Here is a 274,921-nt window from a genome sequence, read left to right on the forward strand (position 1 = left end):
CAGTGTGCAAAGTGATCACAACATGGTGACCCACACAACTGCCACACTACGGTTCACCTGTCACTTCCCTCTCCCCCTCCTTAGGTCTTTTCTTCTTTTTGCCTTGCCTGGATACCTACCACAAGGTTGACCTACGCCTCCAAACCTTGGAGATACCTTTTCATGAGGTAGGCTAACAGGTGGCTTTTGCTTTCTCTCTGATGTTACATGGCCTCGCTAGCAACTCTGGCCCAGGGCACAGTAACAATGTATAATCAAAAGTAGGAAATAAAAGTAGAGATATGGACTCTATAGGAATTAAAAACTTGTGGGCATCAAGGAACACGGTCGACAGAGTGAAAAGGCAACCTGTGGAGTGGGAGAAAATAATTCTAAATCATGTATCTCATAAGGGTTAATATCTAGGATATATAGAGGCCACACATCTCTGCAGCATTAACTTAAAAAAAACTCAATTTAAAGATGGGCTGAAGAGTTTGTGATGGTTAATATTACATGTCAGCTTGGCTACACATTGGTTATTTGGCCCATATTTGATCAAATACATCTAGATGCTATCAAGAAGGTATTTTTCTCATTTTTAAAAAGTTTTATTTGAGAAGCAGAAAGAGAGAGAGAGACGGATGTACCATCTGCTGGTTCACTCTGAAATGACCATAGCAGCCAAGACTGAGCCAAGCTGAAGCTGGAAATCAGGGATTCAATCCAGGTCTCTTACATGGGTGGCAGGGACTCAACTACTTGAGCCATCACCACTTCCTCCCAAGGTGCACATTAGCAGGAAGCTGGAATCGGGATCAGAGCTGGGCCTTAAACCCAGGTGCTTTGAAATGGGATGCTGGCATGCCCACCTATGGCTTAACCACTAGGCCAAATACCTACTTTGCCCCTAGGCATATTTTTTAATGAGATAAACACTAAATTGGTGTACTTTGTTTTTGTTTTGTTTTGTTTTGTTTTGTTTTTTGGTTTTTTGTTTTGTTTTGTTTTGTTTTGACAGGCAGAGTTAGTGAGAGAGAGACAGAGAGAAAGGTCTTCCTTTTCTGTTGGTTCACCCCCCAAATGGCCACTGTGGCCGGTGCGCTGCAGCCTGCGTGCTGCGCCCATCCGAAGCCAGGAGCCAGGCACTTCCTCCAGGTCTCTCATGGGGTGCAGGGCTCAAGCACTTGGGCCATCCTCCACTGCACTCCCTGGCCACAGCAGAGAGCTGGCCTGGAAGAGGGGCAACCGGGACAGAATCCGGCGCCCCGACCGGGACTAGAATCCGGTGTGCTGGCGCCACAGGTGGAGGATTAGCCTAGTGAGCCGGGGCGCCAGCCAAATTGGTGTACTTTGAATGAAGTAGATTAGCCTCCCTAATGTGGGGAGTCCTCAGCCAATCAGCTGGAGTCTCAAGGAAAGACTGAGCTCCCTGTGAGGAGGAGGGAACTCGGTAGACAGCGTCAGCTGCTCCCTGGGTCTCTAGCCTGCAGACTGTGGGCTTGCCAGCCTCCACAACTGCACGAGCCAGTCTCTTTTTAAAGATTTATTTTATTTATTTGAAAGGCAGAATTACAGAGAAAGAGAGATCTTCCATCCAACGGTTCACTCCTCAAATGACCGCCATGGCCCGGGCTGGGCCAGGCCAAAGCCAGCAGCCAGGAGCCTCTTGCAGGTCTCCCACGTGGGTGCAGGGGCCCAAGCACTTGGGCTGTGTCCTCTGCTTTCCCAGGCCATAGCAGGGAGCTGAGCCAGTCTCTTGTCTCTCTCCTGACAACTTGTCCTTCCCTGTAAGTACACGTGCACCCCCCCCCCCCCCAAACACACACACATACAATCTGTGCTTCTGTGTTTTGGAGAATCCTAATATAAAACTTGAATAGCTCTTTGTCCAAAGAAGATATACAGAGAAGACAGACATACAGATGACTAGTGAATATGGGAAAAGATGTTTAATATTGCTAATCTTTAAGGAAACACAAACAAAAACCACAGTGATACCACTTCATGCTTATTAAGATGGTTACTTAAAAAAATAATAAAACCAAAGCCAACCCAACAGACAATATTAAGTGTGAGGAGAATGTAGGGAGATGTACTGAAACCCCATGTTGATGGGAAAGTAAAGTGGAGCAGTCTATATAGCAAAGGGTATGACATCTCAAAATAGCATTACTGTGTGACCCAACAATGCCACTTCTGTATGTGTGCCAAAAACAGCTGAAGGCAGGGGCCGGCATTGTGGTGTAGTGGGTAAAGCCGCCACCTGCAGTGCCGGCATCCCATATGGGTACCGGTTCGAGTCCCGGCTGTTCCACTTCCAATCCAGCTTTCTGCTGAGGCCTGGGAAAGCAGTAGAAGTTGGCCCAAGGCCTTGGGCCCCTGCACCCACGTGGGAGACCTGGAGGAAGCTCCTGGCTCCTGGCTTCAGATCAGCTCAGCTCTGGCCCTTGCAGTCAATGCAATGGGGAGTGAACCAGCGGATGGAAGACCTCTCTCTCTCTCTCTCTGTCTTTGTCTCTCTTCCTCTTCCTCTCTGTAACTCTTTCAAATAAATAATCTTTTTTTAAAATAATTTATTTATTTTTTGACAGGCAGAGTTAGAGAGAGAGAGAGACAGAAAGGTCTTCCTTCCATTGGTTCACCCCCCAAATGGCTGCTACGGCCAGCATGCTGCAGCCGGCCCAAAGCCAGGAGCCAGGTGCTTCCTCCTGGTCTCCCATGGGGTGCAGGGCCCAAGCACCTAGGCCATCCTCCACTGCCTTCCCGGGCCACAGCAGAGAGCTGGACTGGAAGAGGAGCAACTGGGACAGAATCCGGCACCCCGACCGGGACTAGAACCCAGTGTGCCAGTGCCACAGGTAGAGGATTAGCCTAGTAAGCCGCGGCGCCGGCCTAAATAAATCTTTTTAAAAAAAGAACTTTATGGCTGGCGCCGTGGCTTAACAGGCTAATCCTCCGCCTTGCGGTGCTGGCACACTGGGTTCTAGTTCCAGTTGGGGTGCCGGATTCTATCCCGGTTGCCCCTCTTCCAGGCCAGCTCTCTGCTGTGGCCTGGGAGTGCAATGGAGGATGGCCCAAGTGCTTGGGCCCTGCACCCGCATGGGAGACCAGGAGAAGCACCTGGTTCCTGGCTTCAGATCAGTGAGATGCGCTGGCCGCAGCGGCCATTGGAGGGTGAACCAACGGCAAAAGGAAGACCTTTCTCTCTGTCTCTCCCTCTCTCACTATCCACTCTGCCTGTCAAAAAAAAAAAAAGAACTTTATTATTCCTTTTTTATTTTTTAAATTATTTGAGAGGCCTCTGCCTCTTACACAAAGTAAGACAGAGAGCTCTCATTCACTTGTTCACATCTCAGTTGCCCACAGTGGCCTGGGCTGGCCTGGGGCTGAAGCTGCGGAGTGGAGACTTAATCACTGGTGGCAAGAACCCAATGACCGTGTTCACGGGGGTGTCCCAGGGTCTGCATAAACAGGCAGCTGGAGTCAGAAGCTGAAGTCGGGACTCGAACACCCAGGCGTTCTAACGTGAGACACAGGCATCTTAATGCGAGGAAAAACACCCACCCTCACCCTTTTACTTTAAATTAATTCCTAGCATTTTGTTGTGTGTTCGTTTACTCAACCAATTCACTATTGTTGATGTTAAATTATTTCCAATAAGCAATACTGTGGGGCCAGCACTGTGTTGCAGCCGGTAAAGCCATCACCCCGCGTGCAGTGCCAGCATCCCATACGGGCACTGCTCCACTTCCAATCCAGCTCCCTGCTAATGCACTTTGGAAAGCAGCCGAGATGCCCAAGTCCTTGGACCCCTGTGCACCCACACAGGAGACCAAGATGAAGCTCCTGGCTCCTGGCTTCTTCAGCCTGGCCCAGCCCTGGCACTGTGGCCACTGGGGGAGTGGACCTTTTTTCTTTGCTGTAATCTAGTCTGAGAAAACCCCCTATGAATACATTTACTTCCCAGATCCCCCTTGGGACAGGAAGCCAAGACTCACTCCTGTCGTCCGCGCTTCTCTCTGCCTAGATTGTGACCAAAGACATGTTTATAATGGAGATCGACGCCGTCTGCTACTACCGGATGGAAAACGCCTCCCTGCTCCTCAGCAGTCTTGCTCACGTGTCCAAAGCCATCCAGTTCCTCGTGCAGACCACCATGAAGCGCCTCCTAGCACATCGCTCCCTCACGGAAATTCTTCTCGAGAGGAAGAGCATCGCACACGATGTAAAGGTACTTGGAGAAGTTCAATGTTGACCTTGTTGAAATCTCTCTGTTTTCTACTCATTTGTTCATTGACAATTTATGAATGCCAGGCATTTGGGTGATTATAGCCAGTCAGGAGGTTGCCAAATTTGATTCTGAGTCAACCACAGTCATCAGTGTGGCGCTGGTCCGTTGGTCATTGCCACAGTTTTGGCTCTCAACCCTACCCAGTGGCTTTAACTTCCCTGTGAAGTGCTCACAGGGTGCCCAGTGTTGGGAGTGGTTGCTGTAGGGTGGTGGACAGGAGAGGTTGGTTCCTGGGAGCTTACAGAGAAACCAGTATCACATGTGCAAAGTTAAACCATGATGAGTTTAAATAAGACTTTCACACACAAAGAGCTGAGGTGTCACAGCCCGTCCATGATGGACTACCCAATCATTGTGAGAATGTGCTAACTTGGGGCGAGAGGCAGGCAAGAGAACAGTTTGGCCAAACTCTAGCCATTTGAGCTTGCTCTTGTTGCCCTGAATTATAATTTATGTAGTCACACATTTCTTTTCCCTGATGAACTCTATAAGGACAGGAACCGTATTTTATTCCTCTCTCTGTCCTCCTGGTACCCGGGTGACAGGGCTTGCCCTACAGCAGACAGATGACGTTTTTGGATGATTGAGTTAATGACCCAGCTGGTACAGCCTCACTCATTACCAGCCTGGCCCACCTCATCCTTACCATCTCAGACCCTAACCTACTCAGCCACTGCCTGAGGCTCAGACTTGGGCCTCCTCTGGAGCTGTTTCCTCTGTGTTATCTCCTCCTTCATGGTTCTGCCATGGTGCTGCCTTTATCAGGATTCCTTACTCTCCCCAAGCCCCCAGGTTAGGCAGCCTTTTCAGGATTCTCATGTGCTGACTTAGAGTTTATCCAGCCACTAAGAAGTCACCAGAAAAGTAGTTAAAAAGAAAAAAAGTAGGAGCCAACACCAAGTGTTCCAGGCCCTGTCTTTCCTTTCTAGAGCCCACAGTTCATTTTCTTCCCCCTCCAATGTCCAGCTTCAGACCCCAGGGTGAGCTCAACCAGGAAGCAGGCAAATGGAGGGCCCCCTATAGGCAAAAGCCAGTTGAAAGTGACATAAGAGTCTGGATGTGAAAGAAATGTGCTCTAAAGCACTATATCTATATCTAAAACACTATATATATATATCTATATAACATATATAAAATATATAACTATATATATAACTATTATATATATAACAAATACACTACCTGTAGGTTTCCTGCAGCCTCTGGTAACATTTGTCACAAACTTGGTAGCTTAAAAAACCTGTTTTGAAGATCAAGTTCACGATCGGTTTCACTAGGCGAAAGTCAAGGTGTTAGCAGAGCTGACTGCTGGAGGGTCTGGGAAAAGGATCCATCTCCTTGCCTTCCTCAGGAGGTAGCAGCTGCCTGTGTTCCTCAGTGCGTAGCCCCTTCATCCATCTTCGACATGGGTCACTGTGGCCTCTGCTTCCATGGTCACATCACCACCACCTCCTCTGCGGTGGTTGACTCCCTCTGCCTGTCCCTTATCAGGGCTGTGTGCTTACATCTGGGGTCCACCTGCGTCATCTTCACATCACGAGATCCTTTAACCCACAGGCCCCAGGGATTGGACATGGACATCTTTGGGGACCATCATTCAGCCTACTGTACTGTCTTTAACTCCACAAATACTTGCTGAGTGGCATCATGCAAATTAAACAGCTCGTTGCAAGGCACGGGGAAGGTAACCCAGGAAGCACAGGCAGTTGTGTCCCTCAAAGGGACAGACAGCTCCTCCGAGATGGACATTGGCCCCCAGCGTGGAGGCGTGGTGCTCGGCGCCCAGGTTCGTGCCGCCGGGTCCTCACTGATGTCTCCGCTCTTCCCTCCGCAGGTTGCCCTGGATTCAGTGACCTGTGTCTGGGGGATCCAAGTGGAGCGAACAGAAATGTGGGTAGGAAGTGAACCAGGAGCAGTGGGTGACACGGGAAACAGTGTGGTTTCATTCCAAATTTTTCATTTGAAAAATTATTTTAGTTTCAAGTACTACAATAACAATTGAAATCATCAAGAAAATTTTGTCCTTAAAAAATTATTTTCATTGAGTACTATTTAGCCATAGTAGCATAAATTTGGGAAAAAAAATTATTCCATATCTCATTGCCGTAAACCACTGTACCATTTGGCCAAATTACTCTCATGTCTTCTTCTTTAGGCATTTACACATTTTTTAAGTTAAAATTTACATAAAACTTACCATTTGAATGTGTACAGCTCAGTGGTTTTAGTCTGTTTACAAACCATTGCTGCGACAAAGCCTCTCTTGGTGACACAAGAGCTCCCCTTCCCTCTTGCAGCCACTACATTAGTTTCTGTCTCCATAGAGTTGCCTGTTCTGGACGTTTCGTATAAGCGCAGCCATCTGATAGATGGGCTTTTGTGCCTGGTTGGTTTTCATTTAGCATTTTCCCAGGGTTCATCGTGGTCTAACACAAATCAACTCTTCATTCCTTTCTATAGTCAAGTAACACTCCCCTGTACCAACACCCACAATGTTGTTCACACACCTATCAATCAACCGATGTGGGCTGATTCCACGCTCTGCCTGTCGTGGGTAATGTGGTGACAAGCGCACTTTTGCAAGTTTTTATATGACCATGTTTTCAGTTCTCTTGCGGACACACCCAGGACTGGAATTACTGGGTTATTTGGTAACTTCTATATTTAGGTTTTCTTGGGAATGCTAAGCTGTTTTCCATATACAGTTTTTCCACGGTAATCACTGGGAAGGACTATTTTGTACATTTAATGTGATACATTAGTATTGTTCTTATTTGGTCATTCCCTTCTATTCTCTTTATTAACAGTATGGCCCATCAAGGCCGTTTTCCTTGTTGGAATTTAATAATTGGGGTTTAGGTAAAGTCTTACTCGTGAACAAAGTGACACAGCCATCGCCCAGAGTCTGCGGCGCAGTCCCGGCCGAGCCCCAAGACTCACCGCTCACCTGGGACACCAGCACACGGGGCTGCCGGCTGCCGCACACCCACCCCTCGCCCTCTCTCTCTTTCAGTAAAGATGTGAGGCTGCCGGCTGGGCTCCAGCACTCGCTGGCTGTGGAAGCTGAAGCACAAAGGCAGGCCAAAGTGCGGGTGAGCCGGCGCCGGGAGCCCAAGGCGGGCCTGCCCACCTCACCTCCGGGCCCCTGCCCTGCGTCCTCCCCGCCCCGGGTCTCACTGCTCTGAAGAGCGTGTCCTGACCAGTCCACTTAATCCCCTCTCTCAGAGGCCGCACTGCCTCCTGGACTCCCGTGGGCACTAAAGGCCCCTTCCCCCGCCCAGTCCCGTCCCCCTCCTCTCCCACCTGCCTCTCTCACTGCGTGTCTCCATCACCTGTCATCTCTGGGTTAGTGACCTCTCCTTAGCTCAGACCCGTGTCCCACGCTGTGTGCAGGTTCAGGAGGGATGGCCATGGCCAGGGCCCCAGGGATAGCCTCGCTCCTTAGCTGTCCCAGCTGTAGGTGTCCCTGGAGTGTTGAGGGGTGGGGGGCTGAGAGGAGAGGTGCTTCCAGGTTTGAACTTGGCCGCTGCCTGTCCCCTGTCAGGGGCGTTCCCTGTCGCACCTGCTATGGACAGCAGGGATACAAGACGCGCACCTGTCCTCCTGGAGTTGCAGTCACGTGTGTCCAGAGATGCCAGCTGGGGTGGCATTTGGTGGCGCGCCTGACACGTCACTTTGCCCCTGTGGGAGTCACGCTGGGTGAGCTCCAGCCTTTGCCAGGAGCGCTGACCAACCTCTGCTTGCCTGGCCGCGGCCCTCAGCAAATGCCACCGCATGTTCTGGTCCATGTTCATCTGTCTTCCCTAGCTCGGGAGCCTTGAGAGAGAAGACTGACTGTGACGGTGCCTGTCACGTGGGTGCTCACTGCCGCTTTGCTGGGTCACACTAATCGCCACCCAACCTTCCTGGAATGAGGACCGGTCTCTGCTCTCCCCGCGTGTTTTCTAGATGATCGCCGCAGAAGGGGAAAAGGCTGCCTCGGAGTCCCTGCGCAGGGCGGCTGAGATCCTGTCGGGCACCCCGGCGGCTGTCCAGCTTCGGTACCTGCACGCCCTGCAGTCGCTGTCCACAGAGAAGCCCTCCACGGTGGTGTTACCGCTGCCCTTCGACGTGCTCAACCTCCTGTCTCCCGCGGGCAGCCGGGCGCAAGGAAGCATCCCCCTCCCAAATCCTCCCAAGCCCGTGGAGCCGCTGGACCCCAAAAAGAAGGACTCGCCCATGCTGTAGGGGGCTGGGGCCGAGCATCGGGCGACTGTGTGTGTATGGGGGGGGGAGGGGCTGCCATGTAAAAGCACACCTCACTTCCTCACTTCCTGCCCACCCTCGGGTTGCCACTGGGAGTGCAGGTCCCACTGCAGCAACCCTGTGAGACAGGGGTGACATCAGGCCAGGGTCAGGCCAGGGTGTGTCACCCACGGGCAGATCACTGACCCCTCAATTACCAGAAGAGCTTTAGTCCACGTTCGTCTTTTGGAATGAGTGCACCTGTGCAGGCTTAGTCCCAACGTCCTTTGCTCCGAATGTCCCCAGGCCCCTCGTGGAGGCCTGTGCGGCCGCCACAGCCCTCAGTGCCCCTGTCGTTGCGCTCGGCCCACTGTCCTGGCATCCTGTCCCTAAGGTGCAGGGGCCTCTCGGCCCTCTGGCTGTTCCACCGAGGCCGTCGCAGCCAGCAGCTTTCGGCTTCGCCTCACCTTGCTCAGCCCCAGCCCTGAGAGTTGGCGCCAGGCACCTGCATGCTCCCGAGTGAATGGAAGAAAAAGAAACGCACTCAGGTGATTACAGAATTTACGCTAATTACAGCACTGAAAAGGAAGTACTTTATGGAGAACTTTTAGAGTAGATAAACAGATGAACATTTATCTGATGCTCACAATTGGAGAATGACACAGGGCCTGACAGTGAGCTGTTTTCAGTGTGGGACTTGCCAGTTGCTCGTTGCCTCCAACAGTAACACTATGTGACTTATATGCCCTGAGTATTCTTTCCTGGTTCAAACATTTAAAAATATAAAGACATTCCCATATCGTCCATAGCTTGTCTATACAATTTAAAATTAATATCTACAGAAAAAATAAACCAAGTAAATAAAAAAGCATACCTAAGTATACAAGTTCTCTAAGTTAAAAAAAAAAGTAACATCATAAAACATTTCTTGACTAAAATAAAATTAGAAAAACGCTACTTACGATGGGAGTTGCCATGTTGCTGGCACAGGTGGAGGTGGCTGTCCCAAGAGCCCCAGTATTTGCTTCTCTCCAGTTTGAACTGCCCGTTGATTCTTCATGCGACATGATGTCTTCATTTTATGCTGGAGATGTGTTCCTCCCACCACCACCCCCCCACCCCATGCAAGCTTAAACCATTGTGTAGGAAAGCACCCATGGAAGGTTTTCCATCATCAGTGTTGGCCCATGAAGCCGCTGAGCATCGTTTCCATGAGAAGATATACCTGCACTCCTAACAGTAGGTCCAGACATTGTCGGAACACTTTGTCTGTTGGAGACAGACTGTTTTCCACTGTGTGTAAGTAACAGGAGGAGGGCCCATGGTTGAGGAAGCCTGGCCTATCCTAGCATCTCTCAGTCACCTTAGTATTCCCTCCCTCTCCGCCATCCCACTGTCCTAAAAAAGAAAATTCCCGTGCAGAGTATTGTGAAATGATTCATCGCGGGTCCCCTCTGTTGTGGGTTCCCAGGCTACTTTCTTACCAGCCAGGAAAACCACACATTCTAGACTGCCTCTGGACGCCTTCTCAGCCCTGTTAGGTCCTGGGACTTCAGCCAAGCAGCACTCCTCAGGATTATGTAGAACTTTCAGATTTCAAAACCCACATTCTCAGACAGCCATGGCAAATTCACTCATGGATGGAACAATCTGCTTAGAAAGTGACTATATATTGAGGTGGTCAACTTTCAATTTTGTTTCACAAAGGTATATTATCCAGTTCTGAAACCTCTTTCCTTACCTTACTAAAAGGCGAGTGTCCCCAGCCCCTGTTCTCGGGGTGTGCCGAAAGCCACAGCCACGGATGGAGCCGTGTCTGCTGGAGGCAATGGGAGCCTCTGAAGCCCAAGGGGGCGCAAAGCTCAAACCATGCAGCACTGCCAAAATACAACATGGCAAATGCGAAAGGCCATTGCATCCATGTAAGCCAGAGGCAGGAGAGAAAGTACCAGAAAGTCCCAGAAAGAAGAAAGTGAGCGTTGATGAGGCTGCAGTAGACAGGAACCTGTCTTTTAAATAATCATAATCATAATCCTAATGACACTTTTCATTTCCTAGCCTCCTTTTCAGAGGCTAAAGTCTTCAAAAAGAATTCTTTTCTTGACCAGAAATGGACACGTTTCACAGCACTGTTAGGAAATCAACCAAAGAGAAGGATAAACTTTTGCACAGCTATCTTTAATCTGGGAAGCACCTGTTAGGACACACTAGCTGCCTGCAGCCGTCATGGCCACCGTGAGGAGAAGCTCCTGGGTTGAAGGCTGTGGCTCTTCAGGGCTCCAGGGACCGAGCCGCGGCGAGTGGCCCCCGGCCGTGCCAGCTGGGTGTGCTGGGTGGCTGTGGCCGTTGTGAGCCGCGGCGCTCTCCCGCTGCTACTTGGGCTTGACCTTACTGTATTTACCCCGGCTTTTGGATTTAACGTTGCCAGTGCCTTCCTTACGTGACACTTCTAAAAAGAAACAATAGGGAGTGGTAGAAGGAATATGTTCACGAAGAGCTTTTCATTTTACAAAGCAGTTTTAAAATCCCATTCTGCCTGAGCAATCCCCAAGCTACAAATAAGTCCTATGCCAAAATGGTTGACTCAAAATTGGTTGCTGGGGTTCAGAATGCATTCCCCAAGTTTAAGTGTGGTCAGGTAATCGCCTGAGTTCTGGGTCCTGGGGTAGGGGGCCATGTGGCTGGGGAGTTTGGAGAACAAGAGGAAGAGGATTTCCTTCTTCCTTCCCATACACATCCCATGTTTGGTAGGGAAAAAAATTTCAAACGAAGTTAGCCAGCACAATGCGCCCCCCAATCCACTCCTGCACACCTCTCTGCTGTCTCTGTGCATAGCCTGACCCCTGGGGCGGGCCCAGGAGGCCTCCGGCTCTCCCGCCTGCCCTTCCTCTTCCTTGCACACCCATGAACACCGGCTCCAGCCACCCAGCTGCCCAGTGAGAATCCTTGGTATGGGCCAAGGCCCGCTCTGCTCCCCATTGTTCAGGCCTCCTATTGTTTTACGGCATGTCCCCACACCCAACTGTAGTCCCACAGGGACTAAGCCATAGCTATCTCTGCGAACGCCCTTCTCGATTCCTTTCTTTACTTACACCTCAGGGTATAGTGATTTGCTGTTTACTAAAAATGCCGACATCAAAACCAATATGAGCACGTCCCCCTGCTCTGCCCAGGCCGTCACTCAGAATTCACAAAGCTCCTCCCTTCCTCACATGTCATTGTCCACTCTGTCACTGCCCTGCCCTTGGCGGGGGAGGGGGTGATCTCCCTGCCCCAACTCCAGAGGCCACCTGCTCACCTAGCGATTTTCTGCCCCAAGCTCCGCAAGGCTTCTCCCGTTGTGCCCCAGGGCCCTCCACCTGGTGGGAGTGTTCGGGGAGGGAGAGGCTGGCCATGTGGGCGCAGAGGGGCGGGCTTGTGAGCTGGGGACTGACTGCACGTGGTTATCCCCACCTCCCACCGCGTCCTGGGGACCTCCGTGAGAATGCACAGAACTAAATTCCTTGTTCCACGTGGAGGTGGCCTCGCCAGCTTCCCATGCGGCAGGGCTTCCGAATGGCTTACAACCTCACCTTCCTACATCGGGAAAAGCTCAGTTCTCAAATGATTGGGTTATAACTCTATCTGGAATTCGAAAGGACAAGGTTTCTTTAAATTCATAAAAATTATCTCTTATGTTACACTCAACCTAAAATGAGAAGACTGTCACCCCTGGGATACATACCATCTTCATCAGTTCAGAGTTGACAGCAGCAGAGAAAATGAGTTTCGACACCTCTCATCTTCCCGCCCCCGCCCCCCAGCGTGATACCCCCATACGTGGCCAGCAGCCGTGAGGGCTCAGCTTACCGCCCTGCTATGGCTGGGAGGTGCAGACGGAGGCGACAGGGGAGAGCAGAAAGCAGGCATCGTCCCACGGTTAGCCCCTGGGTGAGGACTGGCCCCGGGAACAGACCACATGCTGGGGGTGACACCAAAACTCAAGAAACAGCCTTCAATACAGAACACACTGAGGATGCCTGTGGGCAGGTTACTGCGCCGGTCAGATATATGAGAAAGAAAGGTAAATGCCTTTTACTGTGAAATAAAGTAAAATTTTAAATCTTAGAAAAATCCAACAAATAGCAAAAATAAAATAAAGACAAAATTCTCCATAAGTCTCTATTGCCCAGGGACAACATCTGTCATTGTTTGGGAATATTTCAGTCTTTTTTCTAGGTTTAAAAAATTGTGTCGCATATTGCTTCTTGTACTCCATTTTAAAAAAAATTATTTGAAAGAGCTGCACAGAGAGAGGGACACACACACAACCACACACACACACACACACTTTCCATCCGCTGGTTCACTCCTGAAATGGCTGCAATGGCCAGGGGTAGGCTAGGCCAAAGCCAGGAGCCAGCAGCTTCCTCCAGGTCTCCCACATGGATGCAGGGGCCCAAAAACTTGGATCATATTCCACTGCTTTTCCCAGGCAATGGGCAGGGAGCTGGATTGGAAGTGGAGCAGCCAGGACACAACCAGCACCCACGCAGGTGGCAGCTTACCCACTATACCACCAACACTGGCCCCTGCACTTCATATTTTAACCTAAAAATTTCCCATGTAACTACAAAATCCTTGTGAACAGCATTTTAATAGTCATATAATATTCAGGTATACTAATATAGTGTAATTTATTTAGTCTTTCTTCTATGATTAGAAAGGTATGTTGGGGGCCAGCACTGTGGCATAGCAGGTAAAGCCACCACCTGCAGTGCCAGCATCTCATATGGTGCCGGTTTGAGTCCCGGCTGCTCCATTTCTGATCTAGCTCTCTGCTATGGCCTGGGAAAGCAGTGGAAGATGGCCCTACACCCACATGGGGGATCCAGAGGAAGCTCCTGGCTCCTGGCTTCAGATCAGCGCAGCTCCGGCTGTTGCGGCCATCTGGGGAGTGAACCAGCAGATGGAAGACCTCTCTCTCTGCCTTTCCTTCTCTCTGTGTGTGTAACTCTGACTTTCAAATAAATAAATATTTATAAAAAATAAGGAAAATCTTTGCCAGTTTTGTAAGTAACAAAGCTAACCCGTGCTAGTTTATGAACAAAGTCAGTTCTCTGGCTTTCCTTGTTCCGAGCTGCCTGTGTGAGACACTTTAAGGTATGTGCACTCCTATGACAAGCACTGAGGTCCCGGCGCCCCGTCAGGTCCCCCGGCGCCTGCAGCCCCGCGAGGCGCAGGAGGAGCCGGCCTCACCTTTCTTCAGCGGCTTTGAGGCGCTCTGCACCGGCTTGACCTCCTCCTCCTCCTTCTCTTCGGCCTCCTCCTCCTTGCCCTCGTCTTTGTCTCCCTCGGTTTCCTCCTCCCCCTCCAACTCCTTCTTCCTGGGCTTCGTGGCCATCTCCTCCAGCTCCTTCTCCAGATCTTTGTTCCTTATCAGGGTGTAATGAAGTTTCTCGTTCACCTCCTCGAACCTCTCCTCCGCTTGTCTGGCTCTGCTCTCAACCTCCCTGGTGGGGACAAAGTCCGGAGAAAGACAGCACGATGGAAAGAGGGAACGAGTGTCTCCGACAGAGTCTCCGGGGGCACAGGGCAGCGGGGTCACGTGGCCGGGCCTCAGGGATCCGCGCGGGGAAGAGCAGCTGCGGCGTGGCGACTGTCAGTGCGGCATGGCGACTGTCAGTCCAGCACTCTGGATGCAGTCCTGCCGTAACTGCGGGCGCACCATACTCATCCCTTCTAGTGAGGTCTGGCTCGAATATCTGAAATCCTCCCTCTATAGCCAGGAACCTCCCGCCCCCTTCAGTAGTTAATTTTGGCTTCTCTTGCTGCGATCCAGCCATCTAAATGCAAGAGAGCCCCTTCCTTTCGAGCACCCCCAAAGCCGATTTTACGATCAGGAAGCGCAGCCTGAGGTGTGCTCCCTAATTACAGACGTTCCCTGTGTCCACGTCGGCTACGCTCAGCCGTATCAACTGCAGGTGCGTGGTTCCTTCCTGCTCCTTGCACTTTCTAATGGTCTCTCTTCAAGGGCAAGAGCTTCTCCCCGTTCCTTTTATTTCCCTAAGTTATCTCTCAGAAACACACTGATCCGGGTCACTCCTACCCCCACCACACACACACACACACACACCCGCCCACCCCCACTTCTCCCCCCCCACACACACACTGACTTCCTCCACCTCCACCTCCACCGTGGGTAAGTGTGGATGTTCCTACTACAGCAGGGTCGCTCGTGGCCTGCAGCCCACAGTGGGGAGACACATGTTCCACCTGCGGGAGGGGAGAAGGCAGGAGAGCCCAGGGCCAGCCCAGCAGTGGAGACGCCTCAGCCAGACTTCCCGCCGGGATTCGCGTGCCGTCTCATACTTACGTTACCTTCTCCTGCAGGTGTTCGATGACAGCCATCGCCTCGAGATACTTCTGGGCCAGTGTACCTTGTTTAGCTGACTCTCTCTGACAAAACAAACACACAGAGTGAGTGCAGGGAGAGCCGGGAGAGACGGGACTCAGCCTCTGTGGGTGCTCTGGTCAAGTACCGCAGGGCACCCTTCCCTCCAGTGAGATCTTCCAATTCCTTAGGGGACAAGATAAACATGAATATTATGACACGTCCCCAGAACTGTGTACTTCCAAAAAATCTCCGGTATCTGTGTTTCCCACTCAGAGGCAGGTAAAAGACAAGCCACTGGAGACAGTGGTGCGCAATGGCCGTCCAGCAGTGGGCGCTGCAGTTCCAGGCCCTGCGGGTCAGGGGAGGCACTCGGCCCGCCCTACTGCCTGCATGCCTGCTGACCTGTCACTCACAGCTCAGCCCCTGGAAGCTCCTGCACTGTGGCCCTCTGCGTGAGGAGACACTAGTGTGCCCCACTAGCGCCCCAGGCAGTTCCAAAGCCTTTACCTTGACCCACTTCTACTTCAAAGCCCGAAAGCTTCCACACCACCGGAAGTCTTTCAAAGTGGTTTTCAGTTCTGTTCCAGGGACAGATGCCACCACCAGCTACCCTGAGCTGACCCCGACCACATCTCAAAGGTGAGGCCTGCACGTGGGCCAAGGAATACACAAAGGTCGTGCTCTGCCTAATTTTATTTTCAATTTATTTTGAATGTTAAATAAACATTATTTATTTTAATTAATTTATTTAATCTGAAAGAGAGAGAGAGGGAGGGAGGGAGGGATCTTCCATCTACTGGTTCACTCCCTAAATTCCTGAAACAGCTGGAGCTGGGCCAAGCTGAGGCTAGGAGCCTGGAACTCAGTCTGGGTCTGCCATTTGGGAAGGGACCCAAGGACTTCAGCCATCTACCTGCTGCCTCCCAGGGTGTGCACTGACAGGGAGCTGGAGCTGGAAGCTGAGCAGGGATTTGAACCCAGGCACTTTGATGTGAGACGTGAGTACCCCAAGTGGTGTCTTAACCACGGCACCAGAAGTCCCACCCCACTGTTTGCTTCATTTCAACGTGAAGACCTCCACGTCAGGAGGAGCGTAAGCCTCATTGCTGTCACTCACTCGCAATGTGTGACAGCACGTTTCCGAACTGCCTGCACAGCCAACCTCTCCCGGCAATGACAAGACCTCCCTTCTGCACGCGCACCCCCACCCTGAATAAGAAGTGCTGCTTCCCCTTGCTGGGGCAGCCGCAGCTTTCGGAAGGATGCCCTGTGGTCTCCACGAATGCTGCGGAGAAAAAGGACTCCGTGGGACCACTTCCGGCGAGGGCTTTGATTTTCACGCTCCGAGAAGCAAGCTCGCTTTGCGTGGGTGGCACTGAGACTGACTGGGGCTCCCCAAGCTCGGGGCCCAGCTTCCCTGGGGCCCGGAGCCACCTCTCACTAGACACCCGGGACCTGCTGTCTCTTGCAGTTCTCCTATGCGACAACTCGGCTCCGAGGGCCAAGGTGAGTTACACCTGAGCCCCAAGGGTTCCGCCTCCCGGGGCCTGCCTGCCTTTTCCCGTCCCGTCCCTGCCCTGCCTCCTGGCAGCTGTGTCTTTAGGCCAGGAGGAGAGAGAATGCTGCTGCCCAGTACGTCTGCTAGGGGCACCTGTATTCCTGCTGAACGGTCATCTTTGTTCTCAGGACCAGAGACTGAGCATCTGTGAAACACAGCAGAAGAAAAGCAAACAAACAAACAGAAAAGCAAAAGCAAGCCTGTAGTGAAAACTCTAAAACCTTCACGGGCCGCCAGGGACCGCCAGTGTCATTAGGAATGGGAAGAAAACGGAGCTCAGGCCGCACTGAGGCTGTAGGATGGCATAAACCGAGATCCACTTCCCCAGGTTGGACCCACTGGGCAGCTCTCCGCTCGCACACTTCACTTTGCGAGTGCCAGCCTCCCCGCCCATCAGCCTGGCACAGTCGGGTCTCTGCTGTGTGAGCCCCGGCATGCCCCTTCGACCTGCGCAGCGCCCCAGCCACCAAGCCTGGGACCAACGTGACTCTTCCTGACCAGCAGGGGCTTGTAACTGGACACCTGCTCATGGCCAGCCAGAACCAAGACCACTGATCTTTAGCAGCAGCAGCAGCTTTTCAAAAGCCCGGAGATGGACTTTCTGGGCCACGTCCTCCTCACGGTCATCCAGTCGGCACCACGCAGTCCCACACTGCACAGCGGCATCCAGAAGCAGTGAGCCCCACACCATCGAAGACGGCAACGCTCCTCAGTTTTGCCCCTGGCTATAGCTTCCAGTTTCCGTCTGTTTCCTGCCCCTGAGGCCTGCTGGATGGCACTGCAGGGTTCCTAACTCAGAGAAGCCCCTGCACCCACCTGGAAGACCCGGAAGAAGCTCCTGGCTCCTGGCTTCAGAAAGGCCCAGCTCTGACTGTTGCGGCCATTTGGGGAGTGGACCAGTGGATGGAAGATCGCCTTTTCTCTCTCTCTCTCTGCCTCTGCCTGTTAACTCTGCCTTTCAAATAAATAAATCTTTTTAAAAAAATTAAAATGAATTCTAACCACGAGGGAAACTGTGCACATCCAGGCTGGTCAGTATGGGAACCAGCTCAGTGCCAAGTTCCGGGAGGTGGTGAACATGGCACCGACCGCACGGGGACGGCAACCTGCCATGGGCTGCATCTCCACAAACCACCATGAGGCCACAGGTGGCAAATGCGTTCCTCCTGCTACCCTCGTAGACCTAGAACCTGGGCCCATGGACAGTGCTCACTCAGGTCCTTCCGGCCAGATCTTCAGACCAGACAACTTTGTTTTTGGTCAGGCCGGGGCAGGCAACCACAGTCCAAGGACCACTGTACAGAGGGCCGGGGCTGGTTAACTCAGTGGCGAAGGGAAGGGCAGAAGGAGGCTCAGAGCCATGACTGCCTTTGGGGCTTCCAGCTGACCCGCTCGCCAGGTGGGGGCCAGGCGCTGGAACGGGCACCCCACTCAGCAGCAAGATCTGCAACTATCATGTGGGCATCTCGCCCGGGGCGTCTGAGCCCTACCACACCCCTGTCGGTCCACCAGTTGGCAGAGAATGCTGATGAGACCTCCTGCACTGACAACGAAGCCCTTTACGACATGTGCTTCTGCATCTTCGAGCTGAGCACGCTGACCCACGGGGACCCGGACCACCTCGTCTCAGCCACCGTGAGCGGTGTCACCACCTGTCCTACTCCCCTGACCTCTGCAAGCTGGACATCGAGAGGCTGCCTCGCCTGGGTCTCCACTTCTTCATGCCTGGCTTCGCCCCTCTCACCAGCCATGGAAGCCAGTAGTATCGGGCCCTCGCTGTGCCCAAGCTCACCCAGCAGGTGTGCAGCGCCAAGAATGTGACACCTGATACCAGGCCACCTGTGGCCCCTGACATGGCCGATACCTCACCGTGGCCGCTGTCTTCCGTGGACGGGTGTCCATGAGGGAAGTGGACAGATGCTCAACGTGCAGAACGAGAGCTGCAGCTGCTCCGTGGAGTGCACACAGCTGTCTGTGACATCTGCCCAGGGCCTCAAGATGGCGGCCACCCAGGAGCAGTGCACGGCCATGCTCCACCGGAAGGCCTTCCTGCACTGGTACACAGGTGAGGGCACAGATGACATGGAGCTCTCCGAGGCCGAGAGCAACATGAGCGACCTGGTCTCCTAGTGCCGGTGTGCCAGGAGGCCACCATGGAAGAGCAGCAGGATTTTGGTGAGGAGGCCGAAGAGGAAGTGTAAGATGAACCCCCGCCCCCATCACCTGGGGCATGGTGCCTCCTCAGCCCCCGCCCTCAGCTGCCCTGTCCTCTCCCTCAGAGTGTATATGGATGTCTCTCTCTCTCGTATTTCCTTCTGGAGGTGGGTGGGAGAGTGGGGGATCTAGAACAGTGCCTGGCACATAGTAGGAGATCAGTAAATCTTTGTTGAATGTCTCCTCTCTCTTTCCACTCTGGGAAACCTACATTCTGCCAATTGCTTCCTTCTGGGGCCCACCCCTTTCCATCTGTCCAGTTAATGTTTTCCTTCTGTTTCCAAAATAATTTTCCAAGAAGCTGGGTCTCCTCCATCTCCCATTTAGAACAAACCGTGTGCGGGGAGCCCAGATAAGCCCAGGTAGCAGACAAGAAAGGAAAGAGGTCGGCACCACTCAAAGGAGGGAATCTTGTCTTCCAGGCTTCTCGCGGTCCGTCCCAGCTGTGGGCGGGCTACCGTGGAGGGAGGGGTACCACAGTATGAGCTGCCCTCCCGTCTCCCTCCAGGCTCTGTCCTGAGCTCTCCTTCTCCTTTTTCTTTCTCGCACGTTCCATTTCTGCCCCTCCCCTGATCACAGAAAGGGGACTCAGAAGGAGAAAGGCTGTCCTCGGTCCCTCAGCCTCCAGGAGTGGCCCCCTGCCTCTCCTCACATCGTCCCATCCATCCCTGACAGGCACGGAAAGGTCGGCTCTGCCCCCCAAAGGGCTGAGTCAGTCCCCAGAGCCACGGGGACGGGAGGCACTCTCATCAGCTGCCTCTGGAAACCTGTGGACAATCAGCTACACCCATTGTCGCCCTAACTTCCCCCAACCACCCTCTCTCCTGTAAAAGTCTCCCTGCTGGGGCCAGCATTGTGGCTTACCAGGTTAAGCCACGTGCAACGCCAGCATCCCATGTCGGAGTGCTGGTTCCAGGCCCAGCTGCTCCACTTCCGATCCTACTCACTGCTAATACACCCACGAAAGCAATGGAGGATGGTACAAGTACCTGGGGCCCTGCCACCCATGTGGGAGGCCCAGATGAAGTTCCTAGCTCTTGGCCTTGGCCTGGGCCAGCCCCAGCTGCTGTGGCCATTCGGGGAGTGAACCAGTGGATGGAAGACCTCTCTGTCTTTCCCGCCTTGTTGCTTTAACTCTCAAACAGATAAAAATAAATCTTAAAAAATAAACAACTGAAAGTCCTCCTGCCCCTTGCTAGTTGGGAAGAGCAGACTGGGACCAGAGAGCTCACCTTCCCCAGGGCAGCCACTCAAACAAACTGCTTCCCTGTATCAAGCCTCACCTCCCATCCAGCCAAGGCATGTGCTCATCTGAGCTCTTGATAAAGCCAGGTGGATGAATATGCTTAGAAACTGGCCAAAAACTGACCAAGAGATGATTAAACCAGGCAAAGGGATCAAGTGCTGATGTTACAATGAGAATTAAATGCGGAGTTCTGTTTTTGCAAAGCTGAGCTGAGTTTTTCAGGCATGATGATGAAGACGGAAAGAAAATCTACAGAAGCCCAGCAGTGTTGGAGGCGCTGAACACTGTTAGACCATATTACTGCACGTCAGGTGAGATGCTTTTCCACCTGCTACTCAGGTCTCTGATACATACCCAGGAAGTCAACGTATCTGCTCCCATGAAAGGTTTGGAATGGATATTTTCATCTTCTTCAATGAATCGAATGGTTTTTTCCTTCTCTGTGGACGTTGAAGGTTTCTGAAACACACGAATAACAAGGAGCATTTAGTGAGCTGGGGCAGGAGGCAGAGCCCCCGTGGAACTCACGCCACGCCGGAAGCTGACGGTTCGACTCTGCTTTCCTCACAGACACTGATGAAAACTCACAGCAAATGCTGCAGGAACGCGCAGGGAGGAGAGCATGGGGACCACAGGAGGTAACCGTGAGAAAAACAGAAAGGACTCGGCCGGCGCCGCGACTCACTAGGCTAATCCTCCGCCTGCGGCGCCGGCACCCCGGGTTCTAGTCCCGGTCAGGGCGCCACATTCTGTCCCGGTTGCTCCTCTTCCAGGCCAGCTCTCTGCTGTGGCCCGGGAAGGCAGTGGAGGATGGCCCAAGTACTTGGGCCCTGCATCCCATGGGAGACCAGGAGAGGCACCTGGCTCCTGGCTTTGGATCAGCACGGTGCACCGGCCGCAGCGGCCATTGGAGGGTGAACCAACGGCAAAGGAGACCTTTCTCCCTGTCTCTTTCTCTCTCACTGTCCACTCTGCCTGTCAGGAAGGAAGGAAGGAAGGAAAGAAACAGAAAGGACTCCCTGCAGACTCCCAGGGCAGACAGCTAACGAAAACAGCACGTGCCGCACGGCCTGGAGACGGCTGGCATCGAGGTGTGCTCCGAGGGCTTTGCGGGCCAGGAGAGGCCCTGCCTTCTGCCTGCAAACTCTGGGAGACATCCACAGAGAAAATAACATTTGAAGGCTAACCAGGTGTTTATAAAATAAGGAGGAAAGGACCTGAAGCAGGGACACAGATCGTCATTCTCCTCCCTCCGCCCCATTTCCATTCATTCTTTACCAGAAATAAAACAGAAAATGCTGCCCAAATGAGGCTTGGTTGTTTGTTTGTTTTTTTAATGTTTGTTTATTTGAAAAGCAGAGTGCCAGGGAGAGGAAGGAAGAGATGAAGAGAAAGAAATATCTTCTATATGTTAGCTCACTCCCCAAATGCATGCAACAGCCAGGGCTGGGCCAGGCGGAAGCCAGGAGCCTGGAATCTATCCAGGTCGGGTCTCCCACGTGGGTAGCAGGGGCCCCAGTACTTGTGCCTTCTGCTGCCTTCCCGGCTGCATGAGTACGGAGCTGGATCGGAAGTAACAGCCAGGACACTGGGTTTAGAGTGGAAAAGGGACACCCTACTCCTTCCCCTGAAAAAAGTGTCAAAGATGGGTGTGTCTGCAGGTGTAGCAAAGCCCACGTGAGAGAAGGAAGGACGTTGAAGAGTTCACACCAGAGGACACACGTCTCCTCCCCACAGGGTATTGTGAGTGTGTGTGTGTGTGCGTGTGTGCACATGCAGACTTTTAAATTATGCGGGGAAAACTACCACTCAATGATGCTACCTCTTTTGCTTTCTCCTCTTCTTTTTCCTCCTCCAGTTTCACATCTTCCTTCTTTTCTTCTTTTGCCCCGTTGGTTATTTCCGACTCAACTGATTCTTGTGCAACTTCCTGTGAGGTGAAACCATATGATAATGCATCTTAGTACGGAGAAGTGTTAGCAGTTATTTGTTCGGGCATCTGTGATGAGCACCAACCCTGCAGCCGAGTCCTGTGCTAGTGCCAAGGACACAAAGACGGATAAGAACCGGTCCTTCCCTGGCCAGTGTTGTGGCGCACTGAGCTACGCTGCCACCTGTGATGCTGGCATCCCATACAGGAGTATAATTAAAAAAAAAAGATTTATTTATTTATTTGAAAGGCAGGGTTACAGAAAAAGAGAGAGAGAGAGAGAGAGAGAGACCTTCCATCCACTGGTTCATTCCCAGGCACATGAGCAGGAAGCTGGATCGGAAGTCGGGCAGCTGGGACGTGGGCACTGCAGGCCACAGCGCCGGCCCCCTGACTGCAGTATTTCCAATCCAGCAGCAGAGGATGGCTCATGTACTTGTGCCCCTGCCACCATGCGGAAGACCTGAATGGAGCTCTGGGCTCCTGGCTTGGGCCTGGACCAGCCCCAGGTGTGTCCATTTGAGGAGTGAACCAGCAGTTGGACCATCTCTCTTTTGCTCCACCTCTCTATCACCCTGCCTTTCAAATAAATAAACCTAAAAACAAACAAACAAAAAACACAATCTCTGTCCTTAAGAAGCAGCTTACAAGTCCATGGAGAAGATGGTACAGCTGCACGGAGTCCCGTAGTAGGAAGAGCTGGCCCGGCCCAGGCAGCGGGCGGGCGAGAGACAGGGCCTGCCAGGACGGCTCCGTGGAGGAGACAGTGTCCAAGTTTCCTCTTGGGGGGTGAGGAAGGGAAAAGGAGGCACAGGGGTGCTCTGAGCAGAGGATGCTGCGTGTGGGTGGCTGCTTCTGAAGACGACAGGACAGACACTTAGAGGCAACTGCAGAGCAAGGGCCAGGCTGAGACCGGAGCTCTGGGCTGAATCCCGAGGCACTGATGCACTGGCTTTCCCTTCTGCAAGTCACTCCAGCACCAGAGAGCAGGCTTGGTGAACACGCAGGAAGGTGGAGGGAAGCCGAGGAGGGGTGGAGGAGAAGAGAGGGCGAGAAGGAAGAGGCGCAGGGAGGGGTGAGCCAGGCTGTGGCCGCAGGGACCACGGGAACCAAGAGGGCGGAAATTCTAGAACCACCACGGGAGAGGTGACGCCCAGCGACTGACCGGACGGATGCGGGAGAGCACAGGGCAGCGTTCACGACGTGGCTCTTGGATAAGGCCAGTGTAAAGAACGATGCTGCCCGCAAAGCTGATGAAGGAAATTGGGTATGCAGAGAGAGAGAGAGAGAGAGAGGGAGAGAGAGAGGGAGGGAGAGTTCAGGTGAGGCGAAACGGAGACAGCCATGCAGAAATAGCAGTGAGGCAGCTGGATGTGAGCCTGGAGTTTACATGCAGGGATTGGACTAAAGACAGGGATTTCACAGTGAGGAGCACGTAGTTAGAGAAAGGAAATCCGATCCATTGCACAGGCAAAGCTGGGAAGTGGGGACAGTGTGCATCCTCAGGACAGGCCCCTCCCCACCTACAGGGCCGAGAAGGAAAGAAGCCCACAGAGGGGGCTGAGAGGCCGGAGCAGTCTGACACGGCCACCAGGAAGGCAGGAGACACGAGCGCGGCAGCGGCGGTCCCCATGCCTCGGAGAGGTCACCTAGACAGGTGTCGACTGCGGCCATGTTCATGAAAGCAAAAGCAGAGGTCAGTCCCACACGCACCAGGGAAAACGCCAGGTTACAGTACAAGCTCGACAACAAATACTTTATAGAAAATTTTAATTATGCTGCAGAAATGCATATATGGCTTAGAAGAGTATGGGTAACATATTAGAATATTTTTCTAAAGTAAAAATACTTTTCCCTTAGGGCCAGTGCTGTGGCGCAGTAGGTAAAGCCGCCACCTGCAGTGCCAGCATCACATATAGGCACGGGTTCTAGTCCCTGCTGCCCCACTTCCAATCCAGTTCTCTGCCTATGGCCCAGGAAAGCAGCGGAAGATAGCCCAAGTCCTTGGGCCCCTGCGTGCACATGGAGACCCAGAAGAGGCTCCGGGCTCCTGGCTTTGGCCTGGCCTAACGCTAGGCATTGCAGCCATTTGGGGACTGACCCAGCAGATGGAAGACTTCTCTTTCTCTCTGTGTCTCTCCTTCTGTGTATAACTCTGTCTTTCAAATAAATAAATAAATATAAAAATAAATAAAAATAAAAATACTTTTCTGGGGCCGGCGCTGTGGTGTAGCAGGTAAAGCTACCACCTGCAGTGCCAGCCCCCGACATGGGCACCAGTTTGAGTCCCGGCTGCTCCACTTCTGATCCAGCTCTCTGCTGTGGCCTGGGAAAGCAGAAGATGGCCCAAGTCCTTGGGCCCCTGCACCACTGTGGGAAGACCTGGAAGAAGCTCCTGGCTCCTGGCTTCAGATAGGCATAGCTCCAGCTGTCGGGGCCATCTTGGACAACCTCTCTCTCTCTCTCTGCCTCTGCATCTCTGTAATTCTGTCTTTCAAATAAATAAATAAATCTTTAAAAAATTTTCCCCTATAACACACTACTGCTGCAAAATGTTTAAACAATACAGAGAAATTAATAATTTTAATTCTCAAATTTAACAACTTCTATCAGTTTGCTGAGTATTCTTCTAGATAGATTTACGTATATATAATACTTTAATGTAAGTGAGATAAAGTTACATTCTGTACTCCTCTTTTCTCAATAATATACCACAGATTATATTTATTTCACTACATAAACATCTACTATATCTGCATAAAATTTATTATATGAATATACCATTTTTATTTAATCAACGTTCTATTGATAAATATTTAAATTTTTCTAGATCTTTGCTATTATAAATAATATAATTAACATTCTTATACAGATGAATATATATATAACTATCAAATAGACTACAAAAATTATATTTAACCTGTTTAAAGACTAAAATTATGAGTAAAGAGAAAGATTACAAAATTGATCAGATGAAAAAGGATCAAATAGATCTTTAGTAACTGAATTTAAAAGCTCAACAGAAAGGTTTAATGGCAAATTAAACTCAACTCAGGAACAAATTGTTGAATTCAAAGATCAGCCAAAGGAAATTATCCAGGATGTAAAGCAGACAAGTAGAAAAGAGAACATACGGGTTGTTAGCCACATTCACCCCACCCCCAAAAGTTGAAAATCCTATTTGGTGTAGTTTATTTTATTTTATTTTTTAAATTAATTAATTTATTTATTTTTGACAGGCAGAGTGGACAGTGAGAGAGAGACAGAGAGAAAGGTCTTCCTTTTGCCGTTGGTTCACCCTCCAATGGCCGCCGCGGTAGCGCGCTGCGGCCGGCGCACCGCGCTGATCCGATGGCAGGAGCCAGGTGCTTCTCCTGGTCTCCCATGGGGTGCAGGGCCCAAGCACTTGGGCCATCCTCCACTGCACTCCCTGGCCACAGCAGAGAGCTGGCCTGGAAGAGGGGCAACCGGGACAGGATCGGTGCCCCGACCGGGACTAGAACCCGGTGTGCCAGCGCCGCAAGGCGGAGGATTAGCCTAGTGAGCTGCGGCGCCGGCCTGGTGTAGTTTAAAAATAAATCTTATCAATCAGCTTGTCCTTGAAATGGGGGCACAGTTCACCACAGTTAGGTCTGGGTACGTATGAATGATCCTGGCCTCTCGATCGTGACTTTCTAGCTTTCATGTAGTGGATTTCTTCTCTTAAGCTTCAGTTGCCAGTCTGTGCTACTTGCGTTAAAGCAAGTACTGGTCTTGACTTTGGACTCACAACAGTTTTAGTCGAGCAGCAATACCGTGCTTGTTGAAGACTTCCACTTTTTCAGAGTGATTATTCATGGCTTCACTTAATTGCCTTCTACTTTTTTTTAGTGCTGAATTGATCGGATCCTTCTGTTTCAGTGTTACATTTTATGGTACAAAACCGGGCTTATTCTAAGATACGATGATGAACATTATGAAATGCAAATGGTTTTTAGTTCATAGCTGTCTGGATTGTTAATAAATAATTAATATTAATTGATTGTACGGCACAAAGACCATCTGATTCTACTTGGGAATACTTTGTTATCTTCTCAATTAGCTGCATTAATTTTTTTTCTTTCCTTCTATGTCCACCTCATATAATTGAAGATTAGAGCATTGGAACTAATTGCAGATACCCTTGTGTTATAGGTCATAAAACATTTTAGTGGCTTATCTGAATGCGGTGATTTATTAACTTGCAAAATGCTTGGAAGTTCTCTCATTTGAAAGTGTAAAAATACTGTATTTCTATGTATGTTTACAGTGAGCTTCGCCAGCTGATACATTCATACATATGTATTCTTCACATACAAACATTTTAGACACGGATTCATTCATACATCACAGGGATAATGTATGCAAATGTAGATATCTCTCCTCCCCATCCACTGTTAACAAAAATGAAAAAAATTAAAGGTCTTTGAATCATTGCATTACAAAAAAAAAAAGAAAAGAAAAGAGAACATAAGAAAGATGGGGGCCGGCACTGTGCACAGTGGGTTTAGCTGCAGCCTGCAACACTGGCATCCCACACCCGAGTGTTGGTTCACTCCCAGCTGCTTCACTTCCCATCCAGCTCTCTGCTATTGCACCTTAGAAAGCAGTAGATGGCCCAAGTGCTTGGGCCCCTGCACCCAAGTAGGAACCTGGATGGAGTTCTTGGCTCCTGACTTCAGCCTGGCTCAGCCCCAGCTGTTGTGGTCATTTTGGGGAGTGAACCAGTGGATGAAGACCGCTTTCTCTGTCTTTCCCTCCCTCCCTGTCACTTTGCCTTTCCAATAAATAAAGTAAATCCTTTCTAAAAATTATCAAAGATGTCTAAGAGACATAGAGGACAGATTCTAACACACTTCCATATGGCGTTCCAGCAGTAAAGAGTTCATACAGCAAAGGCAGTATTTGAAGAGATGATGCTATGGTCCGAATGCGTCCCCAAAGTTCATGTGTTGGAAACTTGATCCCCAGCAAAACAGACTGGGAGCAGGGACTCTTCCTGAATGACTGGGTTACTGCTGTTACCACAGGTGTGGGTCAGTTATCTCAGGTGGGTTCCTGATGGATTTCAGGTCAGCTGCCTTCCCCCACTTCTCCCTCTCTCCCTCTCTCCCCCTATCCTTCTCCCTTCTCTCTATCCCTATCCCTATCCCTATCCCTATCCCTATCCCTATCCCTATCCCTATTTTCCCTCCTGCACAGTGAGCTCCTTGCCCTCCTGCATTCCACCCTTCGGCCACGAGGGGGATGCATGAGGGAGGCCTTCACCAAACGCTGGACCCTTAATGTTGGACTTCCCAGCCTCCAGAAAGAGAAGAAATTCATTTCTTTCTTTGTTCATCACCCAGTCTCATGTGTTCTGTTACAGCAGCACAAAACAGACCATGACAGGTGATGACAGGATTTTCCAGATCTAAGGAGCGATACCAGGCCAAAGATTCAGGACACAAAGGGAAGCCCAAGAAAAATTTAAAAGGAAAGAAAACCCATATCCACATGCATCAGTGAAACTGGAAAATGCCAAAGACAAAAAAGAAAACCTTAAAAGTGAAGAACCCCAAATCTGGGAATCCAACGCGCTCGGGTGGTCGCCCAAAGACCCAAAACTCCAGCCCAGTAGATGCAAGAGCAAGAGGATTTTTATTAGGCGTTTGCGCAAACAGGCTCCCCAGCACCACAGGCAGTCGAGAGATCGAGAGAGCCCCGAGCAGGGGTTACAGCAGTTTTAAAAGACAATAGCCACCTGATTAACATATGTATGCGGGGTGTTTGGTGATTGGCTATTTTAAAGGGCAAACTCTTGTTGCGATTTTAGCGAGGGAAGGGGTAAGTTTATACAATGGTCACAGAACCTTATTGCAACTCTTTTCCGGACTCCTGCAAGTGTTACTGCATGAGACAGTTACACAGAGCAGTTTCACAAGGCAGTTTCCCAAGGTTATTCTGCAGGCAGGTGGAGACACAGTTATTTTAAGGGATGTCTACTGTCAGCAGCTAAACTTTTTAACCCTTTACTATAATATTATTTTAATATTTACTTTTAGCAGGGATCTTACAAAAGTAGTCAGAGAGAGGAGACAGATTAATTTCAAAGGAACCAAACAATAGCAAACAGAAAACAATGTCAATAATATCACTACTGTGCTGAGAGAAAATAACATCGTAGAATTAGCTGTGTTCTCAACAACAATAACGACAAAAATCTAAGAATCAGAATGGAATAGACATTTTCAATCAAAAACTGAGTTTTGCTACCAGTAGAGCCTCATTAGAGAAAATTCTAAAGATTAAAGTGACTGCAGGGGAAGGCCTGAGATTTCTGAAGGAACAATAAAGAAATTAAATGATAAAGCAACTCCACTGCCAGCTTCCTTTTCCTCTTTAAAAAGATTGTATTTATTTATAAGAGTTACACAGAGGGAGGGATTGAGAGAGACAGAGAGAGAGAGAGAGAGAGAGAGAGAGAAAGAGAGAGATCTTTCATCACCTGGTTCACTCCAGGCTGAAGCCAAGAGTCAGGAGATTCCACCAGGTCTCCCACGTGGATGGCAGGGACCCAAGCACTTGGGCCATCTTTTGCTGCTTTCCCAGGCCATTAGCAGGGAGCTGGATGGGAAGTGGAGCAGCCAGAATATGAACTGGTGCCCATATGGGATCCCAGCATTGCAGGCGGTACCTTTACCTGCAAAGCCACAATGCCAGTCACTCTTTCTTTACAGTATTATTTATTTTTATTTATTTTAAAGACAGAGAGAGAAAAAGAGAGAGAGAGAGAGGTGAAATTTTCCACCCTCTGGTTCACTCCCAAAATGCCCATAACTCAGGAGCCTGGGCTGCTCCAGACCAAAGCCAGGGGCCCAGAACTCAATCTGGTCTCCTATAGGGGTGGCAGGGACTCAAGTACTTGAGCCATTATTGCTGCCTCCTGGAATGTACATTAGCAGGAACCTGGATGGGAAGCAGAGCAGCTGAAATTCAAGCCAGGCACTCGTGATACAGATGAGGTGCTCTGAGCTACCCAGCCCAGTCCATTTTCTAGAGGTGAATCAACAAACGCATTCCTGCTACCAGGGTCAGATGTAAGAATGCTTGCCACCTCCACTACTGTTCAACCTTGAACTGGAAGAGTCAGCCAATATAATTAGAGGAGAAAAAGCCTTCAGAAGTATCAAGATTGAAAAAAAGAGGTTAAACTGTCTTTATATGTAGATTATTTAATTCCATGTCCAGAGAACCCAAAAGAATCTACTGTAAAACAACTAAAAACAGTAAGACAATTTTGAAAAGTCATAGAATATCAAATTAATCAAAAACATATACACAGGGAGGGCAAGATGGCAGAATAGGAAGGGAGCACACTGATAGTGCGGGGAGAGACAGTTTAATAAAAGTAGAGATACTGCAGGTTCAAGGAAGAGTAGGGGAAGAAACAGCAGAGGAAACTTTTCCGGAACTAGTGATTCACAGTGGACCTGCGTGGAGAGCATGGGAGCCCAAGTTCGGGACACCAGCGGCAGACTCAACACACCAGCGCTGGAATGCGAGGTGAGCCGAACCTCAATAGCCCGAGACACCAGCGGGCAAGCGGAAAGAGGAGACTAGAGGGAACGAGGCTTGAAACTCTGTGGGGAAAAGTTCACCAGGCTAACTAGAAGAGAGAGAGAGAGAGAGAGAGAAAGTGACCAATACGGACACAAGTTTCTCTCTCTCCGCTCACCTCTCAAAGGCAAGCAAGACAAAGAGCAGGTGCCATTTTGGACATACATCATAAGCAGGGCGACTGGCCCTGAGCCTAGCAGAAAAACCTGACTCTGGGAGGGTGAAATAACAGGAGATTAGGATCTAACTTGTCAACCCAGTAGGAGACTGCAGGAGAATTGGAGCCCACACTGAGGGCAGCAGAGATTCCCTGTGTGGTCCTTGGGAAAGAGCTTCCAATCTCTGGCTCCTGTGGGTATATCATTCACCTGCTAACTACCTCCTTACTTCCCTTTTGAATCAAAAAAAAAAAAAGAATGAAGGAAAGAGAGATTTACCATGCCTAACCTGGGAGTGTCACCTTTGGCACACCCTCAACCCTGAGGAACCAAACACAGCTCTCAGGCCACACTCATTTCAAGCCTCTAAGGCTCCATTGAAAGTAGACAGTCCACTTAATATAGAGCCATAGTATAACAAGAAAAAAACACCACAGTGAAGAAACCAAATATCTCCAACATGCCAAACAACAAACGCAAAAACTGAGGTAACACGAACAAGGAAGACACTATGACAACCCCAAATGAAAAACACACCCCAATCCAAGATTATGAAGATTATGAGATAGAAGAAATGCAAGAAGTGGATCTCAAAAAATTGATAAGAACATTAAGAAGCTCTCAAAAACAAATTCTTGAACTACAGAAATCCTTAATGGACAAGATAGAAAATCTCTCTCATGAAAATGAAATATTAAGGAGGAATCAAAATGAAATGAAACAACTAGTAGAACAAGAAACTGTGACAGTTACAAGAAATCATAATGAAATGAAGAATTCAATAGATCAAATGACAAACACATTAGAAAGCCTTAAAAACAGAATGGGTGAAGCAGAAGAGAGAATATCAGACTTAGAAGACAGAGCACAGGAAAGTATACAGTCAAACCAAAGAAAAGAAGAGGAAATTAGAAATTTAAAAAATATTGTCGGGAATCTACAGGATACTATTAAAAAACCCAACATTCAGGTTCTAGGAGTTCCTGAAGGCATAGAGAGAGAGAGAGAGAAAGGATTAGAAGGCCTTTTTAGTGAGATACTTGCAGAGAACTTCCCAGGTCTGGAGAAGGACAGAGACATCCTAGTACAGGAAACTCATAGAACCCCTAGTAAACATGACCAAAAGAGATCCTCACCACGACATGTTGTAATCAAACTCACCACAGTGAAACATAAAGAAAATATTCTAAAAAGTGCAAGAGAGAAACGTCAGATTACTCTCAGAGGATCTCCAATTAGACTCACAGCAGACTTCTCATCAGAAACCCTACAAGCTAGAAGGGAATGGCAATACAAAGCCCAGGTACTAAGAGAGAAAAACTGCCAGCCCCGAATATTATATCCTGCAAAGCTCTCATTTGTGAATGAAGGTGAAATAAAGACTTTTCATAGCAAACAGAAATTGAAAGAATTTGTTGTCACTTGTCCTGCCCTGCAAAAGATGCTTAAAGATGTGTTACACACAGAAACACAGAAACATGGTCATCAATATGAAAGAAAGTAAAGGAAGAAAACCTCACATCAAAAGATCACAGGAAGCTCAATTGCTCTTTGACATAGGATTAAAATCTGATTCTCTGTTAAAGCAATGTGTTAAAGTAATCTATTATGTTCTCTTGATGTCTGTTAAATTCTAATTGTTCAAAAACAGCTGAATTTTTATTAAGAGCTATGGGTTATTTAAATATGTGCTTATTTTCAAAAATTTGAATAATCACCTTGTAACAATGATCAAATTTGGTCTATATTATGTCATGATTTTAAGGAATCATATTCCAACCAGATATTTTGGATTTTGAGCCTTCTTGGCATTCTTGACAGGCATTCAAAAAATCAAAGTTTCAAACAATCTGGACTCTAAAATTTCCAGTAAATCTTGGACTTTGGTTTTTCCAGTTTGGGCCCAACTGAAAAAATCAAAGGACCTATATCTCTCATCTTATAGAGACACCAACTAATCAGGCTATTTGGATTATATTAGAAGTACTGTCAAGATGTGATGTGGTACTAAATTTTAAGTTTCTATAATGGAAAATGCTATTAATACAAATGTTTGAGAATTAAAAAGTCTAATGATCTTGTGTTACTAGACATGATAGTTATCTTAATGAGAAGGCCCCAGAGGCCTAAAGGGTTAAATACTTGTAAAATCCTACAGGTGCTTTCAAAAATACTGTGAAGTAAGCAAGTGCCTCTTGTTGGTTGATGAGTTTATAATTTTAAACATGGCAACTTAAAGTCTTTTGTCATCCACAGTTATATATGATTTGCTGCTCATAAAACTAAAGCATTGTTGGTTCTGTGTTTAGCTGTCCTCCTATAGGTTCCACATTTGTGGAGTGAACCAATGAATGGAAGATCTTTCTCGCTCTCTCACTCTTTCTCATTCCTTCTCCTCCCTTGTTCTCTCCCCAGCTACATCTGTCACTTTGCCTTTCAAATAAATAAATATATAAATAAAAAGGGGGGGGGGCGGCGCCGAGGCTCACTAAGCTAATCTTCCGCTTTGCGGCGCCGGCAGCCCGGGTTCTAGTCCCGGTTGCCCCTCTTCCAGGGCAGTTCTCTGCTATGGCCTGGGAGTGCAGTGGAGGATGGCCCAAGTGCTTGGGCCCTGCACCCCATGGGAGACCAGGAGAAGCACCTGGCTCCTGCCTTCGAATCAGCACGGTGGGGATGGGAAGATTGGGCCTGGAGGAGAGGAAAGGGCAGAGTGCAGAAGCAGGACAGTCTGGGGTTTCAGCAGGCGGCTCCTTACTCAGCAGGACACACAACCACTGCTAAGAAAGTGAGAGAGGAGCTGCGAGTGCTTTTATTTTATTTATTTATTTATTTATTTATTTATTTATTTATTTATTGACAGGCAGAGTGGACAGTGAGAGAGAGAGAGACAGAGAGAAAGGTCTTCCTTTGCCGTTGGTTAACCCTCCAATGGCCGCCGCAGCCGGCACACCGCGCTGATCCGAAGCCAGGAGCCAGGTGCTTCTCCTGGTCTCCCATGCGGGTGCAGGGCCCAAGGACCTGGGCCATCCTCCACTGCCTTTCTGGGCCACAGCAGAGAGCTGGCCTGGAAGAGGGGCAACCGGGACAGGATCCGGCGCCCCAACCAGGACTAGAACCTGGGGTGCTGGCGCCGCAGGCAGAGGATTAGCCTCGTGAGCCGCAGCGCCGGCTGCGAATGCTCTTGATGAGAATAGGAGTCTCCTTATGGGCTAAGCAGGAACAACCCGGGACCGCCAACCGGAAGTCCCCTCTGAGAGAGGGAATGACAGGGCTGCGCAGGAACAACCCGGGACCGCCAACCGGAAGTCCCCTCTGAGAGAGGGAATGACAGGGCTGCGCAGGGACAACCTGGTACCGCCAACCGGAAGTCCCCTCTGAGAGAGGGAATGACAGGGCTGCGCAGGAACAACCCGGGACCGCCAACCGGAAGTCCCCTCTGAGAGAGGGAATGACAGGGCTGCTCAGGGACAACCTGGTACCGCCAACCGGAAGTCTCTTCTGAGAGAGGGAATGACAGGGCTGCGCAGGAACAACCCGGGACCGCCAACCGGAAGTCCCCTCTGAGAGAGGGAATGACAGGGCTGCGCAGGGACAACCTGGTACCGCCAACCGGAAGTCCCCTCTGAGAGAGGGAATGACAGGGCTGCGCAGGAACAACCCGGGACCGCCAACCGGAAGTCCCCTCTGAGAGAGGGAATGACAGGGCTGCTCAGGGACAACCTGGTACCGCCAACCGGAAGTCTCTTCTGAGAGAGGGAATGACAGGGCTGCGCAGGAACAACCCGGGACCGCCAACCGGAAGTCTCCTCTGAGAGGGAATGACAGGGCTGCGCAGGGACAACCTGGTACCGCCAACCGGAAGTCTCCTCTGAGAGAGGGAATGACAGGGCTGCGCAGGGTCAACCCGAGACCGCCAACCGGAAGTCCCCTCTGAGAGAGGGAATGACAGGGCTGCGCAGGGACAACCCGGTACCGCCAACCAGAAGTCCCCTCTGAGAGAGGGAATGACAGGGCTGCGCAGGAACAACCCGGGACCGCCAACCGGAAGTCCCCTCTGAGAGAGGGAATGACAGGGCTGCTCAGGGACAACCTGGTACCGCCAACCGGAAGTCTCTTCTGAGAGAGGGAATGACAGGGCTGCGCAGGAACAACCCGGGACCGCCAACCGGAAGTCCCCTCTGAGAGAGGGAATGACAGGGCTGCGCAGGAACAACCCGGGACCGCCAACCGGAAGTCCCCTCTGAGAGAGGGAATGACAGGGCTGCGCAGGGACAACCCGGGACCGCCAACCGGAAGTCCCCTCTGAGAGAGGGAATGACAGGGCTGCGCAGGAACAACCCGGGACCGCCAACCGGAAGTCTCCTCTGAGAGAGGGAATGACAGGGCTGCGCAGGGACAACCCGGTACCGCCAACCGGAAGTCCCCTCTGAGAGAGGGAATGACAGGGCTGCGCAGGGACAACCCGGTACCGCCAACCGGAAGTCCCCTCTGAGAGAGGGAATGACAGGGCTGCGCAGGGACAACCTGGTACCGCCAACCGGAAGTCTCTTCTGAGAGAGGGAATGACAGGGCTGCGCAGGGACAACCTGGTACCGCCAACCGGAAGTCTCCTCTGAGAGGGAATGACAGGGCTGCGCAGGAACAACCCGGGACCGCCAACCGGAAGTCCCCTCTGAGAGAGGGAATGACAGGGCTGCACAGGAACAACCCGGTACCGCCAACCGGAAGTCCCCTCTGAGAGAGGGAATGACAGGGCTGCTCAGGGACAACCTGGTACCGCCAACCGGAAGTCCTGAGGTAATGACAGGCTGCGCAGGGTCAACCCGGTACCGCCAACCGGAAGTCCCCTCTGAGAGAGGGAATGACAGGGCTGCGCAGGGACAACCTAGTACCGCCAACCGGAAGTCCCCTCTGAGAGAGGGAATGACAGGGCTGCGCAGGAACAACCCGGGACCGCCAACCGGAAGTCCCCTCTGAGAGAGGGAATGACAGGGCTGCGCAGGGACAACCTGGTACCGCCAACCGGAAGTCCCCTCTGAGAGAGGGAATGACAGGGCTGCGCAGGGTCAACCCGGGACCGCCAACCGGAAGTCCCCTCTGAGAGAGGGAATGACAGGGCTGCGCAGGGACAACCTAGTACCGCCAACCGGAAGTCCCCTCTGAGAGAGGGAATGACAGGGCTGCGCAGGGACAACCTGGTACCAACTGGTGCCCATGGGCGCGTACCTCTTCTCCAAGCAGCTGCTGCACTTCTTCATAAGTCAACAGTTTTATCTTTCTGCCTTTGAGATCGGAAAGGAGGTGAGAGCACGTATTGATCCACTCAAAACATTCTTTCTGAAAAGAGACAAAGATAATTACTATGCAGAGAACGGTCAGATTATATGCATTCATTTACTTCACCTATTGAGGAGCTGCTATGTACAATTTCTCTAGATTTAACTTTGAATCATCTCAGTTCAAAGATTTGTGCAGAAGCCACTTACTGTGCATGTAGACATAAATCGTACCATCTCGTAGTGATAGGATTTGGGACCTGGGTTCTAATGGGACAAATAGCCAAGTGCCATGTAACCAGATACAGAGATGAGGTGGGACTAAAGCCAGGAGCTGGGAACTCCATGCGGATTCCCCACACGAGTGTCTATTTTAACCTTCATCACTGCCTCCCAGCGTCTGCAGGGGCAGGAAGCTGCAGTCAGGGTTCCATCAAACCCAGGCCTTCTTCTGTGGGACGTGGGAGTCTAACTGGTGTCTTAACTGCTCACCACGCCAAACGCCCGCTCCTGGACTTCTTTTTAATGGTGGAATTGCCATAAAGTGTCAGAATTAACACATTTAAGAAATAAAATCTGGACCTGGTGCTGTGGCGCAGTGGGTAAAGCAAATGCCTGCAATGCCAGCATCCCATATGGACACTGGTTTGAGTCCCAGCTGCCACACCTCCAATCCAGCTTCCTGCTAATGGCCTGGGAAAGTAGCAGATGATGGTCCAAGTACTTGGGCCCATGCCATACACATAGTAGACCTGGAGGAAGCTCCTGGCTCCTAGCTTTAGCCTGGCCCAGGGTAAAACAATAACTGTATTTTTAAATTTTCATTTCTTCAGAATTAATTCACCATTCATGAGAAATAATTTAACTCTTCTCTAGTTCCATGTACATAGTATGAAATAAATCCTAGTCATTTTCTTATAAGCTTCTGAGACACTGGGAATGTTATAAAACTTACAACAGGGAGAAACATCATTAGGAGTCTTTTGATGAAAGTTTTACAGTAATCTATAGAGTTAAGCACATTTTTCCACAGAGTACACCAATTTTCCTTTAAAACCTTCAGTGTCAACTTTAGCCAGACATCAAAAAAAGAGTTTGGCTGCTGCTCATGGATCTCTTTGGCTGAATTCTTTTCATATTTAATTCTATTTATTTATTTGAAGGGAAGAGTTACAGAGAGAAGTAGAGACAAAGAGAGAGAGGTCTTCTATTTGCTGGTTCACTCCCCAAATGGCCACAATGACTGTAGCTGGGCCAGGCTGAAGCCAGGAGCCAGGAGCTTCTTCTGTGTCTCCAATGTGGGTGTAGGGGCCCAAGCACTTGGGCCATCTTTCACTGCTTTCTCAGGTACATTAGCAGGGAGTTGGATTGGAAGTGGAGCAGCCGGGACACAAACCAGCGCTCATATGGGATGCCGGCACTGAAGGCCGGGGCTTTAACCCACTGGGCCATAGAACCAGCCCCTTTATATTTAATTCTAATCAAATCTGATCTGTTAATAGATGCTTCTAGTATAAAGGAAAGGGGAGGGGCACTGTGGCATAGCAGGTAAAACTGCCACCTGCAGTGCCAGCATCCCATATGGGCATCGGTTCAAGTCCCAGCTACTCCACTTCCATTCCTGCTCTCTACTATGGTCTGGGAAAGCTGTGGAAGATGGCCCAAGTCCTTGAGCCCCTGTACCCATGTGGGAGACCCAGAAGAAGCTCCTGGCTTTGGATCGGCTCAGCTCTGGCCATTGCAGCCATTTGGAGAGTAAACCAGTGGATGGAAGCTCGCTCTGTCTCTGTCTCTCTCTCTCTGCCTCTGCCTCTATGTAACTCTGCCTTTCAAATAAATAAATAAATCTTTTACAAAAATAAAGTAAAAGGACTAAAGCTTGTGCCTGGCGTGAAGGAAGATTTAAGACACTGAGAGATGGCCCTGAATGTTAAACCTGTTCTTGAGGATCAAAAGCAGGAGAAGTAGAAGGCTACAGGAGATAGTCTTTCATGGGAGACCAGCAGTGAGACGAGAGATGATCAGAGCTATTATGAACCTGGGGTGGGTGTTTGGCCTAGAGGTTAAGATGCCTGTGTCCTTCACTGGAGTGCCTTGTTTGAGTCCTGACTCTGGCCTCTGATTCTAGCTTCTTGTCAGTTCAGACTTTGTGGAGTAGCAGGTGACAATTCAAGTAGTTGGGTCCCTGCCACCCACATGGGAGATCAGGATGGAGTTCCTGGCTCCTGACTTCAGACCAGCCTAATATTGGCCATCACAGGCATTTGGAGAGTGAACCAGTAGATGGGAGCTCTCTGTCTTTCTACCTCTTGAATAAAATTAAAACACACACATACACACATACCATCCTCAGATCCTTTCAGAAGGGAGGAGAGCTGAAACTTCCTTGAAGTTACCAGTGGGGAAACAATGAGGCAGACTCCCAGTAGTGTTTAAAGTTCTACTCCTTTTGGAGGAGCAAATCCTGGAGTTACTAGAAGAATCTTGGGCGATGTTAGAGAGGCAGCTTCAGCCCAAGGCTGACAGCAGGCCTGGCCAGATGGGGAAGAATGGCATGGAAGGAGTTGATTGTAGCCGGAAGCCAGTTTGAAGGGCCCCAGCTAGAAGTCGTCAGGTCCACTCGGGTGGCTCTGTCTTTGCTCCTGAGAGTTATTTCCCTCCCCTATCTTCCCAGCACTGTCAGTGCTGGCCAGCATGTGCCTTTCCATCAGTTGTGCCCAGCTGAGAGATCCTTCAGAGATCTTTCCGGTAATCTGCCATTGGCTCAGATTATGACTATGCTCGAGGGTATGAGTGCTTTGATTATACCTGGAATATTAGAAACAGTCAATCCGACACATCATAAAGGACATATACTACATTCCCAGGGGCTGAGCTTCCTAGTTTCATCAGCTCTCTTGGCGGCGGTTGCTCTGGTGAACTCATACTGGGCGCTAGGACTCTGACAAAGTGGCCAAGCCTCAGGGGAAGACATAAGGACAGGCGATGACCATTCCCAGGTGGAACAGCTAACATACACACTGCAATCAGCTTCCTCCAGAAACAGGCTCAGGGGCGGCATCCCTGGAACAGGGTCCCTCTGGAAAATGGCTTCCTGCATCTACGTGGCGCTTGGCTCTGTGAGGCCAGACTGCAGCAAGATACACCGGGATCAAGTGAGTGATCTACGGCCATGAGTCACTGCCTTGTGATCTGAGGAAACCAGGTAATCCCCGTATCTCTTGAAGACGCGATTTGTCCAGGGTACTAGGTGGGAGGATGGAGTAAGACCCACTGTTAAGAACAATCAAACTGCAAAACATGCTTACCTAGGTAAGGCCTCCCCCTTCTAAAAACTGCCCAGCACCTCGCAAAACCCCTTTACTGGAAAGGAGCCCCCCCCCCAGAAAAAACCATTAGGTCGGGGGAAACATCAGTAATGTCATCCAAATACTAACTAGCAGGTTTTCAGGATGCTCAAGTGCGGTGGAATGAGAAGGTAATGCCAAGATGGCCGCTGACAACAGAAACTGCCTGGCAACAGGCCGTGATTAGATGGCTTCAGAAACCACAAGACAACAGAGCCTGACTGGCAACAGGCTGTGATTGGATGGCTTTGGAAACTGCCTGGCAACAGGGTGTGATTGGTTAGGGCAAAGACCGCCCCTTGACTGGATTGGCTGCCTTGGCTATATAAGCAGCTGTAGCAACTGAAATAAACGAATCTGAGGGCTGCTTGCCTCAGGCCTGCTGTCACCTGACTCCTGGGGTCTGTGTGGTGCCTCTTGCCCCCACTATGCTCCTCCTCTCAGGAAGAAATCAACCTCAACACTCAAGTACTGGAATGCGCTACCCCACGGCATCCTGTATCCCCATGTTATACATGGCTTCTCGGGAAGGCCATCTTCCACCCTTCCCCTCATGGGATAAGGACGGGGCCAGACTCTGATGTCACACAGATTCACATACCACAGAGCTGTCTAGGATCAGGGGAAGGTACCAGGCAGTCAAGGATGGTGACGAGTCTGAAAGTAAAATATCACCAGTGAAGGTGAAACGAACCATTTGTTTTTTATCAGGAAGAACTGATGCACCTGAGTCCTGAGGGTGCTGCTGAGCCCCTAAATAAACTCGTCTGGCAGACCCCTGAAAGGCCTCGGCCTCACTTCGAGAGGCTGCGTGTGTGCGTCACGCCTGGGATCAGGGATCAGGTATAGTCTTGTGGTGTGGAGGCAGATTTCAGCTTCCTCTGACAACATTTATCTGAAATCGCCAGCAGAGGGTTAGTGTGTGGGAGAGAGCGTAACAGAGGATCTAAGTAGCACACGGGGAAGTGCAGATCCTCAAAGAGATGCTCAGGTCATGGGGCCAGTGCTGTGGCGTAGTGGGTAAAGCCGCCACCTGCAGTGCTGGCATCCCATAAGGTCGCCAGTTTGAGTCCTGGCTGTTCCACTCCCAATCCAGCTCTCTGGGATGGCCTGGGGAAACAGTAGAAGATGCCCCAAGTCCTTGGGCCCCTGCACCCATGTGGGAGACCCGGAAGAGGCTCCTGGCTCCTGGCTCCTGGCTTTGGATCGGTACAACTCCAGTAGTTGCAGCCAGTTGGAGAGTTAACCCCCTTCCCAGCCATGTAATTCTGACTTGCAAATGAATAAATAAATCTTAAAAAATAAATAAATAAAAAGATGGCCCAAGTCCTTGGGCCCCTGCACCCACATGGGAGACCTGGAAGAAGCTCCTGGCTCCTGGCTTTGGATCGGCTTAGCTCCAGTCATTACTGCCGTTTGGGGAGTGAACCAGCAGATGGAAGACCTCTCTCTCTCTCTCTGCCTCTGCCTCTCTGTAACTCTGCCTTGCAAATAAATAAATAAATCTTTAAAAAATTTTCTAGTTACCAATTATTAATTTCAGACATTGCGTTTTATGATTTCAATTTGGGTCCTTTGAAATTTGTTGAGACTTTCATTTTAATTTCTCATGGCATAAGTTCAATTTTTACATACAACAATGTATGCTTATTGTATACAAAAGTTGGCTAAGGTGTTCTATATATGTATATTTTTTAAAGCTTTTATTTATTTATTTGAGAGGTAAAGTTACAGACAGTGAAAGGGAGAGACAGAGAGAGGTTTTCTATCTGCTGGTTCACTTCCCAGATGGCCGCAACGGCCTGAGCTGTGCCACTCTGAAGCCAGGAGTCAGGAGCTTCTTCCCGGTCTCCCATGTGGGTGCAAGGGTCCAAGGACTTGGGCCATCCTCCACTACCTGGTAAGGCCATAGCAGAGAGCTGGATTGGAAGAGGGGCAGCCGGGACTCGAACTGGTGCCCATATGGGATGCCGTTGCCGCAGGCGGAGGATTAACCTACGGCACTGCAGAGCCGGCCCCTCTATATATGTATATTAGGTCAATTTTATTAGGTCATTTTTTTTTAAAGAAAGACTTACTTATTTGAAAGGCAAAGTTACAGAGAGAGAGAGGGAGAGAGAGGGTGGGGGAGAGAGAGAGAGGCACCTTCCATCCACTGGTTCGCTCCCCAAATGGCAGCAACAGGTGTGCTGGTCAGGCAGAAGCCAAGAATCTGGGACTTCATTCAGATCTCCCACATAGGTGTAGTAGCCCGAGGACATGTGCCATCTTCCACTGTTTTCCTAGGGACATTAGCAGGGATCTGGACTGGAAGTTTAGGAGCCAGGACTTGAATAGATGCCCATATAGAACGCCAGCATTGTAGGTGCCAGCCCCATGGCAATTACTTTTAATTATGCTGTTCAAGTAATCTATACATATACACCTGTCTACCTGTTCTGTTAATTATTGAGAGGGGTACATCCAAAATCTCCTTATGTATTTGTAGATTTATCTATTTCTCCTTATAGTGCTGTCATTTTTTGTATTTGCTTTGTATAACATTATCCCCTCCTTTTTCTTTCAATTTTTACTTAACTTCATTTGCTTAAATAGATCTCTTATAAAAAGTATATAGAATTTTGTTATATTTAGTATGACAAGCTTTGTCTTTTAACTGGAGTATGAAATCTCTTTACGGATATAAATCTACCACCTTATTTTATGCCTTCTGTTTTCCCCTGTAGTCTGTTATTTTTATCCCTTATAGCCTCCTTTTGGATTTTTATCATTCACTTTTTCCTTTATACTCTTAGAAGTTATATATTCTGTTTGACTGCTTTAATGGTTATCTTAGGACTCACAACCTGCATGCTTGTCAACAATTGCAGTGAATATAAAAGAGATTCTGAGATTGGATAAAAAAGCAAGACCACACTATATGCTGCCTAAGCAGCCCACTTCAAGATGAAGATCTAAGTATGTTAAAAATGAAATGATGGGGAAGATACAGCATGCTAGCATTAATTTTAAAAAGCTGGAGTGGCTATGTTAATGTCAAAGGGGATGTTGAGGATAGAATATCACTAGGGATAAAGAGAAGCATTTCTTAATGAGAAAGACACCTACCCTTAATGCTGATGCACTTAATAACAGAGCTTCAAAACACAGGGAGCAAAAGCTGTGAGAACTACAAGGAGGGGCCGGCGCTGTGGCACAGAGGGTTAAACCCCCAGCCTGAAGCGACAACATCCCATATGGGCACGAGTTCTAGTCCCAGCTGCTCCTCTTCCTCTCTGCTATGGCCTGGGAAAGCAGTAGAAGAAGACCCAGGTCCTTGGGCCCCTGCACCCATGTGGGAGACCCTGAGGAAGCTCCTGGCTCCTGGCTTCGGATCGGCGCAGTTCTGGCCGTTGTGGCCATCTGGGGAGTGAACCAGTGGATAGAAGACCTCTCTCTGTCTCTCTCTCTGCCTCTCTCTGTAACTCTGCCTTTCAAATAAATAAAATAAATCTTTTAAAAAAAATAGGCACTACAAGGAAAACAGATGAATTGGAATTGCAGTCAGGACTTCAATATACTTACCATAACTGACAAGCAAATTAAGGAAAGATAAAACAGAAAAAATGGTGGAGGAAATTCAAGGAAATCAAAAGTTGGTCTTTGGGAGCAAGAAAATTGCTAAATCTTTTTGTAGAATGATGAAGATAATAAAAGAGAAGACACAAATTTTCAGTCACAAAAATGAAAGAGTGGTTTGCTACAATTATTAAAGGCATAATACGGAGAATGGGATGGGTAACTACATGCCAATAAATCAGACAACTTAGATGAAACCACAAATTTCTTACACGATAAAAGCTAACAAGCTCACTAAAGAAGAAAGAAGTTAAAGCTCTGTATCTGCTAAAGAAATTTTCTTAAATCTATTAATGAAATTGGATGCCTCTAGGGGGCTCGCGCTGTGGTGCAGTAGGTTAAAGCCCTGGCCGCAGCATCCCATATGGGTGCCAATTCAAGTCCCGGCTGCTCCACTTCTGATCCAGCTCTCTGCTGTGGCCTAGGAAAGCAATAGAAGATGGCCCAAGGCCTTGGTCCCCTGTACCGGTGTGGGAGACCCAGAAGAAGCTCCTGGCTCTTGGTTTCAGATAACTTCAGCCCCAGCTGTTGCAGGCAATAGGGGAGTGAACCAGAGGATGGAAGATCTCTCTCTCTCTCTCTCTCTCTCCCTCCCTCCCTCCCTCTCTGCCTCTCCTTCTCTTTCTGTATAGCTCTGACTTTCAAATAAATAAATAAATCTATGAAAAAAATCATTATAATTCTTTCTATATAGCAATGACTACTAAGAAATCAAAATTATAAAACAATACCATTTATATTAGGGATAAATCTGACAAAAGATATGTAAGATCTGCACACTGAAACCTATAAAACTTTGTTGATAGCAACAAAGAAGCTCAAAATAAATGAAGAGGCATAGTATATTCACAGATCCAAAGACTCAGTACTGTTGTCAGTTCTCCACAAACTGATTACTGGATGAAAGGCAGTCTCAATCAGAATCCCAGCAGGCTATTCTGGAGAAACTGATAAGCTAACTGTAAAATCCAAATGGAAAGCAAAGGACCTAGAACAGCATGACCAATGTCGAGAAAGAAGCACCAACTCAGAGCATTCGCAGTACCTGATCTGAAAGCTGCTTCCCTAGCGACAGCAATGGAGACAGTTTGGTAACGGTGACAGTGTTGACAGTAGATCAGCAGAACACAGGAGAATGCCCAGAATAACACACCAGTGGTCAAGAGATGCATCGCAATAAACAAAGAACAGTCTTTTTGACAAAATGGCACTAAAACAATTGGGTACACAAATGCCAAAAAGTGAACTTCATTCCTGGCACCATATATTAAAAAAAAAAAAAAAAAAAAAAAAACTCAAAACGGGTCATAGATCTGAGTTTAAAGCCTAAAACTATAAAAACTTCTAAGAGAAAATATAGAAAATCTTTGTGATATTGTTGTTCAGAGATTTCCTTAGATATAACACCAAAGATCTACAAAAGAAAAAAGTGATAGACGGAACTTCTTCTCTTCCAGAGACATGACTAGGGGTAGGTGTAGTGGTGCAGTGGGTTAAGCCACCACTTGGGATGCCTGCATCTCACATCTGAGTGCTGGTTCACATCCCAGCTCCTCCACTTGTGATCCAGCTTTCCACTCATGCACACCCTGGAAGGCAGCAGGTGACGGTTTAGGTACTTGGGTCCTTGCCACCCACATGGAATTCCTGGCTCTTTCTCTCTCTGGCTTTCTCTCTCTCTCTCTCTTTCAAGTAGATGGAAATAAATAAATAAATAGGCAAGTTTTTTTTTTAAAAAAAGGACATGATTAACAGAAGAAAAGACGAATCACAGACTGGGCCCCTGCACCTGTGTGGGAGACCTGGAAGAAGCTCCTGGCTTCGGATTGGCCCAGCTCTGGCCATTGTGGCCATTTGGGGAGTGAACCAGCAGATGGAAGACCTCTCTCTCTCTCTCTCTCTCTCTGTCTCTGCTACTGCCTCTCTTAACTCTGCCTTTCATATAAATACATAAATCTTAAAAAAATAAAGAGTGTAAAAATGTTTCAAACCATTGGGAAGACCATTTGTTACTCTCTGTAAAACTTAAACATACATACACCACAGGACCCTGTCATTCCCATTCCTGTACAGCTACTCAAGAGAGATGGAAGTGCACGTTCATTCAGACTTGTACATGAACATGCATTGAAACCTTGCTTGTGAGCATAAAAACCTGGGAATAATTAAATGCCCACCAACAGAGAATGAATAAATCATGTGCATCTATACAGCAAATTACTACTCAGCACTAAAGTATGAACTTTTAAAGCCTGAACTTCTGATGAAAGCAATAATGTATAGGAATCTAAAACTAATTAGGCTTAGGCACAGAAGTCAGACCAAAAAAACCCACGTTCTATATTACTGCATGTATATAGATTCTAGAAAATGGCAAATAATCTTCTGTGCTGTAAAGTGTCTCAGATGTGGCCTGGGGCCAGGATGAGGTTGGGAGTTTACAATGGGGTACATACAACAAGGAAATCTGGGGTGTTTTAGACATGTTCCTTATTTGTACTGAGTGATTCTCATGGGTATATGCGTATTTATAATCTATAAAATTGTCCACTTTGTGAGCAGTCTGTTGCAAGTCAATTAAACCTCAAAAATCTGCTACAAACAAAACGAAGGGGAAGGCAGAGCTGTCACCTTCATGTGATCCAGATCCTGAAGCTCCTTAGCAGGGTTTTTATCTAAGTGAGTTGCTTTACTCAGAGCCATTGCTGTTGCCATCTCTTTGCAACACCTGTCAAAAAAGAAAGCAAACACACATGCTCAGTATAACCTATGTGTTGTCGGCTTCTCTTCTCGGTGTTTAAGCCCAAATACCGTGGAAACTGACCACAGTAATTCAGCTACTGACTCACCAAGCAGCTCTCACCTTTTTCTTCTTCTTGGCTTCCATCCCTCTCACTCTGAACCTTTGATAACACTGAATTAAAACGAAGCGATGAGAGGCCGGCATTGAGCACAGCAGGTAAAGCCTCTGCCCGGGATACTGGCATCCCATGGGGTGCTTGTTCCTGTCTCAGATGGTCCACTTCATTTTTTTTTTACAGGCAGAGTTAGTGAGAGAGAGAGAGAGACAGAGAGAAAGGTCTTCCTTTTCCGTTGGTTCACCCCCCAAATGGCTGCTACGGCCAGCGCGCTGCGCCGATCCGAAGCCAGGAGCCAGGTGCTTTGTGTAGATTCATCTTTGTGTGGAATTACACAGGAACCTGCAAGCTTCGTATGTCTCCCAGTATGTGTAAAAATGCAAGATGTGTCTTGTTTATACAAGGAAGTGGGATTTTTTTGGTGCGCTAGTTCTGTCAATTTTTACACTATCCCTCCTCCTCCATACACACCATTTCCCATCCTGCCTACGGCAACACTGCTTCTCAAAGAATCCCAAGGCCACAGGGAGAATGCCAAAATCTCAGATTCCACCTGAGCACGTGTAAAAGCTGGGTGAAAAACTGAACTGGCATTTGCTTCAAGCTTTTCAAATAACCCAGTATTACTGCTACTTAACTGCCCTCTCTCTCATCCCCCTCCCCCCGTGTCACCTTTGACCTTCAAAGGGGCAGCAATAACACAAGCAGATCATTCACCTGATCAGATAGCTGGAGTACTGGGCCAGCTTCCTCGCCAGTGCAACTGCATCTAACTCCAGCTGAGCAACTCCTATGTCACGTTTCTCAGCACTCTCCTCCTCTAACTTGGGCAGGGTGTACTGGTCGGTGAAGTCAGGGACCATTAAAATCAGCAAACTGACCATCCACTGGATCATTGATATATGCAATTCGTCCATCTGTTTAAAAAAAGAAATTATAATACAAACGATTACTTTAAAATCAAACAGTAAAATCAGTATCATATTTAAAAACCAAAATAACCAGGGGGCCGGTGCTATAGTGTAGTAGGCTAAGCCTCTGCCTGCCACACCAGCATCCCATATGGACACCAGTTCGAGTCCCGGCTGCTCCTCTTCCAATCCAGCTCTCTGCTATGGCCTAGGAAAGCAGCAGAAGATGGCCCAAATGCATGGGCCCCATACCCACATGGGAGATCTGGAAGAAGCTCCAGACTCCTGGCTTCAGATCGGCACAGCTCCAGCTATTGTGGCCATTTGGGAAGTGAACCAGTGGATGAAAGGCCTCTCTCTTCCTCTCTGCCATTGCCTCTCTGTAATTCTGCCTTTCAAAGAAATAAATAAACTCTTTAGAAAAAAAAAATGAGGAATTGGCATGGTGGTGCAGTAGGTAAAGCCGCTGTCTGCAGTGCCAGTACCCGGTTCGAGTCCCAGCTGCTCCACTTCAGATGCAGCTCCCTGCTATGGCCTGGGAAAGGAGTGGAAGATGGCCCAAGTCCTTGGGCCCCTGCACCTGTATGGGAGACCCAGAAGAAACTACTGGCTCCTGGCTATAGATTGGCCTGGCTCTGTCCACTGCAGTCATTTGGGGAGTGAATCACCGATGGAAGATTCTCTCTCCCTCTCTCTAACTCTGCCTCTCAAATAAACAAATAAAATTAAAAAAAAAATGACATCTGTGGCAAACTTTCAATAACATATAATTCTTAATGAGATCAGATCACAGCTCGGTCAGCCTATGTGTGTTTTCTTTTGTTCACTGTACTGTAATAAGCTACTCTTCTCAGCTTAACCACCATGCCTTGGTTCCCACATTATGAACCAAGGCATTCCTGGGCTTCAGGGAAAACTCACAAAGGGCCGGCACCACGGCTCACTAGGCTAATCCTCCACCTTGCGGCGCTGGCACCCCGGGTTCTAGTCCCGGTCGGGGCACCATTTCTGTCCTGGTTGCTCCTCTTCCAGTCCAGCTCTCTGCTGTGGCCCGGGAAGGCAGTGGAGGATGGCCCAAGTGCTTGGGCCCTGCACCCGCATGGGAGACAGGAGGAAGCACCTGGCTCCTGGCTTCAGATCGGTGAAGCACGCCGGCCTCAACGCACCAGCTGTAGTGGCCACTTGGGGGTGAACCAATGGAAGGATAGACCTTTCTCTCTGTCTCTCTCTCTCACTGTCTAACTCTGCCTGTCAAAAAAAAAAAGAAAAAAAAAGAAAAAAAAAAAAACCTCACAAGGAACTCATGGAGTTTTTAAAGTAATGTTTTCTTTTGTATTTATATGACAGGCAGAGTGGCAGGGTAGGGGCGGCGACAGACAAAAAGCTCTCCACCTGCTGGTTCACTCCCCAAATGGTTGGATTTAAAAAAAAAAAAAAAAAACTGTGGCCGGCTCCGCGGCTCAATAGGCTAATCCTCCGCCTTGTGGCGCCGGCACACCGGGTTCTAGTCCCGGTCAGGGCCCCAGATTCTGTCCTGGTTGCCCCTCTTCCAGGCCAGCTCTCTGCTATGGCCCGGGAGTGCAGTGGAGGATGGCCCCCTGCACCCCATGGGAGACCAGGAGAAGCACCTGGCTCCTGCCTTCAGATCAGCGCAGTGCGTTGGCCGCAGCGCGCCAGCCGCGGCAGCCATTGGAGGGTGAACCAACGGCAAAAGGAAGACCTTTCTCTCTGTCTCTCTCTCTCTCACTGTCCACTCTGCCTATCAAAAAAAAAAAAAAAACTGTTTATTTATACTTGTTGAAAGGCAGAGAAAGAGAGAGAGAGAGAGAGAATTCTCCCGTACATGATTTAGGTCCTAACTATCTGCAACAGCCAGGGTTGGACAGAGCAAAGCCAGAATTGGGAGCTCCATCTGGTTTCCAGGGAGGGTGGCAGGGCCCCAGGAACTCGAGCCATTCTCTGCTGCCTCGCAGGGCGCCCTCACAGCCAGGCACTCCGGGGGACGCAGGTACCCCAAGGAAGTCTGGAGCACCGTGCCGCCTGCCTGCCCCAGATGCCGTGGATTTTAAGCGACAGGTGACAGGGCATGAATTCCACAGGGCTCACAGCTTCAGCATTACGTGAGGTGTGTCGCCTTTGATGACATACCTTTGGAAGCTGGCCTGACTGGTGGCTGTGTGAGAAAAACACACACTGCGTGAGAGTCCGTGCGGAACAGGAAATCAGAGCTGCAACGCTCGAGCCGACCCTAAGGCTGGTGAACCCGCCCAGCACACGCAAGTCTTATCCCATTCATCAGTCATGTTGCTTAAACGAAAAGGTTCTCTCCCCCCTTTTCATGTACGTACGATAAGTTTTCCAAATGATTACTAACTTGTTAGGACATTAAGTATTTAGAAAGTCACCTGGCGCTATCTATAATAAACCTAACTGCCGGCTATTTCTTTTAGCTTAGGAGTATGAACGTACTGGGACCCAGAGGGCCCTCTGCACAGAGAACATCTCAGAACTCAGCATCAAAGCTTTCGCCGAGGTGGGAGCCCAGAAATAAATGGTGGAAGACTTCACTGTGCAAATGCAAATATCCGACACATTATACTCTTCAAATGCCCTCCTTCTCTGGTGAGTTCCTAAGCGTTTTTCTAGGCTTGACCATGATTGACTCTGAGAACATTTTAATTTCCACTGGCTTCAACCTGCTCCAAGTATGTCCCATGCTTCCATAGGACTTGGTACCTATCTCTCAAAATCATTTAGATTCCATTAGCCTGGGTATCTCTTTTTTAAAGATTTATTTATTTATTTGAAAGGCAGAGCTACAGGCTGGCGCCGCAGCTCACTAGGCTAATCCTCTGCCTGCGGTGCCAGCACCCCCGGTTCTAGTCCCAGTTGGGGCACCAGTTCTGTCCCAGTTGCTCCTCTTCCAGGCCAGCACTCTGCTGTGGCCCGGGAGTGCAGTGGAGGATGGCCCAAGTCCTTGGGCCCTGCACCTGCATGGGAGACCAGGAGAAGCACCTGGCTCCTGGCTTCGGATCCATGTGGTGCACTGGCCACAGTGCGCCGGCCGCAGCGGCCATTACGGGGTGAACCAAAGGCAAAGGAAGACCTTTCTCTCTGTCTCTCTCTCTCTCACTGTCCACTCTGCCTGTCCAAAAAAAAAAAAAAAAAAAGAAAAGAAAAAGGAAAAAAAATGCTCCTGGAAACACTTTCCCAGTTTTTGAGCATCCTCATATAATTACTCTTTTTAATGAGATGAAAGGTGAATATGGTAATTTTTACACTGAAACAGAGTCACTAAAATATTTGAGTTTTTTTAAAAGATTTACTTATTTTGAGTCAGAGAAACAGAATGAGGGAGAGATCTTTCATCTGCTGGTTCACTGCCCAGATGGCTACAATGGCAAGGGCTAGGCCAGGTCAGAGCCAGGAGCCAGAAGCTCTCTCCAGGTCTCCCATGTGGGTGACGGGCCCAAACGCTGGGTGAAAGAAACCTGGGGACAGGCATTGGTGCAGCAGTTCGGGTGTTGCTTGGGACACTCTCACATCGGTGTGGCTGGTTCAGGTCCCCGTTCTACTTCTGACCCAGCTTCTTGCTTGCAGATCCTGGGAAGCATCAGATGATATCTGGGTCGCTGCCTGCCATGTGGGAGACCAGACTGGGGCTCTGAGCTCCTGGTATCAGCCTGGTCCTTGGGAGACCAGACTGGGGCTCTGAGCTCCTGGAATCAGCCTGACCAGGCACCAGCTGTTTCAGACATTTGGATAATGAACCAACAGGTGTAAGGTTCTTTTTCTTTCTCTCTCCACATTTCAAATAAATTTTGAAATTTTTAGAAAGAAACTTATGCTATGGGTAGATTATTTTGAAAATGGGTAGTTGGAACTGCTTCCTTCTGGATGCGAGTTTGTTGGTGAAAAATGATGCATATGCTTTGAAAGACTTTGATTTATCTATTTGAGAGGCAGAGATACAGACAGAAAGAGGGAGACAGAATGAGAGGGCTTCCACCTGCTGGTTTACTCTCCAAATGACCGCAATGGCCAGAGCTGAGCTGATCTGAAGCCAGGAGCCAAGAGCTTCCTCAGCTTCCTCCAGGTCTCCCACATGGGTGAAGGGGCCCAAGCACTTGGGCCTTCTTCTACTGCTATTCCAGGCCATTAGCAGGAAGCTGGATTGGAAGTAGAGCAGCCAGGACTCGAACCAGTGCCCAAATGGGATGCCAGCACCACAGGCAGAGGCTTAGCCTACTATGCCACAGTGCCAGCCCCTGATGTGCACACTTTAAAAAAAATCTCAAATCTATGTATTTAAAAATCTGGAACTAATCTGTTCTTAAAATTTTACAAATACAGTATTTCAGTTGGCTGGGCACCCTTTATTACAATAGAGAAATTCTACACTTATGTATTCATGAATAACTGATTGGCATCATGACAGATAGAAAATTTCCTAGTGAATTAAAAACAAGCCTTTGCATAATTTATTAATGGAATTGAAAAATGAGTACTATCACTGAATAAACAGGCAATGATGCACATTTCCAATCTGGATTCATAATTCTTTGTGAGCTATCATTTCAGTAATGACAGTAATTAATAAAAGTATCAATGGGGCAGGTGTCTGGCTTAGCAGTTAAAATGCCGGCTGGGATTCGTACAACCCATGTCAGAGTGCTTAGTTCAGTACCAGCTCCTGCTCTGGACTCCAGCTTCTTGCTAATGTGGACCCTGGGAGATGGCGGTGATGGCTCAGGTGACTGGGTTCCTGCCACCCATGTGAGAGACTTGAATTGAGTTCCCAGTTCTCAGCTCTCAGTTCGGGGCTGCTGCAGGCATTTGGGGATTGATCAGCAGATAGAACATCTCTCTCTCTCTCTCTCTCTCTCTCTCTCTCTCTCTCTCCTGCTCGCTCACTGTCTCTTTTTCCTTCCCTCTTTTTCTCTCAAATAAAAAATAATTAAGTACTGAAAAAAAAATGAATTTGGGAGCAGACCTTCAAATGGCTTTATCGCTGAGTATTAACTTGCAATTATTTTAAAAAATTAATCTTATTCAGTTACATCAGCTTTTGATTGAATACTAAAAATTTTGTCAAAATAGTTTATCTCATCCCTTTTGACTTTTTGTAGAAAAGCTGATCCAAAACCAGGAGCCAAGAGATTCTCCCAGATCTCCCATGTGAGTGCAGGGACCCAAGCACTTGGGCCATCTTCTACTGCTTTCCCAGGCACGTTAGCAGGGAGTTGGATCAGAAGTGGAGCAGCTGGGACACAAACTGGTGCCCATTATAGGATGCTGGCACCAGAGGTGGGTGCTGTAGCCCGCTATGCTGCAGTGCTAGCCCCATAAATAAATCTTTTTTAAAAAGATTCTACAGAGATAAATTCATAATGGTAGACTATTTTATCAAAGAAGTGGCTGATTTATCAGCACCATAAGATATCAACAGTGCTGGAATGTTTTCCCCCGATGTCATTCTTCAAATATTTCCCCACTATGTGAAAGGCACTCTGCTACCCTTTTTCTTTGTCATTTTGGTTGCCTCCCAGGTCATAGGAACGTCTCCCACAGTGAAAATCCCCCGGACCCATACTTCCAGTCTTAACATATCTGTTCCTAAACGCTTGATGCCTGTACATTTCCAGTTTACTAATGGAACTGCAATGCAATGTCATGTTTCCGCAGCAGCATTAGCATCCAACATGTGCTTTCAAATTCCTAATCTGAGCAATATGAAAAGAATTATATTCACTTTATCAATGTTGTAAGGTGCATAGTTGCATATTTAGTCTACTTAGGAAATTTCTGTGTAAACTTAGATTAAAATAAGACTAAGAAATGAGGGTAAATGTAGTGAATTAGGCATCCTTTGCAAATTAGTATTCCATTTGTGTTTCTTAAGAAGTACACAGGTCATCTCTTCACAGCTGTGGAATACTTTCTTGTTCTAGAAATTATAGACCACTAGTACATCACGTCTTCTCTTTCCTTCTAGCAACGTGTCCAGTTGGGGGTGGAGAGGATGATGAAAACATAATCTCACATAAATCCTGAAAATACTCTAATCCCAACAGAATGGCGGAGACAAAAAATTCAGAGACTTCATCAAGAGTAAACTTCACTCCAGAAGCAAGAACATTCTGCATTTACGGCAGTTCCAAATCCATAGAAAATAATCTGAATAATTATTAGATAGGGATCTGCTTCCTGATTCAAGACCTGGTTTTTCCTGAAGAAAATCCCCAGCCAAGTCAAAATGCAAGCTCACAGTTCCTTCTAAGTACATACGTGGCGCTGCAGTTCAATGTTACCGTTGTTAATTTCATTGCCTATCTTCAGAAGCCACTGTTGAATCATGTTACATGTATGTGCTTGGAGTACCCTGAAGGGAAAATCAAGTAAAAGAATGATAAATGACTTACTTAGAACAGAAACTTAGGTAGAACTGTCAGCTAAAATATAGGATTTTATTTGGCTCCATCTAGTAACTTAGGTGTTGAGAACTGTTTGGGACCTTGGGGAAGGGTGAATCAAAACCTTGGGTTATCTCGTATGGTGGCTTCGTCACTGACACAGCTTTTCTAACCCCCAGAGGGGCACAAACTGGCAGGATGCACCTTGGAAAATGTAGATCCCACCTCCAGTGTTAGCTTGCTGCTGTAAAACCTTACACCTTTAGTGTTCCAAGGAATCAAGGAGTTTTTAACAAAAAACTCCAACATTAGAAATTCCTGAGCAAGCCATTCGTAAGAAGATCCTCTTCAGATCAGCTTCAGCGTAAATGAAAGGGACCTGACCAGGGGCTCCTGAACACGACTACCTCCGTGAAATTAGGATTAAACTTCTACCTCTTCAGTCTTCACAGGTGAATGCGAAAGACATGCCTGACTGTTCTTATAAGCCAATCAGAAACCTTACGTACCTCTTTTGTTTGTCTTTGTTTTGTTTTTTTAACTTTTATTTAATAAATATAAATTTCCAAAGTACAACTTTTGAATTATAGTGGCTTTTTCCCCTCATAATCACCCTCCCACCCGCAACCATCCCATCTCCCACTCCCTCTCCCATCCCATTCTTCAGTAAGATTTTCAATTATCTTTATATACAGAAGATCTACTAAGCAAAGATTTCAACAGTTTGCACCCACACAGACATACAAAGTATAAAGTACTATTTGAGTACTAGTTATACCGTTAACACATAGTACAACACATTAAGGACAGAGATCCTACATGGGGAGTAAGTGCACAGTGACTCCTGCTGTTGACTTAACAATTAACACTCTTATTTATGACGTCCGTAATCACCCAAGGCTCTTGTCATGAGCTGCCAAGGCTTTGGAAGCCTCTTCAGTTCCCCAAATCTGAGCTTATTTAGACAAGGCCATAGTCAAAGAAGAAGTTCTCCTCCTCCCTTCAGAGAAAGGTACTTCCTTCTTTGGTGGCCCATTCTTTCCTCTGGGATCTCACTCACAGAGATCTTTTATTTAGGTCATTTTTTTTTCCAGTGTCTTGGCTTTCAATGCCTGAAATACTCTGATGGGAATTTTAGCTGGATCTGAAAGCCTTAAGGGCTGATTCTGGGGCCAGAGTGCTGTTTAGGACATCTGCCATTCTATGAATCTGCTGTGTATCCCGCTTCTCATGTTGGATTGTTCTCTCCTTTTTAATTCCATCAGTTAGTATTAGCAGACACTAGTCTTGTTTATATGATCTCTTTGACTCTTAATCCTATCATTATGATCAATTATGAACTGAAACTGATCACTTTGACTACTGAGATGGCATTGGTATATGCCACCTTGATGGGATTGCTCTTCAAAGCAAAAAGGAGAAGTAAAGCTTTTGCCTTTGTCTCCTTTTTTTTTTTTTTTTTTTTTTTTGACAGGCAGAGTTGACAGTGAGAGAGAGACAGAGAGAAAGGTCTTCCTTTTTGCCGTTGGTTCACCCTCCAATGGCCGCTGTGGCCGGCGCATTGCGCTGATCCAAAGCCAGGAGCCAGGTGCTTCTCCTGGTCTCCCACACGAGTGCAGGGCCCAAGCACTTGGGCCATCCTCCACTGCCTTCCCGGGCCACAGCAGAGAGCTGGCCTGGAAGAGGGGCAACCGGGATAGAATCCGGCGCCCCGACTGGGACTAGAACCCAGTGTGCTGGCGCCGCAAGGCAGAGGATTAGCCTGTTGAGCCATGGCGCCGGCCGCCTTTGTCTCCTTAAGGCAAATGTATTGTACCTGCCTTTCTTGATTATCTCTGGGAACTGTTATTGATTATAAAGCTACCTAATGCTTTCTTCTATTATAATTCTATTAATTTCTTCTATTATAATTCTATTTCTTCTATTATAATTCTCTATATTCAAGCTAAATGGGTTTATAATCTACATAAGGGTAGCCTATCACTACCCACTATCTGGGAATCTGTAAGATATGTTGTTTTCATCATAAACCACCTACAATTGGTTTTGCTCCAGTTTTGCCTTTGCTAATTAACTTACATGTTTCAGAACTCTGCTTCTGGGAGTAACTGACCATGCAGGGACACAGACGTTGGCAATGACTGAGACTGTTCCAGCTCACAGAGCAAATTTGTTAAATAGGATAGGCAGAGACTTCCAGACCCTGGATAGTCATGGCCTGCACTATGCCCCTCATAAGCAGGAAGCAGTAACAGAAGAGATGATTCGATGCCCATCAACTTCCCTTAGGATTAAGGGATGGAGTCTATGAGGAGGGAATGAAGTATGCAGGCATACAGGTTAAAATCAATTAGGTTTGTGAGCTGGAAGACCACGCCTTTGCCACACCCCTGTATGACCTCATGCCCTACCTGGCCACAGCTGGATGCCCACCAGCCAATCAAGTTAATTAACCACTTCCCTTTGGAAGTGGGTTAAAAGCCTGGGACATGGTGTGTCTGGCCTTCTGTTCCTTTCCCTGGCCTCTTGCCAGGAGGGGGCTTCTTGCTGTAGCCCTGTGCCTCTAGGGCTGTGGCCTTTGGGCAACCCTCCGTAGGCTTCCTGGCCTAGATGCTCCTCCATGTGGCTGGTTCCTGGTGCTTGGTATGAACCCAGATTTACCTCTCTCTCAGATAAAGCTCTCACTCTTTTTTTTTTTTTTTTTTGACAGGCAGAGTGGACAGTGAGAGAAAGAGAGAGACAGAGAGAGAAAGGTCTTCCTTTTTCTGTTGGTTCACCCTCCAATGGCCGCCGAGGCCGGCGCACTGCGCTGATCCAAAGCCAGGAGCCAGGTGCTTCTCCTGGTCTCCCATGCAGGTGCAGGGCCCAAGCACTTGGGCCATCCTCCACTGCACTCCTGAGCCATAGCAGAGAGCTGGCCTGGAAGAGGGGCAACCGGGACAGAATCCGGCACCCGGACCAGGACTAGAACCTGGTGTGCCGGCGCTGCAGGCAGAGGATTAGCCTATTGAGCCACGGCACCGGCCTAGATAAAGCTCTCACTCTTCTATGCATCTTTCTCACTAAATAAAGGCCTAAAATGTAAAAAAAAAAAAAAAAAAAAAAAAAACACCTTACACCTCTACATTTACTTCTAGACCACTAGGGTCTTCTCATGTAAAGAGAAGAACATATTTCAACATCTTCTATCCCTGCACGGCAGTGTGAGAGCAAGGCTGGCCTGAAACTGGTAAAAACTGCTTTTTAAATAAGTCGTTCAGAATCCCTGGAAATGGTGAGAGACAGGAGCAGAAAAATGAAAACACAAAAAACAATGGCTGGAAACTCAAACTTCCTTAAAAACAGATACAGGAAGCTTAAGAGTCTCCAGGAAGCACAAACACAAAGAGACCAACAGATAGATGTAACATAACAAAAATGCCAAAAGTCAAAATAAGGAGAATATCTTGAAAGCAATGAGAGAAAAACAACACATCACGCACAGATTAACAGCTGACTTTTCAGAAGGAACAACAGGGAGCAGAAGGCAGTGCAACAACACACTGCTGGCACTTAAAGAAGAACGTGCCAACCTAGAATGCTACACCCAGCACAGACATCCTTCAGAAATGAAGATGAGCACTGGTGTGCCACACGGGAGGTTCAGCTCCCACCTGCAATGCCAGCACCCATACCAAAGTGCCAGTCTGACTCCTGCTACTCAGTGCTTCTGATGCAGCTTCCTGCCAAAGCTCCTGGGAAAGCAGCAGACGATGGCTCTAGTACTTGGGACCTTGCCACCCATGTGGGAGACCTGGATGGAGTTCCTGGCTCCTGCTTTTAGCCTGGCCCAGCCCTGGCTGTTGCAGGCATTTGGGGAGTGAACCAGCAGATAGAAGACAGCTCTCTCCTCTCCTCACCCCTCCTTTCTCCTCCCCTTCCCTTCCCTCTCTTCACTCCCTTTCCCTCTCCCTCTTCCTCTCTGTCACTCTGCCTTTCAATCAATAAATAAGTATTCTTTTAAAAAATGAAGATGAAGTAAAGACTTCCTTCCCCTAGATAAAAACTGAGTTTGTTGCTACCAGGTTTTCCTTACAATAAGTACTAGAGGAAGTTATTCAAGTTGAAAGTAATGACTCCAGATGGCAATTGGGATCCACACGAAAAACACAAAGCATATATAAAGTTAATGATTTAACTATAAAAGACAACATACATGGGTATCTTTCTACCTTCATAACTGATTTAAAAAGAGATTGTGTAAAGTAATATACATTGTAATGTACTGTCAGGTCTATATAATAGACATGGAACACGCTTGCCAGAACCAGCACAGACAAGGTAGCTGGCAGAAGATCTCAAATGTGCTAAAGAAATGACAACAGATGGTTAGGTTATACAACTTATTGTGAATTTTTAATACTAAGATACATGTGTGTGTAAAACAATGAAGCTGCAAAAGGTTAAAAATATAACTATACATAAGTGAAATTTATATATTTCCCTAGAATGAAGATAGTATAAATTTGAAGCTAAATCTGATAAATTAAGAGGTATTTAACAAACTCTAAAATAACCACTTAAAAACTTTAAAATATAGTGAAAGTCAATATAAAGATAATGGCTATAGGGGCTGGCGCTATGGCGCAGCAGGTTAATGCCCTGGCCTGAAGCGCCAGCATCCCATATGGGCGCCGGTTCGAGTCCCAGCTGCTCCTCTTCCAATCCAGCTCTCTGCTATGGCCTAGGAAAGCAGTAGGAGATGGCCCAAGTCCTTAGGCCCCTGCACCCATGTGGGAGACCCAGAAGAAGCTCTTGGCTCCTGGCTTCAGATCAGCGCAGCTCCAGCCATTGCAGCCTTCCGGGGAGTGAACCAGCAGATGGAAGACCTCTCTCTCTGTCTCTACCTCTCTCTGTAACTCTGTCTTTCAAATAAATAAAATAAATGTTTAAAAAAATAATAATGGCTGTATTAGAAAATATTCAGTTACTGCAAAAGGAAACAGTAATGAGAAAATACAGGAATAAAAGAAAAACCACAAAACAAACAATAATATAAGAGATATAAATCTAATTATAGCAATAACAATGTTAACTACTAATGGAGTGGTGACCATTTGGCCTAGCTTGGGTTAAGATGCCCACAATCCATACTGGAGTATCTGGGCTCGAGTCTTGGCCCTGGCTCCTGATTCTGACTTCCTGCTAACGCAGACCCGAGGAGGCAGCAGGTGATGGCTCAGGTAGTGGGGTCCCTGGCCCCCCACAGGAGACCTTGATTAGGATCCCAGCTCCCAGCTTCAGCCTAGTCCTGCCTCAGCCGGTGAAGGCACAGGGGAGTTTGTGTGTCTCACTGTCTCTGTATCTCTGCTTCTCAAATTAAAAAAGAAGTGAATAGATCAAAGAAGTGAATACAAATAAAGAGACTGCATTAAAAACATTAATCAACTATGTTTTCTTTACAGGACACACTTTAGATTCAAAGACACAAATTGGCTATAGGAAAAAGATAGATCAACAGCAATCACAAATAAGCTGGGGTGTCTGGACTAATATATCACATAAAGTAGACTTTGAAACAAAAATATTAGTAGAGATGAGGGATATTTTATAATGATAAAATGATCAAATCCATCAAGAAGATACAATTATAGGGGCCGACACTGTGGCTCAGCAGGTTAAAGCCGCAGCCTGCAGTGCTGGTTCCCTATGTGGACACCAGTTCGAGTCCTGGCTGCTCCACTTCTGATCCAGCTCCCTGCTAATGTACCTGGGAAAGCAGCAGAAGATGGCCCAAGTGCTTGGGCCCCTGCACCCACATGGGAGACCTGGAAGAAGCTCCCAGCTCCTGGCTTTGTCCTGGTGCAGCCCTGGGTGTTGTAGCCATTTGGGGAGTGAACCAGCAGATGGAAGCTCTCTCTATGCCTCCTCCCCTCCCCCGCCCTGTAACTCTGCCTTTCAAATATATAAATAAATCTTTAAAAATATATAATTATAAACATATGTTGACTGAATAACAGAATGCCAAAATAAATGAAGCAAACACTGAGAGAAAGGGAGAAATAAGTAATTCAACATTGGACTTAGTATCCTACTATCAATAATTAATAAAAAACCACTAGTTATGCTTATCAACAAGGAAACAGGAGATCTGAACAATGTTGAAAGCCAGCTAGACCAAATACAGAACACTCTATCCAACAACAGAATATGAGAGTACTTCAACATATTTGTGGAAAATGTAATAAAAATATAAAAAGTTTCATAAACTTTTTGGTGACCACCTTGTATACATTCTTCTCCAGTGCACAGGAACTTTCTACAGAATAGACAAGAAGGTAGGCCATAAAAAAATCAATAAATTTAAAGGCTAAAAGGATACAAAGTGGATACTCACACCACAGTGAAATGAACTATACATCAATACCTGAAAAATTTTGGTAAATTCACATATATGTGGAAATCAAATAATACTCTCCCCCCAAAAAACAAATGGGTTGATGAATAAAATCACAATAAAAATCATGAAATACTTAGAGATTACTGAAAATGAGGATACAGCATGCTAAGATTTACAGAACACAGCTAAAGCTGTCCTTAGAGGGAAATTTATAGCATAAATACATTTATTAAGAAAGATCACAACTACAAAAATCCTTCCTTCTTGATGTTCTTGGATGGGGGCTGTAGTGGAATGAGAAGGCCATGCCAAGATGGCCACTGGCGGGTGAGCATCAGTTACTCAGGAATGGCTTCGAAACCCACCTGGCTCTGGAAACTGCCTGGCAACAGGCTGTGATTGGATGGCTCTGGAAACTGCCTGGCGACAGGCTGTGATTGGATGGATTTGAAACTGCCTGGCGACAGGCTGTGATTGGATGGCTCTGGAAACTGCCTGGCAACAGGCTGTGATTGGTTGGGGCATAGACCGCCCCTTGACCAGATTGGCTGGTCTTGGCTATATAAGCTGTTGTACCAACTGTAATAAACGAGTCTGCCGGCTGCTTGCCTCAGGCCTGCTTTCACCCGACTCCCGGGGTCTGTATGTTGACTCCATGCCTCTTGCCCCCACCACGCTGCTCCTCTCAGAAACGAACCCACTGCAACATTGTGGAGAAATCAACTGCAACAGGGGGCCACAGTGGACACAAGGAGGAGGATGGTGGCCACAGGGAAGATGGAAAACTCACTGGAGTCCATCAATTCTATACTTCAGCTTGTTGGAGAAAGTAGAGGGGCCAGCGCTGTGGTGTGGTGGGTTAAAGCCCCAGCCTGCAGTGCCGGCATCCCATATGGGCGCCAGTTCAAGCCCCAACGGCTCCATTTCTAATCCAGCCCCCTGCTACTGCGCCTGAGAAGGCAGGAGAGGATGGCCCAAGTCCTTGGGCCCTTGCCCATGGGAGACCCAGAGGAGACTCCTGGCTCCTGGCTTCAGATCAGCTCAGCTTTGGCCATTGTGGCCATTTGGGGAGTGAACCAGTGAATGGAAGAACTCTCTCTTTGGCTCTACCTCTCTTTGTAACTCTGTCTTTCAAATAAATTAAATAAATCTTAAAAAAAAAAAAAGCAAAGACAACCTACAGAATAGGAGAAAACTATATAATTTATAACCTGTAAAGGGACTTCTAGCCAAAATACATAAACAAATCTTACAACTCAATAAAAAAAAAAAAAAAAGAAAAAATGACCCTATTAAAACAAGAGTAAATGATCCAAAAACATGTCTCCCCCAAAAAAATATACAAATGTCCAATAAGCATATGAAACAATGCTTGACTTCATCAGTCATCAGGGAAATGTAGATCAAAATGACAATGATAGGCCGGCGCCGCGGCTCACTAGGCTAATCCTCCGCCTTGCGGCGCTGGCACACCGGGTTCTAGTCCCGGTCGGGGCACCGATCCTGTCCCAGTTGCCCCTCTTCCAGGCCAGCTCTCTGCTGTGGCCAGGGAGTGCAGTGGAGGATGGCTCAAGTGCTTGGGCCCTGCACCCCATGGGAGACCAGGAGAAGCACCTGGCTCCTGCCATTGGATCAGCGCGGTGCGCTGGCCGCAGCACGCCTACCGCGGTGGCCATTGGAGGGTGAACCAACGGCAAAGGAAGACCTTTCTCTCTGTCTCTCTCTCACTGTCCACTCTGCCTGTCCAAAAAAAAAAAATGACAATGATAAACCAACATCACACTCAAATAGCACAAATGGAATCCGAAGTTAGACAGTAAGGGCTGGCAAGTCTGTGGAAAAGTTGGAACCCTCATACACTACTGGTAAGGATGTGCAAAAAACTTACACATGGATTGTTACAGCAATGGAAACGTTCCAAATGCCCACCAGTGGACAGAGGGATCCATAAAATACAACTGCATACAGTCACAAAAAATGGATTAAAAATTGAAACACACCACAGCACGGATGAATGTTGAAAACCTTATGTTGAGTGAAAGAAGCTAGTCACAGAAGATCACATACATGGATTCTTTTGTATAAAATGTCCAGAAGAGGAGAATCAACAGAGGCAGTAAATCAGTGCTTGCCTGGGGCCAGGGGAGGGTTGGTGGGAGAGACTGGAGGAGAGCAGAGAGGCAGGTGAAGGGCGAGAGGCTCCTTTACGAGGCGAGGAAACGCTCTGCAGTTGACTCTGGTCACAGTGGAGCCCATCTATGGGCTACGAATACACCAAAGCCCACAGGACTGCACACTTTACAAGGATGGACTTTATGGTATGGAGTCATAGGGCAATATGCTTTTTAAAAACTCTCTCAGAAGGAAAGACAGTGTGGGGACTTACGAGCCGGAATCCACGTCCATGAACTGTGGAACAGTACCAATAGCGTTTAGTAACGCATCCAGCTGAGACTTCATTTCATTAATTTTTCTATTAACTCCCACCCATTCTTCAATATACACTTCAGGACACTCCAGGATGTTTTCCAACTTGAAAGTACAGAATTCAAGGCAACCAATGACACTTGGAAGAATTTTAGAGGCACCTACAAAGAGAGAGAAGCATTAATTGTTAGAAGCATCTGTAAAACTACTACTTCAGTACTAGTTTGATCACTAAGTGATAACATCCTAGTGAGCATCTCTCATTACCTCACAGCTTTCCCAGAGGGACCTGGAAGGAAACAGTTCCTAAAGACAAAGTTAGTGAATAAGCGCAGGTGATTGGGGTTTTGATAACTAATGGCTATTTCTTCCATGATGGTTCCTCTGCCAAGTTTCCTTTCTTGTCAGCTGAGGACCAACTACATTAAACTCAGAAACTTTCATAAGAAGGCACTACTTCACCACCTTACTCTGCTAAGAGGACAGTAACAGCGAACAGCGTCTTCATGATCGTAACAGACCTGAGAACGGGTATCCCGCTCCTGAGTCACTCTTTACATTACTGATCCAATCTCCATGGAGCTTATAGCTTTTTGCTCTGGACAAAGATTAAAGGTGAATATTAATGCCAACCTGGAAGACTGATTCACTGTGAGAACAGGGCAAAATGCTCTGTCTTCCCTCCTCATCCCAGTTTTACAAGAAGCAACAGTTAAAACATCAACTGTGTTTCTTTCCCTTGATGAAAATGTCTGTATCAATAAACCTTGTACTTTTTTATTTTTTTTAAGATTTATTTATTTATTTGAAAGGTAGATTTACAGAGAGACAGAGATCTTCCATCCGCTGGTTCACTCCCCAAATGGCAGCAACAGCCAGGGATGTGCCAGTCTGAAGCCAGGAGCCAGGAGCTTCTTCTGGGTCTCCCACTTGGGTAGCAAGGGCCAAAGCACTTGGGCCATCTGCAGCTGCCTTTCCCAGGCCATTAGCAGGGAGCTGGATAGGAAGTGGGGCGACTGACTCAGACCTGCACCCATGTGGGATGTCAGCGTTGCAGGAGCAGCTTTGTCCACTGTCCCACAATGCCGGCCCCTATGTAACATCTTTATGAGCATGCAACGCCTGTATATGCTATGGGGTACAGTACAACTTCTCAGCACTCATGCGCAGCATAACCAGTCCAGTCAGGCACCCAGTCTGTCACTGCCGTATCTCTCCTCGGCGTGTGGACCCTGCCAGTCCTCACTTCAGTCCTGGACACTGTGTGTCCCATGGTGCCCTACAGCACTCCAGTGAACCGTGGAACACAGCGCTGGGTACTTCTATCTGATTGTGCCCCCTTCTCCTTGAAACCACCTGTGAAATGTCTGCTGGAGGCTTGAAGGCATGCCCCAGTGCCCCCCACCCCCACACAGGGCCCACCCACCGGCAGAGGCCGGGAGACTTCCTGGTTCCAGCACACAAGGAACTCTCGCTCTTCAGATGACTGCTAGGCAAAAAGAGCAGACACACACGACAAAGGAACCAGTCCAGGGAATTTCCAAACAGTGACAACAGCAAAGCCTCAGGACAGGAAGGGGAACCTTATTTCCTGAGTTCGTGTATTATAGCATTTAAAATGCCCAGTTTTCACTTTAAAATTTTCATGCAAAGAAATAGAGAAATAGGACACATACACAGGGGGAGAAAACAAGCAACAGAAGCTATCCCTAAAGAAACCTAGGCGTTGGACTGATTAAAAATATATATATATAAATATGTTCAAGGAAAAACATGTCTGAAAGTGTTACAGAAAATATGAGAACAATGTCCCACTAAGTATAAACATCAATAGAAAGAATTAGAAACGGAAGACCCCAATGGGAACGCTGAAGTTGGTAAGGACAATGGCTGAAATGCAAATTCACGGGAGATACTCAGCAGCAGGAAAAAAGATTCAGCAAACTTGCAGATAGGCCAGTGGAGGTTACCCAGCCTGAGAAATGAAAAGAAACTAAAGAATGAAGACAAATGCAAGGCATGGGGCCAGTGCTGTGGTGCAGTGGGTTAACGCCCTGGCCTGAAGCGCCGGCATCCCATGTGAGCGCCAGTTTGAGACCCAGCTGCTCCTCTTCTGATCCAGCTCTCTGCTATGGCCCGGGAAAGCAGTAGAAGATGGCCCAAGTCCCTGAGCCCCTGCACCCATGTGGGAGACTGGGAAGAAGCTCCTGGCTCCTGGCTTCAGATCAGCACAGCTCCAGCCATTGCGGCCATGTGGGGAGTGAACCAATGGATGGAAGACCTCTCTCTCTCTCTCCCTCTCTCTCTCTCTCTCTGCCTCTCCACTCTCTGTGTAACTCTGACTTTCCAATAAATAAATAAATCTTTAAAAAAAAAAAGAAGAATGCAAGGAACTACAAGAATGAAGACAATGTGAAGAGCCCCAGACACCTGTGGGAGCCCATCAGGCATTCCAACGCACGCCTCATGTGAGCGCACCAGGACCAAGAAAAAGCAGAAATACCGGTGAAGAGAAATCGGCCAAGAAGTCCACAGTGTCTGAAGAAAAACACGCATCTGCATATCTAAGAAGCTCAAAAACCTCAAGTATGATAAACCTAGAGAGCTCTAGACATATTGTAATCAAACTTTCAAAGCCAAAGAAAAACAGAATTTTGAAAGTATTAACATAAAAGTACTTTCATGTTATTACTTTCGGCATACTAGTGAAGACGCCACTTGGGAAACCAGCATTGCGGTGTAGTGGGCCAAGCTGCTACCTGCAGTGCCAGCATCCCATATGGGTGCTGGTTCCAGTCCTGGTTGTTCCACTTCTGAACCAGCTCCCTGCTAACGAACATGGGAAGGCAGCAGAAGGTGGCCCAAGCAGTTGGGCCCCTGCTACCCACGCAGGAGACGGGATGAGGCTCAAAGTTCCTGGCTTTGGACTGGCCCAGTTCTAGCTGTTGTGGCCATTTGGGGAGTGAACCAGCAGAATGGAAAATCTGTTTCTCTTTCTCTCTAACTCTGCCTTTCAAATAAATAAAAATAAATCTTTAAAGAACAAAAAGAAGCATCTTGGGATGCCTGCATTCCATATCTGAAGGGCATGTGTTCGAGTCCTAGTTCCAACCCCTGATTCCAGCTTCCTGCTAACGCAAACCTTGGAAGGTAGCAAGTGATAGCCCGCGTACGTGGGTCCCTGGGGACCTGGACTGAGATCCTGACTCCTGGCTTCAACGTGGCTCAGGCCTGGCTGCTGTGGGCATTTGGAGAGTGAATTAGCAGGTGAGACCTGTCTCTCCTGCTCTCTCTTTCAAATAAATTTTTTAAAAAAAGTTTTAAAAATGTAGACTATCCCTATGTAAACAAAAAAAGAAAAAGAAAAAAGTATCATATCTAAGGGATCCTCAGTAAGACTAATAACTGACTTCTTATCAGAAAGAGGAGAGGCAGAAGGAAGCCAGGTGACAGAGTCAAGATACTGAAAGGAAAAAACTCAACCAAGAATTCCATACCCAGCAAAGTACCAGTCAAAAACTAAGGAAAAATCAGTACTTTCTCCATTTCTGAAGTCTGGCTCCTGGCTTCAGCTGGGCACAGCCCTGCGGTCATCTGCGGAGTGAGCCAGTGGATGAAAGCTCACCCTCTCTCTCGATCGCTCTCTCTCTCCCTCCCTCCCTCTTTGTAACTTTCAAATAAATAAATAAATCTTAAAAAAAATCAGTGAAGACTCTGGTGAAGTCGTCTGCATCCCACAGTGGGGTACCTGGCTCCAGTTTCTTGCTGATGCAGACCCCGGGAAGCAGCGATGACGGCTCAGATAATTGGCTTCTTGCTACCCATGTGGGAAACCTGGATTGAAATCACAGCTCCCAGCTTTGGCCCACCCAATCTCAGCCGTGGGCATCTGGGGAGTGCACCAGTGAATGACAGCTTGCTCTCTTGCTCTCTCTTTCCCCCTTGCCTCTCAAAGTTTTTTTTTTTTAATTAAAAAGGATAAATTTTGTTGCAAAAAATTTTAAAATCCATTTTCTGTGAACTTTTTGAATATTCCTAATATGCATGAATCTCAAAATGCTGTGCACCAAAGTGAGCTTATCTTTCAATTCAAAATTTTCATTTTTTAAAATTTATTTGTTTTACTTGAAAGGCAGAGTTACACAGAGAGAAGGAGGGGTAGGAAAGGAAAGGAGAAAGAGGAAGAGAGAAAGAGAGATCTTCCATTGGCTGGTTCACTCCCCAAATGGCCGCAGTGCTGGGGCTGGCCCAGGACAAAGCCAGGATCCAGGAGTTTCTTCCAGGTCTCCCACGAGGGTTCAGGGGCTCAAGTCCTTGGGCCATTTTCCGTTGCTTTCCCAGGAGCATTAACAGGGAGATGAATCGAAAGTAGAGCAGCTGGGACTGAACCAGCGTCCATACGGGATGGGCGGCATTGCAGGTGGTGGCTTAACTCCTTACACAACATGAATGTGATGAAGAACCTTGTAGAGTTCCTAAATGACCAGAAATTTTCTCTTGGATATATCTGTAACCATAGAGAAATGAACACAGGTGCACAGAAAAATGAACACACAAATGGCTGTATCAGCATCACTAGTAATAGCCAGAAAGTGGAAACAACTAAAATGTCTATCAACAATGCAATAGCAAACAAAATGTGATAGTTCCAGCACATGAGTATTAGGGGCCATAAAAAATGAAGTACTGGCACACGCTACAGCACAGATGAACACTGAAAACGTTACGCTAAGTGGAAGAAGCCAGCCACAAAAGATCACAAAGTGAATGATTTCATTCATATCAAAGTTCAGAACATGGACATCCACAGAGACATGAGGCCTGAGGACTAGGGTGGAGGGGGGGATGACAGGGTGAGAGCTAAATGGGACAGGGACTCATCCCGGGCTTATTTTTAATCTAGTTACGTTGCAGGTACTCTAGAACCAACTGTGATGATGGAAGCACATGTCTGTGAATATACATTGAATTGTTCACTTTAAACAGGTAAATTGTGTATACATTACATCTCAACCAAACAATGCGTAACGCTTTATTTTGCTTTTTAACTGTATGCACGTCTTTCTACTTTCAATATTATATGAAAAATAAGAGCTATTAAAATGCTACATAACGCCAAGCAAGCTAATCATTTTTTTCTTACCATTGTCACCATTTATTCGTATTTCATATTCTTTGTAGAGTCTTTCTGCATTTTTAAGTATCTCCTCCATGTACTGCTGCTCTGGCGGCAACTCCCCTTCCATATTTCTATGGCGACTAAATATCCCAAGGCCGACGTCTGCCCAGTTTTCCTGTAAATGCCTGATGATCTTCATGCTGTCGTGTCTGGACACCAGCATGTCCCCCGAGATCTGCGCCTTCTCCTCGGTCAGCATCTAGAGGGCAAGCACAGTGCGCAGTGACCATTTACCCAGAATCCACCCAGACCCTTCTTCCCCGGGGCTCCCGGCTCCGGTGGGGTTGCCGATCCCATTACTAGCACTCACATCATTTCTTCAGGGCCACGAGAAACGGTAGGGGCTACACAGTTTTATATTTAAAGTTAAAATGAATTTAAATCAACTTTGATACCCTATGACACAATCCATGATTAACCAGCAATTGTATTAAATTCTAGGTGGATTTAAAAAAAAAAACAGTGACAAGAAATGAAGTCCGCCCGGCGCCGCGGCTCACTAGGCTAATCCTCCGCCTTGCGGCGCTGGCACACCGGGTTCTAGTCCCAGTCGGGGTGCTGGATTCTGTCCCGGTTGCCCCTCTTCCAGTCCAGCTCTCTGCTGTGGCCAGGCTGTGACATGTCGGCTCCCAGGTCCCCCACTACACTGGAAAAGGTCTTAGAATGTACACGCTGTAGCTTGTGCATGTTTTATTTATCTCTCTAACCCCCAGTCCAAGTCCTGAATGAGAACTATCAATACATATTTCTGTAAAAAATAAAGTCCACCACATAGATAGAGAGTTTGGCATTATCTGGAGAACGGAAGCATTACCCACCCTTCAATACAAGTATTCAGTGTAGGGAGGCGGTGTGGCAGACAGAATTGTGGCGTTGTCGGCCGGCGCCGCAGCTCACTAGGCTAATCCTCTGCCTGTGGCGCCGGCACACCGGGTTCTAGTCCTGGTTGGGGCGCCGGATTCTGTCCCGGTTGCTCCCCTTCCAGTCCAGCTCTCTGCTGTGGCCCGGGAAGGCAGTGGAGGATGGCCCAAATGCTTGGGCCCTGCACCCGCATGGGAGACCAGGAGAAGCACCTGGCTCCTGGCTTCGGATCGGTGCAGCGGGCCGGCCGTAGCAGCCATTTGCAGGGTGAACCAACAGAAGGAAGACCTTTCTCTCTGTCTCTCTCTCTTCTCTCTCTCACTATCTAACTCTGGCTGTCAAAAAAAAAAAAAGAATTGTGGTATTGGCGAGGCTGAGACCAAATGCTGACTCTGTCACACCACGTATAAGTCACTTATGTACGTAACGTCTAGGAGTCCTAAGGTTCAATTTCTGTATCTGTGAGATGGGGTTTCTAAGACCTGCACCGTACATTAGATACTGTGTGGGGAGCAGCACCGGCCCTTCACCAGGACTAAGTGCTCAGACGCTGAGTCACCAGCATTCCTAATAAAGAAGCACTCTCTCTCAACTCCATCTACCCATGTCCAAGTTTAAAAAGTAACTAAACTACATACACTACATATTACACAGCTGATGCTTCCCACGGTGGGATCTGGATGAGATGTCCCGAATTCGATACTCCCTTTGGAAGTGTTTCAGTGTCATATTCTGTATTTCCCTTTGTCAGGCTAATCAACTACTGTAATGTGATACTGATTTAAATAACGAAGCTTGAATACTTTTCAAAAGACGTGGTTAACGGAAAAACAAAATATGGTATATAAATATGTATGATGGGATATTATTCAGCCTTAAAAAGGAAGGGGATTCTGACAGTTGCCACAACAGGGATGAACCCTGAGGACGTTACGCTGACCAAATACTGCGTGAGTCTACTTATACGAGGTCCCGAGGTACCGGGAGCAGTCAGATTCACACAGAACGGAGACGGATGCTCACTCGAGGCTGGTGAAGGCGGAACGGGGCACCCTTTGGGAAGATAAACATTCTGGGGCGGCTGGTGGTTGTACAACGCTGTGAATGTACTGAATGCCCCCGAACTTTACACATGAAACAGGAACAAGGTCATTAACCTCCAAAGTCCACATTGTCCTGAAGGGAAAAGCCAGGCACACAGGAGACACAAACGTTTCTCACGTATAACAATCAGAAGACAGAATCAGAACCATCCGCACTGCCACCACAGTAACTTTTCCCTCGATTTTTTTTGAGGGGGAGGGAGGGAGGAGGACAGGCTAATTTTATTTAACTCAAAACTCTAAATTGAACTGGAAGCATCTATGTGTATTTAAAAAGGTCCCTCATAAAACTAAGCATGGTATTTTTAAAGACTGAGATGTGACTCAGTTGGAGGTAAGGCACCTTGATGGACAAGTTGTTAACTAGAAAGTGTTACCTTTTGCCACTGCTTGAAGTCTGGAATTATCAACTCTAGCACATTGCCCTTATTAGAGAACAAAATGTCTTTCTCACTGAAAGAAGAACAAAGCGAAAGCAAAGTCAGAGAACAAGGTGAAAACAAAGGAAGTTGTAAGTGCACACACTTAAGAGCAATTGACATTCAGTTTTGCCTCAATGATTCCAAGCATGGCTTCCAGGTACAGCCCCTTAGAAATCCAAAAATGCAGACACTGGGGCCTCCGCCTACAGCCTACAGCGCCGGCATCCCATATGGGCACCAGTACATGTCCCAGCTGCTCCATTTCCAGTCCAGCTCCCTGCTAATGGCCTGGGAAAGCAGCGGAGGATGGTCCAAGTGCTTGGGACCCCGCACCTGCATGGGAGACCCAGAAAAAACTCCCGGCTTCTGGCTTCAGGTCGACCTGACTCTGGTCATTGTGGCCATCTGGGAGTGAACCAGTGAATGGAAGACCTTTCTTTGCCTCTCAAATAAATAAATCTTTAAAATAAAATGCAGACTCTAGTTAGAGACCTGAGCAACCAAGTTTCAGGACAATGGACCACGACAGCATTTAACAGTGGTCCCTGAGTCTGGGGAATTCAAAACTAGACCACCAGCTTAATAATTCCTGTTGATTGCAGCTGCCAAAACAATATGGAAATAGCAAGGAAGCCTAGTGAGTAATTAAAGTAATTAAGACTCAACATTCGGGTCCAGGGTCCCGACTTCAGATAAGAGTTTCCTTTAATTTTCTGAAGTCTCACAGGAGAAAGCTGTTGATAACGAAGTTTCTGAAGAGAAAGAGAGAAGAGAACCCGGCCACCTGTGCACCTTCCCAGCTAAGGGTCAAGAAACTACAGAAATGTGTACCTGGCAGTGGCAAGCAGCTGGGAGTGGTACCAGCTTCAGCTTCCAGAACTTCCACATCTAGTAACTGGGACTTTTTTTTTTTTTTTTTTTTTTACAGGGTATGAGAATCTGAAACCATTGTTCTCAATTTCAAATGGAAACAGTACCTAAATGTGTCTCCTGAGCAGACAAAGCCTCTTTAAAGTTCTTAAAAACAACCTTTGAAATCATCCAGCCCAGCCTGTATCCAAGTGCAGACTCCCACCCACGTGGCTGTGATCTGGTCTTTCCGGTGCAATGTCAGGACTTTGCTGGCAGCTGCTTCCATGATCAGAGTCCTCTAATCCTTGCAAAGTATGACAGCCAATGAAAGACAATCGCCCCCTAACTGTCACTCAGTGGTTCTACTTCTCTGCAGAGGCACTGTGCTATGGGATTTGCAGATGGCCAGCTACTCGTGCTTGCCAAGAGTAATGACATAAGCCAACTTCATTTTAAAAAGAGAAATAAAAAGAGCCGGATTTAAATGAAGGCAGCAGCAGTTGGGCGGGGGGTTCGGGACACAGACAGCACTGGAAGCCACAAGCCTGTCAGAGTCCTCTGCAGGGCTGTGCCCTTGTAAGATCTGTTGGTTACCTCCCCAAAATCTGTGCTTGAGCAGTTATAAGGTGAACCATGGAGAGAGACAAGAGAACAGGACTGAGTTATCAGACATAACATGGTATAATCAGGGAGACAGGATTCCAGCAGACCCACTTGGTATCAACCAAGAACTGCTGCCATTTGACAACGCCGTCCTTGACAATTTGCAGTTTCTCCGAGGTGCACTCCTCCGTTTGTTCCACCTCCTGCTTAAATTTGTTCATTAAGTTTCTCCATTTCTGTGTCAACTTCTGCAGCAACGCAAGGTCTGCAGTATCCTAGATGAAAGCATGAAATCAAACAACTTTTCTTGTAACAAATATTAATGAGCACACACCAGGCCATTATTAATACTATAGAGAAATCCAAAGGAAATGGGTTGAAATATTAAAAAGATATTTTTCTTTAAAAATATCATCAGTGAGACTACTACAGTTTGCTGATGGATTTTTTATGGTACATAAAATATTTGGGACAAGATTTCTCTCTTTGCAACATGAACCCAATTTTCCCACAAGGCTTTCACAGGGACAGTGTGTGCACTGGAAAGAAATCACATAGGACCAAATGCGAATCCTCACCAGTTACTGTAAACTTGGGTGATATTATTTAATCTCCTTGTGGTTAATTTTTATTATTCATAAAATAGAGACTCATACATATTCTCACAGGTTTAAAAGTTAGATGGGATGACAGTGTGAGCAGTTTGCCTCAGTAGAAACATACTGAATATGGGTTCTCTTTCTCGCCAACGTGCTCACTGATTTCTCCATAAAGTGCATAGAATACACTAATAATGCAACTATTTAATACACACAGTAACTTATTTTTTAAGTTAACGCATTAATAAATGAATCATAACTATAATTTTGTAGAGTTATTAAACTTTGATAAAGGCAAATATAAGGAAAAGCTTATATTCGCTTTTCCTTAGATCTTTCATTCTGCACACAGTAAAGCACAAATATACAACCACATTTTTAAAGAACCTATACATATAGCAAAGCAGGCCTGTGACGCAGTGCCCCTTGGGATACCACATCTCTCAGCAGAGTGAAGGTTCAAACCCTGGCTGTTCTGCTTCTGATCCAGCTTCCTGCTAATGCATCCTGAGAGTCAGTGGGTGATGCTTCAAGTGTTTTGGTCCCTGCCACCCATGTGGTAGACCCAGGTGGAGTTCTGGGCTCCTGGCTTCAACCTGGCAGCTGTGGACGTTCAGGGGATGAACCAGCCAATGGAAGATATCTCTCGCCACCTCCACCTCCACCTCTACCTCCTCTACCACCTCTACCACCTTTACCTCTACTTCTCCCTCTCTCTCTCTCTCCACTCCCTCCCTCCCTCCCTCCCTCTGTCTTTCAAATAAATAAAAATAAAAATTTAATGGTCCAACTCTCAACACTTGGAGTCTTTTATCCACAACTGAAGTGAATTGAACTTTACCTTGGTTGAGAGCAGTATGATGAAATGTTTAGTATACTTATTCCAGCCTTTTTCATTAAGGTAAAGTCTTTTAGCCAATACGATTCTATTTCTTTCAATTACCTATAAAAATAAGGTACTATGATCAGGAACCTAAAACATTAACAAACCACTAGAATTTACGAGTGTTTTCACATATCAATGTTTCATGGAAGTATTAACAACCAAAATTTCTAGTTCACTTACTAATTTGAATCACAAATTTGCATTTTCCAAAACTACTGAACTTAAAACCAAATTCAAGTACAAGCAGAGGTTCTCCAAGAATTTGATCTCATGACCGCTTTGCACTCTTGAAAATTACTGAGAACACCAAGATGCTTTTGTTTTATATCTACTGATCTTTACTGTTCTGGAAATCAAACTGTAATTATTTAAAATATATATTTGTTCATTCAGTTAAACATAATACAAATAAACCCATTATGTTAATGTAAATCGCATTTTTATGAAAAATAATTTACATGTTTTCAAAAAACTAAGTGAAAAGAGTGCACTGTTTTGCATTTGACAAATCTCTTTCATATCCGCCCTAAAGACAACAGAGCTGGATTCTCATATTTGTTTCTGTACTCCATTTATCGCGATATTCCATGGCATGCAGTTTCTAGAGCACCCACCACATACTCATGAATGAATGAGAGTGAAAAGGGCAAATAACATCTTTGCATCCTGACGAAACTAGTTTTGGAATCACGGAGCTCCTACAGGGTGTCCTGGACTCCCGGGGAGGGGTCCTGCAGCCAGACTCTGAGAACCACTGACAAACTGAGTCAGAGGTACAGCTGATGAGTGAATGACCATTCTGGACACCGTGAATACAGCTGTGAACAGAGACCCAGTCCTCACTCTTAGGGAGCTGCCATCCCGCTGACTGGCAGGATGTCTGGGCTGACCAAGCGCAAAGCCTCACTGATGACCTTCTGAGGCATCGGCGCCTGCTTTTAATACGAGGGGGTCCATGTGTACCCTCTCTTCTCACACTGGATGGGCATTGCTCAGATCTGTTTCCTTGGATTGTGTGTGCATACCACCTACACATATATAGTACAGGTCTGCGTGTGTACACCAACTACATGTATATAGTGCAGGTCTGTGTGTGTATACCAACTACACATATATAGTGCAGGTCTGTGTGTGTATACCACCTACACATATGTAGTACAGGTCTGCGTGTGTACACCAACTACACGTATATAGTACAGGTCTGTGTGTGTATACCAACTACACATATATAGTGCAGGTCTGTGTGTGTATACCAACTACATGTATATAGTGCAGCTCTGTGTGTGTATACCAACTACACATATATAGTGCAGGTCTGTGTGTGTATACCACCTACACATATATAGTACAGGTCTGCATGTGTATAACAACTACACATATATAGTGCACATCTGTGTGTACACCAACTACACATATATAGTACAGGTCTGTGTGTGTATACCAACTACACATACATAGTGCAGGTCTGTGTGTGTTAAACAACTACATGTATATAGTGCACATCTGTGTGTATGCCATGATACATATATAGTGCACATCTGTGTGTGTATACCAACCGCACCACATAGTGCACATCCGTGTGTGTATACCACCACATATATAGTGCAGGTCTGCATGCATATACCAACTACATGTATATAGTGCGCGTCTGTGTGTGTATACCAACTACACACACATAGTGCACGTCTGTGTGTATACCACTATACATATATAGTACACGTCTGTGTGTGTGTACCGCTACACATATATAGTCTGTGTGTATAGCATGTCTGTGTATGTATGTGTATACCAACTACATGTATAAATCTGCTAATATATTTAAGATAATTTTAACTAAATGTATGTAGTCTTTTATAATATTCTAAAACTTGATGTTTTTATTTATTGTACACATCTTTTCATACACATAAGAGGAGTTTTCAAAAAAAAGTCATGGAAAACATGTATTCTGAAGAAAACTGCATGTATCTGAAACTTTTTTGTACCAAAATACTCATTTCTTAGTTCCATTTTTCCATGAGCTTCTGGAAGTATCCTTGTATATGCCTGCAACATTCTTACATAACAACTGCTTCATGTTCTATTATCTGGATAACTACAATTTATTTCCATACTGATGGATATTTAGGCTATCAGAATCTAAAGTTTTTAAACATTTATTTTAGAGAGAATGAGCAAGAAAGAGTACTTCCACACACTGGTTCACTCCCCCAGATTCCTGCAACAGTGGCCAGGGCTGGAACCAGAAGCTAGGAACACAGCCCAGGTCTCCCACGGAGGGGACAGGGACCCAGGAATCTCAGCCATCACAAGTGCTTCCCAGGGTCTGCAACAGCAGGAAGCTGCCAGTGGGAGCTAGAGACAAGCACCTTAACCAGTGTCCTAAAACAGGCCAAATGCCTTCTGTTTTAATAGATTTTGAAATTATAAAACAATGCTGAAATGGATAACCATGTCCATATTCCTTTTTACCAATTTTTTTTCAGAAACTGATTTAAATTTAAAATACAGAAGCTTTCCGACTTAGATTAGGGTTGTACCCCAATAAGCCCACTGTAAGTTGAAAATACTGTAAACCGAAAATACATTTCAGGGGCTGGCGCTGTGGTGCAGCAGGTTAAGCCACTGCCTGCAGTGCCAGCATCCCATATGGGCACTGGTTCGATTTCCGGCTGCCCTGCTTCAGATTCTACTCCCTCTAAAGGCCTGGGAAAACAGTGGAAGATGGCCCAAGTGCCTGGACCCTTGCCATCCATGTGGGACACATCCATGTGGGCTCCTGGTTTTGACTTCGCCCAGTCCCATCTGTTGTGGCAATTTGGGGAATGAACCTGTAGATGAAGATCTCTCTCAATCTCTCCCTCTCTGTGCCTTCCTGCTCTCTCTGTAACTGTGTGTGTGTGTGTGTAAAAGACAATACATTTCAGACACGTAACCTATTGAACATCATAGCGTAGCAACACAGTACACTGTAGGATTTCAGCTGATCACCCGTGTACTTTGTGGCTGACTGGGCGCTAGCTGCAGCTCACTGCCACTGCCCAGCGCTAGTTTCTACTGAACACGTATCACTGTCATACCATCATCAAATCATAAAAATTCCAAGTTGGGAACGATCATAAATATTGTTAGCTCTTACACAAATCTTCAAAAAAGTTTTATCAATTTGTATTCCTATCAATAATACACGATAGTGTTCACGTTTATCATCTTTTTAATGCCTGCTAATCTTAGCTAAAAATGATATCAACTCTATATGTTCCATATTATTAATTATTGGTGAGGTTAGACACATTTTCATATAATTATTAGCCATTTGAATTTCTCACTCTTAATTACCTGACTATATTCTGTGCCCATTGTTTTAATGAATTATTTCCATGTTTAAAATGTATTTACTGGCCGGCACCGTGGCTCACTAGGCTAATCCTCCGCCTTGCGGCGCCGGCACACCAGGTTCTAGTCCCGGTTGGGGCACTGATCCTGTCCCGGTTGCCCCTCTTCCAGGCCAGCTCTCTGCTGTGGCCAGGGAGTGCAGTGGAGGATGGCCCAAGTGCTTGGGCCCTGCACCCGCATGGGAGACCAGGAGAAGCACCTGGCTCCTGCCATCGGATCAGCGCATGTGCGCCGGCCGCAGCGCGCTACCACGGCGGCCATTGGAGGGTGAACCAACGGCAAAAGGAAGACCTTTCTCTCTGTCTCTCTCTCTCTCACTGTCCACTCTGCCTGTCAAAAATAAAAAAATAAATAAAAATTTAAAAATTAAAAAATTAAAAAATAAAATAAAATAAAATGTATTTACTAGACTACTTCCATAACATGTATTGTCTGCTCCACAAAGTACTAACGTTTGATCCCAGTGTGTTACTTGCTTTTGTTTCTGGTCACTGGTACCTCATGGAAGTTTCTAATTTCCAGGTTTCCTTTCATGTCATATTTAGAAAGGGCTTCCCCATTCTAGTATTATAGAAATATCCGCAGGGGCTCGCATTGTGGCGTACTGGGTTAAGCCGCCACCTGTGATGCCAGCATCCCGTATGGGCACTGGTTCATGTCTTGGCTACTATACTTCAGATCCAGCTCCCTGCTAATGGCCTGGGAAAAGCAGTGGAAGATAACCCAAGTGTGTGGACCCATGCCACCAATGTGGGAGATCCAGAAGAAGCTCCTGGCTTTGGCCTGGCCCAGCCTGGCTGTTGAACCCATTTAGAAAGTGAACCAGGCCGGCGCCGTGGCTTAACAGGTTAATCCTCCACCTTGCAGTGCCGGCACACCGGGTTCTAGTCCCGGTTGGGGCTCCAAATTCTATCCTGGTTGCCCCTCTTCCAGGCCAGCTCTTTGCTATGGCCCGGGAGTGCAGTGGAGGATGGCCCAAGTGCTTGGGCCCTGCACCCACATGGGAGACCAGGAGAAGCACCTGGCTTCTGGCTTCGAATCAGCGCGATGCGCCGGCCGTAGCGGCCATTGGAGGGTGAACCAACGGCAAAAAGGAAGACCTTTCTCTCTCTCTCTCTCACTATCCACTCTGCCTGTCAAAAAAAAAAAAAAAAAAAGAAAGAAAGAAAGAAAGAAAGTGAATCAGCAGACGGAAGATCTCTCTCTGTATCTCCACCTTTAAAATAAATTAATTTTTAAAAATTCTCACTCTTCACTTACTATATTTATAGTTTCATTATTTTACTTCTAAATATTTAATGTCTTCTAGGATTTACTTTTTTATGTAAACTTTCTATGAGGTAGGTATCCAAATCTTTTAATAACTGGATAACCAATTCTGTCAACATAATTTGAACATACACACATATATATACATGAGTCTATTTATGAACTTTCTACTCTGTCCTTTTGTATTTTTTTTTTTACCAACACACACACACATTCTTACTTTGATTTTCAGTATATTTTGATGTCAAAAATACAAGTTATTTCTTATTAATATTTTAAAAAATTCACTAGAGTAAGGCATTTGGTACAGTGGCTAAGATGCTGCTTGGGGGCTGGCACTGTGGTACAGTGGGTTAATCCTCTACCTGCAGTGCCGGCAACCCATATGGATGACAGTTCTAGTCCCAGTTGCTCCTCTTCCAGCCCAGCTCTCTGTTGTGGCCCGGGAAGGCAGTGGAGGATGGCCCAAGTGCTTGGGCCCTGCACCCGCATGGGAGACCAGGAAGAAGCTCCGCGCTTCAGAATGGCCTGGCACTGACTGTTGTGGCCATTTGGGGAGTATACCAACGTATGGAAGACCTACCTTTCTCTCTCTCTCTCTCTCTCTCTCTCTCTCTCTCTCAGTCTATAACTCTACCTTGAAAATAAATGAATAATTTTTTTTTTTTAAAAAAAGGGTGCTGCTTGGGATGCTTACATCTCTTAACAGAGTGCCTGGGTTGTAGACCAAGCTCTGCTCCTGATTCCAGCTTCCTGCTAACACATACCTGGGAAGCCTGACTAAGTTCCAGGCTACTGGCTTTGGAATGGCTTAGCTCTAGCTATTGTAGGCATTTGGGGAGTGAGCCAGCAGGTGGAAGCTTATTTGCTCTTTCACTTGCTCACTCTCTCTCGCTGCCTTTCAAGTAAATAAATACTTTTAAAATTCTTCCAGACAGGAGCCCACACTGTGGCTCACTTGATTAATCCTCCGCCTCAGCGCTGGCAACCCATATGGGTGCCAGTTCTAGCCCCGGTTGCTCTTCTTCCAGTCCAGCTCTCTGCTGTGACCTGGGAGCAGGGAGGATGGCCCAAGTCCTTGGGTCCATGGGAGAAAACACCTGGCTCCTGGCTTCGGATCGGCATAACTCCAGCTGTAGCGGCCATTTGTGGGGGATGAACCAATGGAAGGAAGACCTTTCTCTCTGTCTCTCTCTCTCTCTCACTGTCTAACTCTGTCAAATAAAAAATAAACAAACAAATAAATAAATAAAAAGAATGCTATTGATTTAGAAAAAAAATCTTCCAGATGGCTTAGTAATTTGTCAGCTTGTCAATTTTGTAAAAATAAGATAGATATTGAGATTTCTTTTTTGGGTTTTTGACAGGCAGAGTTAGACAGTGAGAGAAAGAGACAGAGAGAAAGGTCTTCCTTCCATTGGTTCACCCCTCAAATGGCCGCTATGGCCAGCGCGCTGCACTGATCCGAAGTTAAGAGCCAGGTGCTTCCTCCTGATCTCCCATGCGGGTACAAGGCCCAAGGACTTGGGCCATCCTCCACTGCCTTCCCGGGCCACAGCAGAGAGCTGGACTTGAAGAGTAGCAACTGGGACAGAATCTGGCGCCCCGACTGGAACTAGAACCTGGGGTACCGGCGCCACAGGTGGAGGATTAGCCTAGTGAGCTGCGGCCTGGCCTGATATTGAGATTTCTAGTTGAATTTATAATTCGGAGTAAGCTGACATCTATATAATTTTGATTATTATTCTCAACTAATGATGCATAGATCTCCTTTTCTCTAGTTTTAGGTTCTTCAGTAAAGTTGTAGCATTTTTAATAGACTGTGTGGTTATTAGTCCCTTCTTGTTTACTTATTCTCTGCATTTTTAATTCTGAAGCATCACTGTAATAACCCACAGGCTACCACACTTCAAGTCACTTGTCACTGTGTGTACTAGGTTATTAGGACCAGAATGCAATATCCAGCGATGATATATGGTTATATTATATGAAAAAATTAAAACGGTCTTCTCCGGTTTATTATTAGTATCAATTAAAGTTGAAATTTTTGACACATTCCCAAATATACTTCATAGATTGTAGAGGAAAAACACAGTTCTAATTGTTCAATAACTAGGTACCCAACAGAGGAAAAAAACAAAGGCAAAATACTAACTTCACCTTTTCAAGGCCCACATAGGCTATATTCTCCACTAATAAACATAGATGTTCATTTGAGGGAGGGAGTTATCCATATTATTACAAATCATAAAACGAAACTCATCTAGACAAAAAAGAAAGCCAAGTTGCAGTCTGATGAACCAACCTTCAGGGCCAGTTCGTACGTTGCTGAGCTCCAGTTATCTCTCTCTGCCATTAACTGTTTAATATCAGTCTCCATCCGGCCTCTTTGCAGTGTATATAAGTCATGGTATTCCTCAACAATTCTAAAAGGAAAATTAAATATCTATATAGACATTTGTTAAAAGGACTGCGTTCTATAATAAGCATTATGTTCCTTTAAAATGCATAAGGTAATTATAGTATAATGGCTCAATAAACTTATTATACACAGTGAAACAGAAGAAAAAAATCACATTTTGTTTATAAATCCTACAGTCATAAAGAAAGTGAAATGTCTAATACATTGTTCCCTGCTCTAAGTCTAAGTACTTCTTTTCTCTACTTGCTAGACTTTTTACAACTTGGTATTCCAATGGTAAGTCTCACGATGCCTAGTAAAAAATCCACAACACAAGTAGCGAAAATACAGCAGCTTTATTAAGCTTCTTGGCTCACAGACTGAGCATTCTTTATTAAAGACACAAAGCCCAGTAACTGCAAGCCACTACATTTTTGTTTTTGTTTTTTTTTTAAAGATTTATTTTGTTTATTTGAAAGACAGAGTTAGAGAGAGAGGTAGAGACAGAGAGAGAGAGAGGTCTTCCATCCGCTGGTTCACTCCCCAGATGGCTGCAACAGCCGGAGCTGTGCCCATCCGAAACCAGGAGCCAGGAGCTTTTTCCGGGTCTCCTATGTGGGTATAGGGGCCCAAGGACTTGGGCGATCTGCCACTGCTATCCTGGGCCATAGCAGAGAGCTGGATCGGAAGAGGAGCAGCTGGAACTAGAACTGGCGCCCATATGGGATGCCGGCGTTTCAGGCCAGGGCTTTAGCCCACTGCGCCACAGAGCCAGCCCCAAGCCACTACGTTTTTAAATTGGGAACAGGCGCTTGGCTCATCAGTGAAGCCATTGCTTGGGACACACACGGTCCATAATGGAGTATGGGTTTGAGTCCCAAGCTCTTCCTGCAAATCCAGCTTCCTGCCAACACGCACCCTAGGAAGCAGCTGGTGATGGCTCAAGTACCTGGGTCCCTGCCATCCAAGTGTAAGAGTGTGGGAGACCTGGACTGATTTCCAGGCTTCTGGCTTCAGCCTGGGCCAGCTCCGGATGTTCCTGGCATTTGGGGAGTGAACTAGTGAATGGAAGATCAGTCTAGTCTATCTCTGTCTCCTTGCCTTTCAAATAAAATAAAAACAAGTAAATATTTAAAAAATAAAGTTGGGGACTGGTATGGTAATACAGTGAGTTAAGCCCCCATGTGCAATGCTAATACCCAACATGAGTGCCCGGTAGTGTCCTGGCTGCTCCTCTTTCAGTCCAGCTTCCTGTTCATATGCCTGGGAAGAAGTAGAAGATGGCCCAAACGCTTGAGTCCCTGCCATCCACATGGGAGACCCAGGATGGAGTTCCTGGCTCCTGGCTTTGGACTGGCCCAGTCCCAAGCATTGTGACCATTCAGAGAGTGAACCAGCAAAGGGAAGAGACCTCCCTCTCACTCTCTCTCTCTCTTTTTTTTTTTTTTCCACAGGCAGAGTGGACAGTGAGAGAGAGAGACAGAGAGAAAGGTCTTCCTTTTTGCTGTTGGTTCACCCTCCAATGGCCGCCGCGGTAGGCGTGCTGTGGCCAGTGCACCGCGCTGTTCCGATGGCAGGAGCCAGGTGCTTCTCCTGGTCTCCCATGGGGTGCAGGGCCCAAGCACTTGGGCCATCCTCCACTGCACTCCCTGGCCACAGCAGAGAGCTGGCCTGGAAGAGGGGCAACCGGGACAGGATCGGTGCCCCGACTGGGACTAGAACCCGGTGTGCCGGTGCCGCAAGGCAGAGGATTAGCCTATTGAGCCGCGGCGCTGGCACTCTCTTTCAAATAAATAAATAAATCTAAAAAATACATTTTAAATTATATATAATTCATGCAAGGTTAAAAGAAATTCTCTCCTAACCATGCAAAAGCTTAAGTATTTAACCCTTCTTTCTTTCTATAACAGAGAAAAAGGGGAACAGCTCTGTGAGTTCTAATTCCAAAGCCAGGTGATGAGGGGCTGGCGCAGTAGCACTCCTGGGCAGAGCTGCTGCCTGCGATGCCAGCATCCCATACGGATCCAGTTCCTGTCCCAGCTGCTCCACGTCTAATCCTGTTCCCTGCTAATGGCCTGGAAAAAACAGGGGAAGATGGCCCAGGTGGTTGGGCCCCTGGGCTACCCACGTGGGAGACCTGGAAGAAGCTCCTGGCTCCTGGCTTTGGTCTGACCCATCCCTGCCATTGCAGCCATCTGAGGAGTGAGCTAGCTGATGGAAGATCTCCATCTCCCTCTGTGGCTCTGATTTTCAAATTAATTAATTAATTTTTTTAAAAAAATCAAGGCAATGAATCCCAGCTTGTAGCCTATTTTTCAAAATGACTGAATAGGGCAGCAGCAGATGGCCACAGCAGCTACTGCCTTGACAAGGCTTCCAAGTTAACTTTGGAACAAAAACTCCAAGTCTTTATCCACGCCACTCCCTCATGAAGTAAGAGCTGTCCTACAAGCTAAAAGGACATCTCTGGTAATAGGAGGGCAATGCCAAGCAATGCTCTTGAATACCCTTGAAATTACCGGAAAAGTCTCAAACATGCTGAATCCTACGTTAGTGCCTCTTCCATCCCAGAAGGGGTAACTCACTCCTTTGAGGAAGTCCCCTCCCAGATGCAGGCCAGCCGGGAAGGCCCCCAGACCTCCTGTTACCCGCCCCCACCCCCCACCCCAGGAGGAATGGCTTCGTCAGAGAAGGACAACAAAGCGCAGGCAATACAACGGTGTGCCCACGACAAACAACACAGGCTGCTCCGCTTCCTCCTGGGACAGCAGGCCAAAAGGCTGCACGTGGCAGCAAATAAATCCACCTTCTTTGCTGACCTTCATCTGCAGCTCCTCTTGCAACAGAGAAAAGAACAGGGACCAAGGCTAACCAGGGGCCACCCACACACAATGTTTCTATAAAGTTCTGCTTTCTTAAAAAAAGAAAAAAAATGTGAACGAGTATGACATAATGAGTAACATGATAATTCAAGGTGGGGGGTACATGAGTGTTCATTGTAAGATTTTCTTTTTCTGAACATCTGAATTAAGAGTACCTCCTGTTGTCACAGCGCTTATTAGGTGTCAGATACCATCCTAAGTGCTTTTTTTATACTAACACCTTCCTATCAAGTAAGTATCATTTCAATCGCCACTCACCATGGGGAGCCAAGTGAGGCCCAGAGAAGGTCAGAGACTTTCCCAAGGGTGCACAGCAAGCAGCATGGTGCCGGCGTCTGTGCTTTGCACACTGTCTCTATACTTTCTTCTAGGAAACTAGCACGTCACAGTCTGCAAACCTCATTCAACAACCTGGTCAGTGCTGACACCAGCCACCTGCCTCCGAGGGAAAGGTCAGGTTTTATTTTCTTTCCTCTTGGAATGAGAAAGCAACCAAGTTCAGATGGAGTAAGCTACATGCATCTTTAGAATTCAAGCAGTTCGTATCACACATATTGTTTCAGAAGTTACACAGGCACCTCCTACGTAAGTCACACGAACTTGAAGCAACTTACCTGGCATTCTTTTCAGCATCTAAAAGAGCCTGCGCCAAATCCTTATGGGCCTTCTCGGCTTCCTTCGTTAATTTCACATCATGTGCCCGAACCAGACACAGTTCCCTGAAGGAAAGCAAAGATATTTAACTCGCAGGTGGAGACGCCAAAGAAGGCTCTACTCAGCGAATCAGATTTAGATTCCAGCACCGTCTCAGTTATGTGCACCTGCCTTCCTTTTCCTCCCATAAACCGGATCAAGAAATCTAGTCCACATGAGGGATGGAGTCTTGACAGGTGTGATAATGGACTCTGATCAAGGGGGAAAAAAAAGGCAGAAAGAGGGTGGGTACTGGGCACAGACGTTAAGTCATTGCTTGGACCCTGGGGAGTGAACCAATGGATGAAGATCTCTCTCAGTTTCTGTTCCTGTCTCTGTCTCAAATAAAATGAGAATAAATAAATATTTTTAAAGGATCTCATCTTGCCACAAGGAAGACGATCACTAACCGTCACTGCTATACAATACTTAGTTCTCTCTTCAGGATCTGAATCTGAACATCCATAATCACGGCCCTGCTCTGTAAACCTGATTAAGGTAAACACGTGCATCTGAGAAAGAAGGGGGACAACACTGTGGCGGAGTAGGTTAAGCCTCTGCCTGCAGCACCAGCATCCCATATGGGCGCCGGTTCAAGTCCCGGCTGCTCCACTTCCTGTCCAGATCCCTGCTGTGGCCTGGAAAAGCAGTGGAAGATGGCCAAGGCAAGGGCTTGGGCCCCTGCACCTGCATGGAAGAGCTGGAAGAAGCTCCTGGCTCCTGGCTTCAGATCAGCTTAGCTCTGGCCATTGCAGCCATCTGGGGAGTGAACCAGTAGATGGAAGATCTCTGTCTGTCCCTCTCTCTGTCTGTAACTCTATCTCTAAGAGAGAGGAGAGGAGAGGAGAGGAGAGGAGAGGAGAGGAGAGGAGAGGAGAGGAGAGGAGAGGAGAGGAGAGGAGAGGAGAGGAAGAGAGGGGAGGGGAGGGGAGGGGAGGGGAGAAGAGAGGAGAGGAAGAGAGAGAGAGAGAAGCATGAGTCTTTTCCCTAGGAAAAATATGCAACACCTTGGTTTCTGTATTAACACAAGTAGCCCATATCTACACCTGTGTCTGAACTACATCCAGTTCTTTCTGAGCTTGTGCTAAACACAAAAAGACAAAAAAAAAAAAAAATCCTTACCTTGAACTATTCTGCTTTCCCCCGCATATTTTTTGCTCTCTTTAGACACGTGGCTTTAATGTGTGTTTAGGACAACCATAGTGTTTACCTGGTCAGTTCCTCAATAACGTTCTTGAAATTATATAACTCTTGTAAGATGCGCTGGTCCATCACTCGCTGCGTAACCAGGTCTTTGTAGAAGTCGATCATCTGCCGGGCAATCTGGTCGAGCATCTGCACGTACCTCTCTCTGAGCGAGAAATGAGGGAACGGGCATCGGTGCTGGCATCCAAGGAGCCAGAGCCAACACAGGCACCAGGAAGTGTGTGGGAGAAGAAAGCACTGTTAAAGAAGGAAATCGCAGGCAGACATTGAGAACGGACGCGTGGGAAGGGTGGGCAGAAGAGAAGGGGATCCGGGCTGTGCTCTGCCACGCTCAAATGTTTGAGCAAAGGGTGTGAGGCATAAGCAGAGATGTGGCGTTTAGAGGGGCCAGTGCTGTGGTATAATGGGTAAAGCTGCCGCCTGCAGTGCTGGCATCCCATATGGTGCCGGTTTGAGTCCTGGCTGCTCCACTTCCAATCCAGCTCTCTGCTATGGCCTGGGAAAGCAGTGGAAGATGGCCCAAGTTCTTGGGCTCCTGCACCCGCATGGGAGACCCAGAAGAAGCTCCTGGCTTCTGGCTTTGGGAAGAAAATGGTCACTGACAAGGACTTGTCTTGCTTCTTTTTCGAAGTTATAAACTCTGTAAGGATACAAATCAGGTCTTATATATGTGTATATTTAGAACATCTAACAGACTGTCCAGAATATAGTGAGATTTCCCTAAAATAGTTGAATTCATGAATAAAACCACTTTTCTCAAATTGACTAAACGTGAAAAGACCTGTAACATAAAGAAGTAATTTCTTTTTCTTTATGAATAAAACCCAACAAAATATTTGTAAATGATCATAGGAAATAAATTATAAACACTATAACCAAGCAGTCTTGATTCACATTAAAAGTAATGTTGGTGTTCCACCCCAGGTGTGAGGTCCTGGAATTCTGGCATCTTTGAGTTGGCCTGGTCATCGTGTCTAATCTCTCACTCACCCACTCAGTTATCCAGCCCTTGCTTAAACACTTAAAGTAAGGGGGAGTTTTCCAGCTCAAAACACATTTCATGCATTGGAACATATTCACACTTAAAATAAGAGGGAGCTTATCAGCTTAAATTGCAGTTCAAACATTGAAAGTATCAATTTAAAAATGCCTTCTTGGGGTCAGTGCTGTGGCATAGTGGGTAAAGCCACCACCTACCTACACCAGCATCCGACATGGGCGCCGATTCAAGTCCTGGCTGCTCCACTTCCAATCCAGCTTCCTGCTAATATGCCTGGGAAAGCAGCAGAAGACCGCCCCAGTGCTTGGGCCCCTGCACCCACGTGGGAGACTCGGATGCAGCTCCTGGCTTTGGCCTGGCCTAGCCCTAGCAGGTGCAGCCATTTAAAGAGTGAGCCAGTGGGCAAATGGAAGATCTCTTTCTCTCTTTCCCTCTCTCTCTAACTCCCCCTTTAAAATAAATAAATCTTTAAAAAAAAAAAAAAGTCCTCTTTAGGATTTCTGCTCCTGGCAATGTAGGGACCAGACACTCTGCAGGACCTTCCCATTCCAATACGGCCCGATCTGTAAGAGCATTGCTGGACTGATGCGATGGAAAACAAAAGGAATAAGCAGGAATGGGCATTTGGGCCAGCAGTTAACATGCCGGTGGGGATGTTTGGACCCCACACTGGAAGCCTGCATTTGAGTTCTGGCCCTGCTCACAATTTGAGGTTCCTGCTACAGCAGAACCTGGGAAGCAGCGTATGACAGGTCAAGTGGTTGGGTCCTTGCCACCCACACATGACACCTGTATTGAGTTCCCTGGCCCATGGCTTCACTCTGGCCCAGCCCCAACTGTCGAGGGTATTTGGGGAATGAACCAGCAAATGGGAGCAGGCAGCTCTTTTTCTCTGCCTCATGAAGAAAGAAGAGGAAGAAACAAAAAACGTCACACTGAGAATGGAGTAGGAGTTACTAGCAGTATTCAATAAGCGAACTCAAGGTCAGGATTGCCCCCTAGAAAAATACCAACACTGGGACCCAGGGACACAACTCAATCTGAGCCAGCCTCAAAATGGGAGACGTAGAAAAGCACAAGACCACTGCGTGAAGCCTGGATTCAGAAGGGGAAAATGTAAACCCTTTCCTCAGGAAGTACCCCTGGTTTATTCCCTGATGATCCAATGGTTAAGATCAGCCAAAAAATTAGCTTCACAAAGATCGCAAAGCACCAAGGAAACAAATCATAATGAATGAGACTCAGAAGAAACAACAAACCACAGACTTTGATTCTAAAGCTCCTGATGTATTAGAATTTTAATTATGAGGCCGGTGCTGTGGCATAGTAGGCTGGACTCAGCCTGTGGTGCCAGCATCCCATGTGGGCGCCAGTCCATGTCCTGGCTGCTCCACTTCTGATCCGGCTCTCTGCTATGGCCTGGGAAAGCAGTGGAAGATGGCCCAAGTCCTTGGGCCCCTGTGCCCACGTGGGAGACCTGGAGGAAGCTCTTGTCTCTGGATCGACAATGCTCCAGCCATTGTGGCCCACTAGGGAGTGAACCAGTGGATGGAAGACCTCTCTCTCTCTCTCTCTCTCTCTCTCTGCCTCTCCTTCTCTCTGTGTAACTCTACCTTTCAAATAAATAAATAAAATCTAAAAAAGTTATCATAATTAGAATATAAAAATATAAAACTATGCATGAAATGTTTGAGAAGTAAAAGATGGAATTAAAAATAAATAGGCAACAAAATGATCCTATCTGATGAGACATCTATAGAAATAAACCAGTAGAACTTTTAGGGGGAAACGCAGTTGTTGAATTAACATAGGTGAGCAACAGCAGAACAGACAGAGCTAAAGAAGGTAGAAAAACACTGGAAAAATTACCTAGGCTGTAGCGCAGAGATAAGGAGAGGGAAATTTTGAGAAACCGATGACTATACAAACAGAGGACATCTAACAGAAACATAATCAAAGTTCCAGAAAGAGAAGTCAGACAGAATGTAAGACGGGCACTGGTCAGAGACCATCACTGACACGTGTTCAAAACTCATAAAAGACATTAATGGGCATATAAAATATAGTCTTCATATAGGTACAGGAAATACAAGAAGAAATTCAGGGGAATTAAATTTACTCTCCTACCTGAGATAAAAACAAAGGACAACGAATGTGAAACCATTTCCAAGACACCGGGTAACACGAGATGAAAGTAAGTGGTCCCCAAGAGACCAGCAGACAGGTGAGCCTGTGTTAGAATCAACGACCACAGCTCCTATCTTACAGAACGAGAAAGGCAAGAGCAAGTTAAATCCAAGTAAGGAGAAGGATGCAAATAATAAAAATCACAGCATAAATCGGTGAAACAGAAAACTGAAAAAACAGAGAAAATCACTGGATCAAAGCCCAGTTTTTCGGGATTAGCAACAGTGATAAAAGTCTGGTTCATTCACTGGGGCACAGAGCATGAAGAAGACAGAACTTGCCAACATTAGGAATGAGAGAGCCGACATGACCACAGCGTCCATGGGCATAAAAAAGATAATAAGGCAGGGCACAGCACGTTGCAATGCCTCTTGGGATACCCACATCACAAACTGGAGTGCCTGTTCCAAGCCTGGCCACTCTGCCTCTGAGCCTGGTTTCTGCTAATGGACAATGGCCCAAGGACTTGAGTTCCTGCCACCCATGTGGGAGGCCTGGATGGAGCACCTGGCTCCTGGTTTTGGCTTGGCCTTGCCCTGCCTGTCATGGGCATTTAGAATGAACCAGTGGATAGAGATCTCTCCTTATCTCCTCCTTGTCTCTGTAGCTCTGCCTTTCAAAGACATAGATCTTTTTTTAAAGGAATATTTTAACACTGTCATACCAACAAATTCAAAAACTTCGATAAATTGGACAAATTTCTGGAAAGATGTAAACCACCAAAGCTCACCTGACAAGGACTAGATAACATGAATATATTTTATATATTAAAGAAATTGAATTTGTAACTTAAAGCATTCTTGCAAAGGAAATTCTTGACTCAGACAATACCCTTAGGAAAGAAATAATGCCAAAGCTACGTAGAAATTTAAGAGCCAGTAGTATCCTGTCGAATTCATTCTCTGAGGCCAATATTACCACAACACCAATAATCAAGCAAAGATATCACTATAAAAGAAGGCAATAACCCATTATCCTTTATGAATACAAATGCAAAAATTCTCCACAAAATACTAGCAAACTCTACCAGCAACAGTTCCAAGGGATACATATGCCATGATCAAGTAGCATTTATTCCAGGGATGCAAGGCTGAATTAACATATGAATGCAGGGGCTTAGCTGACACCTATGGTGCCAACATCCCACGGGGACCCCGGTTTGGGTACCAGTTGCTCCACTTCTGATCCAGCTCTCTGCTCTGGCCTGGGAAAGCAGTGGAGAATGGCCCGAGTCCTTGGGCCCCTGCACCCACGTGGGAGACTCGGAAGAAGCTCCTGGCTCTTGGCTTCGGATCAGTGTAGCTCCAGCTGTTGCGGCCAACTGGGGAGTGACTAGCAGATAGAAGACCTCTCTCTCTCTCTCTCTCTCTCTCTCCCTTTCCTTCTCTCTGTGTGTAGCTCTGACTTTCAAATAAATAAATAAATCTTTTTAAAAAGCCATATGAATGACAATCAGTGTAATATACCATAATAATAATAAAGGACAAAAAACACAGAATAATTTCAATAGACAGAGAAAAAGCACTTGACAAAATCCAACAATCTTTCATAATATTAACACTAAATAAACCAGGAATAGAATGGAACTTCTTCAACACACTAGAGGGCATATATGAAAAACCCATAGCTAATATGATACCTAATCTAAATCTCATGTAATGGTGAAAAACAACATCTTTATCCTAAAAATGGAAGAAATTAATTTCAAACTATATATATATATATATATATATATATATATATATATATATCTGATTAGGAACTAGTATCCAGATACATAAAGAACGCTTACAACTCAACAATATTCATGAAAAGACAGATAATCCAGGGTCAGCACCATGGCTCACTTGGTTAATTCTCTGCCTGTGGCGCTGGCATCCCATATGGGTGCCGGGTTCTAGTCCCGGTTGCTCCTCTTCCAGTCCAGCTCTCTGCTATGGCCTGGGAGGGCAGTGGAGGATGGCCCAAGTGCTTGGTCCCTGCACCCACATGGGAGACCAAGAAGAAGCACCTGGCTCCTGGCCAGGTGCAGTGTCAGCTGTAGCAGCCATTTGGGGAGTGAACCAACGAAGGAAGACCTTTCTCTCTCTCTCTCTCTCTCTCTCTCTCTCTGTCTCTCTCACTGTCTATAACTCTACCTGTCAAATAATAATAATAATAAAAAAGACAAATAATCCAATTTTAAAGTGTGTGGAAGATTTGAATAGACACTTCCCTGATGAAGAAATACAAATGGCCAGTATATACATAGAAAGATGTTCTATGTTGTTAGTTATTAGAGTAAAGCAAATCAAAACCGCAATGAGTTAACATTTCACACCCACCAGGATGGCCATGATCACAAAGATGGACAACAAGTGTAAGGCAGGGTGTTAAGAAATTGCTGGTGGGAATGGAAAACGGCACAGCCCCTCTGGGAGAGTTTGGCAGTTTTCAAAAAAAATTAAACACTTAGTTGCCCTGTGCTTTATTTTTATTTATTTATTTATTTATTTTGACAGAGTGGACAGTGAGAGAAAGACAGAGAGAAAGGTCTTCCTTTTACCGTTGGTTCACCCTCCAGTGGCCGCCGCAGCCGGCGCCCTACTCATCCTGGTCTCCCATGCCGGTGCAGGGCCCAAGCACTTGGGCATCCTCCACTGCCCTCCTGGGCCACAGCAGAGAGCTGGACAGGAAGAGGAGCAACTGGGACAGAATCCGGCGCCCCGACCAGGACTAGAACCCGGGGTGCCAGCACCACAGGCGGAGGATTAGCCTGGTGAGCCCCAGCGCCAGCCAGCCCTGTGATTTAGTGACTCCGCTCCCTGAGGCCCATCGGATGGCTCGGAGGTCCCCGAGGGTGCGGACCCGCTGCGCAGGCATCACCGGCACGAAGACAAGGACAAGGCTCCCGCCACGGTCCCCTCGGCGGGAGAACAGGACGGAGCCCACGCTGAGGGCAGAGGGCGGGGAGCTGGGGCCGCACCGCAGCCGCAGCCGCAGCCGCAAGGAGGCCCGGGCGCCCGGGAGGCGCGCAGCGATCGCGGCCGTGGCCCGTGTCCTGAAGGTGGTCGGCGCCACCACCAGCGCAGGTGACAGGAGGAGGCTGCCGGGAGGGAGCCCGGGGCCCGGGGCGAGCGGCGCGCACGGCACCGCACGGGCCCCCGGCCGTGCCCCCGGGAGGCTGAGAGCAGCGAGGAGCCTGCGCGGCGGCACCGGGCTCAGCACAAGGCGCCGCCCGCCCACGAGACCACGGAAAAGGACAAGGAGGCTCGGAACCACCAGCCCAAGGAGCTGCCCTGTGACCCGGAGGCCACGGCATGCTGGGAGTGGGCGCTGTACAAACGCGGCCCAGCACCTGTCTGCCGAAGGTGGAGGAGCAGCCAGAGGATTCGGACAACCAGCAAAACGTCACCCGCATGGGCAGTCAGCCCCCAACATCCGCTAGGTGCCATGTTGTTAGGGACTATTTTAGGCAATGCCCAGTATACACCCAAGAAGACTGAAACCATCTGCCTCACTTGGGACACACTCATCCCATACTGGGATACCTTAGTTAGAGTCCCAGCTACTGCTGATGTGCACCCTGGGAAGCAGGAGACGACAGGCCAACCACCCAACTGGGCAGGCGATCACAGTGAGTCCGGGCTCCTGGCTTTGGCCTGGCTCTGGCCTGGCTCAGTCTCAGCTGTTGTGAGCATTTAGGAAGTGCACCAGTGGATAGATCGTGCTGTCTCTCTGTCTCTCTTTGCCTCTCTCTCTCTGCCTGCCTGCCTTCCAAATAAAGTGAAATGAACAAAAGAGAAGGCAGGCAGTGAACAGGGGCCGGCGTTGGGGCCCGGTGGCTGAGCTGCTGCTCAGGATGCCTGCAGCCCCTTTCCGAGTGCCTGGAAGATGCACTGGAGACTTCCTAATTGAATGTGGTCCCCTGACCTTCAAAAGAGCCTCTGCCACAATAAAAACACAGCCACCGACTTCCTGTGGGCTGGCAGACACTTCACGAGTCAGCAGTCACCCTGACACCACACTGTCTGCTCTCACCTACTTTGTTCTCTTAACTCCATCTTCACCCTGTTCTAAATCCTTGGCTTTGAAGCCCTACGCAAGGGATCTCTGGTACTTGGATTTAATATTTTTAGTGAGCTCCCTATGTCTTAGTCAACTTCCTTTAAAGGACTTTGGTGTTGACTTGCTTGCCTATCTATCTCTGTTTAGACTTCCAGGAATACAATGCACCCTGTCTTGGCCCCTAGAACCTAACTCTGAAACCTTCCCACACCTGCCTCTCACAAGGGCAAGGTTTGTGTAGCTTGGTATTCATCTAAATCTTTTTCTTTTTTTTTTTTTTTTTAAGATTCATTTATGTATTTGAAACTCAGAGTTACACAGAGAAAGAGAAGGAGAAGCAGAGAAAGAGGGTTCTTCCATCCGCTGGTTCTCTCCCCAGATGGCTGCAATGGCCGGAGCTGTGCTGATCTGAAGCCAGGAGCCAGGAGCTTCTTCCAGGTCTCCCACACGGGTGCAGGAGCCCAAGGACTTGGGCTATCTTCTACTGCTTTCCCAGGCCACAGCAGAGAGCTGGATCACAAGTGGAGCAGCCAGGACTAGAACTGGCATCCATATGGGATGCTGGCACTGCAGGTGGCGGCTTTACCCGCTATGCCACAGCACCAGCCCCATTCATCTAATTCTTGTGCCCTGGCTCCTCATCGATCCCTCCTGGCTTGTCCTGAGACTCATCCCTGTCCTTGTTACCATTTGGGACTACCCAGCTCTTGGTGGTGTCTGTTTACTCCTGTCCAATGGTCACCAGTCTCTTCTAATGGCTTTGCTCCTGATTTCTCAGCGCTGTCAGATGAAGGAACCCAGCTTCCACAGATTAGGTGGTGGGGAAACAGAGCATATCGATACAATTAAATTCAAATTAGAAGAAAGATAATCAGAGAGCTCTAAATAATTTTCCTATGGCTCCATGGCAATTGAGCTCCGAATATGTACACAATTGCTTTAGCTTCCTGGAAAGTAATGCAGTCCCAAGAAGAATGATAGCACCAATAAGATTCATCATCATCGTGGATTATAATGTATTCCAGCAACTACTGCTGTGTTCTTGTTGACACCTCACCACAATCCTGCGAAGGATCTCAATGCTCGGCACAACCTAAGTATTCAATAAATATTGATTTACAAATGAAAAGACAGACAAAACATTCATGGCAGCTACCACCTTCATTTACAAAAGAGAAAATGAAGGCTCTGATTTTTACCACGTTCACATATCAAGATGAAGACTGTACTACAGAAAATGCCATAAAAGTGCAAGCAAGTTCCTTCCTATCAGTAGAAGAGAGAACCGTAATTCTTGGGACTTTTCCAAGAGTAGATATGAACACGATTCTAAGCTAAAAAAAAAATTTTTTGACAGGCAGAGTGGACAGTAGAGGGAGACAGAGAGAAAGGTCTTCCTTTTTGCCTTTGGTTCACCCTCCAATGGCCGCCGCGGTAGGCGCGCTGCTGCCGGCGCACCACGCTGATCCGATGGCAGGAGCCAGGTGCTTCTCCTGGTCTCCCATGGGGTGCAGGGCCCAAGCACTTGGGCCATCCTCCACTGCACTCCCTGGCCACAGCAGAGAGCTGGCCTGGAAGAGGGGCAACCGGGACAGGATCGATGCCCCGACTGGGACTAGAACCTGGTGTGCCAGCGCCGCAAGGCGGAGGATTAGCCTACTGAGCCACGGCGCCGGCCTTCTAAGCTAAAATTTAAAATGAAGCCAGGACATTGCCGGAACAGCTCTAACCTGATTTTGGACAGCAGCTCTCCTCTGTCTGCACAGTCCACACTGACTTGTCGAATCAGCTCATGAAACACGGTGTTGTAAATGGCCTGTTCCTTCCTCAGCAGGTGTAGTAGCTGGTGCATCTGCGGAAGACAGGCGAGGTAGTCAGTAGGTTACTACGGTCTTCTCAGTGAGGAGTATTTTAGCTGGTAAGCACTCTGAGCGTGCGTGTGTAAGTTTTAGAAACACTTTGGTCCATTTATTTCACATATACTTTCATCCTCACGAACAACAGGTCTTCAAAAAACTCATGGAAATGTATAGGATGAAAATATTATGCATGAATTTCAAAGCTGTTGCATCAAAATAAACTCACCTTTTAGTTAAACTTTCCATAAACTTTTTGAAGTCCCCAGTGTGTGTGTGTGTGTGTGTGTGTAGACGTGATATACATGCTTATCTCTTAAAAACCTGTCTAAGTGTGCACCTCTTTTTAGGATATACTGAGAAGGTGTCACTATCACTTCTACATTACACTTGTCCAAAACACGCAACCTGAACCTAAGCAGGATAATAAGACAAACCAACATTCTACAGAATAACTGGCCTTTGCCCTTTAAAATAACAAGCTCAAGAAAAACAGAGAGAGGTGGTGTCTGGTGCAGGAGTGAAGTCTCCATTGGGATGCCCGCAGTCCATACCAGTGTGCCTAGTTCAAATCCTGGCTGCTCTGCTTGCAACCCAGCTCCCTGCTGATGCACACCCTGGGAGGCAGCAGGTGCTGGCTTAAGTGCTTGGGTCCCCTGCCACCCATGCAGAAGACCCGGATGGAGTGCTGAGTCTCTGCTTTGGTCTGGCCTCGCCTTGGCTGTTGCAGGCATTTAGGAAGTGGACCAGTGGATGAAAGATCTGTCACTCTCTAATTTTTAAAAGAAAATTTCTTAAAAAGAAAAACAAAAACTGAGGAACTGTTTGAAATGAAAGATGTCTAGAGGAACCCAACAACCAAAAGCACTGTGTGGCCCTGGGATGCTAGACTGAGGCTGGAGAAAGCAGCTGCAGAAGCCATTAGAGGGACAACTGATGAAGTGCGAGATCTGAATGCGGACTGGTTAGATAATGCTACCGTATCAACGTTCAGTTTCCTGAGTTTGATAACTATTGTGTGGATATGGAAAAGAACATCCTTATCTGTAGGGAACAGGCCCTGGAATACTTGGGGTCCAAAATGGGCCAGGGGAAAACTGCGCATGTGACAGACAGACGGGAGAACACGTGATCAGACAGGGAACAGCAGCAACAATGGGATGGAGAATCCGGATGTCATGGTTTGGATGCCTCCTCCAGAGCTCACCTTGAAGTTTAGTTACCACGGACAGCTTTAAAAGGCAGCGCCTCTAAGAAGTGATTACATCATGAGGACTGGGCCCTCAGGACTGGAGGGATGCCATCATGGATGGACAGTCAGTTACCATGGGAATGAGCTGGGTGAGTCTGGCTTTTCCTCTCGGTCTCACAGGCTCACACCTGCCCCTGGACCATCCACCGTGCAGCAAGGCAACCCTAGCCAGACCCGGAGCCACAGGCCAAATACATGCCAATTGCTAATGAGTTACCAAACCCGTGGTATTCTGTTATAGTAATAAAAAAGGGACTAAGATTCTGGGTAAACATTACATAGGGATGCCTTGTACTGAACTTGTTCTTGACGTTTTCAGATTCATACAAACAAAAATTATAAAATAAAAATAACTCTCAAAAAGAAAAAATGTATTATCTATATAAATGGAAAATGTTCATTAAGTACAAAACAAAAATTACACATGGTGAGAAAGCATTGGCAGTGTTTATTAAGTGGTGCCAAAAACAGTGGGTCTTTAAACAAAAAAGTGTAACAAATTCTGGCCAGGGTACAGAGAAAGGAAAACACTATTGGTGGTAAGGTAAATTAATAAAGACTGATTGGAAAGCAGTAAGGAGGTGCCTCAAAACACCAGAAATACAGCTCTCATATGACCCAGCAATTCTACTACTGAGGACATATCCAGAGAAAATGAAACCAGTATATCAAAGACATATCATCACTCTCAGGTTTTTCTGGGGAACCATTTGCAATGCTCAAGCTATAGAATCAACCCAGATATGTCTCGATGGATACACGATAAAGAAAATACACAATAGATACACAATGGGACATTATCAACATGGATGGACGTGAAGGACATTAAGTTCAAGGAAATAAGTCAGGCACACAATGGCAAAGGCTGTACCTTCTCACTTACATGTGGACACTTCAAATGCCTGTCACAAAACAGAGGCTAGGATGATGGGCCCCTGAGACTGGCAAGTTGGGGAGAGTGGAGAGAGGAAGGTTAATGGGCACAGAGACACAGCTGAAGACGAAGAATCGCTGCTAATGTTCTACAGTGCAGAGGGGAACTATGGCTAACGCAGATTAACGGTGTATTTTAAATAACCAGTAGAGAGCATTTTTTAATGTTCCTAAAACAAAGAAACAATAAGTGCCAAAGGTAATGGATATGCTGACCATCCTGAGTGCATTACACACTGTGTATGCACACAGAAAACCAAAACAGTCCCTAAGTGCACACATCAACGGGGCCACGCAGTAATATGCAACCATTCTGAGTGGATACACACTGTGTACACACACAGAATAACCACACCAGTCACTAAGTGCGCACATCAACAGAACCACATAGTAATATGTAGTCGTCCTGAGTGGATACACACTGTGTACACACACAGAAAACCACACCAGTCCCTAAGTGCACACATCAACAGGGCCACGCAGGAATGGTAACATCACATGCCACTGGTGACGTCTCAGTCCGTGACACGCTGCATGGCAGACTGTGCAGTCCCATAAGAATACAATGGATTGCCATGCAGCAATTCAGTGAATGAACCAGTGGATCAAAGAGCAATATTTCTCTGTGTGTCTCTCTCTCCCTCCCTCTCTCTCTCTCCCTCTCTCTCTCTCTCTCTCTCTCTCACTGTAATTCTTATGTATAAATAAAAAAATAAATCTTTTAAAAAGTGGTAATAAAAAAATCAGACATCCATATGGAAAACATAATGATGTGTATGTTACATTGTATATAAAAATTAACTCAGACATTGCCGACTTAAATGTAAGATCTAAAACTTAAAAAAAAAAACTTCTAGAATAAAATATCTGACAAAAATTTTAAAAAAAAAAAGAGAATACAACGGATTTCAGAAGCTCCTGTTGCCTAGTGCTTTTACTGTCTCTTCTACATTCAGGTATGTTTCGATAAAGGAATACCTCCCACTGCGTGACAGCTGCCTACGGTGTTCAGTGCAGTAATATACCGCACGGTAGGGTAGGTAGTAAGCTGTATCGTCACGGCTTATGTAAGCGCACTATGACGTTTGCACAACAAAATCCCCTAAAGACGTACTTCTCAGAGTGTGGCACCAGTAAGCAATGCGTGTACTGATGAGCTCTCAGGGTTTGCCTGGTGCCAGGCCTTCTTCCCCGCACTTTGCATTTGCTCTGTAGTTTACCCTCCATGCAGCCCTGTAGGGTAGCTACTATCATCTGTGAGTTACGATGGGGTTCTGAGAGACAGGGATGTCACCTGCTAGTAAGGAGCAGGGCAGGACTGCGTCCCGGGCTGCTGCCTCCAGGACGCTTGCTCTTAACCGTGACTGAGGTGCTTGGGTCTCTGCAGCTACCTTGGTTGGTCCTGAGTACTCCTGATTCTCCACCGTAGCCCTCTCTAACATAGCATCCATCACGTCACTCAGCTGGACAACTTCCACTCGCTTATTTGGTTTCCTGAAAGAGGAAGGTGGCAGACTCGTGTAATTAGTGCAACAACAAGACACCCTCAAGTGACAGGAAGAATACAGAACCCAGAAAGAGAGTGCACACACTACAGAATGTCATTGACGCATTAGACTTGTTTCTATTGATCTAGTGGGATCGCGGTAATACAGTGAAAGAGATAAAAATGCAAATGACACGAAATTCTATATAAGTACTGTGTAGGATTGTAAACAGTCTAAACACGACAGATAAGCGCCAAGTTGTTAACATGGATCCCTCTATAATGTAAGAGGGAAAAAGGGAACAAAAGGGGGGAATCAGCAGTGAAATAGAGAAACACTAATGATTGAATGCAGACAACAGAATATTGTATCTTACTTGGGGCGGCATTCGGTCTAGCAGCTAACACGCCACTTGGGACACCACATCCAGAATCAGAGCGGCTGGGTTAGAGTCCAGGCTCTGCCCTCTGTCCCAGCCTCCTGCTGCTGTGCGCCTAATGGGCAGGAGGCAAGGGCTCCGAGAGCCGGGTCTCTGCCAACCAGGGAGACCTGCATTGACCCATTCCTGGCTCCCGGCTGCAGCCTGTCCGGGGCCCAGCTACTGCGGTGTGAGAGGGAATCAATATGAAGGAGTGCTCTCTTTCTTTCTCTCTTTCTCCTGTCTCTCTGCCTTTCAAATAAACGAAAAAAATATTTTATAGCACTTAAATATTATACTGTATATATGTAAACAGGTAAAATTAAATATGAAATTGAGCAAATGAAATATGTAAAAATTGAGTATGCAATTCGAACTAAACAAAATCGCTGATTAGATTATGGACTATGGGCAGTTATTGTCTTGAGTGTCTGCTAAATTTTAATGTTTTTTTTTTTTTTTCAATAAGGCACCAGGAAAAAGGACTATGTATACACCTAGTGATTCTAAGAAACACGGTGGGCAATGAGCCATACTTACATGGAAGGGAAGAGCAACAGCCTGTTCTCACTGTCTGTGAGGAGAGTCGTGTATTTGCTACAAAACAAGACAGGCAGGTGTTAGCTGCAAGACATTTTCTGTCCTGTTGATCAGTCAGCACACACAGCGCTCAGCATCTCCGTCTCTAAGGGCCGCTCTCCACCAAGAGGAACCCGTGCTCCCCGGAAAACAGTGCCTTGTGCCTCATTTCGGCGCCGGAGCCGGCCAACAGCGCCGGGAAAGTGGGAAGCGATCAGGAAGGCCTGTCTTGCACACGCGATGTCATGGCCGAGCACTCCCACGCACCCACAGATGCCGGTAAGACCACACGTCGCGTCTGGTAATGGAAGTCCACCACATTCTCAAAACGTCGGAACGTGGAAATTTCTGCATTCATTTTATAAAAACCTGACTTTTCAGAAAGGGAAGGGTGTTCTAAAACATGGAAATCTTCAGGGCAACCAAGCATGGGATGGAATGTGTACGAAATGGAGCCGAATCCCCGTCAGGTATGTGTTCTGAACGCTCTGCTTACACCTGGGTAAGTACCACAGCGAATCTCTTCCGGGGACCCCGGGGTTATCCTTGAACTCCACCATCACTGTGTGTCTATGTCTTCCAGTAGTTAATTAGCATTTCCTTCGATTCTGCCCTCTAACAGTCCATTCACGAGATCAATTTTCAGGATTTAGAACGGTGAACATCTCGAGGGCACACAAAGACTTAAAATACAGTTTCAGTGTGTGAAGAAAATGAAAGTGTGAGAAGGACCTGAATCTATTCTCCCTGAAAAAGTGATTCATGGCTCATTTCAGGGCTAGAGTTGGGAAACACAGACGAACCTGGAAATCTTAATGATGTACAAAACGTTTAAGTGTTCAGACAATGATGGAGATATGTCCAAAGAATATGAGAGCCAGTTCAAAGGAGCTGCCATTGGCCAAACCAGGAAAAACTGGCACATCAAGATAAATTATGGAGGGGCTGGCGCTGTAGCATTGTGGGTTAAAGCTCTGGCCTGAAGCGCTGGCATCCCATATGGGCACCGGTTCTAGTCCCGGCTGCTCCTCTTCTGATCCAGCTCTCTGCCATGGCCTGGGAAAGCAGCAGAAGATGGCCCAAATGCTTGGGCCCCTGCACCCGTGTGGGAGCTCCTGGCTCCTGGCTTCGGATCAGTGCAGCTCCAACCATTGCGGCCATCAGGGGAGTGAACCAGCAGATGGAAGACCTCTCTCTCTGTCTCCACCTCTCTCTGTAACTCTTTCAAATAAATAAAATAAATCTTTTAAAAAAAAAAAAAGATAAGTTATGGGGGCTGGCATTGTGGCACAGCGGGTAAAGCTGCAGTCTGCAACACCAGCATCCCATATAGATGTCCCAACTGCTCCACTTCTGATCCAGCTCCCTGCTAACAGCCTAGGAAAAGTGGCAAAAGATTGCTCAAGTATTTGGGCCGCATAGCCATGCGGGAGACCCCAAAAAACTCCTGATTCCTGGCTTTGGACTGGCCCAGCCCTGACCATTGCAGCCATATGGGGAATGAACCAGCAGATGGAAGACCTTTCTCTCTCTCTCTCTCTCTCTCTCTCACTCTCTAACTCTCTAACTCTGACTTTCAAATAAATAAAAAAATTTTTTGAAAAATTAATTAAATGGAGGAATTATTTCTAAGAAAAACAATGGTAGTAAAGAATTAAAACATACAAATAAAATGGAAATTCAGGAGTCGACATGGTAAAATGCCAATTAATAAATATGGAAGAAACAATGGAGCTAAAAAAAAACAGCCAAAGAGCTGTAACTCGTAGGTTATTGAGAAATATCACTAACACATCTAGCAGTAAAGGGCCACAATGTCTCAACTGACTCTTGAACACTTTAAAAATGTGTGTGTGCGCATGCGTGTGTGTATAAAGTAAATGAGGCAAAATACAAAAACCCAGTGAATTAGGGTAGAAGGCATATGGGAGTTCCTTGTCCTTTTTTGCAACTTTTCTGTTCAAATTTCTGTTTGAAATTATACACAAATAAAAATTACCCCAAAAAATGAATTCCATTTCGGCTCTCTGTGGCAAAACATTCTGCAATGTACCAGCATAAGGGAATGTCATATAACATACCCACAGAACAGGATCAAAGGGCGACAGCCACTGAATATTGTAAAGCCTCAGTCCCAAGTCGGCTCCATTTTGAATCCCACGCACAGGAATGAAAGAGAGCACGACCAGTCTACAGCGTGCAGCAGAGCCCTGGAGTGTGCATTACGAGAGACCCAGAGAGCCACTTTCGCTGGTGTTCATGGCTACTGCTCAAAGCCATTCCTAAAGCTTGCAGGTAATAAAGTTACATTTTAAAAAAATTCACAGTTAAATGGCAGGAAAAGAGAGAAAACAACTAAAATCACTAAATCCCAAACTTTGAAAAAGTCCTTCTTACTAGTGTTTTAAAAAGTATGTCTTGAACAGTGTAAGGGTGGCTTGCACGCTTCAGTGTGGACGCGGCAAGGGACCTGCGTGCAGACCCGGGACGCAGGAGGCACTTCAACACGCATCGCAGTACTCACTCATCGTAGCACTCCAAACCGGACACTCCCGTGCTTGACACAATGTGGAACTCCTCAGGAACCAAAGTGTCTGTTAGAGTCTTTGGCTTCAAAAATAAATAAAAAGAAAGAAGGGCGGGGGGGGGGGGGGGGGGAGGGGAGGAATACATTAACAGAGGAAAAAAATGAACTGTAGAAATTCTAACTCCTATCCCAAAGGGATACTCATTAAAGTTGAAGGTTTTGATCAGAGAAACGACAATATTAGTAATATGGATCACATAAAATGACAAAAATCTTTAACACAGAGCACATAGTTTTTAAATAACCATGAATTAGAGAACAACCTTTGCTCTGGTTCAGTGGCTTGTCGATTTCTGAGTGGAAGCCCCACGAGGATTGAACTGTGCAACGCTCAAGCCCCCTATGTAACACAGCACAGCGTGGGACACAGCCTCCTCTCGGCCTCCCGGACACTTTAAATCATCTCCAGACCACGTATAAGACCCGATGCGACGTAAATACTGTGTGGAGAGCTGTTGTGCTGTACATCGCTTGGGGAATGGCAGGGAAAAAGATCTGTGCATACACAATTTTTTTTCCTGTTTTGGATCCAAGGTTGCAGAACATGCAGATACAGGGGCACTGTATTCAGAAATGCATTAACTCCTCTTTGAAATTCAGTGGGAAATGTAAAATTCAACTTTGAAAGATACCAAAGATAGGCCGGCGCCGTGGCTCAACAGGCTAATCCTCCGCCTTGTGGCGCCAGCACACCGGGTTCTAGTCCCGGTCAGGGCTCCGGATTCTGTCCCGGTTGCCCCTCTTCCAGGCCAGCTCTCTGCTGTGGCCAGGGAGTGCAGTGGAGGATGGCCCAAGTGCTTGGGCCCTGCACCCGCATGGGAGACCAGGAGAAGCACCTGGCTCCTGCCATCGGATCAGCGCGGTGCGCCAGCCGCAGCGCGCCTACCGCGGCGGCCATTGGAGGGTGAACCAACGGCAAAGGAAGACCTTTCTCTCTGTCTCTCTCTCACACTGTCCACTCTGCCTGTCTAAAAAATAAAAAAATAAATAAATAAAAAAGATACCAAAGATAAGAACTCTGTAACTTTACATGTGGATTTCTGAGAGCAGGGGGAAAAAAATCTTGTCTTTTACACCACATTTTCTAGACTTCAGAGGACAACTGTGGTTTGGAAAACGGCTTAGTAAATCCCTTTGATGTCCTCCCACTAAATACTCTAGTAATTAGGAAGTGCTGTGAAGATGATAACATCACTTTGTATTTGGTGAAATAAACTTTGAAACGTGGAGAGAGGGAGAGAAGAGGGTCGAATCCTTTACCTTATGGGGCACGATGACACCGTCCTTTGACGCTAACGACCGGTCCAGAGCTGGCGGACACAGCGCATTCTCCTGAGCTTTTCCTTGTGCATATTTAACATCATACAGAAAAGAAATATCCCTAAACGAGAAGAGAACACAGTCACCAGGTAAACTTTCTGTCTGGTGGGCAAAGTGGCCGCCTGTGTCAGCGAAACCGATGTCCTTGTCACACACTCTGCTGTGACGACTTCTTCCCCACCTGGAATTCCTCATTCACATCACACACTCGCTCCTCCCTTCACTCTCAGATTAAGGCAGATCCTCTTCCCCACAATCGACTTCCCCCACGTGTGGCCTGGAATCCATCTTTGCCCATAGCCTCAAGGATCGCATATCAAATGGATACAATGTTGTGTGTACCCCCCAGTCCCCTTGCTCTATTCCAAATCGTTCCCTCTTTTAAAAGTTTCCCCTTCTCCCTGCATTGCTGTCCCATTATCATGCTCTATCCCTCCATCCGTCATGTCTACCTCTCTGTTAGACATCAAATTTCTGGAAGTTTCTCTCCCGACACCATTCTTCAGAAGGCTGATGACAGCTCAGCACTGCTAAATGAAACAATTCCTCAGCAGTTATCTTCTCCACATTTTCCCGGAATATTTTCCAGGGCTGATCTATTTTTAATTGTTTATTAACTTGTTTATTTGAAAGCCAGAGAAACAGAAGCAGACAGAGATGTCCTATCCACTGGCTCTCTCCCCCAAATGCCTGAAACAGTGGAGGCGGGGCCAGTCCAAAGCTAGGAGCCCAGAACCCAATACAGGTCTCCCACATGGGTGGCAGGGATCCAGGTACTTAGTTCATCACCTGCTGCTTCCCAGGGTGTTCACTAGCAGGAAGCTACAATTGGAAGTGAAACTAGGACTCAATCCCAGGCACTCCAGCACGGGCTCTGGGGGTCCCAGGCAGCACCTTGACTGTTGCATCAATTGCCCTCCCCCCGCCCCCAGATTCTCTGTGTTCCTGGGCTCTCCTGGTTCTTTTGTTGTTAAAGATCAGAGTGACAAAGCGGGGGGCGGGGGGGGAGAGGGAAGAAGAGAGAGAGAATCAATGAGTCGTCCATCTACTGCTTCGCTCCCCAGATGGCCGAAATGACCAGAACTCTGATATGGGATGCCATCGTGGTAAGCGATGGCTTAACCCACTACACCGTAACACCAGCCCCTCCCAGGGTTCTTCTGCCCTCTTTAGCTACTCCTCCTAGGACTTTTACATGTCCACCTGCTACTAACAGAACTGCACCCCAGAGTTCCGTCCTTACTCCTCTACTAGTCTTTCGCTACATTTCCTCCCTCGGCAAGGCCACCAAACTCCACCTTAAGAGTTGTTCTCCCGAGGTACGTCTGAACGCTTCCATCCTATCTTTTCACTCTCCTGTATCTACTCAGTCTGTCTGTTAATACCACCAATCCTCTCATCAAAACCTCAACATCCATGATTGATCCTTTCCCAGCCTTTCCCTTTAATATCCAGCCTGTGCCTAACACATTGGTTGTATAGTCACCTGCACACCACTACAGCAGCCGGTCTTCCTGTCTCTTGCCAATGGCAAGTCATTAAAGTTGTCACCGCATTTCATGTGGCCTCTCTGGCCCCTCTAGTATATTCTATCCACTTCCGCTGAATTTATCTCCCTACGGCACAGCTGCCTGTACACGACTTTCAGATGTCTCTGTCCTGCCACTCAACTTTAAGGTCAGCTCTGGTCTGACCCAGGCTCTTTCCCATGCACTGCTGTTATCCGCTCACAGTGGTCGTAACACCCTGATTTCCCTTGAGGAATCATCTTGCTCCTGCTTACCAGAGGTTATCAAAAAAGGCTCCTCCGTTAGTGGGAAACTGAAAGACATTCCCATATGGCCCAGCTAACACACTGTGCCAATGGAAATTTCCTGGTTTTCATACGTGTACCATGATGGTGTAAGATGCTGCTACTCGGGAAAGATGGGGGATCGGTGCACAGCAGCAGAGTTTCTGTGCTACTTCTGCAACATTTCTGTAAGTCTAAAATCATTTCAAAACACACTGAATAAGATGAAATAGAGTAAAAAAATGCAAAAGTAGCCGAGATGCAGGCATTGGTCTAAGCTAGGCCAAACATACTCTCTCGGAAGACTGAATTTTTTTTCCCCCTGCTTTCCTTATCTTTTAAAAATATATTATTTACTATTTTTGAGATATCATATTTGTAATTTACATTATAGTCGAAGATGTACTGGCTCCACTGAATAGAGTTCAACAAATAAAAAGACCACAGTCCAGCAGGAAATCAGGTAAGGGCTGTGCACGATACTTACAGGACAACAGGTTCAACTTCACTTAAAATAGCCACAAAATCATTAAAACTACAGTAAATAATTCCTATCAATTTGACAAATATTTAAAATAAACTTTGACAAAACACTGTTATTTGCAGCAAAATTGATACATTCAGGCATTTCTTTCTTTCTTTTTAAAAATTTTGTCTCCCACATATAAGGGGGAAATGCAGTATTTGTGTTTGGCTTATTTCACTCAACATGATGTCTACCAACTCCAACCATCTTGCAGCCTGTGACGGAATTTCACTGTTTTTTAAAAAATATTTATTTATTTGAAAGGCAGAATTACAGAGAGAGAGTGAGAGATAGGGAGAGATAGAAAGAGTTTACTCCCCAAATGGGTACAACAGCCAGGGCTAGGCCAGAACCAAAGCCAGGGGCCAGGAGCTTCTTCCAGGTCTCCCACATGGGTGCAGGGGCCAAAGCACCTGGGCCATCTTCTGCTGCTTCCCAGGCACATTAGCAGGGCTCTGGATCAGAAGTGGAGCAGCCGGGACCCAAACAGGAACTCATATAGGATGCTGGCATTGCAAGGCGTGGTTTAACTCGCTGCTCCACAATACCAGCCCTGAATTTGTTATTTTTATAGCTGAGTAATAGACACATAGATAGACAGACAGATAGATAAACAGATAGCTCTCACATTTTTAACCCATTCATCTGATGATGGAAACCCTGGATGATTCTATATTTTGGATACTGTATACAGTGCTGCTATAAAGAATGGTCAAAAATGTGTGAAATTAATTTGTTCAGCAAAGGTTCAGAATAAGTGACAGAAAACGTGCTAGATGAAGGGGATAGACAGCTATGCACTCCCAGCCCCCGACAAGACACAGTCTCTACTACTGTAAAGCATTCAACATAGAGGGGGAGATTCACAAATAAACAAACAAAGGCAAACATGATGTCTATCATGGTGGAGTACAGGATGTTACAGGAACAATGAAAGACGGTATAGACCGAATCACGGAAAGCCTAAGGAGGTGGCGACAATTACTGAGAACCAAAAGCTGATTCTGGGGCAGGTGTACGGCTCAGTGGTTATGTCGCTGCCTGGGACACCCACATCCCAGAGCAGAGTGCCGGGTTCAAGACTCAGCTTCCTGTCAATGCACATCCTGGGAAGCAGCGGTACAGGCTCAAGTGCTTGGGCCCCTGGTCCCTGCCCCCAACACGGGAGACCTGGCTTCAGTTCTGGGCTCCTGGCTTCTGCCTGGCCCAGCCCTGGCAGCTGCAGGCATTTGTGGAGTGAACCAACAGATGGAAGCTCGCTCCCCCTCCTCTCTCTCACTCCAACTCTTTCTCTCTGCCTTTCAAATAGAATACAAATAAAATTATTTTTAAAGCCTGATTTGGATTTGGGTAAGCAACTGAAGAGCCTAAGTATTTCAAGTAGGGAGAACAAGACAAAGGCACAGGGTGACCAGAGGACTTTAAGGAGTTATTCTATCTAGCTGAAGAATGAAGAATAGGCCGGCGCCGTGGCTTAACAGGCTAATCCTCCGCCTTGCAGCGTTGGCACACCGGGTTCTAGTCCCGGTTGGGGCGCTGGATTCTATCCCGGTTGCCCCTCTTCCAGGCCAGCTCTCTGCTATGGCCCGGGAAGGCAGTGGAGGATGGCCCAAGTGCTTGGGCACCCGCATGGGAGACCAGGAGAAGCACCTGGCTCCTGGCTTCGGATCAGCGAGATGCGCCAGCCGCAGTGGCCATTGGAGGGTGAACCAACGGCAAAAGGAAGACCTTTCTCTCTCTCTCACTATCCACTCTGCCTGTCAAAAAAAAAAAAAAAAAAAAAAAAAAAAGAATGAAGAGTAAAGACAGCATGGATTAGAGAAGTATATTCAGGGGCCAGACCACGGAAAGCCTTGTGCTTTACTCTTACAGAATAGAACGACTTTGATTTTTTTATGAGCAGAGAGGGAGGGGGGAGGGTGTGAGCATGCACTCCCATCCACTGGTTCACTCCCCACACGCCCACAGCTGGACTGGGCTGGGCCGGAGTGCATTAACAGGAAGCAGGAACTGGGAGTCAAACCCAGGTACTCAGATGTGGGATGAAGATGTAGCCTAGTTTTATTAAAGAAGCAGTGTATCTAATTATTTTTAATGATGATGGTCCAACAAATACAACTGTTTCCTCTAAAAATAAATTGTGCATTAACGCAGTAATGTATAGAAATACAAAGGGTTCCTAAAGCAACCCTTTAAGAAAATTTGTCTAACAGTTAGCAAACCAACACATCCTGGCATCTAAGCAATGTTTTAAGGGCCTTTTTTGTGACTGTCTCAAGCCTAAATAAAGGTGGAACAAAGAATTATGACAATTGGGAAATAAAGATCTCCCATGTTCCCCCTGCACGTACCCAAATGAATCAGTACAGCACTATAGTTATCAAAAAAATGTTTGCGGGTTTTTGTTTGTTTGTTTGCTTTAGTGATATCTGAGCCTTTAAAAAAGGTTTCTGCTAAACACTGTGTATTTCAGGATCTTTCTGGGGCACTAGAATGTCCTGTTGCCAAGAACTCTGTATGTCACATTAGCTGCCAGATGAGCCTGCCCTCAAAGTACACCCTTCCCTTCATTCCATAATATCATTCTAGAAGACAAATGTCAAGTGTAACGCTAGGGGCAGATGCTGGATTGGCTAAGATGCCTGCATCCCACATCCGTGTGCCTGGGTTCAGTTCCTGGCTCTAGATCCTGATTCCAGCCTCCTGCTAATGGGGTGGTGATGGTTCAAGTGACGGGGCTGCTGTCACCCACAGGGGAGACCCGGATTGTGCTCCTAGCTCCTGGCTTTGGCCTCAGTCACTGCAGGCATTTGGGGAGTGAAAAAAAACCATTCTAAAGATGATGGACCATCAGCTTCCATCACATCAAACAAAATATGCTGGAGAAGTTGGCTGATACAACTGGTTTTTTGTTTTTTGTTTTTGACAGGCAGAGTGGACAGCGAGAGAGAGAGAGAGACAGAGAGAAAGGTCTTCCTTCCATTGGTTCACTCCCTAAATGGCCGCTACAGCCGGTGCGCTGCGCTGATCCGAAGCCAAGAGCCAGGTGCTTCTCCTGGTCTCCCACACGAGTGCAGGGTCCAAGCACTTGGGCCATCCTCCACTGCCTTCCCAGGGCACAGTAGAGAGCTAGACTGGAAGAGGAGCAACCGGGACAGAATCCGGCGCCCCGACCAGGACTAGAACCCGGGGTGCTGGCACCGCAGGTGGAGGATTGGCCTAGTGAGCTGCAGCGCCGGCCACAACTCTGTCTTGTTAGCAAAAAATAATGAATGCTTCATATAAGCATATTTTAAAGTTACTGGAAAGTGGAATTAAAAGATGTTTTATGCAGAAATTTTTTGAAACTCAGTTTTTTTCATAACACACACTGGGTTCTGGGTGTGGATTCCCCCCCACAAACCTCTGCCCTCTCACAAGACTCTGGAGGGCGGAGTGAGGCAGAAGCCGTTTTCCCTGCCACGTCTGAGCCTATTTCTCAGACACCACGTGAAGCGGCTTTCGTGAAGCGACATGCCAGAATCCCTCCCCACCTGTCCACGTCTACAGACACAGGGCAGTAACCACGCAGTGCCGGCATCCTCATTTTAGCTGCCTGGTCTTCAGCTCACAGCTAACAGGGTGTGGACTTTTAAATTGAGATGTAACATAAGTCACAAAATTCACCCTTTTAAAAGGCACAGGGGCTGGCGCTGTGGCGTAGCAGGTAAAGCCACCACCTGCAGTACTAGCATCCCATATGGGCCCCGGTTTGAGTCCTGACTGCTCCACTTCCCATCCAGCTCTCTGCTGTGGCCTGGGAAGGGGAAGATGGTCCAAGTCCTTGTGCCCCTGCACCCAGAGGAAGCTCCTGGCTCTGCATCGGCCCAGCTCTGGCCATTGCAGCCACTTGGGGAGTAAACCAGTGGATGGACGACCTCTCTCTCCCTCTCTCTCTGCCTCTCCTTCTCTCTCTGTGTAACTCTTTCAAATAAATAAATCTTTAAAAAAAAAAAGGTACAAATTACAAGTTTTCAATGCAGTCCCAAAGATACAGTATCTACTTTGAGAATATTTCCATCACCCCCAAAGACACACCATGCCCATCAGCAGTTATTCTCCAACCTCCCTGCCCCTAGCCCCTGACACCCAGCAATCAACTTCCTGTCTCTGGGACTTTGCCGAGCCTGGACATCTCATACGTACAGGAACGCATAATACAAGCCATCTTGGAACCGGCTTCTTTCACTTAGCATAATGTTCTCAGGGCTGCTGTAGGGAGGATCAGTACTTCACTCCTTTCATGGCTGAGTAATATCTCATTGCAGGGACAGGCCTCATTTTATTTACCCATTCAACAACTGACAGAGACAGTGGGTTGTCTTTTTTTTTTTTTTCAGTTATCATTCTTTATTCAATGAGTACAATAAGACCTTTATTTTTATCAGTAAATTTTTAAGAAAGATAGAAAATTATAGATACCATATAGTTACCACAAAGAAAACCACCACATAGTTTTATTAAATCTTTAACAATAAATATATTCAGATACTATAAGGAAATAAGATACAAAGGAAGGACTGTAGTGCTTCGGTTACCTTTAACTCCATGCACTCTTTTTTTTTTTTAGAAAACATTTATTTAATAAATACAAATTTTGAAAGTACACCTTTTGGATTATAACAGTTTTCCCCCCATAACCACCCTCCCACATGCAAACCATCCTATCTCCTACTCCCTCTCCCATCCATTATTCATTAAGACTCATTTTAAATTATCTTTATATACAGAAGATCAACTCTATACTAAATAAAGATTTCAACAGTTTGCACCCACACAGACACACAAAGTATAGAGTACTGTTTGAAGACTAGTTTTACCATTAATTTGCATAGTACAACACATTAAGGACAGAGGTCCTACATGGGGAGTAAGTGCACAGTTACTCCTGTTGTTGATTTAATAATTGACACTTATTTTTGATGGAGTGATCACCCAAGGCTCTTGTCATGAGCTGCCAAGGCTATGGAAGCCTCTTGAGTTCACAAACTCCAACCTTATTTAGACAAGGCCATAATCAAAGTGGAAGTTCTCTCCTCCCCTCAGAAAAAGGTACCTCCTTTGATGGCCCCTTCTTTGCGCTGGGATCTCACAGAGATCTCTCATTTAGGCCATTTTTTGCCACAGTGTCTTGGCTTTCTATGCCTGAGAAACTCCCATGGGCTTTTTTTTTATTATTATTATTATTTTTATTATTATTAAAAGCTGCCTGCCCTCAGATGGTAGATGCAGAGTTACTTCACTTCACCTTCACACTCTTTCTTTCTTTCTTTTTTTTTTTCTTATTTGATAGATAGAGTTAGACAGTGAGGGAGAGAGAAACAGAGAGAAAGGTCTTCCTTCTGCTGGTTCACCCCCCAAATGGCCGCTACGGCTGGAGCTATGCTGTTTCAAAGCCAGGAGACAGGTGCTTCCTCCTGGTCTCACATGTGGATGCAGGGGCCCAAGCACTTGGGCCATCTTCCACTGCCTTCCTGGGCCACAGCAGAGAGCTAGACTTGAAGAGGAGCAACTGGGACTAGAACGGGGTGGCTATGGGATGCCAAATGATTAACCAAGTGAGCCATGCACAGGCCTCTCTCATGGGCTTTTTTTTTTTTTTTGACAGAGTGGACAGTGAGAGAGAGAGAGAGAGAGAAAGGTCTTCCTTTTGCCGTTGGTTCACCCTCCAATGGCCGCCGCAGTAGGCGCTCTGCGGCCGGTGCACTGCGCCGATCCGATGGCAGAAGCCAGGTGCTTCTCCTGGTCTCCCATGGGGTGCAGGGCCCAAGGACTTGGGCCATCCTCCACTGCACTCCCTGGCCACAGCAGAGAGCTGGCCTGGAAGAGGGGCAACCGGGACATGATCGGTGCCCCGACCGGGACTAGAACCCGGTGTGCCGGCGCCGCAAGGCGGAGGATTAGCCTAGTGAGCCGCGGCGCCGGCCTCTCATGGGCTTTTTAGCCAGATCTGAATGCCTTAAGGGCTGATTCTGAGACCAGAGTGCTGTTTAGGGTATTTGCCATTCTATGAGTCTGCTGTGTGTCCCGCTTCCCATGTTGGATCATTCTCTCCTTTTTAATTCTATCAATTATTATTAGCAGACACTGGTCTTATTAATGTGATCCCTTTGACACTTAATCCTATCTTTATGATCAATTATGAACTTAAACTGATCACTTTAATTAGTAAAATGGCATTGGTACATGTCAACTTAATGTGATTTGGAGTACCATGGCACATTTCTGGCTCTACCATTAGGGGTAAGTCCAAGTGTGCATGTACCAAACTGTACGTCTCCTCCCTCTCTTATTCCCACTCTTATTTTTAACAGGGATTACTTTACACTTAAATTTAGACACCTAAGAATAATTGTGTGTTAATTAAAGAGTTCAACCAATGGTATTAATTAGAAAAAGGAAATACCAAAAGGAATAAAATAGTAAGTTGTTCCTCAACACACAGGACAAAGGCTGATCAGGTCATTGTTTCTCATAGTATCAGTTTCACTTCCACAGGTTTCCTTTTAGGTGCTCAGTTAGCTGTCACAGATCAGGCAGAATATATAATATTTGTCCCTTTGGGACTGGCTTATTTTACTCTGCATGATGTGTTGCAAATGACCGAATTACATTTTTTTAAACCACTGTGTAATATTCTATAGAGTACATATCCCATAATTTCTTTATCCAGTCTACTGTTGATGGGCATTTAGGTTGATTCCATGTCCTAGCTATTGTGAATAGAGCCGCAATAAACACTGAGGTGCAGATAGCTCTTTGATTTGCCAATTTAATTTCCCTTGGGTAAATTCTGAGGAGTGGGATGGCTAGATCATGTGGTAGGGCTATAGTCAAGATTCTGAGGAATCTCCAAACTGTCTTCCATAGTGGCTTTACAAGTTTGCATTCCCACCAATAATGGACTAGTGTGCCTTTTTCCCCAGATCCTCACCAGCATCTGTTGTTAGTTGATTTCTGTATGGAAGTCATTCTAACCAGGGTGAGATGAAACCTCATTATGGTTTTGATTTGCATTTCCCTGATGGCTAGTGATCCTGAACATTTTTTCATGTGTCTCTTGGCCATTTGGATTTCCTCTTTTGAAAAATGTCTATTTAGGTTCTTGGCCCATCTCTTATGTGGGTTGTTTGTTTTGTTGTTGTGGAGTTTCTTGATCTCTTTGTAGATTCTGGTTATTAATCCTTTATCAGTTGCATAATTTGCAAATATTTTCTCCTATTCTGTTGGTTGCCTCTTCACTTTCCTGTTTCTTTTGCAGTACAGAAACTTCTCAATTTGATGTAATCCCAGTTGTTAAATTTGGCTTTGACTACCTGTGTCTTTGGGGTCTTTTCCAAGAAGTCTTTGCCTATGCCTATATATTGCAGGGTTTCTCCGATGTTCTCTAAAAATCTGATGGTGTCAGGTCATAGACTTAGATCTTTAATCCATGTTGAGTGGATTTTTGTGTAAGGTGTAAGGTTGGGGTCTTGCTTCATGCTTCTGCATGTAGAAATCCAGTTTTCCCAGCACCATTTGTTGAATAGATTTCTGGTGTTTCTATTCTGTCCCATTGGTCTATCCATCTGTTTCTGTACCAGTACCATGCTGTTTTGATTATAACCGCCCTGTAGTATGTCTTGAAATCTGGTATTGTGATGCCTCCTGCTCTGTTTTTGTTGTACAAGCTTGCTTTAGTCATTCGAGGTCTCCTGTGCCTTCATATGAATTTCAGCATCATTTTTTCCAGATCTGAGAAGAATGTCTTTGGTATTTTGATTGGCATCACATTGAATATATAAACTGCTTTTGGAAGAATGGACATTTTGATGATATTGATTCTTCCAGTCCATGAGCATGGAAGATTTTTCCATTTTTTGGTATCCTCTTCTATTTCTTTCTTTAAGATTCTGTAATTCTCATCGTAGAGATCTTTGACATCCTTAGTTAAGTTTATTCCAAGGTATTTGATTGTTTTTGTAGCTATTGTGAATGGGATTGATCTTAGAAGTTCTTTCTCAGTCGTGGCATTGTCTGTGTATACAAAGGCTGTTGATTTTTGTGCATTGATTTTTATATCCTGCTACTTTGCCAAACTCTTCCATGAGTTCCAATAGTCTCTTAGTAGAGTTCTTTGGATCCCCTAAATAAAGAATCACATCATCTGCAAAGAGGGATAGTTTGAGTTCTTCCTTCTCAATTTGTATCCCTTTAATTTCTTTTTCTTGCCTAATGGCTCTGGCTAAAACTTCCAGGACTATATTGAATAGCATCTCTGTCAGGTACTGGATCTCAGTGGAAATGCTTCCAACTTTTCCACATTCAATATGATGCTGGCCATGGGTTTTTCATAAATTGCTTTGATTGTGTTGAGGAATGTTCCTTCCTTTTTGTTTTTATTTTATTTTTCATTTGACAGAGTTATAGACAGTGAGAGAGACAGACAGAGAGAAAGGTCTTCCTTCCATTGGTTCACTCCCCAAATAGATGCTATGGCCGGCACCGCACTGATCTGAAGCCAGGAGCCAGGTGCTTCTTCCTGGTCTCCCACGCAGGTGCAAGGGCCCACGCACTTGGGCCATCCTCCACTCCCTCCCAGGACACAGCAGAGAGCTGGACTGGAAGAGAAGCAACTGGGACTAGAACCCAGTGCCCATATGGGATGCCAGTGCCGCAGGTGAAGGATTAACCAAGTGAGCCATGGCACCAGCCCATAATGTTCCTTCTATACCAAATTTTCTTAGCATTTTCTTCATGAAAGGGTGTTGTATTTTATCAAATGCTTTCTCTGCATCTATTGAGATAATCATATGGTTTTTCTTCTGCAGTTCGTTAATGTGGTGTATCACTCTGATTTGCAAATGTTGAACCATCCCTGCATACCAGGGATAAATCCCACTTGGTCTGGGTGGATGATCTTTATGATGTGCTGTTGGATTCTATTGACTAGAATTTTATTGAGGATTTTTGTGGCTAGTTCATCAGGGAAATTGGTCTGTAATTCTCTTTCAATGCTGCATCTTTTTCAGGTTTAGGAATTAAGGTGATGCTGGCTTCATAGTAAGAATATGGAAGGATTCCCTATCTTTCAATTGTTTTGAGTAGTTTGAGAAGAATTATAGTTAGTGCTTCTTTAAATGTCTGGTAGAATTCAGCAGTGAATCAATCCCATCCTGGGCTTTTCTTTGTTGGGAGGGCCTTTATTACTGATTCAATTTCTGACTCGGTTATGGGTCTGTTTAGGTTTGGTATGACTTCTTGGTTCAACTTAGGTAGGTTGTATGTGTCCAGGAATCTATCCATTTCTGATAGATTTCCCAGTTTGTTGGCATACAACTCTTTGTAGTAATTTCTGATGACTCTTTATTTCTGTGGTGTCTGTTGTTACATTCCTTTTTTTTCTTTTCTTTCTTTCTTTTTTTTTTTTTTTTTGACAGGCAGAGTGGACAGTGAGAGAGAGACAGGGAGAAAGGTCTTCCTTTTCCATTGGTTCACCACCCAATGGCTGCTGTGGCCGGCACACTGTGGCCAGTGCACTGCACTGATCCGAAGCCAGGAGCCTGGTGCCTATCCTGGTTTCCCATGTGGGTGCAGGGCCCAAGCACTTGAGCCATCCTCCACTGCACCCCCGGGCCACAGCAGAGAGCTGAACTGGAAGAGAAGCAACCAGGACAGAACTGGTGCCCCGACCAGGACTAGAACCCGTGGTGCTGGCGCCGCAGGTGGAGGATTAGCCTAGTGAGCTGTGGCACTGGCCACATTCCCTTTTTCATCTCTAATTTTATTGATTTGGGTCTTCTCTCTCCTTTTTTTTTTTTTTTTTTTTGGTTAGTTGGGCCAATGGTGTGTCAATTTTATTTTTTCAAAAAACCAGCTCTTCATTTTGCTGATCTTTTGTAATTTTTTTTGGATTCAATTCTGTTGATTTCCTTCTAATTTTAATTATTTCTCTTCTCCTACTAGTTTTGGGTTCAGTTTGCTGTAATTTTTCTTTTTTTTATTTATTTGACAGAGTTATAGATAGTGATGCTGCAGTTTTTCTAGATCCTTGCAATGCACTGATAGCTCATTTACTTGGTGCCTTTCCAATTTCTTGACGTAGGCACCTGTTGCTATAAACTTTCCTCTTAACACTGCTTTTGCTGTATCCCATAAGTTTTGATATGTTGTGTTGTTACCTTCTTTTGCTTCCAGAAAGTTTTTGATTTCTCTTTTGATTTCTTCTGTGACCCACTGTTCATTCAGGAGCATGTTGTTCAGTCTCCATGTGTTTGCATATGCTCTAGAGATTCCTGAGTTTCTGATTTCCAGCTTCATTCCATTGTGATCAGAGAAGATGCATGGTATGATTTCCATTTTTTTTTTTTTTTTAATTTTCTGAGACTTGCTTTATGGCCTAGAATGTGGTCAATCCTAGAGAAAGTACCATGCACTGCTGAGAAGAATGTGTATTCTTCAAGTGTAGGATGAAAAGTTCTATAGATATTTGTTAGGTCCATTTGGTCTGCAGTGTCATTAAATGTTTCCTTATTGATTTTCTGTCTGGTTGATCTGTCCATTGCTGAAAGTGGGGTATTGAAGTCCCCCAATACTATTGTATTGAAGTCTAAGTCTCCCTTTAAGTCCCTTAACATAGCTTTTAAATAGCCAGGTGCCCTGTAATTAGGTGCATATATGTTTATAATAGTTAAATCTTCCTGTTGAAGTGATCCCTTAATCGTTATATAGTGCCTCTTTGTCTCTTTTAACAGTTTTTGTGTTAAAGTTTATTTTGTCTGATATTAAGATGGCTATACCAGCTCCTTTTTGGTTTCTGTTGGCATGGAATATCTTTTTCCAACCTTTCACTTTCAGTCTGCATGCACTTTTATTGGAAAGATGTGTTTCTTGTAAGCAGCAAATAGATGGGTTTTGTTTTTTAATCCATTCAGGAAGTCTGTGTCTTTTTTTTTTTTTTTTTTTTGACAGGCAGAGTGGACAGTGAGAGAGAGACAGAGAGAAAGGTCTTCCTTTTGCCGTTGGTTCACCCCCTAATGGCCACTGCAGCCAGCGCACTGCGGCCGGCACGCCTTGCTGATCCAAAGCCAGGAACCAGGTGCTTCTCCTTGTCTCCCATGTGGGTGCAGGGCCCAAGGACTTGGGCCATCTTCCACTGCACTCCTGGGCCACAGCAGAAAGCTGGACAGGAAGAGGAGCAACCAGGACAGAATCCGGCGCCCCGACTGGGACTAGAACCCGGGGTGCTGGTGCCTCAGGCAGAGGATTAGCCTATTGAGCAGTGGTGCCAGCCCAGTCTGTGTCTTTTAACTGGAGAGTTGAGGCCATTTACATTCAATGAGACTATTGGTAAGTAGTGACTTTGTCCTGCCATTTTTCCAAAGATATTTCGAATATATACTTTGAACTTCCTGTGATCTTTTATTGAGAGATTTTCTTCCTTTACCTTCTTTTGTATTTTTGACCATGTTTCTGTGTTTCTGTGTGTAACATATCTTTAAGCATCTTTTGCAGGGCTGGATGAGTGGTGACAAATTCTTTCAATTTCTGTTATGAAAGGTCTTTATTTCACCTTCATTCACAAATGAGAGTTTTGCAGGATATAATATTCTGGGAAGGCAGTTTTTTTCTCTTAGTACTTGAGCTATATCTCACCATTCTCTCCTAGACTGTAGAGTTTCTGATGAGAAGTCTGCTGTGAGTCTAATTGGAGATCCTCTGAGAGTAATCTGGCATTTCTCTCTTGCACTTTTTAGAATCTTTTCTTTGTTTCACTGTGGTGAGTTTGATTAGAATGTGTCATGGCGGGGATCTTTTCTGTTCATGTTTATTGGGAGTTCTGTGTGTTTTCTGTACTTGGACGTCTCTCTCCAAACCTGGGAAGTTTTCTGCTAGTATCTCACTAAAAAGGCCTTCTAATCCTTTCTCTCTCTCTCTCTCTCTCTCTGCCTTCAGGAACTCCTAGAACCCGAATGTTGGATTTTTTAATAGTATCCTGTAGATTCTCAACAGTATTTTTTAGATTCCTAATTTCCTCTTGTTGTCTTTGGTTTGACTGTATACTTTCCTGTGCTCTGTCTTCTAAGTCCAACTCTGCCTCAGATTCTGTTTTTAAGGCTCTCAACTGCATTTTTTATTTGTTCTATTGAATTCTTCATTTTGATTTCTCTACAATATCTCAATTTCATGTTTCATTGAGTTCTTCATTTTGATTCCTCCTTAAGATTTCATTTTCATGAGAGATTTTCTTTCACATCCTGCATGAATTTCAGTAGTTTGTGTGTTTGTTTTTGTTTTGATTACTTCTAAGTATTCTTATCATCAATTTTTTGAGTTCCATTTCTTGCATTTCTTCTACCTCATTGACTTCATAATCCTGTATTGAAGTGTCATGTCCTTTTGGGAATATGATGTTGTCTTCCTTCCTTATTCTTGTTTCTTGGATTGTTGCGTTTGTTGTCTGGCATTTGTGGAGATACTGATTGGTTTCTTTTTTTTTTTTTTTTTTTTGCTGTGGCGGCTTTTTTTTATTGTACTGTGACTATGTAGATAAGTGGACTGTCTGCTTTTAGCGAATTTCTAGAAGCTTGTGGTAGGTGTGGCCAGAGAACTCTGTTCAGTTCTTCAGGGTTAAGTGTTTCAACCCAGGTTTGGCATAGTAAATCTTTTCTCTTTTTTTAAGCAGAAGGGAACTATTTCCACTCAGCTGAGCTCTTCTCCTCGATGGCAATCAGTGCCTGAGTGCTACCCTCAGTAGGTATAATATTCATCTGCTCGCCGGCACCATGGCTCAATCGGCTAATCCTCCACCTGCAGCGCCGGCATACCGGGTTCTAGTCCCGGTCGGGGTGCCGGATTCTGTCCTGGTTGCCCCTCTTCCAGGCCAGCTCTCTGCTGTGGCCCAGGGGTGCAGTGGAGGATGGCCCAAGTGCTTGGGCCCTGCACCCGCATGGGAGACCAGGAGAAGCACCTGGCTCCTGGCTTCGCATCAGCGAGATGCACCGGCCGCAGCGGCCATTGGAGGGTGAACCAATGGCAAAAAGGAAGACCTTTCTTTCTGTCTCTAGGTCTCTCACTGTCCACTCTGCCTGCCAAAAAAAAAAAAAAAAAAAATTTCATCTGCTCTGTCCCAAGGACCACACAAAGGATCTGTGCAATCCTCAGTGTAAGTTCAGATTCCCCTGCAACGTCTCTCACTGGGTAGCCAGGGCCACCTGAGCTTGTGGCATCTCCCACCGAGAGTACTCAAAGTCTCAGCCACACCGTTGAGTTCTCCCACACACCTTTATTTATTTATTTTTTTTCACAGTCTCAGTTCAGAAGCTCCGCAGTCACTAGGTCTTAGCCTCCTGTTATTACTCCCCACCAGAGTCAGATTTCTCTGCTCGGCTGATTGCTGGGCACAAACACAAGCTGGCGCAGCTGTTACATATGTCCAAAATGGCGCCTGCTCTATCAGCCTGTACACCTTTGTAAGGTAATTGGAGAGAAAGAATCATGTCTATACCGTCCCTTTTATTTTTTCTCTCCTCTAGTTAGGCTGGTATACTTTCTCCCATGGGGCTTCAAGCCTTGTTCTCTCTAGGCTCTTCCTGCTGCTCTTCCACCAGTGTCTCAGGCTACTGAGGTCTCGTCTCACCTCATTTTCCAGCACTGGTGCATAGGCTCTCAGCTGTTGGAGTCCCGAGTCGTGGGCGCCCACACCCTCCACGCAGGTCCACTGTGTCCCTCTAATGATGGAAGATTTTCCTGTGCCGTTTTTTTCCTAACTCTTCCCTGAGACTACACTATCTCCACTTTTATTAAACTATCTTCTCCTGGACTGGATCAGTAAGCTCCCTCCTTATTCCACCTTCTTGGAACTGCCCTGGGTTGTCTCTTTCTGATGCTGTTAATGCTTATGTACAAGTGTTTGTACAGACATGTTTTCAGTTCCTTGGGGTATGTAACTAGGAGAGGATTATTGGCCATGATGGTAAGTACGTGTATAAATTTTTCAGGACTTGCCAAACTGTTTTTCAAAGGTGCTGTACTGTTTTACTTTCCCACCAGCAATGTATGACACGTGATTTTCCAACTTTTTTTAAGATTTATTCATTTGAAAGGTAGAGTGATGACAGAGAGGGTGAGACAGAGACAGAGATCTTGCAACTGCTGGTTCACTTCCCAAATGGCTCTAACAGCTGGTGCCAGCCTAGGATGAAGCCAGGAGCCAGGAACTCCATCCAGGTCTCACTTGTGGGTAGTGGAGACCCAAGTACTTCAGCCATCCTCTGCTGCTTTCCCAGGCACATTAACAGGGAGCTGAGTTAAAAGTGGAGTAGTGGGGACTTGAATCGGTGCTCTGATATGGGATGCTGGCATCTCATGTGGCAGTTTAACCCAGTGCACCACAACCACAGCGGCTTCACCTACATAGCGAAGGCTCACGCTTTTCTATTTTGGCCATACCAAAGGGTGTGGAAAAACAGCCCATAGTTTTGCTTTGCATTTCCTTATTGGAGAGTGACATTGATCATCTCATGTGCTTACTGGCCATTTTTATGTTCTTTGGACAAATGTCTACTCCAAGGGACACACTTTGCTCAGAGCTCTTTGGGGTAGTAGCTTCCCTGGAGGGCCAATCACACCCCTTTTCTGGGAGTTTTCTCACAATCTCTGCTTCACACCAGCTCCTTTAGCTATTCCAATAATTCTGTAAATACCTTGCTTAAAATACCAAGATTTATTTATTTATTTATTTATTTATTTATTTATTTGAGAGGCAGAGTTACAGAGAGAGAGAGAGACAGGAGAGAGGTCTTCCATCTGCTGGGTCATTCCACAAATGGCCATAATAACTGGAGCTGGGCCAATCCAAAGCCAGGAGCCAGGAGCTTCTTCAGGGTTCCTGCATAGCTGCAGGGGACCAAGGACTTGGGCCATCTTCTGCTGCCCTCCCAGGCCATAGCAGAGAGCTCGATCAGAAAAGAAGCAGCTGGGATGTGAACCACTGCCCATGAATGCCAGAGCCACAGGTGGAGACTTACCCTACTACATCACAGCGCAGCCCATGAGTGATTTATTTTTTAATTTAATGCTGGCTGATAGAGCTATGGAAAAATATGACTCAGGGCATGCTGACTTCATTGTTTTTTATTTTATTGTTGTGCTCTGGCTATCTGAGGCTGCTGGACAAGTTACTTTTTTGCAATAAATAAAATTAGTTGTACATCTAATTAGTTCTCCATTGGTATCGCAACAAGGTACCACAAACTTTGCTTAAAACCACACAAATGTATTATCTTACAGTTCTGTCGGTTGGAAGTCCGAGCCAGGTCTCACGAGGCGAGAGCTGAGGCATGCTGCTGGGGCCGAAGCATGCACTTCTGGGTCACCTGGGCTGGCAGAACTCAGCTCCTCGCAGCTGGCGAGCTAAGACTGCTGCTTGCCTGACAGCTGTCAGCTGGGCCTCCGTGGAAAGTCAGGTTTTGCCGGCAGCCAGCTTCATTTCTTGGCTCGTGTTGCCTTTCTCCCATCTTCAGAGCCAGCAGCGGTGGGTTCAGATCCTCACACACTTCCCTCTTCTGTCTCAGCCCCGGGGCCACTCAACTGCCCTCCATGTCCACTTCCAAACGTCAGGCCATTAGGCCCAGTTTGATTTCAGAACCATCGCTCCAGCTCAGGTACCTTAATCTTTATCATGTGGTTGAAGACCGCTGTGCAGTGGCAGGTGTCTGTCCCCGGGTTCTGGGGCACAGTGAGGACACCTGGGGTGGCGGGGGCCAGGGGGGACATCACCCTGCCTGGTCTATGGATTCCAACTCAGAAGCCAGCTGACGTGAAAACTTTAAGGTCAGCTTATTGCCCTGTTCAGATGCAGCTGATTAGTTTTTCAATACTGCAAACATCTCATAACCACTAATAACGGTAATCGTGATCTGAGGGACTTGCTGATGCGAATGCTCCCAGACACAAAGGCTAAGAGGCCAAGTGTCCGCCGCCCTTGGCAGCCCTGTAATTGACGCCTGCTGGTATTTCCTGGGCTCCTGGATGCACTCTCTCCTTTGTGCTTTGCAGTATTCCCAGGAGGCGCACGAAATGCAGCAAGCCTGTCGTTCCTTCTACACAGATGAGAAAACTGGACTTCAGAAAAGCTAACTGACCTGCCCACCGAGGGTAGGCTTCAACACTGCTTCCAGATGAGGCCAGGGCTTGCAGGGGCTCGACGGACAGGTGAAGAACACTCACAGAACGGGCAGGCCACAGCTGTCACGGGCAAATGCTGACACAGGTGACACTGTTAGGGATGACGTAAACAACAAATAACATTCGCTGACCTGCTCCAAACAGTGCAGAGGTGAGGGCTTCCCTTCAAGGAAGGCAAGGAATTAATAAGCATTCATTCCTCCAGGTCTCCCAGCTCCCTTGCTCTCTCCTCCAGGATGTAGTAAAAGATACGCACACAGATCCAAGGGACACAAAAAGCACTCTACCTGCACTGCCTCTTCCCTCTCAGTAGGCTGCGACAAGCAGTATGACAGCGCAGGGACCAAGACACAAAGCCACACAACCAAATTTAAATGCACAAAGGTATGTACAGCCAGAATTTGCCACCGTCCTACCGATGAGCAGACCCAAAGTAGTGGTCATCTGCCCTTCTGGACTGTGCTCTGACTCACCAAAGATACTGCAAATTTCGGGGTTGGCACTGTGGTGCCAGTGGGGTAAGCCACTGCCTGCAGTGTCAGCATCCCGTATGGGCACTGGTGTGAGTCCTGGCTGCTTCCAGCCAGCTCCCTGCTTAAGTGCCTGGGAAAGCAGCGGAGAACGGTCCAAGTGCTTGGGCCTCTGCACCCACATGGGAGAATAGGAAGAAGCTCCTGGATTTGGCCTGACCCAGCTCCCACTGTTGGGGCCATTTGGGGAGTGAACCAGTGGATGAAAGACCCTTCTCTCACTCTATCTCTCTAAATCTGACTTTCAGAATAAATAAATCTTTAAAAAAAAAAAAAGATACTGCAAGTTTCGTAATGTATGAATCAATCACTTTCCCCATCCTAACCCTCCCATGGAACTCCTATGAAATAAGAAAATGACTCTTTATCTCCATATACTCTGCCACCTTCCCTCTTTACCTTCCAGCTCCTGTTAGGGAGACGGGATGGTCAATCAAGTATTTGAATTTATTCCTTCGAACAGGGTGATGCCAGACATGGTCTACAGGGCGAGGAAGGGTACCCTGGGGAAAAGCAAAAACACATGAATGCCCAGCAGAGGGCGCTCCAGCCAAATAAATCGACTCAGTTCTGCAAATCTACATTGAGGGCATTTGGATACTCTGGAAAAAAATAAAGTGGAATTCTTATTTATTTATTAATTGGAGAAAGACTGAAACTAGAACAATTCTATAGTGAACAAAAAATACTAAGAGTAATAATGATCATTTTGGTAAATATACATAAAAAGTTAATGCACAGATTCGTCTTAAAAAGCATTCTATCAAAGATCTGAGTTTTTGATCTAGGAAATTAAAAAAAATTTTTTTGAAGGGAGTGGGCAGTTAGACAAGCAACCAAGAAGCCCACACTCCACACTGGAGCGCCTGGGGTTCAATCCCTGGCGTCAGGTTCTTCCGACTCCAGCTTCCTGCCAGAGCAGACTCAAGTCAACTGGGTTCCTGCCACTCCTAGGCCAGACCTGGGTTGAGTTCCCAACTCCTGACCTTGGCCCCACTCCAACCCAAGCTGTTGTGGGCATTTGGTGAGTGGATCAGCAGATGGGAGCTCTCGCTTGCTCGCTCTCACTCCCTGATTCTCAAACAAAAATAGAACAAAAAGATTGAAAGGCCACCCGTAATATCTAACACCCCTCGACAAAGAGCTAGTGAGCTGGGTAACAAAAAGATACCGTCCCCAGGGACTCTCCTGGCGCACGTGCGCACGCACCTTTGGGGTTTTACTTTTCTTAAGGGGCAGTAAGTGTTCGGGACAGGGCCCAGCGTGGGCCGCGTAGGTCAGAGAGAGAAGAACTTCTTCCGGAATCGACTCGTCCCTCAGCGACGCGGGAAGGGGTCTGGAATGATCCAGCATGTTTGTTTTCTCCTTTAGCTCAGGAAGACCTAAGAAAATACATAAGAGAAAGAAAAGGTAGTTTTGCGGAGAGCTGGACAGAGCCTTCTAGAACCACCTCGCCAGCCCCATCCGTGTGTCTCTAAGACAGCCACGTGGCTTCTGGTCGACGAGAACAGCAGTGATATTTAAAACGCTGAACGCCAGCCAGCCACGAGAAATACCGTCAGAGCCTATTAGGCCACCGAGGCCGGCCAGAACCTGTTAGGTCACTGGGCCTGAGAGGGCCGGGCGTAGACGGATCAATGTCGGCCGGCAGCCTGGGGCAGTCCAAGCTGCAGGGACAAGGCACTGCAAACTCCAGCGAGGAGGCTCTCTGGACATCCACGCCCCCCTCCTCAGGTGCAGGTGGCGCTCTGCGCCTGCCCAGCAAACGGCTTAAGAAGGGGCTCTGTGGGGCCACCGCAGGTTAACGCCCTGGCCTGAAGCGCCGGCATCCCACATGGGCGCCGGTTCGAGTCCCGGCTGCTCCACGTCCGATCCAGCTCTCTGCTGCGGCCTGGGGAAGCAGTGGAGGATGCCCCAAGTAGCTGGGCCCCCGCCACCCACGCGAGAGAGCAGATCCGCGCGGGGCTCTCAGCTCCTGGCTTCATCTGCCCGGGCCCGGCTGCTGTGGGCACTGGGGTGGGAATCGGCAGACGGGAGGTCTCTGTCTCTCTGCCTTTCAAAGAGACAACACAGAAAACAAAGCCGACGGCCGGAACGGGGGCTGCGGGACCCTCGGAGTCACCTCCCGGCTCCTCCTTGGCCAGGGCCGCTTTGAACGCTTTGTCCTCTAACGGCGGCGTCTTCGGCAGCGACATCACCGGCCGTGGCTGCCAACACCCTCCGGACGGAGAACTCAAACCAATGGCTTCGTCCTGAGAAAAACGCCAAAACCCACGCCGAGGCCCGTCGGCGCGCCGCCTCAGACGCGCGGCCACGGGTCACCGCCGGCCCGGCTGCCCGCCGCGGGGCGCCCCGCGTTCTCGTGGGGTGCGGGGCTCAGACACCCGCAGCGCGCCGGCTCGGGGCTCCCCGTCCCCCGCAGGCGTCCCCCTCACACGCGCCTCAGGAAACCGACGCCGGCGAGCCGCCCTCGCCAGCCGCGGACGCGCCTGCGCCGGCGGCCGCGCCGTTTCCCGGGACTCCCCGCGTCGTCATGGAGACGCAGGACCCCGCGCCTTAGCAACCGCGGCGTGGGCTGCCCTCGGCGGTGCCTGCGGACGACGCTCCCTCCAGCAGGCCCAGCCGGCATCCCTGCGCGTCAGCGCCTGCGTTCGGACAAACGCTTCCTGGGGGTGCAGTCGCCGGCCACGAACGGGTCTCGGCCCGGCCAGTGCGCAGGGAAGATCCGGCGCCCCGAGTGTCCGTCTCACTGGTGCCGGGGCCCTCAGTGCATCTGGAGATGAGTCGCATCGTTGCGCCTTGTGTCTCCAGATTTAAGCCCCTGGTCCCTGTGTCCTGGTGAGCATCGGTGAGAAACGCGGGCAGAGGCCAGAACAGCAGGCTCTGCGGACTGGGGAGTCCCCTCTCACAGCCTGCGGGCGGCTCGCCTGTGCGGGTCCACCTGCTGGGAGTGGGCACAGAGGACCAGGCTGGAGGGCGGCTCTGGAGAAGGGTCCATTTAGGAGCTAGGGGCACACTGTTTGCAGTGCCATTAAGACATCGGTGGGGCTGGCGCTGTCGGGTAGTGGGTAAAGCCGCCGCCTGCAGTGCCGGCATCCCATATGGGCACTGGTTCAAGACCCGGCTGCTCCACTTCTGATCCAGCTCCCTGCTATGGCCTGGGAAAGCAGTAGAAGATGGCCCAAGTCCTTGGGCCCCTGCACCTGCACCCACGTGGGAGAAACGGAATAAGCTCCTGGCTTGGGATCAGCGCAGCTCCGGCCGTTGGGGCCATTTGAGGAGTGAACCAGCGGATGGAAGATCAAACTCTCTCTCTCTCACTCTACCTCTCTCTATAACTCTGATATAAATAACTCTTTAAAAAATGACATCTGTATGGAAATGGGAGGTAACTCCTTGATTCTACATGAAAGTACTTCAAAAAGTCTGTGGAGCTTATTTTGGTCCAATTTTTTTTTAAATCCACGCATGGTGTTTCATTATACACTTCCGTGAACTTTTTCGTGTATGTGGCTCTGAAGCCCTTAGTGATAGAGCTAAAGTTAAATAGATGAGAACATAAACAAGAAATATGACAAGACAATCACTGTTGAAGAATACAATTGCTACTCCTGGGGGAGTAATTCTGAATTGCACCAAGGAAACCCTAAAATGCCATAAGGTAAAATATCGAGGTCTTTCTTTGACGGAAAATGCCATAGCAAAATGTAAGATGACCAGTTGAGTTTTCCTAGAGTGCACCAACAGGCAAAGTAATGGTCAGTCATTTTTTTTTTTTTTTATTTGAAAGAGTTACACAGAGAGGGAAGGAGAGGCAGAGAGAGAGAGAGAGGTCTTCCATCCACTGGTTCACTCCCCAGATGGCCGCAACGGCCAGAGCTGCGCCGATCCAAAGCCAGGAGCCAGGAACTTCTTCTGGGTCTCCCACGTGGGTGCAGGGGCCCAAGCACTTGGGCCATCTTCTACTGCTTTCCCAGGCCTCAGCAGAGAGCTGGATCAGAAGTGGAGCAGCCAGGACTTGAACCAGCGCCCCCATGGGTACCAGCACTGCAGGCAGCGGCTTTACCTACTAGGCCACAGCACCGGCCCCATGGTTAGTCATTAACAGGGCCAATTATGCCTATCGATGTTGGTGACTTTTGTCCCAGCTTAACACCAGGTAGCAGTAGGGCCTTCCTTGAAAATCTCAGAAGCCAGTGTGGTCACCAAACATACCCTCATCTGGGGGGGTGGGGGATTGGGTGTGCTTTTGCACCAAAGCTCTTTTATTTATTTTTTAATTTTTTTTGACAGGCAGAGTGGACAGTGAGAGAGAGAGAGAGAGAAAGGTCTTCCTTTGCCGTTGGTTCACCCTCCAATGGCCACTGTGGCCGGCGCACCGCGCTGATCCGAAGCCAGGAGCAAGGTGCTTCTCCTGGTCTCCCATGGGGTGCAGGAGCCCAAGCACTTGGGCCAACCTCCACTGCACTCCCGGGCCATAGCAGAGAGCTGGCCTGGAAGAGGAGCAACCGGGACTAGAACCCGGTGTGCCGGCGCTGCAGGCAGAGGATTAGCCTATTGAGCCGCGGTGCCGGCCACACCAAAGCTCTTTTACCAACTCGTTTTCTCAACACGTGGACAGGAATTTATACGGGTGTCTGCAGGCACTCACAAACAGCACGCAAAGTTCCCTGGAGTCAGAGTGGGAAGGAGGCCGGTGTTCGTATCTAACCTATCTTTAAAGCGGAGGTATCAGAACTGGCACTGCAGGGGCTGCTGGGGCAGGCTGGGCCACCCATCACTAGAGACTTGACTGCTGCTGTGATCCGAGCCTCTGTGCAAGGAATGTTCTAACTTCACATACTGATCATGACGGCCCCACTCTGCGACTTTTGGTGGGCTCCCTAGCCCACGGGTGCTGCTTCGATGGAATACCTGAGACTGGGTCATTGATAAAGAGCCCATTTATGTCCGTCCCACAGTTCTTTAGACTGGGGAGTGGGAGATCAAGGCGTGCTCAGCTGTGCCCTCCGGTGGCCGAAGGAGGAAGCACAAGAGCCAAAGCTGCGGGAAGTGGGGTGACCTCCCCAAGGTGACCCCAGGGACAACAGCTGAATTTGAGAGGACACCCTCCAGCCTAAGGGGAGGCGTCATCATCTTGCCTCAAAACTGGTTTGCCCTGGTCTTAAAAGGCACGCATCCATGCCAATGATCGTCACCTTTTCACTGGAACCCTGAAGTCCATTTCTAGCTGTTGCAGGCAGGGGTTTTACAAGCAAGTAAAAGGATCAAGTAACCAGGCCCATGGCAGGGAGAAGCCCGCTCAAGTCAGCTAGTGTCACTGCTCTTGTTGTTTGAATGAAATGCAAGCCTACAACAGGGCCACTCTCCAGTTCTTTGTCATTTGTTCCACTGCTCCCCTCGATGAGCTCAGAAGAGAACGGCCCTGTTACCTGCCTCCTCCGGGCTACTTTCAGCATCTAAAGCTGACGGAGATTAAGATGAAGAGTGGTATGAGTTAGTACTGAATCTGCTTAAGACACTTTATCTTGTGGGACAGAGCACTGGTGCTCTCTCTGCCAGGAAGTGAGCCCAGTATGAGTTAGTCCCGAATCTACTTAAGATACTTTATCTTGTGAGACAGAGGCCTCCCGTGCACTGGCGCTCTCTCCAGATGCCAGGAGGTGGGAACTCAATCAGGGTCTCCCATGAGCATCAGGGAGCTGCTCCCAGGGTGCACCTAGAGCAGGAAGGTGGCTCAGAGGCTGAGCCAGGGCTCCAGCCCAGTACTCTGACGTGGGGTGTGGGCACCCCCACTACTGTGTTCACTGCTGGGCCAAACAGCTGTCCCCAACATATTTTTAAAAAAAAAAAATATTAAGCCAGGGACCAGGAGCTTCCTCCAGGTCTCCCAGGTAGGTGCAGGGGCCCAAGGACTTGGGCCATTTTCCACTGCTTTCCCAGGCTACAGCAGAGAGCTGGATCAGAAGTGGGGCAGTCGGGTCTTGAACTGGCACCTATATGGGATGCCAGCACTGCAGGCGGTGGCTTTTCCTGCTGCGCCACAGCGCTGCCCACCCCCAGACTTTAAAAACAGACATCAGGGCCGGCGCCGCAGCTCACTAGGCTAATCCTCCACCTTGCGGCGCCGGCACACCGGGTTCTAGTCCCGGTCGGGGCACCGGATTCTGTCCCGGTTGCCCCTCTTCCAGGCCAGCTCTCTGCTGTGGCCAGGGAGTGCAGTGGAGGATGGCCCAAGTGCTTGGGCCCTGCACCCCATGGGAGACCAGGAGAAGCATCTGGCTCCTGCCATCGGATCAGCGCAGTGCGCCGGCCGCAGCGCGCCAGCCGCGGCGGCCATTGGAGGGTGAACCAACGGCAAAGGAAGACCTTTCTCTCTGTCTCTCTCTGTCCACTCTGCCTGTCAAAAAAATAAATAAATAAAATTAAATAAAAAAAAAAAAAACAGACATCAGGAGCCGGTGCTGTGGCACAGCAGGTAAAGCCGCCACCCATGATGCCACCATCCTACATGGACTGCACCTTATATCCTGGTGCTCCACTTCCGATCCAGCTCCCTAAGGCCTGGGAAAAGCAGCAGCAGATGGCCCCAGTGTGTGGGTTCCTGCTACTCGTGGGAGACCTGGAAGAATCTCTTGGCTTTGGCCTGGCCTAGCCCTGGCCGTTGTGGCCATCTGGGGAGTGAACCAGCAGATGGAAGCTGGGGTTCACTCACTTGCTATCTCCACCCCCACCCTTTGTCTTTGAAACAAATACATTAAAAAAGACATTATGTTTTTTCCAAATATATTTATTTGCCATATTCACATATGCACTATTTTTCCATTTTTAGTTTAAAATTAATGCTAATACAATGCCTACGACACATAGTACCAGTGATTTCCAGGGGCAGGGGAATTAGGGAAACCAGAAGTGAGAAGGAGTCACCTAAGACACCCTTCGTTACAGAAACACCTTGTAGAAGCCACCTCAGGCCGACGTGGCCTCTGCTGCTCCGGGATGCTATGCGTGAATGTGCAAAACGGAGGTCACGCAGAACTGCCCACGGGGCGGAGCCTCCGCCAGGGCTTCCACTCTTCCCTTTGGACAGCGGATTGGCACCTTAGCACAGGGGACTACACGGCCGGGGCGGGGCGGGAATGGCCTGTCTCGCGGGTCTCTGAAACCAAGCACGGCCACGGGGCAGGGAGCCAGCCGTCTGCCGACCACACAGTGTGGACGGAGTAACGCGGGAGGAGGGAGCCGCCCTGGAGGGGGGCAGGGGCAGCCTCGGGTCCTCCAGAAACCATCCCACTTCCGAGGTCGACCCGGACTCCTCCTCAAGCCCAAATCAGCTGTTAGACAGCATGTCACTGCAGGAAGGACTTACTGAGCAGCTGAAGTGCAAGCATCCGCACGTTGTGTCCGTCATTGTCGCCGGGACTGCGCTCAGGGAGGGCAGCAAAGGCCCCACCCCCGTCTCCCCGGGCCAGCTGCGCGCTACCTGCTCCAGCGCCCAGGCCTCTGTGGTATTTTGTGTCACAGAAGGGCGTCAACACTACTACCCGACACAAGCGTGGCTGATGTGAACAGCTAATCAAATCCCTGTCAGTCATCCGTTCTGGAGTCGTGAACGTGAAACCTAGAGATGAGACCCATGACGGAACACCGGGACACGTCTTTGCGTGTGTGCACGTAGATGACATGAGACTGCAATGGCCTGGTCAGCTAGTCACGCCATCGTCCCTGCAGAACCGTGTGTGTTCCGAGACTCGGCTGTCAGAGCTCAGGCCTCGTCAGCCTCCAAAACCTGACTGCAAGGTGCACCCGCCGGTTCTCAACCCCCAGCTAACGCCTCGGTGACAGCAGCAACGTCATCTCTTCTGATTGCTGCCTGCTCTAGCGTGAAAGCAGAAAAAGCGTCGAGCTGTTGGGGAAGGTGCAAGCGAGCGCGCGCCTGACCCGAGGGAGGAGGTGAGTGTGGGACAGTGTCCTGTTCCACCTGCACGACGCCGAGTCATGCTGAGCCCTCGTCCCCACCCCAGTCTACGGAAAAGCACTGGGCGTGTTCCCGGGAGTGAGCAGCATCTGCAGTCCAGGCACACCATCTTTCTGAAGGCAGCAGGAAGGGCCTGGGGGTCAGTGATGAAAGGAAGACAGCAAGGAGGCCGCGCTTCTGCCAGGGCTAGTGCTTCGCAGCAACCACGTGAGGTAGTTGTCACCTTTCTCCACAGACCAGGGAGGCTCTGCCGTGGTCACAGGGCTGGGATGCACCAGGCTCTCCCAGCCACGAGCCCACGCTCTTCCCACCCACCTACTGTGGTTTTCAAACAGGGTGTTCTGGAGCAGGACGGAACGGATGTACCAACAGGAGCTCCAGGCCCACGATTCCTCTCCAGGTCAGAAGGAGCTGTACTGTATGTGTTTCACAAGTTGGCTTAAGTGCAATGATTTTTTTTTTTAAATGACTATAAATCAAAACTTTAAACTCTTACACTGCTAACAGGCCACCTCATGATTATAATCACATTAGTTTACCTTTATCATCCACCACCTCGTGTACACAAATCAACTGCACTGTGCACACAATTACTTACAACCAAACAAAATAAAGACACTCTTTGTGCCAAAGGCCTCTCAACAACTAATAAGTTACATCTTTTAAAGGCAATGTAGACCAAATGAGCCAATTTTAAACACATGATACTGTTATAAAGACTTCAAGATTCAATTTCTCAGGCAACATCTTACAATTAATGAAAACTGAAAACATGACATGAATTGTGCAACACAATGTATGCTTGCCAGCACAGATTGTTAATACATTGTACTTTGTTAATCTGCCCATTTTTACCTTGCAAATACTGAAAAAGGACAAAACACTCCCCCCAATCCTTTTGCTGCCCACTGTTAAGAGTTACTGATGTGTTTAAGCACAGCATCAATTTTCTAGTTAAATTCTAATGAGGCAAGCAACCTTACCAAGGCAACTGCAGGACATCAATTCAACAACAAGCAGACCTGTTTTACTTCCTAATCCAGGATGGAGAATACCAGTATCTTAACAAATTTAATCCTACACACAAGGGTCACGGGAGACCAATTAGCAATCTACCAAGGAAGGGAAATACTGCACATACTACTCAGCTTTCTCTTGGATAACACGTCCCCCAGAACGGTCACAATTATTAGCTCTCACAGGAAACAGAGTCTGAACTCATTACTTTCCAGAAGGAAAAGCATTACTCACCATCATTCTGCAATCAAAAGTACCTTTCACCCGTCAGTGAGTAGGAAAAGTAAGAGAATCTTCCTGAACACATTACAGAAGTTCTGGTTTGTATTCATTTAAAACAAATAGTGTAGGTAGGTGGCAGTCTACAGAACAGACTTGTGCTCAAAGCAGCTTGCATGAAGATTGTAGTTATCAAGCCAGTCTCTTTCACCCAAGTGGTCATTCCTTTCTGTTCTGTGTTTCTGGAAGTTTCTTAGGACACGCTTAGCATTCTGAACAGTCTACAATGCTCCCACATGTCCACTGTTACTGCGGAAAATCCTGGGCAGAAAATTCACTTATAAACAATAGAAAGATGACAGCTTTTATTAAAAAAATTTTAAAAAACACCTTGACTGGGCCTACAAATCAAGTATTGAGAGTAGCAAACAACACAGGTCTCTCAGCGTGCATTTACACTTCTTAACAGAAATGCAGAGCTAAGCATTCCCTTCTGCTGCTCCAACAGACTGCCTTGTTCATAACCTAGCCTCGGGGCAGACTATCCTCTTGTTCCGTCAAAAACGTTGCTATAAATAACACCACCACTGTGCAGATCAATGCCTGGTAACACAGGTTCACTTGTGTCCGTCAAGGCGGGAATTCATGTCTGAAAACCGCTTAACCTCCACTGGACCAGAGCTATGGTGAATCAAACAGATGATTAAGCAAGGGACTCATGGTCCAGTTTAAGCTGTGACTATGAACATACTCTAAGTTTCATGAGACTCAAACTGACCTTAAAACAACTCCTTCAGAAAGACTTCTCAAAACATCTTGGACAGCAGCAGGGCTGGCTGAACTGCGAGAGAACTCTCAAGGTGGCTGCTCCGCGTACCAACAATCATTTGAGTAACTCGTAAGGCTCACTTGTTTGGGTGGAAGGTTGAAGTACTCGGTCCCTGACGTCCCTCCTAATGCTCAGTCTAACATAATCACATACGAAGGAATCCTACGCACCACTTCTTACTGGAGAAGGGCACTCATACAAGAGTCCATTTTCTTGAAGATGATCACATTTTAATCTGTCCCACCTAAAAACATACTACCATTAAAAGTATGAGAGACCTGAGACGTGCAGAAGCCAGCTTCTGGATCCTTAATGATCACTTCAGTGTTAATGAAGCTAATTAACACTTAGGTCACAGACTAATCTGCCAAATAATTCAAGATAAGTATTTATTAGAGAGTAATTATACCAAAGCGTACTTCAAAACATCAAAGAGGTTCTGAGAATACTTCCAAAAATTCATGGAAAATCCAATTAAGTTTACTTTGGTGCAAAAAACTTTGAAATCTACACATGGTTCTTTAATAATACACATTTCTCATGAACGGTCTGGAAGACCTCTCACATGCATGGATTTCTGTTTTACACCAAAATAAATTTACCTTTCATTTTTTATTACCTCTCTGAAGTACCCTCATATTCCTTAAAGTTAAAAAACTATCCTCCATGTAAATTTCATGATAAGCAAAATAATTTAAAAATATGATTGACTCTGCAAATCTTTCTTTAAAACTACTATGGAATCTCTGAGGATATTGTTTGTTTTTCCCTTTTCTGGTCCTCTAAATATGTATTATTATTATTATTATTGATGCAAGAATTCATAGTGGAAGACATCTTTTTCCTGCACAAAAATCATGACCTAGATGGGATGAAGGATGTAAAACTTGAGTAGAACTGAACTTTTTTCCAAACAAAATATAAAAGGTAATATATAACAAGATTATCTTTGGAAAATAGATTTGTCTTTCTACTAGAAATAGCAAAAAATCATTCTACATTATCTTCTTTGCATTTTTAATTAACATTCCTTCAACAGTATATATGAAAGAAATTCTAAGCCAGAGATACTTAAATGATTTTTTCGTAAATGCTTTGGATAATTCTGTGGCTGAGAAAATCTGATTTTAGTCTCTGATTGGATGGAGTCAAGAAACAAAACAATTGTAATTAATGAGGCTTAAGCTGATATGACCCAGAAAAAAATTTGTCATTACCGCAGCTTTCAGTCTCCCTTCTACCAAAAAGGAAGAAAAAAAAAAAAAAAAAGTCCTGCTTAGGTATGCAAGATCCCAAGGAATTCTGAACAGCTCAGCTTCCAGTGACCTAATCCAGTGAACCACTGAAGCCTGGCGTGATCCAAGTAATCCAGAGAACTTCAGTAGCGGCTGGAGACAGTGGCCCCGCACCAGGCAGAACGCTCAGTCTTCAGTGACAAGGAAGGAACACCATCCAAGCTCCTAAAACACATAGCGACAAGTCCAAGAACGTGGTCGGACGTAATCCAGAAACGTGGGCTACAACGGGAAAGAGAACGGGAGAGTAAGTTCCGTGTGTGAGGCAGGTAGGGAGTGTTAACGTTCTAACTTCACTTCGTAAACTTTGCAAGAAGTTCACTAATCCAAAACAAGTTCAGTTCTTTCATCTATAACACAGAGTTCTTCAATTTAGAAGCTTCACGTGAAGTTTTTAAGTCCAGTAAACTCTACGCAACAGCATGGACTTCTGACCATTTCCAGATAGGGACCATTCCTTCTGGCTGTCCTGCCTTTTTATTTCAGCACAACCCAACGTTCAGTAGCCTAGCATCTAAACAGGGGCAGGGCAAGGATGGTGTGTGTGCGCACATGCACACACACACACACACACGACTGTGACACAGATTTAAAGTGACCGAACTACTTTAAGGAGGAACAGATGAAGTACTATTAAGGTTCAGAAACAGTAAAGGCACAAGAGTAAGAACTTGAAAAAGTTCCATGGAAAATACACATCCAAACTGGATTTTGATAAGAGAATAAAATCCGATGTGTGGAATCTGAGTATGAAGAGCGCATGAGCAGGACAGAGCTGAGTCCAGAGCACAGGGGGTTAACAGGGCGGGGGGGCGGGGGGGGGGAGTTAAAGCAGCACAGCTGGAGGAGGTAGCTAATCTGAGTGTTAGAGGGGTCTACGAGAAAGATCCAGACAGACTGATCAAGGAGGTAAATCTCCCCCCCTCCCCAAAATACCTGGGGAGTTACTGACACAGTTAATAACCAAAGCCCCAAGAGTAAGTGAAATCTGAACACAATCATAAAAAACAAAACATAAGGGGCAGTGAAGTCCCAGGCACGCCAGCACTATCTCACAGTTTTACAGGCGCTCACCACTTTGGGAAGAAAGAAGCAAAGCATCAAAATGTACGTGTGGGTGGTGGTGGCAGGGACACACATGGCAGAGGGAGAACGCTGGAGAGAACCAGAAAAGGCTGAGGAGAGAGCAGCCAAAAAGAAAGGCGACTAGAAACCAGGAGAGCTCAATGGAGAGAAAATCAGAGGAGGAATTTCAGGGCAGCCGCACACAGCAGGGTGGGCTAATAAGCTCCACTTCCCTCCCTTTAACTTCACCCATCCTAACCTCCAGTGCTTTCACTCACGTTTTTCAGAGGGCAGTGCTGGCGTGCATACCACTCCTGAGAATAAAGGCACAGGATGACTCCGTGGCCCAGGAAAAGGGAAGCCCACACCAGAATGTTCCAAATTGGCCTTTTCCGACTATCATTGACAATGAAGTTGAAAGCCACTAAAGTTAGGAAGAGAACAAAAATATGTACACATGTACGTGTGGTTATCACAATATCAGGAGACGAGGGGTCTCAGACCTATGCTCATCTTTTTTATGTTTTTTTTCAAATAAAATAATTTTACGACTGCCTTTAACAATCACAGCATCAACTGTTCATGTTCACATTTTAATCTGGTCTCTGGTCTTATAAATAAAAACACAGCTTCACTGTTGAAAGTTATTAATCAATAATTAATAGAAAATCAATAGTACTGAGAATCAGCGGAAATGTATTCCATGGAATTATTCATACTGTAACTAGCGACAGGGCCAGTTTTCCCAGGGTTCTCAGGGTGTACGATGACAGTGCTTATGAATGGGGCAGCTGTTGACAGACAGGTTCCATGCTGTACCAAATCAATGTTGTCACTGAGATTCACAAGGTTACCTGGTTTGCTTCCGTATGTCCAAGTGTAAGCGAACACCCTGGGACAGTGTTGTGTAACTACTCAGTCATATCCCGGTCTCCGGACAAACACTGCTGTGACACGGCCTCACTACTGTCTCAGCTTCCTGCACCAACTTCCTAGTTCCTCCTCTGTGTCATTTTCTCTTTTAGCAGAACACCTCGCACTCACAGCACGCCAAGACACTTACTTCCAAAGAACATGAAGAGCACGAAGAGCACTGGGTAGAAATAGCTCAGACAGACCGCCAGGGCATACTCGTGCACGACGGCAGACATGGCGAAGACCGCTAACATGGCGGCAGACTTGAACCTCTTCGAGAAAAACTGAGGCAAATGGACAATATTAAAAAGTTAAGTTAAAAAGTGTAAGTAATGAAGCACAAACTAAAACCATAATTATCATATGCTAAAGACATTGATTATATATGTTTGACTTTTCTAGTCTATTCCATAGACTGACCCAAATCTATTAAAATACTTACAAAAAATACATATGCTCATAAACTCTTATATTAAATGAAGTTTTTAAAACATCATTCTTCGAAAATTTGAGCATATTTCTACATACATTAATAGCTTATATCTATAATTACTATAGTTGACAAAACAGTTTTCAAATAAAAACACAACACAGAAAATTTTTTTTTCTTTGACAGGCAGAGTTAGATAGTGAGAGAGACAGAGAGAAAGATCTTCCTTCCATTGGTTCACCCCCAAGATGGTCACTACAGCTGGCACGCCGCGCCGATCCAAAGCCAAAAGCCAGGTGCTTCCTCCTGGTCTCCCATGCGGGTGCAGGGCCCAAGCACTTGGGCCATCCTCCGCTGCCTTCCCGGGCCACAGCAGGGAGCTGGACTGGAAGAGGAGCAACCGGGACAGAACTGGCGCCCCAACTGGGACTAGAACGTGGGGTGCCGGCACCGCAGGCGGAGGATTAGCCTAGTGAGCCGCAGCGCCGGCCACAACACAGAATTTTAACCCTTTTTTAAAATAAGATTCATTTATTTATTTGAAAGGCAGAGTTACACAAAGAGAGGAAGAAACAGAGAGAGAATCTTCCATCTTCTGGTTCACTCCCCAAATGGCCACAAAGGCGATCTGAAGGCAGGAGACAGGAGCTTTTTCCTAGTCTCCCACATGGGTGCAGGGGCCCAAGCCCTTAGGCCATTTTCCACTGCTTTCCCAGGCTATAGCAGAGAGCTCAATTGGAAGTGGAGCAGCCGGGACTTGAACTGGCACCCACGTGGGATGCTGGCCCTGCAGGCAGTGGCTTTACCTACTACGCCACAGTGCCAACCCCAGAATCTTAATCTTTAGAGTGACTCCGTATGGCGTCCTCTCTAAAACTAAGATTTAGAAGGAAGGGGCTCGCCTTATCTGGACAAGAAACTACCTTTATAAATGACAGAACCAGTACTCAAATACACTGTTTCCACAAGATGCTGTCACTCCGCCTAATGATGCCCTTACTCGATGATGAAGACACTAACACTAGTGTGGGCCAGGGGATTCAAGGCTGCATTTCACAGGCTCGGCGTTCAGCCCAGCGGTGAAGACGCTGGTTCAGCTGCTCGTGGCCCACATCAGTTACTGACTTCAATACCCAGCTCTGCCTCCAGCTTCCCACTAACACAGACCTAGGGAGGCAACAGCAATGACTTAAGTAACTCACTTCCTGCCACCACCCTGGCTGCGTGGGCATTTGAGAGTGAACCAGCAAATGGGCCATTCCCCTCCTTTTCTCTCCGTCTTCTCGCTCTTTCCCTCCTTTCTTTCTCTCCCAGATTAAAAAAAAAAAAAAAATTAAAGACTACATCTCATCAGTCTAAATACATTCTACTTTTTAAAGTATTTCAGACATGTGTCACTGATTGGAGACACGTAAATCCACAAGTATTTCTGCTCTTTTAACAAGGAAAATAAAACAAATGGAAAAAAGGATATAGGGGATTATATGTTGGCAATGAGATCCAAGAGAAATGGCCCATCATCGGTGGCTCATTCCAAGGCCTCCATGCAGTCTTACTTGGTAATTAGGTAAAAGAAAATCCAGACCAAAAACACAGTATTCAACCATGTACCTACCTGCTGGTTTCTCTCTCTTTTTTTTTTTTTTTAAAGATTTATTTATTTGAAAGACAGAGTTCAGAGAGGCAGAGGCAGAGAGAGAGAGAGAGAGAGAGAGGTCCTCCATTCTCTGGTTCACTCCCCAGATGGCTGCAACGACTAGAGCAGAGAGTTGGATCGGAAGTGGAGCAGTGGGGACTTGAACCGGCGTTCATATGGGATGCTGGCACTGCCGGTGGTGGCTTTACCTGCTACATCACAGTGTTGGCGCCCCTACTGGTTTCTAAGCAATACTCTACTGGAACCAGAAGGGTTCTTAGATCTAACTGTCTCATAAGAGAACTGAAGACAAGACATTTCACCTTTTCTTCATGAGCAATTAAGTATAACCTTCCAGCTGTACAATATTCATCCTTTCTGGAAAACAATCTCTATTTCTTAAATAACATCAACTAAACCCTGCTGCTTACCCAGAGCAAGTCCTTATAGGCGTAGTAATACAGCCAGTCATGGACCACCACATTCCAGGTCCTGTAATAGTTAGCATACGACGTGGAGTTCCACCAGTCCTGAGGAAAAAAGTAGAGGTATAAAATGACATGCACACAAACACATTTACACAAAGACCCAAAGCCAAATGCCTGAATATTCCCAAAGAACAGACACGTAACATACAACTCAGAATGTACTGTGAGCAGTCAGTCCCACACTAATGTCAAAACAATCCTAAAAGGCATCATGGGGGCTGGCATTGTGGAGCAGCGGACTAAGCAGTCACGGGCAATGCTGGCATCCCATACGAGTGCCAGTTCAGGTCCCAGCTGCTCCACCTCTGATCCAGCTCCCTGCTAACCACATGGGAAAACAGCAGAAGAGGGCCCAAGTACTCAGACCCCTGACACCCAGGTAGAAGACCTGGCTGGAGTTCCAGGCTCCTGGCTTCGGCCTGGCCCAGTCCAAACCGTTGTGGTCATCTGAGGATTGAACCAGCAGATAGAAGATCTCTCTCCGGTTTTCCTTCTCTGACTTTCAAATAAATAAATACATTGTTTTTAAAAAGGCACTTTGTTTTTTTTTTTTTTACAGTTCAATACATTATTTAGTGATACATGATTAAGTGCTTGGTTTATTTTGTCTTTTGATGAAACAAGTCATTACAGAAAACAGAACATACAGAATCATTTAAATCTAATGTTTGTGTAAACAGACATCCACCCTTTACACTGCTACCACATGACGAAAGAGTTTTTATTGTTTTGTTTTTTAAAGATTTATCTATTTGAAAGTTAGAGTTACACAGAGAGAGGAGAGGCAGAGAGAGAGGAAGAAAGAGAAAAAGAGAGAGAGAGAGAGAGAGGTCGTCTTCCATTCGATGGTTCACTCCCCAGTTGGCCTCAATGGCTAGAGCTGTGCCGATCCGAAGCCAGTAGCCAGGAGCTTCTTCTAGGTCTCCCACACAGGTGCAGGGGCCCAAGGACTCGGGCCATCTTCTACTGCTTTCCCAAGCCATAGCAGAGAATGGGATTGGAAGTGGAGCAGCCGGGACTCAAACTGGCGCCCATATGGGATGCCGGCAGTGCAGTGGTGGCTTTATCCGCTATGCCACAGTGCAGGCCCCAATTAAAGAGTTTTTTAAGGTCACAAAGGCTGGACGGATTGCCATCACTAAGCTGCCACTTGGTGCCATCGTTAATGCCAACATTTAAGCTATACAAGGAATGAGATGGTGGCTAACCCCTAATGTCCCTTTAAATATTTCTTGTTACCAATTTTAAGATTAAACTAGTAGAATCAGATGTGTACAATCTGCAACCTGTACCTACTGTTTCTTTGAGAAAGGCATGAGACATTTGATGTGTTGCCAAAACAACAAATAAAACTCCAGAGAGCTTGAGGTAGTATTATAGAACACTACGAACCATCTGTTCAAGTCTAGAGTTTAACCTCAACTTCAGAAGCATAAGAATAGTTATTTCATGAGCTTCTCAGTAGTTGTGAGATAACTTATGAGGTCATTCACATAGAACTGGACAGCCAATCTCAAATGAATGAACAGTACGAGCAAAGTCTCCTAAAACCCCTGAGACAAATGCCATCCCTCTAAAATCAGCAATATGTGCTCACAGGATCCAGTAGAAACCAGACGAGGTAAAAGAAAATATGAGGCTATGATAATAATCTTGATTTCAGAATTTCAGACTTAATGGAATTCATGGAAAAGAAAATTATAAAAAGCATGTAATGTAAACCAACAATGTTTAAATGCTTCCCAATGAGTAAATAAATAAATGAAAGCAACAAGGAAGATGAGTTTAAGTGTATACTACCTTATAAAACATCCTGTCACCAAAGCGTAGCATCTCAGCAAAGGCGTTGAGCCAGCAGTGCAAAAACGCAAAAAAGGTAAGGAACAGAATCAGCACACCTGGAAATGAGATTCGCAACAGTAAGGGTCTTGTCAACGGCTCATACACCAGGCAGTTACTTATCTGTCATCATGTGATCAGCTGGGACTATGTTGTATGTAACATAAATCAACATTCCCACTTACCCACTCCAGAGATGACAAAGCATACTTCTCTAAGTTCACTGTCTTAATTTTAAAATGCAATACATATTTTACATGTATAAAAATATATAAATATGTAATTTATATACATTAAAATGCATATATACTGTATGGGCTGTATAATTTTCTTGAAATAATCACACTTTACCCCATAATTATTACAAATTAATAAACATGTAAAAATATTCAGGGCCAGAGCTGACACAGCTGCCATCTACAGTGCCAGCATCCCATTTGGGTGCCAGTTTGAGCCCTGGCTGCTCTACTTCTGATCCAGCTTCCTGCTAATGCACCTGGGAAGGCAGAGAAAAATGACCCAAGTATTTGGGCTCCTGTACCACGTGGGACACCCAGATGAAGCTCCTGGCTCCTGACTTAGGTCTGGCCCAGCCCTGGCCATTGTGGCCATTTGGGGAGTGAACCAGCTCATAGAAGCTTTCTGTCTCTCTCTATATATAACTCTGACTTTCAAATTAATAAATAAATAAGTAAGTAAGTAAATCCTTTTTAAAATGTAAAAAAAAAAAAACTAAAATTATTTTAAAAACTACAATAACTTCCTTCCAAATGGGTTTTACCCAGTCTGTTTTTAAAAAATGCCCTGGGGCTGAAGCTGTGGCTTAGTAGGGTAAGCCTCCGCCTGCAGTGCTGACAACCCATGTGGGTGCCAGTTCAAGTCCTCTGATCCAGCTCCCTGCTAATGCACCTGGGAAGGCAGTGGAGCATGGCCCGAGTGCTTGGGCCCCTGTACCTCTGTGAGAGTTCCAAAAGAAGCTCCTGGCTCTGAATCAGTCCAGCTCCGGCCACTGCAGCCATCTGGGGACTGAGCCAACAGGTGGAAGACGACCTCTCTCTCTGTAACTCTGTCTCTCAAATAAATAAATCTTAAAAAAAGAAAGAAACGCCCTGATACATGGCTTAATTTGGCATTCAAAGCCCTTCAAAATACAGTCTACATGCATCTTTAAACAAACTTTAAAACTAGGAGAGATTTTGTCCCTCTCCCCTGCATGCGGCATTTGGGGATTCTGGAGATATTTCTGGTTGTCAGAACAGCAAGGGGGTAGCTAATTTATCTGTTAGAGGCCAGGATGCTGCTGAACATCCTGCATGCGCAAGCACCACCCCAAAGACCAATTTAGCCTAAGTGTGAATAGTGACAAGGTGAACACATTCTTATCTCTAACGAGTCCACCCCCAGGGCTGTAAACACCACCCACAGCTGGACTTCATTCCAAAATACTCCTCGCTTTTTATCCATGCCACTCCTGAAAGCACTTTTCCACCATTTTTCTGGCAAGGCAAACGCTGGCCTATTTTTCTTTTTTCTTTTTTTAATTTGACAGGTAGAGTTATAGACAGTGAGAGAGACAGAGAAAAAGGTCTTCCTTCCATTGGTTCACCCCCCCAAATGAACGCCACAGCCAGAACTGCGCTGATCCGAAGCTAGGAGCCAGGTGCTTCCTCCTGGTCTCCCATGCGGGTGCAGGGGCCCAAGCACTTGGGCCATCCTCCACTGCCCTCCTGGGCCACAGCAGAGAGCTGGGCTGGAAGAGGAGCAGCCGGGATTAGAACCGGCGCCCATATGAGCCACAGTGCCGGCCAACGCTGACCAATTTTTCAATACCCAATGTTAGAGATCATCTCTAACAATAAATGAAACGTGTTCACCCTGCTTATTTAGTGTGCATTACATTATCTTGTAAAATACCCACTTACACATCCACCTTTATCATTGACTCATCCAACAAGTATTTACAGAGCATCTAGTATGTGCCAGACAGTATGGACTATGACCAGCGTAAGACACACCCCTTAATCGCAAGTAATTTGTGGCCCAATGAGGAACAGACCCAGGTATTTAACGCATATTCTACTCATGGGACAGTAGGGCAGATTACCAGAAGTCGGCAAAAGAGGGAAAGGACGAGAGAAGGAGAGGACAGAAAATCCTACCAACGCTTAACGAGTGTCGTGGAAGACTAAGGAACGGAAGCTATAGCTGAAATGCAAGCTCCCAAGGGTAAAGGTTACGTATGTCTTATTCCCTGCTGGGTCCTCAGCACCTGGCACATAGTAGGGACTCACAGAACAAGAGAAGCTAAGAGACTGAAAGACAGGAGAACAGGAAGTGGTGGCAAGCGAGACTTCAAATGTCAGCCACACGCAGTGCTTCGCAGACGCCCATCAGGAGGTTACCAGTGTTTTTAACAAAGGCCATTTCAGTGGCCTAGCCAGAGTCCAAGTAAACTGACAGCGAATTGAATAGTGAGCAGAAAGATAAAGCATAAACATAAAATGTTCACCCTCAGGGAAAGCAAAATTCAACTGAAAAAAGATGAATGGAAAGATTGGCCTGAGACTGGAAGGAGGATGCTTCACTTCCGAGATGAATGGGCGAGATTAAGATGGGTGTAGATGCGTACAGAGAACAGCAGGACAACCACAGGCGCTGGCTTCCCGTTTCCTTGTGCATTTATGAATGACCAAAGTGCCCACGTTACCTGGCAAGATGGAGTTAAATATACACAGGACGAGGACACGCGCGCTGAAGGGCTCCTGTTTGATATTCCGAAACAAGGGGGCACAGAGCCGCTCAAAGATATAGTACACATAAAAAAGGCAGCCAAAGACCTGGAACAAAACAAAATATGTAATAGTGATGGCTTCATAAAGAGAGAGGGAGAGTGGTTTTTTTTCCCTCTCTAACAGATCCTATGGAACCTTTTCATTAATGTTGACACATAAAGAAGTATATAGAATTGCTAGAGGTGTGGCTGTCCTGTGTGATTAAGACACCACTTGGAGGGCTAGTGTTGTGATGCAGCAGATTAAGCCATTACCTGCAACGCCAGCATCCCATATGGGCGCCGGTTCAAGTCCTGGCTGATCCACTTCCAATCCAGCTCCCTGCTAATGTGTCTAGGAAAGCAACAGAGGATGGCCCAAGTGCTTTGGTCCCTGTACCCACGTGGGAAACCAGGATGAAGCTCCTGGCTCCTGGCTTCAGCTTGGCCCAGCCCCAGCCACTGTGGCCATGTGGGGAGTGAACCAGCAGATGGAAGACCACTCTCTCTCTGTAACTCTGCCTTTCAAATCAATAAAATAAATCTTTAAAAAAAAATTTACCTGTGCAAACTGCATAGCAACATAACCCCATCTTACAGTGGGAGTCCTAAAAAAGGAAAGAACCAAAACAAGTTTTCTAAATAAAGTCAACAACTGAACTTACAGACCCTCCCAGTTAATATTCTTCCACACAGAGCATCATTTATGGCCACATAATTGTGTCAAGAATTATGATAATCAAATTAGACTGCTGGAATTGCCATCTGAGGCTTCCCAGGCCAGAGAGAAAATCTGAGCCCATTCTGCATCCTGCACTGAGCCCACCTACCTACCCCCCTCCCTTGCATCCCTCAGGCACTCACCACACGTCCACTTCACCATGCCCTTACCTGGGATAGCTGTCCCGGTAGATCAGGGTAGGCGCAAACAAGAAGTACAAGTACTGGTTGACTGTGGGTATTGGAACAGTGCCTAGAAGGAAAATCATTCAATCAGAGGCTCTTGGATACCTCTCAGCAAAACCAAAAGGGGGAAAAGGAAGCCCACAACAGGGGAGAATAAAGCGTTTCCTCCTCATCTCCTCGAACAACTTCTTACTCTTGGAACTGAGTACTACCCATCTCTCTAAACTAAATTATTCCCATGACTGAGACGCTTCCATGGTATGAAGCAACAATTTGCGAAGAGTAAGCAGGCACAGGTGTAAAGAGACTATTAACATTCCAGGAACATAAGGCAAAGTTGCAAGAGTCTAATGATTAAAGACGAAACAGGAATAGCTTCTCGACCTTTTGGCTAAGATCAAGTGTAGTAAGACAAAACCAGGATAATCAGGAAAGAGTGAAATAGCCTTCCAAATCCATGTGGAGCCCATGTATTTAAAATCAAACACAGTCTCTACGGAACGTCATGTAACATCCCCATCAGCACCACAAGCTGGAATATCCTGTTAATAATCCTTTAGCCTAATCAATTACATACTTGATTTCTCCTTAGCTGAATTTAGTACCCGAGGCACGTTCTCTCTGACAAATGAATGGGCCTTCATTATCAAACGAATCTACAAAAAAAAAGGGGGGGGAGATGAATTTTCCAACATTTCTATCCAATCTCCCCATAAGCAGCCCCTAACAGCACAAGATTATAATCACACAAAAAAGCTTCTTAATTTTGCATAAACTAACCCAAGTTCACGTTTATGGTATAAAGAAAATAAAGGGAAAAAAACCCCAAAGGACATATAATTATTTTTTTTATTTAATAGCATTACCTATTTATTAACATTAGGAAATTAAAAATCTGTTCAAAGAAAACTTCTTGAAATGGTCCTCTCCATTATGTCAGAAAACCCTGGAGGCCACATTGCAGCGCAGCGGGCTGAGCCACCCCTACAGCACCAGGCATTAGATATTGCAGTGCCAGTTCAAGTCTCAGCTGCTACACTTCCAATTCAACTCCCCAATAACACGCCTGTAAAGACGGCCCAAGTGCTTGGGCCCCTGCCACCCATCGGGAGGCCCGGATGGAGTTCTGGGATCTTGTTTTTTACCTGGCCCAACCCAGCCACTGTGGCCATTTGGGGAATGAACCAGCAGATGGAACATATCTCACTCTCCCCCCAACTTTCAAATAAACAAATAGATAAATAAATGTTAAAAGAAAAATTCTGAAAGGTATAGAAATTAATTAAAATAAGCCCTTCATTTAAATAGGAGTAGATATGACAAAACAATTAATCTGACAGTTAAAAAGTAAAATTTTTAGTTAGAAAAATATTTTACAATCTAGATGACTTCAACAAAAAGTAGTATGGAAAAAACAATCTGTCCAGAACAGCTCAGTTTAATTTATTTCAATCATCCTGACTCAGAGGACACTGAAGCTAAATGAATCTTAAAAGCTGAGATAATCCAGTTTAACATTTTAATTCTACAGGGAAAAGCGGCACACGCACAAAAAAAGAAAATTATCCAAATGAATACAGCCAACAGCAATAGTATCACATCATCATCATCATCACTATGTTAACAAAGCATAGCAGTCTGCTGGATAGTGTGCACACCCTTACCTGCTCGAGTATAACAATGAAACGGGAAGCTGGTGGCAGTGTATATGCTAATACAACATACGTTGGCCCAAAACCTAGAATTCCAAGCTGGAAGACCATAAAAAGCAAGCCATGGAAGAGAGAATACATCAGTGGATGAGAACTCTTGCTGTAGCCATTGGCCCAATGTTGAAACAGGAAATAGGGAATTGACAGTGTAGACAGGAACATGGTCCACCAGGTCCAAACAACAGTAGGAAGTTTGCCAAAAGCGTAAGACAGGAGGTTGAACTCAAGCACCAGCCTGGGGAGAGGAAGCGCAGAAAATTGAGTTTGTAACACACACCAAGTTCACAAAATGCAAACTTCAAGCCCCAGACATCGAACTTTAGGAAACACTGGAACTTAAGTACATTTAAGCCATGGATATAATAGTTTTGCTAAATAGAGATCTGCTTCTAACCCTGTTTCACAATATAGCTCAACAACAAATCTCCTAAAAGCTTTAAGATACTATGGTCCCCGAACTAAAGATACCTCAGATAATAAAGCAATGAACTTCAGAAAGATAAGATTCTCACACTGTCTTATAAAACACTAAAGTCAACTACTACAAAATGAAATAGTCAAATATCAATCACTTTGACGTTCAACAGATGACTTTTCACAAGGAAAGCGAAAATTTGGAAATTTTAACTATTATACCGTTATCTCAAGTTTTAATCTACCAAAGAAACACATAATTCAGTCTATGATTACCATGGTGCCACTTTTTAAGTTACAATTTGATTTTTACATCAAAAAGAAACATCACTTTTTTTCAACCTTAAGTTCCAATGTTACCATTTGGAAAAAACACCTAGAAAATAATGACTATATTAAATGGACTATTTCAAAAATGAAAATATTAAAACTCCTAATTACCTCTAAACTTTTTAGAAAAGAAAATTACTCTCAAATCAGCTCCTCTGGGATATTCTGAGCAAATCTGGCCAAACTATTCTTGACCAAAATTCAGTGAAAACTCTCAAGTTCCCGTTCAAAGTGCCCAGTCATTCTTTGCATTGTCTTACCTTCCTTCATCAATGTAATCTACCACAAGAGTGCTGAGGATGAAGAGAATGAGGAGGGCGATAAACATGTGATATATGGTCCTGATGTGGTCCACTTCAAACAGCTCACTGCAATTGTAGTTCAAAAAAACCAAATTGGTAATCCATACTTGAATTTTAAAACATTATTCAGACTTTTCTTTAGAGTAATTTAGAAGATCCTTAATACACCACTGGAAAAAAAATCTCTAAAAGTAACAGTAAATACACAATTTTAAACATGAAGTACAAGCATATTAAATATTAAGATCAAGGGGCCAGCACACAATGGCTTCAAACCCTGGCCTGCAGGGCCAGCATCCCATATGGGGCCAGTTCAAGTCCCAGCTGCTCCACTTCCAATCCAGCTCTCTGCTGTGGCCTGGGAAAGCAACAGAGGATGGCCCAACTGCTTGGGCCCCTGCGCCCGCGGGGGAGACCCGGGTCATGACTTCAGCCTGGTCCAGCCTCAGCTGTTGTAGGCACTTAAGGAGTGAACCAGTGAATGGACGGAGATCTGTCTGCCTGCCTTTCAAAAAAATAAAACTTGTAAAAAATCCTGTTCTTACAGTCTACTCCCTACACTTAACTAGTATAGTACATACTTCTATACTAATGATAACTATCATCCTATATGTCTATAAAACCTAAGCTATTTACAAGTGCGTTTACTTTTTCCTCATTGATTTTAACAGTGATCTGCTTTTCTTTTAAAATGCAGCAATCTCTTTCTAAATGACTTCCTAACATCTTTTGTATCTGTCTAAAACAATCATTTTAACCTTGTTTTTAGCAAGAGTTATGTTAACTTTCTAAAAGACTTCTCTGAGAAATCTAAAATACAATGATATCCCTGGAATAAGGCTCTTCAAAATCTAATAAAAACCCATCTGAGTCATAAAAAATGTGTTCCATTTCCTTGGTTAAATTTTTAAAAATTAAATTGTATTTTAATTTTTTCTTTTACATATAGTGCCATTTTATCATTAAAATCGTCATTAGAATGTAATTATTTTATTTTTCCTTTTATGTGAAAAGCCTGCATTTTCCCCTGCATTTTCTCTTCAAAAAAATTATACCAAAACTAAGAAGGGATTTTACACATATTTATAACCTCATCAAGGTTAAGCAGTGCAGATCAACTTGGCTCATAAAGTAACTGTTGGTAAGTATAAGGTGCATTTTTAAAGAAAGGTACATTAAGATAACTAAGAGAATTTTTCACCATACCAACTATCCGGATGAAATGCCACAATGCAGGTCAAATTTCAGCTGTATTCTAATGAATAAATAATTGACCAAATGAATAACCTACTCAAAGATCACTAAAGAAGAAATATTAATCACTAAAGAAGAAATATTAAAGAAGAAAAATTAATCCAAAATTAACCTTTAATTTTCAGTTTGCAAATAAAGTCACAATTAATTTACCTTGCATAATTTTATTTTTAAAATACTAAGTGATCAGTTTTTTGTTTAAAGATTTATTTATTTAATTTAAAATCAGAGTTACAGAGAGGCAGAGGCAGAGGCAGAGTGAGAGACAGAGAGAGACAGAAAGAGAGGCCTTCCATCTGCTGGTTCACTCCCTAAATGGTGGCAATGGCTAGAGCTGTGCCAATCAGAAGCAAAAAGCCAGGAGCTTCTTCTGGGTCTCCCTCGCAGATGCAGGGGCCCAAGCACTTGGGCCATCTTCCACTGCTTTCCTAGGCAGTAGGAAAAAGCTAGATTGGAAGTGAAGCAGCTGGAATTCGAATCAGCTCCCATAGAGGTTGCCCACACTCAGGCAGCAGCTTTACCCACTATACCACAGTGTTGGCCCTGCAATAAGTTTTTCTGAAAATGAGATGAGAAAATAAAACTCATGTATTAAAAAGAAGGCAGCATCTCCCATCTCCAAATCATGAGGTGGCTTACCAAGGTAGAAAACTTTAGCTCTAGCCCTTTGGGTAACCAGTTCTCTGCAGCATGGCCTCAAGAACACCATTTTTATCCCTAACTCCTCTTTAAAGCTAGATGCAGAACCAGAAGGTCAGAAAGAAAGGGCATGACACAACAAATGTATAAGAAGAAATGCCAAAACTAATGATTTCTATGAATAGGGAAGACACTCATCACATAGTCTTAGACTAAGCAGTGACTCTATCAATCAGGTTAGGTTTTTTGGTTTTTGTTTTTGTTTTTTCCTAAAATTCAAACTAAATGTTAACAAAAGCAACTAAAAATACTCACTCTAAGAGAGATCGCCTTGCAACAAAAATCTTTCCCTGCTCTGGAGGTGCTCTCAGGTCTCTGGAAGGAACAACAAAAAAAAATCTCAATGACGCGCTTCTAGTAGTGTAAGAAATGTGACCCCGTAGCCAAGAAACAAATGACCCGCGACAACAGTTAACACTAATGAACCACCTTCTCTCTGTGGTCCAGGTGCTGTGTTCGGGTTTTATGCATGTTATTGCATTCACTCCTCCTGAACAACACACACACAGCTGTTCAGGTTGGCAGAGCTGTTGGACACAACGAACTGGAACAGCATACACTGGGTCCCCAGATCCAGCCCCTACGGGGAGGCACTGCATTCCACACTGGCAACCACGTTTCCTTCTCTGAGAGTGCCCCCTAGGTCATGGCCGAGACTCCAGCTGCATGCTACTCCAGGCCATACAGATGACTGGTTTCTCCTCCAATATTCCACTGAGGTTTATGATGCCAACAGACTTCCAACAACTCCCAACAGCCCCTAATCTTTAACATCCATCTATCTATCTATCTATCTATCTATCATTTATAAGACGGATTGACAAAATGGGAGAAACACAGAGACAGAAAGAAAGCAACCCAGAGATATCTTCCATCCACTGGCTCACTTCCCAAATAGCCTTAACAGTCAGGGCTGGGCCAGGCCAAAGCTAGGAGCCAGGAACTGCATCCAGGTTGCCCACATGGGTCACAGGGACCCAAGTACTTGGGCCATCATCCATTCCCTCCCAGGCCCACTGAGAGGGAGCTGGATCAGAAGTGTAGAGGAGCCAGGCCTCAAACCAGACACTCTGATAAGGGATGCCAGTGTCCCGAGTGGCAGCTTAACCTGCTGAGCCACAGCACCTGCCCCTGGCTTACTGATCTTAACATTTTGCTCTAGTTACAAAACACCTGCATTTTGATACCTAGCATAATCATCTTCTTTAGGGCTTTTTGTAGCACCACCAGCACTTCTGTCAAGTAGGACTGGTCAAGCTATTCTCTAGAACAGGAGAGATGGACAGACACTGCAGAGGCATGAAACAGGAAAGTGAAAAATGCAAAACTGCATCACTGGTCTTTGGTAGGCTTCCCTCTATTATTCTGAATGACTGACCAATCAGGAAAGCGTCCCAATCACACTGTACTTTATTACAGATACATACTGCATAGTGTGCCATTTAGTGCTACACAATGATGTGGTTCACAGTAAGGACCCTGGAGCCAGACTTGGGTTCAAATCCCTGCTGTGCAACCTGGACATTTTTAAGTGCTTTGTGTTATAGTAAGTTATATTATCTACAGCACTCAGCCAAGTGTTGGTTCTGTTATTTTATGAGTCAGCTGTCTTAAAAGAGGTATACATGTATATTATAATCCACATACTAGGACGAAATAGCCCACCCCTCAAGTGATTAAATAACCTTCCCAATACCACTCCCAGCCAACAAGAAGGGCCAGGTTGTGACTCCGGCATTTCTAGCGCAGTCCATGTTCTGACCACTGACCTAGGGTAGATATCTGTGTTAAGAAAATCATGTCTATACTTACTTAGCTCTGTGATTGTTTTTCATTTCTTTAAGAATGGAAAAAGTTGTGAGAGCACATCCACCATTGTCTAATGATGCCGATTTTTCAATCAGATTGGTCACAAAATCATCAAAGTGACTGCCAACCTCCTTCAAAAAAAGTGGCTTTAATTCCTATAATTTTAAAACAAGTAAAGGAAAACATAAAGAACTAATACATGCATGTGAGTTATTAACAGTTTTCTAAAGCACTCTCAAACAGAGCTGGTTCAAAAGAAAGCATACAGAGTGAGTATTCAAGAGTAAAAGCAAAAATACATCAATAGCTGATTGTAGTTTCAGAAATGGTTACTGGAAAAGCAACACATGGATGTTATACCCTATTAAAAATATGTGTCTTTTTTAAGCACAAATTAAAAACACCAAAGTAATCACCTACTAAGTGAACTCCCTGACATAAAAAATCAAAATCATACAACGCTCAAAATGAGACTATTCCTCTCTTCATTTTTATTTAGAAACACACCCAAAAAGTCTGCATTATATCCCCATTAAATTTTAAGTCCCCCCCCCCTTTTAAGGCAATTTCTTTGCTCTAATTACCCACTATTTATATTTTAGAGCATGTCATTTATTTATACCAAATGTTGATTTTTTTCTACAAAGAGCTCAAGAAATTCAACAACAAAACAAACAATCCAGTTAATACTTGGGCAAAGGACTTGAAAAGACACTTTTTCAAAAGAGGAAATTCAAATGGCCAACAGACACCTGAGAAAATGCTAGCTAGCATCACCAGCCATCAGTGAAATGCAAATCAAAACCACAAAGAGGTTTCACTTCACTCCAGTTTAACAGCTCACATACAAAAATCAATAAACAACAAATGCTGGAGAGGATACAGGGGAAAAGGTGCCCTGGCCCACTGTTGGTGGGAATGTAAACTGGTGCAGCCACTGTGGAAGACAGTATGGAGATAACTCAGAAATCTGAATACAGACCTACCATATGACCCAGCCATCCCACTCCTGGGAATTTACCCAAACCAAAAGAAATCAATATATGAAACAGTTATCTGCACCACAATGCACAATTGCTAAGATATGGAATCAATCCAGAAGTTTATCAAACGTTCACTGGATAAAGAAATTATGGTATAAATACACTAGGAAGTGCTATTCAGCTGTAAAAATAAATGAAATCTTGTCTTTTACAACACGATGGACGCAACTGGAAACCATTACACTTAGTGAAGTAAGTCAGTCCCAAAAAGACAGCGTATGTTTTCTCTGATCCAAGGTAACTAATAGAGTACTTGAAATGTAATATATTGGAGAGAAAGACATTTTGAGATTTGATGATTGTTTATAGCCCTTGTCTCCTCCTTTGAGGAACAGTGTGTTTTGTTTTTTTTTCCTCTTCACACTATCTGCTGAACTCTTTTACTTAGAGTAGGGTTAGCTATATGATCATTAAATATACTGACAATAGATCTTTGAAAAATTAAGAGTGAGAAAGCAAGAGGGAGGGGGAAAAAGGGTTGGAGTGTGGGAAGAAAGGGCGGGAAGGAGGGTAGGTGACGAAGTGTCACTATGTTCCAGATCTGTGTATATGAAATACATGAAACATGTATAATTCAAATAAGATTTTAAAAAAAAACATACAAGTTAGCTTAAAAAAAAGTATCTTTCAAAATTTAGAAAAAATGAATAAAACTTTTTGCGGGGCAGAGACACAGACAATAAAACATAAATAAAATGTTGATTACTACCTTCATAACTACATATTTGTCAAATGATAAAACACGTATGTGTTCCATAAAATTTCATAAAACTGCTGTACTTATGTGTGTAAATATACTTATCTTATGAAAGTATGACTGTGCATATGTTTAACTGTGATACATTTTGGTCTCTTTAAGAAAGCTTTTATTTAATGAATACAAATTTCATAGGTACAGCTTTAGGAATATAGCTGTTCACATCTTAAAACTTTCACAATTTTTGAGAAAAGTATGAGCAAAAAATATTTTTTCAACTATAGATGCTCATTTTTGCAAATGTAGGCACTTTTTAATTGGCAGAATTTACCTACATACAGAAAAAATGTTCTTTACCAATTCAAGGGAAAAGATGCTTTTTTCCTCTGACTAAATTATTGATCCAAGTTGCACTTACGAGATCTGAAGCAGCATTTGTCTGGACTCTGTTATACCACAGGAGTGTGCCCAAGTCCTCCAAAGGAAAGCCTAAACACATCGCTGTATGTCATGCAATTATAGGAAGGCTTCTCACGCTGCTGGCTCCCACAGTTCACAAGTCACGAGTCCTGGCAGTGAGAATATGCCAGGCGCCTACTCTCACAGGACAGCTGACAGGGCTGGCGAACACAAGACATCGGCGTATAGGTAACACACGGTAGACCACACATGTGTCACCTGAGCAGGCATACCAGCGAAGACTTAACAAGCATGCAAGCAGTTAGCAAACAAAGCAGGGAGGAGTTGAGTGGAAATACCTGTTCTGAGCAGAAACCTTGACGATCTTAGGACCTGGATGAAGCGAAAAATGGCAGAAGGAAAGGGGAAAGATTATGGCAAAAAAAGCAAACATACTCCATAAGTTGTACTTTGGAAATTTATATTCACTAAATAAAAAAAGTAAAAATAAACTACAATAAAACAGTAGGAGAGTCAAAAAAAAAAAAAAAGCAAACATACAGGAAAGTACAAAGAGTTTTAGCTACAACAGAAAAATGCAAACAGAGAGATAAGATTTAGAGACAAACTATGGAGAACCTATATTCCCTGGGGGAAAAAAAAAAACTTTCTACAGACTTAATATTTTTCCATAATGAGCTTATCCAATAGAATTCCATTTTTGTTCCTTCGATCTATTTCAATTATATGATCATTTCCATTTAGAAATGTTTTCAACAGAAGTGCTCCAGCCAACAAAACCAACATGAGGAAAACAGGTTCTCTTTGCTTTTACTCTCCAGAATTCATTACTAGTACAGGGCTTTTTCCTTCAGCTATAAAAACATTTTCCCACATAGAAATATACTGGAAGTGAAGAAGGGAAGGAATTTGTTCATTCTGCTACAAGGGCATGCACAGCTCTGGGAATATTCCTAGGCACAAGATATACAACAATGTCCCCAAACCAAGTCCCAATCCTCATGGAATGTATACAGGACATGTAGGACGCCAGACAGTGTCATGGAAAGGAATACGGCATGACCGTGGGGGCAGGCATTTTCCATAAGGAGGTCAGGGAAAACCTCAACGATAAAATGACACTTGAGATGTGAAGGCAAGAGAGCAGATGACATCTGAGATCTGAAGGTGGACACTAGGAAGAAGGAAGCCTACGTGTGAAACGTTCCTGGGGCAGGCACGACCTCGGCAGATCTGGGAACCAGCCAGGATGGGGGTTTCAGAGAGAGTTTAACCACGTCATGTCTCAACACTTCACTGTGCTCCTCTCAGTCCACTAAAATGCTACTCGACATGAAAGCAGAAACCTGGAATCTTGAGATGTGGCAAAGGGACCCAAGCCAGCTTTTTTAAAGCTAGAATTCCTCTTACTCTGGCACCAGTCCCAGGCAGCATTAGTTTAAGTAGACTTTAGAAGCTTTTTTAAAAAAAAAAATAGGCCGGCGCCGCGGCTCACTAGGCTAATCCTCCACCTGCGGCGCTGGCACACCGGGTTCTAGTCCCGGTCGGGGCGCCGGATTCTGTCCCGGTTGCCCCTCTTCCAGGCCAGCTCTCTGCTGTGGCCCGGGAAGGCAGTGGAAGATGGCCCAAGTGCTTGGGCCCTGCACCCCATGGGAGACCAGGAGGAGCACCTGGCTCCTGCCATCGGATCAGCGCGGTGCGCTGGCCGCAGCGCGCTACCGCGGCGGCCATTGGAGGGTGAACCAACGGCAAAAGGAAGACCTTTCTCTCTGTCTCTCTCTCACTGTCCACTCTGCCTGTCAAAAAATAAATAAATAAAATAAAATAAAATAAAATAAAAATAACAAATGTTATACAAATGTCAGTAAAAGCTACTAAAATCAAGTCCTCATCCACCAACTTTAACTGAATAGAGTAGTCGACTTCCTCCGGCACCAGCTCACAGGCGCTCACTCACAGATGGGCCCGGCTTGTGAAGGAATCTCACAGCTATCTCCTAACCTTCACCTCCTTAGGAAGTGCACCCCCTTCTTCTGTCCCTCCTATTCCTTTCCTTTTCTCCCCACACGGCTGAACTTCTACCTTTCCTTCCTTCCCCGTCAGTCCACAAGTAAGGGTGCTCCTTGTTCTCCCAGCCTGCTAGCTGATCTCAGACACCAAACACACCCGGATAACAAGGAGTCCTAACTACTATTATTCAGCACCAGAGGTGGGGAACAAGACACACACACACACACACACAGGCCTGCTCTTGAGCGACTCACTGCCTATCCACTAGAGAAATATTACACGAATCACTAATGGTCTAGCAAATGTCACAAAGGACAGCTGAGAGAGCAGGACAACAGAGGAAGGAGACAGAGAAAGGACAACAGAGGAAGGAGACAGAAAATTTAAGAGCAGGAATCGCAGGCAAAGCAGTTCAGAAGCCACTTGGGCCACCTAGCTCCCCTCTCAGCGTGCCTCAGAGTCTCGGCTCAGTCCCAATTCCAGCTTCCTGCGAATGGATGCTCTGGAAGGTAGCAAGTGCCAGGCCAAGCAGGTAGGTCCCTGCCACTCACCTGGGAGACCTGGATTGAGTCCCTGGCTCCGAGGGATAGGCTTCTCAAATAAAATAAATCTTAAAAACGTTTTTAAAAAAGGATAAATTTACTTTGGTGCAAAAAAACTTTCAAAATTCTTGGACAATATTCTCACAATATGCAGTTTCCACGAACTTTTTGACGACCCCTCATGAAATACTATTTTCAGTTTCTCAAAAATTTAGTTTACTTGATCAGAATTTGTTCTTTTTTCTTCTTTATTGGCTCTAAACAAAATTATATTCTGACTCCTCAGGTCAGACTGCCAGTGTAGGAATGACTGGTTTCCCCGGACTCACTGCCTGCCTTTGCACAGGGAACCCTTCAGCCTCACTCTGGCATGAAACCAGAAACGTAACCTTTCTGGGCACAACACCACAATGGAGTACCTGGCAGGTATTTCAGGTGTCACGCTAAAGTGACTTACCAGGGAGGTGGCCCTGACAACCCACTCTGAAGTTCTCATTCTCTCTTAAAGCACAGCATTTCTACTTCTTGGTATCTTCGTGTCTGCCTTCCCAGCTGACTTTAAACACCGTGTCTTTTAGTTAACGGTACAGCCAACACTTAGCAAAGCAAGGACCAAGGTACTTTGTAATTTCCACACAGCTTTTGAAAGGAACCTGGCACAAACATTCACACTACTGCTGTTTTATATCAGAGTATATCACAAAGTACATAGAAAGTAGTTATTTTTAAAACTACCTAGTCTTGGCCGGCGCCGTGGCTTAACAGGCTAATCCTCCGCCTTGTGGTGCCAGCACACTGGGTTCTAGTCCCGGTCGGGGCGCCAGATTCTATCCCGGTTGCCCCTCTTCCAGGCCAGCTCTCTGCTATGGCCCGGGAAGGCAGTGGAGGATGGCCCAAGTGCTTGGGCCCTGCACCCACATGGGAGACCAGGAGGAAGAACTTGGCTATTGGCTTTGGATCGGCACAGTGCTCTGGCTGTAGTGACCATTTTGGGGGTGAACCAACAGAATGAAGACCTTTCTCTCTGTCTAACTCTGCCTGTCAAAAAACACAAAACAAAACAAAACAAAAAACTACCTAGTCTTGATTTCTTTCCAGAGGTTATGATTGGAAAGACGCTGAAAATCACTATTATTATTATTGTATCAGCTGTTATTTACTGAATAACTGTCATACACTTGATCTTTATTAGGGACTATTATATACTATTTGTAGTCTTAAAACCATCTTTAGGGCCAGTGTTGTGGCATAGTGGGTAAAGCCGCCACCTATGATGCCGGTATCCCATGCAAGACCTGGTTCGAGTGCTGGATGTTCCACTTCCAATCCGCCTCCTGGCTAATGTGCCTGGGAAAGCAGCAGAGGATGGCCCAAGTCCTTGGGCCCCTGCACCCATGTGGGAGACCTGGAAGAAGTTCCTGGTTCCTGGCTTCGGCCTGGCCCATACTGGCCACTGTTGCCATTGGGGAGTAAACCAGTGAATGGAAAATCAATCTCTCTCTCTCTCTCTCTCTCTCCCCCTCTCCCTCTCTCCATCTCACTCTCTCCCTCTCTCTCCCTCTCTCTCCCCTTCTCTCCCTCCCTCTCTCCCCCTCCCTGCCTCTCTCTTTCCATCTCCCTCTCTCCATGTCTCTCCTTCTCCTTCTTTTGTTGTAGTGCTGACTTTCAAATAAATAAGTAAATCTTTTTAAAAACCACTATATCTGGAGTAGGATTGTAATTCCTTTTTTAAATGAGCGACCTTGGCTTACACAAGTCAAGTGATGCACCCAAGGTCACAGAACCTATCAGCTGTGGAAATGGGATCACAGCCCAGGTGTATGTGACCCCAGAGTTCACACTACAGTATACTGCTTCCCAGTGTACACTGTAAATTGAAATATTTTCTACATGATAAACAGTATAAGCCAAAAAAAAAAAAAAAAAAGCTAGAAAAAGAAACATGGCAATAATACAATGATATATATATAGCCTGAAAGTGGCAGGTCATCTAATAAAAAGATCTTGTTTAGCACAGGTCTATTACAACCATTCCATTGAACACATCAATGTAGCAGAGGTTTATAGACCTAAAGAGTGCATTATAACAAATTCCACCTCCATATTAAAACAACAACAACAAACTGTTGCTTGGAAAAAAAAAATCTTCAACACAACTATTACATAACCCTTCATATAAAAGACTAAAGATTCAGGAGAAGCCAACAATAAGGGTACATCCCTAAATTATAATCCCTTTTTATTTAAAATAAGTTTAACACTGTGCTGCTGCCCAATGTAGATTACAATATTCTTGATAAGGTAACATATTTTTCATCAGCCTAAACTGAGCCGAAATCCATTCATTTCCCTCATCCTTATCTTCCAAATGGTTCATCCTATGTTGATTATCATCTTTCCCTACCTTCTTCACTTCTTTATCAGTCATTGTTAAAACGCTAGAAAGCCAGAAAGGAGTAAAAATACACTCTTAGTAGTTAACAAATAATATAATCATACAAACAGATATTGTGAAATAATTTTTAAAGACACACTTTCAAAGAAAACATAACATTCAAACACAAAATAATGTTAAGAAAAATACACAAACTGAACACATAAACTGATGCTGATTCTTGCTGACATACCAATGCATGCACGTGCCTGTATATGTCTACATGGAACTGTGTATTGACAGAAAAAGGGAAACAATTGGTATGGAAAAAATAAATCAAATGTTATTTTCTGACGGTAGGCATATGGGTGGTAGGCACAGGACTGTTTCCTATTTATGTTTTTCTGTTATCAATTTTTTGCAATGAATACTATTACTATAATCAGGAAAAAAAACTGCCTTACAAAAGATAACGTATTCTTCCTGTTCTTGCAATAATTTTATGTGGCAGCACAACATTAAAATAAATTCTTAACAAATCTCGAGTGTACTTTGTACACAATGTGTAAACTTAAGATGCCACAAACAGGAAGAGGCACTAAGAAACGAAAAAGATGCCTAGTGAACTCCACTGCTTGGTTCAGTGCTTTATCATAATGTACAATATACACTCTGATGTCAGAAATGTTAATATTTTAAAGTGTTCCTCAACCAATGATATGCAGATCATTAACATGTGACTAGTTAGGAAGTTTGGGGTTTTTGTTAAAATTGGGTTTTATAGTTAAAACAGAGTATCATCTTTAAAGTCTGCAATTAACAGGTCTAAAATTATGTAAATCCTTATGAATACAACTTACAAAGATATCACTTTACAACTTTCAAAGAACAATCTGACGACACCTAACTCAGTCACCATTCCTCTTCTTATTCACTTTACAGAACACACAGGGCTCTTAACAAGCATCTGCCGATGCTCCAATTCTTTAGAGTCCCAGTGTCTTTTTTTCTTTTCTTTTTCTTTTTTTTTTTTGACAGGCAGAGTGGACAGTGAGAGAGAGAGACAGAGAGAAAGGTCTTCCTTTGCCGTTGGTTCACCCTCCAATGGCCACTGCGGCCGGCGCGCTGTGGCTGGCACACCGCGCTGATCTGATGGCAGGAGCCAGGTGCTTCTCCTGGTCTCCCATGCAGGTGCAGGGCCCAAGCACTTGGGCCATCCTCCACTGCCTTCCCGGGCCATAGCAGAGAGCTGGCCTGGAAGAGGGGCAACCGGGACAGAATCCGGCGCCCCGACCAGGACTAGAACCCGGTGTGCCGGCGTCGCAAGGCGGAGGATTAGCCTATTGAGCCGCAGCGCCGGCCTTGGAGTTCCAGTTCCATACTGTTTGACTGACAAGGGACCAAGTAGGTATTCGTGAAACTGATTTGTTGAACGTTGAACGTGCCTAAGATGGCATTAAGGCAAATACCTTTCTACCTTTTGTAAACAAACGATGAAATTGTAAATAACAATGAACTGACTTCCCAAGAATTCTCCGCAGTAGACCAGAGATGAACACATCTCTGCATTTAAGCAAAATGAGAAAAAAAAGGTAGAAAGGGAATGATTAGAAAAATGTAGTCAGACTCGCACAGCCGAAAGAAGGCTGATTTGACTAAAAGCTCAAAAGGAACAAAATGGACAACGGTGGTACATGCTGTTAACTATCTTAACTTCTGCACCAAATACCCACCCTAGAGACTATTAGCAGTCAATGCTATCATCTGATGCCTCCTTTCTTAGTCCAAGAATTCCTGGTTTTTAGCTGGGTAAGTCACCACCCAAAATCAATAAATAAACGCCCCAGTCTCTCTTTGTACCTTAGTTACCAGAGATACAGGCAGAACTAATTTGTCAAAATCTCTAGGGAAAGAAGTCCTTAGAAGGTAGCTAGGTGGTGTTGTTCCTCGCCCCTCTTCTTCCCCCACCTCAATTCTGCTGCTTGGAACTCAGAAGAAATGACCGGAGCCACTTGAAAAGTGAGAAGATCACAACCTGTGACTGGTAAGGCAGGGAGCAGGAAGGACACAGCAATCACACTTCCAGTTCAGGAAATCCTTCCAGCAATGGCCATAGGAATGGCACCCGGGATGTAGTGCTTCAGTTGAGGACGGAAGAATCTGGAAATCTGCATCTCGGAGTCACTCCCCCCCTGACAGCAGCAGAGAGCTACTGGCACGAATGTTGCTCTGTGTGAGGATTTCTCTTGCCCTCTCCGAGGGCAGGTCAGGGCTCCAGTTTGCAGGGACAACAGAAGCGATGCTCACTCCTTTCTATTTTTTTTTTTAATTTTTATTTATTTATTTATTTTTTGACAGGCAGAGTGGATAGTGAGAGCGAGAGACAGAGAGAAAGGTCTTCCTTTTTCCATTGGTTCACCCTCCAATGGCCGCTGCGGCCAGCGCATAGTGCTGATCCAAAGCCAGGAGCCAGGTGCTTCTCCTGGTCTCCCATGGGGTGCAGGGCCCAAGCACCTGGGCCATCCTCCACTGCACTCCCGGGCCACAGCAGAGAGCTGGCCTGGAAGAGGAGCAACCGGGACAGAATCCAGTGCCCCGACCGGGACTAGAACCCGGTGTGCCGGCGCCACAAGGCGGAGGATTAGCCTGTTAAGCCACGGCGCCGGCCGATGCTCACTCCTTTCAAAGGAGTTCAGACACCACTTCAAGGTCACAAGCACCAGGATAAGTTTGTGAACAGGATATAAAGGCACAGAGATGCCACGGAATCAGGACAGTGCTGCCGACACTTGGTGCCCCTTCTCTTCCATGATGGAATCAGGACTGTGTCCTCGTTCTGGTCGAATACAAAAACTCTCAATGCTCATTTTGCCAATGTTTTTATCTATAGAGGTCTACTGGGTGCCATGTTGAGATTCTTTATCCAATTAATATTAAAACGCACATAAATCTTGGGTAGGTGGGCAATGTTAGTCTTTTAGCAAGATTTCAAAATAAAAGTCTGGTTAGAACAAGGCAAGAAACAGAAATCTTTTCAGAGTTCCCCATCTGAATTACCAAAGGCCTTTCATCTCTTAGAGCACAATCAATGAGATTTATGAGTTCTTGTTAAAGGTTATGTAAAAAAAAAAAAAAAAAATCATCAGTTAAGTGCCATTTATCAACTGAATAGCTTGAGGAAAAATGCAGTTTGGCCTTGTTCCTAATTGGCCCAAATACAAGTCGGTGTAAGTCGAGGCCACAGTGAATTATGGAGGAAGCTGTTTTCCTCAAGCATCAACAGAAACAGAAAAGGTCTCAACAGGGTGAACAAACAGAGCGGAAGGAACCTTTGTCCACGCGGAATCCAAAACCCAAAGGGGAGAAGGAATGTGTGCGTGCTGGGCGAAGGGGTAGGAGCAGCAAAGAGTGAGGAGGAGGAGGAGGAGAAGGGTTTCAAAGACCTAAGTCCAAAAAAGTTTTAAAGAAGAAATCTACGTATCTGCTGCACACATCAATCAATAAATAAAGATAAATAAAAGTATTAAAACCTGTAGTTCAGCCATTTAGAGGACTCGGAGAAGTAAATGAATGGAGAGTAAAGCAGCTGAGGAAGGGGGCCTGGTTCAGGCAGCAGGACTTGCATCTGTTCTGGGTACCTGCAGGACACACAAGAGCTGCAGAGCTGTCTGGGCTCTGTTGCCTGCTCTCAAGGCGTGGAGGAAGAACACTCACTCTGTGTCTTGGAAATGGCACCTGCAGGGTGTCACGCCCCTATCAGAGATGGACAACTGCAGCTGGACTGGGAGGCATTTTCCCCCACTTTCATGCCCTTGCTCATGCAGTTCTATCTTAAATCTCCTACAACTTCCTACCGTTACCAACCAATATTCTGCACTACACACAGCCTTCAAGCCCTAGCTCAAATCCTATGGCCTCCTGGTTTCTGAGCTTTGAAAACTTTCCCAATCTCTTCCATTGTTGCTGGTTATTTCTTCTGGAGTCGATTTTAATAACTGAATTTCCCATAACCAGAGGTGCCTTGGCTCCCACCCACAGGACAGTGGCAAGTGCCCCTCAGAGTCAGTGCCCACGAAGGTGCAGACCTTAGCATTATGGTTTAAAAATACACAGCAAATGATATGGGAGACAGAATGGTCTTTCTCCTATTTGAAACTTTCCCTCACAAATACAGCATAATAAGGCTTGTGTTCTTGCTGGGAAAGGGAGAAGAGGGAAAAACAAACAAAAACCAGAAAAACAGAAAAGGAACCAGGAAAGGAATGGGAGCCAATCCTGGGTGCACTGCCTGTCTTAAGGATGGGCGGGCGGGCAGGTCAGAAACACTCCAGTAAACCACGAGAACAAAAATTTGCTACTTGATCACTAAATCTGCAAGGGTAGACCCCTGAAAATATTAAATTTGCCTAAACATTTTAGCCAAAATTGTAAGTTATCAGAAGTGCAAGTGGCTTAATCTCCAAGTCTTTAAACAGTCTCTTGTAACACAGCAATAAGGCACTACTCAGAGACGGCGTTCTCCAGAAATGACCTTGATCTCTGTGGTTTTGGAGGCTTACACAGCAAGCTCACAGATCAGGGAAAAAAAAAAAAAAAAAAAAATATATATATATATATATATATATATATATATACAATTTAACACTCTGTTAACAAGGAGTCCAGACTCCCAACTTAAAATATATAAATGCATCTTTTGAATCCCACTTTGTAAGGCAAAACAGTAAGCGATTACATTGTAAACATCACAAATACACCTACAAGGGTGATGTGGGAAAATCTCTTAATGTTAAAGAAACAGGTTTTTGTGGTAAAACTTGTAGGCGAATCATCCTTGAACTCAAAAAGTGCTGTATCTCCAGCAAATAAGGAGAGAGAGGAATGATAAGCCCAGGCCTTGGAAGACAAGTGAAAAATCAGCTCTGATAATAACAAGGACACTGATGTCAAAGTGGATACAAAAATATTATTTCATGAACTGTTATTATTAAAGAAATCTAAAATCTAAATTACTCCATAAAACGCAATTGTGCAAGTATACACACATGTAACACAACAGAGCTACTTCATCAGTATCATTGGATGTTTATATATTCAAGCTGCCCAATAAACTTCAGAAGTAATCGCATTGGGAAAAAATCAGAGGGTGCCTTGGAGCTGAAGTCAACTCACACTCAGGCATACACAGTATTTGATAAAAAAAATAAAAATAGAAAAAAAAAAGATTATTTATTTGAAAGTCAGAGTTAGAGAAAGGCAAGGACAGAGAGAGACCTTCCATACACTGGTTCATTCCCCAAGGGGCCACAACAACCAGGGCTGAGCCAGTCTGAAGCTCTGAGCTTCATCTGGGTCTCCCATGTGGGTGGCAGGGGTCCAAGCACTTGGCCACCTTCCACTGCTTTTCCCAGGCCATTAGCAGGGAGCTGGATAGGAAATGCAGCATCTAGGGTACAAATCAGTGCCCATAGGGATGCTGGCGTTGTGGCTTTACCCACTATGCCACAACACTAGCCCAAGATTCTTTTTTTTTTTTTTAAAAAAGAGTTCTTTGGGGCTGACGCTGTGGCATAGCAGGTAAAGCCGCTGCCTGCAGTGCCACCATCCCATATGGGCGCCAGTTCAAGTCCCAGCTGTTCCATTTCTGATCCGGCTCTCTACTATGGCCTGGTAAAGCAGTAGAAGATGGCCCAAGTCCTTGGGCCCCTGCACCCATGTGGTAGACCTAGAAGAAGCTCCTGGCTCCTGGCTTCAGATCAGCACAGCTCCAGCTGTTGCGGCCATCTGGGGAGTGAACCAGTGGATGGAAGACCTCTCTCTCTCTCTCTCTCTCTCTCCCTCCCTCCCTCCCTCCCTCTTTTTCTGCCTCTCCTTCTCTCTGTGTAACTCTGACGTTCAAATAAATAAATGAATCTTTAAAAAAAAAAAAAAAAAAGAGAGAGTTCTTTATCCTTCAGAACTTCCTGAACGCACTGCCGAATTCTGTTTTACAGAACCGTTAAGCCCCTCTTGAAATGGCTCTGCATTGCTTTTTGAGTCATTCCGACCTCCCTGACGGGAATCTACTTCCAGATTCACATTCATCACTCCGTGGAGGCTTACTGTTTACCATAAGCCCTGACAGATACTTTCACAAATCACAGGCAGACATCCTGCTACATCGGCCATTAGCACAGCTCACTGAAGCCAAGGCTGCTGGAAGGACCAGCACGTGACAGTGATGGATGGCGCAGAATGCCGCAGTCTGCTGGTTCTGCTGGGGGCCGAGGTGCGGATCTGCTTCTCCTGCCTCACAGCAGAAAACATCAGCAGATGGCAAAGAGTCATTCTTTAAACAATTTAATACTGACACCGGCACTGCACAAAACTCTTATCTAACATGCCACATTTCTGTTTCTGGAAGAGGGAGCCACTTACCTCTGCCTCAGCTGTCAGCTGCCTCTTCTTTGCTATCACTTGTTTTATGTCAATTTGACCTAATTGAAAGAAAAACAAACATGACTTTTAAGTTTATGAATACAGTTACTAGCAACACTATTTAAATTATGAAGGTGAAAAACAAGCAAGCAAATACAAAGATGACCATGTAAGCTGTGGTGCAACCACGAAACATGGTACGGCACTTGAAAACAAAGCATGGGCACTATAAACAGCAGGAAATTTACAAATAAGAACCAAGTAGAAGGAACTTCCGAATGCGCACACAGCAATTACAACTCTGTGAATCATTGCTGAGGATCTGGCTCTGGTATATGAAATTTGGACTCCCCAAATAGATTCTGCAGCTAAACCAAGATCCTAGCCTAAACACTAGAAACAGAGGACTTTTACGACTTAATTGTCATGATGGTAGAAACTGGGGTGGGTGTTTAGCCTAGTGGCTAAGACACATCCCACACTTGAGTACCTGAGCTCAATTCATGACTCCAGCTCCCTGCTAATGCAGACCCTAGGAGGCAGTGGTGATGGCTCCGGTGAGTGGGTTCCTGCCACCCACACGGGAGACGGACAGCACTCCCAGCTCCAGCCTGGCCCCAACCCAGTTGCAGCCACTGCAGATGTCTGGGGAGTGAACCAGAGAATGGAAGTTCTGTCAATTTGCCTATGTCTCTCTGTTTTTCAAGTAAGTAAGTAAACTTCTAACTTGTACAAATTCACAGAGGGAAAAAAAAAATAATGAAACTAGAACCCTAGCAGCTATGTGAGAAATGTAAGAATTCTTGCCAAGCCCTAGAAACCTTGAGCTCCCGGGCAGCAACACAGGGTATATACTGTTTTCATAGAACAGTGCAGTACTTCACCAGACAGTAAAGTCTACAATCTCACCCAAAGGCGAGTAAAAGAGTATCCATAAAGCTAGAACCTCAGCGTGCACAGACAGAAATCACAACACAAGAGAACAGGAAGGACACCGTATGTCTCCAAATGGCACTGTTCAGAGAGAGCAAGAATGTCTAAGAACTCAGAACTCTCTCACTAGATTCTGCAACATAAATTCACATTATCTGTGTGATCTGAAAAGCCTCAAGAGGTAAATTAACTTTAAAGCAGACCAAGTTGTGTCCCAAGGCTAGAGGCAGGTACAAACATGATTCTTCCCTGGAAGATTACAATGTCACCTAAAGCCTTAAAGAATTCTAAATCCAAGGAAAGAAAGAAACTGATGGCCAAAAATTGAGGAAACCAGGAAGCATAAATGAGAAGCAGCAGCAACGAAAGCCAAGGGAGGCCCAGCTGGCATCCAGGCCCTGGAGGGAGAAGCCCCCCAGCGGTGTCCCCCCTCGTCACCTCTAGACACGGAGGCCCAGCTGGCATCCAGGCCCTGGAGGGAGAAGCCCCCCAGCGGTGTCCCCCCTCGTCACCTCTAGACACGGAGGCCCAGCTGGCATCCAGGCCCTGGAGGGAGAAGCCCCCCAGCGGTGTCCCCCCTCGTCACCTCTAGACACGGAGGCCCAGCTGGCATCCAGGCCCTGGAGGGAGAAGCCCCCCAGCGGTGTCCCCCCTCGTCACCTCTAGACACGGAGGCCCAGCTGGCATCCAGGCCCTGGAGGGAGAAGCCCCCCAGCGGTGTCCCCCCTCGTCACCTCTAGACACGGAGGCCCAGCTGGCATCCAGGCCCTGGAGGAAGAAGCCCCCCAGCGGTGTCCCCCCTCATCACCTCTAGACAGGGAGGCCCAGCTGGCATCCAGGCCCTGGAGGGAGAAGCCCCCCAGCGGTGTCACCCCTCTTCCCCTCTAGACAAGGGAGGCCCAGCTGGCATCCAGGCCCTGGAGGGAGAAGCCACCCAGCGGTGTCCCCCCCTTCCCCTCTAGACAAGGAAGGGGCTCTGGGAAAAGGGCTGTGGGGCTGCCTCCCTGGTGAGCAAGCAGGCAGGTAACAGGGTTAGTGACAGGCAATCTCTTGGCCACTGCCCCTACCATTTTGCATGAGAGGATCTGAACTGACACCGGAAATATTAGGAAGATGTGACATTCAATGTTCTCTCTAAAAACACTTGTCATTTTACCAGTGATGTGAAAGAGAAATGATGGGAAGAATTTTCCAAATTTCCATGTTGTATTTCAAGATGACTTCTTCAAGGCAGAGTCTTAGATACTGATAAAAATAAATAAACAAACATTTATTCATTTGAAAGAGTTACAGAGAGGTCTTCAATCCGCTAGTTAACTCTCCAGATGGCCAGGGTCAGGAGCCAGGAGCTTCATTCCAATCTCCCACGTGGGTGGCAGAGGTCAAGGCACCTGGCTCATCTTCCATTGCTTTTCCCAGGCCATTAACAGGGAGCTGGACTCAAAGTGGAACAGCCAGGACTCAAACCAGTGCCCATATGGGATGCCGGTGTTGCAGGCAGCAGCTTTACCTGCTAAGCCACAGCACTGGTCCCTCAAAATGGATTCCTGTAGTATGATGTGCTCAAAGCACTTAGCATAGAAAAAGAGGTCAGCCATTTCCCACTGGATGGAAAGCCCGAGATGTTCTCTGGGATCAACAGACTAGGGAGGTATTGGGGAGATTCCCATTGTGATCATCAAATGCTTCCTCCTGTTTCATGATCAGCCCCTCAACAGTGTACAAGGTAGAAGCTGTTCTCGAACCATCTCTTAGGTGGATATAAGAGGAGAAGTGCAAGGGTCTACAAGCCTCCAGGAGACCCCGGGTTTCTGTGGCTCATGTCTCCCTGTGGGGGGTCCTTCACCAGAGCAGGATCTGAAGAAGACCTCTTTTCTCAAGCATATAAAGACCTAGAACATTAAAAAAAAAAAAAAAAAAAGACCTAGAACAAGAACCAGCAAGGCAAAAGTGTTTGTTTGTTTTTGTTTTGTTTTGTTTTTTTAATTTTTGACAGGCAGAGTGGGTGGACAGTGAGAGAGAAAGAGACAGAAAGAAAGGTCTTCCTTTTTCCATTGGTTCACCCTCCAATGGCCACTGCAGCCGGTGTACCGCGCTGATCTGAAGCCAGGAGCCAGGTGCTTCTCCTGGTCTCCCATGGGGTGCAGAGCCCAAGGACGTGGGCCATCCTCCACTGCACTCCGGGGCCACAGCAGAGAGCTGGACTGGAAGAGGGGCAACCAGGACAGAATCCGGCGCCCCGACCGGGACTAGAACCCGGTGTGCCGGCACCGCAGGCGGAGGATTAGCCTAGTGAGCCCAAAAGTGTTTCTAAGTAACAGTTGAAAGATGGCAGGCAGCAAGTCTTTCCTGGGGGGAATCAGGAAACTCGAAGGAACACAGTGAAGAAAGGTAACCAGGATACAGCGTGTACTGTGGTACATGACAGCTATTGTTTGGCATGTTTGCTTGCTTTTTAATCACACATGGTTTCCTCAACACGTGGAACAGTAAAGATCACGTCAAGGGACAGCAATCCACAAGTTGTTCTCACTTCTGGGAGTGCAGAGACATAGGTGAGCTCCTGAACAATGAGTTGGGTCTACAACAATGATTGTAAAATTTTTCTAACTGGAACCCAGAATAAGAAATAAAGATTGCATCACAATCCAATATATATAATCCATTGTGCATATGAGTACACACATATACTGGGTATTATAAGACACTGACTTTATATTGCTTGTGATATTTTCTATTTTTAATTTTTTAAATATTGGATACAACCAGTTTGGAGAATACTATTCTTTACCATTTTATACCAACTTTCACCACCTGCAAATAATAGCATTAACAGAATTAGTAGTCACATGGAATAAAACTACAATTTACAGGGGAAAAGAAAGTAACAGTCTCATACCTGAAAAACTAAAGGCAACTGAATTATCAATTATTAAAGCAAGAATGCTTAACTTGTAGGGGCTGGCATTGTAGCACAGTGGGTTAAGCTGCCACCTGTGCTAGCAGCATGCCGCATGAGCAGCAGTTCAAGTCCTGGCTGCTCCACTTCCGATCCAGCTCCCTGGTAATGCATCTAGGAACGCAGCAAATGCTTGGGCCCCTGCCACCTACGCAGGAGACTCAGATGGAGTTCCAGTCTGCTGGCTTTGGCCTGGCCGTGTCCCAGACAATGTGGCCAGTTGGGGAGTGAACTAGCAGATGGAAGATCTATCTCTCTTATTCCCTCTTATTCTGCCTTTCAAATTAAAAAAAAAAAAAATTTTAAGAATATTCAATATGTAAAAGAAAAGAAAACTTGAAAACATAAATAACAAGAAACTAAATGACAAAGCAGATCTGAGAAAACACCAAGAGTCCTCTAAGTGCTGCATAAAAACTGAAATCTCAAACTCAACAGATTAACACATCTGAGAGAGTACAATAAATGAAAATATAGATCAAAATTAAGTACCCAAAATATACTTTAGAGAAATAGTGATAGAAAATATTGAAGACATTAAATGAGCTCCTACCAGTCAACTGGAAATGGGAGCCATCCAGGGCTGCCCTGGAGATGGATGGCGACAGACCCAGAAAAGACATTCTGACTTGCAATTTCTGCAGACTGTATTGGGGGAAGTCATTATATTGTACAGCTTATGATCATGAAAATATAACAGTTCAAAAGAGAACAAGTTATATGCATGTCAATGTCAAGAATAAGGAAAAATGCTATAACTCAACAATGAAAGGTTGAAAAGAATGCCAAAAAATTTAAGTTCATCAGTTTTATAATATCTGAAGCAAATGGAAGCTGTTACAAAGAAAACAGAATAAGAAATAAATAAGTGGAAAAACATCCCATATCCATGGCCCAGAAGACTTAGTATTGTTAAGGCAGCAGTAGTTTTCCAATTTCAAAGCTATTCTCATCAAAATCGAAGCTGACTTCTCTGCAGAAATTGATGACATGCTTATCCTAAAAACTATATGTAAATTTAAGGGACACAAAATAGCCAGAAATATCTAGAAAAAGAAAAAAAATGAAGAATCATACATCTCATTTTAAAGACAAACATATGGGCGCCGGCATTGCAGTGGGCAAAAGCTGCTGCCTGCAGTGCCGGCATCCCATATGGGCCCTGGTTTGAGTCCCAGCTGCTCCACTTCTGATCCAGCTCTCTGCTGTGGCCTGAGAGAGCAGAAGATGGCCCAATTCCCTGGGCCGCTGCACCCACGTGGGAGACCCGGAAGAAGCTCCTGGCTCCTGGCTTCAGATCAGCGCAGCTCCGGCTGTTGCAGCCACCTGGGGAGTGAACCAGTGGATCAAAGACTTCTCTCTGTCTCTCCTTCTCTGTGTAACTCTAACTTTCAAATAAATAAATCTTTAAAAAATAAAATAAAATAAAGATAGATGCATGGCTCAATGGAATAGAATTTAGAGTCCAGAAATAAAAATGCCACTAATAAACAACTGATTTTTAATAACGCAGCCAAGAAGATTATGGAAGGAACAGTCCTTCAATAAACGGTGCTGGGCCAGTAAGAGAGCCACATTCAGAACAATGATGTGGGCCCCACATCATTCTCACACCATACACAGAAACTGACTCAGAAAAGACCCGGTTCCTAAAAACCTGTGTGTTTTACATCAAACCACAGGTTGCATATCCTTTTCCAAAATGCTTGGGATCAAAAGTGTTTCAGAATTCAGAGTTCTTCCTATTTTAGAATAGTAGTTAATGCTCAATCTACAAAACTCTTGGAAGAAAACAGAAGCATACATCTTTGAGGCCTAAACCAGCCAACAGCCTCTGAGGTAAAACGCCCAAACATAAGAAAGAAAAAAAATAAAAAACTGGATTCCATCAAAATTTAAGTCAAAGTCACTTTGGTCTTGCAAAGGACACCATCAAGAAAAGTTAAAAGTCAATCCATGGCCGGCGCTGTGGCTCAATAGGCTAATCCTCTACTTGCGGTGCCGGCACCCCGGGTTCTAGTCCCGGTCGGGGTGCCGGTTCTGTCCCAGTTGCCCCTCTTCCAGGCCAGCTCTCTCCTGTGGCCCAGGAGTGCAGTGGAAGATGGCCCAAGTGTTTGGACCCTGCACCTGCATGGGAGACCAGGAGGAAGCACCTGGACCCTGGTTTCGGATCGGCGCGGTGTGCCAGCCACAGCGCACTGATCGTAGCAGCCACTGGGGGGTGAACCAACGGAAAAAGAAGACCTTTCTCTCTGTCTCTCTCACTGTCCACTCTGCCTGTCCAAAAAAAAAAAAAAGTCAATCCACAGAATAGGAAAAAACATTTGCAAATCTGGTTAGAGACTTGTATCCAGAATGTATATAAAGAACTCTTACAACTTAACAATGGCAAAGTATCCAAATTGATGCTTTCTCTTAAAAACATCTGCAGGCTAAGTATCCCCAATCCAAAAATCCAAAATTTCAAACACTGAAATCTGAAATTTTCCAGGTCCTGACATACCCACCACACATGAGAAATTTCACACCTCACTTCATGATAGGTCACAGCCATAATGCAGAAGAATTAAATACCCTGTATAAAATTACATTCAGGTTGGCTGGCGCCATGGCTCACTAGGCTAATCCTTCGCCTGCGGCGCCAGTACCCCGGTTCTAGTCCCGGTTGGGGCACTGGTTCTGTCTCGGTTGCTCCTCTTCCAGTCCAGCTCTCTGCTATGGCCCGGGAAGGCAGTGGAGGATGGCCCACATGCTTAGGCCCTGCACCTGCATGGGAGACCAGGAGAAGTACCTGGTTCCTGGCTTCGGATCGGCACAGTACGCCAGCTGTAGTAGCCATTTGGGAGGTGAGAAAACGGAAGGAAGACCTTTCTCTCTGTCTCTCTCTCTCACTATCTGCTATCTGTCAAATAAAAAAAATTACATTCAGACTAGGTATGTAAGACACACGTGAAATATAAGTGAATTTCATGCTTGGACCTGGGTCCCCAATGCAAGATATTATGTGGTTGGCGCCGCGGCTCAACAGGCTAATCCTCCGCCTGCGGCACCGGCACACCGGGCTCTAGTCCCGGTCAGGGCACCGGATTCTGTCCCAGTTGCCCCTCTTCCAGGCCAGCTCTCTGCTGTGGCCTGGGAGTGCAGTGGAGGATGGTCCAAGTGCTTGGGCCCTGCACCCGCATGGGAGACCAGCAGAAGCACCTGGCTCCTGGCTTCGGGTCAGCGCAGTGCACTGGCCGCAGTGGCCATTGGAGGGTGAACCAACGGCAAAAAGGAAGACCTTTCTCTCTCTCTCACTGTCCACTCTGTCAAAAAAAAAAAAAAAAGATATTATGTATATATAAATGTCCCCAAATCCAAAATTATTTTAAAATCCAAAATCTGAAACACTTCTAGTGCCATGCACTTCAGATAAGACATACTGAACCAGTACAAATTTGCTAATTGCCACATGAAAAGATGCTCGCCATCAGTGGCCATCAAAAACATGCAAACCAAACCCACAGTAAGATATTACTTCATGCCCACTAGGAAAGACAGTACGTGGTGGGTAGAATGTGGCAAAATTACAACCATCTCACACTGATGGAAGCATTGAAAAATGGTACAGTGCTTTGGAAAACAGTCTGGAAGTTCCTTGAAAGATTAAGCACAGTTACCATGTGACCAGCAACTCCCTTCTAGAGCTGCACACGAGACAGAAAAACATGCCCAACCCACAAACCTGTACATGAAGGATTACAGCAGCATTCTTCCTCATAACACAAAGTAGAAACAATTAAAATATCCATCAACGGATAAGCAGATTAATAAAATATAATCCACTCGTATAATGGAGTATTATCAACAATAAAAGGCAAAAAACACTGATACATGCTATAACATGGATGAAACTGGAAGTACTTTTGCTAAGTGAAAAATGCCACTCATGAAAGATGACATACATGTTGTATGATTCCATTCACACGGACTGTCCAGAGTAGAAACTTGACAGCCGGAAAGCTGGTGGTTGCGTGGAGAATGGGGGTGTAGCGGGGGATGGTGACAAAAAGGAAATAACTGCTCGTGGGCACAGAGATTTCAAGGAAGGTGGACGATGAAAATTTTCTAAAATTCATTACATTTTAATTTCCCTGTTCTACAGAATTTCTTTCTTTATAAGAAATTTTAAAGTATTAAATGTTTTTATAAGAAGCTGATAGCCTGTATAACATATACACTATACTATAACTTATTGCTGACATAGATTGTAGAGTTTCGTATTTTCATATTATATCAGAGTATTACTATAATTTAAGTCTCAGCAGCTGGACTAATTTTATCTGCCCTTCCATTCTGAATGCTGTTTGCCACTTTTTTTTTTAAATTAACCTATTTTGAAACAGAGAGAGAGAAGGGGGAGAGATACACACAGAGAGACAGAGGCAGAGAGAGAGAGCTTCCTCCACTCGTTCAGTCCCAGGTGGCCCACAAAAGCCAGCACTGGGCTAGGCTGGGAAGGAGGCTGGAAGTCCTATCGTGAAAAGCCTGCATATCTCAATAAGGGCTTTGAGGAAGCCAGAAATGTTAAGGAGAAAAACAACTGGCTTGATACTGGAGGGTAGAAAAGATCACATAAATGCAGTAAATCCAGACAAGAAACGATGCTGTCCAAAAACAAAACTAAAGCAATGAGAATGGTTAACCAAAAACAGCTTTTGAAAATATTCACAATTTGGTTAACTGATTAGGTAAGAAAATGAGTCTATTTTTCTTTAATTTAAGAATATCATTTTGTGTAGTCCCATGACTAAATGTTTCTATAAATGAGTTACACGTTTTATAAATCAATGTGAATAGAAGCGTCCTCTATTCAACAAATTCAACTACCATGGGGTGCACAGGGAAGGAGACCCTGTGGAAGCCCAGTCTTCACTACTTGTGTATCACTTCCACGGTGAATCTGCCCACCCATAGTTACATGCCAAACATCCAACTACAGACAGGCTGTGAGAGGAGGGCTGGAAAGAGTCTTAGCTCATACTCAAAGTTCATTTTCCTTCACCTTAAAAATTATTCTTCACACAGTATTAAAAGAGAAAAATGTTACTTTGTTGCTGTCCAAAAACTTAAAAGCTAAATACCATAAAAGCCAAAATAATCATACCTAAAAGCAAACACCCAATTATTTAAAAAAAAAAAAACTACAGATAAAATACAAAAATCTACATATCAACCCCTTAAATCAATTCAAGGCTTCTAAATTTCTAAAGCACTGACCCTGAAATACTGGTGAGACAGGCCTGAGGGTCAAATACTGCCTGGTTCTACTAATACCATTAACTAGTGGTAACACTAGAAGTCAACTCCTTTTTTCCTTGAAAATTTCATTTTATGTATTTGAGACCTAGGAGAAAGCCCCTCTTACCAGTTTACTCGCCAAATACCTACAACAGCTGGTCTGAAAGTGGGAGCTGGGAACTCAATCCAAGTCTCCCCCATGGGGTGGCAGGAACCCAATTACTTGAGCCATCACCACAGCTCCACTGGCAGGAAACTGGAGCCGGAGCCAGAGCCAAAGCCGGAGCCAGGTACGGAAACCAGGTACTCTGATACAGGACACAGCTGCTATGCCAAATGCCCACACTATTTTCTAAGTGAAACTTAAAAGAGTCTAACAACAAATCCTTTTTTCCTAACTCTGATTTCCAAGAAATCAAGCCAGCAACATTTACATCCTAACACTTGTAAAGCCTACTACATTTGGTGGAAGTGTTTAAAATTTATTCCTTGAAATGTCAAAAAAAAACTCACTTTATAAGTTTTAATGAAGCTCTTACCCAAATTATTGCACATTTCACTGCCTTAAAAAAAAAAAAAAAAGGCATGTCATCCACACATAGTCCCAGGACAAACAGCAGTGATCATTTACTGTTCTGTGCTGTTATAGTCAGCTTCGGGGAAAACTGAAACATGCTGAGCAATCAGGCCCACACTTAGCCCCACGGCGTTACGTCTTTTCACGTGGGCTGCTGCTTCACTGTTTTTACAAAATCTGCTCCCCGCAGCAATTCTGTATGTCTGTTATCAGGCCAAATATACCACCAAAGCTACCCAGAATGGAAGACAAAGCACCAAGCTCATTCAGTTGGTAACTCACATAATCATGCAATTCATATATTCATTCATTCAATAAAATCCACTGAAGAGCACTAGGTTTGTATCCCAAGCCCTTCCTTTGGAGGGGTGGAGAGCCTGTTTTGCTGCCGAGGGCTGTTTGGATATTTATAACACCATTTGCAGGCCCTACAAAATTATCAACTTAAAAAATCAGCCTGCCCTAGACTTACTGAATTTTGAGTCCTGCCTACAGGTGTCTAGTTAGGGCCAGACCAATTGATTCCATGAGTTTTATTCAGCCCATGGGCCAGGCATTCCTCACCCACGGTAGAGTCTCAGGAGAAATAGGCAAACAGAACATCACAACACACAGAAGATCTGTGGTAGCACGGGAAAGAGTGCAGGGAGCTTTTGCAAAGCGAAGTCAATATCTGAGCTGAGTCTCAAATGATGGAAATCATGGTGAACAAATGCTAAGAAGACTCTTCTCAGTCAAATAAACAGCAGAAAGACTTCTGGGCATTCTGAGCTTTGATTCTGAGCCAAATGCCCGTAATACTGCACTTACTGGTGCTATCCAATGGGAATATGCGGCTCACACGTGTAATTTTACATTTTCTAGGAACTACGATAGAAAATAAAAAAAGGAGCAGGAGCTTGGCCCAGCAGATAGGATGCCATGGCCCACAGTGGAGCACCTGGGTTCAGTGCCCAGCTCTGCTCCGGACTCCAGCTTCCTGCTGCTGCAAACCCTGGGAGGCGGCCGTGATGGCCCAAGTGGCTGGGTTCCTGCCACCCGTGTGGGAGGCCTGGACTGAGTTCCCAGCTCCCAGCTCAGGTCCCAGCCCAGCTCAAATTTTTTAAGAAGTACAAAGAAACAAGTACACAAATGAAACCTTTAAAATCTGATGTGTATTTTACAATGACAGTGTATTTCTACTCAGACTACTCACATTCCAAGTGTCTAAGCAGATGACAACAAATAATCTACTTCTAGCAGCTCCCATACTCAACAATGTAGTACTAGATCAAAAGCCGTGGAATCGTTTCTACAATGGGTCAGACAGTGAGTATTTTAGGCCAGACAGTCCACAGCCAAGTAACTACTCAACCATACTGTTGTGGTGTGTGGTGTAGGGCAACAAAGGCCAACAGAAACAGATGAACATGGCTTGTGCTTGCCAACTCTGTTCTACACGGTGAAGTTTACTGTTTGTAAATCTGGCAGGCAAATAAACAAATGTGTACACATCATTGTTTATAACATAACACAGTTATAGTGAACACCCTCAAATATTCTACCAAAAAGGGCACGTGTTTCACTGCCCTTCCTAGAAATTGATTTAAGAATGGGGAGAGGGACCAGCGCTGTGGCGGAGCAGATAAAGCCGCTACCTGCAGTGCCAGCATCCCATATGGGCACCAGTTCGAGTCCTGGCTGTTCCACTTCCAATCCAGCTCTCTGCTATGGCCTGGGAAAGCAGCAGAAGATGGCCCAAGTGCTTGGGCCCCTGCACCTGCATGGGAGACCCGGAAGAAGCTTCTGGCTCCTGGCTTCGGATCGGCGCAGCTCGGGCCATTGTGGCCAACGGGGGAGTGAACCAATGGATGGAAGACCGACCTCTCTCTCTCTCTCTCTGCCTCTTCTTCTCTTGTAACTCTGACTTTCAAATAAATAAATAAATCTAAAAAAAAGAATGAGGAGAAGTGGGGTCAGCATGATGGTGCAACACAGGCATCCCAAATAGGAGTGCTGGTTCAAGTCCCAGCTGCTCCATTTCCAACCCAGTTTCCTGCTAATGTGCACAGGAAGGCACAGGAAGGCAGCCTGAGTACTTCGGCCACTGCATCCATATGGGAGATGCAGATGGAGTTCCTGGTTTCAGCCTGGCCCAGACCCAGCTGTCATGGCCATTCAGGTAGTAAACCAGTAGATGGAGAAGATCTCAATCTCAGTATCTCTCTCACTCCCCTTGTCTTTCAAATAACTACATCTTTTTCTAAAGGCAAAGGAAAACATAATTTAAGAAAAAAACAAAAACAAAAGAAGAATGGGCAGAAGTATCAGAGCATGAGCAATACAAAGATGACCCATCACACTTATTCACTAAGAAGAATTTAAAGAGAGCCTTTTCAGAAATGTGTACACACTGGGCACGGTGCCATGGCTCACTTGGTTAATCCTCTGCCTGCAGCGCCGGCATCCCATATGGGGGCCGGATTCTGTCCCGGTTGCCCCTCTTCCAGGCCAGCTCTCTGCTATGGCCCAGGAGTGCAGTGGAGGATGGCCCAAGTGCTTGGGCCCTGCACCCACATGGGAGACCAGGAGAAGCACCTGGCCCTGGCTTCGGATCAGTGCAGTGCGCCGGCCGTAGCGGCCATTTGGGGAGTGAACCAACGGGAGGAAGACCCTTCTCTTTGTCTCTCTCTCTCTCTCTGTCTGTAAACTCTACCTGTCAAATAAAAAAATAAAAATAAAAAAAATAAAAGAAATGTGTGTACAGAGTTTAAGAAAAAGCAACAAAGGATGTTGTGGAACTGTAGGGATAGTAACATCAACAATATTGTTACCATCCTAAGGCCTGACAGGGCAACAGAGGGAATGGCTACTAGAACCCGGAGAGAACTCCTAGGAGAGAAATACTACACGGAAGTGACTGCTACCCAGCAGGGAGGGAACCTGAGTTAGAAACACATCCACCTTTCTCTCTGCCAGCACCTTCTGCTGGTCAAATCCTACTGCAAACCACAGAAGGCATGGGAATCTATCGATGCCATTCCTAAGGTCAGTCTCGCAGGGTACAAGGTAGGGAAGGAAACGGCAGAGAGGCAAAAAGAAAAGAGCTGGCACAACTTGTAATCTCATTCTGGCCACGGAGCCCCAAGTCTGCTGGGGAGCTTCTAGAAAAGGTTCCACCGCTCTAAAGAGAAACAGAGAGTTTACTCCTGCTGAACACTCTTCGTCTGGTTTAGCAGTTCTCTTACGCAGCCGAGATTTAATAAACTCTCTCCCTGTGTCCTTCCGTGGACCCTCCCCCACATTCCTGGACCCCGCACAGCACGTGCCAACCACAACCACAACCTGCTATGCTCTCTCTGGTTGCAAACTGGCATGCACTGTGGCCTAATTAAAAAGTGGGACCCAGTCCAAATTGATGTCGTCAAACCTCAACCAGGCCCACAATAAAAAGGTGCACTCTTTGCCTTGATGAATTTCTGTAACATTTCTCTTAACAGTCCATCCAAACTTTTTCCTTCTTCAAGTCCTAGCACCACCAAGCAACTGTCAGGTGCTCACTTTTGGTATCAAATCTTTAAATGTCTTCTATCTTAGTAACTCTATCTTTAATCTTCTTCTCCAACACTGTTGTGTCAGAGAAATGGTAAGCTAATCTCTTTTTCAAGATGAACCCTCTAAACTACTGTGTAGTTCCCTCCAATAACCTTTAAGAAATCCTGCAAAAGGCTCTCAACCATTGAGTCGTCTATATTGTCCACATTTACACTCAGAGCCAATCTATTCTTCAAAAATTGTGTTTCTGAAGTTATCATGTAGTTATCATGTGTATTTTGGAATTATGATACGGATATTATCAGTGGCACTCAAAATAAATCTGTAGTCTAACATTTCCCAGGTGTTAGATATTTATCTAATTTTTTTAAAGATTTCTTTATTTGGGGGCTGGCACTGTGGCACAGCGGGTTAACACCCTGGCCTGAAGCACCAGAATCCGACATGGGCGCTGGTTCAAGACCTGGCTGCTTCACTTCCCATCCAGCTCTCTGCTATGGCCTGAGAAAGCAGTAGAAGATGGCCCAAGTCCTTGGGCCCCTGCACCCATGTGGGAGACCCAGAGGAAGCTCCTGGCTTCTGGCTTCGGATCAGCGCAGCTCTGGCCATTGCGGCCATCTGAGGAGTGAACCAACAGATGGAAGATCTCTCTTTCTCTGCCTTTCCTCTCTGTGTAACTCTGTGTAACTCTGACTTTTCCCTTTATTTGAAATGCAGAGTTACAAGACAGAATAGCAGAGAGAGACAAGTCTTCCATCTGCTGGTTCAATCCCCAAATGGCCACAATAGCCAAGGATGGGCCAGACAAAGTCAGGAGCCAGGAGTTGAATCCAGGCCTCCCATGTGGGTGCAGGTACCCAAGCACTTGGGCCATCTTCCACTGCTTTCCCTGGTGCAACTGAAATTTGGGAAACAATAAAACTAATCCTGACTTTCCAACCACTCAAAGATCCTGTGCCTTTCCTTTTAATATAATTAACTCCTTTAGTAGGAATTAATTTAAATGCCCTTCAGGAACTGGCGCTGTGGCTCAACAGGTTAAAGTTCTGGCCGTTGCGATCATCTGGGGAGTGAACCAGCAGATGGAAGACCTCTCTCTCTCTCTCTCTCTCTCTCTCTGTAACTCTGTCTTTCAAATAAGTAAAATAAATTTTTAAAAGAATAAAAAATATGAATGGGCTACAACAGTAGTTCATACTTCATGGCTTCACTTTCATTCCCAACTCATTTCAGCGACTCTTCTCTCTCTGAGGTCACTGTTCTGGCGTCCTAATTTTTAAATTCTCATTCCTCTTAAACTTGCTATAAATTTTAACATATATAAAGTATACATCATGTATCAACTCTTTTTTTAAAAGATTTATTTATTTGAAAGGAACAGCTACACAGAGAGATATCTTCCATCTGTGGGTTCCCACCCCAAATGGCCACAATGACCAGGGCTAGGCCAGGCCAGAGCCAGGAGCTTCTTTGTGGTCTCTCAGCTGTGTGCAAGGGCCCAAAGACTTGGGCCATCTTCCATTGCATTCCCAGGCACATTAGCAAGGAGCTGGATCAGAAGTGGAGCAGCCAGGTTTTGAACTTGCGCCCATATGGGACACTGGCACTGCAGGCCACAGCTTAACGTGCTATCCCACAGTACCAGCCCCACATCAACTCATTTATTCTTTAAAACAATCCAATGAGAGAAACAAGGTAGTTGGTATCATTTCTATCTTAGAAATTAAATTCAAAGAAACTAAACACATTGCACATTGTCACGTGGCCAGTTAGTACCTGACTCTAGAGAAACCCAGGTCTTCCGAGCCCTAGTCATGGAGCATAACGTAAAAGTAAGAAAAATCAGGCGGCTGACTTACAGTGCCTCACGTCTAAGATGACTAACAAGCACGAGGTGGTGACTAACAGCCACTGCAGTCCCAGTCTTTTTTTTTTTTTTTTTTTTTTTTGTATTTTTGACAGGCAGAGTGGACAGTGAGAGAGAGACAGAGAGAAAGATCTTCCTTTTGCCATTGGTTCACCCTCCAATGCCCACCACGGCTGGCGCACCGCGCTGATCCAAAAGCAGGAGCCAGGTGCTTCTCCTGGTCTCCCATGGGGTGCAGGGCCCAAGCACTTGGGCCATCCTCCACTGCACTCCTGGGCCATAGCAGAGAGCTGGCCTGGAAGAGGGGCAACTGGGACAGAATCCGGCGCCCCAACCGGGACTAGAACCCGGTGTGCTGGCGCCGCAAGGCGGAGGATTAGCCTGTTGAGCTGCGGCGCTGGCTTGCAGTCCCAGTCTTCTGAACACACACTTTGTCTACTTGTGGCACTGACTAGCCGGTTTTTATTGCCTAGAAAAGTTGAAACTCATTTTTAAACCTTCATGATTTTCTAAAAAACTCACTGGACATGTCTCAGACCACCTTCACCTCAGCTTCACCTTGCTCGCCTCAAAGAGACATAATTAGAAAAATCACTTGGAAGTCACCTTTATGTCAAAGCCCTTACAAAATTCTCATGTCTGCACTACTGAGAAAAACAGAATCTGGGGACCAGCACTGTGTGCAGTGCTTAAGCCCCTGTCTACAACACTGCCACCCATCCTGGAGTACTGCTGCTCCACATCCAATCCAGCTCTCTGCTAACGCGCCTGGGAAAGCAGTGCAAGATGGCCCAAGTGCTGGGGCCCCTGCACTCATGTGGGATACCTGGATGTAGTTCCTGGTCCCTGCCTTCAAATTGGCCCAGCCACAGTTGTGGCCACTTGGGGAGTGAACCACCAGATGAAAGATCTCTCTTTCTCTGTGTCTTCCTCTCTGTCACTCTTCCAAATAAATAAATAAATAAATCTAAAAACATTAAAAAAAAAAAAATAGAAGGGCTGGCACTGTGGCATAGCAAGTAAAGCCACTGCCTGATCCACCAGCATTCCATCTGGGTGCCAGTTAGAGTCCCATTTGCTCCTCTTCCAATCCAGCTCTCTGCTGTGATCTGGGAAAGCAGTGGAAGATAGCCTGAGTCCTTGGGCTCCTGCACCTGCACGGGAGACCCGGAAGAAGCTCCTGGCTCTTGGCTTCAGATTGGCCCCACTCTGGCCATTACAGCCATTTGGGGAGTGAACCAGCAGATGGAAAACCTCTGTCTAACCCTCTCTCTCACTCTTTCTCTCTGCCTCTGAAATAAATCAATAAATCTTAAAAAAAAAAAAAAAAAGAAAGAAAGAAATTGGGGATAATATATAAGTATTTATACAGAAAGAGAGCCTTACTAGATAATTGGATGAGATAATCACATTGAGATAACCGGATGGCCATTTTGGAAAACCATAAAATTAGAATGCTAATTCATTCATATTCAAAATAAATTTCAGATGGATGGATCAAATATTTGAATATAAACCACCATGAAAGTATCATCTTACATCATCTTTAAACATGCTCAAAAAACCTAGAAGCAACAGAATATCTGATTACATAAAAACTAAGCATGGTAAGGCACACATACACAACCAAAGTCAAAAGACAAAAAGTCAGAAAACAGACATAACACATGACAGTCACAAGATTAACTTTATCAACACAGACGAAGCTCTTTAAAAATATATATATATATATATTTTTTTTTTACAGGCAGAGTGGATAGTGAGAGAGAGACAGAGAGAAAGGTCTTCCTTTGCCGTTGGTTCACCCTCCAATGGCCGCTGCGGCCGGCGCATCGCGCTGATCCGAAGCCAGGAGCCAGGTGCTTCTCCTGGTCTCCCATGCGGTGCAGGGCCCAAGCACTTGGGCCATCCTCCACTGCCTTCCCGGGCCATAGCAGAGAGCTGGCCTGGAAGAGGGGCAACCGGGATAGAATCCGGCGCCCCAACCGGGACTAGAACCTGGTGTGCCGGCGCCGCAAGGCGGAGGATTAGCCTGTTAAGCCACGGCACCGGCTATCTTTAAAAATACTTTAAAAAAAGTCATGATTGGGAGAACAAAATGAACAAAGGACATGAACAAAGCTTTTAAAAGAAAGAATACATGAAAAAAGTTCTCCATCTCATTTTTCTCTTATGAGAACAAATTTATGCTATATGATACACTGTTTTTCAACCATAAAATTAGCAAAGTTTTCAAAAAATGGCTGGTAAGACACGTTGCCAGGAGTATGGGGAAACAATTAGATGAGAGTCTACACTGGTGTAACTTTTTTTTTAAAGGAAATTGGGCAATATCTACAATTTAAGAGCTAAAACCCTTGACACTAGCACTTTCACTTTGAAGAACATACCCTACAGACAAGCTAGCAAAAGGAAGGAATGATTCTGCTTCAATTATGTTTTTTGGACTGGAAGAGGAGCAACCGGGACTAGAACCCTGCACCAATATGGGATGCCGGCGCCGCAGGCGGAGGATTAACCAAGTAAGCCATGGCGCCGGTCCCTTGTGCATTTCTTAAGCAACAAGAAATGGCCTCAAATTATTTAGCAGGCTGACAAAAAACTGAGGTCTTCAGGGTTATCATGGATAATCTGCAAAAGCAATAAATGAGAACACAAATCACAACTGGTCCATAAGCTTTCAAAGTAATGAAAAGATTTCTATTCTACAATCACAATAATCCAGGAACAACATAACTAGAGGTAGCTGTGGTTTTACTTTTATCACCACACCTGTATCAACTGTAGGGGCTGCCCATATATAAAATAAGAGAATTAGTCTTATTATCATTAAGCTTTTATATCATATGACTATTAGAGGGTTTCATGTTGACTATAATTCTCACTTGATACACAGCAGGGAACTATAAAGCTACGTTAAGACCTGGGACACAAGAATTGGCAGCACCATCAGTGAGAAGATAATGCCTTAATGAACATACCGCTATAAACTCATCAAGAGTGCTTTCACAGTTACAAGGGGCCTTGCTTAACATGACGTCTAAGCACCTGCACCTGCACCTGCTCCTCCTCCTCTTCCTCCTCCTCCTCCTCCAGAGCCAGTGATTATATGCACAGTTAAGACCACAACTCTTATCTTCTGACTTCTTCCTGCCTTTCCAATTTCTCAGATTCTTCCTATCCATAAAACCACAAATCCATCTATCCTACCCAGCCCCCACCCTCTTTAAAAGCAAACACCACACCACACACACAACACTGCACTATCTTAATGCCTGTGCAAACTCATACCAGTATTGAAAAGCCCTCTGCCAACCTCTTCAACTCTCCAAGGCCAACTCAAAATCTATTTCCGTGAGCTGTTCCTCCATTCTAAACAAGGTTTTCTTCCCTCTCCTCCCACTGGTCTTCTATACTTGGTTACTATAACTTACTTAACTCCTATATGTGACAATCTTCTATGATATTTGGTTACTATAACTTACTTAACTCCTGTATGTGACAAAGGATTTTTTTTTTTTTTTTTTGGACAGGCAGAGTGGATAGTGAGAGAGAGAGAGAAAGGTCTTCCTTTTTGCCGTTGGTTCACCCTCCAATGGCCGCTGCGGCCGGCGCATCGCGCTGATCCGAAGCCAGGAGCCAGGTGCTTCTCCTGGTCTCCCATGCGGGTGCAGGGCCCAAGCACTTGGGCCATCCTCCACTGCCTTCCCGGGCCATAGCAGAGAGCTGGCCTGGAAGAGGGGCAACCGGGATAGAATCCGGCGCCCCAACCGGGACTAGAACCCGGTGTGCCAGCGCCGCAAGGCGGAGGATTAGCCTATTAAGCCACGGCACCGGCCTAGGATTGCTTTTGATTTCAGTGTCTTACTCCCTCAGTCACAAGCTCCCTGCTAACAAACCTGGAATACTGTTACTTATCCACAGATCACAGGTGCTTAACTGATGCTGCACTGACCTGTGAGCTAGAAGGTCTCAGATGAAATGAGGAACATGTTAGTGGAAACTGGAGGAAAAGAGATCCTTGCTATAAAGTAGCAAAGAGCTTGTCTGAATTTGTGTTCAAGTCTATGTTCTGTGGACGGCAGAAACTGCAAGCAATAAACTGGGATAGAGCTGAGAAAATAACTAAGCAAAATGTCAAAGGAGAGCCACAGCTTCTATGTTTTAAAAATATATATATATATATATATATTTATTTCAAAGGCAGTGTTACAGAGAAAGAGGAAGAGAGAGAGAGAATGATCTTCCATTCGCTGGTTCACTCCTCAAATGTCTTCAACAGCCAGGGCTAGGCCAAGCTAAACAGGAGCCTGAAACTCCCATCTGGTCTCTCGTGCGGGTGGCAGGGGCCCAAGCACGTGGGCCATCCTCTGCTGCTTTCCTAGGTGCATACCAGGGGGCTGGATCAGAAGTGGAGCAGCTGGGACTCAAACCTGGTGCTCAGATGGGACGTGGGCAGCAGCTTAACCCAGCACAACACCAGCCTCAGCACTATTCCTCTCGCATGCTTGCAGTGCAACAGAAGAGAGAAATGATTTAAAGATGGAATCTACAATCCATCTAAAGGAAGGAGAACTTAAAATATTTGGAAAGTTCTCAACCTGGCCAGACTGTAAAGAATGAAAAGGGGCTGGCACTGTGGCGTAGCGAATGAAGCCACCACCTGCGATGCCAGCATCCCATAAGAACATCAGTTCAAGTCCCAGCTGCTCCACTTCTGATCCAGCTCCCCGCTAATGTGCCTGGAAAAGCAGGGGAGGAGATCCAAGTATTGGGAACCCTGCACCTACGTGGGGGACCTGGCCCAGCTCCAGCCGACACAGCCATCTGTGGAGTGAACCAACGGATGCAAGACTTCTCTGTGTCTCTCCCTTTCTAACTCTGCCTTTCAAATAAATAAATCTTTAAAAAGAAAAAAAGGGGGGAGTCTTGGGGGTCTGGTATTGTGGCCTAATGGGCTAAGCCGCCACTTGTGGAGCCAACGTCCCCTATTGGAATGCCAGTTCAAGTGCAGCTGGGAAGGCAGTGGATGATGGCCCAACTACTTGGGTTCCTGCCAGTAGTGTGGGGGACCCCCAAAGAGATCCTAGCTCCTGGTTTCAGCCTGGCACACCTCCAGCTATTGCAGCCATTTGAGGAGTAAACAAGATGCTAGAAGATAATTCTGTCTGTCTCTGCCTTTTGAATGAATTAATGAATAAATAAGTAAATCGTAAATCTTTTAAAAAAATAAAAGAGGGGTCTTGAGTACCTGCTAAACCTTGGTGCTCACAGCTCAGAACTGCCTCAAACTCTGCTACTAGCAGTCTGGTACAATGCTCCTCCGCAGCCCAGGTGTGGCTCCTGAGGGCCAGGTATGTATGCAAAGGCCACGGCTGGCAGCCCTTCCAGAGGACAGAGTGGTGAGCTGTGGTGCAGCCCAAACAGTGCTGACTCTGTGGCTGCTTCGTGTGACAAGCTGTGAGGGGATGGCTTTCTCCAGCTTACTTCCAAGGATCTCCTGGCCCCAGGCAGAGGTGCCACAAGAGTGGCAACATCGTTAGCCATCAGAGAGATGAGTCCCAAACCACAGTGAGATACAAGCCCACTGGGGCTAGTGCTGTGGGCCAGCAGGTTAAGCTGTTGTCGGCAGTGCAGGCATCCCATGTGCGTCAGTTCAAGTCCCAGCTGCTCCACTTCCTATTCAGCTTCCTGCTAATGTACCTGGGAAAGCAGCGGAAGATGGCCCAAGTGCACGGGCCTTTGCATCCACATGAGAAAGCTCCTGGCTTCGGCCTAGCCAAGCCCTGGCTGTTGTGGCCATTTGGAAAGTGAACCAGCAAATGGAAAATCTCTGTCTGCCTCTCTTTCTCTCTCTGCAACTCTTTCAAATAAATAAATAAATCTGTTTTTAAAAATTGGGATATAGGAGCCAATGCCGTGGCGTAGTAGGCTAAGCCTCCACCTGTGGTGTGCCAGCATCTCCCAGGAGACCTGGAGGGAGCTCCTGGCTCCGGCTTCAAATCAGCCCAGCTCCAGCTGTTGTGGCCATTCGGGGAGTGAACCAGCAGGTGGAAGACCTCTCTCTCTCTCTGTGTCTCCTTCTGTCTGTAACTCTGCCTCAAATAAAAAATAAAAATCTTTAAAAAAAAAATGGGCTATAAAGAAAATCATATCTAATGACAGAAATATTAATAAAAATGTTTCCAATGACAGGTAGGAAAAAAAAATCAAACATGAAGCTTCCAATTTTGAAATTCAGACAAAAGGGGCACCTGGGTTATCACTACATCCCTAAACCATGGAAGGAGAATGCTTCAACGCTGGCTCACTCTTCTTTGCATAAATGTCATGTATTGTATCACTCTAAGGCTATCCAAGATGAAATAAAAATGTCAAAATAGGTATTTCAGAGTCTTAACAGTCAAAAATAACCTTCGCTATGCCAACGTAAGCAGCAAATCTACATTCCTGGTGGGATTCAGCTGCTCATATTTACAATTAAATTTAAGTGGAAAAACAAGAATGTTTCTTTATGAAAGAAGTCTCCAGACGCCAAAGACAAGCTGTCTCATAAAGTTCCACCCTTCTTTGTTAACCAAACAAGCCTCAAATTCCAAATCCTGTCACAACCAGACCTATGCAAATATCACTGCAAAAATAAAAGTACCTGATGCAACAGGTGGCATCACTTACAGTTCTTTTTACAAGTCCACCATTCTTCATCTTATACCTTCATCCTGACTAGCACTGTGCTGTAGTTTTCTCTGTATTCATGCAATAAGCAAACTTTCGTGTATAAGCACACTTGGATGTAAGAATTCAAAACACTCCATCATCTCTCCCAAGACTCATAGCTCAATATTGAACTAGGTTAGGAATCCTGCAAAATACTCACATTTTAGTCATTGTGTCTATTAGAAAGTAGTTAGTAATTTTATTATGAGAATATTACTTATCTTTATTCATGTAATTGTTTGTGAACTTTGGGAGTTTTGTCATTCACTTTACTTGGAGCGCTACAATAGGAAACTCATCTTTACTGATCACAGGACAAGACGAGCACCGAGCACGGCACCACTAGAATTAACGGCTAGGTGGTTAAATGAATGAATGCATGAACGGTGTCTACACAGAGTAGGTACTCAGGTTCGCTGAGTTAATTTACAAGAAAGGACTTATTTTCCAATTTCCCTGTTACCAGATATCTAAAACTCTTCATTATCCATTTATAATAAAGAAAATCCCTGTTCTAAATACCAAATGCGTTCTCAGTTTCATTTATTCACCGTTACTAGGGATCTCCAAGGACTCCTTCGTTGGGGTTTTCTGGTCTTCATCTTTCCCAGGATTTTCACTGGACTTTGACAGCCGGTTTCGTAGGGACATCTTCTCTTCACCCACTGCAGCGCTGTCTAGGAAGAAAACATAAAAAGCTCTCAACTAAGAGCCAGACTGAAGAATTCTGAGTGTTCACAACCACTACCCACCCTAATTTGATCTCTACACATTCTGCACAGGTATCAAAATAACACACTATACCTCATAAATGTGTAAAATTATGTATCAAAAAATAAGTATCAAGATTAGGTGCCATTCACAATGTCACCATATTTATTAGAAGTAAAAGTTGATGAAACAGTCTCTTTTGTTTTCCTTGAATCATCTTCAAAGACTTTCTGAGTACAAGACACTCTAACAAATTTAAAGAAATTAGCCCCTGTGAGGTAGCGGCCTTGTTCCAAAGGCCCTTTGTAGACAGGCCCCCCCTTACATAAACAACAATTTAGCTAAACAAGGCACAAGTACGTATGAAAAACTAGAATTAAGTAGCAGAAGACACCAGTTAGGACACCTGCATCCCATGCTGGAGTGTCTGGTTACTCCATTCCAATCAGCTTGAGGCAATGGACACACCCTGGGAGGCAGCAGGTGACGGCTCAAGTGCTTGCGGCCCTGTAACCCACCACCCTCGTGGGAGACCCAAATGGAATTTCAGGCTCTTGGCTTCAACTCAGCCCAGCCTTGGCTGTTGTAGGCATTTGGAGAATGAACCACTGTGCCTGCCTTTCAAATAAAATGAAAATAAAAATTTTTAAAGATAAAAGTTGGGGCCAGTGCTGTGGCATAACAGATTAAGCTGCCACCTGTGACACTGGCAACCCATATGGGCACCGGTTCCAGTTCTGGCTGCTCTACTTCCAATCCAGCTCTCTGTTGGTGCACTTGGGAAAGCAGCAAAGGATGGCCCCTGTCCCCACGTGGCCCAGCTCTGGCCGTTACGGCCATTTGGGGAGTGATTCAACAGATGGAAACACACACTTGTGCTCACACTCTCTCTCTCTCATTCTCTCTCTCCCTTTTTTTCTAACTCTGCCTTTCATACGAATAAAATAAATCTTTAAAAAAAAAACAGAAGCAAAATTATAAAATTTTAAAAAATGCCAAGGGGCCAGGATCGTAGCACAGCAGGTTAAGCTGAGCCTGCAGTGCCAGCATCCCATATGAGTGCCAGCAGGTTCGAGTCCCAGCTGCTCCATTTCCGATCCAGCTCTCTGCCGTGGCCTGGGAAAGCAGTAGAAGATGGCCCAAGTCCTTGGGCCCCTGCCACCCACACAGGAGACCCAGATGGAGATCCAGGCTCCTGGCTTTGACATGGCTCAGCCCTGGCCATTTCAGCCATTTAGGCAGTAAACCAGCAGATGGAAGATCTGTCATTACTTCTTTCTCTGTAACTCTGCCTTTTAAATACATACATAAATGAATCATGAAAAAAATAAACGCCAGATTAAAGTTTATCACCCAAGTCCTGTGAGGCTGCATAGCACAGCGTAATGCTCCTGAGACTACCATATCACAGCCGCTGACTCTGAGTGTGTGCTCACAGCACACCAAAGCAACAGCAGCAATCACAACGGCACTGGCTCAGTGAGCGCCTACTACGTGCCTTCCAGCCCCTCACGTTTTATCTAACCCTGAGTAGGTGCCCTGATTTTATAGCTGAGGAGAACACAGTTTAAGAGATCACTTAATTTGTACCAAATAATGCCCCAATATCAGCAATGGAATTCAAAAGGACTAGCAGATTCCACAACCCACCATCTACTTGCTACACTGCCTGGAACTTGCCTCCTCTGTAAGTTCCCTTGACCATCATTCTCCCTTCACACCCTCCGTGAGGCTCGCTGCATGCTATGAACCTATCAGAGAGCACGCTGTCACCCTGTGCTTCAGTGTCTGAAAGACAGGGATGATGGGATGTTTTCTCTTTGAATTCCCAAAATATAGTGGGGAGTGCCTGGAACATGGCAGGTACGCATTCATTAGGAGAGGAAGTGAATACTGAAACCAGTTATTCCAAATAATCGGATACAGTGCTCTAAACCTGCAGAGTCAAGAGGGAAATATGCAACTTCAAAAAGTTTATGGAAAAATGGAATTAAAAGATGTTTATTCACATGCAGAAACAATGAAATCTAGACAGTTTCTTCATAATGCACATATTCCATGAAACTTTTGAAGACCCCTTGTACGTTAAGGGAGGATGCCAATAGACACCTTCACTACTGTAAGAGCTTTCACATCCTACTCAACAGTGAGGTCTACAACAATGGTGCTCCGTTGTGGGGTGGGCTCCCCCAGACTCTCGAGGCTATGTACAATAGACAACACACATCCATCACTTCTGAAAGCTCCAAAGGCTAGCCAAAACAACACCACTTTGCTTGTAGCTGACTCTGTATCAGAATATCAATTCTGAAAAAGTTATCTTGAGCTGACAAGAAGTGCTAATTAAAAAGTACAAAAAAATGTTTACCAAACAAGGTTTGGCAGACAAATAAATCTGTTTAAGAAGCAAAAAATAATAATTACTCAAACCTGAATACTCCACAGAAAAGTTAAAGGCGTCCTTGATAATGATCCATCAACCTGGTCTAGTGAAAAACTGATGTTGGAAGCCAAAACACACAGCTTGTCTTACGAGAATCACACCCAAATACAGTGGCTAAAGGAAGCAGGGGGATGGGAGCAGGGAGGAGGGAGGTGGAGCTGAAACACAGGTAGTGAATCTGCCCAATTATCTGCCATTTACTTTAATCTATAGACTTACTTTAGAAGTGAGACAAAGAAGGAAATGCTATCTCTTCATAAAGCCTTTATATCATAGTTTATTTTAATATGCGGATAAAGCCACAGCCTGCAGTGCCCGCATCCCATATGCTCCACATCCAATCCAGCTCTCTGCTATGGCCTGGGAAAGCAGTGGAAGATGGCCCAAGTGCTTGGGCTCCTGCACCCATGTGGGAGACCTGGAGGAAGCTGCTGGCTCCTGGCTTCAAGTTGGTGCAGTTCTAGCTGTTGTGGCCATCTGAGACTCTCTTTGTCTTCCTCTCTGTAACTCTGCCTTTCAAATAAATAAATAAATCTTTAAAACAAACAAACAAAAAAAATCTTTAGCCCTGACTTCCTCTGCTTACTAGGAAACGAAAAATGTAATACAGTGGAAAAGCATCAGAAAATTAATGTTCAAAAGATTTAAATCCCTGCTCTGCCGTTCCACTCCGCCCTTGAATAAGTCCTCCAATCATTCTAAATCTCTTCATCTAGAAAATGGAGATCTCTACCAACACATCAGGTTATTGGAGCAAAACAAGGTAAGATACCTTATACTACCAATGCCATCTCACTAGTCCAAGTGATCAATTTCAGTTCACATTTGATGGCTCTGATAGGTCTAAGAGTCAAAGGGATCACACAAACAAGACAAGTGTCTGCTAATACTAACTGATAGAATCAAAAAGGGAGAGAAGGATCCAACATGGGAAGTGGGAGACACAGCAGACTCATAGAATGGCAGATGTCCTAAACAACACTCTGGCCTCAGAATCAGCCCTTAAGGCATTCGGATCTGTCTGAAGAGCCCATGAGAGTATTGTAGGCATGGAAAGCCAAGATACCATGGAAAAGAAAAAAAAGAAGAAGACCTAAATGAAAGATCTCTGTGAGTGAGATCCCAGTGGAAAGAACGGGGCCATCAAAGAAGGAGGTACCTTTCTCTGAAGGGAGGAGAGAACTTCCACTTTGACTATGACCCTATCGGAATAAGATCAAAGTCAGCGAACTCTAAAGGCTTCCATAGCCCTGGCAACTCATGACTAGAGCCTAGGGAGATTACTGACGCCATGAACAGGAGTGTCAAATTGTTAAGTCAGCAACAGGAGTCACTGTGTACTTACATCCCATGTGGGATCTGTCCTTAATGGGTTGTCCAATGTGAAGTGATGCTGTAGCTAGTACTGAAACAGTATTTTTACACTTTGTGTTTCTGCGTGGGTACAAACTGATGAGATCTTTACTAATTATGTACTGAATCGATCTTCTGTATATAAAGATAATTGGAAATGAAAAAAAAAAACCTGGTGTTAAATTGGAAATGGCATAGAAAATTAATTTTTAAAAAAATATTATGTAGGATCTCTGTCTTTAATGTGCTGTACACTCTTATTTAATGCTATAACTAGTACTCCAACAGTATTTTTTTTTTTTCACTTTGTGTTGCTATATGGGTCAAACTGTTGAAATCGTTACCTAATATATACTAAACTGATCTTTTGTATATAAAGAGAATTGAAAATGAATCATGATGTGATTGGAAGGGGAGAGGGAGCGGGAAAGGGGAGGGTTGTGGGTGGGAGGGAAGTTTTGGGAGGGGGAAGCCATTGTAACCCATAAGCCGTACTTTGGAAATTTATATTCATTAAATAAAAGTTTAATTAAAAAAAAAAAAAGATACCTTATACTGACATGCCCATGCTTTACTATTAACCACCAAGCTTTTAAAATTAACTAAGCGATCAGACAGCTACATATCTACCTCCTGCAAGCTGAATGATAGTCAAACTTATACCACATTATCCCTTAAATTCTACTTATGTTTGTTGTTTTTTTGTTTTGTTTTGTTTTTGTTTTTGTTTTTGTTTTGACAGGCAGAGTGGATAGTGAGAGAGAGAGACAGAGAGAAAGGTCTTCCTTTTTGCCGTTGGTTCACCCTCCAATGGCCGCTGCAGCCGGCTCATCGCGCTGATCCGAAGCCAGGAGCCAGGTGCTTCTCCTGGTCTCCCATGTGGGTGCAGGGCCCAAGACCTTGGGCCATCCTCCACTGTCTTCCCGGGCCATAGCAGAGAGCTGGCCTGGAAGAGGGGCAACCGGGATAGAATCCGGCGCCCCAACCGGGACTAGAATCCGGTGTGCTGGCGCCGCAAGGCGGAGGATTAGCCTGTTAAGCCACGGTGCCGGCTACTTATGTTTGTTTTTAAGATACAGTAGGTGAGGGGTAATGAAGGACCATAATTAGATACTTACCTCAAAGGCAGCTCAAATATCATGTGACTTACAAGAAAATGTTAACAGATTTTATTATTGCCATAATTACTGACATTAGGAAAGAGAACTATTAAAACAGTTGGCCTCAGTTCTGACCAGCTGCCCTGGTCATATAAACCGTAAGACAGTGCAGTCCTATCGGAACTGTGATCTGGACTCCTGGCTGCAGCCTGGCCCAGCTCCACTGTTCCAGGAATATGGGGACTGAACCCGCAGATGGAAGGCATCTCTCTCTTTCACTACATCCCTTAGCCTTTCAAATAAACAAACAAACAAACATTTTTTTAGAAATTCAAAGTGTAACTAATGCTGGTTCTCATGTGCTAACACAGGTCATTGTCCTGTGTGAGGTGCACCATAGTTTTTTCCTGCATTTCCATTAAGACAGAACCTGGGAGGGGAGTTATCCATGTTTCCTCTTACTTCCATGGCCACCACTGTTTCTTCTTCCCTTCCTTAAATATTTCAGCAGGGTTGTTAACACCAATACTTCTCCTTGTCGCAGGTATGTACTGATTTCCTAGACACTCCTCTCATTCGGTGAGGATTTGAACACTTCATTCCCCATACTCTCTCTACATTAATTCTTCCACCCCTCTTTTATTTCAACACCCATGTGCACAGATCCATGCAATATCCTCGCTCTTAAGCTCCCTGACTTCCTGTCTCCAACAACCTGTTCTCACATCCCAGGTCACGACTTACTGTTACCAATAACTGCACACGCACATAAGGATCTCCAGCACCTAGTGCCTTGACCACATTCAGTCCACTTATTCCACACTGCCTCTCTGCCATCCATCTTCCCCCACCGTGCCCAGGCTGCCCTGAGCTCCAGCCTAGCTGACACCTCGTGTAGAAGTCTTCTAGGCAGCTCAAACCTCACAGGACCAACACAGTTCCCTCCAGTGCTACTCTTCTTACTGCCTTCCCCTCCTCGATTTATGGGAATAGCAATTAATCCTTGCCTGGAATTGTTCTCTAAACCCGGGAATCATCTCTGACTCTTTCCTTTCCCTCATTCAATCCAACAGCAGGTCCAAGTCCAACATCTAACACACCTGTCACTTTCAGACTGCAGTCCAAACCACTGCCACCTCTCTCGGCCTCCTAACTGCCTTCCCTTCACTTTCTCCCTTCAGGTCTGCCTTTATTTCTTTATTTTATTTTTTAATTTATTTGAGGGGTAGAGTTACAGACAGTGAGAGGGAGAAACAGAGAGAAAGGTCTTCCTTTCCGCTGGTTCACTTCCCAAATGGCCGCAACGGCCGGAGCTGCGCCAATCCAAAGCCAGGAGCCAGGAGCCAGGAGCCAGGAGCCAGGAGCCTCGCCCCTCCCCCCCCCCGCCCCGTCTCCCACGTAGGGGTGCAGGGGCCAAAGGACATGGGCCATCTTCTACTGCTTTCCCAAGCCATAGCAGAGAGCTGGATTGGAAGAGGAGCAGCCAGGACTAGAACCGGCGCCCACATGGGATGCCGGTGCCAAAGGCAGAGGATTAACCTACAGCGCCACAGCACAAAGCCCCAGGTCTGCCTTTTAAACACGGTAACCACAGTAATCCTTTTTTTTTTTTTTTTTTTTTTTTTTGACAGGCAGAGTGGATAGGGGGAGAGAGAGAGACAGAGAGAAAGGTCTTCCTTTTTGCCGTTGGTTCACCCTCCAATGGCCGCTGCGGCCGGCGCATCTTGCTGATCCAAAGCCAGGAGCCAGGCACTTCTCCCGGTCTCCCATGCGGGTGCAGGGCCCAAGCACTTGGGCCATCCTCCACTGCCTTCCAGGGCCATAGCAGAGAGCTGGCCTGGAAGAGGGGCAACCGGGATAGAACCCGGCACCCCAACCGGGACTAGAACCCGGTGTGCCGGCGCCGCAAGGCGGAGGATTAGCCTGTTAAGCCACGGCGCCGGCCACCACAGTAATCCTTTTAAGAGGCAAGCCAGATCAAGTCACTCCGCTACTCAAAACCCTGCAAACACTGAATTTTTCCTCAATCCTCACCATGGTATAGCAACTCCTACTTGCATTATACGCCACTCACCACTACATCTCCTACCACAATTCCCTCATTTGCTCTACTTCAGTTACTGCAGCTATTGTGGCCTTCTGTTGTTTCTTTTTTCTTTTTTTTTAAAAGATTTTATTTATCTGACAGGTAGAGTTACAGACAGTGAAAGAGAGAAACAGAGAGAAAGGTCTTCCTTCCATTGGTTCACTCCCCAAATGGTCACTACGGCCAGAGCTCTGCCAAATGGCCATGCGGGTACAGGGGCCCAAGCACTTGGGCCATCCTCCACTGCCCTCCCGGGCCACAGCAGAGAGCTGGCCTGGAAGAGGAGCGACCGGGACTAGAGCCCGGCGTCCATATGGGATGCCGGTGGTGCAGGCAGAGGCAAGTGCATCACGGTGCCGGGCCCGGCCTTCTGCTGGTTCTCGAACAAGGTGATTTAAATGTAAAGGCCTTTGCTATGCCCTCTGCCTGGACCGTCTGCCTCTAGATACCCTTCAAGGCTTCCTCTGGGTTCACTATAAAAGTTCTCTACTGAGATATCCACCTCCTCAAGGATTTCCTTGTCTAGCTGCCCTAAATAAACACTTGAAAAACACCTTCTTCTTCGAAGAACTTACTGTCCAACACATTATATTGTCCATCTTTCCCTAACAATGAGATTTTTTCCTCTCCTATTTGTGAAGAATGTGTACTGCTAGTCACTGTTAAGAGGTATACACCTTGGGGCCGGTGCTGTGGCATAATGGGTAAAGCTGCCGCCTGTAGTGCCGGCATCCCATATGGGCGCTGGTTTGTGTCCCAGCTGCCCCTCTTCTGATCCAGCTCTCTGCTGTGACCTGGGAAAGCAGTAGAAGACAATCCAAGCCCTTGAGCCCCTGCACCCCTGTGGGAGACCCAGAAGAAGCTCCTGGCTCCTGGCTTTGGATCGGTCATTGCAGCCAACTGGGGAGTGAACCAGCAGATGGAAGACCTCTCTCTCTGCCTCTCCCTTATCTAACTCTTTCAAATATATAAATAAATCTTAAAAAAAAAAAAAAAGTTGAGTTTTTGACTTCATAGGATCTCTCTCTCCTTCCCTCCCTCTCTCTCTACTTCCCTCCCTCTCTCTCTTTCTTCCTCCCTCCCTCCATCTCTTACTCCTGTGTCATATCTTAAAAATCTTTAAAAAAAGGTATACACCAGTTATCTGAAAACTTATGCTGTTCTTCAGTGATGTTATGATAAATGTGTCGTAATACAGAATTCTATCTCACTGTATTCTTTATGCACACATGCTTGTGCACCAACACAGAAAACAGAAGTCATAAGCAGTGACGACACGTACTCATGGAGATGAGGACACACCGGCCGAGGTCCAGGGGTTGGCACTGTGGCACAGCTGTCACCTGCCACATCCACATGCCACATGAGTTGGAGTTCTGGATGCTCCACTTTCAATCCAGTGCCCTATTAATGCACCTGGGAAAGCAGAACACGACCAAGTACTTGGGTCCCTGCCAACCACATGGGAGACCCAGATGAAGCTCCTGGCTTCTGCCCAGCCCAGCCCTGGCCACTGCAGGCATTTGAGGAGTGAACCAGCAGACGGAAGATCTCTCCTTCTCTCTAACTCTTTCAAATAAACAATCAAATCTTTAAAAAAAAAAAAAATCAAAGTTCGAAAAAGGAATAGAAATTTACTAGGCATAAAACCAGGACTGTGGAAAAGAAACATTCTATGAATAAGATCAGAACAGATTCCTTAATTCAAACATTTTATTGCAATCTACTATATGCCAGGTTCCAAGGATACAAAGCCGACCTCAACAATCTGTGCTCTCAAAGAGTGAAAACCTAGATGGAGAAAGACACAGAAACTGTAAGACCTAGTGGTAGTGCCGAGAGTAACAACCGAGACATGTGCAGAACATGAAGGGAGCACAACCCCAGCAGGACCTGGGGCAATTAGGAAAGGTTGAAAAGGTAACATCTACCTTATTTTTCTCTCTATTTATTTAATTTGAGAGGCAGAGACACAAAGAGCCCCCATCCACTGCTTCAGGGAACTCAATCTAATGGGTGGCAGAAATCCAACTATTTAAGCCATCACCTGCCACCTTCCAGGTATATATTATCAGGAAGCTAAAATCAGGAACAAATCCAGGACTTGAACCCAGGCACTGTGATATGGGAGGCAGTGTCTTGCTCTAGTAGGTCAAATGCCTGCCCCTACGTTAAACACGAGGAGCAAGGCCGGAGCACAGAGTACATGAGAGAACAGGGCTGTTGAGGTCCTTCTTTTTTTTTTTTTTTTTTTTTTTGACAGAGTGGACAGTGAGAGAGAGAGAGACAGAGAGAAAGGTCTTCCTTTGCCGTTGGTTCACCCTCCAATGGCCGCTGCGGCCAGTGCACCGCGCTGATCCGATGGCAGGAGCCAGGTGCTTCTCCTGGTTTCCCATGGGGTGCACGGCCCAAGCACTTGGGCCATCCTCCACTGCACTCCCGGGCCATAGCAGAGAGCTGGACTGGAAGAGGGGCAACCGGGACTAGAACCCAGTGTGCCAGCGCCACAAGGCGGAGGATTAGCCTAGTGAGCCGCGGCGCCGGCCCTGAGGTCCTTCTGAAGAGCTTGTAACATCATACAAGTAAGAATCTGCAGCAGGCACGTGGCACAGCAGTTAAGACGTCATCTGGGACATCCTACATCCCACATCCTGCTTCAAGTGTTGGCACCACTTTGGAGACCCAGTTCCCTATCATGCACACAGGAGGCAGGAGGTCATATGGCTCAAGTACCTGGGCCCCTGTCATCCATGTGAGAGGCCCAAATCGAGCTCTTGGTTAGCTCCTGGCTTTGGCCTAGCCCAGACTTTGCTATTCCAAATGTCTGGGAAGTGAACCAGCAGATGGGAGATCCCTGTCTCTCCCTGCCTTTCAGATAAAATGAAAATTGAAAAAAAAATTTTTAAAGGAGTTAGTAGAGGTTTTTAACCAAGAGGGTAACTTGATATTTATCTTATACAAGATAATTCAGGAAACAATGGGGAAGATGTGCTAGGGAGAACAATAAGCCAACATACACAAAAATCAACAGAGGCCCGAGGGAAGGCTCAAACAACATGTTCATGAATTAATCAAGAGGAAAGAGATAAGGAAAATGAGATAAACTTATAAACATTCAGGAGCTGTGAGCTATCCAGCTGCCTACATGCAGAAGACAGCTGGAGACAGATCCCCCGTGAGTTCTCGAAGTCTGCAGCACTGCCATTGCGTTAAGCAGAAAAGGCGGGGGAGAAAGAGGGGCAAGCAAGTGCAATACGCCATGCCTGGGGTCAGCCAAGGGACCACAACCAGCAGGCCACTGAATCCGCAAGTCCGGACCAGAGAAATTCATCAATGCACAGGGAGCAGCTAGGGCCAAGAACTTTCCCAGCAAGGTTACCTAGGAAATAACAAATCTAAGATTAACACAGAATTTACTATGGCTCACTTCATCTTCATAACAAGCTATGCAGTACATACTGTTATCTCATTTTATAGGTGGTTAAGTGTAGCAAGGCCTTGGAGAAATGAAAGGAAAATTAGAAGCAAGCAATGCTGGAAAAAAGTTAAAGGATTCAAGATGAGGTACAGGGACCGGCACTGTGGTATAGCGGGTAAAGCCACCACCTGCAGTGCTGGCATCTCATATGGGCACTGGTTCGAGTCCCAGCTGCTCCACTTCCCATCCAGCTCTCTGCTACAGTCTAAGACAATAGTGGGAAGACGGCCCAAACCCTTGGGCCCCTGTACCCACGTGGGAGACCCAGAGAAAGCTCCTGGCTTTCGATCAGCCCAGCTCTGTCTGTTGTGGCCATCTGGGGAGTAAATCAGCGGACAGAAGACTTCTGTCTCTCTCTCTCTCTGCAGGTCTGCCTTTCAAATATATAAATAAATCTTAAAAAAAAAAAAAAAAGCCAAGAAGAGGTACAGTCATTGCCAATTGTTTCCTAGGAAGACATTCCAAGATCTGCAGTGAATGCTGAAACTGCTGATGGTACTGAACCATATTATACTATGTTTCTCCCTATATATACATACATAAAGTAAAACTTAATTTATAAATTAGCAAAAGATTAACAATGAAAAGTAATAATAAAATACAACAATTATCACAGTATACTGTAATAAAGTTATGTGAAAATAGCTTATCGTAGCACACTGACCCTTCTGTGATGGTGCGAGGTGATACAGTGTTAGCCCACTATGTAGGGGTCATTGGAACATGGGCACTGTGACTACTCCAGCTGATAACTGAGATGGCTGCTGAGTGACTAATGGGGGGAGCAGATTCATGGAACAACGGTATGATTCACACCATGCTACATACGATTTAAAACCTAGGAATGTTTAAAAATTTTTATTTGAAAGGTGGAGAGAAAGAGATAGATACTCCATTTGCCGGTTCACTCCCCAATGCTCCCAACAGTGGGGACAGGATGCAGCCAGGAGACCGGAAGTCCATCTGGGCCTCCCACATGGGTGGCAGGGACCCACGCACCTGAGCTATCACCTGCCGTCTCCCACAGTGCACATGGCAGAAAGCTGGAATCAGAAAGGGAGCGTGTGTGTGGTGGGGGAGCAAGCACGCGGCACTGTAGCACAGTGGGGTAAGCGGCCACTTTTGCAATGCTATATCCCAAATCAGAGCACCAGTTCAAGGCCTGGTCGCTCTGCCTCAGGCGCAGCTCTCTCTGCTGATGCGTCTGAGAAGGCAGGGCGACGATGGCCCAAGTACCTGGATGCCTGCCATCCACGTGGGAGAACTGGATGGAGCTCCGGGTCCCCGGCTTCAGCCTGACCCAGCCCTGGCTGTGGCAGCCATCTGGGGAGTGAACCAGCAGATGAAATATCTTTGTCTCTCCCTCTCTTCTGTCACTCTGCCTTTAAAATTAATCTTTTAAAAAAAAAAAAAAAAATGAAGCTGGGACTGAATCCCAGGCACTCTGATATGGACTGTGGATGACCGAAGCGGCATCCTAACCATTGTGCCAAACTCCCACCCCACGATTTATTCCTGGAATTTTCCATGTAATATTTTCAACTATCACTGATCACAAGTAACTGAAACCAAGGAAAGTGAAACTGCGTAATCTAAGGTCATTACCATGGAAAAGTCAAGAAGGACAAAAATATGATAGGAAAAAAGGAAGGCTGGTACATGGGCTGTTTCACAATTTGGGGACATTAATAGTTACGATTTGCTTCACAACGGGTACAACTGGTTTCAGGAAGGACAACAAACAAATATAGTGGGAGTGGGTTACAAAATCTGCTAAGGAAGTGAAAACAGTGATCTGAAGACTTAGTCTCTCAAGAGGCCCAGTGGTGAGGCACCCGGCACTAAGTAAGTGCTTACCAAGCTAGAGCTGGGCACCACTACCTAAGTCAACATTTCCATGTTTAAAGATGCAGGAGATTCCGAAGTGCTAAGACACTTATCCAGTCACAGCCAGAGAGAGGGAGCGAAAATATCCACACACCCCCACCCCGAGGTGGCACAAGTCGCTATTTACAAATACAATACACGGATTGGACAAGAATTTTAAAATCTAACCTGTGCATTGCAGTTACATAAAGTTCAGTGTGATAGGCATCTAACTTAACCTTAAAAAGGCAAAACAAAAAGAACAGCCTGGAGAAACAGATGACTCAAATTGGAAAGCAGTGTCAACTCTGGCCTCCCAGCCGGGTTCCCATCTACCAGGCTTTCAAAAGAACCTATAAATTTGCATCACAAATAAATAGTGTGCCCACTCCAGGTGAAGAACTTTGTTACATCACCCGGGGGCTCAGCAGGGGGCAAGAGAAACAACACTGCTAAACTAAAAATTTCTCCCTCTCCGGTCAAACAAAAGTTTACATTAGCATAACCCCACAGCTTTCATGTATCACTTAACTGGGTCATTAGGACAACCAGCAAAACTGAAGAACATACATTTGTATGGTTAGTACAATCACTGATCAGATGTGGCAAATCCCCACCCCCACCCCAGTAGGCCCCCTCTTGCACAGCTGCAGCTTGGTGGACCTTTGTTAAGCACTTGTTCTTCCCCAGAGGAAACAGGCCCTCTTCCCTAGTTGACATTTCTCATTCAAAATCCCTTCCTCTGTCCTCCAAACTCATGCATTCTTTCACTGTTCCAAGTGTCAGGTCAGACCCAGAGAATGAGGCAGGAGTAAGATCCACCAGCTCCCCCTCCAAAACACACACACACACACACACAGGTAAGAAATGTGCTAGTGGAGGGAACGACTGAAGCATCTAAGTAACTATCACAACGGCCACAAGTGACAATTAACTGCGGGTAGAGAGGCACAGGGGGCTAGAAGAGCTTGGCCAGGATGGAGTAGCTTCCAGAGGAAGTGATGTTCGGGCGGGTATCTTAGACCTGTACAGGAGCCGGGGGAAAGACCAGGAGAAGGCAGTGGAGGTAGAGGACACCACCAAGGGCCAGGAGGAACAAAAGGAATGGAAGGAGGTTTACCAGGCACAAAAACGCAGCCAGGGTGGCGCCAGGAAAGTAGTGGGAAAGCGTGGGAGTGGGAAGAATCAGGTTCATTCAGTTTGTTGGTCTCCATCCCAGGACAGTGGGACACATCTGACAAGCTCCAAGCACACAAGGCCTTGGAGACACGCGCATGTCTACGTTATCACTCTGCATCCTCCCTAAACCTATGCAGAAACCTTTATAACGTTCATCCACAGTGCCCAACTGCTGTGCTAAAAATAAATAATAAATAAAAAGTAAATAAGGCTTCAAGTTTACTTCTACCTCAAGAGAGAAGTCAAGCATTTGGAAAAAAAAAAAAAAAAGTAGTTGGGGCCTGCACTGTGGCAGAGCGGATTAAGCCGCTGCCTGGCCGGGGATCCCATATGGCCCATGTGAGCAGAGGTTCGAGTCCCGGCTGCTCCACTTCCTACCCAGCTCCCTGCTAACGTGCCTGGGAAAGCAGTGAAGGATGGCCCAAGTGCTTGGGCCCCTGCACCCACGTGGGAGACCCGACTAAAGCTCCTGGCCGCCAGCTGTTGCGGCCATTTCAGGAGGAAACTAAGGGACTGAAGATCTCTCCCTTTCTCTGCAAACAAATACATCCTGGAGAGAGAGAGGAAAAAAAAAAAGTAGTTTAAACAGGTGGCAGGCACTTAAATATTTAAAAGCGACCGATGAACTTAGCCTTTTAAGAAGGTAGTTCCAAAAGCTCGTGGAAAACAGAATTTTTTTATTAACTAAAAGTACTCGGGTGCAATAGATTTAAATCCACGCACGGACTGATAAAATGCCATTTTCCATCAGCTTCTGGAAGGCTCCTAGGGTGCACGCGGGGACGGGGACGGGCTCACTGGCCCTGCCACTCCGCACCGAGGACCCAGGGCGACCACGCTGCGACCCCCCAGCACCGCGGCGGGAGGCAGGGGCTCGGCACACGGCGCCCGCTCCGCCGCACCGGCTGGAAGGCGACTGCCTGCGCTTCACTGAAACGTCTTCTCACTCACAACTTTCTGCTGCCCCGAGAGACGCCCAGCGGAGCGCCGGGAACCCCGACGCCCCAAGGTGAACTTTCCCGCTCTCCCCGCCCAAACTCGCGGGGACTCGCGGAGCCGCCCCTCGCCGCGCTGCCGGCGGCGGCCTCTGCGGGACTGCCCGGGACAAGGCCAGGCCCTCCGGGCCGGAGTGCGCAGCCTCCACCCCTTCGCTCTTCCCCTCAGGCTGAGGCGGGAGGACCGAGACGGGAAACGAGCGGGGCGGGGGGACCCGGGAGCGTGGACCTCACCTGGGGGCCGGACTGCGCAGACCTCGGACGACCGCGAGGACGGAGGAAGCCGCCTCAGCGCGGCCAGCGGCACGGCCAGCTCCGGGAAGGCGGCCCCGCCACGCCGCCGGCCCAGCAGCGGATCATAAAGCACCCGACCCCTCCGCCCCCCGCCCGCCAGCCCGCTCCGTGCGTCACGCGCACGGCCCGCGCCAGCTCGCGACGCTATTGGTGGTCGCGGCCGCCGCCGGGCTCCGCCCACCGGGCTCGCCCCGCCCCTCCGCGGGCGCGCGGGCGCCGGGAGCGCGAGCCGGCGCCTCCGGGGCTCTGCGCCCTCGTGGGCGCCCCGCGGGCGAGCACGGCTTCTCGTGCGTTTCCTCGCGGGACGGGGCGGTCCAGCCCCACGGCAGCCGCGCGTCGCCGCGGTCGGGAGAGAGGGCGCGGGGCGGCGAGGCTTTCTCGTCAGATGCCGCGGGCTCTGGATGTCCTGGGGCATCGTCCGAGCTGGGCGAGACGGGGGACACGTGCAGCCCGGGGCGTTCGGGGGGTTGCAGAAGGTCGTTGGGAATTCATAAAAAAAGATGCAGAGGGGTTCAGGGCACAGGTCAGTACAGCAGTTAATTCCTTCGCTTTTTTGCGGGAGCAAAGGTGTAGGTGAATTTAGGGTAAAGGTTGGGTGGAGAGGAGGTCACACAGCCCGCGCTGACGATCCTCCAGGGCTGGATGCCCTGAGCAGACGATCCCTCTTCCTGGCACGGAGCCTGTCTGGGCACCTGGTGACGACGCAGTCCCCCCTGGCCACCCGGGACCTGCAGCACTGTTGGCCCAGAGCAGCGCTGGCCTCAGCTTCCGGTGGCCACCTTGTGACGGCCGCGCCTGGGTGGCCACAGAGTCTCCCTAGTGGATCCCGACGCCCTTTGCACGTCGCCTCTGGGCTCCCGTGAAGAGCCTTAGGGACACAGGGATTGGCGTCTGTTAGCCGCCTGGGGCGCACACCACGCGGACACTAGTGTCTTCGTTGTTGAAGCTGTTCATTCAGAAAAGACTGATGGTGTTCTCTTGGTGCTGGGGCAGCAGCAGGGGCTGAAAAGAAGCCCCTACACTGAAAAGTTTGCATTTCTCTTGGAAAACAAAGATAATTGCTTAGGGTTGGTGTTGGGGCACAGCGGATTAACAGCTGCTGCCTGGGAGGCTTTGCAGGTTGGGGTCTCAACTGCTCCACGTCTGATCCAGCTCTCTTATGCTAATGCATTTGGGAGAGCAGCGGGAGAGATGGACAAAATCCTTGGGCCCCTGCACCCATGTGGGAGACCTGGATGAAGCTCCTGGCTCCTGGCTTTGGCCTGGCCTGGCCCCGGCCATTGCAGCCACCTGGGAGGTGAACCAGAAGATTCTCTGTGTGTCTGTCTGTAACTCTGCCTTCAAATAAATCTTTTAAAACACTTTTAAGAAAGAAAATAGTTGCAGATGGGAACAAAGCAAACAGTGATGAGGAGAAGACAGGAAGTGATCGCAGGGTAATTTTCAAAAGAAAAGCCACGCAGAGAGACATAGGCTCTAGATTAGAATAGCTAATGTGGGGAAGACAAAAGAGTAGGTGAGTTCTGAGGTGGCCTAAGCTAAGGCTTGAATAAGGAGGAGTCGGCCACGGCAACCACGGGGAGGGGAGCATTCTAGACAGACGACAATGAGTGTGAAGGCCTTGAGACTGAACACTGTAGCTTGTTTGAGGCACAGTCCAAGCAAAGGCAGGGTTGAGCACCGGTGGGTATGCGATGGAGGTTGGAGAGAGACGCAGGAACTGATTCATGTTGGGATTTTGTTGTGGTTTCGGGTATTTTTTTAATCAACCTGTTTTATTGAGAAGGGGAGCAGATATGGAGCCCGAGAACAGTAGGAGGCTACTGGGCAAGTCCGTGAGACAGATGGTGGTTGCCATGGAACTAGAAGTTGAGACACTTCAGAATGTTTCCTTGAGATGCAGGTGTGAAGAAAGGTGGTTTGTAAGCTGCCACCTAGGCTGTTTCCTTGAGCAACTGGAGGGCCTTGATATCATTAAGTGTAAAGGTGAAGACCATACAGTGTCATGGAGAGACTCCAAAGGGCCTTGGACCAGACGCCAAGTCTCTCCCCCAACTAGCCTGAAAATCTTACATCACTCAGTCCTTGGGATCAAGGCTTGCTTAAATGGCAGTGTTGGCTTCAGCATATCCAAAACACATGTGAACAGAACCTGTACTGGTTGCTAGGAATAGAGTAGGCGAATGAGATTATCTACTGGGGAGACAGATAACGAAGCTATTTCTTTTTCTTCTTCTTTAAAAGAGGATTTGTTTGTTGGAAAAGCAGAGTTACAGAGAGCCAGAGGCAGAGAGAGGTCCAGGAGCCAGGAGCTTCCTCCAGGTCTCCCACACGGGTGCAGGGGCCCAAGAACTTGGGCCATCTCTACTGCTTTCCTAGGCCATAGCAGAGAGCTGGGTTGGAAGAGGAGCAATTGGGACTCAAACCGGTGCCCCTATGGGATGCTGACACTGCAGATGGTGGCTTTACCTGCTACACCACAGTGCCGGCCGCTACCTAATCCACTTCAAAGCTATGGGGTAAAGTGTTATGGTGAAAAGAGGTTTTTAAAAGAAGTCCTATCTGGCCGGCGCCGTGGCTCAACAGGCTAATCCTCCGCCTTGCGGCGCCGGCACACCGGGTTCTAGTCCCGGTCGGGGCACCGATCCTGTCCCGGTTGCCCCTCTTCCAGGCCAGCTCTCTGCTGTGGCCCCGGAGTGCAGTGGAGGATGGCCCAAGTGCTTGGGCCCTGCACCCCATGGGAGACCAGGATAAGCACCTGGCTCCTGCCATCGGAACAGCGCGGTGCGCCGGCCGCAGCGCGCTACCGCGGCGGCCATTGGAGGGTGAACCAACGGCAAAAGGAAGACCTTTCTCTCTGTCTCTCTCTCTCTCTCACTGTCCACTCTGCCTGTCAAAAAAAAAAAAAAAAAAACATTAAAAAAAAAAAAGAAAAAAAAAAAAAAAAGAAGTCCTATCTATCAGGGTCATTGTGAGGATCAGATGAATGAACACCCACAAAGTTTTGCATGCAGACCCTGGCGTATATTAGTGCCCAGTCATTATTATTATTTTTTGACAGAGTGGACAGTGAGAGAGACAGAGAGAAAGGTCTTCCTTTTGCCGTTGGTTCACCCCTCAATGGCCGCTGCGGCCGGCGCACCGCACTGATCCGAAGCCAGGAGCCAGGTGCTTCTGCTGGTCTCCCATGCAGGTGCCAGGGCCCAAGGACTTGGGCCATCCTCCTCTGCACTCCTGGGCCATAGCAGAGAGCTGGACTGGAAGAGGAGCAACCGGGACGGTATCCGGCACCCCAACCAGGACTAGAACCCGGGGGTACCGGCGCCGCAGGCGGAGGATTAGCCTTGTGAGCCACAGCGCCGGGTGCCCAGTCATTATTAATAACGTTCTTATCTTCTGGATGCAGTGGGAGCAGGTGCGGTGACTGTCCCAGCTGGCTGCCGAAGGAGAGAGAAAGGAAAATGGAGGACGGCTGACTGAGCCCAGCTTTCTGAACCAGCAGGAGGAGTTCCGTTATCAGGGAAGGGGAGAGTTACCACGTCAGCCTCTAAGCAAAGGAAAAAACAAGGTTGAAGGCCACTCGACAAGCAGGAGCCGGGAGTGTTCAGAGACGTGACAGTGACAGAGCGCTGGTGAAGCAGAAGTGAACCCTTTCCTGAGGACCCGGGCAAGATGCAGCCGGTGTCAGGGCTTAAGTCCATGCACCGTGCTGAGGCTCCCTGACTCACAGGTAGTGGGGGGCCAGGGCAGGGTGTGAATGAAGCAGGAGGGAGAGGCACCTGGAGGTGAGTGAGTTAGAAGGGGGTGTGGTGATATCCGTGAGAGACCGTGAAGGCCTGAACTAAGGCGGGTCCCAAGAGCAAGGGGCATATTTGAGAGCAGGACAGTTGACAGAAGCAGTGTTTGGACCTGGGAGTTAAAGTTGTATTCAGGATTTACGACTTGGCAGGCTGGGGGCCAGAGTAAGCGCTGACTGGGGTAAGAAAATATATCCTGGAGAAGGAGCAAGAATAAACGTTACTTGGGTTAATGTTTAAGCTGCATTTGTCCACCTGCTCCCAGGACCTGAAGAAATTAAACAAAAAGCAGGTGGGTTTTTTGTTTGTTTTGTTTTTATGATAAAAATGCCTTTTGCATTTTTTTCTGGTTATGTCAGTATGTATAAATACAATCAAATGAGGCTGGCGCCGCGGCTCAATAGGCTAATCCTCCACCTGCGGCGCCAGCACCCCGGGTTCTAGTCTCGGTCGGGGTGCCGGATTCTGTCCCGGTTGCCCCTCTTCCAGGCCAGCTCTCTGCTATGGCCCAGGAGTGCAGAGGAGGATGGCCCAAGTCCTTGGGCCCTGCACCCCATGGGAGACCAGGAGAAGCACCTGGCTCCTGGCTTCGGATCAGTGCGGTGCGCCGGCCGCAGCGGCCATTGGAGGGTGAACCAACGGCAAAAGGAAGACCTTTCTCTCTGTCTCTCTCTCTCTCACTGTCCACTCTGCCTGCCAAAAAAATAAATTAATTAATTAAAAATAAAATAAAATAAAATGCACAGGCATATACAGGTAAAGGCGATCTAATATCCTACCCAGAGACACCACTTCATCTGGACATGGGGGAAGGGGAATAACAGGGGTGTAAGCCTAGACATGGAGCTCCACTGCCAAAAGGCGCTGAACAGGAAACAAACCAGGTTTTAAAACACAAACACCTGGGTTCTTCAAAGGGCCGCATCTCCCTTGATGACACCAAAACAGGCAATACGTCTTTATCCCATCCCAAAGATGTGTAATTTTGCCATTGACACTCAGCCATAGGGAAAACAAATGGATGGATCTGGAGCTAAGGATTTGTGACAGAGCAACACAGTGAGGCAAGGGTGTAAACCAGCGCGTGGAGCCCACGTGTTCCTGAAAACTTTTGGAGAGCTGGAATCCTGTTTTGCTTATGTATTCCCGAAGCACCCAGCACAAGACCGATAGCCCAACTGATAAGTGAACTGAATGGATGAATGCAGGCCGCTGAAGGCGGAAGGCCCTGGAGTGCGAGTCTGTCTCAAGGACAGCAGGGGTCAGACGCAAGTTCATTCCTTGTCCTAGTGGTGCAGGCATCTTGCAAGATATGTCATCACTTGTTTCTCCGCGGCAGAAACCTCTGTCCCAGTTTAGGTAGGCTGCCTGGTGACCTCTGTGGATTTCTCCAGCTCTAGGTGGCGAAGTACATTCTAGCATTGTCATAGAGGTCATGATAATTCAAGATGGGTAAGCACCAGAGGAAACAGCATCAAGAGGTCCTAAACCACCCCTGGTGAGCGGCTACTGCATCTGATAGCCCCAGGAAGAACGGAAGAGCACCCCACTGCTGTGCTCCGGAACCATCTCTCTTTTCTGCTGTGACCGTAAGGGCTTGTCTCCCAGGACTCTTTCTCCAAAAAGAAGAGGCTGGTTTCCTTTAATGGGCTAATGTGGACTTTTTCATTCCATGAGGAAAAGAGATTTGTCATTTACTACATAAATAACACAAAATTATTAGGGAAAAAAAAAAAAAGGTAGACATTTAGCCCAGAGGTTAAGACTCCCTCATCTCACAGTGGAGCGCCTAGACTCAGCTTCCTGCTAACACAGATTGTGGGAGGCAGTGGGGATGGCTCAAGTAATTGGGTTCCTACCTCCTGTGTGGGAGATCTGGATTGAGTTTCTGGCTCCTGGTTCTGCCAACAGCCCAGCCCTAGCCATTGCAGGCATTTGGGGAGTGAACTAGCAGGTAGCAGCTCTCTCGCGCGCGCGCGCGCTCTCTCTCTCTCTCTGACTTTCAAATAAAAAAATTTTTTAAAATAAAAAATTCAAATAATTTGTAAAGTTACAGAGAAAAAAATCAACAGAAATTATGCCACCCTGAGATAACCATCTTTAATAAGTTGGTGCCTGTTCTTTCGTACACACATTTGTCCATATGGACACAAATGTTTTCACTGTGGATTTTTGCATTTGTGACCTTTTCTTTTTTTAAAATATTTATTTATTTGAAGTCACAGAGACTGAGGGAGAGACAGAGATCTTCCATTCGCTGGTTCACTCCCCAGATGGCTGCAACGGCCAGGGCTGAGTCAGACCAAAGCCAGGAACTAGGAATTTCTTCCAGCTCTCCTATGTAGGTAGCAGGGACACAAGCACGTGGGCCATCTTCTGCTGCTTTTCTCAGGCCATCATCAGGGAGCCTGTGCCTATATGGGATGCTGGCGTTGCAGGCGGGCGGTTTTACCTGCTATGCCACAACGCTGGCCCTGGCAAATCTTTCTTAATAGGCTTTGTTTTAGGTTCACAGGAAAGTTAAGCAGAATGCCAGAATTTTCCATATGCCTCCCTGCCCCCACTCATACACAGCCTCCCCACTATCAACGTCCAACACCCCCCCCCCAGAGTGGTGCATTTGTTACAACTGATGAGGCTACATCGACTCACCACTGTGGCCCAAGTTCCAGAGTTCACATTGGCCTTCACTCAGTGCTGGTGCTGGTATTCTTTCATGTTTTGCTACATTTTTGCTTTGTTTTGATGACCTATGGGTCTTCATGAAATACTTAATTTAGCACCTGCTAAGAAGAATAGAACTTGTTTCTGTTTGGCTCAAGCTTATTCCTCTTTCTGAATTCGAAGTGTGTGCCTTAGTTTTCTATGTTTACTAAACTTTTGTCATCATTTTGTACACTTCAATTACAATTGTTCTAACCTTCTATTCTTTCTAGACTGTTTTACTGAAGGTTCCCTTTTGATCTCTGACCAATAAATCTGTCTTGACTGCCGGTTCTGGTCCCAGCTTCTCCACTTCTAATCTAGCTCTCTGCTATTGCCTGGGAGAGCAGTAGAAGCTGGCCCAAGCCCTTGGGCCCCTGCACCTGCATGGGAGACTGACCGGGAAGAAGCTCCTGGCTCCTGGCTTCAGATCAGTGCAGTTACATCCGTTGCAGCCATTTGGAGAGTGAACCAATGGAAGAAAGACCTTTCTCTTTGTCTCTCCCTCTCACTGTCTGTAACTCTACCTCTCAAATAAATAAATAATATCTTTTAAAAAAATTCAGATGGTTTCATGCACCAAATAGTTACAGAGCTAGGATCAGGTTTCTTTCTGTTTGCTTTTTGTGCCATTCCAATATTGGTTAGGGTCCTTTGAAGCCATAGGAAAACAATGAGCTAACTGACAGTGACAATAAGACGTCTTTCTAGAACTAAATGATTTATAATTTAATTTATGGTGAATGATTTCACTTCATTTCCCCCTAAGTCTATCTCATATTACGTTTCTGCACATTGAAGAAGCTAGAATTGGAAGCAGTGCTAGGAGCTGAACATGCGTACTCTGGGATGGGATGTGGGCATCCCAAATGGGATCCTAACTGCTGTGCCAAATGCCTGTTGCTATTAAAGTAATTTTCATTTAATTTTACATTGGCATTCCTAGTGAAAAATATGTTTAACATAATCAATTTGTTATACATTCAATTTTGCTTACTTAGATAATTGTTGCAAATAGAACACAAATAATAAGGATCTTAATGACAATCACCTAATTAGTGATTTTATTAAAATGATAGCAAGATAAAAGCTACAGAATAAATATATAATGATACATAAATTTCATCCAAATATCACAGTGTTACTGGTGAATGGCAGGGTTCTTGTCTTCACGCAAGAAAGAATTCAGGCGTGATCAGGCGTGAGACAGAGTAGTGGAAAGTAAAAGTAGCAAAGTTTATTAGAGTAGGGACATCCACAAGAACGGATGGGGCACCTCTCCAGACAGGACCTGAGAGAGAGTGCAGTAGCTCGGGTGGGGGGAAGGAGCAAGGTTACATGGTTGAGTGGAGAGAGTACACCTGGCAGGCGGGCGACTCAGCATAGAGGCAGAGGGCTGAGTGCACCGTCTGGTTGGCAGGGGGGGTGGTGGTGGTGGTAGTGGTGGTGGTTAAGGAGATGGGTCTTTGTCTTCACACATCTCCTCCTGAAACAAAGGATTTTATGGATGTAAATATTAAGAAGCTCCTATCTGAGTTTTCCCTTGAAGGTATCAGACAGGAGGAAGCCTAGCTGGTGCCATCCTGGGTTTAGAAGAAGGGTGAGCAGGACCCCCTAGAGAATGGGGATCTGGAGCAGGGTGTTTGAAATGCAGACACTGGGCTGCATCTGGGAGATTGTGGAAGATTTGTCAGGCAGAAGGGGCGGGGACCCCCACCTGGCAGGTTATCAGGTAGAAGGGGCAGGGCAGGATGCGAGTACTGGGCTGCCCCTGAAACGTTATCGGGATGACTTTGAGATGTAGATGCATATGCTGGACATAGACTTCTCTTTAGGCCTGTCACACACACATAAGCTCATATCTAACTTCCTACCTAACAACAGGATCATTAAACAAACTTTTTTTTAAAGAATTATTTTATTTATTTGAAAGAGTTACAGAGAGAGGTAGAACCAGAGAGACAGAGGGAGAGGGAGGTCTCTCATGGTGCTGGTTCACTCCCCAAGTGACTGCAATGGCCAGAGCTGAGCTGATCTGAAGCCAGGAGCCAGGAGCTTCTTCCAGGTTTCCCACGTGGGTACAGAGGCCCAAGGACTTGGGCCATCTTCTACTGCTTTCCCAGGTCATAGCAGAGAGCTGGATCGGAAGTGGAGCAGCCAGGACTCAAACTGGCGCCCATATGGAATGGCAGCACTGCAGGCTGTGGCTTTCACCTGCTGTGTCACAGCGCTGGCTCCAATCAAAACCTTAGATACATGGCATGATATTTAAATTTTTTTTCCATTTTTGACTTACCACTTCTCTTTCAGACAAATGAAAACTACAGCTTTTTACACATTTTTCCATTTCATTGTTGGGAAGATTTATGTGTTGGGACATCCTTGATTTGGCAGTCTGTGTGTCCTGCCCTGTATTCCGGTTATCTACACACACTCCTGCATCCCTGAGTAATAGAGCTGAGTTCTGATACACGTGTCATTATGTGACCCCCATCACTGTGTACACAAACTCGGACATACAGCCTGCCTCACTCCATGGCTGTATTAAAATCTTGTGGGGCCACTGTCTTACATGCAGCCCATCATCACTCTCTGCTTCATTCTCCCAGGAGCACACACACACAACACTGTAAGAGCTTCTGAGAATAGCAATGGTCTTATCTCTTCTCGCCTTCCTGTGAACTGTCTATCACAGTGACTACAGGCACTCAATAAGTTTTGAATTTCCCTGAACCCCACGTACAATAAGTGGGAGGTGTCCCTCCAGGGATTTCTCCCAGATGGTCGATTTAAGAAATCCAGCAGCAGTCAGGAGTTGCAGGTGTTGAAACTCAAGTCGCTTGCCTTCAGAACAGCTAAAGTGTATGCAATGGAAAACGAGTTTACGCGGCCTTCCTCACTGATGGACACAGCCTTTGGCACAGTGAGCAACCATGTAGGCACAGGTGAGAGGTTCACTCACTCAGCGATGGACTCGCTAGTGTGTGGCAATGAGACGCTCCAGGGTACTTTAGAGGACTGCATGGAACAGTGGAATGAGAGAGTTTATTTTGGTGCAAAAAAAAAAAAAAATTGAAAATCATGCATAGTTTTCCTATACATTTTATAAGAACTTTTTATAGATGGCTTATATGCATGGATTTCAAAAATTAGAAGCAAAATAAACTTACTTTTTTATTTACACAAACTTTTGGAAATACCTTTATGCATGTTCTTGGTATTTTTTCAATGAGAGGCAAGACCACATCAAACTTCATATTCAGGGATTAGGAAAACAACCATGTTAGAACTGTGTAGTAAGTTCCTCTCTGCAATGTTCTTATACTCTGCCTTTCACTCTCAGTGGAATCTAACTGCTAACATTACCAGTAAAAATCAAGCGATAATTCTAGAGGTGTTTTTTTAACACAATGAGTAGTCATCTATCAGGAATCTAACATACTACAGGTTATTGAGGCTTAATGAATTCTAAATAACAAAAATAATATTAAACAATTAATTTCACCAACAGCTCTTCATGGAAACAAACTCTGGCTAAGTTTGTTCCGTTGCACTGTGGCCATGAAATACTTCCAGGTATTGAGATTTTAAGCCAAGGGAGACTTGCACAAGACTAAGTCTCTCCCTCCCATGACAGCCCAGAATGTATGTCAAAATCATGCTTGTTCCAGGCAAGAAACAGTTGGCTTGCCATCTCCTCCCATCTTGTCAAGTAAACTTGGTGACTTGAAAGATCCGTGTGGGAGACAAAGAGAGGAGGCGCAAATGCAAGGAAGTCAGGGAAAAAAAAAAAAAAAACCAGGCTATGTTCATGAAATAATGAAAAGTCAAGTCGTCCAGGAGACCCAGTGCTTCTCAAATATTTGTCAAAACATCACCTGCAGAGAAAGAATACATTTGAGTACCCCACTCATCGAGGAATGTAGGAATTGGCCCCAATGACTTCAAAGTCTCATATGTTTTATCTTTAAAATGCATGTAAAATTTGTGTCCTGGCCTATCGTGTCAGTGTTACTATATGAAAATATACAAAAAGGTCTTCATTAGAGGAGCAAACAAGTTTCCTCTTTCTATCTTGGCTAATAGATTTTCTTGGATAAACAAGTTTCTGCTGCTGGTTTTATTCATACTATGACCACATCTTTTATATAATCACATATCTTTCAAATTTTATGAAAATTATCATAAGAGTATAGATATTGTACACATATATTTTTAATGGTTAATAATAAACTGAACACTAAAAAGCTACCATTTAGAAACAGAAAATTCCAGAACCTTAGAGCTCCCAGTAGACTCTTCCCAGATTGCTCTCCTGCCTGCTCTCCCTTCCTGAAAACGCTCTCTGGGGACCTGTGTTGTAGTGCAGCAGATGAAGGTGCTACTTTACATCGCCAGCATCCCATATCAGAGAGCTGGTTCAGGACCTGGCTGCTCTCCGCTCGGGCTCCCTGCTAATATGCCTGAGAAAGTAGCAGAAAATGGCCAGGTACTTGGGTTCCTGCCACCCTTGTGGGAGACTCAGCTTGGAGCTCCGGGCTCCTGGCCTCAGCTTTGCACAGTCCTGGCTGTTGTGGCCATTTGGGGAGTGAACCAGAGGACAGAGATCTTTTTATTTCTCTCTCTCTGTCTCTCCTTCTCTCTCTCTCGTCACTCTGCCTTCCAAATAAGTAAAAATAAATTTTAAAAAAGAAAACACTATCTCAAATTTGTGTTCCTCATTCTTTTGTGTTTATCCATTCCAGTGTTGTTGGACACTTTGATTGTTGTTTTTGGAATGACAAAATGTTGTATCAACAGTTGCACAAAGGGCAGAATTTCCACAGGGCAAATAGCCAGGTGTGAAATTGTAAGTCATAGGTATATAAATCTTCAGCTTTAATAAATGGTGTCTGTGGCAGATTGCATTTTCTAAAGATGACCACAAAAATATTTTTCATCCTACGTGTACTTTTTTTTTTTTAAAAATTGCGAGGCAAAGAGAGAGAGAGAGAAACTGCCATCCACTGGTTCATCCCAGACACCTACATCAGCCAGGGTTGGGCCAAGTTGAAGCTGGGAGCCAGGAACTCAATTCAGGTTTCCCGTGTGCGTAACAGAGACCCAACTGATTGAGCCAGGGTGCACATTAGCAGGAAGCTGTGTGTTAGTAGGAAACTCGAACAGGGAGCAGAACTGGAACTCCAACCCAGGTACTCTGAAACAGGATGTAGGCATCTTTTTTATTTTTTAAATATTTATTTATTTGAAAGGCGGATTTACAGAGAGACAGGGAGACAGATCTTCCCTCTACAGGTTCACTCTCTAAAAGGCCACAATGAAGCCAGGAGCCCAAAACTCTGTCTGTGTCTCCCACATGAGTAGCAGGGGCCCAAGCACTTGGGCCATTATCTGCTGCTCTCCCAGGTGCATTAGTGGGGAGGTAGATCAGAAATAGAGCAGCCAAGACTTGAACAGGTGTCGACTGAACCCACTGTACCACAGTGCTGTACCAAATGCAGGCGCCTCACTGCTACATCAAACACCTGTACCCCTGACACGGACTTTATGGAAGGGGCTTGGGTGCACCTTCCATGAAGGGGTGGAGTCTGTGTCCCTTTTGATTTGACAGTGGATGGTCTGTGTCCCTTTCCTGTGCTAGTGAGTGGGCTTTTTAAACCAATGGAGTATGGCAGAAGTTGCACCGCGTGACTTCCAAGTCATGCAGTTTCTACTTTGTTAACAAACTTGCTCGTGAAAGACTTGAGCTTCCTAGTAAGCCTTGTGATCCTGAGACTGAGGCCCCCATGTTGGGAGCTCAAACTAACCCTTTTGGGGAGATAACGACAGGGCTCTGAAACAATACAAAGACGCATCCCATCTGCCCCAGATGCTCAACCTCTAGATGTGTGACTGTCATAGAGGCGTGTTGGCAGAACTGCCTGGCCAGGTCCTTCCAGTTTGCTGGCCCACAGACACTGCGGAATGTTATTTTAAGTCATTAAGTACAAGGTGTTTTGTACACAGCCAGAGAACTCCAGAAAAATAAACAGCAAGTCGTCTCCCGCTGTGGGAGAATGGGAGGACCCACTGTTCGGCTTCTTCAGCACGCTTTGGTTTTGGCTGGTCTGGGACAGGAAAAGTGATCTTTGTTCTCATTTGAATTTCCTCCATCACTAGCATCTTCATACAGTTAGCGGCTTTGTGTTTTCTTTCTTTCCACAGTTATATATGAGAATGCCTCTTCTAAAGTGTTCTTTGCTTTTTTACCCAGTATGATGTGCTATCCTTTATTGTTTGAGATTTTTTTTCTGTCTTAATAGATCTCCAGAAGTATGCACAATCATTATATGCCAATTAGAAATTTGAAGGGGCCGCTGCTGTGGCATAGTGGTAAAGCCGCCACCTGTAGTGCCGGCACCCCATATGGGCGCTGGTTCGAGACCCGGATGCTCCACTTCCGATCCAACTCTCTGCTATGGCCTGAGAAAGAAGTGGAAGATGGCCCAGGTGCTTGGGCCCCTGCACCCACGTGGGAGACATGGAGGAAGCTCCTGGCTCCTGGCTTCGGATCAGTGCAGCTCCGGCCTTTGCAGCCATCTGGGGAGTGAACCAGTGGATCTCTCTCTCTCTCTCTCTCTCTCTCTGCCTCTTCTTCAAAACTAAGAAAAAAGAAAAAGAGAGAGAGAGAGAGAAAAGAAAAGAGAAGAAAAGAAAAGTAAAGAAAAGATAAGAAAAGAAAAGAGAAAAGAAAAGAAAAGAAATTTGGAAACGAGGGACAGCTTTGTGGCATAGGGACTATGCATCGGCTTAGAATGCCTGAATCCTGTATTACAGACTGCCTGGGATTAAGATTTGCTTCTGGTTCTGATCCAGCTTCTTGCTAATATGCCTGGGAGGCGGCAGTTGATGGCTTAAGTACTTGGGTTCCTGCCATCCATGTAAGAGACTAAGACGGAGTTCCTGATCCTTAGCTTCTTCCTGGCCTAGTCCTGGCTGTTGTAGGTGTGTGAGGTGTGGACCAGTGGATGAAAGATCTTTCTCTTTCTCCCCACCACTCTTTCTATCACTCAGCCTTTCAATTAGTAAATAAGTAAAGTTTTCAATATATGTAAACAAGAAATACAGAAAAGAAATCCTTCTACAAAGAAATCACAGAAGAAAAGTTCTGCTCTAATTTATTTTAGAAGCTTTAAAAAAATTGTTTTACACATTTAAGTCTTTAATTACCCTTTTGGAATTTACTTTTGTTTGATATGAGGTAAGGATTTTTAAATTTTTTAGCTTTTTAAAAAATGGTTTTTTTTATATACTTGAAAGGCGGGGTGACAGAGAAAGCAAGAGAGGGAAATCTTCCATCTGCTGGTTCATTTCCCAAATGTTTACAATAGCCCAGGTCTGGCCCAGGCTGCAACCAGGAGTCAGGAAGTCCGCCTGGACGTCCCACATGGGAGCCACGCACTTGAGCCATCACTTGCTGCTCCCCAGGGTGTACATTAGCAGGAGGCTGGATTGGAAGCAGAGGCGCAGCTCAAAGCCACGCACTCTGAAATGGGATGTGGCCCCTAAGCAGAGACTTAACCGTGGTGCCATAATGCCTGCCCCCCTTAATGTATTTTTTAAATTTAAACATTTTATTTATTCGAGAGTCAAAGAAATAGACAGAGATCCCATCCTACTCCTCAAATGCCTACAACAGTTTGGTCTGGGCAGGGGCCAAAGTCGGGGGCCAGAAAAACTCAATCCTGGCCTCACACATGGGAGGCAGAGAACCAATTATGAAAGCCGCTACCGGCCGGCGCCGCGGCTCAATAGGCTAGTTGCCTTGCGGCGCTGGGACACTGGGTTCTAGTCCTGGTCGGGGCGCCGGATCCTGTCCCGGTTGCCCCTCTTCCAGTCCAGCTCTCTGCTATGGCCCGGGAAGGCAGTGGAGGATGGCCCAAGTGCTTGGGTCCTGCACCCCATGGGAGACCAGGAGAAGCACCTGGCTCCTGCCTTCGGATCAGCGCGGTGTGCCGGCCGCAGCATGCTGGCCGCAGCGGCCATTGGAGGATGAACCAACGGCAAAGGAAGACCTTTCTCTCTGTCTCTCTCTCTTTCACTGTCCACTCTGCCTGTCAAAAAAGAAAGAAAGAAAGAAAGAAAGAAAGAAAGAAAGAAAGAAAGAAAGAAAAGAAAGAAAGAAAGAAAGAAGGAAAGCCATTACCAGTGCCTCCCAGGGTCTGCAAGAAGCTGGAGTCAAGAACCAGGGCTGGAAATTGAATCCAGGCACCCAAACATGGTCCTTGGCACCCCCATCAGTCTCTTAACTAGCACTAGAGCAAACAATTGCCCCAGGATTGTTTCAAACGGGTCCAGTTGAGCTTCTTTTCTCAACTGGTAGCTCTGTCAACTTCCCGTAGCACAGCCTGTCTGTGTGCTCCCTGACACTGCTATTGGTTAGTTGGTTCAGCCTTCTGTCAATACCACCTGCTTTCAATAATTACTACTGACAGATAATGTTTTTGTCTAGTAGGGCATGCCCCTCCCTCTGGTTCTTCTTATTCACAAATAAGTTAGGTCTCCCTATTTCGTCTACTTTTATGTCTTTTGATAAACTTTTATAAATATCTCCACCAAGATCTTAAACGATTTTGCCATGTTTGCTCCTCAATATGTTTACATTTTTATTTCTACAACAAGGCTATCATCTAAAACTATTTTTTTTCTTCTTTTGTTGCTGACAAAATTTATATCCAGAAAACTTCCTAATTACTCTGAAAATTTGTTCATGGATTCGCCTACATCTTTTCCTGTAGAAAATCATATTTCCTATAGAAAATCATACAGTCATGACCTCCTTTCAAATGCTCATGTCTGTTATTCCTTGTTTTGGCTCGGTACACTGACTCTGCCTAGGGTACAGTAGTAAGAGTGGGTGCAGTGGCCGTTTTTGCCTTGTTCCCAGTTAAAGGGAATGCTGTTCATGTTTCACCCTTGAACATGATGCTTTGTGTATGTATTTTGAAACTAGCCTTTAATGGATTAAGAAGTTCTCATATTACCAGATCCGAAGAACGTATTTTCTGTATATATTGCGGTAATTATATGGCCATTGTTGTGGGGTATCTAATCTCCAAGATGGCCCTTAATAGTGCCTGACTTCAGATGTTCACACCCTTATGTAATCCCTCCATAATGTAAGAGTTGGCTTATGTAATCAATAGACTATGGCAGGGGCCAGCACTGTGGCGTAGCAGGTAAGGCTACTGCCTGTGGTGCCTTTATCCCATGCAGGCCCTGGTTTGAGTCCCAGCTGCTCTACTTCCAATCCAGCTCCCTGCTAATGTGCCTGGGAAAGCAGCAGAGGATGGCCCAAGTGCTTGGGCCCCTGCACCCACCTGGGAGGCCTGGAAGAAGCTCCTGGCTCCTGGCTTCAGACTGGTTCAACTTAGGCTGTTGCAGCCATTTGAGGAGTGACCCAGCAATGGAAGATCTCTCTCTCTCTCTCTCACTTTCTCCTTCTCTCTCTCTCTCTCTGTCTCCTTCTCTCTCTCTGTAAATTCTTTCAAATAAATAAATAATTTAAAAAAGAATATTGCAGAAGTAAGAGATGGGGCTCCATACTGTGACATAAATCTCCTTTCTTTAGAAAGTAAAAAAAGGCACATGTAACATATGCCATTAGGTCTTAAGAGACATTGTGATGAATTGATAGCTATGGATCATGGAACGCAATTGAGAACACAGAAATAAAGCATATGTTTATGGCCAATTGGTTTCAAAAGGAGCCCAAGTTACTTAGATGAGAAAGAATGATCTTTTTAGGATGACTGCTTGGCACAGCTGTTAAGACACCTTTTGGGATGCCTCCATCCCATATCAGAGCTCCTGGATTTGAGTCCTCCCTCTGTGTCCAGTCCCAGCCTCCTGCTAACATGTACCTTGGGAGGCAGAGATGATAGCTCAAGTATTTGGGCTCCTGCCACCCCTGTGAGAGACCTAGACTGAGTTCCCAGACGCCTAACCAAATCCTAACTCCTGACCAAATCCTGTTTTTGTAGGCATTTGGACAGTGAACCAGTGGATGGAAGATATCTCTCTGTCTGTCTCTCTGCCTTTCAAACAGTTGAAGTTTTGTAAAACTGAAAAGTAGAATAATCTTTTTTAACAAATAGATGCCAGAGATACCTGGACATCACATGCAAAAGAATGACATGAACTTCTACCCACAGCATGTCCAAAAAATAACCCAAAATTGACCAGAAACCTAAATGTAAGAATGTAAAACTATAAAACTTCAGAAAAAAGACATAAATCCAAATCTTTGTGACCTTGCATTAGGAAATGGTTCCTCAGCTATGACTCTGAAAATACAAATCACAAAAGAAAAAAATAGACAAATTGTACTTTATCAGAAGGTACTAATATGCGGAATACAGAAAAATATAGAATTTTACCAAAAAAAGACAATCTAATTTTTTTAAATGAGCTAAGGATTAATAGACATTTTGTCAAAGAAGGTATACAAGTGGCCAATTAGCATGTGAAAAGCTGCTTAGCATCATTAGTCACTAGGGAAATGCAAATCAAACTATGAAAAGATACCCATTTCACACCCACTAGAATGTCTACAATAAAAAGACATGGGGCCGGCATTTGGCATAACGAGTTAAGCCACCGCTTGTGACACCGGCATCTCATATCGGTGTCAGTTCAGTTCCCAGCTGCTCCACTTCTGGTCTGGCTCCCTGCTACTGTGCCTGGGAAAGCAGCAGGAGATGGCCCAGTCCTTGGGCACCTGCACCCACGTGGGAAACTCTGTAAAACTCCTTGTCCCTGGCTTCAGCCTCGCCCAGCACTGGCCATTGCTAGAGTGAACCAGTGGATGCAAGACCTCTCCTCTCTCTCTCTCTCTCTCTGGAACTTGCTTTTCAAATAAATAAAATAAATCTTTAAAAAAAGACAAATAATAAGTGTTGGCTAGTCTGTACGAGAAACTGGAGCCCTCTCACACCGCTGGTGTGAATGTAAGATAATGTAATCCCCGAGGGAAACAACTTGGCAGTTTCTCAGAACGTTAAACAGAATGGCCACGTGAATGCTCATTCTTTGGGATTTCTCTGAGGCATGAGGATTAACATGTTGCCCTTCCAGAGAGCGTCTGAATTGCTCTGCCAGGTGGGACAGTACAATGGTCATCTAGGGCTCTCTCTCTCTCTCTCTCTCTTTTTTTAAATTTAACCTCCTATATGTTCTTGCATCAACCACGGTTTAAGAAACACTGCAGAGGAGTGGAAGATTAGATTGAAAAGGTAATTTGAAGTCACATTTAACGTTCACTTGTGTGATTCAATCTATTGAAATCTCAAGGCAGATAACAGTAATAGTTAATTTTATTCCAAAGAGTTTCCTTCACTCAAACTTTGAGTGATTCCTATGTGCCTAACACTGAATGAATGCTGTGTAGAATAAAATAAATTAAGTAATTTATAAATAAATCTTAGAAATATTTCTTGTAGGCCGGCGCGGCGCCTCACTAGGCTAATCCTCCGCCTGCAGCGCCAGCACTCCGGGTTCTAGTCCCGGTGCTGGATTCTATCCCGGTTGCCCCTCTTCCAGCCCAGCTCTCTGCTGTGGCCCAGGAGGGCAGTGGAAGATGGCCCAAGTCCTTGGGCCCTGCACCTGCATGGGAGACCAGGAGAAGCACCTGGCTCCTGCCTTCGGATCAGCACAGTGTGCCGGCCACAGCGTGCTGGCCGTAGCGGCCATTGAGGGGTGAACAATGGAAAAAGGAAGACCTTTCTCTCTGTCTCTCTCTCTCACTGTCCACTCTGCCTGTCAAAAAAATAAATAAAATAAAAAATTAAAAAAAAATATTTCTTGTATCCAAATGATTACCATATAAAACAAAATACAGCAAGTGCCAAATACTTGGTAAGAGCTCAGAGAGTTAAAGATTTTCTTTAAAAATTTATTTTATTTATCTGAAAGGTCAAGTTACAGAGAGAGAGGTAGAAACAGAGAAAGAGAGGTTTTCCATCCACTGGTTCACTCCCCAAATGGCCGCAACAGCCGGGGCTGGGCCAAGCTAAAGCCAGGAGCCAGCAGCTTCTTCTGGGTCTCCCACATGGGGGCAGAGGTCCAAGCACTTGGACCATCTTCCACTGCTTTCCCAGGCACATTAGCAGGGAACCGCATTGGCAATGGAGCAGCCGGGACTCGAACCGGGCACCCTTATGGAATGCTGGCACTGATGGCAGCAGCTTAACCTGCTTCGCCACAGCACAGGCCCCTGAAGATGCCTGAAGTACTAGCCACATGACTTCTTGGAATGCAGGTGGGGTGGCCAAATGGCATTTGCTGGGGACTGAAGAGCTTCCTGGGACCCAGAACCTTCCATGAGAAAACCAGGATAATCCTGTGCAAACCAGCACAGATGATCACTAACCAAGCAGGGATGTAGGATGAGTCAGAGAGGCTCACACTGGACAGGAGATGGAAGCTGAAAAGGAACTGGTAGAATTGGTTAGGTTGGGTTAGCTACTTTCATTAACATATTAACCTAAATACCACCTAACCCCCTCCTCTCTTCCTCAAAGGCATCCTGGCAACTGCGGAGTGATTCCATTCCTGAGTCAAAAGACAAAATCACAGCAGATTTAGTCTAAAGAGCGAACTGACTTTTATTTGCAGCTCTAGCATCAAGCACGTTGTCATAGGAAGGGCGTTGGGTAAGCTGAGCACAGAGAGTTGGTTTGAAGAAAGCAGAGACAGGGAACAAAAAGTGGACTTTCCTTAAAGGGTTAAAGTCGAGTCACAATCCTGGCTCTGGGAACGGGGCCCCACAGGACTGCTGGCTGTGAATTTCCTGTCTTCCACCTGCTGGTTCCTTTCAGGGCAGAGCCAGGAGCTTCCTCTAGGTCTCCCTTGTGGCTAGCAGGGTCCCAAGCTCTTGGACCATCTTCCACAGCTTTTCCCAGGCACATTAGCTGGGAGCTGGATTGGAAGTGGAGCAGCTGGGACACAAAGCAGCACCCGTGTGGGATGCTGGCATCAAAGGTGGTGGCTTTACCCACTACGCAACAGCGCCGGCCCTGGTCTTTGTTGATTTGAATTGGCCGGCTTCAAAGCTCATTGCGCTTAGCACAAGACTACATTGCGCTTAGCACAAGGGGGTCCATTCTGGTTAGGTCTGGTCTACAAGGTATAGCGTTGGAGCTCCGTTTGAAACATGGGTTTCTCCGAAATTTTATTTTAGTCATTTTACTTTCTTTTTTTTCTTTTTTTTTTTTTAATGTTTAGCTATGAAGTGAGAGCAAGAGGGAATGTGAGAGCGAGAGCAAGAGAGAAAGATCTTCCATGCACTGGCTCAACTCTCCAAGTGTTCATAGCCGCCAGCGTGGGGCTGAGCGGCAGCCAGGAGCCTGGGCTCTCTCTGGGTCTCCCACATGGGTGGCAGGGGCTGGGGCATTTGAGTCATCACCCACTGCCTCCCAGCATGCACTATCAGGAAGCTGGATTGGAGGAAGAGAAGCCTGGACTTTGAACCGGCACTGTGATATGGGAAGTGAACCTCCCAAGTGGTGGCTTAACCCATTGCACCATAACACCCACTCCAATTATATTTTAATTGTCATGTGGGTTGAAATATTTTATTCAACTTTTCATGATTGCACCTTTCTACTCCAGGTATTTTTCTTTTTCTTTATTGATTTTTTTTTTTTTTTAATTTGAGGGGCAGAGAGAGCAAGAACAAGAGTGAGAGCGATAGAAAGATTTTGCATCTGTTGGTTCACTTCACCATTGTCCACAACAGCCAGGGTTGCGCCAGGCTGAAGCCAGGAACCAGGAACCTGTCTGAGTGGCAGGGATCCAACTACTTCAGCGTCACCAGCTACCTCCCAAGGTGCACGTTATCAGGAAACTGGATCGGAAGCAAAGCAGAGCTGGAACGCAGGCCCTCTGATATGGGATGTGGGTGTTCCAAGAGGCAGCCTAATGTCTGCACCCAATGCCCATTCTCTCGGTGCTATTTGTTACTATACTTCCCTTCAATGTTACATTAAATGAGGGCTTTTTGTGATGCTTCCTCCTCTCCAAATAGCTTACAGCGGAGTCTTTATTTGTGACAATAATTCCCTAGAGTCAACAATGAAAGAGAAAGCTGCTTGGAAACATCGAGTCAGTCTTCATCGAATACGGGTTCTCAAGAGCACCTGCTGACCTGGCTTTAAAGAAGGTGGAGGCGTTCACACGTGTGGAGGACCACAAAGCAGTGCCTCTCAATTCCAACCTGTGGGGCGCACAAACCACCGCCACCTCCCCTACCTCATTCAAGACGGATTCCAGCAGGGGGCCTGAGGGTCTACATGTCTAACAAGCTGGGAGCAGATTCCACTGCTGCTGGTCCTAGGACCTGCCCCCCTGCCCACCCTGCCGCCAAGTAGCAAGACCGCAACACACACAGGCCTTGCATCGTTCCAAATTTCCCCCTGCTGCCTAAAAATCTCTTACCTCATTGCTAACTCTGAAATTCCACCAATTCTACCTCGGTGAAACAAACTGCGGACTTACTTACCACATAATATTAATTCTTCCAATCAAAGAGCTTTGCTCATCACATCCACTGAATTAGGAATTTTAATAATGTGTATGTATTTTATTTTATTTGTTGAGGGCCAGTGAGAGAAAGAGAAAACTACCATCCTATGGCTCAGTTCCCAAGGTGGTGGTGGGGCAACCAGATTTCAGGCTAGGTCTTCCACACAGGTGTCGGGAACCCAACCACTTCAGCCGCCACTCGCGGCCTCCAAGGATCTGCATTAGCAGGAGTAAGAAGCTGGATTCAGGAGCCAGAGCCAGGAGTCAAACCCAGACACTCTGATGTGGGATGCAGGCACCTTATCTGACATCTTAATTGCCAGATACTGATTTTTATGGGCAAGTAAGGCAGAATTTTACCAGCGAGGCACTGTCTCAAAGAGCAAACATAAAGATGGGCGTGAGCGCATTAGGAAGAGGTGGGTGTTGGGCAGGTGCAAAGCATTGAGAAAGCAGATGCACCTGGGGTCAGGGCAAAGGCAACGGGAGGAAGGAGGAGGAGGTGAAGAAAGAGAGGGGAGAGGCTGCCTGTACAAACCTGGCGGTTTTAGCAGGCTCGCCTGGGGCCAGTGTGAGGAAATCGAGCAATCCTCATTAAAAACAGCAAGTCTATTCCTAACTTTTCAATAGAAAAGTAACATGACACATGGGTGTGCCAGTACAGACGTACCGTGTTTCTCAGTTTGCTCGTGCAGCTGTGAAGTGCAAGAAACCATTCTGCTAGCTGCACAGGCCACTTGGTACCGTAGGGACTCTCTTTCCACAGAAAGTAGATTCCGAGTCAGGATGGAGAACGAAAGGTTAGCCTGGCAAATGGGCATCACAGAATGACAGCGCTTAAATGAGTCAGCAGTCACTCAGCCCTCTTGTCTACAGATAAGGAAAGTGAGGTTGCATTGGATTCCTCAATGTCAAATGTTAAAGAAAAAAATGGGCTTGCATACAAAGCTCTTGACTCTTAAGCGCTTTCTGTAATATGACACATCAGTTCAAAACCCAAGGTTAACCTTTCCCAAAATGTTAATCAACATTTTTATTTCAGTAAGTTCCTTCTTCAAAAAGTTTATTTGAAAGGCAAAGTTACAGAAAGCAGGGAGGAGAGAGAGAGAGAGAGAAAATCTTCCATCTGTTGGTTCATGCCTCAAGTGGCTGCAGCAGCTGGGGCTGGGCCAGGTCAAAGCCAGGAGCCTGGAACTCCATCTGGGTCTCCCATGTGGGTGCAGGGGTCCAAGAAGTTGGGCCATCTTCCATTGCTTTCCCAGGTGAATTAGCAGGAAGCTGGATTGACAGCGGAGCAGCCAGGACTCAAACAGGCGCTCGTGTGGGATGCCAGTGTCATAAGCGGTGGCTTAACCTCTGTGCCACAACGCCGGCTCCAGTAAGTTCTTTTCTGATATATATAGATAGGATTTTGTGTTCAGTGATTTTGTACTTAATAGTTCAGATCACTTTTGACTAATGTCCACAATGTTCTTTCTCAGTGAGGCCTACTTTCATTTCTAGGAAGCCTTAGCTATTCGTTATACATAAGGTTAAGAATGAACACATTGGCCGGCGCCGCAGCTCACTAGGCTAATCCTCCGCCTGCGGCGTCAGCACCCCGGGTTCTAGTCCCGGTCAGGGTGCGGCATTCTGTCCCGGTTGCTCCTCTTCCAATCCAGCTCTCTGCTGTGGCCCGGGAGTGCAGTGGAGGATGGCCCAGGTCCTTGGGCCCTGCACCCACATGGGAGCCCAGGAGAAGCACCTGGCTCCTGGCTTCGGATCAGCGTGGTGCGCCGGCCACAGCACCATTGAGGGGTGAACCAATGGAGGGAAGACCTTTTTCTCTGTCTCTCTCACTGTCTAACTCTGCCTGTCAAAAAAAAAAAAAAAAAGAATGAACAAATCCACTTATTTTCTGAAGATATTCTACATATTACCGGAAGCCATTCTCTTGAGAAAGCAGTGGACTCAATCCCTCTGTCTTGATAATATACCTGATTTTCCTCTGAAATCCCTCTACCTACCATACTGCTGAGGAGGCCTCTACACATCCCAGCTCTTCACTGGAATCTTCGGCTGGGTCTAGGAACCAGACGGACACGAGACAGATAAAAGCACAGATGTTTATTGATCTTTCCACGTACCAAGCGAGGACTCCCACAAGACGATGAAGACCCCGAGAAGCGGCCAAAGCCATCTGGAACGATGGCCGATCGACTTGTGAATCATTGATAGAATCTGGTCCGGGGCAGTGAATCCTGGTCAGCTAGTGGAAGAGACGGGCTATGTGAGGGTTAATTCCCGGTCACTGGGGTTCAGGGCTATTTTCTGGTCTCCCTACAGACAGGAATGCTGTAGCATGCTACAAGACAAGAGGGCCGTCCAGACAGCACTCTCTGATTCTGATTCTTCTCGAGGCCCTGCGACTCCAAATAATGACCATACCGGATGGGCACACTTGGGGCTGGCGTGCCCTTAACCCTTTCAGTACACGTACTCCACACAGAGCAGAAGAGAGAAACCTGAGTCCTGACGTTTCCCGGCCTGCCAGCTTTGCCTGCTCTGACACACTTTGAAGCGGCCGGAAGGTAAATATTGGACAGTTGAAAGGTAGGGGCTGGCACTGTGGCGCATTGGGTTAACACCCTGGCCTGAAGCGCAGCCATCCCACATGGGCACCAGTTCGAGTCCCGGCTGTTCCACTTCCGATCCAGCTCTCTACTCTGGCCTGGGAAAGCAGTGGAAGATGGCCCAAGTGCTTGGACCCCTGCACCCACGTGGGAGACCCGGAAGAAGCTCCTGGCTCCTGGCTTCAGATTGGCAGAGCTCAGGCCATTGAGGCCAATTGGAGAGTGAACCAGCAGATGGAAGACCTCTCTCTCTCTGCCTCTCTTCTCTCCGTGTAACTCTGACTTTCAAATAAATAAATCTTTTTTTTTTAAGAGTGACAGAAAAGGTGGTGTCCCCACACTTGACCATTACTGTAGAGGGCAAGAATGAGTTGTTTCAGTTGGAGGGCTTTCCAGAGTCCTTGAAACTGTACTGGGTAGAGAGTATTAGGTAGAGAGTGTTAGGAAGATTGCCACTTCACGGTTGATATTCTCACTTATTTTTTTTTTTCAGAGATGGAGAGAGGTAAAGACAGAGCTCCCATCTGCTGGTTCATTCTGCAAATGCTTGTAAAGATGGGTTGGACTGTGCCAGGCCAAAGCCAGGAGCAGGGACCCCAGTGCAGGTCTCCCACATGGGTAACAAGGGAACCAACCACATGAGCCGTCACTTGATGCTCCCCAGACTCCACATTTGCGGGGAGCCGGAACTGGGAGCCAGGTCAGAACCCCAGCCCAGGAGTTCTGCTGCAGGATGCAGGCATCCGAGTGACCTCTTAACCAGTGCACCACACGCCCGCCCCAAGGGTGATGTGCTTCAGGACTTATTAAGAAAATTAGGGCCTCATGACCTTCCTGTGGTTGAAGTTAGGAAAGAGAATTGCTCACAGCACACCTTTGCTGTCAATTATTAGAGTCAAAACCCGCCTGCGTGAGTCACGTTCCCCTGATGGCCAGTAAAATCGGAATCAAAGAGGAAACCCGGTACGAACTTGCCATTTGCAGATGATGAAACTTACCCTTAGGTTCCTGTGGAGTTAACATCCGGCCAGTAACAGGAAAGGGGTGGGAAAAACAAAATCTACAGGAACCGTAAGCGAGAAACTCCATGTTGAACTCTAGGAGCGTCTCAGTGCAGTTGTGTGTATTCCTTCCACGAGATCACGAAGTACAGAGTGAGCTGACATGTTCAATGAAAAGCAAAACCAACCAATCAACCAACCAACCACCACCAACAACAACAAAACACAAAGAGATGAAGAATAGATTTGAGGAAAATTCACTGTGTTTAAAGCTTATGCTATTTTTTTTTTTTTTTTTTTTTTTTTTGCCTCATAGGATAATCTCTTCCTCTAGCAAGTGTTCCCTTTAATTGGCTTTTGAATAGGGCTTTTAGTGCTTAGAGTCCAATCCTCAAGAATGCTATATTTCTGGGCCTGCGTAGTGGGTTAAGCTGCTGCCTGCAACACTGGCATCCTCTATGGGCACTGGTTCAAGTCCCAGCTGCTCCACTTCTGATCTAGCTCCCTGCTAATGTGCCTGGGAAAGCAGCAGAGGATGGTCCAAGTGCTTGGGCCCTTGTACCCATGTGGGAGACCTGGATGAAACTCCTGGCTCCTGGCTTTGGCCTGGTCCAGCACTACTTCAGATACAGAATTCAAATGGAAAAGAAAAATGTAAAGTTCTTTCCAATTTCTAGGTGAACTTCTAGCAGTATTGCTTTTCAGATACAGAAAAAAGTTCAAAATGGTTTAGGAATATATTTTATAGTGATTAAAGGTTTATTATAAAAATTTTTTTCTTGACCAGCTCTGTAGCATAGTGGGTAAAGCTGCCACCTGCAGTGCTGGCATCCCATTTGAGTGCTGGTTCGAGTCCCGGCTGCTCCACTTCCAATCCAGCTCTCTACTCTGGCCTGGGAAAGCAGTGGAAGATGGCCCAAGTGTTTGGGCCCCTGCACCCACGTGGGAGACCCAGAAGAAGCTCCTGGCTCCTGGCTTCAGATTGGCACAGCTCCGGCCGTTGTGGCCAATTGGGGAGTGAACCAGTGGGTGGACGATTCTCATTCTATCTGCCTCTCCTTCTCTCTCTGTGTAACTCTGCCTTTCAAATAAATAAAACTAATCATTTTTTTCTTGAATAATTTACAAGAAAAAAGGGGAATGCTAATTTCTAGAGATGATTTTGTCTTTAGTTCATCAACTCCCTATGCAGCAAAATAATCTACACTCTCCGACGGTGGGAGATTGTTGTCAGACGGACTCCCACCCCTCTGCAAAATGCTGTTGCCTCTTCTTCCAGACAAAGCCGCGCTCCTGGCTTCCTGCTGCTGTACAGCCTGGGAGGCAGGACATGGGGACTCAAGTAACGGGGTCCTCCTGCCGCCCAGCCCAGCCCAGCCCAGCCATTGTAGGCCTTGGGGAATGGGCCAGCGGATGGAAGTGCTCACTCTGTCCCCACAACCTCTCTCTCTTCCTTGCAAATCACTTTAAAACCTTTTGAAGGTCAAGGCTGTTACCGTGCTCACCAGGAGAATCGGGAAGGATCTCGTGATGAGCTTTGACCAACAGAAGCGCTGCTGCGTGGGTCCTGGAGCCTCCCTCTGAAGATATTTTTGGCAGCTTCTGCCTTCACTCTGCAGGTTAATTCACTGAGAGCTGAACACGGAAGTCGTGATGGTTTGCCTGTCGCGGGAGTGCAATACACCTGGCCCACATTTTTGCAAAGAAGCGCCTGGATTTCTGAAGGAATTCCTTGAGTACAATGGAACTGATGTTCACGTGACTTGAGCAAGACTCTCTTCTCAGGGCCCCATTCCATGCATTTTCTTTGGAATACTTCGGATGATGACGTCTAACAAGTGCTCAGGATTTGTGTTTGAACTGTGTGTCTCCAAACAGGTTACCTTGTAGGCTCAGGAGTCAGACTTTGCGGTATTCGTTTCTCAGAAGAAATATGTTAGATAAACCCAGCAGTGCTAGCTAAGTTTACTCTTTTCTTCCTGGCTCAAGAAAATGTATTTAAAACTTTTCTGAACCTCTCTGAAATGAGATTTGATTTATAGCAAAATTCACCCTTTTGGGAGTACAGCTGAACATATTGTGGCAAACACAAAGGCTACTCACCACCACCATAAAAATATCATCATTTCTTTCTTTTTTTTTTTTTAATTTTTGACAGGCAGAGTGGACAGTAGAGGGAGACAGAGAGAAAGGTCTTCCTTTTTGCCGCTGGTTCACCCTCCAATGGCTGCTGCGGTAGGCGCGCTGCTGCCGGCGCACCGTGCTGATCTGAAGCCAGGAGCCAGGTGCTTCTCCTGGTCTCCCATGGGGTGCAGGGCCCAAGCACTTGGGCCATCCTCCACTGCACTCCCTGGCCACAGCAGAGAGCTGGCCTGGAAGAGGGGCAACCGGGACAGGATCGGTGCCCCAACCGGGACTAGAACCCGGTGTGCCAGCGCTGCAAGTCGGAGGATTAGCCTACTGAGCCGTGGCGCCAGCTAAATATCATCATTTCTACAACTCCGAAAGTCTCTCCTACCCTTTTCAGTCTATATACGCCACCCCCAAATCCTGGCAACAAATGATTTGATTTCTGTATCTACAGTTTTACCTATTTCTGAAACGTCTTAAAAATGATATGGGGGAGGGGGGCGCTGGTGTTGTGGCACAGAGGGTTAAGTTTCCACCTGCAATGCTAGCATCCTATAAGAGTGTTAGTTCGAGTCCCAGCTGCTCCACTTCCGATCCAGCTCCCTGCTAATGTGCTTAGGAAAGCAGCAGAAGATGGCCCAAGTGCTTGAGCCCCTGCTACTCCACAGGATGGAGTTCTAGGCTCCTGGCTTCAGGCTGGCCCAGCCCTGGCCATGATGGCCATTTGGGGACTGAACCAGCGAATGGAAGACTCTCTTTCTCTCTCTTTCTCTCCCTCTCTGTAACTCTGCCTTTCAAATAAATAATAAATAAATCTTTTTTTTAAATGGCCTGTTTAAGGAGCTGGCACTGAGGTGCAGTAGGTTAATCCTCTGGCTGCAGTGCCAGCATCCCATAGGGGCGCTGGTTCTAGTCCCTCTGCTCTTCCAATCCAGCTCTCTGCCATGGCCTGGGAAAGCAGTAGAGGATGGCCCAAGTGCTTGGGCCCCTGAACCCATGTGGGAGACCAGGAAGAAGCACCTGGCTCCTGGCTTTGGATCAGTGCAGCTCTGGCCATTGCGGCCATTGGGGAGTGAACCAAATGGATGGCAGACCTCTCTCTCTGTCTCTCCCCCTCACTGTCTGTAAATAAATAAATAAATAAATAAATAAATTTTTAAAAAAATGGCCTGTTTTGTCTTGTCAGATTAACTTTGAGATGAATCTATGCTGTGCATACATCAGTACTTCATTCCATTTTATTGCTTAACAGTATGTTTTTGTATGAATATGCTCCAGTTTAACCTTTTATAGGTTGAATAAAATTATTTTTATTGTGATAAAATATATGACATTAAATTTACTAGTTAACCATTTTAAATATACAAAATGCACATTTGTATAATTGAATTATTCTTTCCATTGTATAAACTGTTCAATTCAGTGCAAATTTTGAACTATATGGCTCCCCTTAATACAGTACCTCAAAGGGAACCCCATCCCCATTAAATGGTCACTCCCCTCTCCTGTCAACTACTGATGTACTCTGTTTCTCTACAAATTCATATTTCATATAAATTGAATTCTACAATATGTGGCCTTTTATTTTTAAAAAAAAATATTTAAAGATTAATTTATTTGAAAGTTACACACAGAGAGAAGGAGAGGCAGAGAGAGAGAGAGAGGTCTCCCATCTGCTGGTTCACTCCCCAGTTGGCTGCAACAGCTGGAGCTGCACCGATTCAAAGCCAGGAGCCGGGAGCTTCTTCCAGGTCTCCCAAGTGGGTGCAGGGGCCCAAGCACTTGTGCCATCTTCCACTGCTTTCCCAGGCCATAGCAGAGAGCTGGATCGGAAGTGGAGCAGCCAGGTCTCGAACCAGTGCCCATATGGGGTGCCGGCACTGCAGGTGGCGGCTTTACCCGCCATGCCACAGCGCCGGCCCTAATACGAGGCCTTTTATGTCTTAGCAAAATACTTTCAAGTTTTATTCATGTTGTAATATGTGTCAGAGTGTTGGTCCTCTTTATGGCTATGTAATATCACATTGTATAGCTTTAGCACCTTCTATTGATGGACATTTTTGTACTTTTTGACTTGTGAATGGTTCTGCCCTGAGTATTCTTCTACAAGCTCTACTATGAACACCTGTTTTGAATTCCTTGAGTATAAAACTAGGAGCAGAACTGTGGCATCACCTAGTAATTCTATGTTCAATTTATTTGGGAACTGCCAAGCTGTCCTTCATAGAAGCAGTACCTTTTTTTAAAGAAATATTCATTTATTTATTTGAAAGGCAAAGTCACAGAGAAAGAGAGAGAAATCTTCCACATGCTGGTTCACTCCCCACTGGCCAGGGCTGGGCCAGGTGGAAGCCAAGAGCCTGAAAGTCCATCTGGGTCTCTGGCTGGGACCCAGTAGCTTGGGTCATGGTTGACTGCTTTCCCGTGCACATTAGCAAGACGCTGACTGGGTGGGAAGCAGAGCAGTCGGACTCAGCGGGGGCTTGGATGTGAGAGGGGCTTGGATGTGGGAAGCCAGCGTTCCAATGGCAGCTTGACTCGCTGTGCCACAGTGTGGGCCCCCAAAGCCTCACCAATTTGTTATTCCCACCAGCAGTGGAGGGAAGTCCCAATTTCTCCAAGTGCAAACACTTACCATTTCCTGTTGCTTTTTTTAATCGCAATGATCCTAGTGGGTCTTGAGTAATAACTCAATAGAGTTTTGATTCACATCTCCACAATGGTATTGAGCATCATTTGATGAGCTTATTGGCCATTTGCATATCTTCTTTGGAGAAATGTCTGCTCGAATACTCACCTTTTAAAAGTTGAGTTGTCGTTTGTTGTTGAATTGTCAGCATTATGTGTTTTGGGTAAAATTTTCTTATCAGATATATGATTCAAAAATATTTCCTGCAATCTTTTTGTTTATTTTCTTTCTATTGGCAGTATCTTTTCATGTACAAAAGTTGCAAATTTTATGAAGCCAAATTTATCTATTTTCTTTTCTTTTTTTTATTATTAGACAGGCAGAGTTAGACAGTGAGAGAGAAAGGTCTTCCTTCCGTTGGTTCACCCCCGCAAATAGCCGCTACAGCTGGAGATGAAGCCAGGAGCCAGGTGCTTCCTCCTGGTCTCCCATGCGGGTGCAGGGGCCCAAGCACTTGGGCCATCCTCCACTGCCTTCCTGGGCCACAGCAGAGAGCTGGACTGGAAGAGGAGCAACTGGGTCAGAATCCGGCACCCCAACCGGGACTAGAACCTGGTGTGCCGGCACCGCGGGCAAGGGATTAACCAAGTGAGCCATGGAGCCGGGCACTTATTTTCTTTTGTTACGTGCACTTTTGGTGTCAAACTTAAGATGTCACTGGCAAATCTATGGTCATGAAGATGTACTCCTGCATTTTCTTCTGGGAATTTTGTAGTTTTAGCTTGTATTTTAAGTCTTTCACTATTTGAAGTTAATTTTTGTCAACCGTGTGAGGAAGGGGGTCTGTCTTACTTTTGTGTTGCTATAATAGAATATCTGAGATGAATAATTAGGAAAAAAGTTTTCACATGTTTATTAGTGAGCCCACCTCCTAATGAAGAGTATAGGAACAAAGAGAAAAGTCATTTTCTACTCAGTTACCTGAAAACAATGTAAAAAAAAGATATTTCAAAAAGTTCATGGAAAATAGAATGAAAAGATAAGTCTATTTGGTGCAAAATTTTTTTCATTTGTGTGCTATCTTTTGTTCAATTTCTTTTCTTTTTTTTTTTTTTTTGACAGGCAGAGTGGACAGTGAGAGAGAGAGACAGAGAGAAAGGTCTTCCTTTGCCGTTGGTTCACCCTCCAATGGCCGCTATGGCCGGCGCATCGCGCTGATCCAAAGCCAGGAGCCAGGTGCTTCTCCTGGTCTCCCATGCGGGTGCAGGGCCCAAGCACTTGGGCCATCCTCCACTGCACTCCCGGGCCATAGCAGAGAGCTGGCCTGGAAGAGGGGCAACCGGGACAGAATCCGGCGCCCCAACCGGGACTAGAACCAGGTGTGCCGGCGCCGCAAGGCAGAAGATTAGCCTGTTGAGCCACGGTGCTGGCCTGTTCAATTTCTTATAGACTCACCTTGGTTCTTCTCCAGTGTATCCTCTTAGAGTTGTATCTGACTATTATAAGTGTTTATCCAAATACATTGAGGAGTGGAACAATTTTACTTCTGTTGCTTGGCCAGGACAGTTTTTGTTTTTTAAGATTTAATTATTTATTTGAAAGATGGAGTTACAGAGAGAGAGAGAGCGAGAATCTCCCATCTGCTGGTTCACTCCCCAAATAGCTGCAATGGTCAGAACTGGGCCAATCTGAAACCAGGAGCCAGGAGCTTCTTCCAGGTCTCCCACGTGGGTGCAGGGGCCCAAGCACTTGGGCCATCTCTCACTGCTTTCCCAGGCCATAGCAGAGAGCTGGATTTCCGGCATTGCGGGTGGAGGCTTTATCCACTATGCCACAGCACCTGCTCCAGCCAAGAAACTCTTGATCCTGAAGGCCTTGGGAGAAGACGTGAGGAGGAACGTGTTGTTAAACAATAGGCCAGCTCCACCTGTGCACGCTACTGTTAGAAAAACAGCGCATCCAGTGAGAAAAAGGAGCTTCGTTACCGGACTGTAGGGAGAGAGTGAGACGGGGAACAGCAAACCCAAATCCATCTCCTGCTCAGCAAGCAGTTTGGGAACTTATGTAGTTAGTGCAAGTGGGGTGGAGCTGGGCAAGTGATGGAACACGATGGGTACAGAAAAAGTGGCGTGGGAAATCCTTTGAACACATGTATTGACAAACCACGCTCTTAGAAGCATTGCATGTTCAAAGATGGCTGCCGAAGCATCCGCAGCGGAGTATCATTGAATAAATAATGAACCATAAAATCGGTCTGGCTGGATCTGCACACCCTCCATGATTTGGGCTGCGGCTGATTTTGTCCTGTTTTATCAAGGACCTCAAAAAGGTAGCTCGGCAGGTTTTTAGCAATGGCAACTACTACGGGATAGCAGGTTACTATGCAGCAGACGCAAGACTAGGATGTGCTGTTTGTATGTTAAGCAGCTAAGAGAAACTTGCTGTTTAGCAAGGGGAGAGGCTCCTTTATTTTCCAATTTGAAATGGAGTCAACCACATACCCCACAGTGGTGGAGAAAAGGAAAAAATGAGACTGGGTAATTTACCAAGAGCAGAAGTGTACACTCAAACCCTCAGAGTTCCAGGAGCCAGGAAGTCTAAGCTTGAGCTGCTAACTGTTGGGTATTGAGTTTCAAGATGGCGCCATGTTGCTGAGGTCTCTGGAGGAGGAACACTGAGTTCTTGTATGGCAGAGGAGAGAACCCACTATGCAAGCCCTTTGTGTCATGGCCTTCATCCAGCCCCAAAGGCAGAGCACTGGTGACCTAAACACTTCTCATTACCTTCCCAGTATATGAATTTTGGAGGATTCATCCAGACCATAGCATGGTCCATTCTCGTTCTTTGGCATGTGGATATCTGGGTGTCCCAGGAAACACTAATGTCTTGTTTATTTACTTTCTTATTCGTTCATGTCATTAAGTGTGGACTTATGGTAGCTTTGCATCACAAACATAGAACAATGACAAAGCAGTTGCAGTGTCTAGCACAGTTATTACCCCTGAACCCCACACTGACTCTCAGCTTCTTGGCAGGCAAGGAGAAAGGAAAATGAATAATTCACTAAAACATATTTTAACATATTTGCTTATGAAATATATCCATATTCTAAAATATCTTTTGGCAGTGTTATTTAGGAAAAAAATTGGGAGAGAAAGATGCATTTTCCACTGACTCAAATTTCCTGCACGGTAGCTGTCGGGGCGCAGCAGGGTGAGCCCTCCTTGCAATGCCTTCCCACGCTGTTGGAGTGCGGCTTCAAGTCCTCATTACTCTGCTTCCAATCCAGCTTCCTGCTAATGCGCCTGGGATGGCCCAAGTGCTTGGGTGCCGGCCACCCATATGGGAGAGCTGGATGGAGTTTCTGACTCCCAGCTTTGGCCTGACCCAGCCCCAGATGTTGTAGTATTGGGGGAGTGAACCAGCAGAGGAAAGATTCTGTCTCTCTTGCTCTCACTCTGTCTCCTATCTCTTCCTCCTCTGCCCCCCCCACCCCACACTGCTCTGCATCTCTAATAAATAAATATACAAATAAAACACAAAAACAAACTAACAAAAAACTATTCGCAGACCAGAGAAAAAACAAACCTGGTCCAATCCAAGTTTAAAGAACTTCTTCAGGGGGCTAGCGCTGTGGTGCAGTGGGTTAAAGCCCTGGCCTGAAGCGCCAGCGTTCCATACGGGCACCAGTTCTAGTCCTGGCTGCTCCTCTTCTGATCCAGCTCTTTGCTGTGGCCTGGGAAAGCGGTAGAAGATGGCCCAAGTCCTTGGGCCCCTGCACCCACATGGGAGACCTGGAAGAAGCTCCTGGCTCCTGGCTTCGGATTGGCACAGCTCCGGCTGCTATAGCCATCTGGGGAGTGAACCAGGGGATGGAAGACCTCTCTCTCTCTCTCTCTCTCTCTCTCTCTGCCTCTCTGTAACTCTGCCTTTGAAATAAATAAATAAATATAATATTGGGAGATGTGGAAGAAAGTGACTCCCTTAGAGATTGATGAAGAAACATGAAGAGATCCATAGATCAACAAAACAGAACTCCCGATGTTCTTTGTCTGGGAGATGGTGTTGGTCTGGTTGCCTCTCCACCAAGAATTCGCTGAAACAAAGAATTGACCCTGTGTAGAAAGTGGGAGACTTTGTACCATTGCCTCTTTAAAGGGACACAACATTCAAAGGAGAAATTGTAGACATGCTGATATTAAGAAATGACCCAAGGATTCTTCCATCCCTGAAATGAGTCGATTTGAAAGTAACTTAGACCCTCTTAAGCTAAATGACAGTTTACTTTTTCTCCAGTGTGGTCACCAAGACGTAGAACTCTTTCTAGAGCTGGTTTACTCCATTGTATTTATGTAGACAATTTCTGATCCTTTTCCTTTAAGTTAAATTTGTGTTCCCTTTTTAACTATTTTTTAAAGGTTTATTTATTTATTTGAAAAGCAGAGTTACAGAGAGGCAAAGGTAGAGAGAGAGAGAGAGAGAGAGAGAGAGAGGTCTTCCATCTGATGGTTCACTCCCCAAATGGCCACAATGGCTGGAGCTGTGCTGATCTGAAGCCAGAAGCCAGGAGCTTCCTCTAGGTCTCCCATGTGGGTGTAGGGGCCCAAGGACTTGGGCCATCCTCCACTGCTTTCCCAGGCCACAGCAGAGAGTTGGATCAGAAGCGGAGCAGCCGGGACTTCAACCAGTGACCATATGGGATGCTGGCACTGCAGGCCGCAGCTTTCCCCGCTATGCCATAGTACCAGCCCCTCCCTTTTTACTTTTAAAAAAGAAAAAGAAAATACTGCTTCATTGAAACAAGGAATATTTATAAGGGTGTTTGGCACAGGGGTTAAGCCAATGCCTGGACCACCTGCGTCCTATGTCGGAATGCTTGTTTTCTGCTGTTCATTCCAGCTGCCTGTTAATGTGCACCCTGAGAGGCCGCAAGCGAGACCTGGAGTGACAGCTTGGTTCTGGCTTTGGCCTGGCCGAGCTCCAGCTGTTGCAGGCATTTGGGGAATGAACCAGCAGATGGGAGATCACTTTCTGTCTCTTTCTCTCTCTGCCTTCCAAATAAATAAAACACATAGATTTAAAAGTTTTGAAAACGAGTATTTATAGCACAATGTTTAATAAACTCTACAAAGTACCTGTTGCTTCTTTGAATAGCGAAGCAGCCACAGACCAATCCCCTCACTTCCCGCCCTTGCCCTTCAGAGATATTTGTCTTTTAAGTTGGACAAACTAATCATGGCTTCTGTTTTAACAAGTGTGGGCTTATCAATGTGTCCCCCATAAACTTCACTTTGAGAACTATTTGAAATGTGTTTTACCCGAGGCAAGAATCCACTGAAGCTAATTTCAAAGACATTGACTGCTTTGTGATCAGGGTGTTTCAGAGCAAAGAAATCTCACTACCTAAATGCCTGGTTGGCAGTTCAACACCGTACACAGATACGACTGGCTTAGCCCCGTGTGCTCTTTTCCCATGATTACTGAGATAAATGAGAATCTTCCTTTGTGATAGCCTAGTGTAAAATCTTTGAGCAGGTACACTGACGTGTTATAAAACAGATCCCCTCAATGTGAGAGCAAGGCCATAATGTGTTGAAATCTGTGGGGTTTTATAGCCAGCAAATATCCCTCTGGCAAGTTTTTTTAAGCCAGATTATCTTCAAATACAATCGTTTTGTTGAGGAGCTGAAGGGCATAGGTTACTGTCTTGCTGCAAGAAAGGATCTGAGGATGAGACATAGATAGTTAGCAAGGAATAAGACTTATGAACAAAGCCAAAGCACGCAGTCCAGAGTGGGCCTGGGCACGCTCTAGGGTGGGCACCCACCAGGCTCAGGGCCACCCCTCCACGTGATCTGGAGAGGTGGGGGTGGTGCTTAAGGCAGAGTTTGCCAGGAAAAGGTGGGGACTTCCAGGAATTTGTGGACTGCTCATTATCTGGCCGTTTTGGGAGTTCTGGAAGTCATGGAATCAGGTGCATGGTGCGGGTGGGAGTGTCAGGAGATAATCTCGTAGTGATATCCTGCTACGCTTCGGTCCTTGCAGGGATGCAGCCGGCGGCCACGCTGGGGATTTTTGGCCAGCTCCACTCTGGGCTGTGGCTTTGCTACAATAGCAATGTTGGGGTTGTTGGCCACGGGACCAATCAGTTCGTTTTGGAGGCAGTAATTTCAATTTTTTTTTATTTGACAGTAAGAGAGGGAGACAGAGAGAAAGGTTTTCCTTCCATTGGTTCATCCCCCAAATGGCTGCCACGGCCGGAGCTACGCCGATCCGAAGCCAGGAGCCAGGTGCATCTTCCTGGTCTCCCATGCATGTGCAGGGCCCAAGCACCTAGACCATCCTCCACTGCCTTCCCAGGCCACAGCAGAGACCTGACTGGAAGCGGAGCAACCCAGACTAGAACCTGGTGCCCATATGGGATGCCAGCGCCGCAGGCAGAGGATTAACCAAGTGAGCCACGGCGCCGGCCCTGGAGGCAGTACTTTCATACTAACCAAGCAGTTACTTTTCTATTATTCTGTCCCAGATTTTCAAGGAAAGTAACTCTAAAATGGTCAATCTGCTTGTTCTCTGTTCGTGTGTGTGTGTGTGTGTGTGTGTGTGAGAGAGAGAGAGAGAGAGAGAGAGAGAGAGAGACAGTTCCTCCAGCTATTTAATATCTGACTCCTTACCTCTAACAAGTTGGTGGATGACTGGGTATTTATTGAGCACTTACTATGTGTCAGACTGGGCTGTGTGGTCTCACATCTGTAAGACCACATTTTACTGTATTTATACCCTCTTATAAAACCAACTTGGCATTCACAATTAAAATTCTTAATTTCATATTCTTGAGTATATGAATTAATAGATATAGGATATGTATGCACCAGACTGTTTTCCTCGAGGTGAAAAAGGTGTTAAATAAAAGCTACAGGAGGCCCATGCGTCTGAGCTAAGCTCCTGCACTGAGCCTCAACAGACCAAAATCAAAATCAAAATCGAGTCTCCCATCGCTTCTTGGCCTTTTGGCTAAGATCAAGTGTAAAATAGTCTCCCATGCTGAAGTCCATGTCACCAAACTGAAGATAAGTTGTTCCTTGACCTGGGAAGTCGAGAGGATGAGAGAGAGCCCAGTTCTCAAGGAGACCAGCCAGCATGACCTCGGAGTACCCACTGCTCTCATCCTTACTAAAGTGACCTGAAGAAATCTGATACTGTTACTGGTCACGGAGGGGAGGGCGGTGCCGGAGCGAGCCTTGTGGGTTCTGTTCCTAAGCTTAGCATAGAAATAGAAAGCTGGGAAGCAATTTGCAAAGGGGCAGAAACTTTTATTTGATTGGCAGGCGACAGAGAAAGCGTCTGGTCCGAGAGACCAGGCGGAGTGCCCGAGCGGGGACCCTGGCTTTGAGGAAGTGTGCCGAGTCTTTAAGGAATTACTGTCTGTTCATTGGGTCCTCCTGTTGCGAGTGCCCATTGGACAGGGGGTTTCATATATGATTGTTGGTTGGCTTGGGGTTCATGGAGATAGTGGGGGTCTCCTGGAGACTGACCGTCTCCTTAGAGGCTCAGCACCCTCTGCTGTGCTAGCTCTGGGTGAAAGATTGCAGCCACCCTGGAGGTGAGATTTAAAGCCGCAAGGTGACTGTGCAGCACAAGAAGCTATTAGTGGGGGAGATGCCAGTTGGCCTGGAGACAGGATTTCTAGCCCCGCAGCAGGCAGCCTGCATGTGAGGGAACTTCTACCTATGTGTGCAGGAGCCCACAGATCCCAGCCCCCTGGCGGCCTCGCTAACCAAGCAGTTACGTTCCTATTGTGCTGTCCCAGATTTCAAGGAAGTGACTTTAAAATGGCCAAGCTGCTTGTGGTTCTCTGCTCCTGCTTTTTTTTTTGTTTTTGTTTTTGTTTTTGACAGGTAGAGTTATAGACAGAGAGTGAGAGAGACAGAGAGAAAGGTCTTCCTTCTGTTGGTTCACCCCCTAAATGGCCACTATGGCTGTCGTGCTGTACCGATCCGAAGCCAGGAGCCAGGTGCTTCCTCCTGGTCTCCCATGCAGGTGCAGGGCCCAAGCACCTGGGCCATCCTCCACTGCCCTCCTGGGCCACAGCAGAGAGCTGGACTGGAAGAGGAGCAACCGGGACTAGAACCCGGCGCCTATATGGGATGCTGGCACTGCAAGGCGGAGGATTAACTAAGTGAGCCACAGCGCCGGCTCCTGCTCCTGCTTTTTAAATCAGCCCCTCTGTCTATAAAACTTCTTCTGTTTGCCCCATTGTAACATTTACCCTACTGTATGGAATAAAGTGTTACCAATTCTAGAATGGAAGATAAAGCCAATAAGTCTTTAAATAGTTATTATTTTGCGCTTGGTCGATCACCTGTTCACTTTTGTATTCTCTGAACCCAGTCCTTGTAGTACATAGGATTTCATTAAGTCTTTGTTGAAATGTTCTTTTTTAAATTTATCAATTAATTTCTAATTTGAAAGGCAGAGAGATGGAAAGAGAGCTCCTATCTGCTGGTTCACATTCCCAAATAGCCATAACAACTGGAACTGGGCCAGAACAAAGCCAGGAGCTAGGAACTCAACCCAGGTCTCCCGCGTGGGTGGCAGAACCCAACTACTGAGCCATCGCCACTGCCTCCCAGGGTGCATGGTAGTAGGAAGCTGGAGTCAGGAGCCACAGCCAGGACTCCAACCCAGGCTCTCTGACACAAGGTAGGTGCAAGCGGCACCAACCTCTCAATGTTGTCATGTTGTAACATAGATGGGTATTTCATTCTCTTACATGGCTGAATAATATCTCATCCTATGGATAAACCATGTTTTGTTTACCCATCCATCATTCATATCTATCCATGCATAGTTTTTTTGTTTTTGTTTTTGTTTTTGTTTTTCTTTTGGACAGGTAGAGTGGACAGTGAGAGAGAGAGAAACAGAGAAAGCTCCTCCTTTTCCGTTGGTTCATCCCCCAATGGCCGCTGCGGCCGGCGCACCACGCTGATCCAAAGCCAGGAGCCAGGTGCTTCTCCTGGTCTCCCATGGGGTGTAGGGCCCAAGCACTTGGGCCATCCTCCACTGCACTCCTGGGCCACAGCAGAGAGCTGGACTGGAAGAGGAGCGACCGGGACAGAATCCGGTGCCCCGAATGAGACTAGAACCCGGGGTACCGGCGCCACAGGCAGAGGATTAGCCTAGTGAGCTGCGGCGCTGGCCCATGCATAGTTTTTTTAAAATGTTTTCCATTTTTCATGAAGGTTTTTTTTTTTTTTATTCAACAGGTAGAGTTATAGACAGAGAGAGAAAGAGAGAGAGAGACAGAGACAGAGAGAAAAGTCTTCCTTCCGTTGGTTCACTCCCCAAATGGCCGCTACAGCCAGCGCTGCGCCAATCCGAAGCCAGGAGCCAGATGCTTCCTCCTGGTCTCCCATGTGGGTGCAGGGCCCAAGCACTTGGGCCATCCTCCACTGCCTTCCTGGGCCACAGCAGAGAGCTGGACTGTAAGAGGAGCAACCGGGACAAATGAGACTAGAATGAGACTAGAACCCGGGGTACCGGCGCCACAGGCAGAGGATTAGCCTAGTGAGCCACGGCACCGGCCTCATCTTAATTTTTTAACGAGAAAATACTTTCTCCAACACATGTAAGTCCTGCAAGCACTTCACTGCAATTATAAAAGCATTTTCTCTTGAGAAATCATTAATAACTTGAAGGACGCCACCACTGGGCTGCTCTGCCTGCGTCCACTTGTGCATCTCTAAATCTGCCCTCTTGCAAGACTCCAGCAAGTCATCCTTAAATTTTCTTGTGGGGCCGGAACCATGGCGCACTAGGTTAATCCTCCACCTGTGGCGCCGGCATCCCATATGGGCGCCGGTTCTAGTCCTGGCTGCTCCTCTTCCAATCCAGCTCTCTGCTGTGGCCTGGGAAAGCAGTGGAAGATGGCCCAAGTGCTTGGGCCCCTGTGCCAGCACAAAAGACCAGGAAGATGCACCTGGCTCCTGGCTTCAGATCAGCACAGCTCCAGCCGTTGTGACCATCTGGGGAGTGAACCAATGGAAGACAGACCTTTCTCTCTGTCTCTCCCTCTCATTGTCTGTAACTCTACCTCTCAAATTAATAAATACAATCTTTTAAAAAATAATAAAATAAAATCATTTTCTTTCTTGCTCCCCTAGGGGTAGAGAGTCCATTCTCAGATAAGATCCACTGGTTCTGGAAATTGTGATTTCCTGCATAGGCTGAGGAGCCTTCTCCCCAGACTGTTGCAACATGACACCTTGGGCATGTCTCTGATGGCTTGCCCAGGCTTGGGGGAATTAAGAATTTTCTCATGCACCAAGATTTCTTACAGTTCATGCTTCACGAGTGTTGGTGTCTGTATAAACCCAGAGCTGAGTTAGGAACTTTAGGAACTACCTTCTACTACTTAGAACTCCAGGGGATGGGGATGACATTGAAACCCCTGTCTTCCTGTCTCTCTCCCGGGTGTTCTGCCAGACACTGTGCACCTGCCTCTTCCCAAGTTCAGTTCACCCTAGTCACCATTCTCTATGCAAGACTTTTAATGATCTACACCCACCCGTGTACTCCGGCCTGTCAGCAGCATTGCAGCCACCCTTTAAAGAATATTAGGGGTAGGCGTTTGGCACAGCAGTTAAGACACCACTTGGGGCCCACGTTATGGTGCAGTGAGCCAAGCTGCTGCCTGCAACGCTGGCTTCCCAGATTGGAGCACCAGTTCAAGTCCTGGCTGCTCCATTTCAGATCCAGCCTCCTGCTAATGTGCCTGGGAAGGCAGCAGAGAATGACCTAAGTGCTTGGACTCCTGCCATCCATATGGGAGATTCTGATGGAGCACCAGGCTCCTGGCTTCAGACTGGACCAGCCCTAGCTGTTGTAGGCATTTGGAGAGTGAACCAGCAGATAGGAAATCTCTCTCTCTCTCTCTCTCTCTCTCTCTCTCTCTCTCTCCCTCTCTCTCTCTCTCTCTCTCATCTCTCTCTCTCTCTTCCATCTCTTACTCCCTCCCCATCTCTTACTCCCTCCCCATCTCTCTATCATTCTGCCTTTCAAGCAAAAAGAATAAAAAATAAGCCTTTAAGAATAAAAAAGACCTAACTTGGGATGACCTGGATTCAAGACCCGTCTCTGGTAGAAAGGTAGAATTGAAAGCTCTACTTTTCTACTAATGAGCACCCTGCGAGACAGCAGGTGATGACTCAAGTGGTTGGGTCCCTGCCACCCACGAGGAAGACCCACAGTCAGTCCTAAGCTAACCAGCTTCAACCTGGCCCAGTTCAAGTTATTGCAGGCATTTGGGGAGTGGACCAGCGGATGGAAGACTTCTTTATGTCTGTCCCTGTTTCTCTGCCTTCCTAAATAAAGATTTTTTAAAAATTTAAAAATAATGCATGTCGGGCCGGCGCCGTGGCTCAACAGGCTAATCCTCCACCTTGCGGCGCCGGCACACTGGGTTCTAGTCCCGGTTGGGGCACCGATCCTGTCCCGGTTGCCCCTCTTCCAGGCCAGCTCTCTGCTGTGGCCAGGGAGTACAGTGGAGGATGGCCCAAGTCCTTGGGCCCTGCACCCCATGGGAGACCAGGAGAAGCACCTGGCTCCTGCCATCGGAACAGCGCAGTGCGCCGGCCGCAGCGCGCTACCACGGCGGCCATTGGAGGGTGAACCAACGGCAAAAGGAAGACCTTTCTCTCTGTCTCTCTCTCACTGTCCACTCTGCCTGTCAAAAAAAAAAAAAAAAGAAAGAAAAAAAAAATAATGCATGTCTCCTAATAAAATTTACAAGAGGCCATTGTTTTGGGCTAAGATCCTGCAGTGGACTCCAAGAAACCAGACTAAAAGTTGAAATGGGGGCCAGCGCTGTGGCTGTGGCATGGTAGGTTAAGCCTCTGTGTGTGGCATTGGCATCCCATGTGGGTGCCGGTTTGAGTTTTGGCTGTTGCACATCCAATCCAGCTCTCTGCTATAGCCTGGGAAAGCAGTAGACGATGGGCCAAGTTCTTGGGTCCCTGCACCCACATGGGAGACCTGGAAGATGCTCCTGGATCCTGGATTTGGATCGGCGCAGCTCCAGCCATGGCTGCCATTTGGGGAGTGAACCAGCAAATGGAAGATCTCTCTCTCTCTGTCTCTCCCTCTCTGTGTCTGTAACTCTGCCTCTCAAATAAATAAATAAATCTTAAAAAAAAAAAAACACCAAAATGGAGTCACCTAGGCTAAAGTTCCTGCCACCAAACCACTCAGAAGAAACGGACGACAGCCAAATTTCCAAAGAGACCAGTCTCAACTGCCGTGGCAATGAAGCGCCCTCTGCCTTGATCCTTGCGCATAAAGGGTGGCTTGAAGCAACTTGATGTGAGCCAATCAGATACTTTTCTATTGTTCTATTTCCCTGAACCCTCTTAAAAGGAAAGTCACTCTGAAATGACCAATCTGCTGTTCGTCCTTTGTTTTTGCTTTTCTCAGCTCTTCTGGGTAAAACCAACACCTTCGGCTCAGCCCATCGGAACACTTGTCTGTTTATTTTTCATGTCCATGTCTAGGGTGCAGGAAGGAGCACGTATCCTCTTTATGGGGTGAAGTGTTACCCAATTCTAGAAAGGAAAATAAAGCCAGTTAAGATCGTTAAACAAGACTGTTGTAATTTTGTCCTTTGACACCATTTTGGAAGTTTCAGCTAGTCCATGATACAAGTCTGTACTACGTGGGCATTCAGAAAGAACTCCCCGGAATTTAGGCCCCCAGTAGCGTAACTGCCTGTGCCCGTGAATACCTGATACAGATAATGCTAAACTCAACTCATCTGTGCCGGTTCCAATCCCATCTCATCAGGAAATCCAGTATCTTTCTCCCACCTCCTCCATTTCCCAGAAATGCATGGCCACGGGCAGTTCCAGAAAGTTCTAGACGCCCCCGCTATGGCAGAGACTGCTCACCCATCACCAGCCGAGGGTTACCGTATTCAGCAAATAAAAATGCAGGCCTCCCAGATATGATATGGGACATGCCTGTGCTGGACAAACATGGCTGCTCACCTGAAGCTGAAACTTCACAGGGAATGCTGCGCTTTTGTCTGGCGGCCCCCGACACCACCCATCTCCTCCCCGGGCTGCACAGCTCTCCTGCATTGATCAGCTTGCCTGGCACAGTTAGGTGTGATTCCCTGGCGACACTAGCCAAGAGGTTCTCAAGAGAATTCCTTGTGTTCTTCTTTCGTGCTGGGAAAGCCACGTAACGACGGTGATGGAGCTGTTATGGGCCCACGTATCCTAATCTTTATTTAGAAGAATTCAAGGCAGAGGCACAAATACAGTGCACAGCGAGAGGAGGATTTATGTAAGAAAGAGAGAGAGAACATACAGTCATGCGTGAGTGTGGGCTGTGCCTCACGGAGAGATGGCCTTGATGAGTGGGCTGGAGACTTGCCCATGAGCAGAGAGAAGGAGAGGAGGCCCAGAAAGGATCCCCAAGGTTGATCAAGAGCAAAAGAAGGGCCCCTCCCACGTTATCAGTCTCTTTTTTGAGATGGGGGGTGGTGCCTTAGCTGGATATACAAACGGGTTGGAGTTTAGCGCATTGAGGCTTTTTGGGATGTCATGGCACCTCCAAGTTGAGTTCACCTTTTCTGTGGTCTTCCTTCTGCTCCTAGATGAGACACAGGTGCATCAAGGGGAGGGGGGCATATCAAACTGATAGAAAAGGGGATAAAGTGACAATGCAGGGATGGAAGCAAAATCCGCTCATCCACCCCATGCAGCTGCCTGCCTGGCTCCCCCATGTCAGAACCACGAGACAGAAGGAATCTGGTGCTGAGAGCCTCACTCAGGCAGGCGCAGCTCAGGGGAATCACAAACACGACAGGGCTGTCACTCGAATGGGAAATACATCTTCATTGTGCTAACCAGCTGAGATTAGGGGTTCATTGATTATAGCAGATAGCCTTGCCTTCTCCGATACAGGACGCTGCTGCCTTCAAGGAGAGTGCTGCCGATACTAAAGCCAGAAATTTGCACCATCAGCTCAATGGGTCAGCAGTAGGAAGTAAAGAAACAGATACCCCGGGGCCAATGCTGTGGCATAACGGGTAAAGCTGCCGCCTGCAGTGCCAGCATCCCATATGGGATGTTTCTAGTTCCGGCTGCTCCTCTTCTGATACAGCTCTCTGCTAATGGCCTGGGAAAGCAGTGGAAGATGGCCCAAGTCCTTGGGCCCCTGCACCCATGTAGGAGACCTGGAAGAAGCTCCTGACTTCAGATTGGCACAGCCTCAGCCATTGTGGATGGAAGACCTCTCACACTCTCTCTTTCTCTCTCTGCCTCTCTGTAATTCTTCCTTTCAAATAAATAATTTTTTAAAAAAGGATAAGAAACAGATACCCAAGATTAGAAAATGGAGATGTGCATTAGGTACTGAACAACACTTGATAAAACGTCCTTTAGGAGACTATAGCTGGGTAAGGATGTGTACCTACTGAGGATGTGTGCCTACTGAGGGTGTGTGCCTACTGATGATGTGTGCCTACTGAGGATGTGTGCCTACTGAGGGTGTGCGCCTACTGAGGGTGTGTGCCTACTGAGGGTGTGTGCCTACTGAGGGTGTGTGCCTACTGAGGATGTGTGCCTACTGAGGGTGTGCGCCTACTGAGGGTGTGTGCCTACTGAGGATGTGTGCCTACAGAGGATGTGTGCCTACTGAGGGTGTGCGCCTACTGAGGGTGTGTGCCTACAGAGGATGTGTGCCTACTGAGGATGTGTGCCTACTGAGGGTGTGCGCCTACTGAGGATGTGTGCCTACAGAGGATGTGTGCCTACTGAGGATGTGTGCCTACTGAGGGTGTGCGCCTACTGAGGGTGTGTGCCTACTGAGGGTGTGTGCCTACTGAGGATGTGTGCCTACAGAGGATGTGTGCCTACTGAGGGTGTGCGCCTACTGAGGGTGTGTGCCTACTGAGGATGTGTGCCTACTGAGGGTGTGTGCCTACTGAGGGTGTGTGTCTACTGAGGGTGTGTGCCTACTGAGGATGTGTGCCTACTGAGGGTGTGTGCCTACTGAGGGTGTGTGCCTACTGAGGATGTGCGCCTACTGAGGGTGTGTGCCGACTGAGGACATGTACCTACGGAGGATGTGCGCCTACGGAGGGTGTGTGCCTACGGAGGATGTGCGCCTACGGAGGGTGTGTGCCTACGGAGGATGTGTGCCTACTGAGAGTGTGTGCCTACTGAGGGTGTGTGCCTACTGATGATGTGCGCCTACTGAGGGTGTGTGCCTACAGAGGGTGTGCGCCTACTGAGGGTGTGCGCCTACAGAGGGTGTGCACCTACAGAGGGTGTGTGCCTACTGAGGGTGTGTGCCTACGGAGGGTGTGTGCCTACGGAGGGTGTGTGCCTACTGAGGGTGTGTGCCTACGGAGGGTGTGTGCCTACTGAGGGTGTGTGCCTACGGAGGATGTGTGCCTACTGAGTTTATAGTTCTAATGCAGTGGGATTTCATCTCTTCTTCCTTACATTCTTTTTTTTTCCTAGACGCCAAGTGCCCCTTAGTTTGGTGAAGCTATGGGCCCCATTTTAGAGTAAGGATTTTCTTTTTTCTTTTCTTTTTCTTTTTCTTTCTTTCTTTCTTTTTTTTTTTTTTTTTTTTTTTTTTTGACAGGCAGAGTGGACAGTGAGAGAGAGAGAGACAGAGAGAAAAGTCTTCCTTTGCCGTTGGTTCACCCCGCAATGGCCACTGCGGCTGGTGCACTGCACTGATCCGAAGCCAGGAGCCAGGTGCTTCTCCTGGTCTCCCATGGAGTGCAGGGCCCAAGCGCTTGGGCCATCATCCACTGCACTCCCGGGCCACAGCAGAGGGCTGGCCTGGAAGAGGGGCAACCGGGACAGAATCCGGCACCCTTACCGGGACTAGAACCTGGTGTGCCAGTGCTGCAGGTGGAGGATTAGCCTATTGAGCCACAGCGCCGGCCAGAGTAAGGGTTTTCAATTAATAAAATAAAAATAAAATAAAATAGGTAAGACTACAAGGACACCTATTATATTAACAAATGCTCAACTAATATTTTTAATTTTTATTCTGTACAAATACTGTCAAAAGCAACGATGTGACACGGTATCATGTTAACATCTTCATTAATGCAGTAAATTCCGAAATCTGGGAACACGGGGCTGGTGCTGTGGTGCATCAGGTTAAAGGCCCGGCCTGCAGTGCCAGCATCCCAAATGGACACGGGTTCAAGTCTCGGCTGCTCCCTGTTAATGCTTCTGGGAAAGCAGCAAGAGATGGCCCAAGTGCTTGGGCCCCTGCACCCACATGGGAGACCTGGAGGAAACTCCTGGATCCTGGCTACGGATGGGCACAGCTCCAGCCTTTGCGGCCATTTGGGGAGTGAACCAGCGGATAGAAAACCTCTCTCCTCTCTCCGCCTCTGCTGCTCTCTGTAACTCACATAAAAATAAAATAAATCTTTCAAAAAAATCTGGGAATATATGCTAGCTCATTTTATATGTCGGCTTGACAGTGCCGGGTGCCCAGGTGTTTGGTGAAACTTTTCTGGCTGTGTCCGTGAGGGCATTGCTGAATGAGATGAACAGTGGAATTGGTGGACTCTGTGGAGTAGATGGACTTCCCCATCCAACCCACTGACGGCTTGAATACTCACAGAACAGAATATTCTGCCTCTCCCTCCCCCTCCCCCTCCCCCACTCTCCCTCTCCCTCTCCCCCTCCTACTCTCCCTCCCCCCTCCCTCTCCCCCTCCCCCATCCCCTTTCCCTCCCTCTCCCCTCCCTCTTTCCCTCTCCCTCTCCCCCTCCCTTTTTCCCTATCCCTCTCCCCCCTCCCCCTCCCCCTCCTTTTCCCCCCTCTCCCTCTCCCCCTCCCCCTCCCCCTTTCCCTCTCCCACTCTCCCTCTCCCTCTCAGACTCTGATTCCTACGGCACCTCTATCGCTGCCCCTTCTCCATCTCCAGTTTGACAAGTGTACATCTTGGGATTTCTCAGCCTCTGAAACCCCCGTGAGCCAGTTCCCTGTAATCGATCTCTCTCCGTATGTCTGTATCTATATCGCTTGTTACTTCTGTTTTTCAAAGACTCCTCACAAATACAAGGGAAGGGCTAAGAACGGCCATGATTTCCATGGTGAGATATGTGTAGGCGTGTAAGCAGGACTTGAGCTAGGTTGTCGTGTGCGTGTCCTGGTTGTAAGATGGAAAGGACATAGTTGTGACTTGGAACGGCGACAGTCACAGGAAGTGCTAGGGAGGACGTGCAATAGGAGAAATGCTAACTTTCTGCTGGAGCCTTGTGAAAACAGAGTTGTGACTTCTGTCTCCTGAACACAGCTGGCGCTCTGCCCGGTCCCCGGGGAGCTCTCTCAGGGGCTCTGGGCGCCCACCCACGAGCTATGAGCCGTGCTCTCCCAGCTCATTTCTGAGAACCGCCTTTGGGCTACTCCAGCCCTTGATCTACGGAGGCAGGGAGCCGGAAATGCAGGGGTGTTGAAGGCCCCGAAGGGCAGCTCATGGATGATGACAGACTGGCTCCTCACCTTGAGACAGCCCAACGCTGAGGCACGACTCATGCCCCAGAATTCCCCTGTGGGAGCCAGCTGAGGTTGGGTCTGTCGTAAAACTGCACCCCATCCTTCTGCGTGGCCCTTTCTCCCACTTACTTTCACGGGCACGTGAATCTCAGCCAGGGTCTACTTGCAGAGAACCTAGCTTCACGTCCACCAGCATCCGAGTTTCCAGAATCCCTGGGTCAAGACTGCTCTGGAGCAAGTCCACGGGAAAGAGTTGGAGTGCTAGTGTGTTTGCAGCTTAACTTTCTGCTCTTTCTAGAGAAAGGTGAGCCCAGGCTAAATGGAGCTGGGCTTGGTTCAATCAGTGATCAAATAGGATGAAGAAAACCTCAAAGATCACGGGTTTTTCGAGGCTGGAAAATCCTACTTCTCTGGACCCCAAATATTAAGGAACAAAATAGAAAAAGCCTGGTAGCCATGACTCAGCAAGGCTTCTAAGTGAACCAGAGGGAGCAGGCCTGTAGCAACTAGATTATGGATGTTCTCTCTCCTGCCAAGCCTAAAGGTGGACACCATCTAGGTGAAGGAGCAAATTGTGGGGGTGAAGGCGCAAAGAAGACAAAGCCTTGAGAACCAGACTTGCATACAGTTTCCAGTTTCAACAAGTAGGAATAGCAGGACTGGCATGATAGCACAGCAGGTTAAGCCACTGCTTGCGATGCTGCCTGTATCCCATATCAGAGTGCCTGTGTGCGTCCTGGCTGTTCCCCTTCTGATCCAGCTCCACGCACCTGGGAGCCAGCAGATGATGGCCCAAGTGCCTGGACCACAGCCACCCATGTGGGAGACTCAGATGGAGTTCCAGGCTCCTGGTTTTGGCCTGGCTCAAATTTAGCTGTTGCAGCCATTCGGGGAGTGAACCGGCAAATGGAAGATATCTCTATCTCTCTCTCCCCTTATCTTTCAACACACACATAAATAAGTAAATATTTAAACATAAAGACAAAACACAGGACACCCCATATTTTAACCAGCTATCCTAGGTGCAGGAGTAGCTAATGACATCTCAGGTTTTTTTCAAAGTAAATAGAAAGTAGCCTAGGAGAACCATCTGATCAGGAACACACACGTGTGACTGTTACGTGAATGAAGATTATGTTAAACCACTGAGATTTGGAGGATCCCTAAGGCATGGTTCTCAAAGCGTGGGCCACAGACCAGCAATATTAGTACACCTGTCAACTTGTTAGAAATGCAAATTTTCTTTTTTTTTTTTAAGAAATGCAAATTTTCAATCCCTACCCCAGATCTATTGAATCAGAAACTATGGTGGTGGTAGTGGTGTGGGGGTGGGGAGGCTCAGCAACCTCTTTAGGTGATTTTTTTTTTGACAGGCAGAGTGGACAGTGAGAGAGAGAGAGACAGAGAGAAAGGTCTTCCTTTACTGTTGGTTCACCCTCCAATGGCTGCCACAGCCGGCGCACTGCGCTGATCCGAAGCCAGGAGCCAGGTACTTCTCCTGGTCTCCCATGTAGGTGCAGGGCCCAAGCACTTGGGCCATCCTCCACTGCCTTCCCAGGCCACAGCAGAGAGCTGGCCTGGAAGAGGGGCAACTGAGACAGAATCCAGTGCCCCAACCGGGACTAGAACCCAGTGTGCCAGCACCGCAGGCGGAGGATTAGCCTATTGAGCTGCGGTGCCGGCCTTTAGGTGATCTTGATACACATGGCATTGGAGAACCAGTGAGCTAAGAAAACAGCAGGGTTAGCTCTAAAGCAGCCCGTGGGAAGCCTCTGAAGTTGGTCCGTCCCCTGTTGCCACTGCCGCTCACTAGAACAAGGTCAGAATCTGCGTGGAGGATACTGGGACGTTCCCAGCCCAGATCTTGGCATAGCCTTAGCAGACCCTTGACCTGAGGGTGGTTCTTCCACCTAGTGATGAGCTCATCTGAAACTTTTTTTCTGAAAGATTTATGTATTTATTTGAGAGGCAGAGAGAGAGAGAGAGAGAGAGAGAGAGAGAAAGTCTTCTATCCACTGGTGTACTCCCCAAATGGCCATAACAGCTGGAGCTGGGCCGATACGAAGCCAGGAGCCAGGAGCTTCTTCCAGGCCTCTCACATGGGTACAGGGGCCCAAGGACTTGGACCATCATCTACTGCTTTCCCAGGCAATATCAGAGAGCTGGATCAGAAGAGGAGCAGCCGGGACTAGAACCGGTGCCCATATGGGATGCCGGCACTGCAAGTGGAGGCTTAGCCCACTAACCACAGCACTGGCCCTGGTACTGCTTTTTACCAGCTCCATTAGGAGCTTGTTTTTCCCAGCTCTTGACATCCGTGACCTCATGGGCCAGACGCCACAGATGGACTGTGTCAGAATCATCAGGTCAACCTGGTATGCCTGGACTTCCCTGGTTTCAACATGGGCAGTTCCACATCCAGGAAACCACCCAGTCTCAGGCAATCTGGAGTATTTTGTCATATTAATTAGTGTTCGTTGAGGGCCAGCATTGTGGTGTAGCAGGTTAAGCCACTGCCTGCGAGGCTGGCATCCCATATGGGCACCGGTTCGAATCCCAACTGCTCCACTTCTTATCTGGCTCCCTGCTGATACACTTGGGAAAGCAGCAGAAGTTGGCTCAAGTGCTTGGGCCCCTGCATCCACATGGGAGACTTGGAAAGAGCTTCTGGCTCCTGGCTTCTGTCTGGCCTAGCCCAGTGGCCATTTGGAGAGTGAATGGAAGATCTGTGTATGTGTGTGTGTCTGTCTGTCTGTCTCTCTCCCTCTGTGTGTGTGTCTGTCTGTCTTTCTCTCTCTCTGTGTGCGTGTATCTGTCTGTCTGCCTCTCTCCCTCTGTGTGTGTGTCTCTGTGTATGTGTGTGTGTGTCTGTCTGTCTGTCTGTCTCTCTCCCTCTGTGTGTGTGTGTCTGTCTCTCTCCCTCTGTGTGTGTGTGTGCGTGTCTGTCTGTCTGTGTCTCTCCCTCTCTCTGTAACTCCACCTTTTGGGACTTGTGATCCAGACCCTCTTTTCTCACAAGGGTGATCCTGGCTCAGCAAGTCAGGCAACTTTGTATTTACACATTTACAGCTTTCAAACATGAAAGAGCCTTTTTAAAGAAAATTTATTTATTTATTCATTGGAGAGGCAGAGACCTACAAAGAGAGGCAGAAAGCTCCTGCCCCTGGTTCACAACTCAAATGCACGCACTGGCCAGGGCTGGGAGCCGGGAACTCCATCCAGGTCTCCCACGTGGGTGGCAGGGACCCAACCACTTGAGCCATCGCCACTGCCTCCCATCTTGTGCGTTAGCAGGAAGCTGCAGTCAGGAGCCTGGACTTGAACCCAGGCAGTCCAACTTCCACTTAACTGTTGGCCGAATCCTAATTGCACCAAATTTCCTGGACACTCGATCCACCCACCAGATGCCCTGTTTGCCTGCTGGGGTGCTGGGGTCTCCGTGAGTACGTGAACGTTCAGAAGGTCACGGTGAGCGCCAGTGGATCACCTGCCCTTCTACAAGTGACCAAGGTTAACTCTCCAGCAATGACCTCGTTAGGGCAGGGGCCAGGCATGGACTCAAACTTGCTGGTTAAATCTCTCCTATGTATTTAAGCCTGATACAGGAAACACATTTTTTCCTAAGTTTTTTTTTTTTTTTTTGACAGGCAGAGTTAGACAGTGAGAGAGAGAGGAGACAGAGAAAGGTCTTCCTTCCTTTGGTTCACCCCCCTAAATGGTTGTTACGGCTGGCGCGCTGCGCTGATCGGAAGCCAGGAGCCAGGTGCTTCCTCCTGGTCTCCCATGCGGGTGCAGGGCCCAAGCACTTGGGCCATCCTCCATTGCCTTCCCGGGCCACAGCAGAGAGCTGGACTGGAAGAGGAGCGACTGGGACAGAATCCGGCGCCCCAACCCGGACTAGAACCTGGTGTGCTGGCGCCACAGGTGGAGGATTAGCCAAGTGAGCCGCAGCGCCAGCCATTTTTCTAAGGTTTATTTATTTAAAGGGCAGAGTGTCAGAGAGAGGGAGAGAAGAAGAGGGATCAACCAGAGATAGATAGAGATCTTTCATCACTGTTTTACTCCCTAGATGGCCACAACAGCCAGAGCTGGGTCAAGCTGAAGCCAGGGGCCAGGAACTACATTTGGGTCTCCCACATGGGTGGCAGGGCCCAAACACTTGGGCCATCACCCCCTGCTTTCCCAAGTGCATGAGCAGGAAGCTAGATCACAAGCCAAGAAGCCGGGACTCGAATAAGTGCTCTGTTACGGGATGCCAGTGTCACAAGCAGTGGCTTCACCTGCTGCACCACAGCGCCGGCCCCAAGGACGTGTTATTGACCATGACTTAGAATGCAAGGTACAATGTTAACTTTTATACAGATAACATACAATAAGAGATCCTAAAGGGAGAAGCAAGGAAAGGCCTCTTTTCTCTGAGTATGTTCTCAGTGGTGGGCCTAGGGTACAGATGTAAGTTAAGTGTGGAGGTGTGATATTTTAAAATGCAAACTTGTCACTGGTATGTCCTTGGGAGGGGAAGAAGTGACGATGTATGTGTTTAAAAAAAAAAAAAACCTCAGGTGATTCTGACCACCGTCTTCCTTTAGTTAACCACGGTGTCAGAGGAGGATTTCCCAAGCTCAGCACTGTGGGCCTCGAGGACTGAGGATTCCCTGGTGTGGGGAGCTAGCCTGTGTCGCAGGATGACCGGCACCAATGCCCCCAGCGCCTTACTCCCAGAGGTGACAGCAGAAGTCCCTCCCTCTAGACATTGCAAACCCCGGGGGGAGCATTGCCAGACAAATTATAATATATGCGACATAGTTCTATAAAAAAAGTTTGCATTGTTTATCTGAAATCCAATTTTAATTGAATTTAACCAGTATTTCTATTTGCTAAATCTAGCAACCCTACCTAGAAGGCCAAATTGCTCCTGGTTACGCCACATCACAGCAAGGCTGGACATAGTTTATGAAGTCTGTAGATAAAAATACAATTAAGTACAATCTAGCACCAACACGCTAATGACGCGTTTTTATTTTTTTTAATCAGTACATTTGTTAAAAATATATAGAGTAATGGTCTGGGGCTTAAATGTCACCGTGGCTGAGTGCTGACTTCTGTAATATAACTAATTGTAGGGGACTCCTAGAAATACACTCGAGACAGCAATAAAAAGGTAAACAGAAGTGATTGACAAGACAGGGCTGTTTCACTACGACCTTGTATGGAACACTGGCTCCACAGTGGAACTGGGCGTTCTTGACCTTGACACCGACATTCACAGAGGCTGGGCTGTCCGTCACAGGCAGACGGGCACCCAAGGGCCACAAGCCTCCTCATGCTTCCTGAATAGTTTTCTATTGTATGCATTTGTAGAAAGGAGGAGAAATGGTAACCAGGTGCTTCGCCTTATGCATCCAAGTGCGATGCCTCGTCTTTGTATGCGGCCCAATTTCTTGAAAATAAAAGGATGGGGACCAGCGTCACAGCTCACTAGGCTAATCCTCCGCCTGTGGCGCTGGCACACCAGGTTCTAGTCCCAGTCGGGGAGCCGGATTCTGTCCCAGTTGCCCCTCTTCCAGGCCAGCTCTCTGCTGTGGCCTGGGAGTGCAGTGGAGGATGGCCCAAGTGCTTGGGCCCTGCACCCCATGGGAGACCAGGAGGAAGCACCTGGCTCCTGGCTTCGGATTGGCACAGCGCACCAGCCGTAGCGGCCATTAAGGGGGTGAACCAACAGAAGAAAGACCTTTCTCTCTCTCTCTCTCTCTCTCTCTCACTGTCTAACTCTGCCTGTAAAAAAAAAAAAGAAAGAAAGAAAGAAAGAAAGAAAGAAAGAAAGAAAGAAAGAAAGAAAGAAAGAAAAGAAAAGAAAAGAAAAGGATGGGGCCAGCTCTGTGGCGTAGTGGGTAAAGCCGCTGCCTACAGTGTCACCATTCCATGTGGGCACTGGTTCGAGTCCTAGCTGCTCCACTTCTGATCCAGCTCTCTGCTATGGCCTGGGAAAGCAGTAGAAGATGGCCCAGTCCTTGGGCCCCAGCACCCGCGTGGGAGACCCAGAAGAAGCTCCTGGCTTCAGATTGGTGCAGCTGCGGCCATGTGGGGAGTGAACCAGCAAATGGAAGAGCTCTCTCTCTCTCTCTCTCTCTCTCTCTCTCTCTCTCTCTCTCTGCCTTTCTGTAACTCTACCTTTCAAATAAATAAAATAAATCTTAAAAAAAAAAAAGAAAGAAAAGGAGTGACTCACGGCAGGACCACATGGATGAGGAAGTTCTGAATGCGTCTCCTGTGGGTCTGGCTGTGGGGCGAGGCCCTCGATCCCAAATGTGATCCCGCCTCACTGGCCTGCAGCCACAGCACTGCACTCCCTCCTGCTCTGAAAGACACGTTTCAGATACATAGGTAATAAAAAGATATTACTTTTTTTAGGAAAAGATTTATTTGAAAGGCAGAGTTACAGAGAGGTGGAGGCAGAGACAGAGAGAGATCTTCCACTTACTGGTTCACCCCCCAAATGGCCTCAGTGGCCAGAGCTGCACCGATCTGAAGCCAGGAGCCAGGAGCCAGGAGCTTCCTCCAGGTCTCCCAGGGGCTGAAGGACCTGGGCCTGCTTTCCCAGGCCACAGCAGAGAGCTGGAGCAGAAGTGGGGCAGCCAGGACTCAAACCGGCACCCATATGGGATGTTGGAACTGCAGGTGATAACTTTACCCACTATGTCACAGTGGCAGCCCCCCACAAATACTTTAAAGAAACAATCAGACAAATGCCCTAAACAGCACTTTGACCCCAGAATCTGCCCTTAAGTTATTCAGATTTGGCTTAAAAGCCCATGAGAGCATTTCAGGCATGGAAAGCCGAGACACTGTGGCAAAAATGACCTACAGGAAGGATCCCTGTGAGTGTGACCCCAGTAGGGGCCATCAAAGAAGGAGGTACCTTTCTCTGAAGGGAGGAGAGAACTTCCACTTTGATTATGGCCTTGTCTAAATAATGTTGGAGTTTGTGGACTCAAAAGCCTTGGCAGCTCATGACAAGAGCCTCGGGTGATCACTGACGTGATGAATAAGAGTGTCAATTGTTAAATCAACAACGGGAGTCACTGTGCACTTGCTCCCCATGTAGGATCTCTGTCCTTAACGAGTTGTACTATGAGAATTAACGGTATAACTAGTCTTCAAACAGTACTTTATACTTCCTCCTGGAGTCTGCGTTAGCACAGAGCTGTGTCAGGAGCTGGCGCCAGGAATCTAGCTCAGGCCTTCCAGTGTGGGACGCGATGTCTCCACTGGCAGGCTGACCGCTCACCCAAGCCTCCCGTGGAGCGAGCATTTCTCTGCCCTTCTTCAAGGACCCTCGAGGTTCTGTGAAGACAAGGATCTTCGTTTTGCTCACTGGTATTTCTCACCTGCCGTGAGCGGTGCCTGGCACATAGTGCCTACACAGTAAATGGTTCTTGACCGAATGACTGAAAGCGTGGGTAGCGTGAAGTGTGGAAGGGATCGTCCATATGGTCTATACCCCACAGGATTCCTACGACGTTTAAATGGATTCGTATTTGCTGAAAGCTGCCTGGCATGTGGTGAGCCCTAGATAAATAGTTACTAAATGAAAAAGTTAAAAGGTAAAGTCACTGAAGTAGACTAAATATGACATTGCCAAATACCCTGCAGTGAGCATTTTTAGGCAGAACAACTACCTCGGAAGTTCCTGCAACTTGTGGTTCTGTTCCGTGATCATCCTACACTTGCAATGGCAGGTACATCCAAGGAATGCAAAGCACTGATTATGCATAATCATTAAGTAGAATGACATTATAATAAAGAGTCATTTAAAACGTTACGGGGCCAGCATCGTGGCATAGCAGGTAAGGCCATTGCCTGTGACTCCAGCATCCCACATGGGCGCCAGTTCAAGTCCTGGCCACTCCACTCCCGATCCAGCTTGAGGCTAACGTGCCTGGGAAGGCAGCAGAAGATGGCCCAAGTGCTTGGGTCCCTGCACCTGCATGGGAGAATTGGATGAAGCTCCTGGCTCCTGGCTTCAGATCAGCACAGCTCCGGCCACTGCAGCCATCTGGGGAGTGAACCATCAGATGGAAGACCTCTCCCTCTCTCTCTGCCTCTCCTTCTCTCTGTGTGTAACTCTGACTTTCAAATAAATAAATAAATCTTTAAAAAAAGGACATTGCTTGAAATGTATATATCTTATGTCAGAGTGCCTGGGTACATTTAAGTCCCAGCCACAGTTCTAATTTCTTTTTAAATTTACATATTTATTTGAAAGGCAGAGTGACAGACATTTGAAAGGCAGAGTGACAGACAGAGAGAGAATACAAGTGTGTGTGTGTGTGTGTGAGAGAGAGAGAGAGAGAGAGAGAGAGAGAGAGAGAGACCTTCCATCTGCTGGTTCACTCCCCTAATAGCTGCAACAAGCAGAGCTGGGCCAGGCTGAAGCTGGGAGTCAAGAACTCCATCCTAGTCTCCCACAAGCACAGCAGGGGCCAAGTACTTGGGACGTCTTCCACTGCCTTTCCAGATCAGCAGTGAGCTGGATGAGACTCATATGGGTGCTCGGTTATGGGTGCCAGTGTTGCAGGCTGAAGCTCAGCCACAACACCAGGCCCCCAGGTGTGGCTTGATTCCAGCTTCCCACTGATGCATCAGGGGGTGGCTCACACACATGGGTCCCTGGTGGAAACCCGGATTGAGCTCTAGGTTCCTGGCTTCAACCTGACCAAGCCCTGGCTGTTGTGAGCTGTTAGGGAGTGAACAAATGGATGGCAGATTCTCCCCTGTTGCTGTGGATTCATTCTGAGAGGAGGAGTGCCGTGGGGGCAAAAGGGGCAGAGTGACCACACAGACCCCGTTAGGTGGAAGCGGGCTAGAGGCAAGAAGCCCGCAGACTCATTTATTTCAGTTGGTACAGCAGCTTATATAGCCGAGGCAGCCAATCCAGTCAAGGGGCGGTCTATGACCTAACCAGTCACAGCCTGTTGCTAGGCAGATTCCATTTCCAGGTGGTTTCCCAGGGGGTTTCCAAAGCCATTCCTGAGTAACTGACAGCGCTTGCCAGCAGCCATCTTAGCATGGCCTTCTCACTCCACCACATTCCCCTCCCCTTCAAATAAAAAACATGAATACAAAAACATTAAATCATGTAATGGACATAAGCTCTTAGAACTGTGCCCAGGACAAGAACAGTATGACCTGGGGAGCCCTTGTTTGCCCTCTGGACAGTGAACGTGCCGACTGACAGCCTCTACCAGCAATCAGGCTCTGCTCCATTTTTCTAGAGTCAAGTTGCCACAAGAAATGCGTGCATGGCTCTTTCTGAAGGACACAAGCAGCAAGTGTGGCTTCGCGTGTTCCCACACCTTTCTCATCTTCCAGGGGGTGCCCACGTGCCTTGGCTGTGGCCCTGCATTATTCCCAGCATTGACTTCCCTCTTCACAGCTCCTTTTCCTTACTCCAAATGGCCCTCCTGCACCCCACTCCTGCCCTGTAAGGCTCGTGTGATTTCTTTGGGCCCGTCCAGAGAACCCAGGCTTCGATCCCCATCTTAAGATCCTTAATTGAGTTACACCTGTCAAATCCATTTAACAATGTAAGATAGCAATCGTAGGTTCCAAAGACAATGATGTGGACATCTGTGTAGGTGAGACGGGGGAGAGGTATCATTATTTGCTTACCATACCAGGCAGGAATTTTGTCTCACTTATGGTACATATGTTTTTCTGAACAATACATAGGCAGTGTAGGCTACTTTATCATGGATGCTCTTTTCTCATTGAATAACAGTAGGCAACCTAGATGCCTTTGAAAAGACAAGGGTACTGATATTCTATTTCTCTTAGATGAATCAAGAATTGGTGATAAGAATGGTTACTTTTTGAGAACATACAAGGACTGTCTAAACCTGCAGTTTTTGTTTTTTAAAATTTTGTTTACTTATCTATTTATTTTAGTTGAAAGGGGGGAGAGAGAGAGAGAATCTTCCATCCACTAGTTCATTCCCCAAATGACTGTAACATCCAGGGCTGGCCCAGGAGCCTGGACCTCAGTCCAGGTCTCTCCTGTAGGTGGCAGGGACACAAGTGTTGGAGCCATCACCTGCTGCCTCCTAGGGTGCACATTAGCAGGAAACTGGATCAGAAGCAGAAGAGGGGTCTGGTGTGTGGCATAGCGGAAAAAGTCGCTGCCTATGACATCGGCACCCCACGTGGGTGCTGCTTCATGTCCCTGCTGCTCCACTCCTGATCCAGCTTCCTGCTTTTGGCCTGGGAAAGCAGCAGAGGATGTGCCAAGTGTTTGAGCCCCTGCACCCACATGGGAGACTTGGCTGAAGCTCCCGGCTCCTGCCTTCAGCCTGGATCAGCCCTGGCCATTGTAGCCATTTTGGGAGTGAACTAGCAGGTGGAAGATTCCTCTCTATTGTCTCTGTGTCTCTCCCTCTCTCTGTAACTGACATTCAAATAAATAAATCTTTTTTAAAAAGCAAACAAGCAGGGGAGCCAGGACTCGAGTCATGCGATCATTTTATGAAGTGCAAGTGTCCCAAGAGGCAAGTGAACTGTGGAGCCAAACGCCTACCCCTGAAGCCCTACAATGCCAACAGCTTGATGACATCCAAGGCACAGCAGGCACTCCCAAGACGGGTAGAATTTTGGCAAGCAGTGACCCAGAACCTGGCAGTGGGCTGCATGGGCTTTTTATGCTTTTATATATCCTGCCCCATGACACATGGTGGCAACAAATGATGGCGTTGTGGCAGAACACGTAAGAAACCAGGCTCTGGAGTCAGCCAGGGCCAGAATCCTGGTTCTTCTGGCTCTGCTATTGACTCCTTGTGTGACCTTGGATGACCTTGCTTAATGTCTCTAATCGCTTCCATCAGGCATCTCCCGTATGGAGGCTTACGCAGGCTCATTTCATCCTCTACCCATTCCACGGATGAGTATGACAAAGGCACAGTACTGAACAACACAAAGATCCTCTAAGAAGGGGCTGCAAGTGCTGAACACAAGTCTTTGGGTTCTTACACTGCTTGGTTTTCACTCTGAAACTTCCTTTGTCACCCTCACCGTCTCCCCACGTGCAGCCTTGTTCCGCCTGCCACATGTTTGGAGAGCCATATAAACTGAGCTTAGTGATGTTCAGTTTAGACTTCGGAGACCTTGATGTGCTTCTCTGATCTGTGCCGCAGTGAGCGCTCTGGACAGCTCCTCTGTAGCGCCAGGCTACAGGTTTCCTTTACTCAAGGAGGACACCCAGAGGCCGCTTGGGACGTAGCACCTGCCTGGAAACTTCTTTCCAGCTGGTTCGATCAGAAGTCGCAAAGCCCAGGTCCAGGAAGTCCACCTAGAATATGTGTTCACGTGGAGCTCATCCTCAAAGGAAGACTGGAAGCAGGTGCACTTCTTTTCCGGGCACAGGCACGCGTTGTAAGGTGCAGAACAGCTTTTAAATGTGATGGATGGGGACGCCAGAAACCAAGGACGTGCTGGGGACACTTGGGGACATTTGCGCGGTGACTGAGTGCTGATGGAGGTTGCTGAGTGGTTTTCTTAGGCGTGACCGGAGCGACGAGCTATGGAGCAGAACACTGCTGTTGTCGGGTCATGTAGGCTCAGGTGTGGACGGTGACCGAGGAGGATGTCCCCAAGCTCTGTCCCGATGTTTCGGCAGAAGGGAAGGGTGTGTAAGCAGGCGTGGCCAGGTGCCACCCCATGGCATGTCTACGTGGGGAACATGGAAACTCATTACACTGTTCTTTCTCTGTTCTGTACATTTAACTTTTTTTTTTTCCAAAATAAAAGGATGAGGATGTAGAAGCCTCAAAGGCGCTTAACCTGAACTTGCTTGAGCACGTGGCCTCCGTTGTGTTGTCTCGTGTGTGCTGGAGTTTAACCAGCACGTTGTAGTCACTCGCATGGTTATCTTCCGTTCTCCATGTCACCCTGCGGCACACACAGATATTTGCTGGTGCAAGAAATGAAAGACACTATACTCAGCAGTTCCCCTGGGGTGCTGGGTTCTGTCTGGTCCTCCTGAGGGCCTGGAGGTCTTTCCTTCCTTCCGCCCTGCCCCTGCCCACTTCCTGGAGCTGACTCACGTTTATCCTCTGCATTCCCACGCTGGGAACGTCTCCCTCGCCCTGCCCCTGTGCTCGCAGGTCACTTCCCCCGCGTGAGCACTCCGGATAGCTATTCTAGCTGTTTGCGTTCTTGACCTCACTGCCCTGCGAGCTACACTTTCCTTGAGGAGAAGGGAATTTTATGTGCCTCTTCACAGCTGTAGCCTCACCCTCGGAGAGTTTCAGGCACACAGCAAGAAAAAGCTCAGTAAACACTTGGCAAGTGAATGGCCAACGCTAGCGTGGTCAGCTTTTTAGAGAACCATACAGCCATACTAGGAACCCTTCCAAATAAGTAAACATGTAACCATCTATGTCAGCATCAATATGAATGAGTGTTTATCTGATGCCAAAGGGGTTTGTATTAAAATTAAGGTAAAATCTTCTAAAAAGAAATCACTCATTTCATAATATTATCTTCTGCAGGAAGGATTCTCTACGTATCAAATCAATCTTTATTATTACAGGTTATATTTATTTTCTAATTAGTACTTTTCTGATCAACATATTTCATACATAACCCACTGCACCACAATGCCTGTCCCCCCGTCTTTTGTTGTTGTTGTTGTTTTTCAGGATGACTGGCCCAGTGATGAACACAATACTTGGGACACCCGCATCCTATGCTGGAGTGCCTGGGTTCAAGTGCGGGCTTTGCTCGTGATCCAGCTTCCTGGTGGTGCACACTCTAGAAGGCTGTAGATGATGTCGTAAGCGCCCAAGTCCCTGCTACCCATGTGGAAGGCCCAGATGAAATTCCAGGCTCCAGGCTTCATCCTGGCCCAGACTCAGCTGTTGTGGACATTTGAGGAGTGAACAGCAGATAGAACATCTCTCTCTCTCTCTCTGTCTCTCTCTTTCCCTAGCTTTAAAATAAAAGAAAATCAATCAATCTTTAAAAACTTTTTTCAAATCTATTATCCAGTTTTTTAAAAGAAGCTGATGGACATACACACACACACACACACACACACAGAGAGAGAGAGAGAGAGAGAGAGAGAGAGAGAGAGAGAGAACACTCTCATGTATCTACTGGTTTACTCTCCAAACATCTGCAATAGCCAGGATTACATCTCAGCTGAAAATGGGCTCCAGAATGCAACCCGGGTCTCCCATGCAGGTGGCAGGAGCCCAATTACTTGAGCTGTCACTGCTGCCTCCCAGGTTCCGGTCAGCAGGAAGCTGGAAGCACTCCAGTGTGGGATTTAGCATCTTAGCTGCTAGACTAAATGTCTGCCCCTACTTTCTACAATTCTATTTCTAACTCACTGCTCCTGTAAAAGAAAGCTACTAAGGTTACAGATCCTTCCTTGCTATATCTAGCTACTTATACTTGTCATATCGATTCTAAAAACTCTTCAGTTGAGCCGCCTAGATTTTCTAAAAATACGTTAGAGCTAAAGATAATCAGTTTCATGGACCGGTGGTGACATAACGGGTAAAGCCACCGCCTGTGCTACTGGAATCTCCACCTCTGAGCCACCTCCCTCCTAATGACCTGGCAAGGCTGCAGAAGATGGCCCAAGTGCTTGGGCCCCTGCACTCACGTGGGAAACCTGGAAGAAGCTCCTGGCTCCTGGCTTCAATCCTGCCCCACTGTTGTAGCCATTTGGGGAATCAACCAGCAGATGGAAGATTCTCTCTCTCTCTCTCTCTCTCTCTCTCTCTCTCTCTAACTCTGTCTTTCAAATAAATAAAAATAAATCTTTTATAAAAAAAGATAGTTTCCCAATATTTATACCATTTCATTCCCCCCTAAAATTGACGTATTGTTATGGTCCATTGTTAAGGGCTACATACCCAGAGCCTTACGTTGATGGATTAAGTATAGAACTTGATCCAGGGGCAAGCACTGTGGCATAGCAGGTTAAGCTGCATCCCACATAGGCACTGGTTTGAGTCCCAGCTGCTCTGCTTCTAGTCCAGCTCCCTGCTTATGGGTCTGGGAAAGCAGCAGAAGATGGCCCAAGTGCTTGGGCCCCTGCACTCACCCACATAGGAGACCTGGAAGAAGCTCCTGGCTCCTGGCTTCTGCCTGGTCCAGCTCTGGATGCTGTGGCCATTGGGGAGTGAACCAGTGGATGGAAGACCTCTCTCTTTCTCTCTCTCTCTCGCTCTCTCTCTCTCTCTCCCTCTGTCTCTCTCTGTCTCTCCCTCTCTCTGTAACTGCATTTATTTATAGATAAATAAATCTTTACAGAAGACAAAAAAGAACTTGATCCAATTATAGTGTCTGGAGGTGGGGCCTCTGAAAGTGATGAGATTGGCTCGTGTTGTTGGGGCGGAGCCCCTGTGACTGAATCACAGTGGCTTTGTAGGATGACACATGTGGGCGTGGATGTAGACTGTGCTTCCTGTCTCAGCTTCCTGGCACACCATGTGATCCTCCCCCCACATTCCTGACGTCTAACAGGACTATCAGATCTCCAAAATCGTGAGCCAAAATAGTTTCTCCCTTCCTAAGGAGCTCCTCTCAGGTACTTTTTAGAGTGAGGGAAAGCTCACTGGCTCATATTCACATTCCTCTAGGGTATATACAGACCTTGTCAGTGGTGCATGGGCACCGGGGCTATATCAACCTCCAGACCCTCAGCTTAAATATATTGTTTTCCTGAAAGCTAACGACCACGTGTCTCCCTATCTCAAACCAGGAAAGGCAGTTTTGGCATAATGATACTCAGGATTGCATTTAAATTTTTTTTAAAGATTTATTTATTTGAAAGTCAGAGTTACACAGAGAGAGGTAGAGAGAGAGAGAGAGAGAGAGAGAGAGAGGTCCTCCATCCACTGGTTCACTCCCCAACTGGCTGCATTGGCCGGGGCTGCACCAATCTGAAGCCAGGAGCCAGGAGCTTCTTCCAGGTCTCCCATGTGCATGCAGGGGCCCAAGCACTTGGGCCATCTTCTGCTGCTTTCTCATGCCATAGCAGGGAGCTTGATCAGAAGTGGAGTAGCTGGGACATGAATTGGCACCCATATGGGATGCTAGCACCACGGACGGAGGCTTAACCTACTATGCCACAGTGCCGACCTCTAATTTTTAAAAAATATTTATTTATTTATTTATTTGAAAGGCAGAGAGAGAGCACGAGAGCAAGAGGTTGAGATCAAGAGATCCTAGATGCTGGTTCACATTTCAAATGTATGTAATGGTCAGGACTGGACCGGGCCAAGCTGGGAGCTGGGAACTCAGTGCGGGTCTCCCACATGAATGGCAGGGACCCTGTTCCTTGAGCCATCACCTCTGCCTGCCAGGATGAACATGAGCTGGTCAGGAGCCAGAGCCGGGAAGTGACCTCAGGTACTCCAGCGTGGATTGCATACCTGCTCTGCTTTTTCAGCTTCAACACCTTTCAGCCACGTCTTAAGAGGAAGGATTTCAGGTACTGGGACAGGCGATGAAAAGTGTTTTATGTGTTGATTCTGCCATACCGATTTTGTGTACCCCCAAAAGTTGATTCCCAGATTCACGGGTTCATTTGGAGGGGCCTTTGGGAAGTAAATGGGGTCATAGGAGGTTGTGAGGATGGGGTCCACATGGTGGCAGAGTTAGTGGCTCTGTAAGGAGACAGAGGGAGACGTGGTGCACTTGCCATGTTATGATGGAGCAAGGAAGCCCTGCAGTTTGCCTAGCAGGGCTGGAGCCGTGCTCTTGGACGTCCAGAGCCACAAATCAGACTTCTGCTCTTCCTGAATTACCTGGTGCCAGGTATTTTTTATAGCAACAGAAAACAAACCGAGACATCATTGGCCAAAGCAAAGCACAGGACCATCCTAGATGCGAGAAGAGCCATTGGATGTCATCGCACGCCCAGTCTTTGTCTCTCGGGGAAAATGGTTTTAAAGCACAGAGGTAATTGGAATCTGTGAAATCAAAATTGGATTGCAAGTAAGTTACAGCTTTAGTACCAAAATCGAGAAAGTCTTGTTTAACTTGGATATCTTTTCCTGGTGAGATACATGTGCATATCCATAAGTTCTGGAGTAGTCTTATTTCCAAAATATGAATCATTTGTTTTCACTATGATTTTTTGTTGCAACGTATATATAACAGTGAGCTCCTCAGGGGTACTCAGTTCACATCCCCTCCTTTGGGGGCTCCTTATGGCCTCTTTTTTTAAAGATCATCAGTTTTAGAGCAACAACATATAGATTTCTGTCTCACTGTAAACCTTTACTCCACTTTATCCTCAATGTAACTTGCAAACTGAAAACAGACATTCTTCTTGTTCCACACTTGGAAAATATGATGTATGGCAGCCCAACATTTTAACACCTTTTCTGTGGCAGGCAACATTGAAGTCATCTTATAAACACATGCCTAAGGAAGCTATCTCCTTCCACTTCTGTGAAGTCAAAACCCTTATTGGCCGGCGCCGTGGCTCAGTAGGCTAATCCTCCACCTTGCGGCACTGGCACACCGGGTTCTAGTCCTGGTTGGGGTGCCAGATTCTGTCCTGGTTGCCCCTCTTCCAGGCCAGCTCTCTGCTGTAGCCAGGGAGTGCAGTGGAGGATGGCCCAAGTGCTTGGGCCCTGCACCCCATGGGAGACCAGGAGAAGCACCTGGCTCCTGCCTTTGGATCACCGCAGCGCACCGGCCGCGGCGGCCATTGGGGGGTGAACCAATGGCAAAAGAAGACCTTTCTCTCTGTCTCTCTCTCTCACTGTCCACTCTGCCTGTTAAAAAAAAAAAAAAACAGCCGGCGCCGCGGCTCACTAGGCTAATCCTCCGCCTTGCAGCGCCAGCACACCGGGTTCTAGTCCCGGTCGGGGCACCGATCCTGTCCCGGTTGCCCCTCTTCCAGGCCAGCTTTCTGCTGTGGCCAGGGAGTGCAGTGGAGGATGGCCCAAGTACTTGGGCCCTGCACCCCATGGGAGACCAGGAGAAGCACCTGGCTCCTGCCTTTGGATCACCGCAGCGCACCGGCCGCGGCGGCCATTGGAGGGTGAATCAACGGCAAAAAGGAAGACCTTTCTCTCTGTCTCTCTCTCTCACTGTCCACTCTGCCTGTCAAAAATTAAAACAAACAAACAAAAAAAACCTTATTAAATGCTTCTAAGGAAACTGAAAAGTCCCCCGAAATTTTCATTATTCTGAGTCTATTTGGGCTGCCATAATGAAATGCCTTAGATGAGATCACTCGCAGTGAACAGAGGTGTGGTGCTCACGGTTCTGCAGCCTGGAGGTTTCCACACTGCGGAGCCAGCAGATGCGGTGTCTGCTGGGGCCTCGCTCTCTGCTTCGCACATGGCGTCTTCTTGCTATGTTCCCACGTGCCGGGATGCGAATGGCTCCGGGGACCCCCTACAGAAGGGCACTGGTACCATTCATAGCGCAGGATCCTCATGATCTAAGCCCCTCTCAAAGCACTGCCTCTTAATACTAGTTAATGCATCATGGATTTCAACGTAGGAGTTTTTGAGGCTATAAACACTCAGGCCATGGCAACTATGGATGCCTCAATATCACAGGTTACAGATCACTCACATGCACACCTTTTCCAACGCAGTGCAGGAGAGTTGGCAGGTGGAATTTTTTAAGTTTTTCTGGTAAGAAGTTTATGGGCAGTGGAATTTGCCAACACTTACATTTATACTGCTAAATATGAAGATAGATGACCAAAGTCTGTCTTCTATTTGGACATGATATAAACAATCAGAGAGAGAGAGAGAGAGAGAAAGAGAGAGAGAGACAGAGACTCCATCTTCTGGTTCATTCCCCAAAAATGCCAGCAACAACTGGGGCTGGGCCAGGTTGAAAGCCAGAGCCTGGAACTCCATCTGGGTCTCCCACATGGGAGGCAGGGACCCAAGCACCTGAGCCATCATCAGCTGCCTCCCAAGTGTGCAATAGCAGGGAACTGGATCAGAACTGGAGGCAGGACTGGACCCTAGACACTCCAGAGGGGATGTGGGTGCCCCAAGCAGCAGCATAGCGTGCTGCAGCCCCACCCCCACCCTAAGCACTCTTCTTTTTAGTGTGTTCCTCCACGTTCCTAAAATCTTCACCCAAATGAAGAAAATGACTAAAACTTATTTTTAAAATCCAATGTTGTTCCTGTGATTTAAGGCATCAGTTGTTGGATTATAGAATGCACAGCTGTTGGTAGGACACATTGAATCAGCTCTACACTGTTCGGTCCAATCTATCTGTCATCAAACCCCCCCCCCCTTTTTTTTCCTGCCAACAAGACATTTTAGTTACAACCTCTGAATCATAGAGTATAACTTTACTCAGTTTCATAGGATAATCCAAGAATAAAGCAATGCATCTTAATCCGTGTTAGTTTTTGTAGCATGCACAAGTTAATTGAGTAGCAACTATTTTTTTTTTTGACAGGCAGAGTGGACAGTGAGAGAGAGAGAGAGAGAGAGAGAGAGAAAGGTCTTCCTTTGCCATTGGTTCACCCTCCAATGGCCACCGCGGCCAGCGCGCTGCAGCCGGCGCACCGCGCTGATCCGATGGCAGGAGCCAGGTGCTTATCCTGGTCTCCCATGGGGTGCTTGGCCCAAGTACTTGGGCCATCCTCCACTGCACTCTCTGGCCACAGCAGAGAGCTGGACTGGAAGAGGAGCAACCAGGACAGAATCTGGCACTCCGACTGGGACTAGAACCCGGTGTGCCGGCGCCACAAGGCGGAGGATTAGCCTGTTGAGCCACGGCGCTGGCTAAGTAGTAACTATTTCATACTGAGCATTGGTGTCTTTTAGGAGGATGAACAAACTTTTGATTGATGTAGAAATAATTACTTTTTAAAACTTATGTATTTGAGAGGCTGAGTTACAGAGACACACACACAGAGAGAGAGAGAGAGAGAGAGAGAGAGAGATTCTACCTGCTAGTTCACTCCCCAAATGGCAGCGCAACAGCCAGAACTGGGCCAGGCTGAAGCCAGGAGCTCGGAGCCTTTTCTGGATCTCCTATGTGGGTGCAGGTGCCCAAGCACTTGGGCCATTTTCCACTGCTTTCCCAGGCCACAGCAGAGAGCTGGACTGGAAGAGGAGCAACCGAGACTAGAACTGATGCCCATATGGGATGCTGGTGCTGCAGGCGGAGGTGTAACCTACTATGCCACAGCACTGGCCCCAGTAATTGCTTCTTATCCTGGACTTGTAAGATCAGTCTTCAACTTAGCGCTGTCACTGCCAACCCCAAATTCTTTTCAGCATGTTGTACAGGATGTTCTGCTTTGTCTACCTCCTTAATCTTTAATATGGGCCCTTCTACTTATCATTAAAATAACCCAGTCAGCGGTCTTTTGCGCTGATGTCTAGGTCATGCTGGCACAATTTTTTGCAATTCTTCTTTTTCGTTGTCTGATCTCTTAAAACATGATCACAAGATTAAAAATTAAGTCAGCACTATCTTGACACCAATCACAATAGGTGATCCATGGGCAAAGCCAAAGATGGACTGTCACAAAGTCTGTGAATTTTCCACTTTCTTCCCTGGAAGAACCACTGAAGTTGCTGATCAGGGGGGCCAGTGTCGGCCTGGGGGACAGGCAGAGGGGGCAGCACAGGAACTGGCATCTACAGAAACCATGCCTGATCCCTCAGACACTAAAGACAGCGCTGAATAGCTTCAGCTCTATTTTTGGGGGGGATACCACAGACTTTTAAGTCTTTCCCTCGTCTTTTTTTTTTTTTTTTTTTGACAGGCAGAGTGGACAGTGAGAGAGAGACAGAGAGAAAGGTCTTCCTTTTTGCCGTTGGTTCACCCTCCAATGGCCGCTGCGGTAGGCGCGCTGCGCCCGGCGCACCGCACCGATCCAATGGCAGGAACCAGGTGCTTCTCCTGGTCTCCCATGGGGTGCAGGGCCCAAGCACTTGGGCCATCCTCCACTGCCTTCCCGGGCCATAGCAGAGAGCTGGACTGGAAGAGGAGCAACCGGGACAGAATCCGGCGCCCCAACCGGGACTAGAACCCGGTGTGCTGGTGCCGCAGGCGGAGGATTAGCCTAGTGAGCCGCGGCGCCGGCCCTGGCCCCCGGTCTTTCCCACTGGCACTGTTCCTGTTACTGGTAAGGGGCTTCCCAACTCTTAGGATTGTCACATTGGGCCTCTCCGTCCACGTTGTCACCGTTTTCAGTCCATTCAGGCTCTCGCCGCTTATCCAAGACTGTTCTTCCATGGGGCTGCCCACCTCACTCACGTGGGTTCTGGCCCCATCTGCCTGGCTGGCTGTCCCTCCTCCACCTGCCTGGGCTCAGACCCTTCTGGGTTGCCCCTGTCTGGTCTAATGCTCAAACGAACAAGCAGTACAGACCAGAAAATTGGTAGGGAATAGAAGTTTATCACAGTAAGTGTAAGAATGGAGCCCTGAAGCTTAAAAATGTCATATATGTGATGTGTACTTGTGTGTCTAATTGGAGTCATTGGATTGCAAGGTCAAACATATTTCTTCACGTGGAACAAGGTAAAGTGAAGTTTGATAAGCACTGGTGGACAGTATATAGCGTGATCTCAATTTTCGTTTTTTGAAAAAATGAACCAACATTTAACACAGAGGAGGAGTGAGAAAAAACTTACTTTTTTCTACCTTTTAAATTTATGTTCTGTATTACTGTTGTTACATGCTGTGTTACTATTATTGGACTAAGATATAACATATGAGTATATCACAGTAAGAATCGTTTCATGAAATTTCAGTCGCATACATGTCTGTGTATATGTATAAAAGGATTGGCTGGGTTACAATGTAAAAGGTGAGTTTTACTGTGGATCAAGGTACAATCAAGTTTGAAAACTACCTAGAGTATATCATACAGTCCCTATTTTGCTTCTAAAAATGTGAACAAACTTTAAACATGCAAGGAAGGTAAAGGACAAGTTTCACTTTTTAAAAACCTTTTTATCTTTGTTCTGTAGTTATTTCTTTTTTAAAAAGTTTGATTTTTAAAAAATTTTATTCATGTATTTGAAAGGCAGAGAGAGAGAGAGAGAGAGAGAGAGAGAGAGAGAGAGAAAGTATGTTCCATTTGCTGGTTCACTCTCAAAATGCCTGCAACATGTGGGGCCAGGTTGAAGCCAGGGGCCAGGAACTCCATCCAGGTCTCCTGCATGGGTGGCAGGGACCCAGCTACATGAGCCATCACCTGCTGCCTCCCAGGGTACCCTGTAACAGGAAGCTGGATTGAAAGCAGAGGCAGGACTAGAGCTTATCCATACCCTCCTATGTGGTTTGTAGGCCTCCCATGTCATAGCTTAACTTCTGCACTACAACATCAATCCCAGTATTTAAGACTTTTAAAGTTTATTTATTTGAGAGAGAGAGAGAGAGAGAGAGAGAGAGAGAGAGAGAGAGACCAAGCTCCCATCTGCTGGTTCACTCCCTAAATGCCCAGAACACCTGGGGCTGGACCAAAGCTGGGAACAAGGATCTTAACCCTCTCCTTTTTTATCCCCCTAAATTTCAAGGGAACAGTGAGAGAGAGAAAGGAGAGAGGAGAGAGAGAGAGAGCACACGCTTCCATTCGCTGATTTACTCCCCAAATGGCCACAATGCCCAGGGCTGGGCCAGGTTGAAGCCACGAGCTAGGAGCCTCTTCCAGGTCTCCTACATGGGCTCAAGGGCCCAGGGACTTGGGCCATCTTCCGCTGCTTTCCCAGGAGCATTAGCAGAGAGCTGGGTGGGAAGTGGAGCAGCCAGAACTCAGACAGGTACTCATATGGGATGCCAGCGCTGCAGGCTGTGGCTTAATGCACGGTGCCACAGTGCTGGCCCCAGAACCAGAATCTTAATCCAGGTCTCCCACATAGGTGGCAGAAACAACTTTCTGAGCCATTATTGCTGCTCCCCAGGGTCTGCATTAGCAGGAGGCCGAGGCCAGGAGCCAGAGCTGGGTGTCAAACCAAGGCACTCTGGTTTGAGACCCAGACATCCTGATTGTCATCTTTATTGCTAAGCCAAACTCCCATCCCTGTATTACTTTGATGCTTATGAGAGAATGTGTAATGCATTATTTATTTATTTATTTATTTATTTTGGACAGGCAGAGTGGACAGTGAGAGAGAGAGACAGAGAGAAAGGTCTTCCTTTTGCCGTTGGTTCACCCTCCAATGGCCGCCGCGGTTGGCACGCTGCGGCCGGCGCACCGCGCTGATCCGATGGCAGGAGCCAGGTGCTTCTCCTGGTCTCCCATGGGGTGCAGGGCCCAAGGACTTGGGCAATCCTCCACTGCACTCCCTGGCCACAGCAGAGAGCTGGCCTGGAAGAGGGGCAACCGGGACAGGATCGGTGCCCTGACCGGGACTAGAACCCGGTGTGCCGGCGCCGCAAGGCGGAGGATTAGCCTATTGAGCCGCGGCGCCGGCCGCATTATTTATTTTAAAAAATTTTTAAAAACTTAAGATCCAGCTTCCTAGAGCCGGCACTGTAGCATAGCAGGTAAAGCCACTGCCTGCAGGGCCAGCATCCCATATGGGTGCCGGTTTGAGTTCTGGCTACTCCACTTCTGATCCAGCTTTCTGCTGTGGCCTGGGAAAGCAGTAGAAGATGGCCCAACTCTTTGGGCCTCTGCACCCACATGGGAGAGCCGGAAAAAGCTCCAGGCTTCTGGCTTCGGATCAGCCCAGCTTTGGCCATTGCAGCCATTTGGGGAATAAACCAGCAGATGGAAGACCTCTCTCTCTCTCTCTCTCTGCCTCTGCCCCTCTGTAACTCTGCCTTTCAAATAAATAATAAAAAAATCTTTAAAAAAAAAATCCAGCTTGCTGCTAATGTGCCGGAGAAGCAGCAGATCATGGCTAAAGGACTTGGGTTCCTGCCATCCACAATGGAGACCCAGATGGAGCTCCTGGCTCCCTACTTTGGGCTCTTGTAGCTTCAGCTCTTATGGGCATTTCGGGGAGTGAAGCAGTGGGTGGAAACTCTCTTTCTCTTTCTCTTTCTCTTTCTCTTTCTCTTTCTCTTTCTCTTTCCCTTTCCCTTTCCCTTTCCCTTTCCCTTTCCTTTCCCTTTCCCTTTCCCTCCCCCCACCCGTCATTCTGTCTTTCAAATAAATAAATAAATAAAATCTTTTTTAAAAATTAAAACTCTCCGATTGAAAACATGGCTATAATATAATATAATATAATATAATATAATATATAGAGGTGAAGTCCATTTCCCCATCCTTTATTTTATTTTATTTAAAGGTTTATTTATTTATTTGAAATGCAGAGTTACAGAGAGAGAGAGGGAAATACAGTCAGAGAGAGATCTTCCATCTGCTGGTTCATTTATCAAATGGCTGCAACTGCCAGTGCTGTGTTGGGCTGAAGCCAGGAGCCAGGAGCTTCTTCCATGTCTCCCATGTGGGTACAGGGGCCCAACGACTCGGACCATCTACTATTGTTTTCCCAGGTGCATCAGTGGAGAGCTGGATCGGAAGTGGAGCAGCCAATATGCCAACTGGCGCCTATGGGATGCTGGTGTTTCAAGGCAGTGGCTTTACCTGCTATACCATAATGTTGGCCCCTATTTTATTTTATTTTTTTAAAGACTTATTTATTTATTTAAAAGTCAGAGTTACAGAGAGAGATCTTCCATCTTCTGGTTCACTCTCCAGATGGCTGCAATGGTCAGGGCTGTGCTGGGCCGAAGCCAGGAGCCTGGAGCTTCTTGTCAGTCTCCCACTTGGGTGCAGGGGCCCAAGCACTTGGGCCATCTTCCACTGTTTTTCCAGGCCATTGTCAGGGAGCTGGATCAGAAGTGGAGCAGCCGGGTCTTGAACTGGTGCCCAAATGGGGGATGCTGGAGTCGCAGGCAGTGGTTTCACCCACTGTGCCACCTCAATGGCCCTTTTGTCCCCATCCTGTAACTCTGGGCTGGCCTTGAGACTTGCCTTGACCTGTGGGATATGGTGGGAGTGATGCTGCGAGAGTTTTGGAGCCCAGGCCTCCAGAGGCCCTGCAGCTTGTGTTCTGTCTCTTAGCATCCTGAGACCAGGGCGCTATGAGGAAGCTCAGTGTGGCAGATTGAACTTTGAGTCCAGCAAAATTCATACAAAGAAGTCCTAACCTCCAGTACCTCATTGTGTGACTTCACGTGGACATAGGATTTTTATAGAAGTAAATCAAGGGGCTGGTGCTGTGGTGTAGCAGGTAAAGCCGCCACCTGCAGTGCCAACATCCCATATGGGCACCAGTTCAGTTCCAGCTGCTCCACTTCTGATCCAGCTCTCTGCTGTGGCCTGGGAAAGCAGTGGAGGATGGCCCAAGTCCTTGGGCCCCTGCACCCACGTGGGAGACCTGGAAGAAACTCCTGGCTCCTGGCTTCGTATCAGCTCAGCTCCGGCCGTTGCGGCCAATTGGGGAGTGAACCAGCGGATGGAAGACTTTCTCTCTTTCTCTCTCTCTCTCTCTGCCTCTCCTTCTCTCTCTGTGTAACTCTGACTTTCAAAGTAAATAAATAGAGAAATATTTAAAAAAGAAAAAGTAAATCAAGTTAAAATGTGGCCCTTAAGGTGGACCCTACACCAATCTGATTAGTAGCCTTATTTTAAAAACAGAGATGTGGACACCGCCCCCCCCCACCCCCAACACCATGTGAAGATGAAAGCAGAGAGGGCAGGATGCTTCTACGTACTGAGGGAGCGAAGGGAAAGGCGGTGGACACACCATTCCTCCTCACGGTCCCCACGCTGTGCCGGCATCTTTGTCTTGGAGTTCTGGCCTGCAGTACTTCGAGACAGTACGTTTCCCAGTGGTGGCCTAAGCCACACCCTTTGTGTTGCTTTGTGACAGTGAGCCCAGCCCACGAGCACAGCCAGTGTAACCTACTGGAGGGTGAGAAGTGTGTTATTAGCATGCCCCGGCTGCCAAAACAAAGACCAGGCGGCTTCTCACAGGTCTGCTGGCTGGAAGGCCAAGGTCAGGGGTCAAGGTTGGTTTCCTCTGAGGCCTCTCTCTCGGTTTGTAGATGGTCCTGTTCTGCCTGTGTCTTTGCACAGTCATCTCGCTGTGTGTGTCTACATCAAAGCTTGCTCTTCTACTATGCAGTCCTATTGGTTTAGGGCCCACTCCAAGGTCCTCATTTCAACTTGACCACCTCCGTAAAGACTCTGCTAAGTATGGTCATATCCTCAGGTGTTAATGATTAGATTTCAATATAGGAATGGCGGGGAGGGCACAGGTCAGAGCATGACGAGAGGGCCTGTGGAGGAGAACCGGGACGTTCAAATTGGCAGTGGCACCAACTGCCAGTCGTGGGAATGAGGCCATCATGTCCCTGCTCGCCCTGCTGACCTTCCAGCCGAGTGCTATTTCCTGAGTGGACCAAGGTAAGATCAGCATAACTGTTAAGTTCAGCCATAAAACTGAAAAAAAAAAAAGTCACTGTTGGGTTTTAAAAAAACCCTCTTTTTAAGATTTTATTTATTGGCTGGTGCAGGGGTGTAGTGGGTAAAGCCACTGTCTGCAGTGCTGGCATCCCATATGGGCACTGGTTCATGTCCCAGCTGCTCCACTTCCAATCCAGCTCCCTGCTAATGCACCTGGGAAAGCAGCAGAGGATGGTTCCAGTGTTTGGGCCCCTGCACCCATGTGGGAGACCCAGAAGAATCTCCTGGCTCGTGCTTTGGCCTGGCCCAGTCCCAGCTGTTGTAGCCATTTGGGGAGTGAACAGGTAGTTGGAAGACCCCTCTCTCTGTCTCTCCTCTCTCTCTAACTCTTTGAGACAAAATAAATAAATCTTTTTAAAAATGGATTTTGTTCAATCTTTTGAAAGGCAGAGTTACAGAGAGAGAGAGGAAGGGAGGGAGGGAGAGAGAGAGAGAGAGAAAGAAAGAATTCATTCACTGATTGATTCACTCCCCAAATGGCTGCATCAGCCAGGGTTGGTCCAGGCTGAAACCAGGAGCCAAGAGTTTCATTTGACACTCCCACGTGGGTGCAGAGGCCCGAGGCCTTGGGCCATTTTCCGTTGCTTTTCCAGGTGCATTAGCAGGGCACTGGATTGGAAGTAGAGCAGCTGGGACATGAACTGGCGCCCATATGGGATGCCGGCATCACAGGTGGTAGCTTAACCTGCTGTGCCACAATGCCCGCTCCATTCACTCTTGTTTTAAGTCCTGTGTGAGTGTGTGTGTATGTGTGTATGGCTTTGTTAGGCAGCAATCAATAACTGAAACAACTCCACTTGACATAAATGCCAATCCAGGCCCAGGTCCATTGTACTACAGTTAGTGACAGGTTATGAGTTGAATGGATTGTTTAGTCAGCTATTTCATTATTACCATTGAAAAGGAAGTGAGTACTCATTTATTAATTTAAAATGAATAGATACCACTGCTGGTAACATTTATATAGCACTTCACCAATTGTTGGAAACAGTCTCTTAATAATGTATGAGGTTTTTTAATCATAGAAATGGTGAATCATAGACTCTTGGGGCTGACAGGAACAAGGAGGGGTCATTTACTCCATCTTCTTACCTTCAAAGAGAATGACTTATTCTGTACCAGTCCGATAAGAACCCCACCCCCCATTATCATCTTCCAAAAAACCTTTTAAAAGTGTCAGTCTCTAAATGGAGCTGTATTTGGCATTCTGTAGGCCTTTAAAGATTCAGTACAAGAACGCGGAGACAAACCACACGTAAGCAAAACCCGAAGCGTTGCACGCACAAATAGCTTACGAAAAATGCTATACATAAAATAACGATTTTTCCCAACTGCAATAAACATTTTCAGTTCACGTAGATAATAGTGTATAGACAGAGATATAGACAGAGATAGACCAGCAGGTGTAAGAAGCCAAAGAAAAGATTTGGGGAAACAGGAAAGCTTTCGAGTATTTGAGGGACTATTGTGTAGAAGAAAGGTTAGGTTTGCACTGTGTAGCTACAGGATAGAGCAAGGACCAGGAGCAGAACAGGTGGAACTTTCAAAAGGGTGTGTTTCAGTTTATTTTTAGGAAGAGCTTTTTTTAAAAAAAACATTTATTTATTTATTTGAAAGGGAGGGAGAGGGAGAGGGGGAGAGGGGGAGAGAGGGGGGAGGGGGGAGGGGGAGAGAGGGGGAGGGGGAGGGGGAGGGGGAGAGGGAGAGGGAGAGGGAGAGGGAGAGGGAGAGGGAGAGGGAGAGGGAGAGGGAGACTTCCATCTGCTGGTTCACTCCTTAAGTGGCCACAACAGCTGGAGCTGGACCCATCTGAAGCCAGGAGCCAGGAGCTTCTTCCCAGTCTCCCACATGGGTGCAGGGACCCAAGCACTTGGACCACCTTCGGAAGAACTTTTAAATAATTACAACCCTTCGATATGGAATAAGCGGACTTCCTTACAGGAGTTATTGCAGAGGGGACTCTCAGAAGATTTGTCTAGTTGATCTTTCTAGCTCTTTCCTGTCCTATGACACTGAGTCCTATGTCAAAAATTAAACACATTTGAGGGATGTAGAGGAAAGTGCATTTGATAGGCTAAGCATTGTTACCAGCTGTGGCTGGTTTAGATGTGGCTTGAGTATATCCAGGGAAAAGCTGAGGTCTCTACTGGTCTGAGATTCTCTAATGAGTAAGAGGCGTCACCTGGGAGCTGCTAGCCTGGAGAGAGTATGATTCTTGTAGAGGTCTTAGCTGAAAAGGAGACATCCCAGAAAGAGGCTAAGTGGAAGGAACACGTGCCTGCTGTAAGAGGGGTGGGGGTTGGGGGGATCAAAGATGAAGACCATCAGGCAATTATAACCCAAGACATCCTGGAAAATTATGTTGAAACCCAAGGCGAAAAGTTTCAGCTTTGTCCATGATGCAGGGAAGGGCGAGCACCACCATGAAGGCAACACGACAAAACTTCTGTGGAGGGAATTGTCTGGTGCCAAAGGAGAGGGACGGAGAACGGGCTATCAGAGAGACGATCTGTGGGCATGAGCTAGCCCTGCATCTTACAAAGCACCGTCCTTTCAGACGTAGAGAAGTGGCACATGTGGGAGGTACTGGAGAAATACGGCAACAGCCTAGAAATGCAGACTGGTGAGGACTGGCATCAGTGAGGCACTGCTCCAGGCTCCTCACTCCTTGGAGAAAGTGGAATTAGTCCTGGCTGGGCGTCTGTGTGTCTGCCAGTGATACAGCTGATGGTTCACGCCCACTGCTTGCTACTGCCCAGCCAAGGTCGCCCCGTGCCACTCAGCACCATCCCTGCTGTCTTCCCTGGTTTCTTTCCCGTGCCTGGAGCCCACGGCTGCCCTCAGTTCAGGCTTACGTGTTTTAAATGCTGAGATGGGGTCATAGGGGTCACAACCACGGCTAAAGGTAATGAACCTTAAGTATTTCTCAGCAAGACATTTAGGCTTGGTTCTATGGCAGTGAGTTTCCCGTAACTCATTAACTCAGTCTCTCTCGTCTGTTCTCCGCCTCCTACCCCCTTCCCATTTCACTCTGACAATGGAAGAGTGAAAAATAGTCACAAGATGATGCCTATATCCTAAGCATTCACTTACAGGACATTTGCTTTAGCTTCCATAGGATCTTAAGAATCCCTGGTAGGAGAGTCTTCATGTTCAAAACAGAGGTGTTGCACAACAGCTCACATGCAGGCAGCCGGTGATAACCAGACAGGAGTGACTAATAAAGTGGTAGGTGATTCATTTTATTATTGCTTGGTTGGTGTTTTTAGTTATAGGCTGGATGTCAGGTAGAGAATTTGATCCATGGTGTAAGTGTATACTCCTTGAAGAAGTTAGACTTGTAAAAGCAGATGGGCTCTGAGGACATTACTTTTTTTGTACTAGTAGTGTACGCTTATACTACTAGTGTCAAATACTGCTTTTAGTAACCTACGTGTTCACGTACTTAGATCGCACAACAACCCTTGTAAGATAGGTATAATTTGTTATCTTCATTTTATAGATGAGGAACTGAGACACAAACAGGTTGAGTAGTTTGCCCAAGATCAAACAACTATGACGTGTCAGAGCCAAGTTTCGGATGTAAGCAGCTTAGCTTCGCAGTCCCTGCCCCTAGCCAGTGCGCTTCACTATGCTCCTCTACTACTGTCCACCACGTATGAGTTAGCAGAGAAAGCAAATATTACTCCCAAATCGAAATTCTCTGATAAAAAAATCAAACAGTAAGGCAAATTTTGGCTCTATAATCTTTACCCCTTGTGCACAGATTTTTTTTCAATAGCTGCAAACACTTTGGAAATTATAAGAAAATACTTATTTTTTAAAAAGAT

The 274,921-nt window shown here is 46.8% G+C and overlaps 3 protein-coding genes and 1 pseudogene across 4 annotated transcripts in view; 2 read left to right on the plus strand and 2 right to left on the minus strand.

Moving 5' to 3' along the window:
• NPHS2 (NPHS2 stomatin family member, podocin) overlaps positions 1-8,500 on the plus strand; it is a 13,913-nt gene extending 5,413 nt beyond the window's left edge. Inside the window, exons 4-8 of one of the 2 annotated variants that reach the window (XM_062193831.1) lie at positions 85-167; positions 4,010-4,213; positions 6,108-6,163; positions 7,287-7,365; positions 8,222-8,500. In XM_062193831.1, the coding sequence (XP_062049815.1) occupies positions 85-167; positions 4,010-4,213; positions 6,108-6,163; positions 7,287-7,365; positions 8,222-8,500 (701 nt within the window). The remainder of the gene's footprint in view (positions 1-84; positions 168-4,009; positions 4,214-6,107; positions 6,164-7,286; positions 7,366-8,221) is intronic. The other variant, XM_062193832.1, reaches the window with a different exon arrangement.
• Positions 8,501-13,682: 5,182 nt separating this feature from the next.
• Positions 13,683-122,183, minus strand: AXDND1 (axonemal dynein light chain domain containing 1). Its single transcript, XM_062190224.1, has 24 exons — positions 122,020-122,183; positions 121,107-121,279; positions 120,297-120,400; positions 100,784-100,904; positions 99,461-99,546; positions 96,898-96,954; positions 95,844-95,946; positions 92,142-92,263; positions 83,182-83,322; positions 81,893-81,997; positions 78,301-78,421; positions 71,286-71,387; positions 69,957-70,120; positions 68,346-68,421; positions 65,969-66,203; positions 60,785-60,986; positions 51,895-51,988; positions 45,413-45,612; positions 44,469-44,565; positions 34,823-34,933; positions 21,714-21,821; positions 20,246-20,350; positions 14,853-14,935; positions 13,683-13,989 (listed from the first exon to the last, which is right to left on the minus strand). The coding sequence occupies exons 1-24, from the start codon at positions 122,090-122,092 to the stop codon at positions 13,683-13,685; spliced, it is 3,090 nt and encodes a 1,029-aa protein (XP_062046208.1). The 5' UTR covers positions 122,093-122,183.
• On the plus strand, positions 17,444-18,632 carry LOC133761178 (tubulin beta chain-like; annotated as a pseudogene).
• A 7,278-nt stretch (positions 122,184-129,461) lies between the features above and the next one.
• Positions 129,462-199,094, minus strand: SOAT1 (sterol O-acyltransferase 1). Its single transcript, XM_062190226.1, has 16 exons — positions 198,620-199,094; positions 183,726-183,851; positions 161,308-161,366; positions 147,808-147,959; positions 146,251-146,310; positions 144,001-144,108; positions 142,949-143,231; positions 141,862-141,940; positions 141,270-141,351; positions 140,941-140,986; positions 140,316-140,445; positions 137,570-137,667; positions 135,713-135,811; positions 133,364-133,499; positions 132,579-132,724; positions 129,462-131,457 (listed from the first exon to the last, which is right to left on the minus strand). The coding sequence occupies exons 1-16, from the start codon at positions 199,092-199,094 to the stop codon at positions 131,401-131,403; spliced, it is 2,136 nt and encodes a 711-aa protein (XP_062046210.1). The 3' UTR covers positions 129,462-131,400.
• Positions 199,095-274,921: the final 75,827 nt, after the last annotated feature.

Source organism: Lepus europaeus, chromosome 5, assembly GCF_033115175.1.
Source record: "Lepus europaeus isolate LE1 chromosome 5, mLepTim1.pri, whole genome shotgun sequence".
Classification (NCBI taxonomy): domain Eukaryota; kingdom Metazoa; phylum Chordata; class Mammalia; order Lagomorpha; family Leporidae; genus Lepus; species Lepus europaeus.

What these genes read in the sequence shown, in the direction of transcription:
- AXDND1 (XM_062190224.1), bottom strand. Translation starts at nt 122,092, where the DNA reads ATGTCGCTGCCGAAGACGCCGCCGTTAGAGGACAAAGCGTTCAAAGCG. An exon ending in CGTACGAACTGGCCCTGAAG is followed by an intron (nt 71,388 to 78,300) that starts GTTGGTTCATCA and finishes TTATTTTTATAG; the next exon opens with GTAATTGAAAGAAATAGAAT. An exon ending in ATGGACGTGGATTCCGGCTC is followed by an intron (nt 51,989 to 60,784) that starts GTAAGTCCCCAC and finishes TTTTCCCTTCAG; the next exon opens with GGTACTCCAAGCACATACAT.
- SOAT1 (XM_062190226.1), bottom strand. Translation starts at nt 199,094, where the DNA reads ATGCCCCAGGACATCCAGAGCCCGCGGCATCTGACGAGAAAGCCTCGC. An exon ending in GATTACATTGATGAAGGAAG is followed by an intron (nt 143,232 to 144,000) that starts GTAAGACAATGC and finishes TCCTCTCCCCAG; the next exon opens with GCTGGTGCTTGAGTTCAACC. An exon ending in TTGCTATGCAGTTTGCACAG is followed by an intron (nt 140,446 to 140,940) that starts GTAAATTTTTTT and finishes GTTTTGTTCCAG; the next exon opens with GTCTTTGGCTGCCTTTTTTA.